This window comes from Cyanistes caeruleus, chromosome 6 (assembly GCF_971803275.1).
Source record: "Cyanistes caeruleus chromosome 6, bCyaCae1.hap1.1, whole genome shotgun sequence".
Classification (NCBI taxonomy): Eukaryota; Metazoa; Chordata; class Aves; order Passeriformes; family Paridae; genus Cyanistes; species Cyanistes caeruleus.
The window spans coordinates 58,077,392-58,290,436 of NC_141706.1; the positions used below are offsets into that span (position 1 = coordinate 58,077,392).

At 41.3% G+C, this 213,045-nt stretch overlaps 6 protein-coding genes, 4 long non-coding RNA genes and 1 other non-coding gene across 76 annotated transcripts; 5 read left to right on the top strand and 6 right to left on the bottom strand.

The window, feature by feature from the left end:
- The first annotated feature begins 7,117 nt into the window (after positions 1-7,117).
- WDR20 (WD repeat domain 20) lies at positions 7,118-52,772 on the top strand. Of its 12 annotated transcripts, none has more exons than XR_015287746.1 (6): positions 7,132-7,475; positions 35,417-35,599; positions 40,154-41,431; positions 43,163-43,229; positions 46,314-46,444; positions 50,663-50,827. XR_015287746.1 is itself a non-coding variant. In XM_086892180.1 (5 exons), the coding sequence occupies exons 1-4, from the start codon at positions 7,227-7,229 to the stop codon at positions 46,401-46,403; spliced, it is 1,800 nt and encodes a 599-aa protein (XP_086748306.1). In that variant the 5' UTR covers positions 7,118-7,226; the 3' UTR covers positions 46,404-46,444; positions 52,433-52,772. The 12 variants fall into 12 exon arrangements, 8 of the variants coding, with proteins under 8 accessions (XP_086748306.1, XP_086748305.1, XP_086748307.1 ...); XR_015287747.1 differs by lacking the exon at positions 50,663-50,827 and adding an exon at positions 48,555-49,354; XM_086892180.1 differs by lacking the exons at positions 43,163-43,229; positions 50,663-50,827 and adding an exon at positions 52,433-52,772 and having other exon boundaries at positions 7,118-7,475.
- LOC147652718 (uncharacterized) lies at positions 24,988-76,101 on the bottom strand. Of its 34 annotated transcripts, none has more exons than XR_015287754.1 (7): positions 75,623-76,101; positions 60,723-60,821; positions 56,162-56,530; positions 54,664-54,801; positions 50,643-52,734; positions 46,282-46,547; positions 27,706-28,609 (listed from the first exon to the last, which is right to left on the bottom strand). XR_015287754.1 is itself a non-coding variant. In XM_086892195.1 (4 exons), the coding sequence occupies exons 1-3, from the start codon at positions 76,010-76,012 to the stop codon at positions 60,761-60,763; spliced, it is 471 nt and encodes a 156-aa protein (XP_086748321.1). In that variant the 5' UTR covers positions 76,013-76,101; the 3' UTR covers positions 46,430-46,547; positions 60,723-60,760. The 34 variants fall into 34 exon arrangements, 8 of the variants coding, with proteins under 8 accessions (XP_086748319.1, XP_086748318.1, XP_086748321.1 ...); XR_015287767.1 differs by lacking the exons at positions 27,706-28,609; positions 50,643-52,734 and adding exons at positions 56,654-56,738; positions 67,610-67,637 and having other exon boundaries at positions 44,783-46,547; positions 75,631-76,101; XR_015287768.1 differs by lacking the exons at positions 27,706-28,609; positions 46,282-46,547 and adding exons at positions 56,654-56,738; positions 67,610-67,637 and having other exon boundaries at positions 49,321-52,734; positions 75,631-76,101.
- Positions 76,102-77,206: 1,105 nt separating this feature from the next.
- On the top strand, positions 77,207-77,280 carry TRNAI-AAU (transfer RNA isoleucine (anticodon AAU)). Its single transcript has one exon. It is a non-coding gene; the product is annotated as a tRNA-Ile (tRNA).
- A 1,063-nt stretch (positions 77,281-78,343) lies between these two features.
- Positions 78,344-89,234, top strand: ZNF839 (zinc finger protein 839). Of its 3 annotated transcripts, none has more exons than XM_023927534.2 (8): positions 78,344-78,951; positions 79,843-80,748; positions 82,499-82,750; positions 83,481-83,573; positions 83,922-84,074; positions 85,187-85,327; positions 85,972-86,110; positions 87,699-89,234. In XM_023927534.2, the coding sequence occupies exons 1-8, from the start codon at positions 78,409-78,411 to the stop codon at positions 88,688-88,690; spliced, it is 3,219 nt and encodes a 1,072-aa protein (XP_023783302.2). In that variant the 5' UTR covers positions 78,344-78,408; the 3' UTR covers positions 88,691-89,234. The 3 variants fall into 3 exon arrangements, with proteins under 3 accessions (XP_023783302.2, XP_023783300.2, XP_086748328.1); XM_023927532.2 differs by having other exon boundaries at positions 79,846-80,748; XM_086892202.1 differs by having other exon boundaries at positions 78,345-78,951; positions 85,972-86,077.
- Positions 79,016-98,013, bottom strand: CINP (cyclin dependent kinase 2 interacting protein). Of its 14 annotated transcripts, none has more exons than XM_086892211.1 (7): positions 97,931-98,013; positions 96,523-96,691; positions 95,215-95,341; positions 93,541-93,670; positions 91,808-92,085; positions 87,844-88,081; positions 79,016-80,241 (listed from the first exon to the last, which is right to left on the bottom strand). In XM_086892211.1, exons 1-5 carry the CDS (start codon positions 97,935-97,937, stop codon positions 91,883-91,885), a joined length of 636 nt encoding a protein of 211 aa, XP_086748337.1. In that variant the 5' UTR covers positions 97,938-98,013; the 3' UTR covers positions 79,016-80,241; positions 87,844-88,081; positions 91,808-91,882. The 14 variants fall into 14 exon arrangements, with proteins under 14 accessions (XP_086748337.1, XP_086748336.1, XP_086748342.1 ...); XM_086892207.1 differs by having other exon boundaries at positions 79,767-80,241; positions 97,693-97,937; XM_086892210.1 differs by lacking the exon at positions 87,844-88,081.
- Positions 97,920-140,106, top strand: TECPR2 (tectonin beta-propeller repeat containing 2). 6 transcript variants are annotated; one of them, XR_015287775.1, is made up of 21 exons: positions 97,920-98,097; positions 102,928-103,212; positions 103,326-103,454; positions 103,876-104,007; positions 104,934-105,091; positions 106,242-106,554; positions 107,333-107,465; positions 108,733-109,197; positions 109,805-110,805; positions 112,144-112,327; positions 114,078-114,251; positions 116,396-116,576; positions 117,942-118,083; positions 119,299-119,539; positions 120,281-120,370; positions 121,219-121,452; positions 125,053-125,201; positions 129,791-129,894; positions 136,349-136,490; positions 137,466-137,615; positions 137,874-140,106. XR_015287775.1 is itself a non-coding variant. In XM_086892199.1 (21 exons), the coding sequence occupies exons 3-21, from the start codon at positions 102,979-102,981 to the stop codon at positions 138,029-138,031; spliced, it is 4,377 nt and encodes a 1,458-aa protein (XP_086748325.1). In that variant the 5' UTR covers positions 97,971-98,097; positions 99,715-99,863; positions 102,928-102,978; the 3' UTR covers positions 138,032-140,106. The 6 variants fall into 6 exon arrangements, 4 of the variants coding, with proteins under 4 accessions (XP_086748322.1, XP_086748323.1, XP_086748325.1 ...); XR_015287776.1 differs by having other exon boundaries at positions 129,801-129,894; XM_086892199.1 differs by lacking the exon at positions 129,791-129,894 and adding an exon at positions 99,715-99,863 and having other exon boundaries at positions 97,971-98,097; positions 108,766-109,197.
- A 133-nt stretch (positions 140,107-140,239) lies between these two features.
- Positions 140,240-148,345, bottom strand: LOC147652719 (uncharacterized). Its single transcript, XR_015287779.1, has 2 exons — positions 146,850-148,345; positions 140,240-146,791 (listed from the first exon to the last, which is right to left on the bottom strand). It is a non-coding gene; the product is annotated as an uncharacterized LOC147652719 (long non-coding RNA).
- Positions 148,346-155,046: 6,701 nt separating this feature from the next.
- ANKRD9 (ankyrin repeat domain 9) lies at positions 155,047-157,168 on the bottom strand. The gene is made up of 2 exons (XM_086892203.1): positions 157,057-157,168; positions 155,047-156,594 (listed from the first exon to the last, which is right to left on the bottom strand). The coding sequence occupies exon 2, from the start codon at positions 156,542-156,544 to the stop codon at positions 155,669-155,671; it is 876 nt and encodes a 291-aa protein (XP_086748329.1). The 5' UTR covers positions 156,545-156,594; positions 157,057-157,168; the 3' UTR covers positions 155,047-155,668.
- A 1,837-nt stretch (positions 157,169-159,005) lies between these two features.
- LOC147652720 (uncharacterized) lies at positions 159,006-166,055 on the bottom strand. The gene is made up of 3 exons (XR_015287780.1): positions 165,781-166,055; positions 162,481-163,203; positions 159,006-162,343 (listed from the first exon to the last, which is right to left on the bottom strand). It is a non-coding gene; the product is annotated as an uncharacterized LOC147652720 (long non-coding RNA).
- Positions 166,056-168,419: 2,364 nt separating this feature from the next.
- Positions 168,420-173,121, bottom strand: LOC147652721 (uncharacterized). Its single transcript, XR_015287781.1, has 3 exons — positions 173,004-173,121; positions 169,011-169,133; positions 168,420-168,817 (listed from the first exon to the last, which is right to left on the bottom strand). It is a non-coding gene; the product is annotated as an uncharacterized LOC147652721 (long non-coding RNA).
- Positions 173,122-202,669: 29,548 nt separating this feature from the next.
- Positions 202,670-209,868, top strand: LOC147652722 (uncharacterized). 2 transcript variants are annotated; one of them, XR_015287778.1, is made up of 3 exons: positions 202,670-202,892; positions 203,949-206,140; positions 209,038-209,868. It is a non-coding gene; the product is annotated as an uncharacterized LOC147652722 (long non-coding RNA). The 2 variants fall into 2 exon arrangements; XR_015287777.1 differs by lacking the exon at positions 202,670-202,892 and having other exon boundaries at positions 203,493-206,140.
- The last annotated feature ends 3,177 nt before the right edge of the window (positions 209,869-213,045 follow it).

Below are 213,045 nucleotides of genomic sequence, written 5' to 3' on the forward strand. Positions count from 1 at the left end.
AGTCTTTAAAAACTCTAAACAACTATAAAACCATATATATAAAAATTGAAGGTTTGTGTAGAGATCAATTCCTCATTATTATGTTTTTATCTATGTTTAAATAAATGAAGTTTGTAAAAATCAGTTTTTTTATAAATATGCACAGCTTTCCCTTCTCCTTTGGTACACTGACACAGAGACTGATCCTGTCTCACAAATCCATCCCCCATATTTATTTTCCTGTAGAGATTCCACATATTTAGACATCACAGTGGAGTTTTAGTTAACTGAATTAAAAAAAAAAAAAGGAAATACCTGTATTCCAGTGCATCTATCAAACATCCCTGTCTGTGTCTAATCATTGAATCAGGAAGTTAGTATTTGAAAATTGAAAGTAATTGCCTGTGAAAGATGTCAGACTAGTGCTCTCTGTATTTTACTGTGCCTATGAGAAGCAATTCTTTCATTTTTACTATTGAAAACGAGGAAAATACATGAAGATTTAATATGCATCTACCCTATATTTGATTTTAGCTTGTTATACCTGCTCATGAAAAGAAAAAAATGTCCGTGAACAGACTTCAGGCAGGATTTATTTCAACCAACAGAGCAGCTATTGGAAAGTGACATAGATCTTGTTATACCTAGCACTCGGCCTTAGAAAGATGGAGGCTAAAGACAAGGAATGTCACAAGAATGTGCATACTTGATCACACAGATTACTGATAAGTGCTTGTTAAATGAGAACCATATTGTATGAGCTGCATAACGATGATAATTTCAGATAAACCAGAAAAGCAGGGACCCAAGAGCCTATTCTACACAGGTAATCTTCTAAATCCCACTTTTCTTTAGTAATACCATCCCTTGCTTTATGCATGCATCAAGAGAAAGTGAGGAGAGAGAAACTGAACAAGTCTCATTAGGCATGGAGAAAGTCAGACTTCCATCTAGACAGGCATTTAGGCTGCTGAAGGCCTGAGTGATGGTAATTTTTTACAATGAATTAAATTATGTGTGTGATGAAATTATAAGGTACATATGGTAATGATGTAAGAATACATATGTCATAATAATAAATACCCTTTCTCCTCAGCCAGCCTGTCTTGGTAGATGACAAAACCCCAATCATAAAAGAAACTATCGCACTTTTGATGGAAAAAACTCTACTGGTAAGTTTTATCTAAAAGGTTACACATAATCTTCCTATCTATGAATAACTTCTGGATACCAGATGGATGGCAAAGCCTTGTGAATTTAACTTATGCCCTTCTTGACTTGCAAATGAAAATCAGTGACCACATGACTATAATGAAGTCAGCACATAATGATGATCAGAATGGAGCCAGCACATAATTCAGGGAAATAAGCTCTTCTTTCTTTAAATGTGCAATGATTCTGGCTGAATGAACAGCCAGTGCTGTGCAGTATCCAGAGATCCCATGCTTCAGTGAGCTTATGGAAAAACTCATAAAAATTCCCATTAGATGATCATTTATCTAAAGCTTCAGTGCTTCATCTAAAACAATTTGGAGACAGTCATTCGAGCCATGGAAATTAAATTATGCTTGTGACACTGATGAAGAATCTCCTTCTCTGACTGGACAGAAAGCAGATAACCATGCTTTTTCTGAAGCTCTTTGCAACCTTTGAGATGTGAAAAAGGTGATAAAGGAATGAAGAATGTGCTAACAAGTTTTCAATTCCTCTTTGAGTAATATACCAAAGCAACAGAGAAAGATCTCACCATCAGCTAGGTAGATGACCTGGGGGAGACTGCAGAAACTGGCATAAACTTAAGATACACATGCACATACCTGTCTTAAGTGCAGAATGTTCAGAGGAATCTGGTAACCTTTAAAACTCAGTCACATTTTTTTATTTTTTTTATTTTTAATGCTGGTAATTCCTCCCTTTCCTTGACTGTTAAAGTCTGTTCTTTCCAAAGACACCTTTCTCAGCTTTCCTCATTTCATGTTCTGCTTAGGTGTTACTGCTGAAGATGAATAGATCATGCAGACACAGGTCGAGGTGTGGTGAAAGAAAGAGCAGAGTTTATTTTTCCTCCCAGGATTTATAGGCTTCTTACCACAGCCAGGGATTGGATGGTCAGGATAACACTTTCCCACCGCACTGGCCATGAGAGATGCCCATCACAAGACATGTAACAGAAAGAATGTACACATATCTATGTTTACAGTTACTGTCCTGGGAAAGTCCTTAGAAAACTATGTTAGCAAGCTCAGAAGCTGAGTTTTCAGGGCGACACTTAGGAACTCCTGAATCACACCCTGGCACCCACGTTTCTTGCATGGATGGCTGTTAACTCACTGTTGCTCACACCAAATGCTGGTTGCTTGGCAGACCTGCAAGACCCATCAATAACCAACACTGCATTATTGTAACTTGGTAACCATGAACTTCCCAATGAAAACCAGCTAAGTGAAATAGCCAGTTCTGATGAATGAGAAAATAATTTTGAAACACATATTCGCTGAATTTATTGTTTCTTGAATTACAAACATGCAAGGGTCAATTGCAGACCAAACTTAGGAGTGTTCTTGGCTTTCTCAATGGCACTGCATTCTCACACTGCAACACTCTCTCAAAATTCCAGTTTTGTGAGAAACTGAGTTGCTGCTTCTGGCCAACAATCAGACCTTATTTATCCCAGGTTGTCATTCCTCAGCTGATTACAGCAGTGCTGTCTGTATATATGGATAATGTCTTCCCTATTTAGGGAGTTTTGAGAAACGTATAATGCTGCAGAACATCTTAGAAACACAAGTTATTTGTTGGTATATCAAATAAATCTCTCCAGCTTTCCATAGAATTTAAATTAAATTCAATATCTCAGTTTTATCTTCAGAGAACATAATTTCCAGGACAACTATAGCCCTAAGATAATAATTGTTGTTGACAAGAACAGCACTCCTGGCTATGGAGGCAAGGTACTTTTTCAGGAGACAACTCACAGAGACCTGATTGCAAAGAGCAGAATGAAGTTTTCCAAAGACACAACACAGTTCACCCATCATCCTACTCCAACTACAAAGCAGACTCATTTTACCTTGCCTCCTTCTAGCCAAATGTCTAAGAATACCCATTTGTTTCTCAGTAATTAACCCCCCCACTAGGAAAACAAAATGTATCACATGCTCTTGCTCCCCTTGTGGAGGGACAAAAGTATAAACATGTAATGTGTTCTAGGAGAGCAGATCCTTCCTTGGTAACACCCTTTCACTTCCTAATACATAATGCATTACCTGACGTATTTAATGTTAAATGTATGCAGTGGTTAAGAAGACATTCCTAATGCAAATAAGGACCTGTGAAACTATGCCAAAAACAATAATTTCTCATGATGAAAGTAAGTTAAATGTACTTTAAAGACCATGTAAGTACTTGGAAACATATTTCCAACACTGCCATCCTTTTTCTTCTCCCCATATTAAATGGAACTTACATGCCATCCTCTCACCATCACCAATCTTTTGCCTAGCTCAGATATGTTCATTATGTGTCTGTACCTCTGTTAGCAACTCACACACATTCAAAAGTTGTTAAAATTTGACACATTCCAGAGCTTTTGACTGTCTTGACTCTTAAGCCAGTCACACTAAATGCCTAAATTGTTTTGGGCATCAGAAGTCCCAGAAAGACTTGACAGACCTGCTACAGTTGACAGACAGTACAGAGATGGTCTCGATTTCTGCAGGATAATCTGCAGGCAGTGCATGCTGGAATAGATAGGTTGCCTGATGGAGTATGGGTGTAATCATCTTCCTCTTTTTTTTTTTTTTTTTTTGTGTCAGAAAAGCTGGTAAAAGCTGATACCAGTTGCTGCACGTTTTGGGAAGTGACAGATGGCATTCAAATTCAAAAAGGAAAGTTTTGTTAATAACTGTACTTGTATTGTAGGTTCTTCATATCCAGTAAAAGCACTATTAATATTACATTCTGAAAAGTTGAAGGACCAATTTATGCCCTACATAAAGCAATCTCAAAGGACCACACTTTTATTACTGTTAGTGAATTTTGCTCATGTCTGTTTTCCAATTTGCAAAATGTAAAGGCACAGTATAGCAGTGATTGTGACTGACTTCAATTTATTGGTTGTGTGATGCATACAAAACAACTGATCTGGGGTGTCCTCATGGGATCATTTCAAAACTATCATCCTCACTTGGTTAGGTTGAAAGAGAAGAATTTTCAAGTGGTACAGGGAATTTTCTCATAGGACTTATCACTGTAATCTCTTTTTCTCCTAGTATTTGATGAGCATTGTTGATGGGGCTGTACAATAGTGTTCTTGTGACTTGCAGCTGTGTTTTTAAAATGAGTATTTGTCTTGGATTCTCCGTGGAATCTCTCAGTAGCTTTTATTGATGTTTCTTGTAAATGTTAAACACTACATCAATTCTTTGACTTTCTGCATCATCATGTACTGCTGATAACCAGGTACTTGTTAACTTTGTTTATTCTTTGGATCACACTCATTCCATCAGTGACAGATGGCCTGCTGTGGTTTCAGTATGATTTGCATTCCACACAGTCCCTCTATGAAAGTTGTCTGCTTTCTTCTTCAAAGTGATCTATCCAATGTTGTCAGTGGATAATGAACAAGACATACTGAGTATGCCTGCTTGGAGCAACAGTTTTGTTGTTGTTCTTGTTGTTGTTGTTGTTGTTGTTGTCGTCATTACATCCTTATCTGTTTTGAATATTACTATTTAGAGATCCTTGTTCCTGCTCTTCTTTGGTGACTGAAAATGTTCTCTCTCTCTGGAAGTCCATTAATGAAATTTCTTTATGAAACAATCACTCTTAAGATGATTTAAAAAAAAAAAAATCGTAGGGCTGCTTACCTACTTTATGTGCTTTTAGGTGGTCATCAATACCATCTGGCAGGACTGGCTGATAAGCTGATGAGATCTATTGGTCATTATTGATTGGCTTTATCTTAAGAATTTCAAGCAAGTCTTCAATACCTGGCCTTTTAGAAGTCTAATTATCTGTACTTGTTCAGATATTGACTCAGATACATACTCTGTTTTGGAGATCTTTGGCTGTTTCATGTCTCCTAGCTATCTTTTACTAATATTTTGATGGTCAAAATATTAGCAAAAAAATACAGTAATACAGTATTCAGCTACAAACAAAATCTCTTTGAATTAAATTGACTTGAAACAAAATCCTTTTAACCCCCTGTAGTCTAGAAGAGTTGACTTCTTCAGCTGAGCTGATCAAATGGAAAGAAGGAAGGTCCTGCTGTCCATTCCTTTAAGCAGTCAGTGTTTTTCATTTAACTATATTCATTTCACATTTGCAAGGAGTTTAATTGTCTATCCATTTACCTTTCAGAAATGGCTCCTCATGAGGTCAGGAGAGCACTGTGCCTGGTACAGGAAGGAGAAGCAGCAGATAGTCATAGTCCAGAAAGAAGAGAATAGGCCAATACCTTTGGGAGCAGTCGCATTAGAGCTGCACAGCTAAAGCAGGAAACTATACCTTGAAAGCGTGTTTTTTATAGTTAACATAGGATTATCTAATTCCGTGCTGTTTACCTTCCCCTAATTGCACATTCTCAACTTCTTCCTTATTTTGGCTCCAGCAGTTTTGTGGTTGAATCAGCCTGGTTGCTGATGAATTTTGCTTACCTGAGAACTCGTAATTTCTGTGTGTGTGTGTTAATTTTCAGGTGGATCTGACTCACCCTTTGGTTGCATGATTACTAGAACTGATGCAAGTCAGGTAATGGAACTACCCATAGAGGAGGGGCCAAAACCTTTTTTTTTTACAGCTGGAGATCAGTCTTGGATCAGTTTGAGTCAGTCATGAGGCTGTAATCAGACAAACTCTTAAAGCTGAAACTGCTGTCAGAAGGAACAGTGCTGCCTCCCTGCCCAGTGAATACAATCCTTCCCAACCCTGTGCCACCTCCATCTGATATCGATCTGGCTCACCATGCAACACAGCTGGCTGGATGGCTGCAGGATGATCAGAACAATGAGGTGAGTGAGCCGATAACCAGTTTTTCAGGTTCACACCTCAGGCCAACTCCCAGGCCTAGCTCTGCCTGCAGCAGGTTGGAGGCTGGTGCAGAGCTGGAGCGATGAAGGTACCATCTCCATCAGGGACAGTCTGAGCTCGGCATGAAGTGTCAAAGCACAGCTGCGCACCAGGATTAGCTGTCCCTAAACTGACAGACTCTCACAGCAGGAACCTCACCAGGCTTCCAGGCACTGGCAAATATCCTGTGGGCAAAGCTGGCCAGGGGCAAACGATCCAATGGAGATGGCCAGGGTTGTGGTGCCTCCCTGTGATATGAGTGGGGGCTCTCACCTGGGAGTCATTGCCCCAAAACCAGCGCTGCACATGGACACCTCCTGGCTCTGTTCTGGCACTTCCAGCAGCTGGGACCACCTCACCCCATGCTGTGCTGGCACAGATGCCCACATGCTCAGGTGGCAGGTCCCTATGGGCACACAAAGCCCCTGCTCCCTCCTCCTCCTCTCTCCCATTCTCCAGAGCAGCTTCCCCGTGGAGCCACCACGTTGGGTGACCCTGCTGATGCCACATGTGCAGTGCTGTGTCCAGCTCTGGGCTCTGCAGCACGAGAGACACGTGGAGTTCCCGGACTGGGTCCAGGGGAGAGCTACAAAAATGATTAAAGGACTGGAGCATCTCTCTTAGGAAGAAAGGCTGACGGAGCTGGGCCTGTCCCGCCTTGAGAAAAGCTGACTGCGAGGGGACCTCATCAATGTGTATAAATATCCAAAGGAGAAGTGGCAGAGGACAGAGCCAGGCTCCTCTCAGTGGTGCCACGGGCAGCAACGGATGCATAGGAAGTTCCACCAGAACATGAGGAACAACTTTACTATGCAGTGACCACACTCTGGAACACGTTGCCCAGAGAGGGTGTGGGATCCCGCTCACTGGAGACATCCCGGAGCACTCGGGGTGACCCCGCAGGCGCAGGCAGGCTGAGCACGGCGTCCCCTCCCTGCCCGACCCCTCGGCCGCTCCGTGACTCCCGCCCAGGCCCCGCCCCTTTCCACGCCCCGGCCCCGCCCCTTTCCACGCCCCGCAGCGCGGGCCCGGCGCGCGCGCAGTCGCGCGGTAAACAGGCCCCGCCGACCCCGCCCCCTCGTGTCGCCCCCGCGCGCAGGGGCCGCGCGCGCGCCGGCGGCTGCGCAGTGTCGGCACATCCGGGCACTGGGGCAGGATGAGCGCTCCTTTCCAAGATGGCGGCGGAGGGAGGTGGGAAGGAGATGAACGAGATTAAGACCCAGTTCACCACCCGGGAGGGGCTGTACAAGCTGCTGAGCCACTCGGAGTACAGCCGGCCTAACCGCGTGCCCTTCAACTCTCAGGGCTCCAACCCCGTCCGCGTCTCCTTCGTCAACGTCAACGACCAGAGCGGCAACGGGGACCGGCTCTGCTTCAATGTGGGCCGGGAGCTCTACTTCTACATCTACAAGGGGGTCCGCAAGGTACCGGGGCTCCCCCGCCGGGATGGGGCGGGGAGTGGCGGGGGCTCCGCGCCGCCCGCCCGCCAGGGTGCGGGAGCCCCAGGGCCGCGGGGCCGCGCCGGGGGCGGGGGACGGAGCCCGGGCCGCCCCTCCCTCGCTGTCCCCCCTCCCCGCGGCCGTGGGGCCGGCGGCTCCTCGGCTCCAGCCGATCTCCCGATTAACCAGGTAGCGGCTGGGGAGGGGGAGAGCAGGCCTGGGCCGAGGGCGGTGTGAGGGCATCGGCGCTGGGTCGGTGCTCGGGGCTGCTCTAGATACGGTGTCACCGACGGGAGCTGTGTGTGTGGGCCCTGTGCAGGGATGCGATCGCTTGGGCCCTCCTTGTCGTTCGGGAATCAGGGTTGGCTTTCCCTCCCTGAGCCTCCTTCACCTGCTGCTTCAGGTCAGAATTTGCTGGACACGCTAATGGCTGTTGTGATTACGGTGGTGTCAAATCCCTGCTTCCAGGATCTTCCTAGCTTTGGCTGAACGGCTAAAGCATTCAGTGCAGTTTTAGGCCTTTGTTATGACTTACAAGTGGGGGCTGATATCAGAATTGTTTTTAAATGGGAGTGGTGTAATGAGACGAGCCTTAAATGTCAGATAATTGACGGAGAGAAAGTTGCTTTTGCAGGAAGGAAAGACTGAGGTACTTGAGAGAAAAACTCCTTGCTTGTCGTTATTGGATGCAGGACAGTGCAGACATTTGATCTCTCAGGTCACCATATTTAAGAACAAACCCTTGATTTTGCGGGATTCAGAGAACAATTTGGAATTTGCTAGGTGAACGCATGTCACTACTAACAGATGTAAACACATGTATCGTGAATGTCAGCTTTCTGTTTTGTTTCAAATAGTGGGTGTTCATTATTTTACATGCTTGAGTCTCAGCTGCCATGATGTGAGTACCTTGAAATCTTCCAGCTCTTAGCCCACCATTCAAAATGGGATGAGAGCACAGAGAGCTAGAGACTCACACGAAGCTGTGCAGGAGGCTTATGGATGAGCGAGGAATAATACCTGAATCTGCTGTGTCCTAGGGTAGTGCCCCTAGCACTCCTACTTTATATGAAATGTCAGCAGCAGCAAAAGTTTAAAGTCTACATGGTTGTTGGTTCACTGTGACCTAACAGATCTGATATGTCTTGTATAATTATATAGAAAAGTGTGTCCGTGTGTATTTTACTTTCACCCTTTAATGAATTTTAATAATAGTATGTTTCAAATAATGCTTGGACAACGGGTTCATTAAGCATACAAGGAGTATTTAGTATCAAACAGTATTTGCTATTTACGAGCAGTTGCTATCTTTACAAGGTATCTGAGGAGCAGTATCTCTGAAAATTTATATCCTAAGTTGTTCCTGTGTTTATGTCCTGCTCTGTTTGTTTTTTGCATGTAAAACAGCTGTAGAGTTCTCTTACTTAGCTCACAGAGAAGGCCTTTATGTAGTTTAGTAATGATACATGTGATTCTTGCAGGTTCTCTTAGTCATCTCTTGCCACACTTCTGAAAAATAAAAATCTAAAGCCTGGAACCTCGTTGACAATAAGGAATGGAATAATTATACCAAATAACAAAAATCTTGGGCTGGGTGTTTGGATATCTTTTTAGATGCTAAAAGCTGCTGGTATGATATACAGTAACTGAGAAATTTGAGTTTGTGAACTCACAAGCTCTGAGGCATTTATACCTGTGACAGTGTGAAATACTTTTTTCTCTGAATAGAGTAAAACATAGGCATTGTTAGGACAGAATTCATCTCAGTGACCTTTTACAGTATTAGCTATCTAAAATAATGCTGTATATTCTATATGTATAATACTTTAGTAAAGCAAACCTAAAGAAAGAGCTGAAATAGATTGACTCACTCTAAGGAAAACTCTTTAAATGAGAATGGGAAGACGGTCTGGCTTAAATCTGAAATACTTGCTGCTTTGGAATTTATTTTGGAACTTCAGTTGGAATAACTGTTTTGTCTGTGTACAAAAGTGAAACAGGAACAGACTGACAGTCTGTCAACTGATCATGTGAACTTTTCAGAATCAAAAGTTCTATCTTGTGGCTATCATAAAGGGGAGAGACCTATTGTTACCTAAATGGACAGGATGTAATTCTGCCTTAAACTGGGCAGACTATCACATTCTGTGTTCCTTCCTGTTCCTGGGAGCAGGATGGGGAGAGGGATTTGATCTGTTTAAGATCAACCTATTTGTGCTCCTTGGTATAATACAGGTGCTGATAACTTCAGTTTTAGTTGTTAGTTCATAATTATTTAGGTATCCCTTAAAAAATTTCCATGATTACTTTAAGATTGTGATTTTCATTCTGGCCAAGTCATATTAGACTATTGAGTTGAATTTAATGAAGCTGTGTGAATGTATCAGCTGTGAATATATAAACTGTGATTTTGTCTTTTTAGTTTTTTTTTTTCTTCCCTTTTTTTTAAACTATCTTTTTAAAGACTTCTTTTCTTGATGGGAAAATGCTATATTTTCCCTAAAATGAGTGAAAAAAACACCAAGGCTGTATTTTAAGTGACTGTGTCTGTTAGATACTGAGATAATTCTTGCATCAGTAATCCATTAGAGATCCGCACACATTGAGGAAGAGTAACACTTAAGCCATGAATGATACTTAAGAATAAATAACGTAATATTGAGCCAAAGATACCACTTGGAAGGATATTTCTTGACATCAGTAATGCTAATCTTTCTTCTTTTAGTTACCCTTAAATCCTAAATGCTTTGTGTCTGCTATGTCTGGTTTGTAAGTCACCTTTTTAAGTGAACTGCTGATGTGTGTGTTGTCTTAGGAGATTTAATTTACATAAAGAAAAATGTTTCCAGGTAACCTTGATTGTTCTTCCAAGGCACTTGGTGGAGAAGTTAGATCTGGGATCCAGGGCAGTGGTGTGGAGATTGTCTATTTGTACACCAATCCTAATGGTTTGGTAGAGAGACAGGAGTTTGGGACAGCATTTCAAGCTATGTCTTGAGACTTTTCAAAGCAAAAAGGTATTTTCTCCCAGCTTTGTTCTTCACCTCTTTGAGAAGGAAGCTGAGTTTTTACTATTTTTTGTTTCCATGTTACTACTAAATTTTACTACTGTCATGAATCATTTTACTGTGTTTCATGATTTCTGCGTCATACAAAGCACATCAATTATGATCCAGTGCATTTTTTTATAATGAAACATTGCAGCTCTCTTAGTTTTATAAGCAATGCAGACCTCCAGAAAACTCCTGTTTTCTGATTTGGATCCACTGAAAAGAAAATGACATGGACCTGTAGTTTAGTAAGAAATTAAACTGATGGAATGAGATGTGGTTGCTTTACTTAGATAAGTATATAATTGTTCTTAAGAGCACTGAGTGTCAATGGACTTTCCCTTTCAGTCCCGCTTTACTTTGGCTTTAAGGTTAGAGGTGTGCAATGATCTCATATTAACCAGAAGGGGTAAATTTTCATGAACTCAGCTGATCTAGTGACAGCTGTAAATGATGGACTGGCAGTATAGGATCCTCTTGGCAGTGTACTCCTATCTCCTTGTCACTGACAGTGCTCAGCCTCTGGTTGAGCTAGTTCAGCTTGCTAAACCAGCAGTAAAAAGCACTTGCAGTTTTTCTGAGATTTCCTCTTGATTTGGAGAGTTGAACAGTGTCATCTTTGGGTCAATTAGTACACTGTACTTGGAGTGCAGTGACAGCGAGGAAAGGGTTGGAGGGGCACTACCCCCTTCAGTGGCCTGGACTGTCTGCTTGGATCCACTGCCTTAGGAGTTCTCTCCTAAATAAAGCCTCTGCTTCAGCCTTAAGTCAGTTTTGGAATTATCTGTTCCTGAGGGATTGTTGACTCGATTTTGATTAAGAGAATTATAGGTGTTAAATGAAGCTTTTCCTGTTATTTTAGGCATTTTCATTTTCATGGAGTGAGATTATAACTTAATAATTCAAAAATTGTTCAAATTTTGGTGCTCTGATGCTCTTGGTGGGTTGCTTTTTCTGGCAGCCCCTAATTGGGAGTGAGAGCTGTTACTTGATTTTTGTTTATGAAACAGTCTTGAAGGACTCAAATATGGTTTGTGGCTAGCTTTGCAGAATGATTTATTAATTGAATCATTAGGCTGGAAAAGGAGAGTGCTATATTATCTTCTTTGCCTTAGGAATGACTGACAGGGCAAGGCTTTCCAGATTTCTGCTGACATTAACTATCAAGTCCTTTTCCCTTTTTACTAGGAAGCTTGTGCATTTTTCTTACAGAAGTTGTATGTGTGATGATGTGTTATTCTCTGTATGTTGTAAAAGTTTCTAGGCAAATTAATCTGCAGCCATCACTGCAATACAAGTATGTATTAGCAATCGTGTTGCATGGTGCACAGTCCTGATTTTTATGTAATATATCGGCAAGTTGTGAAATTTGAGTGTATAGTTCAACTTATTATATGACGTAAAACCTTTCGCATTGTATAGTTGAGTTCTGGCTATCTACTCTTTGGTAATGTGTGGCAGGCTTTCTTAATATTGGTTGTTTCAAGTTTTGAAATCACCTTGTTGCAAGAAGAGGCTTTGCCTTTAGTTTGACTTTTTTCTTGCAGCTACCTAAAGCAGCAGTCTGCTAATAACTACGGAATATTGCAGGATGTTGCAGTAGTATTAGATTAGAAACATACATAAGTGATAAGCACAGGTTGATGGAGGCATGGAGGGCAGAATCTGTTGACTGTCTTTTTAAGCTTTCACTGAGCAAATGTCTTGGAAATGACATTTGTACTAGGATGAAAATAATCTCGTATCTCAACTTCTTTTATTGAGAGTTGGCATACTTGTAGTCCCTGCTTATCAGTAAAAAGACTGATGTATAGGATTCCTTCCTTTACAGTTCTCAGAATTACTTTTTGTAAGTCTAGCTTGATTTGTTGTGCAGTTGAGGAGTGTTATCCTTGGTAGTGACTTTCATTCTCTGGGCTGTTCACCTGGGAACTTGTTGCAATGACAGAATGATAATGGGTGACATTTGTCACTGTGCTTAATATACTGCTCTGAGAAGGGCAGGGTGAGGCAGTTCTAGGTTGGAAGCTGGGATGTGTGGAGAAAACCATGTTTTCTCAAGATGTGGTTGGAATGTGAGTTTATATTACTGTATGCTTAGAGAACACTGAGCCGTGCCAGGCCTCTGAAAATGATGTACATAGCATGTTTGAGCTATAAAAATGCTGATGTTTGTAAGGATCATGGAAGATACAGTAGGACTGAAGCAGAGGGAAATATACCTACCTTAGTGACCGGTTCTTACACTTGCAGTAACAAGACTTCCACAGTTTACTTCAGTAACATTTTCTGGTGTTCTTTCTTGTTCCTCCAATATCTGACTAAACTTTGCGTTCAGGGAAAAAAGAGAAAGCAAACCAGGCTGAATGCAGTTGTGTAGTGTGGACATAAAGGACAGTTGACTATTGCCTTTGACTTTTGCATATTTAAAAACTTGTTAATTTATTCACTCAGTTTTCCTAAGGAAAATAAATCCAGCTCTTTAAACCATTCTTCTCGGATCATGAGTTCAAATGTTTCATTGCTCTCCTCTGTTGGCTTCTGTTGTCTTGTATTAGTGGTACTTAAACTAGACCTAGACCCAGTGCTTGCACTGTGACTTCAGTACAGAGCAGGGGAGAATTGTTGCTTGCTTTGTCTGTCTTAATATTCTTGCTAACATATTGAAGTGTTGACATTTTTGAATCCTGCTTATAGTGATGACTCACTTGGATTGTTTCTTATCATATTGCTGCTTTTCTCCATTTTTATCCATGTCTTCATTTTTGTTGATGTTTATAAATGCCATGTAGCATTTTCATTGAATTTTGTTCTATTAAGATTATTATAGAGTGGTTTTATTTCCAGTTCTGTGCTGCATAATGCAAAAAATCCTTCCAGTCTTGATGTTAATCACAAATTTGATGCGTACCCTCATCTATTAATGAAAATCTCTCACAGAACTTAAAAATCTGATGGATTTGCTGCTGATGCTTCACATTTCTCAGGTGTTTTGGGTGTGACTCTATTCTGTCCCTCTTTAAAAGGGTGTTGTAGATTTATTTTTTTCAAGAAATTCCTTAATTTTTTGCTGAGTTTTTTTTTTTCTTTCTTCTCTTTGTATTGGATAATAGTTATATTGGGACTGGACTGGCCAGTCTCATGGAGGTATTGCAGTTAGATCAGTAATACTTTTACCTCTTGATCTGTGGTTGTGAAGGTATTTGAGAGCCTCTTGGAAATTTGTTTCAGGTGTTTAATGGATGGATATATTTGTCACTTTGAGTTCTGTGATGTAGATAGATACTATCTTTCCCAATTCTAGCTGGGCTGTACTAGGGACTGACAGACATGTTACAAAATGCTCCTGTATTCTTTCCTGAAGGGTAGAATTTTTAGTAATGCCTTTATTTTCAACAACGCTGCTGAGGGAAACAGTGAAGAGTTAATGTAGATTACAGATATGTAGGTAACTTTCAGTGTTTAGTTTTGTTTTGAGGCTTATGTAGAGCAACTAGGACTGGCTAGAGTAAGATAAAAACACTAAAAAGCTGCTTTAAAATGACAGTTACACTGTTAAATGTTTCTTGCTCTGGAGGAAGATGAAATATCTATGGTTGACAGAGCTTGCAAGATGATTTTTATGTAGGAAGTGATATTAGTCTGTAGTGCTTCTTCTTGTCCTAGTCTGTGCTTCAAGCCCATATCACAAGTGTTTGACTTCTGTGGGCTCTTGCACTGTGATGGCTGAAGGATTGCTCTCTGAGGTAACTTCATTTGTCTATGACTGCTTGTTTGGCTGGTGTGTTTGACAATGAATGCTGTGCTGTGCTGGCCAAACCCCCATATTGGGATGCAGTATTTTATAGGCAGTGAGTTTTTGTGTGTGTCTTTGGGTTTTTTTACCATGGCAGTTAAAATTTTGGAGGGTTTTGTATTGAAGTGCATTTGTGGTAATATTGCACTTATATGAATTCAGTTGGGGAAATTAAGTTAGTGTAAAGCCAATAATTGTGGCACTTACTCTTTGCAAATTGACAAAATTTTAGTCATAATGCTTCACAGATGCAAAGAGGGGTCATTTGTAACAAACACTTCTGTGCCTGTGGGAAGTTTTATGGGGCAGCTTTGTCAGAATATTTATAAGTGTTACGTGCTTCAATTACGAGGAGTTTGCATTATACATTCACATCTGGGAGTCTGCAAAACATTTAAATAGTTAACTGTTAATAGTTAAATGTACACTGAAGGTTCCTCAAACTCCAAATAAAGGCTGCCTAGACCCACCTCTGAGAGGATTGCCAGCAATAATTGTCTTGTTTGACATTCTAGAATCAAATTTAATGCCCTAGTTTGAAGTATTATTGTAGTTTTCTGGCTAAAGGGAACCATCAGAAGTATTTTCCTGTGAAGGACGTGTACCTAAAGGCCACCTCCTATCCAGTTGTCATGACTATGAGTTGACACACTTCAACAAATTATTATTTGAAAGTGGTGCCATTTAGTGCAAAATAGTGCCTAGTATTTCCATTATCTGTCCTCTTAGAAGGCTTAAGGAAAAGAAACAGTATCATTAAATGTGCTGTACTTTAAATAATAATATTTGGTTGTGTCCTTCTGGGAAACAGAGTATTTTCCCTTCCTTACCTCACTCCACTTTTAGGCCCCAGTAAATAGACAGCCCATTTTTTAGCATCTGCATCCCACCCATTTCTTGCTCCTTAAAACAAAGCAGCTGCTGTTGCCTGTTTGGCTCCTGTGGAGCAGCTGTTGGTGCAGTGGATGCTGCCCCCTGGTCTTTGTGGGCAGGACCACCAGCTGCTGCAATTGAAACCTTTCCAGTGGCAGTGTTGTAACTTCCTTTGGGATTTCTCATGCATTATTCAGTCCAGCTGTTCATAATGGAATGATAGATCTCTAATAGATACTTTCTGCAAATTGATTTCAGTTTTGGTTTACCAGCTATATTTGTTCTTTAATTTCATGAGTTAATCATGATGTTTACATGTGGCTGTAATAGTAAAAAAAATATTTATAATTTTTATTACTGCTTTTTAACTCTGTGTGGGATTGGAAGGTGACTGTATTAAGAAGTTGTTGGTTTTGGTTTAGCAGTATATAATTTTTGTACAACTAGAGACTGTGAAGTGCTATATCAGATGAAATACTAGTCTAAGCAAGAAATTTAGCTTAGGAGTACACTGGTGTAGGGAGAAAACATTGCATGTTATGAACAAACTTCATTATCCCCAGTTTCCTAGTAATTAAAAAAATACTATTTAGCAAGAGGTTTAGATACATTTTTTTCATGGAAGTGATATTATCTGGAAGTTGGAGAAGACTCAAGTTTATTGTTTTAATGTTCCCTTACAGCTAAAGAAAGGAGGAGCAATGACAACAGAAGAGAGAATGGATAGCAATATACATTGAACTGTGGGTTAAAAACCCACAAGTCTGGTGAAATAAAGTATTTAAACAATGCCTTAAGGACACTTTAGCCTGCCCAGGGCTGCAGTCACAGGGATAACTGTGAATCTGAGTAACATAAATGTCTTCTTTTCCTGACTTACAAATGTAACCATAACGAATACAGAATGCTAAAAGTTGTAGTCTCATCCTATTTTAGCTGTGACATTTTATTTCTAAGTATTTTTTGTATGGTTCTTCTAAGACTTTGAGAAAGTTTTTTTGCAGGTTTTCTTGATATTTGAGGTGGGTATTAGAGCATGACTGTGATGCATGTTTGAAGCTATCATTGAAAGGAAATTTTGGCACAAGTTTTAAAGGACTTCTTTTGTTGTCTTGATTTTTCTGGTTTTCTATTGGTAACTGTCACTACTATAGAAAAATAATTTTGCAATTATTTGGTTTTTAAGTCACATTACTAAGATTTAAATGATAGTCTAGATGTTTGGATTTGCATATTTTAATGATTTGAATGGAAAATACTGTATCGTAACATCAACTTACTACTGTATTGTGAAGCCATAGATGAAGGCTTAGTGTGCATTTTTCTTCAGATTTTTGCCTTTCCTACAGAATAGTGAATGAACAGTTGAATTTTGTTTTCAGACTTCATTTTTAAATGAAAGTATTTCTGGAGGTTGCTTTTCTTTAGCCTTTTTAATAAGACGGTGGGCCAGAGACCTTCAGTAGCTACCTGTTTGCACTTAAGGTGTCAAGAGGGTCTGTCTTTAAAAATAATTTATGAGGTCAGGAATAGTTGCATGATTAGGCAATAACATTTTTGAAATTTGATATGATATACTGCCAAAATGCAGTATTTCTCACCTGCTTTGCAGGCCATTTTGCATTGTCATTTTATGTCAGTTCAAATTATTAGTTTACTGTCCATAAATAACTAAACAGTCATTTTTTTAAAGTGTGCCTGTTCAGTGTGATATATTGATCCAGGAGGTTTTTTCCCCAAAGATGAATTTCAGAAATACAGGATGCAGGTTGCAAAAATGCGATGCTTGTATTGACTAGAGAATTATTGCTATTTAATAGCATGAGCTATATATCTCAACAGGTGACTTCAAGAAATGTCTGGCTGTTACTTCGGTATGAACTTAAGCTCCCTCCTCTCTAAAGGCAGCTGTCCAGTTACATTCACATCAGTTTAACAGATGGGATGGCCTCTCCTGCCTTCAGCAGTGGAACTGTGGTCCCTTGTACACAATAACTTCTGTCTGTGTGTCATGAACTATTTGCTAAACCTTCAGAGTTTTAAGATGGTGTTCCAGGTGATGTTTCTGACCTAACCACGTTGGCAGAATAGCTTCTGTGCCAATGAAGTGACTGTTCAAGTGTAGTTGTGTGTTTTAGCCAAAATGCTGCCTCTGTAAATTCCGTAGATGGATCTGGGATGGTTAAGTGTGGGCGCATGTTAGCACTCCTAAATCAGAAAGATGGGGCAAACAACTATTCTAAAGAACTCAAACAAATGCCCAGGTTAAGATGCCTTTAGTGATGCTTAAGGCAATCCATACTTCTCATTTTTAGAGTGACAAAGTTACTGGTTAATGAGCTACTGCAGCAGTCCAGTGGCAGATTGCTCAGCTGCTCCAAGTGCTTCACTCTGACATCTCTGTTCCCTGTGAACAACAGGTAACAACACCATGTACTGGCTTTCTGGGACCACTTTCTGGGGGCTTCTGTTGGAAGCTGCTGTGAGAAGTCCAGGATGGACTGTCACATATATGAGAAACAGCAAGAAGCACAACACAGCTCTCTTGTGAGTTGAACAAGAGAGCAAGGTTTATTACCTCAGATCTTTTATAAACCAATACACAAAAGTACAGAAAGGTAAAACTCTTATTGGTTAGTGAACTAACACATCACCATCATTGGTCAGTGGTGTACATCACCCCATGACCTTCTCTTGCAAGTAAACGAAAAACTGACAAACAACACCTGCAAGGCTGTCTTCTATCTCTGAGGATTGTTTTGATTCCTCCTTACGATTTCCCAGGCCACTTTCTCAGGCGAGTCTGAGAAAGTTATGTGGCTTGCTTTTCCACAGGCCCTGTGCTCCCTGCTTGCGTTTAGCAACCATAATGGACCTGCTGCTGGCCAGGGCTGAACCAATCAGGAGCGGTAGTAACACTTCTGTGGTAATATACTTAAGGAGAGAAAAGTTATTGCGTGGATGTATTTGCAGTCAGAGAAGAGCAGGGTGAGAACATGTGAGGGGAACAGCTCTGCAGACGCCAAGGTCAGTGCAGGAGGGACAGGAGGTGCTCCAGGTGTCAGCACTGAGATTCCCCTGTGGCTCGTGGTGAGAGCCATGGTGAGACAAGCTGTGCTTCTGCAGCCCATCGAGGGCCACAGGGATGCAGAGATCCACCTGTGAGCTGTGGAGCAGACCCACATCAGAGCAGGTGGATACCTGAGAGGAGGCTGTGAACCTGCGGGAGGCCCAGGCTGGAGCAGGTTCCTGGCAGGGACCTGTGGACTCATGGAGGGAGGTGCCCATGTAAGGCAGGTTCCTGGTAGGACTTGGGACTCATGCTGGTGTAGGCTGTGCCTGAAGGACTCGGATGGGAAAGGTTCATGGAGAACTCTGTCCTGTGGGAGGGATGCCACGCTGGAGCAGGGGAAGGACTCTTCTCTCTGGGCAGTGGCAGGAACAATATGTGATGAACTGACCGCAACCCTCGTTTCCTTTCTCTCCCTGTGCTGCTGAGGAGGAGGTAGAGCTAGGAGGAAGGGAGGATTGGGGAGAAGGTAGTTTTAAGGTTTGCTTTTACTTCTCATTGTCTCACTCTGAGTTTCTTAGTAATAAATTCAGTTAATTTCCCCAAGCTGAGCCTGTTTTGCCCATGACGGTAATAGGTGAGTGATCTCTTCCAATCCTTAGCTCACGAACCTTTCACTATATTGTTTTCTCCTCCGTCCTGTTGGGGAGGGGAGTGATAGGGCATCTTTGGGGGTGTTGGCATCCAGCCAGGGTTAACACACCGCACACCTTCTGCAAAAACATGTTAGACTGACATTGATCTGGTCGATCTGTGTATTGTGTTTTGGTAGTCATAAACTGATAGAGGCGTGTGTACATAAGAGAGGGACAAAGGGGAATGCTAGTAAGATCAGGGCCTGGAGAAGCCCAGTCTTAGGAGCCTAGAAACAGCTTTTGCTGTGCTTCACTGATCTGGGAACCTTTCTTCATATCTGTGTCCTCTGGTTAGTAGGTATCTTGCAGTTGTGGTACTTGCAGTGCCAGTTGATATAAAGGAGAGTTTAGATTTGGACAGTGTGTGACATCAGTTAAAGGTATGATTATTTTTGACAGCAGAGATCCCTAGTGTGCCTGGTATCAGTATGCCCATATCAGTGGGTAGGATGATTTAATAGCTGGGCTGTGTTGGAGGTCCTCACAGTCTCCTGGGAGGACCTTTAGCAAAATGCTGGACATGCAGGCACTGGCCCCTCAGTGGGCAGCACTGTGTCTGTGAGGTCTGTCGGTGACAATAGACAGTCTGATCACTTCCTCCTACGCTTGAGACAAAAATCAGCCTGAGGAAAGACACAATGCTGTGTGGCCATTTGGTATGTGGAATACTTTTAGCCCTTTGATGGTAATTTTTAAAGAAAATTATTAATAGCAGGCAAAAGGTTGTGGGTTTTTTCCACATAATATCTATGCCAGTGAAACTGCCAACACTTATTATTACTTTAAATATCTAAATACTTAGCTTACTTTAAAAGAAATATTTTTATTGAGAAAGCTAGTACCTGAATTTGAAACATACTGCCTTTTGTTCTAAAAATTCTGAGGTAGGATTCTGCTTTTCAGACGGTGATATCCTAGAACTTGTACGCATGGGATTGTGGGAGATCAGAGTTCACTATATTTGTTTTAGGGATTTGGTCCTTGATATTCGTTTGCTAGTATCTATGTTTGTTTTGCAACACTTTTCATCTTGTTGGGCTGGCTTGTAATGAAATGTCTTCAACCCCAGAAGGAAGATGCATTGCAAATTAACAACTGCAGGACAATAGTTAGAGCAAATATGTTATTTCATCTGTCTGTTACTGTATATTACCACAAAAAGCATAAACCAATGGGCCTCATCCTGGTTTTGGAGCACAGGTTATACATTTGTGCAGTATTTTATTTATGTAACTTCTGTGGGTCTGTTCTGGTGCTCTTAGGATAAGCGCCAGCTCCATCTTATTTTTAGTACTAAAGTAATTAGGGCTTTATTCTAGTAATATTTTCTTAACATGCTGAAACATGATGGAATTATGAGCTTGATAAAAACACTATCAGAAATGTCCCACATTCCTTCAGGGCTTGCAAAATCCAGCAGTAGCCAGAAAAGACATAATTTGGCCTTTCTGGACAGACATGACAGAGTTGCATTTGACTTCTATTGAGCTTTGTAGTGAAAAATTATAAATTGATTAGCAATTAATTGCTACAGTGAAGTAAGTTTCTATAGCAACAGAGCAATGCAGGGTACAATTATTCAGACTGCTTTCCTTAGCAGGTAATTTTTTTCTTCCAAGCACTGAGTTTACACTGTTGGACTAAAACATTGTTTTGTTATAGCAACGGATAATCCTCAGCTTTTGCTGCTCTCGCCTTTTATTTTTTTTTCTTCCTAAAGAAATAGCTTTTCTTCTTACGAGCTGAAAAGGGAATGGGAGAAACTTTCTGAGATAGATAGCGGTGTGGTAGACTTGTGGAAACTCAACCTGCAACTATTTGTCTGTGTGTTATTAGTATAATGAATGGAGTTATATTGAATATATTGTTATGCAGTATGAATTTCTGTTCCACTTCTGCCTGTTGACAAGTGTACATGGAACTGAACCTGGTCTAATTTAATAATAATCGTAAACATACAATAGCTTGCAAACTTCAAGTAAATCAATTTAGATAAGTTGTAATGCTGATTCCCTGAATCAGACAGATTTTTTTTTTCCCCTTTTCTTTTCATGTTTAAAGTCTTTTGGTTTTTTGTTTAAATACTTCTGAATACTTTCAAAGAGAGGAATATTCTACTTTAATCTTCACTCTTAAAATCAGAAAACATTAGGGTATTGACAAAGGACTGCTGGTGTTTGGGGTTTTTTTGCCATAGAACACAATCCAACTTTTAAGTGTTGCTATATTTTGATCTTTTTAAAGTTAAAGGAGATGAAATTTTAACAACTTAAGTGATGAAGCTACAAGAGTGTTTTTTAATAGGACACTTAATTTTGTGTTAAGTATTTTAAAGATACCTCAGATGTCTGATCACGTGAAAGAAAAAAAATCAGCTTTTGCTTTTGTCAGTCAGCCTCAATGTTTGCTGTTGATAGGTATTGCACAAGTGCATTTTTACAATATTCTAACAAAACCATACCAATGTTTTAGAAAAGAATAGGATTCAAAGGTAAAGTGAAAGTAATGGCTTTGAATGCGTGACTGACAAGAACATAGGTCCAACAGGTCAGGTAACTTTTGTGTGTGTGGATGGGGAGCAGGTGATCAGCTGAGAGATGACGCTACCATTAAATCATGCAATGTTTCCAGTTTGTTCCATGTTTTGGGTGCCATCTAAAAGCAGTCTGCCAGCTCTAATTTAAATAAGTGTTGCCTTTAACAGGTATGATTTTTTAACCAGTTTTGCTTGTAGAGCTGGGCCAATTTAAACAAATTCCCAGTGAAAGTAACTTAGTGTTTAATGAGTATTGCAACTGAGTGTGTGAACTGAATGAGAACAGCAGCTGAATTGTGCCAGAATGTGTGGTTTTACTTGGAATCCATTTGATATTTACATACATATTTTCCTTATTTTAATTTGTTTCTTACATCAAGTACATGCATTTTTAACTCTGGTAAGCTCATCTGAATTATGCCTCACTCAGCATTAAAAACAGGTGAGAAAGGACAGATTATGATTGTAGGCAACAGTGTGACTAGACTGTAGGAGTAGGAGGAAGTAAAGGGATCCACTGGAGAATAAGGAGCAAGAAGAAGATCAGAAAGGTAACTATTACTTTTTTTACTTAAGAGCTATGAATCTCTTATAAGGTACTAAATTGTAACTATTGAGAAATGAATTATAGTTAACAAAGCATAAATTTTAAGTGAGACTTGCAGAACTTAATTACGAAGTGTAGTTAAGGAAAGAGAGAATTGTTACAGTACACTTCATTTTCTCAGTTCCTCAAAAGTGAAGAGACTAAAATGTGTGCTTCAATGCCTTCCAGCTTTTACAGAAGGTGATGTGTTCTTTACACAGCTTGTGACAGTCCATAAGTAGTATTCCAGCATGAACTTTATTTAGTGTCTGTGAATATTTGGAATGCTCTGTGCTATTCTGAAATCGGCTGCTTTTTAATTCACTCTATTCCAAACAGTGAAAATTCCTGTTAAAAACCTTCTGGCTGCCTTTGGCTGAGTGACAAGCAGGTATTTTTGCAAGGCTTATCCTGGATTGTATTCTGATAAGAGAAGAACTTGCAGGAGTGCCTATTGAACACATACCCCACCACAACAACAACAACAAAAAATCCCTTTCAGTTTTAGCTTTTGAAATTCTTACATTGTAGATTTCTCTGTTAGGGATTCTCTATTATTTTGCTGAAAGTAAAATGTTGTCTCCCTGTGGTGGGAAAACATTAATGTATAACGTGTATATATAGACAGCTTTATTTTGAACTTCAGGTGCTCAGCCTTTGTAGTGTAACACTTTGGTAGTAAAGGAGAGTTGTAACTTATTAAGTTCATATTGAATGAAGTGGAAATTCACATCCATATATTAAATATTTAAAATGAGGGAATTTTAGAACTCGGAAATTCCGTTACAAAATGATCAGAGAATTACAAGCTTAGTTCTTTATATCTGAGACAGCCATTGGGAGGACACCTTCAAGCTAAGGTCTAGAACTGGTTTTGGAAATAATTTAATTGTTGAGATGCTGATACAGAGAAGCAAGAGCACATACATGGTGCTCATAATAACTTCAGGATGCATCACTGTTCATAATCAGAGTTACTTTATAAGGGGAAACAAGCTCATATCTCAACCAAAGATGAAGTGAAAATTCATTGAAAAAAATCCATAGGGAATTTTTGCTTCAGCAATAAAACTTTGAAAAGATGATAAACATAGTGTAGTGTTGATTACAAGCTGAGCCAGCTTTTGATACAGCTGTTGAAGGCTGGAGGACATAGATGCTATTCAAAGATGAACCAAATGAGGTTTACCAATAGAAATAAAGAATGTCTTTAGTGCCATTGTACTAGGCATTGAGAAGATGGCTTTAATATTGTATGAAATTCTGGTTGCTTGTGTTAGGTGATTTTTAACTCCTGCTACTAGAAGAGGATGGTGTCTGATGTAAAACTGGAGAAAGAAGTGTGGAATTTTAATTTTCTGAGCAAAGCAGTCACTAAATATCCTTTTTGTCCCACTAAAAGGAAGAAGAGAGGAAAGGAGAGAATATATAATATGAAACCTTCCCTGGATATATGAGACATTACCAGATCTCCCACAAATCCAAATCATTCAAAATTTACTATTAATTTAGAAGAATCCTGCTTTTTGACCAGCCCTGCTGCAAGCAATTACTAATAGTTGAACTGCAGAACAAAAATACTGTGGTGTGAAAGGCTGCAGTCCCTAAGGGAGGTACAGAATAGGTTTTAACAAGAGGCAGAATGTTTCTTCCAGAAGCTTCTTAGGTCTGAGCCAGATGAACAGAGTGAAGGCAATTTATTTTTAGTGATACAAATCCAACTCTCTGTGTGGCACCCAGTGAGGCCACCTTACTGGCTTTCAGATCAGGAGAGGAAAGGACTGTAAGAGACTGAGGAGCTGGAGGCAGTAATGTTCAGTGAAAAAGAGGATGTACAGCTCACTTGGCAGATAGCATGGAAAGAGCAGGAGATGTTTAATGGTAGCTAAATGGATGCTAGAGTATCTCAGTAGTTTTGTGGGGAAGGTTTAGGAGGGGATTTTGTATTTTGTGTATTCTTGGAGGTAGTTTTTTGTATTCCAAGTCTCCATTTATACAGCAGCCTTGAAGGTCAGAACTATTTCATCCTGTTGTAAACCACGAGCAGAGTAAAGGATGAGATTTTCTTAACTGGTGACCAGCCAGCCCTTATTTTTTTTTTTTTAATCATATGGTGTAGTGAGACTGAAAAATATGAGCAGTAAGCCTGGTTTTTTTTTCAGTTTTTGCTAATCTGTTTTGTACTTACTTTTATCTAAAATTTTACTATGCTGAGGTATTTGGTAGGTTTTGTAGGAATTGGAAGAGGTTCTGTGTGCATAAAACAGATGTTTTCTCATGATCCTGTGTTTGAGAGAAGTGTTTGAAGAAAGATCTTTCTTAAAAATGGAAACTAAAAGAAGCAAGCAACTGTGCTTTGGCTTTGCCCTGCTAGTGTTAATCCTTGAACTTCAAGTTAGCCAGTTACCTGGCCCCTCTTGCACTGGAACAGAACAGTTTTCCACCACGGGAACAAGCTTTAATGCAGGAAACAGTCTTTTCTCATTCAAATGCACTCCTGGAGCAAATTCTCCTTTCTGACATGAATGCAAACTCTTCTTTCACAGGGAGAAGATAATGTCAGATAGACTGCTGTTCTAATGTAGCTCCTTATAAATTGAATATATTCCTCTCATGTGAGTGTATTCTCTTTATTTGGTAGCTTTTTATGTACATCTTTGCCAAAGAAGTTTCCCTACTACCCTGCCATTTTAAACTACAACAAAAATCCTTTAAGGTTAGTTCTCTAGGTGGTTCTCCAGTATGAGAATGTCTGCTTTACTCTTTGGAGTACTTTAGGATATTAATGTATCAATATGCAATGCTAAACAGTTTCAAGTAGAATTTCAAGTAGAGGCTTGGGCTGCTTGGTTACCATGGCAAACACAGTAGGAAATTCATGCCAAAGTTTGGAAACTAAGACACACAAAAGAAAACTTGTAAACTGCAATAATCACTATAGAGAGCAAATATACTTGTTTATAATTTATTAGAGTCTGTTTCCCAAAGAATAGAATTTTAAAATCCTATTTTATTAAGCAAATCTTAATTGCCAGTCCAGAGTTTTGCACAAAAGAGGCGATATTCACAAGCAGGGAAGAGTGAGATTCTTTGTTGGCTTGCCCTCTCACTGTAAGGGCACTGAATGAATAGAGTAGCCTCTTGAAGACAGAGGAATTGAACTGCTTAAGTACTGTAATCAAGGTTGACATATTTTCAGTGTGCAGTGCTTTGTTTCACAGATGACTCAGTCTTATCTCTCTAAAATTTGACTGTGTTAATGATTATATGTATGTTAGATCACATATGTATGATGTGTGTGTATATATATATATATACATATATGATCTCTCTCTATTTAATGGTTTGTCTGTGTTCCCAATTGCATACATATCCTTTAATTACTTGTTTATATTAAATATCTTGCCATATTTAATTCACTTTCCCACAGTTGTTTGTCTTAAGGCTTGCTACCTGTAACCAAGATTTTTATGTGAGTATTTTAATGGAGTGATTTTCAGTTTGATAAGTTCCGTGTGTAATCAGCTTACTGTGAACACAGTATTTAGTATTGTAGTCCTGTCAGGATGTTGTGGCAAAATCTGATCCTTTTGCATGTGACTTGCTGTACAGTTTTCCATAGGTGTGGTCACATGCAAATCATGCAGATATTTTTCTCTTTCTGAATGTAAATTACTATGTATATTTCCACGTATCTTCTCCAAAGTCTCATTCCCCAAAGGGAAGCTGTTACACAGAAAGCCAATCTGTGGCTTGAGGGAGACACTACTTTTAAAGATTTCCTAAAGATCAAGGTTAGAGCTGGAGTTGGGCATTGTGATTGTGAGCACCTACCCTAACATGTGACTCTACCTCATCACTTTATGCATTGCATAACATGGATTGGAGATTATGGTAGGCAGTTGGAGGCTCAGGGAAAGCAGTTTAGGCTATTATTGAGAAATTATGATGAATTTTCCTGTGTCTTTATAATACATGGTCTCTTGGAAAGGGAGGCTTGCTGTGGTTATAACTGGGAAGTAGTGTTACTGGAACATGAAATATTGGAGGTGGTGGAACAAACCGTTTATGAAATGGTGTTCAGGAGTTCTTGTTGTGAACAGTAATGGTTATACTGAATTACATGTTGGTCTGCTTTTTCCTGACTTCTTTAAAAAGGACTTACAGAGCACTTTTTTAATTAAAACAAAAGTGGAACATGAAAACATCTGGAAGATTATACTAGGGCTTAACTCAAAGGAAAGTAAGAATTTAGAGGCCACAGGAAAAGATGTGCCACTGATTAGCCTCAGTAAATAAAATGTTTCATCCCATTAAATATAACATATGGTGATTTATAGTTATGTGGTATATCTGTAACTTCAGGAAAAAAAAGTAAAATGGGAAGAGCAGCAGAAGTTGAAGACAGACTGATTTAGCTGACTAGCTGGCAAGAGGCAACTGTAAGAAACTTGGGAGATGCAGTTAGGCTACTTGAATGAGCAGCAGTATGTGTTTCCACTAATCTCTTGGTGGTACAAGTGGAGGAGAAGGCGACTCAGTTTGGAGCCCCTACACAAAAAGACGGGATTGATATTGGAGATTGCTGTAATTGATTAGTACTTGAGTTCTTATAAATACTTCTTTCTTTAAGAAATGGAATGAGGAAGAATATTAGAAACAAGAATACAGGATTTTATAAATCAGGAGGTCCATCTCTTCTTACAGGTCTATAAAGATGTATTATTACAGAGATATTCAGAGAAGTGGTGGAAATTGTGACATCTGAAAACTTTTGTGTAAATACTGAGGACAGGACTGCTTACTCTAGTAATAAATATATGTGCTGTGTATATGAGGAATGTTAGACATCATTGTCTCTTCCTTGGGAACAAGACGGTGTTCAGTAAAATCAGAGGGGAACAAAATTCAGAACTGACATTTTTTTCCACATATTAACTCATCAGGTACCTTGCTTCTCTAATATAAGTGAATAAGGAATAGGAAGTGGGAGTTAAAATCTGGCAATTTTTTCAATTCCATACAGTAGTTAATGCAAAAAAATAAAATCCTGTAAGGGTTATTAAACTTCCACATTTGCAATTTAAATGGCTTCATGAAAGAAATCTAGGATGGAAAATAATCCATTAATGCAGCTGACTTCATAAGTTAACTTCGGGAACATGTATCTGTCCCCTTTTGAAGAAATGATACTGAAGTGAAAAGTCCTGCCAAAAAAGTCCAGTTTAGAGTCCATGATTATGAAGTATGTATTTGCTATGACTTGTTAAATCTGTGTCTTAATTGTTAAGCCAATGAGGGGGAGACCAGTGTAAAAATGTGACCTGTCACCCATGGTTTATAAATAGCCCCAAGAGATCATTATTTTGAACTTAAAACTTCACAGTGAGATCTCTTTCTTACATATGCTCTTAAAAAGAGCTGAGTAGGGGGAGAAGAGGAGGAAGGTGTTTGCATCACATGCACAACATACGTGATTCTGAATCAGGGTTCTGCTGGAGAGGTTTTTAGCCAGCAGGCTAAGTTAGAGTAGAGCCGAAGTTCTGCAGACCAGGCACTGGGAAGAGACAATAATGCTGATATCAGAGCTTCTTCTCCCTTCTTTCCATTAAAAAAAAAAGGCAAGTAATTGCTTAAACCAAAATAGAACATCTAATTCAGTTCATGTCTGTTGGGAATGTGTGATAGTGACTTTATTCAGAGCTGTTTAACCAACCTGTTTACAGATTTAGTGTGACCAAACACATAACACTGAATTCATAGTCTCAGTTTTTGAGTTGATCATGTCATTAACTGGCACCCATGATGAGGGGAACTTTGCAAAAGGAGCTGTGGAACACCTCTTTTGTTAACTCTTTGGTGTGGGTTTCTGAGGGGTAATTTAGAGGCTCAAGAGCAAGTAAAAGCTCACATATTCTTTTTGTCACATAGTAAATCGGTGTTGTAAGTGTGTAATTCAAGTGCTTTTAGTAAGCAGAGGGAGCAGGTTTTCTTCTGCAGATATAATAAAAAATTTGCTTTGTTAAACATGGAGAAACAAACACCTTTAGAAAAGTTACAGTGTCCTGTCACTTGCCTGAAGCTTTAATAGCTTGATTGTAGTGCAGCTGAAGATTACTGGAGTTGCTTGAAGTGCTTCTGGTCAACTTTGTGGAGTGGGAGAAAACCATTTGGTTTCTTTTGGAGATGCTAAGCTCTCAGACCTTGTCAGGACTGACCAGGATATGCTCTGCAGAGCTGTGTCATGGTCATTTCATTAGAGCAATTTGGGTCTGACCTGGCTCTTTGAACAGCACTGTCACAAGTTGTGTGATTTGGTCTTCCATTCTAAAGAAGCAATGTTAGCATGGGTGAAAATTTTACCAGGTAATAACACCTTGAATTGAAGATGCTTTAAGTTTCTAAAGGAACAGTTTCAGGGACTTCAGACCTCTCTTGGGTTGTGACAGGAGGAGGCAGCAGCAGCATTCTGTGCTCAGAAGACAGACAGATTTTTCTGTGGAGGGGTTCAAAACCTTGTTTCAACTTCCCTTAGCCTCCTTGGCCTGCAGCAGTTCAAATGTGTTAATATTCCTGTCAAAAGGAAAGCCAAATCAGCAGTCTGTTTATGCCCTTTGCTCAGTCTTATAAACAAAAAATGAGTTGATGCAGTATACACCTGTGAAGTGAGTGGGGACTTGCAAACAATTTTTTTATTTGAATCTGCTTTTCTGAGGTTTTGAACACTTCTTAAAAATAAAAGTATCTACCTTTTTCTAGGGTTATTGGTAGCCTGGTACTTTTACCTTAGACAACTTCCAAAATAATGTGCTGATCTATACTGTAGCCACAGAAATGTTTTGGTTTATGGCCTTACTATAATGGAATTAACATTGTTTTGATAAGCTCTAAATCACAGTCCTTTATGTGCCTTATTTTTTATATTTTATATTTTTATATTTATTTATTATATCCTTTATTTTGTGGTGTTCACATCTACTTTCTTGATCTTGCCAATTATATAACCATCAGTTCAGTTAATATGACATATATTTATTTCAAACCAGTGTGTGTGCTCTTTGCTGTATTTGAGTGCTTAGAGTAATTCTTCTGGAAACAGAATATGATTATTTTATTGAATCCTTCAGAAAACTGCACTGATCTCTGCCTAAACATGGATTTATTTCCAGTTATCTGGTCTAGAGCTTTTCTCTGAATGTAGGTGGTCATAGTTGTCTGCTGTATGAATAAATGATTAAATCTTACTAAATAATGTTTTTCTCCTTTCAAAAGTCATGTATGTCTTGTATGGCCCCAAGTGGGAATTAAATCTAGAAGGGAGAAGAATATCAAATAGCTTTGCAAATTTGCAAGCGGCTTTGTACAAAATTGATCTTTAAGACTTTGTTATGGATGAATTGTGTGGAACACTGAAAAAAATTAGGTTAAATAAAATTACTTGGTGTCCCTGTTTCACTAGCAGAGCTGTTCTTACAGAGTATCCTAGAAACTGTCACATGTCTTAAGTGTTCCTGTTCAGCATTTAATCAAGTGCTTTGTAACTTACAAAAAACCTTCTGCAAAGATACAGGAACCCATTTATGAGAAACAGTATTGTAAGTGGCAAGCTATTGATGCTTCAATTCATGGAGTTGAAAGTTCAGCTGAATTTTAAATGCAAAACTAAAAATAATATTTTTATTGAAGTTTAGAAATGTGACTTTAATATAAAGCAGGTACATTGAATGCAATATAAAGATCTAAAATTTCCTTAGCATTAATGGCTTTGCAAGGCTCAGGAGACATTTAAAACTACTCTGTGTACACACACAACACCTATTATGCAACCCTTGAAACGAAGCACATCACTCAGGTATGGAAAAAGCAGCTCTGATTTATTTAAGAAACTCTCCTTACCTTTAAGAAACCTATTGTGGCTATAAATAGGGAAGCTTTACAAGTGGTGATTGTCTACTGGCTTTTTTATTGAATCCTAATGAGTATTTTTACCTTTTTTTTTCTTCTTTCTTTTTGGTTTTTAAGTGAAAGCTGAGAAGCTTTTAAACTATTTTAAGTTTTTGAGGGAGCCTCTGAAGTGAACATGTGTTGACCTGTACACTACCTGAAAGGTTTGTGAATCTGAGGGGATGATGTGAGTTCTTGCCAGACTTTATACTTTCTACCAAGAAAGCCAAATCAGCAGTCTGTCTGCTTATGTGCAGTTATATTTGTAGCAGCCAGTTTGCTTCTGACAGGCTGTGGCACTGTCAGCTGCACTGAAGAGTGTTTTGTTAGGGCTTTGTACTTGCAGGAAGTGTTGCCTGGATTTTCTGTTGTGTATTTTATATAAACTAAGCAGAACTTTTGCCCTACATCAGTGGTCTTTAGAGGGAAAGACAACCAACTTATTCCTGGAGATTTCTTGCTTCCTGAAGTTCCTTTAGGATGCAAACCAGACCTGTTAAGTAAGCTGGGAGTGGCCCTGTTGCTGCTGCTTTGGTTGATCCTAAGCTTATGATTCCAGGGCTATTCAGGTTGGAAGGAGCCTCTGAGAGTCTCCAGTCTAACCTGCCCCAAGCAGGGTCAGCTGCGAGATCAGATCAGCTTGAAACAACAGTGATGTAACTACAAATTATTCTGTTGATGATGTTAAGTGACCTGTATTTGGGCTATAAGACAGAAAAACCCAGAAATTTACTCCTGTGGTAATAGAGAGATTTCCAGTGTGAAGTATTGACACTGGTATTTCTGTCAGAAATTTGTGTACATAAACAAGGAATGGAATTGGCCAGAAAATTCTACAAAAGTGCCTGGGATAACTCAGCTTTCCTATGTTTTTCAGTGTTCTCTCTCTTCAGCTAGCTCTGCAGGAAGGAGAAGGAGACCAGCACAGACAAGGAGGAAGAATAAACAAGTTTAGTTTTTCCTGTCCTTATTAATGCAGTGAGCAAGTCAGGGAGGGTTCTGTCCTATTCACAGGAGATGCTGTAAAGCAGAGGACTTCAGCAAGGTTGCCTTGCCTCTTTTTGCAGCTAAGTTTTAAAGAGCAGCTGTGAAGTTCAAAGAAACTCACTTAGTAATAATTCTAAGAGTTGATTTCTCCTGTTACTTGTACAGCACTGTGACAAGCACAGCTTTCTCAAATTGTTCTGTTTCTAGACCAGGGACTATTAAATCCCTGGACAGCAAGGTGTGGAAGAGATAGCAAGTTACAAGTAATCACTTAGGAATTCCAAGCTCCAGAAATACAGAGGAAATTGTTTTCAAAAGTACACTGTCTTGGTTCTGTGTGTCTTTTATTGTGCACTAGAGCTGCACTATATACCCAATCTGTGATCTGATGTTCAAAATCAATTAATTCTCTGGACAAGAGAGATTTCCTTAAGAGGATTTTTGGCAGCAAAATTTTTATTAAATACTTCACTATTTTGTCTCAATCTCACTAGCAGCTATGACCCATTGAAAGCCAGTCTCCTGGTAAATCTAATATTAAATACTGTTAAGTATCTAATGGAAACCTTTTGATGAATATAGTTGAAATTACCTGGAATAAATTAACAAAGCAATTAATTTAATATTGTGGCAATGTTTTCAGCTTGGAAAGAATTGTAACATGTATGACACATTTCATTCAAGTAAAATTTCAGAAAGCTGCAATTAGCTGTTAGTTAGGAAAAGAAAAGAAATAGCATCTGTCAAGGAGTGTGATTAAATGCTGACTTAAAATAATATGATTTACTGTTTAGGCAATCTTATTATGAAAGCTCTAAGTCTTGGATCAATAAAATAAATCTTGGATAGATATTAATCTTTGGGTTTGACCTTAGAATTACGTACAGCTACAGAACCAAGGTTATTGATGCTCATTCTAATCAGACATTTCAGACATCAGACTCTGAATACTTAAATATTTGCTTCAGACTAAGGCAAGTGTTTTTTGTTGGCTTTTTTCTGTCATTTTTTTCTTAATGTAGTTAAAGCTGTGATTAATATGTTCCATTTGACTGCCCTTCTACTGGAAGTCATGAATCCAGGGTGAATGGGCTACTGTTAGACTGTTACATTATTTTTTTTCCCTCCCCAGCAGAGTGGGAATAATTTTGCTTAAATAGTGTGCTTTGAGAGTTAACTAAATGAGAGTAGGAAGTCCCCCAAACAGTTATATGGTTCATGTTTTATTTCTAGAATATGAGTTCATCACACAAACCTAAATGTTCAATTTTTCTTCTGTGAGCAAGTGTGAGGTTCTGTTAAGGTAGAGTTTTAATAAGTTCAGGGGCAGGACTTGGAAGCTGCTGATGCTCAAGGTACAGCAATTTTGTTCAGCTGTGTTGCTGGCTTTATACAGGTGTGTGAGGTTTCTGTTGTTGTCTAAAAGCTGTTACTCCATGTCTCTTTGCCCAGGGTTACAGTACCTCTGTATATTGGAAGGAACAGACTTTTAGCACAGGTATCAGTTGGCCAAGGTGCCGGTCCCAGTCTTGATTAGCAAGGTGAAGGCTTGCACAGGTAAGGATGGTCTTGATATTCCTTGCCTTGCATCAGCTGCCCCTCTCTGCTTTCATTCGTCATTACTGAAAGTGTTGCTGTCATCATGAATCATCCACAATTGAGGAAGTTTCTCGGAGTGGACAGGCTGGAATAGTGCTGAGTGTTTTTCAGAAGAAAATTTTAAAGGCATTGGGACAGGAAGTGTGCAAATAGCTTGCTGCCAACTGCTGTGGTTGAGGGTGCTCCTGTGCTTTTAACCTCCATGTCTGGCCATACTTAATCCCAAGAGTTTTCTGGGTTTTTTCAAAGTACATCACCACTTCTAAGTGGGAGGCAGTTCATATCACCTTGTTCAGTAGCGTGTCAGATCCGAGGATTTGACAGTTTTTTATGGACACAGATCTCATGTAAAAGCTTTTCTCTGACAATCACATCTTTCACAAAATAGCAAATGGGTTTAGTGGTGAGCTAATGAAACACTGAGTCCCAGGCATGATTGAATTTTATGAGTAAGCACTTTCCTTGTTCTTAGCACAATCCAATAGTAATCTCCATGGAGAAATAAAGAAAATGTCTCCTAGTTCCTGTGCCCATTGATTCTACTCTCTTTCAGGTAAGAGAGATCTAGTCCGAAGCAGTACTTTAGTGCTTGTAAATTTGACTTACCTCCATGAGACAACTATGCTGTAACTGAAAGCAGTAGCTGCATGTAAATAAAAGGCGGGGCATTCCTGTCAGCAGAAGCCTGGTTAATTCTGGGTTGAATTAGTTTATTTATACTTCATTTAAGTTCAGACAGATTCTCAGTGCCATCTGGTTCCCAGAGAACAGCTAGAATAAGCACAGTGAAGTATGTGCTTAGATTTAATTTATCAGAATTCCATGTGTTGCTAGGTCTGTTACCACACAATTTCAAGAGATGGGGAACTTCAGTCACGCCAAAGTTGTTGGACAACAAAAACAAAAGCTAATGATGTAAAACCTCGCCCAGACAAAAGAGCAAGGTATAGTTTGAACATAGCCAGCTGTTGGTTCTTTGCTGCTTAAAAGGACAGTGAGGATTCAAAAGAAGGTGGTAATGCCTGTATCCTCTGCTGGCTGGGAGAGTCTGTGGTGCTCTGGTCATTCAGCATGATTCAGGCCAAGTTGTATTTACTTCAGAATGGATCTTTGTTCTTAAGCATTGAGTCCTCCTGCAACTTCTGTCCAGAGGAAAGAACTTCAAGTCTGATAGGCTTGCTTTAATTCTGCATTTATTTGAGGTATGGCTATGTGTTTGTGTAGCTTGCTCTTCCAGATAGAAATGCTACCCCAATTCTGGGAGTTCTCTCTTGTCATCACTTGTTTGTAGTGATACAGGATAAGGGAATGTTGCACAGTCTAAGACGTAACTTTAAGGCCTTTAGAATTTGATCTTTCAGATTCAGATCACAAATTTACAATCAGCCTGTGAATGTTCTGTGGCAGGCATGCACATTATCCTGCCATCTCCCAGTAGAGCTAGTATTCTATTTAATTTCTCCTTGAAGAGGCATTGGTAATATTCTCTTTTAGCTTATAATGGATCTCAGGACTCTGGGGAGTAACTTTTTTGTCTGCTGACTTTAGAAATTGTAATACATCATCTCATTTTGGAGTTTTTAACCAGGAGACTGTATACCTGATTAAACTGGTTTATAATATATGCTGCAAAACATAAGTGCAACTTTAATATTGTTGTGTATAAATGCTTGTCATGCATATCCTGTAGTTAAATTTGCCTTGGAAATGGCTCACCTGTGTAGCTGGTTAGAATTTTTCCCTACTGACAGGTCTACTTTCTCTTGGTGTAGCTCTATGAATACCAAAGATCTGCTGCTCTTCAGACCTCGTCCTCCAAGGTTTAATGCTCTGGAGCAATTCTATTTTATGTGAAGCTTGTTTATTTTAATTGCTGGCCTGATTTCCTCTGACTAAATATACTGAAAAAGTATATATCAAAATTAGAATCTGAGCCCCAAATCACAGCTACATCTGAGGCCTGTAATATTGTTGAGTATCTGCAGATTTCTAATTACAGACTCTGAACGTAGTAAATTGGGAGGTTAAAAAACAAGGTTGAACCTGATGTATGATCTTGCATATTAAATGTGTGGGGTTTAATCTCTGGATGATGAAAGCTTTAGTTGTCTGTTCAGAAATGATATGGGGATAAACACGGGTGACACAAGCGAGGGAGCCTTTAAAATTGCTTTTCTGTTCCTTTTGATTATTCTGACACTTAGTGCTATATCTTAATTTGTTTATATTGAAATTCCTCAGTTTTGTTAGCACATATTTTGTCTGAGCTATATTTGAATTTTGTTTTCAGAAGCAAATTACTTTGTAGCTCAGTGGTGTAAAATGTATTTTATAATCAAAGTATCAGTATCTTCAGTCATTGTTCCTAGAAAATGCTCTCTTTAGAGCTGGTTGATAATTTTTTGTGATTATGGAGAATAATATCATTTGTTTACCTGTTGTTAAAGGATAGACTTACAGTTCAAGAATTGTGTGATTATGGTATTTTTAATGCAAAATTGGTTGTACTGAGAAAGTGCTACTAGAAAATTAGAAGATACCTTGTCTCTGTGATGGCTCTTGTGACAGGAGAAGCCTTCTGGTATCTTGAGGACTCACAAGAGCCTTTGTGCTACTGAGTGGTTGTCATTGGTTTGTCATGTGCTGTAGGTGCAAGGGCAGGTGTAGTTTGTGTACTTGCGTAATAGAGAGAAAACTTTGATAAGATCTTGGGTGTCTCATAAATGCTTTTTAAAGTAGGGTTTTGTGACTGCATAAATTGTTGTGTGGTATAAACATTGCTTTCAAATAGATGTGGTTATGTGCACATATTGTGATAAATTGTCTGAATTCTGTTTGCTCTCTTTGCAGGCTGCGGACTTGAGTAAACCGATAGACAAAAGGATATACAAAGGAACACAGCCTACATGCCATGACTTCAATCACTTAACAGCCACAGCAGAAAGTGTGTCTCTTCTAGTGGGCTTCTCTGCAGGCCAGGTCCAACTTATAGACCCTATTAAAAAAGAAACTAGCAAATTATTTAATGAGGAAGTAAGTAGAAATCTTAATATTGTTGCATGCAATGTATCTGTGATACTGAAGTTCCTAGATTTTCAAAGTTCAGTAGATCTGGCCCTATTTGCCTGTGTAGCTTATTGTTCAGTCACTGCCTTTGTTTTTCAGCTGTTCTGTTGGCTTGGAGTACTTACATTAAAATGTTATTCATTGTGAAAAGATAAAGGCATCTTGTGGGGTTTAAGATTAAAAATTAGGATTTTCTAGTTTGGGTAAAACTGTAACTAGAGTTGAGAACAGTTTACCGATCGAAACAAGGTCTACAAATCTAAATGTTGCTGCATGTGCTCTGAATTCTGTTGTTTCTGGGGCTTCAGGTTGCCAATGAAGAAGAAAATGTTAAGCCACTATTCAACTCATAGTCTTTTTAATTTACGATAAGTTAAGAATACAAATTATTATGGCTGGGACATTACAGCAGAAACTGCCTATATCAAATATTCCTAAAGGCTTGCTTGGATACGAGCAGGATATAAAGCTGAGTGCACAGGAATGCTGAGGGTTTGTGAGGTCTTGGTTATGTGACGTTTGGAAGGAAACTCCATATTGCATAGTAGCAGAAAAAGCAGATGGAAAGATAGAAAGAATACTATGGGGAGCCCTAATGCCAAGTTACAGGATGACTGGCTCTGAGTACCTGGTAGCATTGACATTCTTAGAGGAGTGTGTCTGGATGCTAGTAAGGAAAGAAGTCCAGTAACTTGTGATAGCATTTTCTGCAGAAGATAAGCTATGGGAATTTGGCTGGTCTGGTGGAGGTGGTTTTTTTGGGGGGGGGGCAGGGGAGGGAAGGGAAGAATTATTATTTTGCTCCTTTTTTTTGTTTTAATCCAGCTCTGTAGAGAGGTTTGCAGGTCTCTTGTTTGTTGTTTGTTTTTCTTTTCTTTTTTGAGATTTCAAAACTGGATTAGAACTTTACAGATGAAGTTAAGCCTTGCTCAGCTTTCAAAGTATATCTTTCCCGCCTCAGAGAGATGTGTTGCCTTGCTCCTTTCTTGTGCAAAGAAGATTGAAGTATTGTTCTCACTGGGGATGTTTTATAATTAGATCTAATTCCTCCTCAGCTTTCTAAAAGTAGCTACATGTAGATCAGAAGAGGGGCGTTTTTCTTCCTACCTGGCCTTGTCCCAAATGCTCTGTCTCTGCTTGAGTGGGAAATAGTGCTGGAGAATCTTTTAATGAATCTTTTGTCTGTTAGAAACCTCTGTGTAAGTAGTTGAAATGTTAATTTTAGCATTGTCCTACCACCCCCATCCAGCTCCCCCAAAAAGTGTCTTATTTATTCTTGTATGATAATGTAGCTATTAAGAAGGGTAGCAGACATACTCTAAACAGCTGGTTTCATATCACAGAGTAGTTCCCACACCTGTATCTGAGCTATGGCTCCTTTAAAGAACCTTCTGGTGGGATACTTACATCAAAGCACAGTGCACGTTTCCAGGCCTTGATGGTGTTTACTGTCTGGTGACTACAGTGCAAAGCTGTGTTGCAGGCTGAATAGTTCCTGTGGTATTCCCCAAATGTTGGAAGCACTGAAATCACTTCCATCAGCCAGTATTGCTTTTTGTCTGTACTATAGGCAGATTACTTCAGTATGATGGAAATACGCCCTTTGACAGTTCAGTGGAAATTTGAATGAGGTGATTTTTCTTCTGCCAAGCTAATGTAAGGATTTGCTCAGTGCTACCAAAACTACACACACAGTAGGCTACAGTTAAATGACAAATTTGCTGACCTTATCTGCAGTTACAGCCAACTCTAAAACTTATATATATATTTTTATTCTGTCAATTACAGTATTGAAGTTTGCCCTAGATGTGTTTGTAAGTTCTGGCTTGTATTCAAAACCCCTTTCAGAGAAACATTAGTGAGCACTGATGTTTGAACCAGCTCATTTGCTTCAAGATGAAGGTGCCTTTTGGATTTTGAATATATTTTGAGTTTAGACAGTCGGAATAACTGTAGGTACAGGATGGTCTAAATGAGTGTTAACATTGTTCTACAGATCCAGCACTCATGCTAGAGGTAATAGAATTCACCACCTATCCTGTGAGCAATTTGGTGCTTCAGGTAGCCCAAAGTTCTGCTTTGACTAACAGCTGTGGTAAACAGAATAGCAATCAGAATATATATGATACATTAAATAAATCAACCTGTTATGATAGGTTATGTTGAACATAAAATGCAATAGCCCTAGCATAGTCTTAACTTGTTATTAATTTTTTAAAAAATTCTATTGATGTAGAAGATGATAGGGACTTGAAAGGCTGAGGTGAGTGATAGATCCTGTGCAGCTTGTGGTTGCCTACCTAAATCCATGTGTATCCACAGTGGTACTCCTTCCAGCTGTGTCAAAATTAAACCACTGATATATTTGACTGGTTTGGGGAGTAAGAAAATACCACACAGATTCAGTTGTTTCCAGGTTGTAGTTGGTTGCCTCAGGTTTTTCAGTCCTTTGTGGCCTGTGCCTGTAATTCTGTCCCTTCAAGTTCTTCAAAACCAAGATAATCTTGGCTCATGTTTCTGACTGCTGAGTGAAGCTTCTTCACTTACTATTTTTCTGTCAAACTGAACATAAGCTCTTTATCTCACATCCCTCACTGATTTGCTGACACTGCCATTCTTGTAATGCATCTGCTGCTCCTACTGACTGCAGGTCTGGGTTTGTTGTGCTGCAGAACTTTGTTAACCCAGTTGAAAGCCTCTAAAACTCCCAAAAATCATAACTTCAGAGTTTTTATCTTGAGAAGGGGAGGCATTGTAGTCACTTGTTCATGTCAGGTTAAAGTGTCTCTGCATCTTGTCTCCCATTAGCTGATCTGTTCTTGTTGCAAATCGTAATCTTCCATTTTTCACAGCCTCCTTGAAGTAAAGATCAGTTTTGCAGGGTTTCTCTGCAGTATTTAGGATCATGTAGCCCAACATGGTTATGGACATAAAGTGCCATTTCTGGTATAAAAGTTGAGCAGGTGCTCTTAAGTAGAGGCTGTATGTCAGATTGAGCTGCTTTGGTAGAGAGCAAGAAGTTCTGCTTTTGTTGCCACATTGGCAGTGAGAAGACTGGTGCCTATGGGCAACCATCTGTGCTGGCGTTCCCTGCCCATGTTCTCCTGGTGTGTGCCAGGTCATTTTCTTTTTGATGTTTCTGATACCATCATTATTGAGACATGTGTGACATATATTAGTGAATACATGACAAACTAGTTAAAATATCACTATAGAACCATAGACTGTATTATTTTAAAACTATTCAATTTGAAGGAACGTTGCCATATTTAGTTACATCTCTCAAATACACCATAGCTGTTTTAACCAATGAGAAATTGCAGGAGAGAGGCTTTCTGGTTTTACATCAAGGTTGAGAGTAGCAGAAGTGTAATCTAAAATAACCAGTTCCTGCTTTCCAGTGACAGTTCCACAACAGATAACAGTTAATGCATCAGCCATTAATTTGAGATTTTTGTGTGTAAGCAGCATAGCAAAGCTTTGGGTGAGTTCTTTTTTCTTCTTTGTTTTAGGGCATTTGTAACTTTTTCTGGTATTCCTTAGGCTCTTTATATTTGCACTCTTACCTTTTGTGTAGCTCAGCTCTTCTTTCTGCTTACAATCAATATGCCAAATACAAATCTTGAATGTGCTTGTAAAGAATTACTTGTCTGCAAATTGCAGTTGAGTGGTGCCATGGAGAACATGGTAAGTTGTGGAAGTCCACCATAACTACAGTATCCTAGAAGTCAAACTTTACCTCTCAGTTCTTAGATCATTGAAGACATTATGACCAGGAATGTTTAATGTGTGTGCATTCTTTTGCAGTGATGAATTATATTAACATGTTTTGTTTTAAAGGAAAGTGCTTAATCAAGTGGTAACAGAGTATTGACAGGTCCTTGGCTATTGAAAGAAAAATAATGGGAGGTTGGGGATTCCAAGGTGAAAAGTTTGTGGTGCCCTGTGAATTCACCCAGCCCCTTGCATTTACCTACTGACTTTCCAGCCACATGATTACAGGGTCGCTGTGTATGCAGCCTTTGCTCCCTACTAGTAAAAGCTAGTAGAATTTTTTCAGAGGTTGGATTTTATTTGTGATTTCAGATAAAATCAGAGTCCTAAATTTACTGTTGTTGATTTGTAACCTGTTTGCTGTATAATAAGATGAGTAACTGCCTTTTTTCCCTTTAGCTTATTCAAGGTTTTCTTGTTTCTGTCTCATGCTGTGCAACCTACACAGGGAAAAGTAAATCAAAGAGCGCTGTCTTTAGATTCGTAACAGATTGGCTCAACTGAAGGATGGTCTTTGTGGAATGTGACTGGACCATAATAATAACTTTTGAAAGCACTGTCCGAAAATAATTCCCTCTTTACTGCCTGATAAATATTTGCAAATACAGTAATGTAGTTCTTGTTTAGAAAGTTAAGTTTACTTTATTTAAGTATTGCTCGTAATCCCCAGAAAGCTCAGATTTACAGGTAATAATGAAAACTTTAATTTTCAGAGTTTCTGATGTGTATTTTCTTTGTTTTTCACAGAGACTAATAGACAAGTCCCGAGTAACCTGTGTAAAATGGGTACCAGGTTCGGAAAGCCTTTTCCTAGTAGCTCATTCCAGTGGCAATATGTACTTGTATAACGTGGAGCACACTTGTGGTACCACAGCCCCGCACTACCAGCTACTTAAACAAGGAGAGAGTTTTGCAGTGCATACTTGCAAGAGTAAATCCACAAGAAACCCTCTGCTTAAATGGACAGTAGGTGAGGGGGCCCTGAATGAATTTGCCTTTTCCCCTGATGGGAAGTTCTTGGCGTGTGTGAGCCAGGATGGTTTTCTTCGCGTGTTTAACTTTGATTCAGTGGAATTGCATGGTACAATGAAAAGCTACTTTGGAGGATTGCTATGTGTGTGTTGGAGCCCCGATGGGAAATACATAGTGACAGGCGGAGAGGATGACTTGGTGACAGTTTGGTCTTTCGTGGACTGTCGAGTTATAGCGAGAGGCCACGGACATAAATCGTGGGTCAGTGTTGTTGCGTTTGATCCATATACCACTAGTGTAGAAGAGAGTGATCCGATGGAATTTAGCGGAAGTGATGAGGATTTCCAAGACCTTCATTTTGGCAGAGATCGAGCAAATAGCACGCAATCTAGACTATCCAAAAGGAACTCTACAGACAGTCGTCCAGTAAGTGTTACATACAGATTTGGTTCAGTAGGCCAGGACACACAGCTCTGTTTGTGGGATCTTACAGAAGATATCCTCTTCCCCCACCAACCTCTCTCAAGAGCAAGGACACATACAAATGTCATGAATGCCACAAGTCCACCTGCAGGAAGTGGTGGAACTAACCCAGGAAGTAATGGAAACAGTATCACAACACCTGGAAACTCTGTACCCCCTCCTCTTCCACGGTCAAACAGCCTTCCACACTCTGCAGTCTCAAACGCTGGCAGTAAAAGCAGTGTCATGGATGGTGCCATTGCTTCTGGCGTTAGTAAATTTGCAACCTTATCGCTACACGATCGGAAGGAAAGACACCATGAAAAAGATCACAAGAGAAACCATAGCATGGGACATATATCTAGCAAGAGCAGTGACAAACTGAACCTAGTTACTAAAACCAAAACGGACCCAGCTAAAACTTTGGGAACACCTCTCTGTCCCCGAATGGAAGATGTTCCCTTGTTAGAGCCTCTTATCTGTAAAAAGATAGCACATGAAAGACTGACTGTGTTAATTTTTCTTGAAGACTGTATAGTCACTGCTTGTCAGGAGGGATTTATTTGCACATGGGCAAGGCCTGGTAAAGTGGTAAGTTTTAATCCTTAATGCTGCATCAAAGAACTAGAACTCTGAATAGATAGTTTTCTTGAAATATAATGAATGTTGAATATAAAATTTCTTTATGCTTAATGTAAAAAAAATATCCTCAGAGCCATACTTTTGGATACTGCATGCCATATTTCTGAATGATTTGAAGTGTCTTGGATACAATTATTAAATATAGTTGCCTTCCAGCAGAAGAAATAAATACTGTGCATCTAAACTATTGATCAGTGTTCTTATACTTAAGCATAACCACAATATGGTGAAAGCTATTTATGTAAAAATTGAAGTAAAACCTGTCAAACACTAAAATAATCATAATCCTTCTAATGCTTTCTACAAAATAAGCACTCCCAATGAGAGTAGCTTATGAAAAGCTGCTGCTTCTAAGTCTAATGAGAAACGTGAGCCTCTGAAAAAATGAAAACCAAAGTGTTTTATTCCTCCATACTTCTCGGTGGTGGCCTGCCATTAATGTGAAACCACTTCTTATTAAAAACATCAGCCATTTTATGCACAGATTTGTGAGCCCTGTACTGACTGTAGTTTATGCTCTTGAATTGTGAATCAGTATTATCAAGGAACTCTAATTTTAGCCAGGTTTTGATTTATGTATTTAAGTTAGGGATAATCCTGTAAGCTTTCTCTCAGTTGTTTTCAGTATTCTGTTCCTATCAGGTTTGTTAGGCAGTTAAACCACTACAAGCTCGTGTTTTTGATGGCACCTGTTCCATCGGCTGAACCTACATTAGTCTGTTACTAGTTTTCACTCTTGTTGTTGATGCACTTCAACACCTATATTTTATTTTTCTTCTGTCCAATGTATAGATAGCTAAATTTTGACTGAAGCTGAATGTGGTGATTCTTACATTAAAAAGTACTTTGTGCTACAATAGCTCTGCCAGCCAGTAACAGTTCAAAGGAACACAGCTATGAAAACATTTCCAGAGCTGATTTGAGAAAAAGAACCATTATTTTTGTGAAAATTTCTGAAGGGGGATGTAGATTATCACCTGAAGTAAAAGAAAGTATCTGGTAATACTCAAATAATGCCATGTTGAGCAGCTTAAATGAAAATCTGTTGTTTGTTAGATTTTAACCATTTGGTTCATAAATCTGACTTTTGAAGTAGAGGTACTGTATATATTTAGATACCACATCTTCATTACTATAAACTTGCAAGTAAAACTCAGTAATTTTTCTTAAAATTTTGTATAATGTAGGCTTTTTTGAGATCTTACCAAATTTGTCACAACATAGGTATGCATTAGAATCTGTGTCTGTTCTGCATCTTTATGCATATTTAAGGTTGAATCTAAAAACTTAAAATTGAAAGCTCCTTTATCAGAGAAGGGAGGAAGGTGTTACCTAAAAGTATTTTTTGCCTGAGAACTACAAATCCAGCATTAATTTTAAAAAAAAAAAGCACTCTCTTAAAACACTAAATTATTTAAAATGTTTGCTCAAAATGAAAGTATTAAAGCAATTATACTTTTGTGACTCAGTGCACTTCCCATCTTACTAATTACAGCAGTGCCTCAGATTGCTATTGTGAGCTACATTTTCTTTTTGTACTAAAACTCCTTTGCATACTATTAAACACTACTCTGTCACATTTATTTTCAGTGGCTGAGGTGGGTTTTGTTAGACTGAGTATAACGTAAATATTTTTGTGTATTGACTTTGATTTGGAATATGACATTTCAAATATTTCAGAGATAAAGTATGCAGTACCAAAAATCAGGATTTATGTATTGGCCAATATGGAAAACTTTAACTACAGGTAAGTAATTTTCATGCTGAAGTTATCACTTTCAAAATTAATATATTGCACACTGATGTAAATGCCATTTTCTTTAGGATGTATTTACTTAGAAATTTTCAAATTAATTTGTTTTTCTGATTTCACTTGCATTTCTAGTGAGCTCACTCTGCTGGTAAAAACTAAATTTTGGTGGCATGTTTACAGGGCTTTGTTAGGAAAATACTTGTGCCAGAAGGACATTATGGGCATCCTTTTTGTTTATAGGAAAGCACTTAATTTTATTTAATGAGAATTGTCAAAGTATAAAACACTCATGGTAATGTCTTTCTTACTGGGTTATATACCATCATTTCTGTTTCACCAACTGTTTTATCCTAGGATGTCCCATTGTTCTGGGGTTAAAAGTTGCTATTTCTAGTCTTCCTTTGACATATGGCTCCCCAAGTGATCTTAAAGCTCCGTCACTTTTTTGTCTGCCAACTCTATAGAGTGAAAGCTTCTGAATCTTGCTGCTGCTTCCATCATTGCCTCAAAAGGCCTTCATTAAATTGATGCCACTGCCAGCCTAAAGAAAGAATTGGATGGAAAAGCAAAGGAGGCTTGCAGTGTCTAATGTAATTTCCATTGAGCCAGTGCTACGTTTCCTTCTCATTTCCAACAGCCATCAAAACATGCGCTGGATAATTGGACAGTGTATGACAAGTTCTGTTTATTTTTCTGGTTGGGCTTGTGCTGCCCTGAGTGGAAAATAAATCCAGAAGTGTCTCTTCAGCCATGATCCCTTGATAGCTGATAGTCTGTACAGTGCTGACAGTGTCCTGACAGTTTGTTTATAAACTTTCCAAATTACTGTTTCAGTGTGTACAAAATCATACCTTGAGCTTCCTCACAGGATGTACCGTTCTTGCACTGCACTTCCAGAACTGCTCTGCCAACTCCCAGCCAGTGGAGCGAAGTGAATGGCAAAATTCAATTAGAAACAAGTTGGATGAGGCTCAGGGTTCATTAGTTTCAATTTTTTAATTTTTTTTTTTCTTTTTGTGAGCTTGGTTTCTGTGAGAGAAGGTTCAGGGCGATCAGAAAAATAGGTTGCCTTAACAAGAGTGTGAGCTTTTCTTCTCAACATGGTGACAGTTAGCTGTCATCTCTCACCCCTGTCTTTCCCAGGCCCTGATGGGAAATCTAAATGGCATTACAGAACTGTTGGATTAATCTGGAAATTTAGAAACAGAATTTGGAAGGAACAAAAGTAAACTTCATTTGCTATCTTTATAGCTATGTCAAACTGAATTACAAGATCTGCAGAAGCAATTAAAAAACCCCAACAAAACCCCAAAGTGGTACTTGGATATGCAAAGTAAGTTTTCTCTGAACTCGGTGGTCAGAGTTACTACTTTGGTGATTTCTGTGTTGGACTTCAGAACTGACCACTGTTTGTACAACGACTCCATTTTATGTGAATGAAAGTCGCTGGTGAGTTCCCTGTGTCAGAAAGCTCAAGGTAAGATTGGCCAGAAGTACCCCCAGGTGAAATGGCAGTGTATAACCTAGCAAGAGAAGCATCCTACCACTTTGTAAAACAAATGCACATGAAATTTATTTATTTGATTTATTGTACAGGAAAAGTTAGACTTAAATTATAACATCCTTGAATTTTCTAGTTAACTACAATTGTAGTACAGTATCATGTTTTAGTATGACTTCTGTTTTAGTGAAAGTACTTACACATTCATGTACTATATTTGAGTGAGACGAGCAGCTATACATACTAATTCTTCCTCAGTGGAAAGGAGCATTTCATCATTACAATTGAAGTTCAATTGCTGGTATTTAAGTACTATCAAATAGATTTCTTTCAACGTGATACGGTATCTGTATAAACTTCAGGGATGATTATAGTTAAACTGAAACACAGCTATATGACTTCAGGTTACCATGCTACAATTTGAAGCTTTCTGTAATGTGCACAGTAGCAAAGTTGCACATGGCATACCCGCATTATCAGGGTAAATTAAACCTAGAGTACACTGGTGTGATATTTATAGCAAGGTATGTGTGTGTGCGCGTGTGTGAGGAGGTGTGACAAGTGGCTCCAGTAAAGCCAGGAGAGATCATAACCCTGTAAAGGCTTTATGATGAGGATATGTCTGGATTAGGAAATAACATGACTTTTACTAAACACTTTCTAGAAAACCCATGTTCTGAATTATCACCTCTTAAAATTTGAGTATGTACTTGGAATGACTGTATTTGTCTGCCCCTTTAACAACATAAAACTACTAAATTAATATTTAAAATGCTGGCCTGCTTATGTTACAATAATAAAATTTGTGTCAGTTAATTTACTGTCAATTTACATGTAAAGATTAAACTATTTTTTCTGCATTTTATGATTCTGTATACTGGAGTTTGTTAAAGATTGACATGTTAGGTGATACTGTACAAAATTGTATTGACTACCTTTAGTGAAAATCAAAAGTAAAATTCATATGTATTTCCTTTTTACACTTCCATCTAATTTCTTGACAACTTGAATAAATTTCATAGAGCCTTTCTAACATGAACTATTGTTAATTTAACTGTTGCAATAATTAAGCTTTAAGAAGTATTGTTGGTATATTTATAATTTTAAGAAGATCATGTTTGTTTCATACTGCTTATTTTTAGCTGTTCTATTGTCACTGTTACAGCTGAAGAACTTTACTAAATACTTGACATTACAAAATAACTTGCTGGGGTTGTCCTCTGTATACTGATGTTAAATAAAAATGTGTGATTGAACTGTAAATGTAGATAACTTTCAATAGTCCTTTCCACATTTGAGTTTTAATTTATCTTGCAGTGCTTAGATGGTCTTATGCTCTCACACTGTGCTGAACAAATGGCCACAATGAAACTGTTAACTTGCCATGCTTTAAGAAGTTGATCACATCTGTAACCTGCTCTGAGAAAATGTTTCAATTCATCTCAAGACTGTGCAGATGTTTTGATGTTTAAATCTTGATGATAGGTCATGACTTATGGTAGCTATTTTTTTTAGAGCTAGAGTAACATTAAACAGAATACTTACCAAACCACTTTTCAAACCTTGTTTAAACTCAGATTCAGCAGAACACAGACATGGCTGTATCTAGATTCTCTCTGCACACCTGTCCGGTAGGAGCTGGGGCAGAGTGTCGTCATTCCTTCTAGGACTCTACAGGAGCTCTTTCCTCTGTGGACTCTGGTGCAGGGTATGTTCTTTATTCCAGCTTTAGATCTTGGTGTTTATCTAATGGTTGCTGAATTTACAGCCCTGAGGATATGGTGCATACAAATGATTCAAGCATTTTCTGTCTGGAAAAAAAAATAGTCTAGAATGAAACTCATCTGAACTAAAATAAACTAGTCTAAAACTTTGGCTGTAAAATTTCTGGGAGCAAATTTAGGTGAAGATTTCAGATGTTGCCCTTCCATTTGAGGGGTTAGGGATTGTCTCACCTTTGCAGCAGTGATTCTTTGTTAACAAAGAAAGAGCCAAACAAATGCTATTTACTAAAGTGTTTCAGAGGCATTTTTGTGGAATTTCAGTGTAAAAGTGAGTTACTTTGGGTCCAGTCTGACAGGGAGGACTCTTGTTTGTGTCTTATGCAAAAATACTCTGTAGACTGAAGCTGAAGCAATCATCTTACGTAAACTTGAGAACTTTGTGGTACTTCAAAGGTATTGATTAACCATTGTGATGATCTATACATAGAATATAGATGCATATTTAAGAACAGAGGCTAGTGAAGGAACAAAAATGTAATCTGCTTGAACACTTCTGGAATATCCAGTTATATCAAATGATGCAAGAACTGGTTGTTGACTTTCAATAGTCAGTGTGAGCCTGAAACTTCCACCGGTTTTGTGGTCAGAGAAGGTATTTGGCAAAATTTGTCTTGAAACGTGAAGGTGTCATTTTACTTGCCTTTAATAATGTTGCATAAACTTGTCAAGGAAATAACTTGTAAGATCATATTATTTTCTGGGTTTTTAAGCTGGATTTTAGGTAGGTGCTGCTCAATCTTAACAAATTCATTTAGCTCCTTTCTTCTGTTAAGACCACAGTCACTTTACAGCTAATTCACATGGGGTTGCCTTAAGTCATATGCTTTTCCCTGAGGTTTTCCCTGGTTTATCTCAATTTCATTATTTTCTAAACTGAAAATTTTACATCTTACTAAATTTTGTAGTTTGAGGAAAGTAGAAAAACAACAGTTTTAAAGCATGTAAGCCCTTACTACTTGATTGAAGCTTAAGGTCCTATTTTTCAAGCCAGGTCAGGTTTCTGCTGGCAAAAGCGTTTTGTGCATTTTCAATCTCCCAGGTAGTTGCATCTTAATTTTTTTTTTCCCCTCTTGGACCTGCATATCTTCCATTCACCTGGTGCCACTGGACAGATTTTTAGCTACTGATGGTTTTCTGCCAGCCTTGAATTTGGTTGACAGTGACCTCTGTTAAGAGAAAACTTCTTTATATACGCAGAGGAGAAGTTGCAAGTGAAACCCTAAAGGTGCTACAGTCTTGGTGCTACAGATCTGGTGTCAAATGGTTTATGTATTTATACTTTCGTGTAATGTTATCGGAACAGAGAAGAAAAAAAAAAGGCAAATGGAAGACAAATTTAAAAGACCATTTAGTGAACACACAAACTGTGTAAAGACAGGTATCAGCTTTGCTGTATCCCCCTAAATCACATATAAAATATTTCTGTAGCATGTTATATGAATGTACAGCATGTGCTTTCTTTAGCAGTTTCAGTTAATTAATTTTATTACTCCATGAGAGATTAATATCTAATTTATTGAGCATATGCAGTTCAAAAATCTTTGCTGTTAAACACTCATTTGGATGAGAAACTTGAAGATTTTGTTCATCCAAATCTTAAAACCAATTCAGCTGATTTAACTACAGAATTTTAAACAAATGTGAGAAATCTCACTTTGGTTTTGGCATATTATTGCTCAAACACCATAATGGACCATGGGCTCTTTTCTCAAGCAAAGCTGTCAGCCCAGATTACTTTGTAACCCCAGTTGCCTAGTAACCCTAATTACTCCAGGAATATCACAGTTCTGGTCAAGAATAAACTGTCCTGGAATATTTTTCAAATAATAATTTCCCATTATTGTATATACTGGCAATAGTACAAATGGTTTAACAAACCAGTACCATTCTTGTATGGGCATTTGTTAATTCAGACATACATTAATTAGTTTAATTGTATTAGTGAAGTGTACTATGAGACTTCTTTTTTACATTTAATTGCTTGTTACATTGGACCCTTTCCTTTATTTTTTCTACCTTTCAATTTCAAACCAGAAAGTAGGAAGATGAGCAGAGTTTGACATGCAGTGTGTTCTGAGTGCCAGTGGAACTGTTTCCCTGAAGGAGACATGCACTTTCTGTATCCTGCTTGCGTGTCCAAACTTGCCATTTATTATCCAGATTAGTGAAATTATGTATGATTGTACTTTCGGCTCCAATTAAATCTCTTCTAATTTAAATTAAGAAAATACTAACTCAGTGTCTACTGTTGACTTTTTGCTTACTTAGTATTGCAGTATCTTCCTGATTTTTTTTTTTTTTTTTGCCTGGATTATATGTGGAATTCTTAAAAATATATCCCTCTCCTCACAATCCCTTAAATGGGGAGGAGTGTTTGTGTTCATGCTGCTGCAGCAAACAGATCCCAGCAATGAGTGCCGTGAACTTTGGGTGCAAATGGCCTTCCTGGTTGTATTTGTCATGGCTTTTCATTCCTACCCAAACCAGCATATTTTTACCAGATATGCAAAGTCCTTTGTGTTTCAGGAAGTCAGAGAAAGCACGGATAAACAGGATAGCCCTAGCAGCTAGTGCTGAAGCAGCCTGTGTTCAATACGCACAGCACTAATTGACTTAAGAAAAATGACCCCATCCTCTGAAAGCTGCATGGCTCAGCTCTGGAATGTCCCATTAAGATGGCAGATGGGACAGCAGCTCCCTCTCTGAGGTTGGGACGAATATTGCTTTACTAAATTCTTGTCTTGGTTTGCATAACTCTTCCATTTCCCACACCTGCTAGACTCATATGCTGACAAAATACTACTGCTAATAAAACACTACATTTATTTACAAAACTTTGAGCAATGTCTTAATTTGTTCCTGCTGCTTGCTCAGTGGGATTTATTTGTCCTTAAGCCTGAAGCTGCTACACCATGCGGCAGAGCTGCAGCTGTTGTGGCTCTGCTCTTCCATGTTTCCTGTCACAGCTGTTAAATGGGCTGACTTGGCTGTTGCTCTAATAATTTGCTGCAGCTTTTGTTCCATCTTTTCCCACCTGATTGGGAACCACTGGGTGGTTCTGTCACAGAAAGCACTATACTCTAATGGCTTTCTTCTTTATTTACAGGCAGGAGCTTTTAATATTTTTTCATTGCCTTACCCATCATATTCTTGCAGAGGATGTAACTATGATGTTCCAATCTCACACCCTTTGTATCACAGATGAGACTTAGTGTGAGTTTGTGTATCAAAACAGTAACTTTATTTGAGCCCTCACTTGATTTTCTTAGGTTGTTTTCCCATGTCTCCTGTGTTACACCAAACACAACCTTCTGAATAGCCTTGCTTGGAACACTCTGATACAATGGCAAAATTCTGTAGAATTTTTGTTTTAATCAGGACCCACTGAGAACTCTCCACTTAGGTGAAACTTGCGTGCCTAAAAAACAAATTCATACTCTTGCTTTTATTGTATGAACATCTAAGATATCTTCTGAAATAAAGTACTTGGAAGAACTCACAAACCTTATGATCTCTCCCCTGGGAGTGAATTTCTGAACGGCATCATAGCCTAGTCTGAGTTTTAAGGTAGTACTTGCATTCATTTGTTCCATCTGCATGAGGAAAGGATATTGGTCTTGAGGTTATTTCCACTTTGGTGTTCCTCTGGCTTGCCTGCTCAAAGTTGCGGAATTAATTAAGAGCAAGGACTGAAATACAAGGAATTCCTAGTACTCACTGAAAGCCATCTGCACTGAGCTGCTGGTCTTCAAAGCAGGGAGCATTCACTGCCTCTGAAATGTAACCAGGACTGACTCCTTGTTCCTAGTCTTGGAACTTGCATTCTAGAGTGGCTGGTAATTCACAGGGAGTAAGGCTCTGCACTGAATTTCCAGTATGTGCTGCCAGTTTCTAGAGGAATCCTAGGAAAGTAACTCTTTGTTTTGTTTCCCAGCAATTGGTTGTGTTACAGTGTAAATCCAATGCTAGAATAAGGCTAATTTCTCCTGTATAGGGTGGTTATGAGCCTGTTGAAAAAGACTTGACATTATACCATCCCTAGAGTTTCCTGTGTGCTTATAAAGCACATATTTGCATATGAACAGTTTGGACTGCTGATTAAATTAAGACTGAAAATAATACCTTTGGATGTCTTTTTCCAGGGTACTTCAAAGTTGCTTAGTGGATGTAATCTTCTGACAAGAAAGACCTTCCAGTTGCTGCTGGATTTAATAGACTTGTGAAGAATTCTTCAGTAATGAACTAGTGAATTCTGATTCAACCTTATCACTTTCCAACAAAACTTCCCTGGTAAAAATTTCAGAAGTGCTTCAGTGTCTTGTTTGCTCTAAAGTTCTGCCTTCTTTCACCATTTAGTCCTTAAGTAGTAACTAGGAAACTTCTTGTTCTCATGAAATATGCAGGATCCTTGCACATCCTGATTGTCAAGTGTAAAGAACAACCCACTTCAGTCTACCTCATCAGTGTTTGAATCAGATATTCCCTGCCTAAACAAATAAAGGTGTTCAGGTTCTTTCAGGTGAGGTCTGTGGAAGGCACCAAGAAAAGTGCCACGTGCTTTGTTATATCTAAATGTCATATGGACCATATGCAAATACACAGTCTGCCATAAATCCTCCAAACTATCCAGGTTCATGATGTGTCTGAAATGATGATTTTTTTAAAAAGAAGGGCTTTGGTTTTAACAGAAGTTTGATTACTTTAATCCAGTCAGTCTGGCCCTCTTTCCCATCTTTCCACCTCTTCTGAGGTCAGGGTTTACTTCCGTCATCATGACCTCTCAGTTCTTGGATCCAAATGTGAAAGAGCTCCTGTAGATTCTGAAGAAGTGACATAATTCTGTCTTCTGTCTGTATGCCAATTGCTGCCTGATCTTGTCTAGTTTGATGGATCTGAGTCCCATGATCTTAATTTTGAGGTAAGACCATAAGCTGGGAGCTGCTTAGAGGACTTGCTGAAAGTGCATTTATCATACCTACGAGGTGAGGAGTTGCATGGGGATACTTGCTGGTGTGCTTCCAGCTGCCAGTGTGCTTCCAGCTGCCAGCATGCTCCTTGGCATGCTGGCACTCGGTAGAACTAATGACCTTGTAAGAAGGCTAAATTGTATTTTGACAATAAGCTTTTCCTAAATAAGCATGATGAAGTTACTTTGATGTGAATGATTAAAAAGGGGCTACTGTGCATAAATCTGAAATGAAGTCTGCCCACTGATATGCATAGGTTTAATCCATAAGGTGTGGTTGCCTTAATCCAGAGAAGCAGCCTCTGTGTAGTGAGGGGCACTGCACAGTCATGGGGCTGTGTGTGAAATAAGTCTTTTGATTTGAATGGCAGGGTAGTTAGAAGAGCTGGTACCAAGTTTTCCCAAGTGTGAACTTAAATTGTAATAGGAAATCTTTACTGAACTCTCGTCAGCGTTTCATTCTGTTTTAAAATTACCAAAACAAATATTTAGTTAGATGATCTATTTTTCTATTCAAAGCCTGTAATACTCAATCACATAGAAGAGATGGAGCGTTTCCCTGTATCAGGTCTGGTGTCAAACATATTGATACTGGAATAGGTTTGTTTGACACCACTCCAGTAAATGCTGATCACTTTTTTGGTGTATGATTTTTAAAGTTTCACAGTTCACTATGACTCCAAGTGCAAGGTAGATTAAACCAAATGCTGGGATCAGATCCATTCTGTGTCATAAACGCACACGTTTCTTCCCGTCTGAGAGCTCTGTGTGCTGCTTGACTGAGACCGTGGTGACTTAGAGCCTTTGTAGGCGAGAAGGTGCTGATGTCTGAAGTAAGCAGGTGTTGGTAAAAATCAACTGTACTCATTGTAGGTTCAGTTTAAGAACTTTATAAAATTCATGTCAGGTTCTCTTGCTGGATTAATGTAAACTGCTTTGTTTGCAGGGTTTATTGTCATCCCAAAACCAGGCCAATTCTCCAAGTGGAACTGTAGTATAGCCATCACACTACTGCTAGCAAATCTCTGAACGCAGGACAAGAAGTAATGACAGTGGAACCAGGAGCTGTTCTTCAGGCAAAGAGCATCACAAATTATAATGTGGCAGAGTGTAAAGATGGAATTATGTGAATCACATAGTGACTTGGAAAGGACAAATGTAAGGAGTTCTCACTACAGCTGATCCTGCTAGGCTGCTCACCCAAGGAAGAGTTTGCATTGGAGAAAAAGCAAAAAGCTTCCTTTAGTGCTGCAGGAAAAAGTAGTAACATTTTTGTTTTCTTTATACTTTTCAAGTCCAGTGTAATTTAATCTCTCTATAAATATATAAGATATATATATATATATAGTGTAAAATAAGATATGTTTCTTAAATTCAAGTAAGTTCAATGGTTAAACTAGTACTTCACCATTGTTTATTTTGCACTGATTTTTTTAACCAGAGATGGCTAGAAGACAGCCTGGAATGCACTCATGGAAAATGAAAGTCATTACTTTCTGGCTTCAAAATGTTTTTCAGGAAGATGGATGCTGCAATCATAGATTTTTTTAAAACAAAATTGTTTTGCACTTAAATAGTTTAATGCTTATAGAGAATTACTTTAAAATTGGTGTCCAGACACCAGAAAAACTATGTTGTGGAAAAAAGATCCTTTGTATCTATTAAACATTTATTTTAATATTGTTGTTTCCAACTGCAATCGGCTCTGTATTATATGTATAAATAATGTAATTCAGTGATGGGAGAGGGGAGTAATGGATCATTACACTAGAAATTCTCATTCATTTAAGAAAGTGATATTTCTAATTCAGAAAATACATATTAAACTATCTTGAATATGCATTTTTGTTTACTTTCTGTTCAAATCCAATCACTTTTGATGTAACCAATTCTTTGTTCAATTAAATGTTTGGTACAGAAATACTATCTATACTTTGTAGAACAAATTCCTTTCAAAAATATCTCACCTAGAACATTGCTTCATATTTAATAGAATTTAATTTCAATTAGGAAAGTGAAAGAAAATTGTTCTGTTCTTGTTCTTAATTGCTTATCTCCGAACACATCCTGCAATTTAAATATGGCAGCAATCTCACAGACAGGCAACTTCACGGGGTAAGGATTTTATCGTGTAGTCCCCTGCATTTGGAGCTGGGAAGTGGAAGATCCCAAAGCATCAGCTGTACACACTTTCTGACTTGTCAATCAGAAACTGGGTTAACATATTGGAGTAGCATTTCTTAGACTCATTTGTCTTACATCAGGCATCTCATTTATAATTCAGTGGTCTTAAACTGGTAAATGTGATTGGGATAGACACATCCATGGATTTGTGGAGGTTAATGCTGCTTGTCTAAACACTTGTCATTTTTAATCAGTCAACACACCACTGAACTTGTTTTCAGTAGTTCTTGCAAAGATTAACCCTCTATGTCCAGCCCTGGAATGAGGGAAAAGAGAAGCATCCATCATATGCTTCCCTTTATCTTATGTAGCAGTGTTCACAATTGGGATTTGCAGAATCCTGCAGGCAGAGTAGAACAGAGGCTGCTTGCCCAGGACCATGAACTTGCCTGAGGGTGCACATACTGTATCTGGGCACATGATAATGTCCTTCCTGCTCTCCAGCAATAAAGCTGGGTAGAATTTTTTTAATTACAAGTAAACTTAAGACATATGCTGGCATGAGCAGTGATTTGTTTTCAGGAAATTAATGAACATTTGGGCAGAAGCAACTGCAGTAGCTTGTAACTAAGTCTTATCCTTGCAATGCAGACAGCATATAGAGAACTGCCAGATCCATTTATAAGCCGGGAATTAGTTCCCTACTTTATTCAAGATGGAGCTGTGCTTTTTAATTCTTATCTGTCTTCTTCTAAAATACGAGGTATAGGGAAAATACTGAAACTGAGCAGGATTATTTTTCAGAAGTTGTTTTATTAACATAGTGGGTTTAACTGTTAAAATACAGATAAACCTCATCACTGAAAACTAGTGTAGTTATCTCCCCGTAGACTTCTTCTATGTAAGTGCTTCATATGGTATCAGTCAAAATGAAACAGTTGAGAAAATATGCAATAACTTTAAAACAATTTTTTCCTTTAGCCATAAAAATACAAAACCAGTGGGGAAAGAAATGCAATATCCAACATCAGGGGAACAACAGCAGCTACTCACATCCGTGTTGGCAGAGTATGTCCCTGCCACAAATCATAGTCCAGCAGCACACAAGGAATACGTGTGGGTTTTCTTTTTTCAGCTTCTTCTTTACTCTTAGGGCAGTCATCTAGAAGCTTGAACTGCCCACACCACACTCTATTCCATATGGAAAAAAAATTCTTTTAGTAAGAAACAGTATACTAATAACTTACCTGGAAGGAACTTAAGACCTCTACTGCAGATACAGCTTTTAAAAATATTTTTTCTACTACATTAAAAAATAATTAAAAGTGAGCAGAACACAGATCATCTCAGTATCGAACTTTAGGAACTATATTTGCCAGTTCATAGTTTAAATTTGGTATATTTTAACTATAAAGCACGTGGAAAAACTCAAGTTTGCCTATTCATCCAACAGCCAGAGAAGTGTAAGTTGTCTACAGAGGTCTAACAGCAAAGAACTTGTTAGGAAATAAATATTCTTGAGGTACTGTATGTGCCAAACTGAGTAAGATCCACCTAAAAGCGTAAAAAAAATGGAAGAAAAATCCAATGTGGTTCTTCACTTTGAATTTGCAATTTTACAACAAAAATGATCTCTTGAACATGAAATTGCCATTCTCATTATAACAGTCTGACAGCCCCAGATACAGAGAATGTGATAATACACAGAATGTTATTCTGGCAGCCTTTTCTCTCCTGGTTAAAACTTACAAAAATTCTGACTTCATATTTTTCCTGGTATATGAATAATCACCTACCTGATATATTACTTAGGGAAGCAAACAGTGGCAGTAACACTTCTGAAATCAGAGAGTTACCTTGTGAGAACATAGTTTAATGGAATTTTATATTTTTTAGTCAAAATACTTAAACTTCAGCATCTGTGGTTTGAGGCTTCCAGAAACAGATTACAGGAAGCAACCAACACAATTAATGTATCTCCATCAGAAATATAGCTTTGATAATCTGAGCTTTGACCTCCTGTATAGTGCTAGGTAAGAGATCTGAGTCAGAACAATCCATCAAATGTGGGTAGTAGGATTTGTCTTTTTTGGTAAGAAATAAACAGTGGAGAGTAAGCTCCCATGGATCCAGATAGTTACCTATTTTTAGACCATCAATTTTAATGCTACTCATTATGCTCAACTCCAAATATATCAGCACTAAGCAACTCACCATCTTCCTCTCTGGAAAAAGCACTGGATAAGCAGATGGGACCTTTTGCTTAGTGTTCCAAAAGGTAAGAACTTGGAGGTTACGGTTGCATGGCGTTGCCTGCCTATACACCTGCAGTCCTTAATTTCATTTTCTAAGTGTAGCATCACACCTTTCACATATCTATGTCTGTCTGTCTATAAAAAACCCCTATGTTATGTATTCAAATACTGTATTGCCTTGTTGAAGTTCTGAGTTCTATCAGTAAGAGCTGCTAACATGAAAGCATACAGACATGGGGAGATGATTAACTGAAACAGAACAGGAAAACTCAGCCAGTCACTATGGTTTTGCATACCTTCACTGCAATTTGAGATAGTATGTTCAGAGCACTCTTTGCTTGGAACTGGAGGAAAGCAGCATCCATGCAGCAGGAGGTTCAATAAAATGACAAGGAGCAGTTAGCTGTACCAATGTGTTCTGCTGTTTCCCTTTGTTACAGTGTTCTCACTCTACTGGTATAAAGCACTTCCTCCACTAAAACTTGGGTCATGTATTTGTTCAGTCCTACTAAGAGAAATCTCTTCCTTTGGCACACCTAGTGCAAGTAACAGCAGTAGAGGTTTCCCTGCAGAGCCTTGTTTAAGTGCTTTAGTCTTACTCTATAAAAATTCTTGCCAGGGCTGAGATGTTTTTCCATTCTTGCTGCTGAGATTCTGAAAGTTTGCTAGGAAGAAATGACATAAATTGAGCATATAAATAGTGCACTGTACATGATGCAGTTGCATGATACCTGGATAGTCAAATTCAAATCAGTATCAAATACTCCCACAATCTGCACCACAATTACCTTGTGAATATTTTCACATTTTCAAGAATCTTCTTACAAATGTCACGTTGATCCTCAATACAGTATGTGATAATAATACCATCTTCTAAACATGAAGACAAACATAAGTTAGACAAGTGTTTTTTAAGCAGTAGATGTCAAAGGATTCATAAAGAATTTGAGTCTTGTAAGTTTCTCTGCATGGAAAAGCTACAGTGTGGAATTTGGGCATGCTCAAAGTTGTCCAAAATGTCCAAAGTTGACCTGAATAAGGATTAGGAACTATTCCAATCACAACAGAACCCTACAAGTGCTGAGATGCCTCTTACAAAAACAATCTGCCAATCAACAAACCGCAGCAAAGCATCCACTTAATGGAAGACCTCAAAGTGAGTGAGAAAAATAATTTTCACAAATGCACATTCTGTGGAATCTCAGAAGGAGAGACGAGAACATAACAGGTATAATTTTTACTCTTACAAGATCTTTATGTTAACATGTATTTTATTGCATTGTGCATCTTAATTGGTTAGAATAAATAGTCTGGATCTAGAGCACAGATCTCAAATTGATGCCTAAGGGTTGGCTAAGTGACTTGGATGTGATGTGCCTCTCTCCAGTGCCCGATTTTCCATGGTGCCTCCCTACAGCAGTACCTCTCACACAAAATGCCCTTTCCCTCCTGCTGATGGCTGGGTTTTCCAACAGCAGCACCAGAGCCCAGTGCTTGGTTATGGAAAAAAATTTATGATCACTTCCCAAGTATAAGCAGAGTAACTTTTACAACTATTAAAACCTCCAAAAAAGTTATTTGCCAAACCTGTCCTGCCTGCACACTTGGTAGGCAGAAGATTTTTAACCCCCTGCCAAGTATGACTTGCACAGACTTTTGTTTACTAAATAACAAAACTGTTCTATAGCACATCACCAAATTTAAGTATTGCAAATTAATTAATGCACATTTTTCAATTGCAGGAATTTTAAAATCAATAGTACCGATTTGGAATAAAGACTCTTTCCTAGTAAGATAAAGATGTTCCTATTTAGCAATAGGAAATATTCTGTTAAAATTTCACTGATGATCTGCTTGCCAGATTTCTGAAGCATGATGAACTATGTGCTTTTACTGCTCTTTTAAGCAACTGGCTGTAATATCAGTCCCTGTTAAGACTTTCAGTTAATGTTAAGATCTTATTTAATGTTAATCCTTGAAGCAAACTATTTTTTAGTTGCGAACTAAGTTTTACTTGCTTTTGAATAAGCTAAAAAGTTGGTTTAGCTTTGAGTTAGATTATAGTTACATAAAAATGCTCAGCAGTCACAGAAACTGCATCAGAATCAAGTATCTCATATGATTGCACAATTTGCACAATCTCAGTAAAACCTAAGGTGGAAATTACTGAATACAGGAGGGGAATAATTTCCAAAGCTAACTGAAAAAAACCCCAAAAAAACCAAACCCTTAAGTCTAAAAAATAATACAGCAGTTAGCTGTCATTTGTAATACAATTTGAAAACTTAAATTCTGTAGATAACATTCCATTCCTAATACTTGAGCTCAAAAGAATCCTTTCATGTTATTTTTAACCAACCTCCTCCTCCACCAGATTCTAAAGAACAAGTACTTAGGAAGTTCAATGCAGAACACTCTCTGTGCTCTGCCAGAACAATGCTTTAATTAAATATGGACCCCCTTCAGGAACAGAATATCAAAATGGTAGGAAAGCAGCCCTCAAACCTTGTGGGGTTTTCCTACAAATTGTCAGAGCAAGGTAAAATCAGGCACTGCTGTTCTTGTTAGATCTCTTAACAGAAGCATGACTGGGTCTCTCTAACTGCATAGCCAGCCTTCTCCTCACTTCTATTCCTTCTGTAGCAGGCAAATGGAAATGTTTCAGGGAAGACTCAAGTGCCTTCTGTTTCTCAGACTGTTGAAGAAACAACAGAAGTTTCAAATGTGCTTTAGTGGGAAAGTGAGAGTCTACACCTCAATATTTGATCCAATAAATCTGACAGACTGGAACACAGGGGTTCCACCATCTTCCTTAGGTCCCCAGAAAATGGAATGCAATGTAGGAGTAGGACAGGAAATCAATTTGGCTGCTGGAAAAATTTAATTTTGGTAATTCTCCCAGTGGAGGCCCATGTTGTTGATTTGGTTTTTCTCCTGGACTTTCCTAAGAGAATGTTTTTAAAATACATCAACAAGATTCAATTTCTTTCTGAGAACATCTCAAGGAATACAATTAGAAGAGAAAACCCAAATAATCAGAAATTAAAAAACCCTCAGCCAATTACAACTTCACCTCATTACTTTTTAAAAATTACTTGCCTTACTTGATATTTCTTGAAATCTTGCCTAAAGGAACTTCTTAGAAAACCTAGACTGATGAACCCCAGAACTAAATTTGTGGGAAAAGTGGCTTCTCCTGTAGAAAGAGAGTTAATGCTTTCAAAGCTGAATGCACAGCAGAAAATAATTTATAATTGTTATTTGCTAGTTTGTGGAGGTTTTTGAGGGTTTTTTTTGAGAAAAACCTGTATTTGAAAGTTTTCTATGTGGTACTAACTTCCACCTCACTTTGCTGATACAGCAAGTGAATACATAAGTGTATTTTTCACATGGCTGATACGTAAACTGAGTTTTACCTTGCCAGAATTTTTAATCAGATATTATTTTTTATTTCATGTCAAATACACATTTAGAATTTTCCCTGATATCATCTATATACAGGATAATTAAGTTTTTAAAAACTATATATATTTTTATTTGCTCAAATTGTAGACTGAAGCCTTGAAAAGACAAAAGCTCTGTCTCTGCTACACTTCATCTGGAAAACTTTTTAACTCAAGGCAGACATCAAAAACAGGATGATGATATTTAAAAACAAAGGTGGAGCTGACCCTTTAAGTAACAGCAACTCTAACAAGAGTCTACCAAGGGGATTATGATGTATCAGAGCTTCTAATTCTAACTCATGTATGTCAGGGATTTGGGAGGAGGGGGAACTGCATCAGACCAAATAAAGATCTGTGTTTAGGCAGACAGAATAAACCCAAGTAATCAGCTTAAGTTAAAACATTTGTTTCTAGCTAACAAGCTTAGTGCTACAAATTACTTTCTCTAAATAGGCTGACAATTCTTCCACTTAAATACTACCAGTCTTGGACTTGCCTTTGAAATTTACCACAAATACTGAGGTATTTGCCCTGACGTATTTTCTACTAGTCTTAATTTTTTGTACATGGTTAAAGCTCATGTATTGGCTGTCTTAAAAAGGTTGGGGCAAAAAGAATAATAGAGACAAGCATCAGTAGTGTTTTAGGTAAGGTTTGGACTCAATGCAAAGAACTGTGTTGGCTGAATTATGTTCACGGTTGACAAGACAAGGACTAGCACTGGAAACAAATTCAATTTCACGCCACTTGAAACATAGACACAATATTCCCCTCACCTTTTGACTTTAGTCTTCAAAATGGAAGTGATCTGAAGTCACTTGCCAGAATTCTTGAAAATAAGGGTGCTATAAGGTTTGATGGGGAGCAGTTCTCTCACAGGGGTCATATTTTATCATTGTATACAGGAAACAGAAACCTTTGAGAGGCAATTTGTGCACAAGAGAAGACTTTCCTTTTTCTTTTCCTTTCTTTAAAGGGAGGATTCAAAACTCAAAATTCTTTGACCTTCTTAAGCAAGCTGAGAAAAACATTTAGTCATGTATATTCAGAGAGGATTTCAGTTTACTAAAAAGAAAGCATTCACTTGATATAGGTAATCATTCATTAGGGAAAAGTAAGCAGTACTTGAAAAAACACCCATTAGTTTCCTAAAAATTTATGTCCCTGGCCTTAAAGATACTATGGAATTAAAAGGCCAAATAAGATCAAGATAAGCTCAGATATCCTTTGCTCTGCCTGTAAGGCTCATGAATGGGTGAATGTCTCTGGGTAGGGATAGAAGACACCATCTTGAGTCAGCACAGATTTAGATTTTTGTGGTGGTTCCCTGAGCAGAAATTACAAATAGCTGTACAGCTCTATTGTGGATATTGAAACAGTGAGATTAGTAAATATGGGAGTGCATACTTACTGATTGGACTTTTGGAGTTTTGTTACCAGAAGTGCCTATCACTTCATGGATTTTTGAAATGTGGTCCAGCTCATTAGATCGAAGAAGAGAGGCTGGAAACTGCAATGTAAGAAATGTTATTAGTAATAGAGAAGGCACAGTTTAACTGTCACTTTTGATTAAAAAAACCCTTTTATGAGGAAGAGAACATGTTAGAATTATTCATTTGTGCACAAATGAATAATACCTTTCAACAACTGGAGGATAATGTGAGCAGCAGAGCAACACAGCTGCTGGTTTGAATTGAAGGAGTAGCTTGGGTTATTAAAGAGAAATCTGTAGCTGCCCTCCTCTGCTAGTTTGGGTCAAAATACATAAAGAGATCATCCCTTGTGGTGAAGGGCAATGGACCTGGGATTGTGTTTGCTTCTAGTAAAGTGGAACATCTTAGAAGACCATGTGTTCTTCTCATTTTAAGACAAGAATCAAGCAGTCCCTCTTGCTGTGCACACACACATAGAAATATATTTATAACACTCCATTCCTAACAAACAGGTTCTTTAAAAGCAGCAACACTGGAAAGATGATAATTTGAACTGCATTCCTGAGCTTGATCCTCACTTACAGAGTCCTTGAAAACACTGTTATCATATTAAATCAATCTGACTTTAGTCAGGTCCACTAACATTTATTTTCTTCACTTGTTGCTTTTTTCCTTGGGCTTATAATTTAAGAAACACTTCAGTAGCACATGACTGTTGAAAGCAAAACACTCATCCCCTTTGTAGATGTGAGAAACTTCTTTTTAACTGTTTGCAAATTCAGTGAAACAGCTGGCTGCACACTGCTCTGAGTGTCTTCAGAAAGCTTAGAGTGGAGGAAGGAGAGAAAAGATCTGATTCACATTGTGCAGCTGCATCAATTCATGCAGCTGGGACTAGATTCTGTGTGAACTGAAAAACGTGCTGTCGTCAAATGTAAAACTGTAAGTCGAAAGCAACTGCAATCCCCTGAAAAGTGCAATCCAGGAATCAGGATTTATAGGGAACAGAAAGGGAAATAAGATTTGAAAGGTCAGCATGGCCGAGTAAAAGACTAGAAGTTCTTATACAAAGGGCTGTAAAGCATAAAGGCTTATGCAACCATTCAACAGCAACAACTGTAGGAGGCACTGAAAAAGAAACAAACCTGTCCATAATTGCCTTTAGTTTGGCAAGGCTGTATCTCTTTAAATTCACTATATTCCAATAAACGTCCCTCCTTTCTCTGAACACACCTATAAAGTCTCTGAAAATGTTCAGTGGTTGCAGAGTGAAGTTTTTTACATTAAGCTGAAACTACAAGGAAATATCTTCAAGGTTTGGGTGTTTTCCCTAAGAAAACTTAAGTTTGCAGTATGTAATTTTCTTACAAAGCTACAAAGCCCAGCTGATTCAAGCTGAAATTAAAAAACTAAGCATTCTTAAAGCTTTTGGTCCCAATTTACTTTGCAAGAGTACTGCCACACTTGGGATTTTTCTTTTAACATTTTCTGGCTAGAGAAGTAGAAATGTTTCTACAAGTTAGCAGGCAAAGCATAATGGTTGTCATTTAATGTGATGGTGATGGCAGCAGCTGCACTTGCCATGTGGAGGAGGAAAAAAAGCAAAGCAAATGTTATCAGTCCTGGTTGCATATCAGAGACAGCAGTGTGGGAGGAGAATAACGAACTGCTGCTGTTGCTAGGGCACAAAGATATTGGAGAAATACTCATGGTGGCTATTTTTCCTTTTTTCTTGAAGACCAGTGACAAATTTTTTGAGTTATAGTTTCATCATCACCAAAAATGTTAATTTGTGTTTTCCTGAAATCTTCCTTCATCAGAACCTGATTTCAAAATATAACAGCACACAAGATCTTAAGGGCACAGGGGTCTTGGACACCCTGTACTATAAATCAAAGTTGTAAGTCAGAGGGAGTGTATTCTCTAATCTCCTCTGTTTTTGCAGAATGTATTAGTAAGTCCAAAAAAACTGAGAAATATTTTACCATTAAGTGCATTAACAAGACTAAGGATAGTTTGTGATGCTCATGAGAGGAAATGAGCCATACTCTACACAGAGATAAAGCAGACAAAATAGATTTTTACTAAATACGAAGCCATTGGGGCAAAAATGTTCAAAAATGTTTCTTTGTAAATCACTTTTATTTGTACTGTGTTCTCTTGAACTGCTTTACTACTAACCTGCCACAGGGTGAAGAGAGTGCTGGACCAGACAGACTTACTGCCTCATGAACCCTGCAGAGTAAGCACAGAAGCTTCTTCTACAAATCTTTGGAAATGAAGATCATATTACCCAAATCACATGCTCCTAATTTGAGTTATTTACCTTTGATTATCTTGATTAATGATAAGCAAAACCCTCCACTGAACACAGTACCCTGTGATTTCATAGAAAACACAGCCAGGACTCCACATGCCAATTTCATAACTCTAGAGCCCATTTGTAAACAAACATTCAGGTGCTCAGTACCAGCGTGGGGAAGTACTGTGTGCCTGCTGAGAACAGATACTCCTACAAGATCCAAAATCTCTTAATTTCAGGGTGTTCTGCTGCAAAAATAAATAAAGTGTTTCCACAAATTACAAGCAGTAAAATATTCAAGCAATGACTGTAAAATAGTCGTTGTAAAAGAAATCAGATTACTTTAAGAAGAAACTTTCCAAAATCAAGGGTAGAAATATCACAGCAGTAAAGGTGCATTAAAATAGTAAGTAGTTCCAGGCATGAAGATACCTGTGTCCATAGTATGTAATGCAAATACTGTTCTGTACATCATGAAAAGAAAGGTCTAAGAGCATAGGGACTATCACAGGAGAAAAGGCTGATAAATAGGACATCTAGATTAAGTTATTAGAGTTCTTCTGTTCAGCAGTGATATAATAGGTGTATTTGGCTTCTCCTGTACACTTCTATGACTCAAAAGAAAAGTTTATCTTCAGAAAATAAAATTTCATAAACTGAATTTAAAAATCCTTGCTTTTCAAACATTAGCAAAATAACTTCCCAGAACTGTCAGGAGAGATGGTTACAATTAAATCTTCTGAAGCCACTTTCTTCTGCTCTCTTTTGTATGTGTAACTTCCACTAAATGTATGAATTGAATGTAGAAAGAAAGAGCTGCAAAACTGAACCCTATTTCCTGTATCTAGATTAACACAGAAAGGAAAATATATATTAAAAGAGGCTAAAGAGCAGGTTTTTAGGTTGGGGGAACACATGCAGGGTGTAAGGTATCTCAGTCATTTCAGGTTTTAGCAAGTAGAAAGATTGTTCATTTCCTTAGATCAGGAATACAATAACTGTCTATGTATTTCTTAAGAAAATGTACTTTTATTCATGAAGAAATATTCATTACCTTCTCAGTGTAAAGAGAAAATTACTTCTATACTTCACTTCTAGTTAAATATCCTCACACAGAATTAATTTCCTTTATTATTATGTTTTCTTGTTGTTCATCTCTCTGAAATATCACATTTCTGTACTAATACAAACACAGCAAAAAGATAAACATTACCAGTGCTTCCAGTTATTTGTAAAAAAAATAATTAAAGAAATCAGCACTTCTTTCAAACTTACCAACAGAATAGTAAAAAATTAAATTTTGCCATCATGGTGAGACAACAGCTACAGATATGGGAATGGGGAATGGGCAAGTCCAGAAAGGAGAAGCCAAGCTTTCTGCTTCTGCTCTCACCAGGGCTACCAGAGGGTTGCAAGGGTCATCCCCTTGCAGGAGGGCTTCCTGCAGCAGGTACTAGAGCTCCTTTGGGGTGCTGGCAGCAGCTCTGCCTCTGCTCTCCCAGGGCTCTGCTGCAGGCAAAGATCTATCTGGGCCATGGCCTTTTCTCTCCCTGCAGCAGTCAGCTGCTGCCCCAGACAATTCTGTTTCTGCCTAGAAAAGACCCTGAAATAAATGTATGCTACATTTGCTGTAAAGCTGTTGCTGAACCAGGTCTTTTACCTATGTACGCAATCTAGAGACTTCCGTATCTGGTACATGTTGTTCCTGATTTTTTTTTTTTTTTCAGGCAATTACTTTCTCCTTCCTAGAATAAAATTTCAAGTTGTGTGAGTCCTTTTTAATAAAGAACAAATAAAATACAAATACCATAGTCTTCAGCTTCCAGAGGTGCATTGATATCACCTTTTTCAATTATACTACTTCTGTCATTTATAGCTAGCTTTGTAATTCACTTTCCACTCAAATTCTGACATAATTTATATTTCAACCAGAACAGTTCAGCTAACAATTGTCAACTCAATACTCTGTAAGTGCCTTAGTTTTTACTGCATGTATTACTTGCAGTATCTATTTCCCCAAGTTCTAGCAGCACTGCAGTATTTAATTTCTAAGTATCTCGTTTCCTCTCTACTCAAGGTAATTGTCCTTCAGGTTGAAGATTTGTATCAATCACCTCAAGTTACCGCAATGGATAAAGGACTGTGATTCACATCTGAATTGCAAATTAAAGGCTAACCTATGTAGTTTAGCTTGCTGTTGCTGTTAGGCAATAATTACAGTTATAAAATTTATCTGTTTTTCAGAGCCATTCAGTAACTGCTCAGCTTTTTTCTTTTATAGGCTCCAAAGGTCTTTTAATCTTGCTGTAATGCCTTTATGTAACACTGCAATGCCATCAACGGAGGCAGAAATGATCACATTTTTGAAAAACAAAGCAGGTACTGATCTGCGTGATGACAGTAGTATGAGTAATTGGCTGGGGAGGAGGAGGGAGATTATCAGGACAGTAACTCATTGAGGCCAGAGCCCCAGCAGCCAGCAGGACTTGTGTTCCCAGCTGATTACAGTGCTCCTCCAGGCAGCCACATAATCCACTGAGCAGGATTAGATCACAAAGCACTTGGAACAGAGTACCATTTACATCAGGAACTGTAGTAGTAGTGCCTCCATAGAGATAAATGGTGCTTTCAACATCAGGACTTCTGTCATTTATAGCGAAAAAGATTATAAAATGCAGCTATTCAAATCAATTTAGATTATTATTTGTATTTAAGGAATCGGGCCTTCATAAAAAGAAGTCATGCTCAACTGCTTTTCATTACATGTCACTAGAAAAATCTGGAGCAGATGCTCTTCTGCTTCCAGGTTTATCATTGGAAAGATCTTATTTGGCAGTAATGGTGCAGTGAATCCTAAGGCAGTGGCACTTGACTTGGCACTTCTATCATTTCTCTTGAGAGATCCTCCACACCTCTCTCTCAGTCACTTTTTTCATTGCTTTAAATGACCAAACTGCTGTTGATTAAACAAAGGGCAAGACTATTTTTCAGTTATTAAAATGCTTCCACTATAAATTAACAGCTAGACAATTATGACTTTTTGGAAAGACAAATAGGCCTGATTGAAGTGACATGGATGTCTTGTTTTTTTTTTTAAAAAAACCCAGAGTATCAGCTTTCCACATTAGTAGCATCACAGTGAACTGTCCTCCTAATTACAGAAGTGTCTCCATACTCCTTGTCAAATTAAAAATTCATTTTCAGTCCACTTCAGTTCACTTTCCTATTATTTCCTATTATATTTTCCTATTAAGATTTCACAAGCTCGACCCCATGTTCCACCACCTTATACAACATTAAAAATAAGGCACTGTATCATAGTAGACACAGTCCAGACTCAAAATTCAGACCATAAAGAAGAATCAGCAATTTACAGAAGTTCATGTAAACCCAGATTAATGTTCAGATAAATCCCTAACTGCATTTCAGATTACTCTTGAACACAGATTTCATTTTGAACTGATTCACCGTGCCATAGAAAAAGAGGTTACTACAACTAAGTGGTGAAAAAAAAAATCTTCTGGAAAACTTTGAAAGAACTTGCATTCTTAAATAATAATAAAAAAAAATCAGAACATACTGAAATGATGGTTCTCATTTCCATCTGAATACCATGCTAAATATAGCAAACCCAAAATGTCTTATTAAAACTAGTACACATTAATGTCTACTTCAGCAATCAGCAAATAACTCAATTTTAATCTCACATTCTTATCTAGGTCAGAAACAGAGTTACTCCTTTTGTTAGAGATCTGAGTAGTCAGTGTCACCAATGTCATGTTCAGGAGCAAGTCTTTATTGTATTACACTGAATGACAGTTGCATGTTCAGTTATTTAAATTAAACTCACAACTGTGAAGACATTACAAATTCTTAATTATTCATTTTTAAAAAATCCTCTTTTACTTATGAATTGTAAGCCCCTTCATTTGCTGTATCCAGTCCCTTTACTGTTTATGTAAGATCTGGTTTTAAATCAGCTTTTGTTCTCAACTGGCTTTGGTAGGAACTCTTCCTTGACCTTTATGGTCTCTGACCTGCTTCAACAAACAGCTCCAGAATTTTTAAATATAGGAGGGATGAGAGAACAATGTTATTTTATAAAGAAACTTAGTGAAAGTCTTTTTTACTAGGTATAAAAACTGAAAATCCTTATTCATTGATTCAATAGTTTTGAAACAAATGGGAATAATTTTCTTATTACCTCACTGTAGCCCTGACCCAACAAAGAATATGTTTATTTTTTGTTACATAAAGCAATTATTTCGTGTTTTGCAGTCAAGGTTTTTTGACTGTAGAATAGATGGCTATGGACTTGACTCACGGGAAACCTGCATGCACCTATGTCTTAAACAATTGGGTATATTCCACTGGCAAGAACTAAACGGTAAAGCAGTACAGCACCAAATTCCCTATGAGTTTTATAATCTGTAACAGTGAACAAATAAGTGAAAAGTTATTAATTCCATTTTGTGATCTACACAAGGAGAGTTTGTGTTTTTTAAGTAGATGCTACATACCTTTTATCAGCTCATAAATATTCATGACCATAAATTCACATACCAGTGAAAGGGAGCCAGGATTTTCATCACTGCAGAAACAAATAAGGAGACTTTAAACTAGAAATAAAACTTACATATTGATTTGTACACGGCATAGGAAAACAGTACTTAGTTTAACCAGTATTAAAATGGACATGTTCATTTTTAATTGATACTGTCTCATGGAAGTTTTTAAACATCTGAGGTATCATAGTTTTAGTTTATGCTATCCAAAGTGCCCACTACATAAGTTAACTGATTTATTCCATGAAGCTTTTTGAAGGCATAATTCTGGGCATATCACATTGTTCAGAATCAAGAAATTTCCAGTAAATTAACTGATACAAGCTTACAATAAAAGAGAGGGAAGCCATTACACAGTATGTGAAAATACTTTTTATTTAAGTCTCCAGTACTCTTCTATTGCATGGAAATGAGTACCTGGCTGGACTCACTGTTTTGCTGACAACAACAATTTAAAGTATAATCATGATGTAATACATCTGACACTTCAGTTTCCATTTCACTGCCCTGCAGAGGCAGACATCTTTAGGTCTTTGATTTTTCTTGTAAGATAATTGCATTACAGTCCATCTTCCCTGTTGTGTTAACCCAGCCAGTAAAAGCTTGAGGGTACAATCTGCAGTTCAGTTTGCAGACAGACTGCAGGAGCTCGGCAAGCTGGATGGCCAGCTGGATTACACTGAGTTAACACCACAGCAGCTGAGGTTGAGAATTCCAGAAAGCCAAGCTGCTGACACGATTAGTGGCTTCCCATATATTTGTAGAAAACAGGCTTGGCAGTAGCAGTGTAGTACCCAAGCCTTGTACAGAGAAATAAGACAGCCTGAAGGGCAAGCAAAAATATTTCAGAGCAGTCAACAAGTTTTTTGTCAAGTATTTGAATAATGAAGGATATGTCTGCTGTTGCACAGTGATGAAATGTACCATGCAGTAATGGAGTAAATGCTGTCATAGAACGTGATCACTCTGAGACAGAACATGTTCCCAGAAGACGCTGAAGTGCTTAATGAGGCAAGGAACCCAACTTTATCACTGACACCTCTTTCCAAAAGCATAGCTCAGCTACTGCCTAATTCTGAGATCTAAACTTCAACTACTTGCACAGGGGTGTCTGTACAGTTGCCTATGAAATGATACCGCCAAATAGTTTCCCTTGATCCCTAGTTCAAACTAAGTCAAGCCAAGATCCTTAAGTACCAGAGGCTATTTCAGCAGATAAGCACTGAGTGTGCCTAACCAGAGAACTGAGCTGTGGTGTACAGTTAAAGCCAGTTAACTGGATATGAGATACAGGTTGAAGTCACCAGCAAATCTTACATATTATGAGATGAAATTGAACTATGTTTACCATATATTTAGTTTTTAATTTTAATACAAATGTTGAAGTATTTTTGGTCTGTTGGAAAAGAACCAAAGAATGCAAGAGCTGTATCAGCCTTTCTTAAGAAAGGCAGATGTAGACTTCAGATTTTGAGAAACCTGTTGTTTTTTTCTTTCTGTTGAAATAAAAAGCTGATTAAGAATCTACAAGATGTCTCTAGACTCAAAAGTTACTGGATATTGTTCAAATACTGGAATAAAGAAAGAAATCAATGCCCCAAAAAGAAAAAACAACTTCATGTAAACATAAAGATAGTAGGATGTAGACTCAGCTGCCTTAGTGCTTGTATTTATCTCAGATTATTCACTTGTTCTGCACTAAAGCTCATTTAAACAGAAAAGAGGAAGACTGACTTGAAGCCAGGGACTGTATTATTGTTGACTTTTTCCCCTGCCATGAGGCCGTCAGAACTTTAGTCTGTCACTGAACTTTCAAATGCAGGGCCTGATAAATTGTTTGCTTGCTGTTTCTTTATGGAGAAAAACAGTAATTAATAAATAGCTTTACTCCTTCTTGCAGCTTGGAGTAGCTGGGCTTACCCTAAGAAGAAAAGTAGTAATGTGTTGTGCTTCAGATGCCAGATACCATGCCAAGGAGCTACCCAGCAGGAATTTAGTGATGCATAAGAGTATGGATGATACTGTTTACTCTGTGCTGCTGTAGCATACATTCCAAACATTGCTCAGTGGGATGCATTGCCAAATTTAACATTTAAAATTAAGTTTTGATGGAAACATCTTACATGAAAAATAGACACTATTAAATTATTGTGTATATTATTTCATTGGCCTCCTAGGCTTTAATAAACAAAAAACCCATGCTACAGAAACTCTGCAAAGGAAACAGGAAACAAAGAGCTTTGCACGCTATTGAATGGATCAGAGCAGGACATACGTCTTTTCCCAGTCAGACTTACAGCTAAACACCAAAACAATATTCTCCACTTTGAAATGAGGAGAAATACCTTATATGGCAAGGTTCTGTTTAAAATAACGTTATAATTTGTTGTTAAAAGAGTTCACGTCATCAAAAGAATTTGTCAGTCAATTTATCAAAGGGTTAAAGGCTTAAAAGATGTTTTAGATGAAAAGATGAAAGAGAGTCTGCTTGTTGAGCCTTACCACTGAGTTGTATACATCTGCTCTTGACACAGTTAAGCAGATAGTTTAAATACTGTTTTGATCATAAATTGGAAAATTCTGTCAGTTGTAGGTAATGTATTAATGGACCAACAGATCTCTAACTATATAACACAGAGTCAGAAGCCACATTACTTGAAGATACTTCTCTTTTTTTAACTGATATTCTTTGAAGCTCTGAGTTACATTTTGAAATCTTGCCTAAAAGCAAAATGCCCCATTTCACTTTGTATGTACAAATGAGTCATTCCCAGTGATTTCATTAGGAACTTGATATATTTAACTGAGAATACAAAATCAGTAACCCAAGAGGCACTGGTTGGCACTTATATACTTGGAGGACAATGTCAAAGCTATGTCTATTTAGACACAGTTGTCTCCTCTATTTTCCTAACTGATAAAAAGCACCTATTTTGTGACCATATAAACATCTGGATGATGAATGTAAATATAAAGGCAAATATACAAGAGAACTAATGCTATACATTGACTAAGGACAAATGCACTGGTTTTAATTTTCATTAAAACAGTACTTAAATAGGCTGAAAAAGTATTACCTAGGGAGAGGACTGACAGATTTCCTCCAATTATTATTTACAGCTAAAAGAAAAACAGCAGAAGTATATTCAGTGCATTTGGTGAGGCAGAAATCAACTGTTTAGTCCTCATTCATCTTGTTTCACCCTCGACCCAGTGGCCAGGCACCATTTAATACAGTGGGTGACATCAATTAGAGTACTCAAGGAAATAACCCCCAGTGCCAAACAGGAAGGCAGTTCCCCTTTCTGTACCACATGCAAACCTTTTTAATTCATGTGTACTTAAAAAGCTTCACTTAGTCTTAATTTTGTGTTCTCTCACTGAATTTAAACATGATTTTCTGTAGAATTCCATGATTAATTATGCATACCTTTCAAAACATTGCTTCATGTGCTTACTTGCATAGTACTTTCCTTCCCTAAGACTCAGTTTCTCCAGAACATCAGAAAATGTTCCCTCTCCTTACCTTAGCAACTGGTATTTTAAAAACAAAAATATACTGTTTCAGTACATTTGAAATTGTTATGAAGACTGTTTATCAATCCTTACTTGACTTGTTAAATGCTGACTAATGGAAAACTTTCAAATAAAAGAGGCATTTTGTTAATATGTAAGTTGAGAGAAAATAAAATTTTAAACACCAAATGAAGTTTTGCTGCCCAGATTACAGAAATATATATTCTAGAAAGCAGAATACAGTAATTAGACAATAAACTACCACCTCCTTGCGCAGAGACAGGATGCCTCTTCACACAACCCTTCCTACCTTTTTTTATGCTGCAGAAAATGAGTAACTCATATATGAATTTATTCTTTGCTTCTTTCACAAAAAAAACCCACAACAAAACAAACAAAAAACTCCCTTTATTTACAATGTACTGAAAACAAAATTACATTGGGAAGAAAGTGTATCGTGGAATCATTGTTCCAACATGGGAGTTATTTGTTGGGTTTGTTTGTGGAGGTATTGCTTGTTTCTTTTTTTAAATTTTATTTTAAGCAAAGCAGTTTTTGATTTTAAAGGTTTATTCCCATACTAAATTCAGATATGAGATTTGCATTGGGCCAAAAGTAATGTTTGGCTTTGCTAATGAAGTGCATCAAATACAAGGATGTGAAAAATCAGTCAATTCTAATTCTGCAGAACTTTAAGGGATGAAGCAGATAAGGGTTATCAAACAAAGTTTTATTTATATTAATTTTCAGGTCTTCTAATTTCCATCAGAATTGACTTTTTTCTTTCCTCTTTTATTCTCCTTCAGCTTTGTGATTAACTGTTCCTTACCAATCCCAGTGCCTAGTTCCCTTCACCCACCTCATCCTCCTATTTCCTTTTATTTTTAGCACCTACAGATTCTATCCTTGATAATTTTTTCAGTAATTTCACCTGAGCAAAATCCAGTTCTGGTTAGCTTTATGCTGCTGTAGCTTTTGACATGGTCTTATTATTCAAGAAAGACGCAAACCCAGTCATTTTGAGGGAGGCAGGGCAGAAAACCTCTTTTATCATATTCAGCCCTTTATGGGTGTCAGAGTAACTGGGAGTCTCAAACTATGTGATAGCAGTAAATTCAGTGTAGCTGCCTGTTATTAGTCAGTGACAAAAGTCCCTAAGGCAGGGACTTGGCCTGTGACAATCAGCACTTTGCGAGGCACCTTCCCTGCCTGGTGTGAGGACTCCTTCTAAGGTCAGTTCTCAAGCAGTTTCTTTGCTACTGCCTTGTTTTGGAAGATAAGAGAATTTACTAGCAGACATGGGGACTATTTCATGCCAGTTGCTCTTTGTGCCCAAGAAGATTTCCAGATATGTTTAATTTACAAGTATAAACACAGCCTTACAGTGGAGAAAGCCTCCCAAGAAATTTGGCAGAAGAAATTTGCTACTTAGGCAGGGACATTCTAATGCTATCTTCCAACTGACAATCAATGTGTGTTGTCTTATTCTCTTTTCATCTCCCCAGCTTTCATACTTGTTTCTGTTTAAAAAAATCCCAAACAACAAAAAAGTGCTTTCTTTCCTTGTGAGACAGATGCTTGTATTTTAATTTGTAGAAACCTTCCTCTTGCAACCTGTCTTTCTTTAATACAGTATCAGCACTTACATGAGAATTGGCAGGTGATCTTCTCATTTTTATCATCTGCTGCTTCTGTTTTCTGATCATTATTGATCATGCTGCATCATAAACTAACTAATTAGGCCATCTAATTTTGAAACATTGGAAATAGCACAGTAATTTAAAATAAATCACACCTATCTAATACACTCAATATAGACAACTTATATAGAGCTATTTTAAAAGTAGAAACTGAGTTTGAAAATCATTGTAGGTAAAGTTGGCAATCTCTAACAAAGACTCCAGAATGGGGAGGAGACCACAGGACTGTTTAATTGCTTTGCCTGTTATTTGATAACTGGGCAGTTAGTGCTTCAAGCAAGCTGCTCCTCAGCCTTCGCTAGTTGAGACTGAGGAAATAATGTCTTGTCAGGAAAAATCACCATATTCTCTATCCCCACCTTAGGTTTTCATTTCCTGTCTAAATTGCTAAATATAAGATGGAGACTGTAAATTCAGACTACTTAAATACTACTCTCACAGAATTCAGTGTAAATGGAGTTTTTTGGTAGCAACTGATACCCTCCAACCAGTCAGAAACACACTGGCTGTGTTATATGTTCTTATAATGTCATAGCCAGCCTTGGGGGCAAAATATACCCAAGACAGACACAAAAAAAGTTGGCTATTTGCTGATTTACTCTTTTATTCTAGTAAATTGCCAACCTGTCTTTTTTCCTTTTTCTTAAATACAAGTAATTGATTCTCTAGCATTAAAAAAAAAAATTCAAAATCATATGATCTGAAAATAAGATCTTAATATCTATGGCATACCAGCCATAGTGTTAATGAACCAAAGTACTCAGGCAGAGAAATGCAGGGAATGCATTACTGTACAAATTTATTGAAAGTATCTTCAGGTATTTAAAGAGGTGAGATAGTATATGTTTATACTATTTGGTTATGTTTTTATATTTTCTTCTATAAATGTATTTTATACATACAAGAGAAGCACAGATGACAGTGGAGAGCTCAAAACAACTTGAGTTAAATTTTAAATTACAGAATTCTAATACTGTACAAACACTTAATCCTTTACACATTTTAAAACATTCTTACAGCACTGAAGATCTATTCCATATAAGCCTGTAAAGTTTGTTATTGTAATTCTTCTACAACAGAGTGCTCTGTAGAGAAAATAAATACCCCACACATAACCAACAACTGAAGCTTTAACCTGACACTTATGAGATCCATCCAGTGAAAAGAATGAAGCAAAGGCCTGAATAATTTCAACTGACTGAATAAAAGCAAGAATCAGGAATTAAAATTGCATTATTTGAAATGTCTCATTGATGAATAAAGTCAATATGTAAACTCTGAACAAAATAAGCCACTAAAATAAGAGGGATTTTCTCCTAGGGATGAAGTTATAACGATCACATGACAAGTTTGATTTATTGTTTAATCAGCAGCTGAAAGAAAATCAGGCATTGCAAGAATAACAGCATAGAAGTTTTCATAGAATAAGAAGATATAAAATTTAGATTTCAGGTGTATGAACAAATTTTAATTTTGCATTCACAAGCCAAGATTTCTGGAGATTCTTAAAAATCCACTTCAGCACCATCCTAATCATGTGATCACATCATGAGAGTGACCAGGCAACAAAAAGAACCCACCAAAACAAAAGACTTCAAACACACGCTGAACAGAAAACAGGTTAGAGCCTCGCAACTTTAAGCTATGAAAATTTGTGTAGTTACAAAAAAAACTTACTACCAGTTAGATTATCTGAATTTGTTGTAGTCAAAAATGAAGACTGAAAGAAAGGTTAAAATTTTTATGAGCATTTTAAGACTGAGAACTTTGAGGATAAATTAAAGGAAGTGCTATAATTACACTTGTATAGAACATTGAAGAATAAAAGAGACTTGATCACTGGATAGAGTTCTTTCGTGCATCTGTAACAATAGATGTTATCTAACCTCTCCCCTCCCTCCCCTCCGCTTCAGCACACACAGACGTTCAAGCTTAGAATGGTTAGTGAAAATGGAAATAAAGGCTGGGAAGAAAAAGTTGTAGCAATATGAACTCATCCAATACCCCAAAAAAGTGGCCATGAATCATTCAAAAGAGTAAGATTTAATGTGCAAGAGGCTAAAGAAGCCAGGAAATAAGGAATAATCTAAATATAAATTATAAGCAAGTGATGGAACTCACAGACAACACCCAATCATTGTAAATAGAGAGTGTGGAAATTTAATAATAATTTAGAATAAAGAATCCAATACAAAATCACACAAAAGACAGCACTACAGTAGTTAAAAGAGGGTATTATAAAAATCTGAAGCAGACACTTTGTTACAAAGATGCCAAGATACTGAGGAAGAAAAAGCTATGGTGTTTAAGTATGACATTAATACACGTGGGAAGAGAGAAATAACCAAAGAAATTAAGGAAGAAGCAAGAAGTTGAGTTTCAAGGCCACGGTACGTAATTATTGCACTCAGCCAGATGTGCAGGGTATGACACGGGATGATGTGAAGGATGATACGCAATGGAAGGCAAGGCGTGCCGAACCAGGAAAATTTAGCAATTCCTGAGGAAGCACTTGGAGACACCAGCAGCCAGGGTGATGCCCCGCGGGAGCCGAGAGAAAGACCTATTCGCCCCCTTTTGCAGAGGACTGAGACGCAGAGACCAGCACTGGCATGCGAGACCCAGGAGCTGCCCACGGGCTGCAGGGACGGCGTTTAGAGGGGCTACAGAAGCACCTACGGCGCCCTCAGCGCGGCTGCTCCCTAAAACCACAGCCCCTTCGGTGACCGTCAGCCTCACTGGAGGCTCCGGGCCCGCACCACCCCTCAGAAAGGGCCCGAAGCCTTCCCCCGTACCCCCTTACTGTGCCTCCCGCGCCGTCTCGCAGGTGCCGAGGTTGGCTGATGAGCGGCCGGGCCCGACCCGGCCCCGCTCCCGGCGCTCCCCTCAGGCCGCCATGTTGTGTTCCAGTCGCCCCGGCAACCGCGCAAGCGCCGGCCCCGCTCCGCGGCCCATTGCGCACGGCACGGCCGGGGGGCGCATGCGCAGTGTGCAAGGGGTGCGAGCGAGCCTAGGTGCGCGCCCAGGTGCGGGAGAATTGTATCGGATAATCTTTTTTTAAGGAAAAGGAAAGACAATCCCAAAGTGAACGGGCAGTCTGGACGAGATGCATCAAGACTGAAGTCAGGAGAATGGAGCAGTAGCTGGGCAAAACGTAATTTCGGCAGTGCGAGATCGCAACCCATTGGCCACCTGCCCAAAACGGACCCCAGACTCAACTGGAAAAAAGAACTGCGCCTGCGGACTAATTAGCATGAGCAGCGAGATGCTGCTAGCAAATAGTGGTTTGAATACTAATTAATAGAAAAGTTACGTAGTTGGTAACCAAGGAATGCTGATGCCTCTGTTTGTTAAAAGTTATAGCAAGTGTAAAGTTTTGATGATCGCTGAGCTAGACTTTTGTGGGTTACCATCCAGCTCCTTGCGTTGCGCAGACTAGAATAAAGCCCAGAAATACCTCACCTCGAGGTGTCAATTGGCGCTGCGCACCCGGTAGCGAGCCCACGTTCGGGAAAACATCACGGTCCCGACTCCCCGGAGATGACGGGGCTGAGCCGCCCGTGGGTGAGGGGCTAAGGAGGGGATCCCTCGGGACAAGAGACGTGCTCCATAAATCCAGCAGCGGGCCCTGTCTGCTGCCAAGTCTCCCGTGGCCGCAGCAGCGCCCCGGCGGGCTCAGATTCATCGCCGGTGATGGCCTGATCCCTGGCGGATCCTGCGCGACACTGCGGGACGGGAGGAGCAGCCGAACCGCCAGCCCCGTAGAGAGAAGAGCGCGGAAAGAGACCAAGGGGGGGTTCTCCTCACCGAGCTGTCTCCAAAATCCTGCATTTTGGAGAGCTGTGTCATCCCCGCCCTATCCCCGCTCCCCGGTGTTCGCCTCCTGGTGAACGGACATCCTGTGCTTTAACGTAGCAGAAAAATTGTCTTTTCTATGCAGCGTAGGTAGTGAAAATCAAAATACTGGGAAAAGTTGACTTGTTTGTCCGTGCAAACCAAGATCCTAGTAGCGCGTTAAACAGAATAATAGATGCTTTTAAAGAATGTTCAAATATTTTAATTAAAAGAAACCGGAATCATATCCTAGTAAACTTCAAGAAGTATTACTCTATTGACTTAGAGGCGAAGTTGTTCCCCGTCCCGCTTTATGGTTCCCTACCAAGTACTGCATCTCTCTATAGGCAGGGAACAGTTTTTCGATTTGCTTTTTGGTATTGCTGAGTTTAGCGTGTGTTTCCATATGCACGGGCCCATCTCCGGCGCTCCCGAGGACAAGAAGGTTCCTCGCCCAGTCTGTCGCCCTCGCTCCTCTGGTGAAAGGGTGGAACATTTACACAGGTCTGTCCTTATTTATCCCAGATGCACGCAAACAACCAGGTGGCCGGTTAGCTCAGTTGGTTAGAGCGTGGTGCTAATAACGCCAAGGTCGCGGGTTCGATCCCCGTACGGGCCACGAAAATTCGTCTTTTCTTCTCTCTCTTTCCCTCTTTTTTACGGTTCTCAATTTTGTCCCAGCGATTCCCACCCACCTCACGCGGTTCTGCTGAGACGCGGCGTGGCCTCTGCACAAGGGCACGGCCGCAGGGCGGGGTGTGTGTTTGTCTGTCTGTCTGTGCGGAGCTCGAGCACCCAGGGCGGCTGCAGCCCGGACCGAGCTTCATTGCGCTCCTGCGACTCATGAAGCCCGGCCGGCCAAGTCAGAGCGCCGACTTCTGCTTCTGCCCGGGCGGCTGCAACGTGCTCGGGTGACCCCTTCGGGCTCTTTCCTGCCGTGTGGGTTTGCCCTTCCCGCGCTCCCCCGCCCGAAACCCCGCCGCTTGAGAGCGAGTGGCGGAGCACACACATGAATGGGTCACGTTGGAGGAGAGCAGCCCGTCCGACGTCCCTGCTAAAGCAGACTTGTCCTACAGCACACGGCACAGGATTGCGTCCACACCTTTCTGAGATATCTCCAGCTGAGGGAGACTCCACAATCTCTCCGAGCAACCTGTTCTAGTGCTTGGTAACCTGCACAGTTAAGTTCCTCCTCCGCATATTCAAGTGGAACTTTCTGTTCATCACTTTCTGCCACTTGTCTCATATCCTAGAGGTTTGCATCTCCGAGAAGAGCATGAATCCATTCTCTTGGCAGAAGCCCCTTTGTTTATACACAGACATGAGTTGTCTCTTCTGAAGGCTGGAAAGGCGCGACTGCTCATCCTTTCCTCGTAAGACAGACGCTCTAGTCCCGCAACCATCCCCCATTGCCCTCCACTGTCCCCACTCTAGGAGCTCCTCGTCCCTCCTGTGCTGAGACTCGGTACAGACTCAGTCTGAACAGCGGGGAAACCCAACTCACGGTAACTCCGCCCGCGGGTCCCACCTCCAGCCCCACCCGGGGCCAGGAGCTCCGGGCGCACCTCCGCCGGTTTTTGCCCGCGCGAGCCGCCGTCGGCGCCGGGCGGCCCCGCCCCGGGGGGGCGCGGCGGGCGCTGCCGGGGGCGCCATTGGCCCCGCCGCCGGTGCCCCGCGCATCGCCCGCGCCGCCGACATCGCCGGGGGCAGCCGCCGATGCGGCGCCCGCCCGCCCGCGCCTGCCAAGATGGCGGCTCCCGGGGCGGGGGGTGCCGGGGCGCTGCCGCCCCCTCCGCCCGCTGAGGACGAGCCCCCCGGCACCCGCGGGACTCCTCCGGGAGCGACGGCAGCGGGGCGAGAGGAGGGCGGCGGCAGCGGCGCGGAGCTGCTGGCGGTGACGGAGGAGCTGGTGCAGAGCTTGGCCACCCTGGAAGCCGGCGCGGGGGCGGCGAGCGGCACCGTGCTGTACCTGCAGGCGGACGGGAGCGCGGCGGAGGGCGCGGGGCTGAGCGCCGGCGAGCAGCGGCGGCTACTGGAGAGCCTGGGGCCGCCCTCGCCGCCCCGTCCCGCCGCCGCGCCGCTGGCCCCCGCGGAGCTCCGGCGGGTCATCGAGCAAGTGAGCAAGGCCCAGGAACAGCTGAAGCCGGCGGCGACCGCCGCGCCCCCGCCGCAGCCCTGCCCCGCGGGCGGCATCATGCAGAACGCCGCCCGGCAGCTGCAGAGCGTGGCCCAGCAGGTCGCCCTACAGCAGGGCAGGGCCGCGGCGGCCGCCCGCCTCCTCCCGCAGAAGGTAACCCCGGGGGCTGGCGGGGAGGGAGGTTGCGGCGCTCCGTTGGTGATGAAAGACATGGCTCTGGCGAGTCTAATCCTTTTTAATTGGGTTTTGTTTTTTTTTCTTTTTTTTTTTTTCGTTCTCCTCAGTCACACCTGTCCTTTGGTATAGACTCCAGTCCCATAGCTCAAAGGCACAGCTTTCAGTGTGGTTTAGGAAAATCCGTGGTTGGATGTAGCTAATAGCTGCTGTGGTCAGTGTTTCAGTGTGACAACACGTGCAGCCAAGAACAGTTTAGAAGAGCTGTTTCATACTGGTTAAGTAGTGAGTGATGCACAGGAAGTTAGTACATGTCTCTTGCAGGTCATAGTACCTGGGTTTTCAACCACGTTTGGGGTGCAGGTTGTGAAGTGATTCATTTGAACTGAGACAGAAATTTGGATGAGGCAGAGAAACTGTGAGGGAGATGAACAGTAATATCTGATTCTGTGAATCATCACCACAAAGTTTTTGTGAACTGAACACATATTATAGTATGTCCTGGACTGGGTATTTGACTAGTTTTTCCATGTGTGGGGTTTGCTGAAGGTTATCAATGTGCTTTGGTGATGGCATTGACCCTGCTATTCCAGACAGGCCTGCTAGCAGGAAACAAAACTGTGACATGGCCTCAGAGCAAACTTAACATGCTTTAGTTGAAGAGCAGTCATACCAGAAAATGCGCAGGAAAGCCCGTACCTTGAAGGAAGGGAACCTGTGCTTTGATGCATTAAAATGGAAAGCTAATGATATGCGGCTGTTTTGTCAAGCTTTGCTTTAAGGGCATGAGTGTATTATCTTGATAAGTATTGTATTTATTTATTAATACTGTATTTGTGTAACTGCAACTCTTCCTTTTTTCCACAAAAGCAGCTGGAAGCCATTTGTGTCCAAGTTCAGCCAGGACAGATGAAGGAAACTGAAGGGCCAGTGACATCATTGGCACCAATCCAGTCCAAAACTATAACACTGAGTCAGCCAGTTGGTAGGAACTCTAGCATACCAGGACTTGGCATTATTAATCCCCAGATAATTAGGATACAGCCTGTTTCAGGAACTGAGCAGCAGCAGCTATTCCTGCATAGTTCTTCTGAGTCTCTGGTCCAGTTGCTTATGCAGAGGCCTTTGCCATCTCATGGATCAGTGTCTGTGGACAAGATTTCCCCATCTAAGATGGTGAATGGGCAGAGGGCTGCTTGTGCCACAGCATCAGCTTCAAGGTCTTCAAATCCTACTGTGGCTGCAGCCAGTTCAGCAAGTACACCATGCCTTGAAAAAAAGCAAAAAGATGACAAGTTAAAGAAATCCTTGAAGGTGAAAACTCGTTCTGGACGGATTTCACGCCCCCCCAAATACAAAGCTAAAGATTATAAATTCATTAAAATGGAGGATTTGGCTGATGGTCATCAGTCTGATTCTGATGACTACTCTGAGCTGAGTATAGAAGATGATGAAGAAGGAAAAGTGAAGGGAAAGGATGCATTATTTAGTTCTTCAAATTATAATCTGAAACCCAAAACATTTAAATGTCAGACTTGTGAAAAATCTTACATAGGAAAAGGAGGATTAGCAAGACATTATAAACTTAACCCAGACCATGGACAGCTGGAGACTTCACCTCAGAAAATACCTCTAAATAAGCCTAATGGAAGTATGTTTGTGGAAGAGGAAATGATGAGTCCAGCACATTTGGATTCAATTGCTGTCACTTTAAATCATGAAAAAGCACTGGCTACCAGTCTGGAAGAAACTGTTGATTCAAAGGCTGGAGAACAGGTAAAGTGTTACTCAGAAAAACTGTCAGTTCTGTGGGAAGTAGAATGGCACTTCTGTGGCTGCACAGTCTTGTACTGCTCAGAAATATCCACTGACAGACTACATTAGGCAAATTTTCCATTGAAGTCCTTTAAAAATCAAATTGTCTTTTGCAGTGCTGCAGCAATAGTACTCTTGCATAGACACATACAGCTAAGTCTTTACTGAATGTTCATTTCTTACTGGGTTTCTGACATACAGTTTTTACCTTGTCTGCATAAATTACATTCTTCTCTGCATTTGTTCAGTTACAGCCTTTAGCATGACAGCAACACATCATCTGCTCTCTCATTTTCTGTTGCTGAAATAATGTCATCACAGAAAAATCTCTTATTTGGAACCCAACAGTGAACTGCAGCTATTCCTAGAGCAGGTTTTCAAAGTGAGGCTTTGAAACCCTGCACACCAAACACGTGAAATTGGAGTCTCTGGGGTAGAAGCTGCCTCAGCTGAAATTTTTTCCCTGTGATGTTCTAAGCTGGTCACTTCAAAGAAAAGTTTCTCTTTTAATATTGAAATGACTCTTAACATTTTGTAGCAAGAGTTGATGCAGCTGCTGGCTAGGAAAAAGTACTTGTTTAGGTGCAGGGGTGTCACATTTATTACTTGACTTTGTAATTGTTCTCAGGAAAGTAAAAATTTAGAGCTTAAGGTGTCAGTACAGCAAACAAACTTTCCCTCATCCTCTACACTCAGTTATCTCTGGAAAAAGAATTGCAGCATACTGAAGTCTGCTCTCTGAATTATTTGAGTTGTTTGATACAGATAGGAAGCCAATCAAGATCCCCATGCTCAACCCCTAGTCCTATATCAAATTTAGAACTAATTTAGTAATTTAATCCCTGGATAGAGCTGACATAAATTTGCCATTTATAGAGCTTTCCTAATCAGTAGCATAGTAGGGAGTTACTGAATGTTGGGATGCAAATGTACAGATTATTCAAAGAAGCCTGATATACTTCAGCACCTCATTTCTTAAAAGATGCTGGAACATTCTTAGAAATTCTCTCTTGGAAGGGGAGATGTTTATGTAAGAAATCACTGCTTTGAACAGTTGAAAAGTTTTACACTGAAATTATCATGATAAATTAAACATATAAAAGATACTTTGACTTTCTGTGTGATCTTGTAACAGGAGCTGCTTCCTAGCTGTCTTCCTAGGGAAGACAGGATTTTGAAATGTGGTAACTGGGCAGTACATTTTAATATCTAATTACTGGGCTTGTCACACTGTTCATGGTGTCAGAGTTTTTGTCTTTGTAAGAAAGTCTTCATGCTTTGACATGGTTTCAATGAAACCCAAATTATTTTTTGAATATGTTTTACTTAAGTAAAATATGAATATGTTTTAATTAAGTTTTATTTCTACAACCACTTTATTTAAAGAGGATATTTTTTACTTCGAAAATATTAAATATATTTAACCCACTTAAAACACCTCTTTCATTGTTTATTTAATCTTTTTATTTTGTATGACATCTTGGGGTTCAAAAATACTAACTTTGCAAATAATGGCATATATGTGTTGCAGAAGTAGCAGTCTTACTAATGTAAGTTATTCCACAACTTTCTTTGCAAGTTATGATTGTATCCAGCTTTGCATTTTTTTAATATGCTATTTATTGTTTGTGTAGATGGCAAACTTAATTTTAAAATTGTCTTCCTCAAAACTGTTTAAACTGTTGAATGAATACTCTTCCTTTTAATTAAGGCTTCAGAGTCTGAGGAAAGCAGACACTTGCTGGCAGAACAACCAGATGAAACCAGTTCAGGACACCGGGGACCTGTAAGACCAAAAGGACCTGGAAGACCCAGACGACCAAAGAGACGTGGTCGACCCAGGATGGGTGGAAGATCCAGGTGTTCTGGAAGGCTTAGCAGACCTGGTCAGTCCCCTTCAAAGTCACTTAGTAGTGTGTCAGCAGAACACAATGTATTCAGAAGAAAAGCTAGGTTAAAAGAGGTATGGTTCTCTTCTGCAATTACTTCACAAGTATTTTTCCCCTGCCCTATTTTTCCCCCCTCCTTTTTTTAAAATCACATATTTTCAATTAATCATTTTCAAAAAAGATTTTTTTTTTCATCCTCGTGTATGGATAAGATGAAAGCCTTAGATGGCTTCTAAGAAGAAAACATTGTCTTTCAAGAAAAAAATACTTCCAACAGAACACTGGAAAAAGGGAAAATGGGAACTCAGTTTGGAAAGGGACTTTTGACATGTAGTTATATTATTGCTATCCTTTTTCTGGAGAAGGAGGGTTACTAGCTATTACTACATATCTCCTCCAATACAGCAAAATAAATAATAATTAAAAAAAAACCCAAAAAACAAAAAATGCCCACAAATAAGGTCTTGGGGGAGGATAGAATGTGGATTAAAATCCAAGTAACACAATTTGTTCTTTGTTTTCTGTGTGTTGTAGATCCTTTATGGCTAGTAGAGCTACTGAGGTTGCTGTTCTTTCTATGAATTGGCAACATTTGTGGGACTGAGTTTTGTCTGTACATGAATAGTAACTATTCTCAGGTTTTGTAACTTATCCCATTTTGGAGTTAGTTTGCATCTATTCTTAAAGCTGCCTAAACATACAGCATATCTTTCAAAAAAATGTAGTGAGATTTTATGTTCTGAAAATGGGGTACAGAATGTGTGGGCTGCTTTTTCCTAATAATCTCATTCTGGCTTTTGACAGCTAATACAACAATGTGATAATGAAGACTTAATGGAGCTGGCTCTCCCACGTCTTGCAAAGCTTGTTACAGTGTATGAATTTCTGTTGATGAAGGTGAGCTTTTACTTAAAAATATTAAATTATTTGAGGGATACGTCCATTAGTATGCACAAAAAGATTCCTTTAGAGACATAATTGAACTTTCCAAGTTAGCATAGTGCATTGTGTAGATGTTTCACACATCACTTCAGTCTTACACAGGCAAAACTCTGGTAGGTCTCAACTCAAAGCCTTTTTTTGCTGCCTGATCAGTGGCATTTTCAATATTCCCTAGTCTTTTGACTTGAATGTTTCTATCCTAAAATGTTGAACAGAACAAAATTGACAGATCTTAATTTCATCTTTTTTTAAAGTATAGGGAGGGAGAAACAAGCCCTTTTTTTATTCCCCTCTTATTCCTAGGTGGAAAAAGGATATCCAGCCAAAGCTTACTTTCCAGATGTGTATAGGGAATTTGAAGATTTGCACAACATGGTAAAGAAAATGGCTTATGATCACCTCAGTAATTCTGATTCTGTGCATTGCCAACAGCCTGTTGAAATAAAAGATGCTAAGGTAATAAAGCACTCTGTTTGGAACTATGATTGGTTTGTTCGTTTGCTTGATTTATTTTAGATGCTTTGCATTTTTAATTTTCTCTCATAAGCTTTCTCGTGCAGGTAAATTTATTTGAAAACAACACAATTTTTAATTAGCAAAAATAGGCATTATTGTGAAAGATCCAACAACTTACCAAGAAGAAAAAGAAATACATAAGAGAAGTACAATTCTAATTTGTCAGTGGATACAACTAGAAATATAAAAAACAATTCTAGCAGTGCTGGTACCTGCCTTTCATATCTAGAGTAGTATGAAGCTGCATGTTACTGCAAGGTTTATTTAGCATTAACCACTAATAAAAGTACATCCTGATGTTTGATCAAGGGGGTGTGTGTGTCTATATTTAAAATGAGTGACCTTGATTTAAAGAGATAAGTAATTTCACTGCAAAATGAGGGCAAAATGAATGCATCCATGCAGTTCACAGTCACAATAACAAATGTGAAAGGTAGTGACTACATTAATAAAATTGCAAACTATTATTTCAGAGACTCCAGATTCATTGTTTATGGACTTGTATTTGGAAAGACAGATGGAACCTCTTTCTTGCTTCTCTTCTATGTTCACGTGCATTCCTTAATATAGAATGATGCTCTTTAAAAAATAAAAACAAGACCAAACCAAACCCCAAAACAACCTAGCCTTGAGAAGCTGGATAGTAGCACACCCATGTAAGGATGAAGCACAGGAATGGAATTTGAGGAAGGGGGAAAATCCTTAACTATGCAGAGATACTCTAAACAGGAAGACTTAAATGTTTTTTATATGATGGAGAACCTCAATAATCTTTATTAAACACTGCTCTAACTGTCCCTGGATTCTATATATAAGCACAATTTTTTCAAGATTGCCTCTTTACAGTCACCTTCACATGAAGGTCGTGTGTCAGTGTGAAGGCTAGTAGAAAACATATGGGTATAAATACTTGCATTGAGCTGAGGTGATTGTCAGGCTAGACAGGATATAGTTCTAGTTCAGTTTTAAGAAAACTAATTTATATTTCAGCATTTACGTATTCAGATCTGAGAGGCTAACTTTTACTTTTTTCCTTATATCTGTTTTTGAAGGTTGCTGAATCTCTAGGAATCACAGAAATACTCAGTGGAGAACAGAAGATGCAAGCTGCAGGCTCTCATTCACAATGTGTAATTAAAATGGTTAGTGAGCAAGTGCCTGTGGATGTACTGGGACAAAAACGGTTAGCGGAGGTATGGAACACCTTTGTGAAAATTAACAATGAAACTAAGACAAATTAAAACTTTCAAAAGTACATAATTATTCCTTATAATATCATGCTGGTATTATCTGAGTCATGTTAAAGTAAGGCTTTTGTGGAGTTCAGAAATACTGAAAGTACTCTCTGCTGTGGTATTATAGCAGGGCATATGAACTAGCACACTAAGTATGTGCTTTGGGATGACACTTGGTAGCATTTAGGACAGGGTATCAAAGACTTACAGGTCTTTGATACAGGGACAAAAGAACTTCCTTGAGGTGCTGATAACTGGGGGCTCCACAGATTCAAACCTGTGTTAGAGGAAATGGCCTAACCTACAGCAGGTTCACACACTGGAGAAGTGCTAATTGGTGTTGGATAGAGGGGCATGAAAATGGTTTTCTTTCTGACAAGTCAGTCGATGAGCTTCTATTTAGAGCTGTAGCAGACAGCTGTGTTTCATCTCCCAAGAGTTTTGGTGAAATGTGAGGGCTGTGTTTAAAATCTTTACCTCTTAGGAAGACCTTTAGTGCAAATCCTGTTTTCAAGGATCATCAGTTCACTGTCATGATGTTTCAACAGTTATCTTTTCCAACTGTTACATGGGCAGCAGTTAATCATCTTTTGTATTGACAGAGCTCAGGGGAAGAACTGTTGCCACCAGCCAAAAGGAGCAAGTTAGAAGATGTAACAGAGAATGTGAACAATGCTTATGCCAGTCAAGATGAAGTGAAAGAAAAGAGTGAGAATTTGTGTACACTGTTTGAAAAAGATGGTAACCTCTTCAGATTTCCCAGTTCTGTTCTGTTCATGGAGGAGCTGAACATATCTTTGTTCTTCAAGCTACTATGTTTTTTTTTTCTTACAGTTTAATTTCTTAACTTGCTTCCCAGGTCCTTCAAAAGCAGCTGTTTAACTGGAAAGGCCTCATGAGGAGGGAGAAGTTACAGATGATGCAGACAGCAGTAGCTCAATCCTGGATGCATGATAATCAGTTATTGATACTACTTATGAGCATAGTACTGTCCTCTGCTGGGTGCTTCCTGTCTGTCCTCTCCCTCATAACCATTGTGTCAGTTGGGGGAGAGCAGAGGAAGAGGAAGCAGAGTGCACATCCTTCCTCTTGGCCCCAGCCAGCTACAATAGCAGAATTACCAGAACTTTGTGGAACTTGGGGGAAAGGGGGAGCTGGTGTAGGCTGTCCAGTATCCATCATTGCCATACATCTTGTATTGGAATTGAGGCACCATTGTGCACCACAGTCTTAAGGTGGTTGCCTTTCTTTTTATTCCTTCTTCATGTTTCATCCTGCTGCCCTTCACATTAGCATGGTAACATTATCTAGTAAGTTAATGTCTATCAGTACCGTCCACTTTATAAATACATTATTTTGGTATTGCTGTAAGTGGCCTTTGCATGTCTTTCAGTCAATTGTTTTTTCCCTCCCTTTGATTTTCTTTCTCTTAAAGGCTCTCTGCATGACCATGCTTACTTCTTTCTGCACTGATTTTTTTCTGGGCTATGAATTTTTAAAATTGTTTTGCTTGTGCCTGCTAGTAGGGTGTTTGCTAGTCTACATTGCAAAATGTTAAAAATAGTTCTCTCTGCAGTGTTAGGTCTCCTTTTTTTGTGCAGTGGTATCTTTCATAACAAAAAAAAAAAAATCCAAAACCAAACCAACTTACTTGTTCCTTCTGACCTTTATTATTAAAGGCTGACTTCTCATAATGCTGCAGCTTAGTAATTATTGTTCACCTAATTTCAGGGTTTGGGACCCTGGTCAGGTCCAGGTCAAGTAACTGGTAGAACACTGCATTTCTTGTCGTTTTTATTTTTCTGGCACAGGACAAAAGTGCTGCTGGGGCTCTTAGCACAGTTAATTAGTATGTAGTAACCTGATTCTATGTCTGAATCCAGCATGAGCTTGACTAGGAATAGAAATTTAAACAAAAATTTAAATGCTTTAATCAGCTTACTAAGTAAGTGATGAGGATGAGCAGCTGACAAGTTTCTGGTAAAGTCTTTATCTTTTAATGTTACTGGCTGCATGACAGATGGAAGAGAACTGAGTTTGCCTTTCAGCCCAGGTTGTTTTCAGGATGAACAGAAAAATGCTGCCTCTTAATGTAAGGTTTCTTAATATAGAAATACTTGATAAAATAGCACTATTAAAAAATTCCTTAAATATTTTTATAGTAACTTTCTCTATGAAATTCCTGTAAGGTGCTTCAGGTTGGCTAATTTGAGGGAAGCAAAGCAATGAAGTAGTCTAGCTTTTCCTCCAAAATTATTGCTGAAAAATAATTTTTTTGGCATATAATATTAGATCACCCAACAAAATAATACTTCTCTCCCCTTTTCAGGTTTTAATCCATTAAATGGAGAAATCCTGCTTTCAGAAGATAGGCGTATCACTTGCTATACAACTGGAAGTACATTACAGGCAACAGAGGAACATAATTCACTTTCTGATTCAGGAGTTAGAACTGATGGTGAAAATTCAGGTACCTTCTCCCAAACTGTGGAAATGAGGATAGAGTATCCCCAGCCTGTGAGCATACCAGGACCAGATGTGGCAGGTGAAGCTTCTCTGCTGCAGACTGAAGTCGTGCTGCCTGTCGGAGCAGGCGGCTCGGCTGGGCTGGTTCAGGCGCGCTTTGTGAGCGGGAGTGCGGCGGGGGCACCGGCAGCTCCTGAACTCCGCAGCTCCACGTCAGAGCCAGCAGTGGCCAGGCACAGCACTGGCCTACCAACGAGTGAAGAAAAGGGTCACAGTCAAAAATATCATGAACTGCAGGAAGAAAACCCTAATTTTACAATTACAGAACATTCTGGGCAACTCCATAATGCTGACATGACTGATGAGATGCAGGAACTTGAAAAAGTTTTTTCAACAAACGTTGTGCCAATAAACTACCCCCACTGTGCTCAAGCTGAGTCGCACCAGAACGCTGTCCAGGGAGCCTCCCTGCCCACTCATGGGAACCAGGAAAATACTTTCAAAAACCAGAGTGAATATTCTTGTGTGACAGAGGAAGCACACAAGCTGGCAAATACAGTTACTGTAGATGAAACTGTAGCTTTTGAGATTTCTGATGAGAGCCATGATTTTTTGTCTCAGGGACAGGAACAGATTTTTATTCAGACTTCAGATGGGCTTATCTTGTCTCATCCAGACACTGCTGTTTTGTCTCAGGCGGAAGGCATTGTTATTGTGACTGATTCCAATGGTACTACAATGCACATTCGTACACCTGAAGGGATACCTCTGGAAACAGTGGAAGCACTACTGGCAATGGAAGCAGGTGGCCAAAGTGAAAATATTTTACTCTCGCAAAGTGAATTTGAGCCATAAAATAGAAAACCCTATAAGCTTTCTTCTGGAAAAGACTGAGTATAAAATGTATATTTTTCTAATGTGAATACTGAGATAATGGAAATTTAACTTATTTGTAAACTGTTTCTATGCCCTGTACTTTTTATAACTTATGTTTATATAAATCTAGCAGCATTGCAACCAAAAATTCTAGAATTAACATTGTTCTATTTGCTTTGTATGTTGGGGATGGGTGGAAAGTGGAAATTTTGTCAACCCTAAAACTTGCACTGTTCCCTTTTGTTACGTAATTCCTTTTCTCTATAGCCATCTAAAAATGCAGTTGTACTGCTGTTCAGCAGTGATGTGCTGTGTACTGGCAAGCTGTATATGGGTAAAATAAAAGCTGTATTAAAAATGTGCATTTTCTGTGCTGCTGAGATTACAAAACACTGTTATTGCACTTTTAAAAAGCTATCTTGAATATTCATTAGCATCTAGACTTGATGCACATAAATCTGCCTGGAATAATGGGCAGGTTTAAGTATAATCCATAATAAACTTGTGCATTCTGGGAACAATGTGACAGCCTAGCTGATCCTTACTGAAATAAGCATTCACTGAGTTAAGAGACAGAAATAGTTTCAAAGAAGATCTGGTTTGTACTGAACAATTGGAAGTACAATTGAAAGTATTTAAGTTGCTTGTCTAATGTTCAGCCACACCTTTAAAAATTGCTGTTGCGTAGACATAAAAGGGAAGATGCATAAGTAGTGATCTAATTTTCCCTAATGTGGTACCAAATTCTTTTTTCGCTTTAGTCTATCATGGCCTATTTTTGTTAGACTAGTATTACACTTTTCAGATGATGCATCCTTTATCAGTTCTACACTTCAACCTTCCCAGTAAATCCACACTGCCTTGTACTGTTTAATCATAATGCAAAGGGACTGTTGCTCTAGGCAGGGAGAAAGCTTGGCAAATTACTTGAATTCTTGTCATACTTAAAGGTGATCCTTGGATCAAGTTATATTTTTGTGGAGACATACTACCAGCATCTTATCCAAGGCACTGTCTTTTCTTTCAAGAAGTTTAGCAGGTGAAAAAGAACAGCATTAAATGAGCAGACATTACTGAAAAGTGGTAACAGATCTTTAAAATGTGTGTCACCTCGTTACTGAAGAAATGCAACTACTGGGACATTGGACAAATCTGTCACAGGAGGCAAAATCAACAAATTAAATCTTAAATCAAGTATCAACACAGATTTTTTTTTCATAGTATTGTTACTGAAGAAAAATAATAAAATTTAATCTAAACAGAATACAATTAACAGATTAAAAACTGCTCTATGTCCCTTTAAGCATAATTGGGTAAGGCTTTTCTGTTTGGTGGGGTTTTTCTTGGTTGCCTAAGTAGAAGCTGAATTCAGTTACCCAGAATGTTGCCCTTTATGAGTAGTTACAGTGAAAGATACTGTCCATTAATGAGTTATTAATGAGCTACTTGTTCTGGGTTTTTGTCCCTCTTTCTTTAGGAGGTGGTAACTGCCAGAGGATACAGACCTACTTTGTAAGTGAAGGCAGCATTCAAGCAAAGTTCTGTTGGTCTTTCAAAGTCTTTGCAGTGAGCATTTCTTTATAATACTCTTTGTACTGACTATCTAATAATTATACTTGAGGCTACAAATACAACAATCAACTGCTTAGAGGTAGAATCAGAAAATATCTCTACAATGATTTTGCAGTAATCTTCCAGTGCCCAACAACAATCAATAAGCAAGAGGGTCTGTGAATATGAAGACCCCTTCCTGAAGAGCTTTTTTCCTCTTAAGGAATGAGAGCAAACCACAATTTCCACCTGTGCAGAAAATGAAAACTTGCTTCAATTTTGCCTTCCCTATCAATTTGCACATGCTGGGAAATAGAACACACCTACTCTCATCTTAAAAGAACAATTCTATATGTGAACTGATCTCTTCTCCTTGAAAAATATTTTTGAAGTACTGAGATGTTTCCATAGTGACACAGGTCTGGCCCAACTCAGGTGAATTAAGGTGTCTGTTAAACTAAGTGAAACACTTCCACTGAAAAAAAATAACCCAACAAAGCTGTTCCTAACTTTATTCTCCTTGAGTTACAGCAGAATTTCTTTTTAGATGCTGGAATCGTGGGCCAAGGATAGACTCTTATTAGCTACTAGAAACAACCTCATTGTTCAACAGAGCAACATCTCAAGAAAACTTGCCAATTCATGTCTGTCTGTCCTGCTACTGCAGGAAACAGATGTATTTCCCCTACTAAGCTTATGATTTTTCAGCTTGGGACTAATTAGGTAAGTGACCCTGCTTTTCCTATCAGTACAGAGGGAAGGGCACACCTTCAAACCAAAACCATTTGACATCAGTAACAGTAACCCAAAGAAAAACGCACTGAGCCCTATGACAGGGAGCAAACAAGATGGGATACAGCCTCAACTAAAGCAGGTTTTGTTTTATTCAACAGATGCTTTCATGAAACATCTCTTGAAAAAGAAAAAAAAAATCAATTCAAGGGGACAAGATCTTATTATATAATTTCTGTATAATGCTGACTTGTTCTAAACCTTCCCCAGTTGCTGGCTCAGGCTTGGATCACTCTTTTGAGTGTTTTGATGTACCCAACAACACCAGAATCAAAACCAAGCCAGAATTTGCACTATTGTGTGCAACAACAGCATTTCAAAATCACATACCATGTGATACTATGTGGATCCTTTTGGATTCTTCTTTTTGTGCTTTCCTTTCCTCCACATACAAAGCCAACTACAAAAACATTTTCCCTGTTAATTCATGCAAAAAATACCCCATGAAAGATCAAGAAGTGCTGAATTTCTATTGTAAAAGGGACCATACAGGTATTTTAGGCTGTTCAGATTTGGGAGGAAATTACATTTTTTGCTGTAGCTTCTATATGCATTGAATCCCCCAGGCTTACCTCTTTCTGAATATAGAGGACTTAGCCTCTTACCTGTAGCCTCTGTGTTGCCCTTAAAACAGATAAAAACAACCTGAACTAGATTTCCCCAAGCAGAAAAAGGAGTATCAGCTGAGACAAAGTAAGGAATATGAATAGAGAAAAATATTTTTAATAAGTTTTACAAAAAAAATCAACTTACTTGGTAAGCCTTGCAATATGCCAATTCAGTTTCATGTAAGCACCACTAGAAGCCAGCCATGTAACCTTTGGAATTCTAGCACTGCCTGTGTCCTGTTTCCAGCAGCATGGCTTCAAGCAGCAGCATGCTGCTGTTCTCAATGTAAGGCTGGTACAACCACGAGGATAAATACACCATCATCAGATCCTGGTCAGCAGAATGAGCTATGTCTTGTACAATTGTTTGCTTGAGTTGTAGCTCCTTCTTGTACATTTCAGACAGCTTCAGAGAAACCTCATCTGAAATGGATTTAAAAACCAAACACATTGACCAAAACATTTCAGCAATTCTGTAAAAGCTAAATTATACTTGTGATATATGGATCATAAACACCCCCTACCTTACATAAGCTATTCCCCAAATTTAGCTTTTTTTTACAGCATTAATGATGTTTTTACATTAGAATATAAAAAGCTAAACAATTTCCACAGCTTTGGGATGTATTTTACACACTGCTGATTATGAGTCCGCATTTAATAATAGAATAAGCAGTGGTATTGGTTCTCAGGACCCACTGTAAAATTATCAGTTACAGCTATTCCTCGAGTAACTGAAATTTGATTTCAAAATTTGGTAATGCAATACAAGCTTCACATTTTAGAGTCACTCTTGATTTTAGCTGATCTTAAGGATGCCCTCACATGCTGTGATGCACTTCAGCAATGCATGATCACCAATGAGTAATAACAATAGTGAAAAGCAACAGTAAAAAAAACCGCAACAGACCAAAACCAAAGCATTTATTGCAAAAACTGTTACTAGTTATGTTGGTACAACTGGTAGGGGGGTTAAAATGCATCTGTAATCTTTCACTGTTTGAATCCCTAAAAAATAACCACACAAAGTATTTTTAAAGAGAGACTGATCTTGTGCTTCCAACTTAGCCTGAACTATCATTGCCTTCAGAAGGATTTAGTCTGCCATGGAGTAGACAGCATCACTAAATGATTCAGTCACAATGGGTGTTTTGACAGCAGTTGTCTTTGTCATTCTTACTCTTTTAAGCTGGCAGAAACTAATACATAAGATTCCTGCTAAACTGTGGTAGTGAAGTAAGAAGCCGAGCTTCACAGAAGGATGTTTTTCACTTCACAAAGAAGGCAGTTGGTTTGCATGCAATCAGGCTTCCCTTGAATTCAGACAGTTTTAAAACTGGAGAAATACCAGTTGGGAGGCAGTACCTTTTGCCATCAAGTGAACGCTAAAAGAATTAATATTAACAGTAGAGTGTAACATTTCTTTACTTGTCTTGATTGTCACTGAGATCAGAGGTATTTTTCTTTGGCTGCTTGAGAATTAACTGAGGTATAGCTTTCTCTTTGCATTCAAGGATTTAATTTCAGTGTCAAGTAACAAGTCAAGTAGTTAAGCCTGCAGCTTAACACCAGCAAGTTGCAAATACGTCTCTGCCTGCAGAGGATGTGGCTGTTGCAGCTTGGACACTGTACGATGCTGACAAATTTAGTTCTATGCTGTAATTGTTGCATGTCAGACAATGCTTGGCAGTCATCAGCAGTAACCCTTTATAACCAAGTAGTGCTTTTGTGTGTTTATTGATTAGTCACTTGTAGAAGAGACAGCACTCTCTCCCTCTCAGGCAAGACATCCAGATAAGAGGGCTTATTTTTCCGTCATAAATTAGATGACACTGATGACACAATGTAATTAGCTAAGACAATCAATATTTTACTTACAGAAGTGCGGTGTGGGCCATGTATGAAAGAAGGGTGCCATGCAATTCCCAGCTCCGTGGTGGAATGTTTCCAAGTCACAGATTGCTTTAGTAGTTGAAGTAAGCTTTTCCATTTTCAGTTGTATTTTTGTCTGAAAATGATGAACATGGAACATTAATGAATATCTCAGGAACATTAGGCTACTATAATCTTAAGCATTTTTTAAAACACACTATATATGAAGGCTATTTAGTATTAACATTTCTAACTTACATTTTTTAACTCCAGACAGGAATCAAAACTGGAATCTATATAAAAACTTAATATGAGATACCCTGAAATTTTGAACACTGTTATGTATGACTCTGTTTTGGACATTCTTTTGTTTCCCCACATGTAGAAATACACTAAAGCCCTCTCATTTTTTCACCTCCCTAATTTTTCCTATAGCAATTTAGCACTGGGGAAAAACATCACACTGGTATAGCACAAGCCCTACCAAGATATTTTCTTACATTACTATATTGAGATGACTTTAATTTCCAAAGATCAGCAGCAGGTGAGAAAAGCAGCTCAAGCTACTTCAGCTGATCTAACAGCTTGTCTAATGTTCAAAAAATAGGTCATTCCATCCATTTCCCTCATGTTCATCTGAGTTCATGCATTCAGGTATGAATATTTACACCAAAATGAAGCTTGCAGGCAGTATCTTTACATCAAGCAGCTAAACCACAGATACACAGATATATCTATGAGCCTGTAAGCTCATGTATAAACTCCTAAGGAATGAAAAATAAATTAGGTCATATTAGTTATGTTTAGTATCCAATCTAACACTGGCTGCTTAGACTCCTGTTACTCAGGAAGAGTAAAAACTTTCATCAATGCACTTGTAGTGTGAACACAAAAGTACATCAAGGGAAAAAAAACAAAAAAGAAAATCCCCATATGTTTTCCCCACAGAACAAAATCTGAGGGAAATCTAGCCAGTTTCCTGCTTTTTCTAAATACTGGAAGACTGTACCCTGTCTATATAAAAAAAGAGATCTCCCATCCTTTTAATGGGCCTCCACTTTGGCGAAAGGCTATAGAAGTTATTTTTAGTAAGAATTTCAAATTACAGTATCTGGCAGAAAAAAAATTGTTTGCTTCCTGTCATGCTGACAGGTGACATTAATTTCTAGCAAGGTATCCAGAAAAAAAGGTGGGTTACATAATAATTATCTTACTCCGCTCTCCAGAGAAAGAGATCTGCACAGCAAATACAGGTAGGCAGGCTAAAAATATGACTGCATTACGTCTTATCAAGACAGCTGCAAGGATATGATGGCAGGTAAAGCACTGCTTTATGCTTTGCTGTTTCTTTTGTTTTAAACAGAGGGAATATCCAGGATGAGAAACAGAAAACAGGTGCAGTTTTGGAATGCATTCTTTGTATGATTTGTTTTCAGATCACTTTATAAAAGGGGGAGTAGAACTATAAGCCAAAAGAAGATGCAAAATCAGCTTTTAAATTTACCAATCAATCAAATAAATGGTGCACTCTGGATTTATAGTCATTTAGGTTTGAAACCAAAGAACTATTAATGAAAGCCCCAATTTTCTGTCTACAATAAATACTTCAGGACATTTCCTTGTTACCAGAGCACACTTGGAATTGATTCATATTGACTAAGTCTGAAAAAGGCATATTACCATATGCTTTAAAGTCTCAAGTAATTCTGCACAGCACTTGTCCAGCTCTTCATTGTATTTTGGGGTTGGCTTTTCAGGTTCTGTGGCATTGTTATCACATGTTATCTCCAGTTTGCTGTCTTGAAACCTAAAATAGAAACATAAGGCAGCATATAAAACTACATATAGGTTTAGTTGAGCAGTGCAGATTTAACATCCTTGTGGTCTGATCCTACAAAATCTCTCATTCACAGGCTGTTCATGAGAATTCGTACATAAAAATAGCACAAAGCATAGCTGGCCATGTGAGCAAATGGGGCTAGTACCATAATAATCAGAGAAAAACAGAACTACTCTACCTTAGAACATGTGCTTAAAAAAACATTTGCATGTGTTAAGATAACTCTTTTTTCCTCTTTACCTTGCCCTGTGCTGGAGGTTATTCTCTCGTGACCAAAAAGGTTAAGCCCAGGCTCCAGCTGCTCCACAGGACAATCTGGTTTCCCACCACAAACTCAATATTGGCAAATTTAAGCCAAGATATTTATCTGTGACCCCAGAGCAGCCAATATACAGTTACCTGCCCTATCTGGCAGACCTTCCCACACCAGCTGTAAACTCAGAGAGAGAGCTGCTAAAGAGCAAAAGCAACATCTGGCACCATTACAGCAAAATATTCCTCAGCCTGTACCTGTCAGAACCCTGTCAGAAAAACCCTCTTCAGCTGTCAGGGCTCTGGAGAAGCTACTCAAAGTCCTGTTAGTGAAGGTTTTTCGTTACAGCACAAAAATAAAAGCTCTACCAAAGTGGGTTTTTTTTCAGTTTTTCTCTGTTTTTATTTTTTTATGGTGGTTGTGGTGCATTATTTTTGTTGACTCTTTGTTGGTTTTGTTTTAAATCATCACCATTGAAACTTTTGTCTGTCCAAATCACTGATTCTTTCTTTAAACCTTCTGAACTTTGGACTTGAGTTTTTTATGCCTCAATGTAAAATATGCAAGAGAATAAGGGAACTCACATGGGCTGAGATTTATGGAATTAGGTTTTAATTTGGTACATTATGTAAGTATTTAAAATATGTTATGTTTGATTATGTAAAATAAACATTTCCCATTTCTTGCAAATATCATTATTACAAGAGTCATTATTTGAATTTAAATGGTTTATGTAACCAAAAAATGCAACTGCTGAGTTTGATCTGAGAGCTAGCTTATCCACTGTGACATGTTCTTTCCCCATCTCCCAAAAGAACTTTCCAGTGAAGAAAGCAGATTAATCTCTCAATAAAAGAAATCTTTATGCTATCTTTATTAGTATTAGCATACTTACTGCTCACTGATCCTCATGTTGACTATTTTGTTTGCTGTAGTAAATCCATTATCATTTAGTCTTTCCCATTTCATCATTAAATTATGCCAGTCTGCTGCATTATCTTTAATTTTTCTTGCACTGACAGATAAAACAGGCCTTCTTGGAGTACTATCAGGGGGACTTTTTGCTGTATGAGAAAATAAAGATATTGAAGCCATTTAAAGCATACAGAAACAAATCAGTGCCCGGCAGCTATTTGTGTGAAGGATTTCCTTGATTTACTGGAAAATATTGATTAATGTAAAATGGAATTTACATTAACTGTCTTTGGTCACAAAATCTAATTCCTCTTCTATTTCTATTTGCAAGAAAACCAGGTTATTAAACAAATGCAAGCACATTCTGAGATGTGAAGCTGAAGCATGGACAGCAGTTGCTTTGTAGTGCTGGCAGACCTAGTAGTCTTCTGACATCAAAGGCCAGCCAGATGCTGATGCAATGTATGAGAGAGAAATCATGGCAGCAATTACTGTGCATGCATGCAGTGCTCATGCCATGAACATCAGAATTAATTCACAGCAACACATAAGCTGCAAGAGCTTGGGGAAAGGTTGGCTCCTGGTGAAGGTGGTGGGTGCTTTACTGCTGAGCACAAAGCCCTCGTTTCATGGTGTCTCCCTGGAAGGCAGACAGCTGTAAGAACCCGCTGCATGTCCTCTGATCACGCAAAACAGCCCCACCTTTTCACCGAAGGCCCTGCCCTGGCAGCCAAAGCAGGGCTCAAATCCAAGCCAAATACCCTGCCTGAATGTTTGCTGCTTCAGCTTTTATCCACATAGATGCCTGAAAAGAGTTCATCAAATCAAAGACGTTAAGTCCACACAAAATCATAGACTGGGTCAGGTTGGGAGGGGCCACAGTAGGTCAGCCGGCCCAACCTTCCTGCAAGCAGGCCCATGCCAGAGCACAAGGCACAGGATTGCGTCCGGACGGGTCCCGGCTATCTCCAGTGAAGAAGACTCCACAACCTCTCTGGCTCGTCTGTTTCAGGGCTCGGTCACTGCATAGTAACGAAGTTCTTCCACATGTTCGGGTGGAACTCCCTGTGCATCAGTTTCTGCCCATTGCCTCTGGTCCGGTTGGTTGGCACCACCGAGAAGAGCCTGGATCAATTCTCTTGACACCCACCCTTCAGATATTTATACAGAGATGTGGTAAAACACATGGGAGTCCCCGCTCCACCCGGGGCATCAGCGAGGTGCTGCACACGGTGCATATCGGCCTGTGGCAGTAGCTACCCGGCGGGCTCGCAGAGCACCACGGGCACGTTAAACCCCCTTAATTCGCTGAAAGAACGCCGGGACCCCACCGGTGGCTGCTCCCTGCTACTCTCCCATTCGTCTCCTCCGGCTCCCCCCTCACTCACCCGCCATGGCGACCCCGCCGCCCCGCGGAAGTTCGCTCACGTCCGGCCCCGCCCAGCCCGGCCCCCGAGCGGCGCAGGCACCGGGGCAGCCGCCGCTCCGCCGCCTCGGGGCTCGGCGACGTCGCTCCCCGCCGCCCTCCCTGAGCCGCCGCCCGCGCCCCGGAGCGGTGAGTGCAGCCGCGGCCCCGCGGAGCCGGGGGAGACCCCTCAGGGCCGGCCCAGTCCCGCTCCCCTCCCCGGGCGCCGCCAGCGGGGCCTGCCGCGGGCGGCGCTCCCGGCCGGCTCCCGGGGCGCGGGTGCTCTCGCTGAGGGGGCTCGGGGCGGGCTCCGTCGGGGGTCGGCGGCTGTCACCGCCCGCGGAGTGGCTGGAGGGGCTGCGTCGCCCTCCCCTTGCCGGGGCTCTGCGTCTGGGCGGTAAATCCGGCATAAGCCGAGGTAAAGCCGGCGGGAAGGCGAGGCAGCCCCGTGGGTGTCCTGCCGGGAGCCACTGGCTCTGTCCTTCTCTGGCAGGGGCTGCAGCCACACGGGTGTGTAGAAGGCACCTGTTGGGAAGGAGTTTTGAAACACCTGAGTATGTTTCAATAAAATACGCTTAAGAAATACGTATGAGGGAGGGAGGTGAAGGCAAGGGGGAATGGCGTCAAAGTGAAAAGTCAGGTTTATGTTAGATATTAAGAATAAATTCTTTGCTGTGATAGTAGCGAGATGCTGAAACAGGTTGCCCAGAGAAGCTGTGAATTCTCCATCCTTGGAAGTGTTTATGGTGAGCTTGGATGGGGCTCAAAGCAATCTGGTCAAATGGAAGGTATCTCTGTCCATGGCAAGAGTGTTGGAACTGGATGATCTTTAGGGTCCCGTCCAACCCAAACCATTCTAGAATTCCATGAAGATTTCATAGGGTGTCACAAGACCATCAGGATGAATACAGCTGAGCTTTCCCATCCCTTTAAGGATGTGCAGTGACTGTAGCTTCCCCTTTTCTACCCTTTCCGCCTCTTTCATCTAGATTTTTTGTTTTGTTTTGTTATTTTTTTTTATGTCACAGAGAAACAAAACAAACATCATTTGAACCAAAAGTGTAACATTTAATGAATTGTGTAAAGCCAAGTGTTAATCAGGTCACCATGACGTGCGTGCCAGCTGGTCATTTGCCTGTGTGCAGAACACGTGAAAGCAGAGCTCCTTTGGCGGGGTGTGTGTTTGTGTTCTCTGCTCTGCTTGGCAGTATTCTGCTGTGAAAAGCTCTGGAGATATGACAGTGGGGCAGCCTGCTCTAGGGCTGAATGTATGAGAAGTATTAGAAAAGAAAACCGCTTTCCTTTTTAGTTGGCAGGATCTAGCTGAGAACAGAGACTGTTGTGTTTAGCTGTGGTCGTATGGGAGTTTGTGCTCTGAAAAACTTAAATGCAAGTTTTAATGTCAAAGATTAAAAAAAAACAAACCTGGAGCTGTTGTCCCTCTAGTACAAACAGGACCCTGGGGCTCACAGAAATGCAGTGGCAGCTTTGGTTTCCTGCAGTCTATCTGTGGCATATCCTGGCACTGAACCTTTAGCCACTGCCTGTCTGCTGAACCACAGGATTATCTTTCACTGAAGTTGCCTCTGTTACACAGCATTGAGCCTTATTTCTGTTCCTAACACCAGAAAAAAAAATTAAAACTGTTTTTCAAAGCATGGCCTTGAATGCGGTATTTAAGAACTTGTGAAGTCTAAGAGCTGAGTAGGAAGGACTCTGGTGATTGTTTTTGATGTGGTGTTCTTCTCCACTTTATCTCTACTGCAGGACAGCTGCTTAGCACAGGCTAATTTTCCCTATACGACTGTTACGTACTTCAGAATAACTGTGGCTGATACAGACTGAGCACATGCATCCAGTTCCAAAATCTGCATGAGAAAATAGATTATATCCACTGTTTGCCTTAGATTAATGAGGTAGGAAAAACAGATAACAATTAATCCTAAAGCTGTTACAGACTACATGTGATACATAACTATCATTAGAGGGATATTAAAGACTTCAGGCTCAGAAACAGAGAATAGTGGCATTTGTGCAGATGTTTTGACTGTACAGGCCATATGGGAGATTTTCTAGTCCCTTATACATTTGGTTAGTGTAGATAAAATTACTTAATTAGTAGTATTTTTAATAAAAATATGGTTTTGAGTTTTCACTTTTATGTTTCTTACACAAGCAATAGAAATATTTTGTTACTCTATAAACCACTCAAGATGAAACTAATTTGTGTACAGTGTCAAGAAATTAGTGTTCATTGATAAATTTTTCCCTTTTTTGATTGTACGGGGTGAATGGGTTATAGAGAACAAAATCTTAATTTGTTTTTTTGACTACTTTGCCATCAGAGATTGTATATAAATTTTACAAAGATTGAGAACCCTTACCTTTTAAATTTACCTTGTATGTGACAAGAAATAATTCCTCGCATTTGTTTGTTTTTGTTTTTTTGTGGGTGGGAAGAAAAAAACCCTATTAAACTTTCCTTTTTACTCCTTTTTAAAATTAAATGTAAACTTCCAAAATATACATCAGGTAGCAGGTAGGGTTATTGTAGAGGAAAGATGAAAAGTCCTGTTTTTGCATAATATAAGTCTGCATATTTCCATAGCTGGTTATCAGTTACTCTGTTTTTAATGGTTTAGTTGAGCTGGAGAATAAGTCGTGGAAACTAAGAAAGGATGAATTCCGAGGGTTTGGAAGGTTCTCTAGTAACTGTGAGGAGTGTGAGGTGGTTCCAGCTACAAGAGAAGTTTTGGATGGTGACAGGTATAAATTGCAAGAATCACAAAGGGGACTTAAAAACCAAAATATGTGAAATTCATGAGGCAGTAGCTGGCTAGTGGTAGAAGCTGAGGTTAGACAGAGGTAGATTAGTAAATGTGAGACTCAGGACAAAGACTGGATTTTGTTTTATTAGAGAAAAGAAAGACCCTTGACTAGTAAAATTACTAAAATGGCAAAACAGCGCATTTAGAACAGCGGATGAGACTTCAGCAATAGATTCTTTTTATATTCAGTTGACTGTAGACAGAAGGTAGTAAATGCTGAAGGAAGGGGTCAGAGACCTAAAATATACAATAGGAAATAGGTGATTTGTGAAAATACTGTGAAAGTGTCATGATTCACTAAGGTTATCTGTTAACTTAGTGAACATCTCTGAAAGGAACTCTTCATTCAGAAATAGTTTGGACGCATATCAGCTGGTCTTTATGATATTTCATTAAATACAATGACAGGTTGTAAACATAGGAGAAGAGTGGAATTAATTTCTAAACTCTATCAAGCGGTAAAATTTACCTCAATTAGAAACATCTAACAACTGGTGCTAGTGTAGTTATTGGCAATTTTTGTAGCAGACAAAATATAAGCCTAGTAACCAGTCTTTATTCTTGTGGGCTTGTCTATGACATGCATGGGCAATGTCATGCAAACAGTCCCTTTGGACTTAGTGGAATTTTATATTGACAGCAAGTGTTGCAGGGCCCAAAGTGTGTGTGCTGAATACTCTTGCAAAGTAACTGAAATAGCTGGAAAACTGAGGTGCCAGAGCTTTTCACAGTAATGGAGGTATTAAGCTAGAGCAGCTTTTTTTTTTTTTTTTTTAATTTAGTTGATACATACTGCGAGCAGTGTATGAAGCTGCCAAACAAAACACATTTCTATCCTTAGAGAATGAAAAACTAGATGCAATAGGACATATCACAAATTGCAGTAGTACTCCACAGAATAATTGTGAGTATTTAGAAGCATTTCTGAATTTAATTGGCAGATTTCTGGTTGTTATTTCTCTAAGGAAGTTCTAACTCTGCTGACTCTCAAGAAAATCTTGAATGTTAAGATCTTAAACAACCATAAAAAACTTTCCTGTCTACAGATATCCAAAATTCTTGTCTTGGAAAAGTGCAAGACTCTATACCATTCTGTTAATCAGACATGCTCATGGCAAAATAAAATTCGAGAAGTGAAAGCTTCTTTTCTCTTCCATGTTTCAAAGTCACCCATGAGGAGAAGCAGCAGTTACTGCTGCAAAATGTTCTTGTCAAGGGTGTAGTGATGAGAAAAATTACTGGGTTTAATTAAATTTTTTGAATAGTTTTACATTCCTCATGATCAGCTTTTTCTGAAGGTGCCAGTATGTTTTTACTGTGATGATCTCTGACTATGTTGTAGAAGGCAAACAGACTCTTTGTTTCTGTTATTCTTAGGTATTGTCCTCTAAGTATATTTACAGTATTGCTCACAAGCATGAAATTATTTTCTTATCCATTAAAGGAAACCTGGACATATGGTACTTTTTTCCTGTTTGCTGCTTATCTTTCTAAATTCAGTTGCTACATGGATATTTTCCTGTGTCTATCAAAATAGGAGTTCTTTAGTTTTTACTCTCCCCCTTCTTCCCACATTATTCTAATTTTTTTGGTTGTTATTTGAATGTATAGCAGATGTAGCTCCAACTGAACAATTTCTCAACTGTGTTTTTTCTTGGGCTATGGGGCATTAAGGAGTGGAGCACAAATGCCAGTCTGTTGCTTTGATCTTGCAGCACTGTCTGACTCAGTGAATATCCCATGCTCTTGGGCACTGGTTGGATTGAGGGTGGAGGCTGCAGAAAGATGAAGAAATACATCACATGGTTTGTTCCGTGTCAGAGTCCTTATGGTTTATTCACTAGGCAGATGTAAAGAATCACTGCATTTCAACTCTACTTTGACAAGTTTACAGATGCAAGAAAAAGTGATTATCCCATATTTAGTGGTTACCTTACATCCTTATATGTTAGTTGAATTTAAGGAATACACTTTTTGGTAGGAAAAAGTTTCTTCTAAGAATAGGTTACATTCATTACAAGAGTTTAATTTGCTCTTTCTTTATGCAGAGCAAAATCTGAGAATTTTTTCTTCTCTTTTGCTTAATTGTGGCTGTTAACCTTTTACTCTTTCCACACAAATTAATGACACGTCTTTTGCTTTTGTCTTTCAGATTTCCTTACGTGGTCATGTAGATGTGTTTATTTCAGCCTTAAAATTGCTGATGCAAATCCTTGCTATGGCATCTGTGGCTTCACCAGTTATATTTAAGGAATTTTGTCCCTTGTATTATCTCCTCAATGCTATTCCTACAAAGATCCAGAAAGGCTTTCGCTCTATTGTGGTTTACCTCACAGCACTTGATACCAATGGAGACTACATTGCTGTGGGGAGCAGCATTGGAATGCTTTATCTCTACTGCAGACATTTAAACCAGATGAAAAAATATAATTTTGAGGTAAATACTAACTTTTGCTGTTGCCTCTTCCAATGAAGCTGTGTTGCTCAGAATTGAGCTCTCTGTTGGTGTCTCATTAACCTGTAAGTTCTTTGTATGGTTTGTTTCAACAGGGGAGGTGTGAATCTATAACTTTTGTAAAACTATTGAGTTGTTTTGATGATCTGGTTGCGGTTGGTACAGCCTCAGGTCGGGTTGCAGTTTTCCAGCTTGTGTCTTCATTACCTGGAAGGAACAAACAGGTAAATATTTTCATTTGCCTAAATTTCTGTGAGGTCTAGTATGGCCAGCTCTAGTAGAGTGTTACCATGATTCTTTATAAGAGTGAAACCCAGCCAGTCTTGCCTGATGAAATACCTGTGAATATGTTTAGGGCTTCGTATGTTAAGCTGATAAAACAATAATATTAAAGCATGCTTTGCATTACAAAAGATGTCTTTAATCAAATATGTTTCTGAGAGATTTCTCATGAGTAATAATTGGCTAGTCTCTTTGGTGGAGTGGGGTGTGGATTGTTACGTGTTTTTGTGTGAAATAAACTTTAGAAGGACCTGCAGTTTGGTACTTCATCTCCAGTTAAACCAGTTAGGAGTCATTGAATAGGCTTTATGTGTCCATTTTCTCTTCAGCTCATTCTTCTATTGCTTTGTTATTGTTTCACAGCTTCGCAGATTTGATGTTGCTGGCATCCACAAAAGTAGCATTACAGCTTTAGCTTGGAGTCCCAACGGAATGAAATTATTCTCTGGAGATGACAAAGGAAAAATTGTCTACTCTGCACTAGACCTAGACCAGGTGAGCATTTGTTATGGGGACCTTAATTCATATTTGCGCTTTCTGAAAGGATGCTTGTGTGTTTAAATATTTAGCAGTTACTTAATTGCTCAGTGTTATGTGTTTAGTTGGATGGCTTTATTGGTATGTGTACACTTGGCCCAGTGTGTGCACACCCTGCAAGGTAACCATTGGATATCCTTCACAACTGCCTTATCTTTTTTAAAAAGTAATGCATTTTAAAAGAAGTAGTGATCTTTCTCATTTTTCATGAAATAACTATCAAATCTTTCTTCAGCATTCAGCCAGTACCTTCTCTTTTGTTTGGAAGGGGTATTTTTGACTGATGTGGCTTTATTGGGGAAGTACTTCTTCCAGAATTGTTCAGCATCTCAATCTAGAGTGAAGAATGAAAGTAACATTCGGGTGCTGCTGGCTGACTAGCATGTAACCAGTAAATGGAATTTTTCTCACATCTTGTCAGTTAATACAAACCTCGGATGTCAATAAAATTAATGCTAACTTGAATTTCCAAATGGGAGAGAAGTTTAAATCACATCTGTCCTGATTTATCTGTGACTGTCCCTCAATTTGGTTTGACAGAAATCACCAAAAGTAATGATTGTCTCATCAATGTATGAGATGGCAGTAGGGAAGAAGGAAGAAAATGTATCCTAAAGTTCCTAAAGTTTCTTGTAGAACTTGTTTCTTGTAAAGTTTTTTGTAGAGAAACTACATTTCATAGTGTGTCACACACAATCTAACTCCTCTCTTACCTATGTAAATTAAGTCCATATTCATTAAGTGAATTTCATGCAACAGGAGTTCAAAAGCTTTTTGTTTGCATTGTTTTTTCTCTTGGGCTTATAAATTCCTTTAAAGTGTTAGTTACTACCTTGTATTTTTAGGAGGGTTTGACTCTTGTGAATTGTGTATGTCTTTGAAAGGGTATTTGCAACTCCAGCCTTGTATTGGAAGAGCCATCTTCGATTGTCCAGTTGGATTACAACCAGAAGGTGCTGCTTGTCTCTACTTTACAGCGGACTCTGCTTTTTTACACAGAAGAGAAATCCGTCAACCAAGTTGGAACACAGCCCAGAAAAAAGTAACCCTCATAAAATCCTGATGCAGGCTCATCTATTAATTCTTGTGTTTCAAAGTGAATTACAGACAGAGTGATCTAGGCAGTAAAAATTAATACAACACAGCAGTCTGCTCATAAAAAGCTAATTGCAATAGCTCTATGTGATCGAACATGAAATAACAATTATACCTATTTAGAAAGTATGTGGTTGCAAGTATGTCACAATCATATTTTCAAGACACTATTAGGCAAAAATATTTAAGGTGTTTTCTCATTGTTTAAACTGAAAACACTGTCAAACTTCTTCTGCAGTCCCTCTTTGTTTACTGTGACTTGGAGTGAGCAAGCATCGTAATCAAGTCTGGGTGATGGGTGATGCAGTATTTGATATTTGAAAAAGTTTTTGATATTGAAAATTATTTGATACTGAAAAAGCAAGTCATTACCTCTGTTTTTCTTATACACTGAAGTGAGTTAATTGGGAGAATGTAAACACTTTAATTTGTGTTGAAGACTAGGAACCTCCTGTGTGGCTTTGGCATCTTCTCTTATGTAACCCCTCTTGGGTGAGGAAGAGAGAACCTGGTCATAGAACAGCATGACTGACTCTATCTCTAAGGAGAGGAAATTCACCCTTGAAAGAGGGTTTATGATGTATCTTCCAGGGATATGAATAGTAAGAGGAATAGCAAGAGGAATAGTCTTATATGTGAAGGATTTTCTTGGATGATAGTAATGGTGTTCTGTGTATGAGAAATGAAGGGTTTAACAGCTGAGGTCTGTTCCATGCTTGTTGCAAGTAAAGGATTTCAGTTTCTTAGCATTAGTTTGTAGTGTTTTGCGTGTTTTTTATTAATTCTGGAAGAAGGAAGAGTGCATAGTAGGATCTTTTTGAGATGGACAGAATGGCATTAAGGCTATGTAGCTTATTAGGGGGAGTCATTTAACTTGTTTAATTTATGTAGTGTCTGACATTGAAAGCTGCGGGGAAACTTGTTATTTGGAATTACTGCTCTTGTATTACTATAACTAAATTTGTACTTCAGACATTTGACTGAATATTTTAATCAAAGACTTTTGATAATTTGTGGCTGTAAATTTGGGCCATTTGTTTTTAAATTGTTTCTAAGTTGAGTATATAGCTTTTAAAAGAAATTCTTTTGCATTTTAGCACTGGCAAATTTGGAGCATGTTTTATACCTGGCCTGTGTAAACAGAGTGACTTGACACTATTTGCTGCCAGACCTGGGCTTCGTCTGTGGAAGTCTGATGTTCATGGGACTGTTCAGGCTACATTCATATTAAAAGATGTATTTGCTGGAGGAATAAAAACTTTTGAACTGTATCCTCGTTTGGAACCACCTGACAGAGGAAGTTACAGCTCTCCAGAGAAACACCTTGGGCTTGTCTCATGTTTTTTCCAAGAAGGATGGGTGCTGACCTGGAACGAATACAGCATCTATTTGCTAGACACTGTGAACCAGGTAGATAAATCTTCTGGCTGCATATTTTGTTTCTTCCATGTTGTTGTTCATGCTATGCCATGAGACTGTTTTGGTTATGCATTTTATGGCTGTGATTTAAATCCCTATTTAAAATGAAAAAATGAATATTTATTTTGTCCCTTCTCAAGCTGTCATTGCAATGATATACTCACCAACTAGCTCAGTATGTTGTCTATGAAAATTACATATATTTAAAGCTTTCAGTTGAGGTGTTAACATCATAACTAATTCTGATGCTTAGTGAAACATGCAGAAACTACAGTCTAGGAATTAATGCAAAAAGATATTTTAGGCCTATAAAATGTGCCTGAAACTATTTATTCTTCTACTACTCTTGGTGTCTGAAAAAGAGATGTATTATCTTTTATTTGGTATACAGTGAAGTGTTAGCTATTTTGTTGTCTTAAAAATGCATATGAACATGGATGCAAGCTAGTATATTTTTGTCTAAATGGTATTATATGGCACTCTTCTGCCACCAAATTATATATTGCCTAAGGTGTTATATTTAGTTGCCTTTAGTTGAACAAAGAATAGATCTGTTGAATTTAAATTAGTATAAAAATGGAGCTGCATCATTGTTAAAAGGTTCCTTCCTGTTTCTTTTTTCTCTTTTTTTTTATGAAATAAAAATCTTTTACCTGTAACTGTTTATGTTGATTAAAATCCAGCAAATGCTTTTGTTAAGAGTACCATGGTATGCAAACACTGTGTTAATCTAATGCTAATTATTTCTTTCTCTCTTGACTCTTTACAGGCTTTGATTGGTGGCTTGGAGGGATACGGTGATATTGTGTCTGTGTCCTGTACCAACAATGAGATTTTTCTCTTAAAGGGAGATAGAGACATAATAAGAATTTCAAATAGACCTGAAGGACTGTCATCAATAGGTTTGTATAGATTAGTAAGCTTAGTATGTAGAAATTAGTTAATTTAGTATGTATAAAGTAGTGTGTACCTCATGGAACATGGTGCTTATTGTACTTTTTTAATTTAAAAAACCCAACAAAACTGAAACAAACCAAACCTCAGACAAAATCCTTCAGATTATTGCAAAAACTTGCCAGGTTTTGTAGAATTACTCACCTGTTCTGATAGGTTCTATTTAGAGATCTGGTTTATCTGCTTATCTGAGCTTCTCTTTTGGCTGCGGTGAGAATCGGGGCATTAAGAAATTAAATATGCTTGCCTTTTTTGAGAGTGGATCAGCATTAACCTTAGGAGGCATCTCTAATCTGTGCATTTGAGAGCTCATTCTGAACCATGATGCTGAAAGCAGTCTGGATTCCTGATCATGGTTATCCCTTTAGGATCAGTCAATAGCTGAATACGTTGATTCTGTGCCACCTGTCACCAGCCACATTCCAGGGGAAATCTCAGCCTTCCTAGAAAATAAATTGGCAAATAAATCCAAAGAATGCTCACTAAAATTCCAAAAATAATTTAACTGTTTCATACTTGTTGTCATCTGAGTTAAACATTTATGTTACTACAACTCTTTAAAATGGACTACTAATGCATTTAAATACTTCATCTTAGCTTTGTATTAGCGAAATGCTAATAAATATGCTATGAAGTCTCATTGAATGCTGAAGAACTTAACTTTCTTGTTATTGCATATTGGCAATAGCTTCAGTCATTTAGGCAGTTCTTTACTCACAAACTTTTTGAGACTGTTTATTATTTTAATCTCAACTTTCAAGTACAGTTTGAAAGGAGCCTTTAGAATAAGTATATTTTCTTCTAATCACTACAGTGATTTATCTAGTATTTTTCCTTGATTTTTTTTTTCAAGTTACTGAGTATTTGAATGAAGACATTAAAGGTACAGGATGGCACTTCAGTGTGTGATACAATTGTATCTTCTAAGCTGTAGACCTGTGCTGTTCTTTTTACATACATATAAATTCAGAATTTTGCTAATAGAAGCTTGATACAGGGTTTGGGGGAAGTGCTTTCATGTAGATTAATTTGCAGGAAGTTTATAGTGTGTATGTGTGAGCACGCAAGTATTTATTTTTAAATTTGTTAGCTTAGAATTTATTTTTTTATAAATTTTCTTTCAATACTCTCTAAAATTATGCCCCTGCTCACTTGATGCTAGTATTTATACTTGAGCTAGTATTTATATTTTATTTTTCTTTTGGACAATTTCAGATGCGAATTCAAAATTGTCAAATCCTTTAACAGATACAAGTCCTAAATTGCTGACCCCATCATCAGTAGTTTCATCTGTATCATCCAGCCCTTCAGTGGAAACAGAAAAAAAAATGGTTACTTCCCCTTCAGTTACTGGTGATAAAAATGGCACTACTTCTTCAGTGAAAGATGATCTGGAAACTCCAACACTATCAGAGAAAAGTTTTGATAGAGTGGGAGACTTGAGCAATGAAACAAGGAAAAGGGGCTGCTCTGTAGTAAGTGAATCTCGAAGCAGGAGCAGCTCTGTGAACTCTGTGGACAGCGGCTCGAGCTTTATGATGTGTACAGACCAACTTCCAGAAGCTCAGAGAGAAGGTCAACTTTCTTCACAACGGTTCAGCACCATCAGCTCTGAAGATTTTGATCAAGAACTTATTGTAAAGCCAATCAAGGTGAAAAAGAAAAAAAAGAAGAAACAGGGTAGGTTAAGCAGAGCTTTACCTAACACTGCTCATTTGTTAGAGCATGTTTCATGAAAGAGTCTGTGTTCATCAGGCTTCATGTATACTGTGCTGTTGTGCTTCTGAAATGGTTGAGAGGTTGCGGTGGGCCATTTCTGTTTAAGATGAAAATCTCTTTTAAAGTGATAAATTGATGAAGTCATTTTAGATCTGTTTGGAGTTTATTTCTTTTATTTTGCTTTATGTAAACATTTGAGTAAAGCTTTATGTAAAGCTTTGAGTTCTAATGGGAGCATACAGTGGACTCTGTCCAGTTTTATGTTGGAATTGTGTAATACCTGTTGATCCTATTCAGAATATTTGGCAGTGCCTTTCTTAGCCATCCTCTTCAGTTTGATGAAGTAGTGTGAGTACTCGACAATTTTAATTGTTTACTGTATTAAGACTTTTTGGGGCTTTATATGTATCATTTATTATAAAAGTTTTTAAAAATTCAGTATGTTTAAAATATAGATTTAACTTTGTTCTTCCAACAGTTCTAAAAATATTTATTTGGTACTGGGATTGAACAGATTTTATTAAGATTACTTTTCTCCTTTTTTTTCCATGTTTGTGTGTGATAACAGAAAGTGGGACGAGGAGAAACCACAGCTCTCTGGAAGGCACACCAATTTATGAGCGTCAGCTTTCTGGTGACAGTCCACATTCCTTGAATGCAGACTCCTTTTCCATGACTTCCAGCATAATGAGTGGCAGCATTGATCATTTGAGTACTGGATCTCCAGATCAGGAAAGTATGTTCAGTATGGAGTCCCATACAATCCTGGCAGAAGATAACGGTTCAGAAACTTTCAGTGTCCTACAGTCTCCTGAGTCAGCAAATGTATTAATTAATGAAGAAAATGGAGATTTGGTTGATTTACAGAAACTTCCAAACAGTGACAGTGGCATGGGTACTTCAGCTATTATAGATACTTTGACGTCTGCATCTCCTCTGATGCTCGCAGAAGACTTGACAAGCAGTGTTGGTGGTGAATGTAATGGTGGTGTGGTTTCTGCAAGCAGTGAATGCTGTCCTGGAAAGCTGAGCCAGGAGGAGGAGGAGGAGCAGGATTTTCCTACATTGTGTGAAATAGATGAAGACTTGGATAAAATGAAGATGCAGGATACTGAAAAATCTTCTGAAGATCCAGACCTTACAGACCAGATGTTTTTGGAATGTGATAGTATACTTGGTGTCCAGACATCCCTGACACCAAAGGAAAGTGATGAAGCTGGTGAGGAAGACAAACAGAAGCTCTCCCTAATCCACAGTGCTCTTTCAGACCCTTCTGCGCTCCAGTGCGACGTCTCTGACAGTGTTCATTCAGATAACTGTTCCATTTCTGGGTGGAATTTTGAAAGTGCAATCAAAGCTAAATGTAGTACTAGCACTGCTGAAAGGGTTGCAGACACTCATGAAAGTAAGACTGAAAAATCTGCCTCAAGTGATGAAGAGGATATTTATGGACATGGATTACCATATTCATCCTCGGAGACCAGCATGCCTGAAGTTGGTGCTGTGCCTGGTGCACAGGATGTAGCCAAGATGAGCCTAGATGAAATGGTGCTGTTAAAATCTGACCAGGTATTTCTTTTCTGTTTAATTAAAGTACCTTTAACCTTAAAAAGAAACAGCTTTTCAAAAGAAACATTCCTGCAATTACTGTCCTTTACATCTTTAGGAGAGCAAATTTTTTTCACTTGATTCAATACACAAGTATAAAGCCAAACAACAGTATGTGTTGTAACTCTTAAAAAATGTAATGTATCTGACTTCAGAATGGGTGATATGTGCTTGCAATGCAAAGAAGCTGTTCTGGCTGTATTATTCCCAGCTCAACAAAAATGCTGTTAGAAACCCATCCATTAAAGAGTGAACAGTAAAACCCAGTCACGCTCAAATGCTGCTGCTAGTTTGGATCTCCAGTAGTCCAAATTCTATGTGATGCTGTTCCCAAATTCAGCCGACTTCATGGAGAATTAATGCTAATTATCTCACATGGCTGGCTTCTGCTTAAGAATTGTTTTAGGATAGTAAATACTCAGAATAAGGATTAGTCTTTGCCCCCTAGCCAGCAGTAAGTACTGTTTAGAATGTTGACAGTTTCTTTTTTCTTTCCTTCATCATTATTTTGTGGGTAATCCTCATACACACTATAAAAAAGAAGTGCTATAGTTAATTGTAAAATGTGCAAACTTTCCAGAATTTCTGGGACTTTTAGCAGAAGTCTTAAGAAGGAAATGCAGTTCTTGTAGGGTGGGAATTTTGTTTCTTTTAGATCTGTAACAGCCTTGTATTGAGATCAACCAAATATTCATTCATAAAGGTTGAGTTAAAAGTTGATGGTGTCCCAGCTGCAGCCCAAGGTGCAGAAGGTTTTAGTTTCAGGTTATAATATTCTTATACTCTGTCATGTTCAGAAAAGCCCCCTGGTAATGTATGCAGTGCTTGAGTTCACCTCATGCAAGCAATCAAAATTTAAGAAGGCAGGCTGTAAACCAAATTTCTGCAAGATGTGGCTCCTGTACCATTCAGGGAGTATTTGAGTTGGATATTCAGCTGTCTCTGCCCTTCAGCTGTCTTGTTCCCTTGGCTCATTACTTCCTAGACAGTGAATAATTTCCTGGACTACCAGCAGACTGTACATTTCTTTGTATTCCTTCTTTGGACATGGATGGCAGGGTGGAGGAGTTTATTTTTTTGCTAAATCTGTTGTTCTAGCAGTCTCATTGTGCACATACTCCCTTAGAGAAAGAACAGTGACAGATGTAGTTTTATTTTACATGAGGCAAATTTATTCATTGTTTAAAGTACCTAAGTTTAGCTTTTTTTTTAAATCAAACTGTGGGAGCTGATCTTATATACCCATTTTCTTATGCAGTTTGAAGACACCTGACACTGTTCTGACTCTACAGTTTTTAGTTTGCAGAGAGCTGGATGGGATACTCTGGTCCTGGTTATGGCATCCTGAGCCTGGTTGTCTCAGAAAAATATATTTGGTGCTTGGACTACCGAGGCAGCCTGTACTGCAGTGCCCTTCCTGCAGCTGGGCTGCGCTGGCAGAAGTTTGAGGATGGAGTCCAGCAAGTGGCAGTTTCCCCCTCAGGTGGGTTGGCTTCTGCTTCACTGTTGCCTTGTAAATAGAAAACTTGGATAAACTTGGGCATTTTTCCTTGTTTTTGTTACTTGGTTGTTTATTTTTTGTGGTTTTTGCTTTCTTTTAATATCAGTTATTATTTAATTAGGTGAAACTTGTCATTTTTATGGGATTACAGGTACAGTTGAGTGCATATGTAATTTCCACGTGGGCAGTTTATTGTTTGTTTGGTTTTTTTTCAAATCAATTTCTTCAAGAAACTTGGCTATTTAGGGCTTGTTTCACATAAAAGTAGTGTGTTGGTTTGGATTTCTTTTTGTTTGCTTTTTTTAAGTGATCGCAGTTATATGACTGCCTCTTCACTACCTCTGCACCCCATGTTCTAGTTTAAGTGACTGTCTTTTTGACAGGTTCACATTGCATTTTGGGAGGTTTTCAATATGCATTTGCCTGGTTAAAGTGAACTTCAGAAGCAGCAGTTGAGTGGTAGGCAGAGAAGGGCTCCTTGTCTATACAAAACCTTGATTTTTGTTACAGAGCTATACAAGTTCTTGGCTGTGAGGGTGGTGAGGCACAGGAAGAAGTTGCCCAGAGAAACTGTGGATTCCCCATCCATGGATGTGTTCAAGGCCAGGCTGGATGAGCCTTCAGTAATCTGGTCCAGTGAGAGGTGTCCCTGCCCTGGGAGTGGAGTTGGAACTAGATGATCTTTAAGATCCCGTCCCACCCAAACCATTCTGTGATTCACAGTTTTGAAGTTCCTTTTCTTGTAAATGTAGAATCGGCTTTGTGTATGCGTGGGTTGGTTGATTTGATTTCTTCTTAAATACTGAAGAAAAAAACTTTGAAGTTTTAGTACATTTGCATATGCATTTGTTCTGGATGATTGTGAATGAGGATTATGTTGGATTAAAAATAAGCAGGTTTTGGTTATAAACTTGCGTCACTTTTGGCCTTACAGATTGTTCCAGGACTGGAGTGAAAACACAAAGTTTCTCAACCATTTTAATTTCTTTGTCTCCTGCCTTGCCACTACTTTTCTTCCCTGTGATCTCTAAAAGCACATGTCAATCTCTCTGTAGGGGAAGACTTTCTGTTATTTTAAGAAGAAAGAAATTTTATTTGATCTGTAGCTGAGTTTTGCTATAGCCAAAACAATTTGAGAGTACTTGTAGTAGGTGAGAGTATGGGTTCATCCAGCTCAGTATCTTACCCTTAAGAGTGGTCCAACAGCAGGTCCCTGCAGAAGAGTGAAAGGCATGAACATGTGCCATATTTGCCCGTGGTAGTTTCAGCCTGCAGCGGTTGGTGGCTCAGATTACCTGAGCAAAAGGTTGTTTCTCTGCATTTCTTATCCTTCAGTTCCAGGAATTCATCCAGTTTTTCACTGAATCTGTGGAAGTTTCTTTCATACACAGTTTGCCATGGGTGTATTAATGCGGAAGCATGTCGGAATTGAATTGAATGCAACTTTGTGGAATCATTCAAAGGAAATTAATATGACAATGTACAGTTCTGGTAGAAGCCAGCAGTTAAGTTTGGGGTTCCATTTGGTTTTCTTTTTTAAGATATTATTATATATTAGAAGTCAGTTACTGTTCTGGTCTTGCTTTTTTTAAAAAAAATTGTAAGAGCTTTTTAAACTTGCATTTTTGTTTAATGCTACTGGTTTCTATTAATTTGGGTGTAGCTAGGACATGTCACCTGTGACTGTTGCAGTAAGTGCTGAGTGCTATTATGTTCTTTCTTTCTCATACAGGAGCACTTCTCTGGAAGATTGAACAGAAGACTAACAAAGCTTTTGCTTGTGGAAAAGTAACTATAAAAGGAAAACGGCACTGGTATGAGGCTTTACCCCAGGCTGTATTTGTAGCTCTAAGTGATGACACCGCCTGGATTATCAGAACAAATGGAGATCTGTATCTGCAAACAGGTACCTGAATTAACTGCAGGCTCTTCGAATTTTTGTGGGCTGAGATTATTAGATTTCATGTCTATGGAATGATGGCAATTTTCTATAAACTTTTATCCACAGCCAGGGCACAAGGAAACCTTTTTATCTTGAGAAACACTTGGAAACAGTTGTGAGATTTTGTGTGATTAAGGGAATGGAAAAGTCCGTTCACGGCCACTTGTTTTGTGTATGCCAAGTGGAGTACATACAGTACAGAGAATACATGGCATGGGGAAAATGAGATGGATGGAGATAAATGGAAAGGGATTGTGGAAAATAACAGAATAATATCCTTGCTTTGAAAGTGGTATGGTGCACTGAAATAATTCAGCCTTAAGTGGGCCAGAATAGGGAAAAGTAGAAGCTTTGTGTTTGGAAAAGCACAGATCTCTAGAAGGTAAGAGTTACCACTTGATTAGGACAGGAAGGTATTCTGAGACAGAAGATTGTGAAGTGCTTTGGAAGTATAGACAAGTGGTATGTGTTTTATGTGACAGAGAAAGCAAAGCCATGGGAGAATGGAATGGGCTGTGGAGCAGGAATCTGGAGCTGCCTTCCTACTGGATATGAATGAGGCACAAACTGGAAAAAGGGGCAGTAGTGGCCAAAGTAGTGGCAACTTTGAAGTCATGGCCTTAGTTTTAAGTTCTTCAGTGAGTAGAAGAGGATGTATTTGGAAGGTGTTATGCAAACAATGTTCAGGCTAAATGCAAGGAGCTAGGATGAAGGATGTCAGTACTAGTTTTAGAGTTAAGGGAGAAAAATATCAAGGACTCTCAGGTGTGTGGGGCTTGCACATAGAGTTGAATTACTAAGGAAAAATTACCAATGACTTGATGAAGGAATTACTGGTGAATGAAGAGGAGGACTGGGTTAAAGGGAAACTATAAGGTGTACAGAAACAGGACAGCATGTCTGAGTGGCTGTCAAAATTCTCATTTACCATTCATTTAATTTTGGCAGTCTTGTATTTTCTCTTTTAGGTTTAGTTACTATAGCACCAGGCAAAAATTCTTTGTGATTAAGAAAACCGTTTTAAGTACACATCACTGTTTCAAAGCTGTGCTACTAAAATTATTTTTTTTAGTTATGTGTAGTAGTCCCAAAGTGATCAAGTGGCCTGCCCATGGTCACATGCATACTGCCAACAGGCATGGATAGTGGTAATGGAGAGTAAATTTTGGATGCTAATCATACAGAGCTCTGTGGAGGTTTGAATCAATGGTCTTCCCTTTGAGAGATTGTTTTGATTACATCAGCATACATTCTGCTGTTCTTAGGCTTCCAAATTTGTCTTTTGATGCAAAAAATAAATTCTCAGTATATCGATCTTTCTAATGAGAGGCAGCCAGTGAAAATTGTTTCTCCAGGATCTTTTCATTCCCTTCACTGTCTAGTGTAACATTTATAACAAAAGTGTGTGCTCAGAGGTTTAGAAATGGCTGTTCTTGTTAGTCTAGAATGTATCATGCACATGAGTCTGTACATACTGGCTTTGGCAGCATGAGGAGGTGAACCAAAAGCTGTATCTCCTGAGATGTTTCACGTTTCATACATGTAAATCAAGCTTCAGTGTAATTGTAAAGAAGACATGTTCCTGTAGATTAGATGTAGAAATGTGTGCAAACTGCCTGTAGATCTACCAGAACCTCTCTGCTTCTTTCAGTACTACACACTGTGGCATGCTCTTTTGTAGATGCTCTGCTGTCGCAATTCAGATCAGGTTGCTTCTCTCCCTGGCATGTTTTGGGCAAAAGTTCTTCCATTACTGGCTTTTTCTTTGATGCTCTGTCAGCTCTAGTAGAGGTTTTATAAATGGAGATTCCTGGTGCTGACACTAGAGGGAGAAAAGGAACAGAAATGACAGGACCGGACATGCACTGTGGAGGATGTTGAAGGATGTAGTGTCTTATTTTTTTAAAATGTAAGGTCAGCAATCTTAGAGGAAATTATTAATGGTTTATAGAAAGAAAAGTCACTCAAGGAAACTGTGATCAAATGATAAATGCTAGCATGTCAAGGAGATTCCCTTCTGCATTTTCCTTTATTAAGTTGCTTTATCTCTTTCCTTTTGTTGCAAAAAGCCAAAATTTGTAAAGCAATCCTCATTTTCTGATTTCTAGGCCTGAGTGTGGATCGTCCTTGTGCCCGAGCAGTAAAGGTTGACTGCCCTTATCCACTGTCACAGGTCACATCCAGAAACAATGTGGTGTGGGCTCTGAGCGAGCAGCGGGCCCTGCTGTACCGGGAGGGAGTGCGCAGCTTTTGTCCTGAAGGAGAGCAGTGGAAGAGTGATATTGTCAGGTAATAACTCCCATGGGACATGCTGGGTATAACCACAATGACACAAATAATTGTGCTGGAACTCCTCAATGCTTGAAAAAGTATTACCTGAACTCGTGTGTCTATATGCCGCTGTGTGCGTGTACATGTATCTGTTTTAGCTGTCCTTCCTCCTGAGTGAGAAAAAATTTTAAAACATCTTTATAATGTCTGTCAGCGTGACTTTTTTATTAAATATTGCTTCTTTAATCTGTGCCATGTTGGTTTTAAGGAGCTCTCCAGTTTTTTTGAGAGTTTTTTTTGTTTGTTTTTTCTTTTCCCTGAGTTTAAATGTATGCATTTTCTTGGTCATCCGCACAGCTGGACAACACTTCTGCACTTCCAGCCACAGATTTTTATAAGTATTTTGTGTAGTTGGTATTTAGCTTTGTAGTTGATCCTATGCTCACGGTAGTTCCTTTGTGATAAAGTTAAAAGTGCTGAGTCTCTACTGCTGGCTTTGAGAATGTAGAGTTTAGTGTCTGTTGTGACATCAGCCTGGTGCAAGTTTAGGAAGAAATTCAAGTTTGTGTGGTCAGGTGATTTTATCTACTGAATATCCTATTGTGAAACCTCAACTTGTGCTACCTCTCAGCCTGGTATTTGGCTCTTGAACAGTCTGAGAAACTACTGTGTCTTTGTTCAAATGTGAAATTTTCTTGTACGTTAATGAGTTTGTTTAATGAAAATACCTGCTTGACCTACACCTTAGGTACATTTCATGTTCTTGAGCTTTGTGTTAAAATTGCAGAAAGCAGTCACTATTTGTTCTTAAATTATCAAGAAAGGTTATCTGAAAGAACTAGCATTGTTTGCTACCTTTTCAGTGTCTGATATGATCACCTGACCCTGTTGACTTTCTGAGCTTGAAAATTGTTTACTTATGCAGGAAACTTACAGTCCTAAATTCAGCATTTATCTTTGTCATATAGTTGAGTTTTCTGTTTGTGGTCCCTGAACTGCAGGTATTGTTCTCAGAATGGGTCTGAAGTTGAAGAGATACATTTATGAAGCTTTTTTATCAAAAGCTTAAAGAACACAGCTCTTGATTGGTTATTTACTGAACAAAATGGGGCTTGTTTAGTTTTATTGTTATGTATCCAAGTTTCAAATCTTGAGTGATCTTTGAAGGACTCATGTTTTTTGTTGTAGTTGTTGAATGTTTTTTACTTAAACAAAATATAAGGTACTGAATAACTGAAAATTTAATGTCAAATGTGTTTTTTAGCTTGGCCCTACTGAGTTTCAACCGTGTTAAGCTATCAGTGTTGTAATACCTTCCTTAAAATACCATTAACATAAATTTGAATTCAGGTTTTTAACATTTTCACTTGTTTGCATTTCCAGTGAAATGCAAGCTTTGGAACCAGTGTGCATAACCCTTGGCGATCAGCAGACATTATGGGCTTTGGATATCCATGGCAATCTCTGGTTCAGGACTGGTATAGTTTCAAAGAAACCACAAGGAGATGATAACCATTGGTGGCAAGTAGGCATTTTTTTATTTTGCTTTCAGTTTAGTCTTTTGCCTTGGGTTGATTATTTTTGTTGTTTTCCCACAAGATTCTAAAAAAAAAATAAAATCCGTTAATTGCTTGATATTTTATAGGACACTTAATTCAGTATATTAAAACTTCTGTGTGGCTATGGCTGAAATCTTCTTTTTGTGTCTGCTATAAAGAGGGGATGAAAACCATCCCATGGTCATCCAGATCAGCATTGCAGAAGCTTTCAAGAACACAAGAAATGCTCTGCCAGGTCATAGGACATGCTGTTGAGTCAGAGCATCAAGTCTGGCTGCTGAATGCAACCTTTTCCAGTGCCCATCTTTATACTTAGCTAGAGAAAATAAATAATAAGTCACCATAAAAAATAATTGTGTTTCACATTTTTCCATTCAGTTGAGGTTTCTTTGAACCATGGGGAGCTGCTTGCTTCAGCCACAGTTCATGTGGGTGAAGCCAACTCGGTTACTTCAAGTACTGTCTAGTATTGATTGGGAATTCCTTACTCTTGTTTCTCCAGCTTTTCTTGTTTTCTCCAGAGACAGAAGTGGGGAAGAAGAGAGTACAAAAACAGTCTTACAGAAAATTTTTCTACCTTCGTTATCTTAGAATTTTGGTCCATGTGCATGTATAATCCCTTTTTGCATGTGGGCATCATGAGTAGCTTGGCTTTGAGGTTATTGGCAAACTGCTGCTCTTTTTGTATCTTAGGCATTTCATCACATTCTAGGTGTTGCCAATCTAGATGGAAATTGCTTATTTAGATGCAATTGCTTATTTAGACCTCCTTCTGCACTGTAAATTAAAATGTCCATGAGGTAGTTGCAAATGAGTATTGCATTCAAGTTTTTTGTCATGTGGTTTGAATTGCTGCACTGTGCAAGTTTCTCTCTTCCTTAGGGAAATTGAAAATTCACCTCCTCGATTGTAGAGCATGGCATGTTTTTAGAGGGAGACATCCTAAAATAAAGGGCTGTCTTGAAATGCAGATTTCTAAATGGATTGTTGTATAGAAGGGAGTTGGTAAGGTGGCATTTAATACTGATTGTAGCTTATTAGCAAGACAATTACTCTAAATGTACTATTTTTATTTTTCCCTTCCTACACTTTGAATATTTCTAAAAAAGCTTCTGGAGAAAGATTGTGCAGTTCACAGCTTAACTAATTATCAAGAGCACTTTTTTTCTTTTTTTCCCCAGGTAAGCATCACTGATTATGTAGTGTTTGACCAGTGCAGCCTGTTCCAGACCATAATCCAGGCAACTCACACTGTGGCAACAGCAGCTCAGGCACCTGTGGAGAAGGTGGCTGACAAGCTTCGAATGGCATTTTGGTCACAGCAGCTTCAGTGTCAGCCCAGCCTCCTCGGAGTTAATGGTAGTGGAGTCTGGATCTCTTCAGGCAAAAACGAATTCCATGTAGCAAAGGGAAACTTAATAGGTTAGTGTGCTTTTGCATCTTAATTTTTTAAAGTTAAGAATAGTAAACAGAAGGAAGTAACTAACTTCAGCTCTATCACCATAGAAATTACCCATGTCAAGTCAGGGCAGCTTTAACTTTTTTAAAAATGAAATTAAATGATTCATTAGCATTTGGTCTTAAATACTTTCTCATTTAAAGGGAAATATTTTTCATGGAAAAGTCATTGTCAGCCAGTGAACTGTGCAGAAGTTACTGCTTTTAACACCTACATGTGTCTCTTCTCTGGGATATGAAGACAATCTTAGGATGCTGAACCTATTTATCTTGCACAGTGGAGTCTGGCTCATGATCAGTGTGACAGTCTATGTTATGGTTTTACAGTGCTAATAGAGGCATTGCTTTATTTTGCTTGCTAGAGTTCTCAAAATAGAATTCTGATTTTCTGATTTCTTATAAACACTAACAATACATCTAGGGTATTGTTTAACCTCATCACCAAATTGGTCCTCTGTTGAAGACCATTAATATTCTTCTTTACCCTCTTCTGCATTCCCAGTTTTCTCTCTGTGTGTTTACAAAGATGTCAGGAGGAGGCTTCCCTCTCCCCACAACAGTTTATTGCAAGATTTTCATAGAAAATATTATCTAAAATATATTTAATAATTAATTGATGGCAATACAATATCTTTTAAATTTTAAATAAAAAAAATTAACAGAAAACTAAGTTTCTTATTAATACCACTCGTTCTTTCTTTGAAGGCACATACTGGAATAATATTGTGCCTCGTGGTACTGCTTCTGCCACAAAATGGATTTTTGTGTTGGCTTCCCCAGCTTCATCTAAAGAAGGTTGGTAAATCAACAGTGCAGGCATATAATATCTCATTTTAAAACAGAACAGAATTGATGGTGTAAGTAATTAAATAGGCTGTATTACTTCAGATTTTGGTTGTCTTTTCTGTTTGCAGGGATGTAATGTAGTTGAAGTAGGATGGAAATACGTCTGTAAAACTACTGGAGATTAAAATAATGTATTATTCATTCTCAACTTTGGTGGGGAGTGGCATCTGACAGAGAAATGGGTGGTCCTCAGGAGCAGCAACTTCCTAAACTGCCAGAATATGAATTGCCAGAATTTGTAATTGAAAATTTCAGAGCATGCTTTGCTGAAATGCCTGTACTAACCAAGTGCTTCTCCTGTCAGTGCAGTTACTGCAGCAAAATTGCCCATTATTGGTGAAAGTGAGACCCTGTTAGGGAATTGAACTGCTGGTTACAATAGCTAACAATTGCATTTTCCAAGTACACTGGCATTAGTAGCAAAAATGTGTTTTAGAGCTGAAAAAGAATGCTGCTTTTCAAAGGCTATTATCACGGATAAAAAAGAGCAGAATAATAAAGAGAGGTGATAGTGCACTATTGCATGTGTCTTCTCTCTATTAGTTCCTTCAAATGAAACATTTCTTCAAATGAGATCACTTACTACTTCCTTTATTTGAGAAATGGAGTATTTCAGTGCCTAAATAAGGGCTTAGGATGTGTATTTGTACTTCAAAGCCTTATCCTATGAACATAGCCAAGAAGCTTTAGTTTTGCCTTCAAATGTAGTGATCATTTTTTTTCAGAAAAAGTAGATGTGTAAGCTTTCTCAGAGTGGATTAGGAATTATTTTAATAACAGAAGTGTCCTTTCCATAGGAAGCTTTTTGTGGCTGTGCCAAAGCAACAAGGATCTGTTTTGTGTCAGTGATCAGAATCCTCATTTTCGTCCTTCTACGGTGCAGCTGCCACCAGAGGCTGAAATGGTGCACTACTCTGCCTGCCAGGATGCCATTTGGGGCTTGGATAGTCTCGGGCAGATATTTATCAGAACACTTTCCTCCAGCTGCCCAACAGGGATGCATTGGACCAAACTGGATCTCTCCCAGCTAGGTATGACATTTTTATTGAGTAGACAGTCTCTTAGCACACCATGTTTTCCAGAAATATCTTCCGTTTACTGATGCAGAATATAACACTTACTGGATTAAATAGTTCCTATTGGCAGGTGATTGTAAAACATCAGGAACAGATGTGGCTTTCAAAGAGTGTTCTGTTTAGCCTTTTCCTGGAGACAACAAGTTTCCTGTTTGCAAGATACTTTGTGTGTGTTCAGTGCATCTTGCAGTTGGTCAGTCTGAGGTGGTTCAGCCTGTGGTGAGGTGAGGTGGTGCTGTGCAGGAGCTCCAGCAACTTTAACTGGTCTGGCTTTTGTACCTCAGTGCAGCCATAATCACCTGGTCTAGGGCACAAAGGTCTGAATTCTATGGTTAAACTCATTTTAGAGCAGAGTCATCAAAGCATCCTGCCAAGGAATAATTATGCTCCAAGAGTTGTGTCATTCATGAGTGATGCAGCTGATAACACTCATGTTCATATTGATTGTGATGTAATAATTAAGTGTAATGCTTAGAATGTGATGCTGGTTAGCTGCTCTTTTCATTTGCTTAGATGGTTGACCATGATTTGATCATTGAAATTAGTCACAGTTTGGAGTTTGGCTCTGGGGTATTTATAAATCAGGTTATTTGCCAACTTCATGAGTAATATTCTAATCAAATTTATTTTTTAATAGTCTGACAGTTAGAACAATCTTACCTCTGTGCTAATCTGCATTCCTGTTTCAGGTGAAGATAAAAGAAATTGAGATTATGCACTATTTTAAAAATAATTTGACTGGTTTGTAGTTTTCCCGTTTTTTTATGGCAATGTTCATAAGTGGTCTGAGAACAGACAAGCAATTTTAACTTAAGGTTTAAGGAAAGGCAAACACAGAGTTTAAGCCTCATGTACAATTTTATTGTATAGTTTATAATACTTGATAGAAAAATTCTAAAATGTGTCTTTTAAAATTAACCTGTTTGTCAGTTGTATGCCAGTTATTTTTCAGACCTGATGAATTGGTTCCAAATCACTCATCATACTATTATTTAAACACTGATTGATGCCTTTTACTTTTACTGACCTCCAGGATAGATTTGGCTACTTTGTCCTTCTCATGTTCCTTAGTGTCATTTGAAACTCTTCTCATGAACCACTGCTTTCCAGCAGTTTAGACAGTAACTGTTTAACTGAAAATATAAGTAACTTCTGGCCATTGTCTGAAAATCTGAAAAGAATTCATACAGGAAATCAGTGTAATTGGTGTTAGCTGACTGTAATACCTGGCCTGTGAACTTCAGCAGTTCAGAAATTCAGCCTTTACATTCAGCTATTCCTGTCAGCTCTGTGGCCCATGGTGGCATAGAAGAGATTTAGGGTCAGGAAATACTCAAACACTCCACTGTACCTGTCACTGTGGATTAACACTGAAATGTGAAAATGTTGTAGACATTTTCCCTCCATTTAATTGCATGTGGTACATTACTGCTTAACAAGTGCATATCCATGGCTATAATAGAAAAGCCTTTATTTGTTCTAATGGGAGTGAAGAATTTGGAGAGCTATTCTTACTGTTCAAGTATATGTTTAAGTTTACTCCAGAAACATTAGGACTGTAAGTGCAGAGAGCAGGAAGGGTGAGAGCAACTTTGTGTAAAATGCAGTTCAGAATTCTGTATGGAAGTGGTGGGGTTTACGAGCATCAAGGTTGAAATATTATATAGATCTTGCCTTTTACATTATGTACTGGGAATAGCGCCCAGTAGATTATTTTGATTAGCATTCCTGTATTACTATCAAGGTTTCTAAACACAGTAGAATGACCTTTAGGTTTTAACAATAAACAATGCTGCTGGTTCATGCTACTTGCTCTAAAACAGTTGGTGAATGTGGTTAACATGACCTTCTCCTAAGATACAAACAGTAAGTGGGAGGAGGGATAAACCCCTAAACATTTACTCAAGGGCTGTGTTTTTGAATATCAAATTGTACTGTAGACGTAAATAATACCAGCTATGCCGAGTAGGTGATATCTGATTCCATGTTTGAGTGCCTGATGCTTGTCTGGATCAGAACACTTCAACAGCTGAGGTATCATGTGACAAAGGCATTGCTTCGAGTCATACTTCATTAGAAGGAATAATGAGGTTTTAAGTAAGATTTTGACTTTTCAGCTCAAAGTCAAGCCTCTGTCTACAAAAGAAAGTTACTATTGATGTTCTCATCCCAAGGAGTAGAAGTTTTTGTCATTTTGGTTTTTATAGGAAGCTGTCTGGTTAAAGGAAATTTTGGGATGAAATAGGATGATTTCTGTTCCTGTGATTCAGAAGGCTAAATAATTTTGGTTAATGAGATCTGTTTACCACTACAGATGATTAAAAGATAAAGCTATGTTGTCCTGTTGTTTCCTGTTCTTTTCCCCAGCAAGCCCTAACAATTGGGAATGTTGCATTCTGCAGAAATAAATACTTTGTATTTGCACTCTGTGGGATAAAATTCCATGCCTCTCTTTAAGGAATGCTGTGTCTGATGCACTTTACAAAGATTAGTTGCCAAATTTCACATCCCTGGAAACAGAACTGTTACCAAGAATGGGATATCCCAAGCAGCACTGGCATGTTCAGTTAACCAGCAAGGCCTATTTTTAGTCTTTATTTTGGAGTCTGACCAAAGTAGTCCTTCTGTAGTGGATCTGTACAGCTTGAGTCCTGCTTTCTTTGGAACTTGTTTTCCATTACATAGCTTTGTTTTGTGCAACATGAGGTGAAAAAAGGAAATCAAATGTTAGATATATTACATCACATGGCTATTTTAAAATGAATGTGAAAGAGTAAGAGTTTCAGTAGACAGTTAACTAGCAGTTCTTTTTAGTCTAAAATACCAGGTGTGCATCTCTACTGTCTTTGCAGGAATCTAGACTAAACTCAAACAAAAACCACACTAAAATTCAAACACACACTTATTTAGCAGCTTTGTTTTTATGGTGCTGACAGGGTTAAAATACTGCTGCCACATTTGAGACTGGTGTAATAAATATGTACAGTGGTGAATATAAATCCATTTGAAAATCAGTTCCTTTATTTACAGATGTGACACTGGTATGTTAACACTGAAATGCATAACCCATATGCTCCTGTATTTTTGAAATGCTGGTGGCGTTAGGAATGTTCTTTGCTGACTGTATTAGCAGATCAACACCTTTATAAGTCTCCAGGCATGGCCAGCTACAGAGAAGAGTTCATGTTAGGTCATGTGAAAGTTTGTCTAGGCGCTGATAACATTCGTCATGGAATGGTTCCCTGCTTGAATTTAATTATTGTAATAGCGTATTTATAACACGCTGTAGAAATTGCACTCTCCTATGAATCCTATGACTAAAACATTTATTTTTAGGTTTGGAAGAGAAATTTCTCACATGTGCACTACCTGTTAGTTTTGTTCATTGTATCCAGCAATTTTTTTTATTCTCTCACAAGTTGTATTAACTTCTAATCATTTCTATGTGACTGTGTTTAAAGCTTGTTTAATACAATGAAGTCTAAATACAAGTTCTGATTATTAGCTGAATTTGAAAGGAATATGCCAGGTTGCTAATAATCTCTTTGTTATTAGGTGGTGTAAAGCTGATCAGTTTGACCTGTGGAAACCAGCATGTTTGGGCCTGTGACACCAATGGTGGCATTTATTTCCGTGTAGGAACTCAACCTCTTAACCCAAGTTTGATGCTTCCCGCATGGATAATGATCGAGCCACCTATACAGGTAAAATGTTGATTACAATTCTTTGTAACCCCGTGGTTTAGCTCTATGCTAAACAATAAAACAGTAATTTTAGAATTCATGGAAAACAGTAGAGCCAGGTTTTATAGTAGAGTGTAGCACTGAGCTGTGCCCTGAGTACCTTCTGTGTGCTGAGCAAGAGGCTGGATGGGCAAACAGCACAGAGCAGAGGGTGTGGGAAGGCTCTGCTTAAGTGGCATGGTGCTGAAGTGCTTGCTTCCCTCTATCCTCATCTTTCTGAGTCTGGGATGCTTGCTAGGGTGCTCTGCCTGAATTCAGGGACTTTGCTTGTCATGCAATGCTTTGTAACCATGCAGTAGAAATGCAGCTCTTCTCCCTTGTTACCAGAATGGGCAAACTTTATATCCTTTCTCTGTGCGAGCTGGGAGGATTAGAGTTGAAAGAAGCCATCTAAAGTAACCTGGAAGCATATTTGGAAAATACAGAAAACTGTCAAAATCTGTTCCTCTAGGGTCTGTTTTTTGTTTGGTTTTTGGTTGTTTTCTTTTTTAATCTCTCCTCAAACCACAGTGTTTGCTTTCATTGCTGCTCTAATACTTTTCAAGTTAATCTATGAAATGGGAGTAATTTCTGTTGTGGGTTGGGACTGCTCTAATGGAGCTGACCTCTGACTACTGATTTCATTCTTCACTCCTTGGCATGAAATCACTTGAACTGAACTGTCTGCGGGTCTAGTACAATAGCACTGGATATGCTTGCATACTTGATTGACATTTTATGATGTCACATCATTTCTCATAAAGATTTTGAAATGCATGGTACTTTCAAAAGTATACATTAAGAAATAGAAGTAAATCTGTTTACTTCTTTATTTGGTTTTTACATAATTTGCTTTTAGTTCTGCTTATCTCTCATCAGTCAGTTGTTGGCTCATGTGTATCTCTGGGTGTAACAGCAAAGAAGGGCAGGGAAACAGAGAAATGAAAACTGCAGATATGCAGCCCATCAATTAGCACAACACTGGTTGAATGACTAATTCTTAACTGGGAAAGTGGTTTTGGAGACATGGTACCTTGTTTTGCAGAAATAGGTGCCAATACCACTTGCAAAAAGGACTTGATTATAGTCCTTGTTCTAGATGTGCTGCAGGTGGGTCTTTGTGATGTAATCTCTAATATGTTATTGCTGCGAACAAAGGGGGCAGGGCAACCTGGAAGAGGAGACTGAAGGTGTCAGTAAAGGCAGTATTCTTAAAAAAAAGAGGAAGAAACATTCTATTTAAACTGAGTTTACCAAGAGACAGAGAATTGAACTTGTGTAGTATCTTCTTACCAAAGGTTTATCCAGGATAATAGCCCAAAAAGCTGTTTCTCTATGCTATTTTCTCCATACTAAGTGATTCTCTACTCCTCCACTGAAGTTGATTAAACTACTCAATACAGAGCTGTTTACAGGAGTTGGGATTTGCTGTGGCTCAGGATTTGGCAGTGACTTCGTTATGTAGGAAGTGAACAAGGTTGAAAATCAAATTATTTCCCATTATCTTATCAACAAACCTGGGTGATGTTGCCTTCCAAAAATTATAACCTGATACCCAGAGCAGTGTCATTCCCTTTCCTGTTATCTTGCCAACTCCTGACATGGCAAATTTAATGAGTCAATATGAAAGGGCAAGAATTCAGACGCTGCTTACAGAGAGGATGAAAATATATGCATTACATGCTTGTTTTGAGACAATTCCAGCATGTTGAAACAAGTCATTAAAGGAACAACCTTTCATGCTTTTGCAGAGGCTTAATGCAAAATAAGAAAACATGTGAATTTTAAAAGTATTTCCAAATGCTAATTTAGTGTTTGGAAAACAAACATAAGATGATGTCTGAAGAGTGAACTGTTAAGTGAATAATATTTGCTTATTAGGAACACCTTACTGTTATCTGTCCCTTAATTTACTTTGACACAGTTCGTGCTGCTTTGCTCTTATGTTCAGAACAACAGAAATATTGTAAGAAGTATTTGCGAATGATTCAGCCATTTTCTGTTTGAAGAAGGAAATCAAAATTGCTTTTCACTTGTTTCCAGTACAGGAGCACTCTCAAATAATGTAATTTAAAACCAGCTATGGATATTTCATTCCCTAGTAAATGTCAGAGCCAATATGACTTGCCTATCCCAGATCTCATGACTCAGGAGCAGCTTGTGAGCAGCTGTGGACTCTGCTTGTATGGTGTCACTTCTCCTTAAAGGAGTGCTGCAGTTGCACAGCATTCATCTTTGCATAACTTCACAAAGGTATTCAGAGACTGCAGTTTTGATGAGATTTTGCTCATGCTAAAATGAGTGAATATAATTTGAGTTCAGTCTCTGGCTCTGTGATGCTGTATTTTTTCTTAAATCAAGACTAAACCCATTCTCGTTTGTTAATTTTCCCTCTGTACCTTCCTAATGAAGCATCTCTTGAAATGAAGAATAATATTTAATGTTCTCTGCCCTCTTTTTTTTTTATTTTATCCAGTACTTCAGAAGTGGTTGATAACATCATAAGAGTATCTTGAGCAGTAGTAGTTTATATATAGCTGTTTTCTGTGATTCATCAGTTTGGTTCTGCAGTCTTAGAAGTAAAATAATTATGTAGTCAAGCAGCTTTTTGGAAGCTGCTTCAAGAACATTGGCAAAACTGAACAAAATGCTTTGATGAAATTATTGTATACCAGGAAATACAAAATGTTTTTCCATTGTATTGTTAACATGAAGGATAAAACTATCATCTGTTGTAACATATCTCAAAATACATATATGTTTTTACATATATAAAAAATTGTATTTAAATTTGACAGGAAATACAAATATTAATTATATAGATAATATAGAATATCTTTTTATATGTGTGTATCTTTATTATGATTTAATGCTTTTCCAATTTCAGGCCTAAAGGAACAATAACTAAAAATAAAATAGAAAATTAATATAGATTATAATACTAATTTTGATTATTAAAGAGTAGCGCTTGATCAAAAGGTAAAAGTCTTCAAATTGCTTTCAAAGGTCCCCCCAAGTTGAACTGTTTGAAAATTGTTTTTTTGAACATTTTAATTTTGATTTCTGGTACCTTCTGAAAAAGATGCTGAGACAAAATGCGATCTTGAGAAATTTTTATTTCCCACAGTTTAAAAACTGGCCTTAAAAGCCACCTTCTCACATTTACATTAAGGCATCTATCAGATAAACAACTTTATCTGACGAAATTAAAGGAAACAGAGCAAATATTTGTAATGAGTGACTAATCATCTACTCATTGTAAACAGCCTTACTCTAAAAATAGATTGAGACATTTTATTGTCACTTTAATTGCTGCTCTTTGTTCATTTGTAACCAAATTTCATAGAGAGTAGAATTGAAAAAGTGATGTTATTAAATCCAGAGGTCTGTTTAAATATCCACTAGCTTATCTTATATCTTGTACTTATGAAGTACAAGGGGTTTGTTTAAGGAAACGTTTGGCTACTGCATAATGCTTCAGTTGATCATTTGTAGTTCCCAGGGTCTCAGCAGATGGGCACTGGTTGACTTAGTTTGCCGTAAAATTGTCATGTGCATTTTGCGTGTTTCAAGTTAGAAAAACTTTTTATTTACTGTTCTTCCCATAAACAGCCTGGTAATTGTGTCTCTGTAAGCTTGATATCATAGGTGAGAGAAATTCTTATAGGTACTAGAAATTCTTACTGATGTAGGAGGAGCTATTTTTTTCTTGTACACAGACTTCCAAAAAACTAAATTAAGGCTGTATATATGCTTTCACAGTCATTCAAAAATTATTAAAACTATGAAGCAAATGGTAGCCTAAAAATACCATTCAAAATTTAGTCAAATTATCTGTAATTATGAAAAATCAATACAGGATACATTTTACTTCTTTTCAATACCTTACATTGAACATATGTCAAGAAAAGGTAGGGAGTTGGTTGTACCTTACAGATGAGTGTTGACTTGGTAAAAATGGTTGTTATCATGTTCATTTTGTTGCCTTCCTTTATTTAGACAATATTGTGCTTATATTACAGAACAGTTAATGTGGATCTGGGGACTTTGTTCTTCCTCATCTGCCTTGCTTTTGCATTTCTCAGTGAGATTTCTGTTGTTGTTAAGGCCAGTTCTGCATTAAGTGGTACTTAGAGGAGGAAGTGGTGAGCAGTCCTCAAGATAAGATTTTGCCATTAAGCTGAAATGTTATTCAAGAATTGAATATTTAGAGGGGAAGAAAGCTTTTCTGTTGAAAATGCTTTGTAACTTTTACTTTAGAATCACCTATGAATCACTTCTGAGCATCCTAGTCATGGAAGTCTCTGTTTTTTCCAATGCAATATCCACATGCCTGTTCTTTCCAGGTCCAGTGGTTTTCACTAGCACAGACCAGCTTGCATTACTCAGCCATTGCACAGACATCTTCTGAGTTACCATGAGTTCTGCTTTGGGGTGCTAAGATGAGATTCAGAGCTAGTATCTTTAATTATCCTAAGTCTGCTAAGGTTGGAAAAGTAATACACTCATTAGGCCTAGTCTCTAGACCAGACTAACTAGTCTGTTGTTCTGTATATCTTCACTCATGTGAGGCCTCTGAAGACATTAATAGGGAGAAGATTTTCCTGGAGGACTGCACTTTACAAGATGATGTAGAGAAAAGCTGTTTGCCAGTAATAAGAGCAGCTGTCTCAAGGTGGGTTGCAAATATGTATAGGAGATCAAAGCTTCTGCAGCTGTGTCTTTTGTTTAGCTGATATAGAATGCCATAATGTTTAAGTTCAAGTCTGCGCTATTCTTCACAGGCATGCCTATCTTAAGTAATTGTAAGTTACATAAAAGGTGCTTTTAGAGGCTGAAAAAATGTAATTTCAGCATTTGTTCTGAAGTTGCCTCATGCTGATTCCATTGCTGAGCGTAGTGCTTATTATCTTCCTCCTTGTTGCTTTTTAAGAAAACTGCTGTCACTATATTTCACTGTATTTTGCTGCTTTGGAGTTTTAGTCTTCTGATACTTGTTTTAAGGCACTGCTATCACCATGTTCAGAAAAGCGTGCGTGTGGCCTGTCATGGGAGATAGCAATTGTTATCAGCACCAGAAGCTCCAGATCACAGAAAGTGCTCAAAGTGGAGTACACACAGAAAATTCAATGGGCAATCCTCCCATGTCTTTCCAAAATTTGATCTCAGGGTGGTGTATTTGCTTTTTCATGAGACTGGCTTACATTTGAAACAACAATTGTAGGAAAGAGAACCATCAGTTTTCGTAGTACAGTTTGGTCGTTAGTTGGAACTTCCTCATACCTGCAACTCTTCCAATATTCCTATATTTTGGTTAGTTAACACAGAGTTAGATATTTAATTATTCTTCAGAGAGATGAAGAAGTATATTTAACATTCAGTTAGGCAAATAAAGTAACCACAACTGTCATTCAGTTTTGAGAGTTTTTCAGAGTTATTATATTAAAAAATAAAAGTGCCATGGTATGAAAATTCATGGGTAGAGAATGATCATCATGATTTAGCAAGTATGAGCTATGGTTGCACAGAATAAGGAGACACCCCATCTGCTGGACACATCAGATCCTTTGAGCTTGAATTAGGAGCTTGAAGGCTCCTCCCTATAACCCCGCAAAAATGCTGTCTCTCCTTGGTAAGATATTTAAGTTTTAAAACTAAAGAGGGGCATTTTAGAGGCATAGACTACATGAGAGGTTGTTTCGCTGATGCTCATTAAAGGTGTGTTTATGAAAAAAATAAAAGCCTTGGTTACTCAGTGCTTTGCTTATACAAGGTTTTTATTACGTAGTGTTAAATTATGTTGTGTTTCCTGGAAATTTGCACTTAGTGTTTATTTAAAACACATTTCTGTAAATAATTAATTCTTATTCTCCTAACAGTTTGGTTCTTCAGTACGTTATTAAACATATCTGTAGTGGTAATTACAGAGGGCTTATCTCCTACATTACAGTTTGTAATCTTAGTTATAAAACAATGTGACCAGAAAACAGTTGGCAAAACCTGAGTAGGCCTGAAGTTTGTACAGTCTCTAAAGTGGCTACATGAAATTTAAATTATTTATTTTTTTAAATTGCTTCTAGGGAAAGTTGTAGTAAGTATTTTTGAAGTATTTTATGGTTCTGTTAAGAACATGTTGAGATGTTGCACGGGTTTGATCTTTTCTGTGATTTGATACCGTATGTTGTTGTCTTTCCCATGTTTCTGCAAAAAAACCAACTCTGGAATAAAAAATTAGAGCTAACAGAAGGGAGAGGTCAAAGATTTTCTCCTTGGCTTTGCTTTGTCTTCCAGATTGTGCTAGTCATAGACAGCACAGTAGATATCTGCTTGGTTGGAAATACCCAACTAAGGCCTTTGTCCCTTTTATTCACTAAAGGCAGAAAGTGGGGCAAAGGGTCCTGTTGTCGTTCTAAGGCTTCTGAGGAAAAGAATGCTCCAGTTTCAGACAATAAATAATAATTTTATTTTTTTTTTACACTTTAATGTCAGCTTTACTGAAGAACACATGGCATCAAGGAAGACCAAACATAGATTCATCTTTCCTGCTCCTGTATATTGTCTTGAACTTCTCTGCAGAGAAAACAGCACTTAATTTAGCTGGCTAATGCTGAAAGGGATTTATAACCTTCATTTAAATGGAACTCAGAAAATAATATGTAAATAGGCCTATGTGATAATACGTAAATATGTATTGGGGGAGAGTCTCTCGGAGTTACATTCTTTCTTTGTTATCCTCATTAGGAGCGTCTGGATGCTGTTAGTCATGAAAACAGTCAGATTAGTCTGATACACTCATAATGCTCAAGGGTGTGAGAAGTAATGCCTGATGTGACCTTCTTATAGCCTGGCCTGGACCAGGTGAAGGTGTTTCTGATTTGCCTTTTGAAGGCAAGGAGAACATTTGTGCTGAATGTAGCCACCAACCTGTTACAAAAAGGATTCGGCTGGGACAGATTGATAATGTTATGTTTAGTCTTCCTTATCCTGGATATTTGCAGCAGAACAGAGATAATGGAGGTTTGCTGGTACATGGACTCTGTGCTCCTGAAAAGTGACGTGGAAAATGTTCTCGTGCCTTTTTTGTGTGTGCGTGTGTTTGCCCTTTCTTCCTTGACAAGGAACTTTAACCATTTGGGTTCAGCTGTGACCAGTAAGACAAAACTTGAGTAGTGTGTAGGGAAGAGTGGGTGGAGGAATATGTTAGTTTTTACTTCGGATTTTGTTTGATACTATTGTTTAAGTTAAATTCTTACACTGAAATGTCTCCGTGGCTTGCAGAAAAAAAGGAAGTAACTCACACAGAATTATAAAGCTAATGGACAACTTGATAACTTTAGTATGTTTAGCATAGACATTGTTTCTTGATATCATTTACAATTTGCCTATTATGTGATTCCTTCAAGTTTATTTCATTTTATCAACACCGTTTTCACAACAAACATATGGCAAGTTGGTTTTCATTGTTTTTGTTTGTAGTGGACAACAAATATATCCACAATTCTTAGCATATTCCTTTAATGTTGAAAAGGGCATAGTTGATAGTGCTGCAGTCCATGGTCCTGGAGGGAAATTCATCATATCAAAAGACAGGGATTGACTGGGGTGTTTGTAGCCAAGGCACAAGACCGGAGGATGGGGCATCTGCATTCAGATCTGACTGGCTAAAACAGTCAGACTTCTGACATTTTTAGTTTAGAAATGTTTTCCACCCCAACTAAAAGAAAAACGATGTTCTGCAATTTTTTATCAAATCGCACTGGATGCATGAGTGATCCATAATAGGTTGATCTCTCAAGTGGTGACTATATTGTAGATAATTGTATAAATGGAGTTTGGTGGCTCAGAGCAGGAAGGCTGAGAGACTGCTGCAAGGTTCTTTAAAATTCCAGATTCTCTGATAAATTACAAATAGAACATGTTTCACAGTCAAGGTATATAAATCTCATGAATGCTGTTGGAAGTTAAATCAGCTGAGTAAAGGCTGCGCTAAAATAATTTATCAATTTTCATAGTTATCAGTCTCTGAAATGTTATCAGCAGATTTATGAATTTGCAGAGATATGTTTCTTTAGTGCTGTGAGAGAACTCTATTTAACCTTTAACTACAGCTGTAGAGATTTTCGTGTTACATAACTTGCAAAAATACTTAAAGCATGCTTATGGTAATTAAAACTTAGTGAAAATGGGAGATATCTGAGATAATATCAGCATGATTGTTCTAAGAAAATAGTCAAGAAAATTTAAGATTAATTTTATCCACTTTGCTCTGGTAGCCATAAGAGTACCTTCTTATTGTAGATGGCTGCTTTCTGGGTAAAAAATAATCCAGAATTCAAACCTTTGCAACAAGCTCTAAGAATTGCCTGTATTTGTTTCCAGTGGCTTGTCCCTATTTTGTGCCAAAAGCTGCTGTATATCGTGATGTCACTATGTGTCCTGTTGTTTGGATTCTTTACTGGCTGTTCCATAGCAGAAAGCTGGGGGGTAGAGGAATTGCCTGGACCCTTTGCAGCAGGAGCAAGAGAATTGTTTTATTGACGTGAGATTATCAGAAAGAGCTGAGTAGCCTGAAGAAGGAAGAGAAGCTGGAAGTGAAATACCCAGGGAGGTAGGGAAACTTAAGTACAAAATGAACTCACTTAGAAAAGCAAAGAATGAGAAGACTATTTAGCTAAGCTTTTAAACATGTTATTTTGAATTTGATGATTGCCAATTGTTTCTTAGATGTGTTGGTGGTGCAGAATAGAGTAGAAGTAATTGCTTTGGTTACACTTCAGCCTGCAGTGGTATCAGGAGCAGTTTAGCTGAGATTCATGCAGCTCCTTTTGTGGCTTTTCTTTCGGGTGTTTCCTCTGCTTTTCTTAGTTTTACTACCTGTAAATATGTAATAATGCACGGGCTTAGGTAGTAGGTTTCAGCACTCAGTAAGTCTTCTTGGATGAAAATACTCTTCCAGCTCTTTCTCAGAGAATTCACTTCTAGACAAATGACAGTAGAAGAGAGGCATGGCATCCTGACATATGAGAGTGGGGAGCAAGGTGCACAAATCCCAACAGTTCAGCAACAATGTCCCACCAAGGTGTCAGACACAGTTTGGGATGGACCCTGGTTGGAACATGAAGTGTATTGCAGAGCATAGATAGACTCCCTGTCAGTTTGTGGTGTGAAGGACATGGGGGGAAGGTGACAGAAAGTCACCTTTCAAATCTGGGAAAGGGGTGGCTATTTAGAAGAACATGGTAAGAAGGAGATAAGTGGATTGTAAAAAATAAAATATAAATAAAAGATGAAAGGCAAAAGTCTCCTGTTCATGCAGTACTTCAGCCTGCACAAGCTAATAACTGCTCAGCTCCCTTGTATGAAAACATGGCACTGCAAGAGCAGAAGTGTGGTGAGGGATGTGACAGAGCAGGAAGCTGCACAGGAGTGAGGCACTGCCCCATGGCAGCAGTGTGGGGAGGTGAGCAGGGACAAGTGGGGAATGAGAGCCGAGGTGGCTGTAGAAAGAAGCAAATAAAAAATGGAGGGTAGAAATGTAAACTGGGCCAGGAGTAAGGATCACTTCCAGCAAAGGGGCAGAAAGTCCAAATGGGAAAATGGTGTGGGGTTTTGGGGTGTTTTGGTTTTAGTGTGGTTTGGGTGTTTGATGGGTTGCTCGATTGGTTTTGGATGTATTTGGAGGTTTTTTGGTGTGGATTGTTGTTTGGGGATTGGGTTGGATTTTTTTGGTTGGTTGAGGTTTTTGTTCAGTAGTTTAATACCAGTCTGAAAGTAGCTAAGCAGCTATGTATTCTATGTAGTCAGTGCTTTTCAAGACAATTAGTGGCTTTACTTTTAAGTATCCAAACTGCAGCCACTTGTAAATTTACTGTGACCACAGGTAAATACTTGATTAATACCAGCCTCAAGCTTCCAACAGAGGACAAACAGCTAATGAGAGGAAAAACATGAAAAGACAGCCTGTCAAGGGTCTTGAAACCTGAATAGACAGGATTGATTTGGTGGTGCAAGTCAGACTTGGTTGTAGCTTGATCAGACCCAAGTCAGCACGAGCATTTTAAAAGCAAAACCAAAGCAGGTAACTGTTATGTACACAGAAGGCTCATCTGGGACTGGGTTGTGTAGTGCACATCATGCTTCTGTATACCTTGGTTTATACATACAGAGAGTATTTGCTCTTCTGTTTAGCAGCCTGGAATTTCAGCTTATGCCATGAGGCAGAAGCAGGGAATGCAGCGCTGCTTTGTGAGGAGATGATATATTTCAGGCATCATACTGTCTTCTGCCTTTACTAGGCTGGTGTGGAGAAGAAGTTTTTTATTTATAATCCATGTTTTATTGACAGTACATGTTTTGCAGGATACTTGCAATCATCCAACCTGACTGGATGACATATTTTGCTACAAAATCGTGATGTTATGTTAGTACCACTGATTTTGAGCAGTAGTTAAAGCAAATCTCTGTAGAAGCAGGTGGAGTAAGGACATGCCTGGGAGTAGAATGGGAAGTGTATTTCACTTGTGTTTGCCAGTGGGTAGTGTTGTGGATCCTCTCCTGCAGGTATGGCTGCTGTAGTACTGCTCTGCTCTGAGCTCCATGGCTGTATTCCTGTAGAGTGGACTACAGGCAAGAAGGCAGATCATCATTTCATTGCAAAGAGGAGACATGCAGACTGTAGAAACGTACTGCTTTAGAATATACTTAGAAATAAAGTGCAGATTTAATAGTATTAGGAAAACTTTCTGTCAGGCAAAGAGGAAAATACTGCATTTTATGCATTTCATTGAAAGAGTTCCCTCTTCCAACTTGCAGTTGAAACTCTGATTGGAATAGCAGTGGTTAAGCAAATAAGCAAACATTATTAGACCTGAATACTGAACATTAAATATGAATATCATTATCAGTAATGATACATTCATTCATGTTCCTTTTGTATTTACAAAGACCTTAAGTTCTTGGAAAATGGATAATTTTGTACAATAGCATGTAAAATATCAGTTACATTTCTCCCTGTCTTTAGTATCTGGTAAATATTTTACTTCTCTTGTGTACTTCTGTGAAAAACAAATGCTACAATAGTACAAAGATACAGTAGTACAAAGTTTAAATACTGTGCTTAATTTTTATAGCCAGTAGGAATCAACTTGGTCAGCATTCATTCAAGTCCAAACGATCAGATGTTGTGGGCAATTGATAGCAAATGGAATGTCCACGTACGAGTTGGAATTACAGATGAAATGCCTGTAGGCACTGACTGGGAACATGTACCAGGTAAAAATTAATGCATCAGTTCCTTCTTGTTTCTGCCATTTTCTCAGTGTTTTTGTTTTGTTTATTTTTTTTTCTTGTTGCTTTTTAAATTGGAGAGTAATGTTTAAATTTTATTTTATTTTTTGCAACCAAGTGTTTGATTAGGGTTATATTTTAAAGAGGACCTTGTTTTTACTTAAAAACACTGAGTAGCTGGCTAGGAGAAATACGATTTTTTTAAAACGAATTTCTGTTGTGTTATTTCAGGCTGCTGCCACTCCGTAAGTGGTAGAGTTCCCTTTCAGTTAAAACTAAAGCAGAATTCTGAAGCAGTAGGGAGACTCTTGTGCTGTGGGGTTTTGTATTTAATTGTGATATCACATGAGGTTTAAACCTAGATGTGGGTAACAAAAACCTTACACTATTTTGCATATCTTTCTACTAATCCTGTGTGCTGGATATGCTGTGGATTAGCTAATTACACTTTTTCCTTGCCTTTAAATAAAACTAAATTTTATTTGTTTCCTCCTAAATAACTGTGCATTGATGCTTTCTGCTTTTTAAATAATTTGTCACTGCATTAACTCATGGCACTTGGTTGCAGAGTACTCTTGTGAAGAGGGGGCAAGAGTCCACAATGTCTGTAATATTTACCATTTTTAGACAAATTAAGATTGTAATTTTTATCTTATTTCCCATGTGCTAGTCACATACAGTGGGGGCTCCAAAAGCATGTTATGAAGGTCCTCAGATTGGATGTTGCTTGTGGTTGTGGCCACATAACAAATTCTATCCATGTTGGGATAAGCCTTATGGTCAATAGATGCAGGGAGTATCAAATCTGCAGTTCAGAAGCTTTTTTGTTCACCAGTGCTTCATGTAAGAATATATAAAAACTATTATAGTCTTGATGTCTGCTCTGAAAGTACTTTCTGCAAGTGTATTTAGTGTCTAGGAAAGCCTGATTATTCCCTCCTCATGTCCAATTCCCTGTAGGTTTGCAGGCCTGCCAGCTGGCTCTAAGTACCAGGACTGTGTGGGCACGCTGCCCCAATGGAGATGTTGCTCGCCGATACGGCGTCACTGACAAGAATCCTGCAGGAGACTACTGGAAGAAGATTCCTGGGAATGTCTCACGTTTAACAGGCAAGTTGGTTCTGCATCAGTCTGTCCAAAACATTGTGATGTCTGCTTTGAGTTCCACCTGATGGTGCTCAAGCTGACCATACAGAGTCATAGCAGGGAGAGCGGCACACACTGTGTTTCACCAAGGGTGTTTTTGTCACATTAGTAAAAACCTTCTTTGAGTATAATTGGAAAAAACAGATCCAAATATTGTTTATTCAATGTTTAGAATTTGAACCTGCTACTATAATTAAAAGATGGATAATTTGTGCTTTGCAGTGACCCCTCTAGATGAATTGTGGGCGATCAGTACTTCAGGATCTTTGCTCCAGCGCCTCACTAAGACCTTTAGCCATTCCCATAGTTTGCAGAAAAATAATGACACCTCTGTTCTGCTTCACCCTGATGATTTGGAAGATGAATGGGAAGTGATATGAAGTCTGTCAAGCTTATGAAGCAGTGAAAAAACCAGGAGGACAGAATTTCTGTAATGTATGTACAGAATATTGGATCTAAAAGCCACTCATATTGGACCTGTGATATTAGCACTTTTGTATTGGAAAACTGACCTGTTAAATAGCCCCAAGCTGTGAGTTCTGATGTTTGTTACATAATCTTTTGGGAGACTCTTTAGGTGTGGCATACTGCAATTGTTATACCATACTACTGTAGAAGCTCCTTTGGAAATATAACTCTTAAGTTAATCTTACTAGCAATGAAAGTGAGTACTTCACAACAGCATGCAACTAATGTACTGATTTTGAGAAGGAATTCTGTTGCATTAAATATTTCTCTACAATGGAAACATTAAGCATTTCTCAATTTCTTCTTGTATTTGGAACTCCGTACCATACTGGTAGGATCACTCTGACTCTTGTACATATATTTAGAATTATTTTTCCTTGCAGCATGGAAGAAAATATGGTGAAGTATTTCTTAGTGAGATCTGAGATCATTATGATGACGCAGTATTGTTAGAATGAACTTAGTTTGATCCATTTCCATATAAATAATTGCAAGGCTATACTAACCTTCCATTCCCAGAAATTTTGTTCATAATTCGGCTTCATTCACAAGGTAGAGTTTTAGATTACACCTAATATCAGGGGGACTTTTTCCCATTTCCATAGCTATCAGAAAGCTGACAGAGTTTTGGGGGTGGGTCCCAGTTTGGAATAAGAAGAGGTCGTTTGTTGGGTTTGTAGTACAAAGCAGCAGGAATGTACAAGGCAGCTTTCTTAATTCCTGTTGTGCTGTATTTGTGCCTCCAGCCAGTGCTTTAACATTTGGACTCATATTGTTTTGAGTACCAAACTTAGATGTATTAAGAATAAAATGGTAATTTATAGAATTACCTATATATCCCATTAAAAATTGTGATATTGTGAGAAAATACTTAACAATATTCTGATTTTTAGCTATGTTAGCTAAATTTTGAAGTGTCTTATACTTAACAGATGTTGCGACAGGAGTATGTGATGAACTGGGAAGTAACCTAAGTTAATCATTGCAGTTTATTTTTCTTTACACTAAATCTTCTTTGAAAGATACCTCATCTTTTTTAAGCAATAGAACTATAGATGAGAGAACCTGAGTTCAGTATGTAGGCGGAGGAGTTATTTTGTGTTTGTTCTAAGCTGATAAATCATCAGAATGTTTTAAGCAGCTGCTAACCAATACTGTAAAAGAGCCAGCTTCAGAAAACGCCAAGAGTTGAAAAGTGGGGATGTTTCTGTTTTCAGAACTTAACACAAATGGAAAAGGATGTGTTTTCTTTTTAACCTCTGTTCTCTTTCAGAACAGCTCATGCACATACTGCACTAAACTTGGAACAAACATGGTGCAAGGTGAGAATGTGAATTGTTGGAGAGAGAACCAAGTTACGTAACTTTTTTTTAGAAGCACTTGTGGTATTGGCTGTCAGTTCTCATTCGAATCTCAGTCCTACAGGAAGGACAGATTTATTTCCCTTTTACAGATTATATGTGTGCTTCTCTGCTGTGTCATCTCTAAACAAAGATTACCCCAGATGCTGGTAGTGGATGGTAATGGAATCAGCTTGTGAAGTAACCCAGTCTGTTTTATGCAAGCATAGCTTGGTGTCTTGAGGACCCCAAAGGAGCTGAAATTCAGCTTAAAAGTATCTTAAGGCAACTCCCGAGTCAATCACTTTGGAGAAAGGACATGAGAAAGAGCAACTTCTCTGTGCCCTCCAAGCACCAGATGTTCAAATACGATATTATTGTTTATTTAATAGTGACACTTTTGTATTACATTTTTCAAAGTCATCTTAGTAATGGTTTGAGCTTGCTAGTTGTTTATTTACTGTATAATACTGTTCCTTGCTATGGTCGTTAATATTCAATTGGTGTCAAGAGCTCTTACAGACTACTTTTTAGGGTAGTTTCAACAAAATTAGGATGGGTTTTTTTACTTTTATTTCTGTATTTGGGTTTTTGGTTTTGTTTGTGCTTTAAGACAAGTGCAATAAATTAGATTTTTAAGAAATAAATTGCTATGGCAAGACTGATCTTTTGTGTGATTTACAAGAGAATTCTTTGTGTCTGTCAATTGTCTTGTTGTTAAAGACTGTGCTTATGAAATCCTTCTCTAATGTTGCCCCAGACAACATGGTAATGACAGTGTAAGGACCTGGATAGTGAAGTTTATTTTTATATATTTTTTAAATTGTGACAGGTGTGTCAAGCTGACAAAATGTTCATCATTCAGGCAAAGACAATGAAACACATCTCATATTTGAATATTAAGCTTGTTGCTGCCATATTAAGATAGTCTTGCTCTAATAGAAGTAAACAAATTTCTTTCCTTACATGCTGAACAAAAATTTCATGTTGAATATTTTAGCTCTCAGTGAAAAATATGCATTTGTGGTTCCAGTTAGAAAGTGGTCCAGCAGAAAATGGTGATTGTACCACGTGTGCTTTAACTGCACCCTTCCTTGAATTATTCATTATCTGAGGGCTTCCTGTGTTTTTGGCATTTTACTGGAACTGCAGCTGGGGCTTAAAAGAGAGTACCTTGGCTTTGCTTCCCAAAGGAGAGAGTGGTTTCCTGACTGAGTCAGGACCTGGGTAACTTCACACAAGGGAAGTAACAGTGATTAATGAGGCTTCTGACTCTTAAACACACTTCCAGCCCCAGGAATCCTGCTCAGATTCAGATGGCAGTGTCCTTGCTAATTATCATAGCTTTTATCTTGACAAACTGGTTCAGCTGCTTCTCTGACTCTTGCATGGAAATAGCAGCCTCCTTACAGCACTGGCTCCTTGCTATTATGCAGGAGTAATCCTGATGTCACAGCTTAAGGAAGATGAGTATGATGAGATGTTGTGAAACCAGCCAGATGATAGATAGATAGATAGATAGATAGATAGATAGATAGATAGATAGATAGATAGATAGATAGATAGATAGATGAGAAACTCCTGGTTTTCTTTGTCTTGCTGCAATAAAAATAAAATAGGATCATGTTAAATGGTACAGAGAAAATATTTCACTAACAAGTGTCAAAGAAAATATACTAATTCCTTAGGTAAGATAGCAGAACTGTTTATATGAACAGTGCTACTACTATAGAAAGATTACAGTGAGAAACAATTATGGACTTAGGTGATTGTCTAAACAGCTCTATTTGTGCAGATACAAAGTTTCACGTTTCTTCAGCCTCCATTACCTGTTCAAAGAGTGTCTGATGGAATAGACCAGGATCCCCCCTTCTTCCCACACACTTGTGAACATCAGAACTCCATAACTCCCCTATATAACTTTCCAATAGATGAATTCTGCCAAGCATTTCAAAGTCACCTGTGGGCTATTTCAGACTTATGTGACATTCTGGTTTATATTTTTGTTCTTGAAATTCCCTTTAATCAGTGAGCTTTTGCTTGTTTCAGCCAGTTCTGGGTAGATTTCAAGGAACAACCTTGATACACCTTTTCAATAAATGCTGTTCTGACTATAAAGGCTTGAAATTCAAGCGCTTGTATGTCAATGGCTTTGCCTGGTTAATTAGCAATTACTGAAGCCTAAATTGTTTATGAAGGTACGGAGTTCTCCTTATTACTTTGGTGTAAATTCTCAGGTCTCCAGATTTTACACTAACTGGCCCTGTCTACATCCCATCCCTACTGTCAGGAGTAGAGAGACTGGATTGAGGATTTCCAGCTGTAAAATGTGAGATGCAAGCTTTATTCCTCTTGCAGCTTTCCTGAAAGCCAAAGTTACATGTTGAAAACAGTATTATGGTGGCAAGTAGACAGCACAGAAAGCTGATGGATCCTGTGCCAAACAAAGTAGATCACCCTGATTTTTTGATACTGAGTTACTGTAGTTAACCACTCTCACATCAGCAGGACAGAAGAGAACTTGTAATATATAGGACTAGATTTTAATTACTGGAAAGTGAAAGTTGGGTTGCAGTCATTACCTTTTGTGAATTGCTACAACCAGAGCTCTACCAATAAAAATTAAAATGTCTGGATGAATGAAATTATCTCCCCAGTCTGCTGACTAGCAATATCTAGGTTTATTAGTTATGGATTTCTCACTGCTTGAAATTGAGATGGGAAGTGAGGTTCAAGTTCATTGCAGGAAGTATTTTCGAATGTTCTCTGGCTGGTATCACACTAGAAGCTGGGTGAAATGACTATGATGATTCCTTTGGACTTTGAGTCTACCTGACTTGAAATCTATTTAAGTATATTTATCAAATTATTATATTAGCCATAAGGTTAAAATCCTGCTTGATACTAGTGGTATAAAAAAAGCATAGAAAAATATCTGTTTGAGGATCTTTGTGTTCTTATGGATGGTGGACTTTTCGTATATGTTCATGTACATATATAAAAGCTTTGATTTCTGTTCTGTAAAAACTAATAACAATGATAATAAACCACCAAAAAGTACTAAGTCTTCCAAACTGAAAAATGCCCTTTCCATTTTGGCCCTCAGAAACTGCTTCTAAATACAATGATTTTTATAGCCTATGATTCTGATAGAGGAATTGAATAGTACACAGCTGAATATCACTGAGTGGAGCTGCAGTTACAAATTAATCTTTCAAACATTATTCACTATTTCTGATACTGAAGAAACCAGTGACTTGTTTTTCCATTTTAATATACTTTGCTTATAACCTCAGCTGAGATACACTTAGAGCAGATAAAGGAAGGAGACTTCCATTTACAACACATGTGCTTTGAATCTCATATCCAGAGAAAATGTACCTAAAGATGTGTACAGAATTTTATTAACATACTGTACTTACCATCTTGGGTTTGCACAAGTGACTGCTTTATTTGTATTCAGTGGGCCTGCTGTCTAGTCAGTGTGGGGAGCCTTTGCTGAGAGCTCTCTGCTGTTAAGGGTGTGCAGAGGTATCTTGTGTGTGGAATGGAGAAGTGACACAGCTGTTAACATCTCTTAAAGCATGAAATGAGACTACTCAACAGATGACTCCTTGCTGAGGCTGTCATGCTGCTGTATTTTTCCCTAAATGTGGGCTGGATGAATTTAGCTAAGCTCTGTTGGGCCAGGTGAAAGATCAAACTAACTAGATCTCTCCCAGAAAAAAAATATAAGGCTGGGAGGAAAGTTCCAGGGAAGCCCCCAGCAGAATTCCTGGCACGTGTGCCTGGCAACAGAGCAGGGGGATGTACCATAGAGAATGAATTTGCTTGAGCTGCAGGGGAAAAACTGCAACTGCCAGCAAGAAACCCCACAATCCCTGGTTGTTCTAGGGAACAGACCAGCCAGCTGATCATGGGAAGTGCAAAGTAAGTAGGGTAATTGCTAGAATGACTGAGATTTTACTTGCTCAGCTCCCACGCTTGTCTTGCTAAATCCGTTCTGTGCCTCAACAGATGGTCTAAGGTCTGTTCCCTCTGTGAGCCGCACCCAGCACTCCAAATTGGGGATAAGAACATGTGAAGCAACGGACCTGCACTTTGTTCCATGGTGCTGTGGTGAAAGTCAGACCTTTTAAGTTAAGGAGAACATGGTAAACAATCAGGGTAACACTTGGAAATAACATGTTTAGCACTGTTGGTTCTCTTTGTAATTGCTGTAATAATAATGCTGACCTTGTTAAATATTCATATTGATGCCATAGGTACTTGTGTAGGAGATCTGTTTGGCTTCAGGTCTCATTAGCTGGTTACTTAAAATACTGCCAACATGAGGCCTGTTTAAAACAACAGCAAAAATATCTGAAACGTGTGTTTGCCTCTACTCAGAATGGATACATTGGGAAGCTGAATCTCCTTGCTTTTAAGGCCTGCTGATGGCTTTTCATACTGTTCTTTGCTTAGTGGGGGGATCTTTCCCCTGTCCTTTTGTGCATTTACATGATTCACATATAGAGCAAATCCTTTGAGGGAAACACAAGCAATTGAGAGTTTTGTATGGCACTTTCTTTCCTTCCTCCCCATCTTGCCATTTCTAATTGCTGTAAGAGGGGAGTTGAGGTCCAGGGATGTAGTGAAGCAGCTCCTTCCACTTTAACTTCAGTTTTAATAACAAAACACAGCTTAAACCAGCAGGGTTTTGTGTCAACTGTAACCTTGTTCTTAGTTCTTTGCAGCATTTTTTTCACCATTGCTGGCTGTTTGCAATATAGGGACTTCTTAAACCTGATTTTAATAGAAGACTTTCAAGATGAAAGGTAACAGTAGTTTGGGTTTTTGTTTTTTTTTAATTGGTGAGAGATGCCATATTTTTCCAGCTGAGTTTTCAAAGCATGCCAAGCAAGGTGAGCTTGGCTTTCACTTAAAAGGCCATGCTTCATTCAATCCCTGAGTGTTGCAATCATACAGCCAGTGATATTTCAGAGCCACTTTTAGAAGCATCTATCTTGCTGTCAACTTCAGGGACCTTAAGAATAACATTGTCTCTGCAGAACTGTACTGCCAAGAGCCCAGACTTCAGTGTCTCTCTCAGCACATCTGTTCTGGGCAGCATGGCAGGCTCATCACCTACATAGGATTCCCTGCCTGGTGAGTTTTGCCAGCCTCAGTGGGGGATAAGAATTTTTTGCAGATCTGGACAAATGGGTGGTTTCTTAGGTCTGTCTCTAAGGACTTTTGCTTTAAATCTAGGGTTCCCTGCTAGAGTTCCCAAAGTCAGCCAGGGTGGAACACATCAGCACAAGAGACACAAATTGCATCCTTGATCAGTTGTTATTACAAATATGACTTTCTTCATGCTCTTCAGGGTGAATTTCACCAAATTTCATGTAGTTTTTAATCTTAAAAGTTCAATGTTATGGGGAGCAGCACAGCCCATATTGTATCTACCATCTGCAATTATTTTAGGATATTGAGTGACAGTGATTTTCCGAAAGTACCCACCTCTGACCTTGAAATGGGTACGTTTAAAATCTAGTGTCTAACAGACCAAACAATTAGGCCTCTCACCCAGATGATTTGCATATTATTACCCTGTTTGCATTTTACATTCAGGATTCACACTTTTTGTTACTCTTAGTTTTGCAAGTACAGCTTGTTCAGAGTGAGTAGATTTAAAATAGCTATTCCTAAATTCTTGAGTGGGTTGACCTGGGTCACCACTATAACTTCCTTGTAGATTTTCCTGCACTTTTTCCATCTAGTTTTTAATAAAAAGCACCATAGAAGCTGTATGCTTCTGTAAACAAATGTGGTTCCACTTGGCAGTGCCTGATGAAGCATCTTGGAGAATCACTGCTCCAGAAACACTGCTGCAGTGGGAATATGAACATTGCTTTCGCCCCAGAAAACAAAAGAAAATCCCAGTTTATTAGCACTGCTGTTGTTGATCTCTTGACTTTTATTTAGCTGTTTTCCCAATAGCAGATGAAGAGTATCTGAATTCAGTTGTCATGTAAAGCTCAGAAAATACTGGCCACAGTTATAACCCTGCTGACTAGGGGAAAAACAAAAACATTTTTTTTATATTTTGAAAAAAAATATTTTGTGAAAACACACCAGACAAGTGGGGAAATACTGGAATGCTAGTCTTTCATATTTAGTCCTATTCATGGCAAAGCTTTCACTACAATGGACCCTATACAGGCATCAGGAATATTATTAGTAGGCTTTGCCTATAAGGCTTTCCCATATAACATCTCTGGAGGCAACTCTGCTTACTTTCAGCCAAATAAGATGTTTTTGGAAGCTATCCCAAGCAAGTGATTTTGCAAAATAAATGGAACTTCCTTCTATAATGTGATAGTCTTCTTTGGCAGTGGCTCATGAAATTTTAACATGGATGACACTTGGGGATGGAACCATCTTTTATTTTTCCCTCTCTTTATCCCAATATCTCTGATGAAGTCCACATAAGTAAGGAGTATCTTTGGAAGCCATTTTATGCCACTGGTTGGGAAATAGGAGCATATCTTTTCAAAAGATAGTCAAGTCACAAGAGGCCTGTGGTAGTGGTTTTGTGTAATATTTGCAGTTTTGTTCCTGGTTTGGGGTGAAGTCTTTTGCATTGCATTGCACAGTGCTAATGTATCTTTGTTTCCTCCTGATACTGATGTGTTCACATCAAGGTTACTGCAAACAGCTGGAAGCACATGAATTTCAGAAAAGACATTCTGAGAAAACCAGTATGAGCGGAGATAATGCTCCCCCTTGGGAAGCAGGGCAGTGGTGGGAGTGAAAGGGCCGTGAAAGAATACCTCCCTTAATCCATGGTTGCCTGGGTGAGTAGAAGTAAAATGATGGTTTCAGGGAATGCAGAAGAGAGTAATTCTGACCTGTGGAGGATGAATGAGGAAAGAAGAAACAGGCTTAATGGCAGGAAGCATTTCCTTATCAAAAGACCTATTAGGTTGTGCTGTTGTCAGGAAATGGTGACAGTTTCATTCCATGAAGCATTAACATTGGACAAAACGGAACAAACCCTGTAATTATATAAAGGAATAAGAACATCTATCTGTCAGAGCCATTTAATGTTCTGTGGCTTTGCTTGGTTCTTTTATGTAGGTGGTATCACCTTGTTTTCACTTCTTAAAGTACTCTTATGTCCTTTTGTGTTCTGCTTGGTAGACCTGAATGACATTAGCAGAAAGCTAGGAATTTTGAAGGTGAAGAACAAGTGCATCTTCCTTTTACATAATTTTTACAAAATCACAGAATATTATGAGTTGGAAGGGACCTACAAGGATCATCAAGTCCAATTCATGAATGAATGTCCTGTACAGTCATTTGGTGAGCACATCAGTCCTCCAGCACTTCTCTTATCTATGAGAACACAAAAAAGTGCTTTTTATTGTAGAAGAGGCAAGAAAGCAATGCCACTAGCAGACTTGTAACACGTGACATCACCTGTAATAGCTGTAACATACCTGAGGGTTGGTTTTCTTGTTTTAAGAATCAGTATCTCATGAGCATAAATTGACCTTTGACCACTGATGATTTGTCATTACAACAATATGGGAGACTTGTAGAAGGCAAATGGTTATATTTATGTAGAAAATCTATTTATATTAAGCTCTAGGTGCTGGTTCAAACAGTCTTTCTTCACAGAGGTGATCCCTCCACATATGTGCACATATGCTCATGTATAGTATCAGTCTTTGACTTCAACAGGCCTGAGCTGTCCCTTTTATTTATTACCTGACCACTTTCCCCAAACCCAGCCATCTCATGTATTTATTGTGGTAAATCGGTAGTAAAATTATCTTTACCTAAAGGCAATTTGAGAAGAAGAGCAGGCAAACAGGAAAAGAGGAACTGAAGGTTTGCTGCTGACAGACTGACTGGTCAGGCAGTTCCCAAAGGCTGCTCAGAAAGGAACAAACCAGAGTGGTCAGCAGGGTGAGGTGACCCTCACTGCCCAGTTCAGCAGGATGTCAAGCATTGAGCTTACACTGAGGTGTGGGCTTGAGAGTAGCATGATGGGCAGGTATATCCTACAGCAATAGGAAAATGACCCACAAACCAGTAGAGTTATGTTTTCCCATTAACCCATAAAGAACTATGTCTATCCCAAGCAGAGGCTTGAGAACTAGGAAGGCAGGTAGAAATCCCAGGAGCACTGTGTTAGTTTCATGTTTTGACACCGCAAACAACATGGGTTTTCTGTAGGGTCAGAGCTCAGGACTTGCTGGCACAGGGGGTGCAGGCCTTCTGCCAGCTGAGCTGAAATTCATCAGCTTGGATAGCCAAACTTGCTTTTTCCTTCACAGTCACTAGCTAACAGAGTGGTAGGACAGGTCTTTCTGCCACGCTGTATTTAATGTCAAGGTCACCTGTGGTCAATGTAGGATTAAAACAGCATGTTTGGTATGTGTTCCATTAGCAAGGGTGTCTCCTTCAGAGTGGGACACTGCATCAGTGTCAGGTTTGGATCTGAGTAAAGCTTCAGTGTCACCTAATTAATGAATAGGGCCTGGTAAGGTCACAGTCCAAGGCAGGGATTTGGTTATATAAAGTTCTATGCTTTTGTTTTAATAGGGAGTCTACACAAGATTTGTTTGGTATCTGAGCAACCAGTTTCTAAAGCATCAAATCCCAAGTAGGAGGCAGGAAAGGCTTCTTTTGATTCTGGAACAAAAGGCTTCCGAATACCCTCGCAGCTCTGTGTCCTTGGTTTGGTACAGTACGGTGCCACTTCCCATGCATGAAGTGCAAAAGCTGAAAAGGTGAATAGATGCAGATCCAGACTACCAGCTGGGACTTACTACCTCCCAGAGTGAGTACTCAGTGCTGCTTAGCACCCTCTGAAAGGCACAGCATTTGCTCAGCAGAGCTTTTCTTTCTGAGTTGGAGGTGGGCAGAGCCAAGCTCTGTGTCACTGCTTCCTTCTTCTGCTTGGCTCTAGCTAGGAAAATTACTCCCTCACTGTCAGGGCTAGCAAAGTAACTTACTCCCCCCTTTTCCTCCCCCATCATTCAGCTAAAGTGGAAAGAGGATGGGAACACATGAGAGTCCTGCTGTTTGAGCAGAGCATTGTGGTTCTGTCTTTAGCCCCATGGGGCTCAGCTGTGTAGAAACACCTGTGTGACAACCCCCAGGCTGGTACCAGCAAAAATGCTGTTTGCAGGTGCAGCATGGACTACTGCAGGACAAGGTCTGCTGCTATCTGGCTTGTGTTGTGGGTGCCTGTGAGACCTGAGGAGTTAAAGGCTGCTGTGGTGGCCACTGCAGGACAATACTGAGCCAGAGACTTCTGGTGATAAGAATGTTCGCTGATGTTACTCAGGAAAAGCTTGACCTCAGAAGCTGGGATTAAACTGCTCTGTGTCTAAACTGGCAAAGGAGATGTGCTGTGAGTTGGCTGTTCATCGTGTGGGCAGTGGCTCAGTACCACAGGCATATCCTTGCCAGTCATGTCTAAGCCTGTGTGTAAGCACAGCTGATACCATGTGGTACCAAAGGAACTCAGGTTCTCACTGCATTCAAGATACAAGTGTTGTGGTGCTTGGCCCCAGTGTCTGCCTGGCCATGTTGTCTTCCCAAAGCCCCAGGTGCCTCCTACTCCATGTTTCCACAGGGGCCTGCTGTCACTGAGGAGCTGGGGCTTACCCAGTCTCTTGAACAGTGAAGGACAGCCTGAATGCTCTTTGCCCTTCACCGTACTGGTAGTATGCTTCCCATGCATCCTGAGAGCAGGGGTGTAAGTGCTGGAAGGGATCAGTGGCAGACCAGTCTTGGGACATGCTGTGCTGGAGAGAGGACTTAATTGCTGACAGAAAGAACAGAGGGTGGAGTGCCTCTGCACACCGAGTCTGGGGTGGTGACTCGCGGAAAGAATTACGGTCTCAGAGAGACCAGACTGACTGGAGCAAAGGATTATGAGGAAATACACCTTGGATCTTTCACCTAGAGCTTGATACTACAGCCCTGGCTGATGGGATGGTAGCTTGCTGACCTGTCATGAAGGTTGGGAGGATGATGCTGGATGTTATTTGCTTGTCACTGGCCAGGATGTTGTACAGAGCTCCAACGCCTCAGCTGATGTTCTCCATAGTGAAGGCAGCCTGGGTGATGTGTAGCTGGCATTTCACTTTGAAGGAAATGACCTGGTTTTATCCTTCAATATATTCTACCTGCTGAGTGATTCAGTGAGTGACTCACCTGCTCTGCCCTCCCAGCAGCTCTTACCTCAGGGCTGTCTCAGAAGGTGTTTTTCTGCCAGGGCATTCATGGTCTATCCACAGCCCTGATGCTGCTGCTGACAGGGAAAATGAGGCAGCAGCAAAGCTGAGTCAAACCTTGGGCATCTGAAGGAGGAGACAAACCCAAGGAAGTGCCACATTCTTCCCACTGGCATGTGAGTGTTTTTCCAAGAGCACTGAGAGCTCTGCAGTGGTTCTCTGGCCCTATGGTGCTTTCAGCAGTTTTTCTAAGCTCTGGGGCCCTTAAGGTCCCAGCCCCACTCCTGCTGGGAGAGCCTGCAGATGTATTATCACAAGTGACATGCCTCTCTCCTCACAGAAAAAGCGGACAAACCGTTGTTCAGATCAACTCCTTTGCCAGCTGGGGAATTTCATACAGCCTGCCTTTGGCCACAGCCCTGACTGGACATGGCATTAACAAGGGACTGAAATCAGTGTGAGAGCCTGCATCCCTCTGTCCTGTCTTTGAGTCACTAACCATCAATAGCTTTCCCTATTGCAGGAGTGGGAGAGGAGAGCACTAGCAGATGGTTTTAGAGGAAAGCATGTACAGAAACTCAGCTCCTCAAGGGATTTCATTCTCTCTCTTACTGTGAGTTAGAAATCAGTTATTCTTTTGGGCTTTGCTCTAAAATGCTCCTCAAACATTGTCAGGAAAATGACATCACATTAAAAATACGAGTGTGACGTAGTACGTGTTTACTGCAATTTACTTTCACTATTGAAAAGAAAAACTCCTAATGATTATAAAATAAAGCCTGAATATTAAGAGCATGATGACAAAAAACACCCCTTTCATCAAAACAGTAATTACCACTGGGACTGGAACAAAGGAGCAGAGGGACAAATTTGGGCAAAGTTGCTTTGCTGGCTGAGAGGGAAGATGGGGCTGCCCAGTCTTCCAAACAGAGTCAAGGTCTGTTTACACTGTCTGGTCACTGCTGGGAGGACAGACAATTTGCCCTCAGAGCCATGAGACTGTGGGAGAGGAAGTGTGGCACTCACAGCAAACCGTGCAAGAGTCAGGGGACCAAGAGGCACAGAGGGTGCTGCCCTCCCTGGAGCTGGAAGCTGCTCCCTGTCCTGGCTGAGCCAAGTCCTTCCTGCCTGAATTCTCTCTCCCCTCCCCTGGCCTCCTTCCACTGCTTGTCTCACATTAATTGTTCATCTCCCTGTTGAGGTCTGTGGAACGTATTGCCCTTGTGTTTGCCTTAGCTGGGGAGCACAGGGAAGGGGAGGCTGGTCCATGGCCACCCCTCATATCCCAGGCATGCAGGTGTCTTGCCATGGCTCCTGAACTGGGGAATTAAGGTTTTCAGGCCTTATTTGCTTTCCTGAAGGAGAAGTGTTGATTTGTTCTGCTTCCCGTTAGATTTGCAGTACAGAGAACATAACATTACAATTGCTGGAGGGTCTGGAGCTCACACAGGATCCTGAGTTACTGGCTGAGACTTGCTAAAACTTTACTCAGAAAGCTGAAGTATGGGACAGATCAAAGTCCCTCTCTGCTTTCCTTGCTTCTCTGAATTGTCTCTGCCTCTCTCCCTGCTGATTTAGATCCATTTTGGATCAACTCTCACGTTTCAGGAAAAGAATAATTTTTCCTCGAGAAAAAGGAGGCAAGGTTGATGGTAGGGGATGTTTTGAGGTTTAGGGATAGAGAGATTAAGGTTAGTTGGATGGGACCTTTGTTTGGCTCAGCTACAGGTTCCTCATAGAGCCTTGGATGTGCCACAGTTTAAAAATCAATAAAGAAAGGTTGGATTTAAAGCAGATGATGTAAATCAATCAGATGTAATAAGCTCAACATGAGAACTGCTGGCATGGGTCATACACAATTTAGACTTAGATGGCCTGACTTTAGCAGTAATTCCTAAACATGATGAACTTCTCTTTGTTTGAGGTTTCTGAAATTTGCTTTGTTGATTTATGTGGGTTTTTTTTTCATTTATCAACTAAATCACTGGGCAAACAGATACTGGTCATTTCAGAGGTCATCAGGGCAAGTGGGGGCAATCTTTGTACCCCAGCTGAACTTGGTTCCATTTCTTGTAGCAGCAGAGAGTAATCTCTGATGTTTTTGCAAACTGTATTTGTGTTTTCTACTGAGTTACATTTTGTGGGGGAGCTCAGCTCCTTCCACTCTTGTGCTACACATGCACCTGTACCTGCATGGTGGGAAGAGCAGGAGTCAATCACTGCAAGCAGCAGCCTTGCAGCACCATAGATGAGATTCTTGGTAATAGAGGACAGTTTGATATGGTCTGAGCAAGTCATAAGCAGAACTTCCTTTTCACTTCTTACAGGTGGAGGAAGAGAGACCACTGAAGCCAGCCTGGGAATTAATGGTTATGTAGCCTCAGACATGTGCTGACACCAAGCAGGGATGGAAGTACTGTTATTAACTTAGATCTTATGAAACTGGGTTTGCAAGGATTTACAGTGCTTTTTAAATATTAAGCACATGGCATGAGTGCCTTGTTTGCCTGGATGGGATGATGCAATGCACAAGGATCTGCTGATGTCAGTAAATTTCCTATACTCCAAATCAAAAACCCATATGGCTTGAACACCAGCCATAGGACAAATAGGAAATTAGGAAACAAACCTGGCACCCTGGCCCCTTTCTAGTCTGTCTTTCCTTGGCTCTGTGCCAGGGTAAAAGAAGACTGTCAAAGAGCACAAACCCATCTTTTAAACAAGTTACTCATAATTACAATACACTTTATCTCCTTCAGCAGACTCTAGGCAGGCTAAACTTTGGGAGCTGCAGAGAGGAGTCAGTTGCAGAGTCAAAACTAACTCAGTATTTCCTCCTCTTGCTTTCTGAATGAGAATGTTTCAGGCCTTTTTTACCTGTCACAGTAAATAAAACTGCTTTGTACTACAAGGTAGTATATGAATATTTTGGTTTGAAAGTTCTTGAGCAACCCATATTTATTAGATTTCATCACTGTTTTCTGAGAGAAAGTAGTTTTTTAGGGGACTGACTGTATTTTAAAGCTTTTAATGAATGCTGTTCTATCTACCGTCTTGCACGCTTTTGGAAAGCATTTCCTATGGATGAGTGATTTGCCATGTGTGACAACATTAACCTGTGCAGGTAAGACAGAAGCTTTTATCTCCTTACCCCTGTGCTCCCATGGTGTTAGGACTTGGTGAATCTTCTTTTCCACACCTTTGTGGCCAGCTTCCTGGCTCTAGCACCACAGTTCTCTTCTGCAGTGACATAATCACTGTCCATGTTTGCTTTATTAAGCTTGTCAGTGGTGATGCACCTGGCAGTCCTTGGTACTTTTGTTGGTAGCCTTCTCCAAGAGATGGAAAACAGAATGGGCTGTGGAGCCTGCACTCCACTGTGCCCTAAAGGTGGCAGAAGACAGAGATGTGCTGGCGGGTCAGTCTGAGGAAAGATGATGCTGCTATTGCTCGGTCTATAAACAAAAGACTTCTGTTTCCAATGCCAAGAATGCCCCAGCCTTTTTGCAAACTGTGACTCTGTCTGAAAAACAAGCCTGGACCCAGCTGGGGGAGTGATCCCCAGTGTATTTTGCCCATGGTTCCTCGCCAGGTGAAGCATGGCAGACATCAATGAGCCACACACAGCGAGGGCTCTTGGTGACCTTTGGCAGAGCCATCCCAGCGTGGGCTCGGCCCCATGTCTGATTCCTGCCCCAGAATAACAGGAAGGGCACAGCAGTCAGCTGGCTTTGCACCCATCACATGTTGAGGGGATCCATTCTGTTTGTTGAAATGAATTACCCCAGAGCTGGTGGGAGGGCTCCAGGGCAGCCTTTGCATTCGTGTTTTGTTAAAGGGCTCATCTGAAGGTGTAGGATATCCTGCCCAGCCTGTTGTGCTGTTCCAGTGTGTAATTACTCTCACAGCTTGGGAGCAGGAGCCTCTTCCAGCACTCAGTTCAACCAACAGACCAACTCCCTCCTGCTGCTGAATCTCGTTATGTCTTTGTCAGCAAGGCTGATAAACATTCTGTCCCGCTCCCTGCTCTGTCTCTTCCCTCACCCCACACTTCGCCACCTACATGTTAGACCTGAGCGCTTTACTACTTGTCTGGATGTTTCCACACCATTTCTACAGAAGCAATGGGGAACAGTTAGTCTAATAAAGAATGTAGCAACATAGATAATTTTTTTTAAATGGCTAGATTTAGAAGATTAGGATTAGTTCTCTGGATTTCTGTATTTTTATAATCAACAAGGTAGCTGAAGAGAATAGTTAAAATTTTTCCATGTTTTCCAGCAAGGGATTTGAATTTCTCATGGTAATGGGTTTGAGCATGTATCAGCTTGGTTTCTTAGGAAAAAGGAACATTTTCTCTTCTAGGAAACATTTTCAGTGCTATCAGGCTAAGAATAGCAATCTTCTTTCTGTTTCTTCTCAAATTTCAGAAGCATGGTTTATCTTTTATTGTGCATGCAGTACGGAGATTATTTTAGATGAAGCACCACTCTGTTCTGCTGAAACATGAACAGCTTATAGTGCCTAATTCTGTGGGGTTTTTTGTTCCTTAACCAAAATTAATTAATGAATAAAGAAATGTGTGCCTTGAACATAGCTCTTCTCTCCTAAGCACATCAATTCCTTGATGGCCCTAGAGTGAACAGCAATCCTGAAATAGTTCAAGTGGCAAACAACTCCCTGGCTATGAATTTAAGCTCTGAAACAAAACCCTACAGTTTCAATGACAACTTCCAAGAACAGAGCCAAGGCTTCAGTGCTGTGTCCTAGGAGATCACTATCATTGCAGGGCTAGTGCAGCCAGCACAGCTCCCTGCAGAGCACACAGGGACTGCCCAGAATGCTGAAGAGTAAAGGCTGCAGAGCAAGGAACTGAAGCTGTACCCTTTGCTCAGTCAAAACAGAAGTGTTGGAAGCAGGACCTTACCCCAAAGGTAAGGTCCTTTTGGTCTGGAGCAGCTGTGAGGATGTTTGTACCTTGGAGCAGAGTTGGGGAAAGGCTGGATATCCAAGCTACTCCTCTGGCACCCAGCATGGACACCAAGACTGTCATGGTGCTCTCAGCTGAACCTGAGCCATCACACACTGATGGGGAGTGGCCAGAATCCACTGAAAAAAGCCAGTATCTAGGATCCTGGGCCATTGCCATACCCCCTTACATCCCTCTGGGAACAGCAGGCTGGTCTTCCTGCTCTGTGCTACCCTCCTCACCCTGCAGCAGTCACACAGAGGGGCTGCAGGGTCCAGCCCAGCCAGGGCAGGTACATTTTTGGCCACAGCAACACGTGTGCTTCATCTCTCTCTGCCAGACAACAAACACCTTGGCCCTCAAAGGGGAACAGAGACAACTTTACAAGAAAGCCAACTGTTATTTATGCGTATTTTAAAATACATTTTGTTCAGATGCACATCCTTGCCAGCCTTGTTTAGGGAAGTTGTAACAGTATCTGGCTTCTCTTTGGTCTTGTGTACAAGATGAGGAAGTTTTCATCTGTGCCTTTAAAAAAACCCCGTATCTCTGCCAAGATGTATTAGGAGAGCTGTAAAAAAGGAGTCATCCTGTTCCAGGACGGCGAGGCTTATGTAACAGGGAAATCCTAACAAAAAGATACTCCCCCACCCTGCACATGCTTTTCCAAGGCACATGCCACTCCAGGGTTTTCAGTTGCTTGATTTGTATTTTGATCACATCTGCCACTGGTTTATTTGGATGTATTTACAAATATGTTCTTCCCCATACCCTCATTTGTACATGCTATGGAACATCTTTATAAAATGCAGCACGGCCCTCACCTCACCACAAGGATCTTTAAATAAAATATATTGTAAAGTGCTGGATACAATTCTTTTACAAAATACTGTTCTCAATAAAACAGATACTTGGCCACTGCATTAGCAGCTTTGTATATTGATACATTTTTAGCACAAGTCTATTTCTGTCAGGTGAGCGGAAGGCTCTCATACGATCTCTCTAGCTCTCCAGTTTCAAGTCCAAAGGCTTTAGAAAATGAGGCAGAGGCAGATTATCCAGAGCCTCCGGGAAGTGCTCAGGTGAAATGGTCCTGATCAAGACACGCATGGCTCTGACAAACAGCGATGGGGGAGCTAAGCCCACCAGGCACTGGAACCTGTTATCCCCCAGGAGATCCTGCCACTGCTGCCTGTTGTCCAACAGCTGCTGTTTCATTGCAAACTTGAGGTCCTGAGGCACGAAGAAGAAGAGGCAGTCGAGGCAGAGCAGCTTGGCACGCATGTTAGCTGCCGGCATGTGGGAGATCTGCTGCAGCAGGGTGTCGAGAGGGGTGTTCCCAGCACTGTCCTGCAGGCAGGGCGATGCGCCGTGTCCCAGCAGCAGGAGCAGGCACTCGGGCCGCACCAGTTCGCAGGCCGTGTGCAAGGCTGTCTTGCCGCCCTCCACGCGGCTGCAGCCCTGCCGGTCCAGGTGAGCGGCTCTGTCACTCGGGGGCAAGGCTTGGATGGCCTTGAGGATTCGGAAGAGCACCCGGACGCGGTTGTAGCGGACGGCCATGGCCAGGTGCGGGGCTGACTGGCAGCAGCTGAAGCTTTGGCTGGGCACAGCCAGGGCGCTCTGGGGGAACTTAGTGAGCAGGTGCCGGGCGTAGGGCTGGTGGTCGTGCACCAGCGCGTAGAGCAGCGCCTCCGAGGGCGAGTACACGCTCACCTTGCCCCCGTCCTCCCAGTGGAAGACCTCCATGGTCCGCATGTCCTCCAGGAACCAGACGGGCAGCAGGTCCCTCACCGCCTGGTAGAAGGCGAAGGAGGATTTCTTGCACTGCTTCTGGGACTGGGCGCCGCAGCCGCCGACCCAGCGGACGCTCCAGGGCATGGCGTGCGGCCGGGCTCCGCCGGGGGCTGCCTCCCACCATCGGCCCGGACCTGCGGGAGCGGACGGGCCGTCAGTGCCGGGCGGCCGGGGCTCCGCCGGCTGCTTCCGGGGCTCCCCGGGTTGGCCCGCCCGCCTCCCCGCCGGCACGGGTGACAGCGAGCCGGCGCGACATCCCGGTGCAGGAGACAGCCGTACCCCGGAGCACAGGATAGCCCTCCCTCCGTCCCTGCTCCCGCTGCACGGGACACCCGTGTTCCCGCTACAAGGAAACGGCCTCTCCTCAGCGCACAGGACGCCCATGTCCCCGGCACACGGTACGAGGAAACGGCCTCCCCGTGGTGCACTGGACACCCTTATTCCCTCCCGTGCACCGAGACCCGTACAGGGGAACGGCCTCCCGGCAGTACACAGGACGCCCATTTCCCTGGTGCACGGGGACCCGGTACACAGGAACAGCCAGCCAGCCAGCCGGCCGGCCTGCCTCTCTCCCTCCCCCAGCTCCCAGCGCTCACCTCCCCGCTGGTGCCGCCCGTGCCGTGTCCGCCGCAGTGGAGGGCCCGGAGGCGGGAGCGCCGCGCGCCGCCGCGGGGCCCTTTTATGGCCCCCCCGCCCGGGCGGTGAAGGTCGGTCAGGACCGGGGAACTGTCCGGCCAACGCCGATTGGCCGCCGCCCCGGCGCCCCGGCCGCCCATTGGCTGCGCCGGGAGGACGGGGCCCGGCGCCGGCGCGTGCGTCACGGGAGGCAAAGTTCCAAGAAACTTGGCTGAGGGCTCGGAGTCCCGCGGGGGCGGGGCGGGAATGCCGCGGGGCGGGGGCCGGGGCACGGGGGTCCCGGGGCACGGGGGTCCCGGGGGTCCCGGGGGTCCCGGGGGCGTAAGGATCGGGGCTTCCGGGAGCAGGAGGTCCCAAGGATATGGGGTCCCAGCAGTGCGGAGGTCTGGGATCCCAAAGGTTACGTGTCCAGGTACATGGTGTCCCGGGGGTATGGGGCCCTGCGGCTAAGGGATGCAGAGAGCAGAGGCCGCAGAGGCCGGGGGCATGGGATCCTGAGTCTGGGGGATCCAGGGCACACCAGAGCCTGGGCACACGGGTCTAGGGCACACGGCGTCTGGGCCACAGCGGGCCTGTGCCCAGGGGCTGTGGGACACCCGGCCTCCTGGGTGTGGGAGGCTGCAGACGTGCAGCGCCCGGGTACACGGGTGCCGAGGCTGGCGGTGTCACACCCCCGTGCCCGCCCTGGCAGGGCCCGGCCTGGCCTATGCCAGTTCTTGGCTTGCCCCTTGCCCGCCCCGTGGGTGGCTCGGGCTGGGGCTTGGCACTGCCCTTCGGCCAGCGCACGTGTGTGCACACGTGCTTGTTGCTAAACTTGTGGCTCTCGGATGTCTCCACAGAGTGGCATTTGCGTGCAGCCGTTCCCTCTAACAGGCACCTGTCAGATTTGGGCTAAAGAAGAGCGAGGAGATGGCCATGGCCTGGGGTGAGCCCAGCACTGCCCATAGCCCTGCAGCCGGGGCTCCCCTTGGGCACCTGGAGTCTGTTGGCCCTAAAATGCATGTGTACATGTAAGAGTCACACACTGTGAAAGCAAGTGCTGGTGTTACTGGGATCTGCTTTCTCGCAAGGCCTCCTTACTGATGACAAATACTCTGATCTGCTCCATCCTTGACCCCCTGAGACCATTTCCCTATTCCTCTGTGTGTTTGGCCCCCTCTTGCAGCCATTGTACTCTTTATTAGGAAGATCAGGCTCTCTGGCATCTGCAAGTGGGCAATACCAGTTGCTGAAGGGTTCACAGGCCATAGCTCTGATTTCTCTGTCCCTGGAGTTGTCTCACTGCTGCTGTTTGCTGCTGGAACGGGAGACATTTGTGCACACTGAGGGGGATCACCAGACAGGGGCTGAAATGCTCTGCTTCCCTGCAGCCCCCTCTGTGAAGCTGCTCGGAGAGGCAGGAAGGGAGACCACATCACGCTACCAACTGTCCTGATGACTCCGATGAGTATGAAGCTGGCAAGGAACAGCCATCCCCTTTGTTGTGCTTCTTCTGAACCACCATTCAGCCAGGGAAACAATGCCTAAACTGTGCTTGGTTTGCTTTGTAGCTTCTTCCTTGCCACGTGATGCTCATAGCAAACCCTGGGGATCCGTGTGAGGGAGTGCAGGCAGGTGGGGGAGCCGGGCAGGATACTGTGCTCCACTGTCACACTTAAAAACTCTTGCTGACCGCATCTGAGGGAAAAGAATAAAAGAAGGATAACATCCACTGATCTGCTTTGCTGGAGAGAATTACGTGCAGTGTTTGTCAGCACAATTCGTCATCCGAGGATCCCCGCAGATCCACCACAGCTCTTGGCGTCTTGGATGTCAGCCATGGCACAGAAAATCCTCTTTCACTGCTTGTTTCCGAGCCCAGGTGAAAACCCATTAAAGGCAGCCGCTTCACCACTCCCTGCTCCCACCAAGGCCCTCACTGACCTGTCAGTTGTGTCCTCTCACTGCAGCCATGGGATAATTTGTACCAAAGTGCAGGACTGAAAGAAGTGGTTTAAAAATAGCTGCTTCTCCAGCCCTTTCTTTGTGTCTGCCCATGCCTTGCTGCCCATTGCTGATGGCAGTGGTACCCACCACATCTCTGTGTGCCACCTGCTCTGGGGGATGCCCTGATGACAATCCCAAATCCTTCTCTAGCTGTTGCTAGGACATTGCCTTTGATTTGGATGTCCAGTGTGGTGATATCAGGTTTCCCAGCACTTTCTACTCATTCTCCACATATGCCTGAGCAAGCCAAGTGGTGTCAGAGCCCAAAGGCAAGGCATTAGCACAGTTGCAAAGCTAAACTGGCTTTTTTTTAGGAAATAAATGTCTTTGGTATAGAAGTGGGACTGTTCTTCACAGGCCAAGTTCTCCTATGGAGGTGATAGGAATGGTTACAACCATAGTGTGCTTTGGGCCAAAGCACTGGCATAAAAATAGGCCAGGGCGTGCCAAGTCCTTTTGGCCTCACAGCTGGTGGGTAACCCTTTGCAAATTGTATTTGTCACATACATTTGAAGTGGGAGCCTGCCTGTAGGAAAGGCAGCCCGTCTGTGGGCTGCACTGAATTCCATTTGGACCTAAAATTATTTATTGGGTGCAGTGCTCAGCACTAGTGATATAACAGGACAGTCCAGAAAAGTTTTACTTTTCTGATATGTATATTTTTTTGCACAGACCCACGAACATGGTTTATTTGCAGTCCAGCCTGGTTTTAATCACTTTGAATTAAGTAACTGATCTTATTACCAATCCGACTATGAGAGGGCTTATCACAGGTTCCTTGGCACATGACAGAGATTACTCTGTCGGTACAGCCACATCCAAGTAACGTGACGTATCCTCTCAGAGCTATTTTCATCTTCACCCTCCTCTGGGACCTTGATCCTTTGGTTTCTCCAGCCAGTGACCAACTAAAACCTTCTTAATACTACGGAAACCCCAACTACGTAATCAGACAAAGGGAAAAGCTCTGCTATTTCTTGTGGCAGACGTCATTTGCTTCCTAAGGCTTTCATTAAATTGAGGACAGGATAATTTTGGCTTAATGGACATGACTGTGTGTGTAATTAAAAGGAAAATAAAAATAGACACTGTCAGGGAGTACACTGAACATGGTCTACTGCTGGGTTTGAGCATGAGATTGAAGATGGGCAAAGAGTACATCCCTCATTCTTGAACGGAGCTGAAGGATGCAGGGTTTGCTTCAGTCCTTGCAAATAATTTGTGCATGGGTTTGACTTGAGTCAGGCTCAGGACCAAAGGTCAGCAGAGTTTGGACAACAGCTCCAGATCCCTGGTGGGCTGGAGCAGCAGAGCTGCCACTTCACTTTTAGCGTCGTTGACAAGTCAGAGAGAAATGCCTAACGATCTGTTTAGCTAAAACTGCACATCTTCAGAGTGAAGTAAGGAATGAGGAGAGTTAGGGGTTTTACGGGAGGGGTGCTGGGCTGGAATATATACACTGCATGTCCCTCTCTCACCACAGGTACATCACTAATCTTCAGTTTAATCTCTCTGTGCCACCAGCATCCCACCTGCACACGGGATGCAGTAATGCTGCTTCGGCCATCCTGTTTCAGCTGATGAGTTCTTTAGGTCAGGGATCATATGCAAGTATATTGTTCTGATCCTTGGGGTCTGGGCTCTGCGTTGGGAGCCCTATGCTCTGCTGTGTTATACAGGGGACAGAGACTGACCCTCCTGCACAGAGACACAGCAGCAGAGTTGCTGGCAGTCACTAGACAGGATTTGTTCTCCTTTGGTGAGGACATGCCATGTGAGGAGGTGGATGGCAGCCCCAGGCACTCTGTTCAGCTCTGATGAATAATAGCTGTTGCTGACACCTCGTGGAAGCCTCACACAAACATTTCCTCAGAAATCTTTCGGTTTCATTTCTTTTGCTGCTTGTTCCCCTGATAAGCTTGTCCTTTGTTTCTGTCGTTGCAGGGCCCTTGGCTGCCTGCAGCACCAGGGATGGGAAGGCAGCAAGGGAAGCTGCCTAGGGCTACCTGATTAGAAGGAGTGCACATCTTATTCCTGTGTGGTGGTGAGTGAGGGCTGTTCACCATAGATGGCTGTTGCACATCAGATGCAGAGATGAGAGCATTTCCCTGCTCTGTTACAGACCTATCTGGGTCTGTAACACCTGCATCATGTACATGCCTTTTGTGTGTCCCTTTGCCCACCTCAATTTCTCAGGGGAGCATTTTGGCAAGTGGCTGTCCTTCCATTTCAGAATATCAAATTAGTTTGGAAAAGATAGAGAAGTTTTCCTGGGAAGTGCAAGAATATTTTCATTTGAGAAACAAGACAGCCGATTAGAGAGTCAGCAGTGATCTGGGTTGGGGCAATGCTCCTGGCTCCCTTGCTGGAATCATCAGACATCATCATCCTGTCCAGGGGAGAAGTTGTGGCCTTGAACCTCACCCTGTTCTCATGATTCACCATTGCACTGTCTTCCTCAGTATCCACCTCTTCTTCCTCTTCAGTCTTCATTTGCATTACAGTCAGTGTCTGCTTTCTTGACTTTGTGTGAATCACCATTTCACACTGAGCCGGGGCTACCCATAACCTTGGCTGCTTTGCTTTTTTCTCTGCTGCATTATAGGATCAGCTCCATCCTGATCCCTGACATGAAATGAGCAAATCTCCTCTTGTGGTTCTTGCTTCCTGGCTGTTGTGAGCAAATTCCAAAAATCTGCATATGGTATGGGTCTTGGTGGAGTAGGTTGCCCAGAGACCTTTAGGAGTCTCCTTCCCTGAATATATTAAAAAGCTGCCTGAACACAATGCGGAGTAATGTGTTCCTGTGGACTCTGCTTGAGCAGGGGGTGTGGACTAGATGACCTCCAGTGGTCCCTTCCAACCTTACCTGGTTTTGATTCTTGAGAGCCCAGGTAAAGCTGATACATTTTGTTTTGGAAAGGAAATCTCTCCAGTGTAGGAAGTCTGTAATTGTAAGGGTTGACTGCTGTCAGACATCAGTCCCAGCTGATGAGAGGATGAATAAATGGCTCAGCTGGTGTCACAGATTTGTTGATGTTGCCCACCGGAGGGATTACCCAATTTTTAAAGCTTTGAGACTTATTTTTTATTCTGGTTCCTTGATAAAGTGGTCTGACAGAGTGAGGTGGGCAGCAAGGTGATGAGCTCCAGCTCCAGCTGCTTTGCAAACCCTGAGGGATGCTCACAGGCTGTCATCAGTGTCCTCTTCATCTTGGCTGAGTTCACAGCCCACCTCTCATTAAGCCTTGGCTTCGGCACCTATTATAAAAGAGCCACGTTCAGCCTTTTGGAAACTTAGGGAAATTCCCAGAGCTGCAGCAGAGATTAAATTTCATCCAGCATATTACAGAGGGAAGCTGGAAAGCATGCTTGGCCCTTAAAAGTCTACAGATTACCTTTTGGGGAGCCTTTCTGTTTCATAAGCAAGCGGTCAAGAGGGGTCAGGGAGCTCCTGGTGCCTGTGGATGATTTTGGCCTTCAGCTTGATGTTGGTTGTTAAAAATATTTTCCCAGATGTATTAATACGACCAGACTGGATTGCATCTGAGCTGAACATTGTGAGCCTCAGGCAGGACATAAATATAGAAGCAAAACAGGCTGACATAAGAGTCATCTGTCCTCTTCTACACAAGAAGTGAAGGGGAAAGAGAGGGAACTTATTCTGTTGCAATTTTTAGACACTTCCAGGAATTAGCCTGAGCCTCAGAGAGTGCCTGTATGGTGTCCTGAGGCACAGAAACCCCACGTATCCCTCTCTCAGGCCCTGTGCTGAGTGTGCTGTGCCAGAGGACTGCACACTCAGCACATTTTTAACCCAGGCTTAGATCTGCCTAGACAAGGTCTGCAATCAGGAGTGACTATTTGTTTGATGTGTTTGCCTAACAGGATTACCCTTATCATAATGATATAGCAACCTGGCCTTGGCAGAGCAATCCCCAAGGGCACAAGGGGTCAAACCCTTGCCTCCATTGCCCCAAATATGCACAGCATAGCTCGTCTCTTATTGTGCAATATCCAGCCATGCTTCAGTTGGCATTCAGTGCTCTACTTTGGGAAAGAGCAACTGTGCCAGGTACTGCTGCCTGCTGACATCACACTTGGCATTTCTCTCTGCCCACCTAAAAAAAAAAAAAAAAAAAATCAATAATACTCAAAAGTTAGAAAAATTATGCAGTGTTTTATAATTAGAGAACAGGATGGCTTCCCCAGTGGGAATTGCTCTGAGCAGGTGCCTGATTGAATTCAATGTGAATTTGTTGCCCTGGCTCCCTAAGAACCAATGAAATGCCTGCCTTTTGTATTATGTATCATGAACATGTCTTAAAATCATTACAAAATCATCCGTTTGTCTATAAAAATATATCTGTGATTATTAAATTTTTCTACTTAAAACATTCAAGGAAAGTTCAGGATGAAAGCTCGGTTTTCCTGTAGGTAAGTAGGATAAAGGTTTTGCTAAAGCACAGCCTGGCCCCATAGGGGATCAGTACTCAGACTTATTCACTTCAGTCTCTGGCAGGCTGGGGACATCTCTTTGTTCCCTGTTGGTGTCATTTTAACCCCAGCACTTTTCAGGCTGGTGGATGCGAGCCTGTCCTCACCAGCTCCTGGGCTATTTGTGGAAGCAGAACCTGCCACTCGCTACGTGCCGGCTCCAAAACAAGCAGGATCCTCTGTTTATAATGTGCTATAATTGGCCTGAATGAAACCTGTGGTTCAGGCTGTAGGGCCCAGGACTGCTGATGCATCAGCACCCTAATTCCAAGCAGTGCTGCTGGGAATGCCAAAATGGCATTGCATAAAGCTGAGGGATGTGTAGGTACATAGTGTTAGCAGTATGTTCACAAGCTCCTGGTTTCTGGAGCAGGCTGTACTTGTCAGGTCTGTGTAGATCCCCTTCTCTAGATGAGGTTTGGGGGGATGGAGCCTCCTCGGAGCAAAGCAGAGATATCCTCTTTCTGCAGCAGCTTCACTGTGTAGATGCTTGGGTTGCCATGGGGAGCATTACCCTAACCATCCTTTTTTCTTTTCCCCAAGGTATTTGTAGCTGGCATGTGAATAGGGCTCTGTGACTCAGAAATTACCTATCCAACCATTGGGCCTAAATGGTTTGAGTTCACCTGTGATTAGTGTATATTTAATTTTGGTGGCATGTGCGACTGTTCAGATCCTGCTGTTCAGCATGGAACTGTTCTGACCTTGTAGCTCATTGCAGGACAAACTCCTGTCTACACTAAAGCAAAGCAACCCCCTCACTTTTGTTTAGAGGCTGGTACATACCGTATAACACTCACCCAGAAGTTGTATTTGATCTGGCTTTGCTGTAAGAAACCCCTCTGCTATTTCAGCTCTAAAACACAATAGATATATGACCAAGCAGAAAGATTAAAAAAAGAACTGGCTAATGCTTTGCGTGTCTTAGAGGACTTATTTTTATTCCCATTTGTTCATTCTCTCTGCTCTTGGCTGCTGCTGGGTCTGTTGAAATAACAAACAGGAATGAAGAAAGAGGGCAGCTCTGTCATGAGCTTCCTTCGGTGGGAAGCGGCTGCGGTGCAGCAGTTAACTCCAACAGTGACTGCAGCCTCCGCAGCTCTGCCGCCAACAACCCAACAGGAAACCTGTCCTGTTTTTCTGAAAAAAGATTGGATTATCAGTCAAAAGCCTTTTTGCTGCAGAGTGGTGTTTAGAAAGAGTCTGTCTTTTGCTTTGTAAGAAAATGGTCAGAAATCTAGTGCTGCGTGCAGCTGCTCTGCTGCCAAGAAAACCCCCCGGGCCGGGTGGTGAAGCCTCTGTGATATTTCCGGCTTCTCTTTAATTACTTTCTAATTAAATTTTCAAATCCAAGTACAATCAGGAGGTTAAACCATAGCAAGTTCATAGCAGGGTCTTTCCATTTGCTTTTTCTAAGTCAATAGCTATCCCCTATGTAGAGGTGATAGATAATTTTGTGTTTATATAAAGGTACTTAAAATCAGTGTAGCAATGCCTTTTACCTGATGGATTCAGCACTAGCATAATTTTATGCACTCTCCATTTGGAAGCACTGCTTTTGCATAAAAATTGTTGTAACTGCCTGAACAGATATGTCCATTAGTATGTCTGCTCATGGCTTATTCAATGGCTGAGGCATTAGGGTCCAAGCTTCCCTTGCCACGATTTTCCTCTACTATTCCACATGCAATTTAGGGAAATAGGAGGACTGATGTTTCCAAAGTGTTGCAAGAGTTTTGTGATGCCTCCACACCAGAAAACTGAAATAAAAAAGGTCTCAAAAGATAATGTAAATAACTAGGAAATGAGATAAATGACAAAAACTAGCCACATGTAAATAGTGAAGCTAAGAAACAACTGAACTCAGCTGCTAAGCAGTGCACAAAGGTCAGTTTTCTCCCTGCCACCACCTGAGCCATGCAGGGGCCCCAGTGGTCTCCTCCCCTTTGGCTCTGCTCTCTGGACCTCTCTTATAGCCCTGCCTGGATACCAGGACCAGGACAGACTAACTGGGCTCACCATTGCCTTCCATCTCCAGAGCAGGGCTGCCCACAGTGGAGCAGCCACCATTGAGACGAACAGTGTCTGGAGCACAAGCAGAAAGGTGTGAAGCACGCTTGGACAAAGGTCTTGGGCTCCCTCAGACCTTTTTGCAGCACTGTGGGCAGAGCCCATCCTGGCCACCCATCCCATATGTGTACCCCACACTTGCCAGCACGGTCTGTCACCAATGGGGCTGTTCTATGGCTCTTGGGAGTGCTGCTGTTTGGCAGCTCACTCAGAGCTGGGTACAGCAGTACCTGCTGAAGCCCCCAGCAGTCCAAGTGGGAATTTCAGCCACGCTGAGAAACTTTGTAGGAGACAGACAAAATTACTCAGGCTCACTCTTCACATCTCTGCTTTGTTGCTCTCAACCTCTAGCCCTGCTCTCCTACCCCCAAAGTGGGGATGGCAGAATAAGAAGTGCCTGTGTCCTGGTTTGCAGCCAGGTGTTTCAGCTTAAACTACTGAAGAAAGTGGGTCTGGGATAATATATCAGTGTGATAAACAGAGGTAAGCCTTGGAGTAAGGTTTGTGCTTGGGAGAGGTAATACTGTGGTGTTGTGTTTTTAAAATGATGTCAGCATTTGAGATCCTTTAGACTTGTGTTTTGGTTGAGGCCCCCAAGAGATGTAAGAGTTCATTTGAGTTTACCCTGGAAACCTGGCTGCTGTCTCTGAGGCACAAATGCTCCTGGAGACAGCCTGCTCTTGTAATTCATGTATTCCATGAAGCAGAAAGAAAAACATATTGGCTAGGGTTCAAGCACTTTTCTTGGTTGTCTTGGTGATAAGTGCCTGATAAAAGTTCAAGGTCTTTGCTTGCTTGTATAGAAAAAAGCAGCTTTGCTTAAGTTACTGCTGGCATCCATGGTCTTCCAGAGATCTGTTGTTCTCAGTGCCTGGGCTGTTCTTGGTGAGTGAGACAAGGTTGTGAATTGTAGTTTGTCCTGTGTCAGAGGTGACCTTTCATTCTATGCCATGCAACAGTGGCTGTGTCATGGCAAACATTTGCAGTAAGCTGGATGCTCCCTCTGAGGGGCTGGGGCTTTGTGGAAAGAGTTTGGGATGGTGGCACAAGCCCACTGCAGTTGGCAGCCTGCTGCAGTAGACTCTGGAAGCAAGCCAAAAATAGCTGCTGTGTTAGCACAATCATTAGGTTTCAGAATTGACAGCATGTGGAGATGTAAAGACAAGGGGAGCCTCCTTGGTGCTGCCACTTCCAGCATTTTGTTGTCTGGGGAAGAAGGGACAGGCTCTGTGATGCTTGGTTTGTGCTCTGAGAGACTTAGGTGTGTTTGAGGGCAGGATTTTTTTAGCAGAAGTGTGAGTGATGGTGGTGAGGGGAGAGGTGAGGCGAGGTCAGAGCAGTGGGATGTGACATTCAGGTTTCCTCCCAGGGCTCCACGGGGCTGAAGCAGGTGTCAGCTGAACTCCTTGAGTCACCTGCAGAGGTGAGGATGGAGCTGCATTCCTTCTGCTGCCTTCAGCCCCTGCTCTCATGGGGCTTCCCTAGCCCTGTCTGCCCAACACCATGAGCAACTTCCCAAAGCTGGAACCTCAACTGCCTTCATTTCTGCACAGGCCAGTTAGTCATTTCCCACTTATAAACAAACATTTTGGAGACACCAGAGAAACTGAGCCACCAAGAGGACAAAGTTCTGCTTTTAAAGTAGCTCATTCACCAGTGAGTTTTACTGTACAGCAGCTCAGCCACTGCTGAACTGAAACCACCCTCTGCTTCTCATACAGGGAACAGGAAAATGTGCTTCTGGAGCAGGCCAGTCTTTCAATCATCAGCTGGACTTCCATTTAAAGTGTTGCAGTTAGGTGGCTTTGTTCTGAGGTTCTTTTAATCTGCCTTGAGAATCTCCTTCTTCCTTTTATGCACAGGTGTTCCTGGGTTCCTCTGGGGATGCTTGCATTGGCAGTGCAATGGAGATCTGAAGCATGGTTGTTGCTGCAAACTAAAGTCAAATTATTTCCCTCAGTCCTTGAAAAATGAGGAATCTGCTCATTCATGTTTAACTGCTGCCTGGCTTCTGCACTTTTCTAACCTTTATTTCTACTTGTGACCTGCCCATAGGTGTGTGCCCACTTTCCTCCTGCTGCCCCAGGCAGGCCATTGTGCACCTGGTGTGTGGTTCTTGAAAACCCAGAGTGACTGAGGGCATGCACAGCTTGGGGGTGAATTATTGCCAGGTCTCCTGGAGCATTACCCAGCAGCGCTGGAAACGTCCCCAGGGATCAACACTTGCAAATGATCAGCCAGCCCCTGACGTTCCTCACAGACGTCCTTATAAGAAAATGTTTGCAGGGTCTAAAGTGGAAAATTGTTTATTAAAAAAAATCTCAGAGGAATAAATAATCAAAAAGCAGTGGGAAGTGTTTAAATCAAATTTTAAACAGCACAGTAGTCATTTTAGCTGAGAGACTTATTCTTGTTTCATTAAAAAAAAAAAATAAATCCAAACTTAATTATTTTCCTAAAAGCTGTATCACGAGGGGCAGATGCTGCCAGCATGTGGGGCTGAGCCAGAGCTGCAGGTCCCACTGCTCCTGCTCTGTCCACGGGCTTTGGGCTGGCACAGGCACAGTGCCCCGTCCTGCCTGCCACCAGCCTGGTAAACACGGCTGGCTTGTGCTCAAGCTTAGCACAAGCTCGGTCAGGCACCTGATAAATCCAAGCCAAAACCGGAGCGCGTTTGGCTGCTGAGGATGGAGTTGCTGTCAATTTGTTTTTCTCGGCTCAGCAGCTTCCCCCGAGATCTCCGTCAACAAATCGATGTTCGGTGTCGCACTGTCCTGCCTGAGCTCCTCCTGCCGGGAGCTGTGTGTGTCCTCGGGCTGGCCCGAGGGACGTGTGGCACCCTCGGCGGCTCAGAGCAGGTGCCAGGGGCAGCCTCAGCGCTGAGCCCAACTCCCCTCGCGGCTGCTGGGATTCATTTCAGAGCTCAGCGAGTGCCAAGTGCTCCCTGCACTGGGACACACACCTGGCTGCCGTCACAGGGGTGTGCCACTGTTACATAAGCCTTTTGGGTTGCCTCTGGTTTGCTGCACTTCATTAGGAGCCAGAATTTTACGTTTTCTGCTGGACTTCCCCCTCTGCAGTGGCAGCCTGACTCTGTGTCTGAGGCGGATTCAGGTTTTCCGTTTGGGTATTTCCAGTGGCATTGGTCAGGCACAAAAATCATGTGATCTGAAAGAACAATTTTGGCTATCTTACTCCAAATGCCAGATTCTTTCTTTTTAAAAATTATTTTAATTTTTAGGACTCTTTTTCCTAAATTCTTTAAAGCTAGGAAAAAACCCCAGAAGCTGTAATAAAATTGGGAACACGATACAAATCACCAGGGCTCTTCCGACGGGCATTTCGGCCAAAGTTGACTCACGGTGCTGTTCCAACTTGCAGCAGCCGCGAGTGCATCAGCAGCCAAAGGTTCCCCCCTGCAGCACAGTGACAGCTACTGCAGGTGCCCCGTCGGCTGGAGCTCATTTGTCCATGACGATTTTTCCTGTTTAAAAAAAAAAAAAAATGGAAAAAAAACCCCAAACCCTACTAAAATCCGGAAAAAATTCTACTGGCTTTAGCAAAAGCAGATGGGATTGTTAATATCATGATGGAACTGGCAGTTATTGGCACTACTTTTCCTTTGTGAGACCCGATCTGGGGAGTTTCCCAGGGAGATATGTTGGGTCACGGGTTATCATATAACGGCTACATCCACGGGTCATAATTTTGCTCCTCACCCATGATGAGGCATGAAGAAAAAATGGGCTGAAACTTTATGTGGTTCAAGGGACAAGTGAAAAAATTCATAGTGAAACATACTGAGGCAACACCACAACCCAAGGACAGGGCAAAGAATCAAACTGCTGGAGGTGGTGGGGTTTTGTGGGGGAGAATTTTGGTTGATTCTCTGTTCTGGTAATACCCCCCTCTCCGGGTGCATCAGGGACTGATGGACCTTCACATGATCCAGCCCCACCACTCTTGTTATCTCATGGCCATCTCTGCCAGTGCTTTCCAAAGCATTTGGGCTTGCTGTTGCTTCAGGCTCTAGCCAAATTTAGGCAAATGTAACTAAAACTACACACTAACCTCTGCACTACGCAGAAGTCACAAATGAAATGCACTTTCCAAATTGACCTTTTTCTAAAGGAAAACTGAACTCCTGAAAAACGTGCTGGCCTTGTGCACCTTGTGACCTACACCAAGAGCATCTACATGAGTATATATCAACCTGCCCCATTTTAGGGATGCAGTGGGGCTTGGCCAGCAGTTGGCAGAGGCTCATAAAGCAGTTGGGGTGCTTTGTTCCCCTCTTACATGCACATACAGACCCCCTGGGCTCTTAGCTGGCTGCTAGCACAGCCCTCAGTGTAGCACAGACTGTGTTTTCTCATGTGAAATTCAATAAATTCAGCATTTTCAGGACCTCGGCATAATCAGGGTTTTCAATCTTCTCCTTCATTGCTTTCTAATATACCCTCCTAACAATTAACTGTGTGTTGGGAGAACGCCAAATGCAGGGTAAAAGACTTCGTTTTTCTTTCCCATAATTAAATGTCGTGTTTGCTGCTGTCTTTCCCACTCGATTAAGTGTCCATGTATGGTCTAAAATGCTCTTTGGTGAATTAGCATAAAGTCTGTCAGGATTTCAACCAACATTCTCCCTCCCGCTGCATCTGTGCAGCTCACAAAGGGCAGCATTGGCTGGCGGCAGGGGCCTGGAGATATGCTTACTGCAACCCTGAAAAAAGCACTTGCAAACCTCTCCCTGGTCTCCCTCTGTGCTGCAGGGCAACTGGGGCAGCTAGCTGATGAGAGTCTTTTTTTTTTTAATTACATCTAAACACATATTGGAGAAATATTCCCAAAGCTGAACTCTGGCAACATCTACAGCACTGCATGTATATAATGTATAAGATTATATATTATATATATATATATATAAAAAAATAAAATATATAGTATATATTATATAATATATATTATATTTCTATTATATAGAAATATAATATACAAAATATATAATCGGTTGTCAGTGACCAATAGATGTGTGAGTTATGGGCTGGGAGGTGAAAGATCAACTTTCTACCAGTTCAGGATGAGCTGGAAGTGAGATGATGACTGGGGATCTAAGCACAAGATGAGCAGTGTGGTTATCCTGGTTGGCAGCCCTGTCCTGGGGAATGGCCATTTTCCCCAAAAAAGCATTCCCTGGAGCCAGTGCACTTTTTGCCACATCCCCCAGGGCTGCTCTGTGCCACCCAGTTCCAGAGCCTGTCAACCCAGCACTAATCCATGTCCCAGGTGCCACATCTGCACATCTTTTAAATACCTCCAGGAACAGTGACTCCACCACTTCCCTGGGCAGCCTGTTCTGTGCATCACCTTCCCTGGGCAGCTTGACAACCAGTCAAGAAATTTTTCTTCATATCCAATCTAAACCTCCTGGCACAACTTGCAGCTGTTTTCTCTTGTCCTGTTGCTTGTTTCTTTAATTTTCATAATTCTTCAATCTTCACAACTTCAGGTTTGCTACCAAGTCCAGAAGCAGTCTCTGATATGGGAGGATGGGTCATTATAAGCTGGGAGAAGACTTAGTGGTGAGGTGAACAGAGCTGGCAGATAAACCTGGAATGTGACTGAGTCCCAAGCCCTCCTTGTCCAGAGATACCTCTGCTCCCTGAGAAGGGATTACACTGGGTGGGATCTCATACTCCTGCTGTTTCCCCAACTCCTCCTGCAGCTCTGTCCGTGTCTTTTGGATAAACAGCTGCAGAAAGGAGCCTTTGTTTCCAGAAGCGTTGGGGGAATGGCTCGTGGTGGTACAGATAACCCTGCCTGTTGAGGAGAGGCTGCAATACAACTGGGAGGGTACACAATGTATTATTCACCAGCTGTTTCCTCTCCTTTCAAGACATTTTCTGTAAAAACAGGGGCTGGAAGTGGTGTATGTGAGATGTGCAATCAACAACACAGAAGGAGCTTGAGCTTTTGCCTTGCTGGGTACTCAGACCATCAGTCACGAGGAACTGGTTTGTGCAAATCTGTGTCTGGACCTCCATGGTGTTTAACTGCAGGTGGCTCATAAATGTGTTTTCTTTTTCTCTGAATGCCTGCTGAAGACCTGAAAATCTGATTTACAGAAGTGCCAGGTGCCCACAGCTTTGACAGATGTTGGTAGGAGCGATGCTTAAATGTACAGAGAGAGGCACAGTGCCATGCATGTCCATGACTGAGCTCTTGGGGCTTTCTGCTTGGGCCTCTGGCTGTTTGCAGCCTCTCCTTTGCCTGGCCCAGTCCCTAAGGAGGGGACAGTGACAGCCCCTCCCTCCTCAGGCTGCAGATAGCGATGTTCTCACCTTGGTGAGTACTGAGCTGCAGTGGTGAGGTGCAGTGGAAAAAAGCCCATGAGAAAAAAATACAGCACCCCATGTCTGAGTCCAGCACTGGGAGAAAGCAATTGCCTAAGATGTGAATAAAAGGCACTGCTGTTTTTTTTTTTTTTCCCTTCAACCTGGCTATTCAAACTGCCATGAAAAATATGTCCATTCTTTTCTTTTATAACCTCTTACAAGCTTTCAATTTTAGCCTCCACTCCCCAGAGCTCATAAAATAAATGGGTAGAAACACTATAAAAATGAACAAAATCCCAAACCATAGCTACTTCATATTCTGAGTGTCTCATTAAATGCATATTAAGGAAAATCCCTCATCTTACAAAAATATGTAATTGTTTATAAATCTGTAACTAATTTGAAGCTATTTGAAACAGCCTTATAATAGAATGACCTTCTAGAAATTGAAGGGGGTGCCAGCTGACTGCACTAAAAGACAAGAACAGATTAGAAGTTAAATACCTGTATTTTAATATATCTGAAAAATCTTCCCAGAAGAATTACAGGTTAAAAAAAAAGGTAAAAATGCTCATTTATATAATTTTTTTGCTTTAAATAATAAGAATATCTGTCCCCTAGGAGCTCAGCACCCTGGCACATCCAGCAACAGAGGACTTAACCAGGAATCAGCTGGTCAGGCCACCTAGCTCTCCTGCTGTCACTTTTTAGCAGTGGCTACTCAGCCTGCTTTCTGCCATCACCTCAACCTCTACAGGGCAACAGCACAGATGTGAGAGAGGTTATTGGGAAAGGACACTATCTCCTTGTACTGCATTGCCCATTTACATAAGAGCTATCTCAGAGCTGGAAAACAGTCTAATGTGCCTGCAAGCACATTACTACTCCTCTGTTCCTCATGGCAAGAGGAACAGAGGAGTAGACACAAAACAATGGACACACGCATTACATTTTTGTTCCTCATGCTGAATATTGATGCACAGTGTGTTGAACACCTGGCCTGTGCAGCCAAATCCTACCTGATCCCCTGGGCCTGGATGCAGGGGATGAGAATTGCTTCCCAGTCTGCCATGTCACATGCTGACAAGGTCTAGACATCAAGTTGAGACTTTTCCAACCATTTCCCTACCCTAGCCAGATCCTATTCCAAGAAAATAACTGCAAGGTTAATGCATCCTCCTTCAGCATTGCCCCCAGCTGAGGAGCATCCTTCACAGGTGCCCAAAGTTTACCTTTGTCGTGAAAACAGAGGATGGCCCCAGGCTTTCCTCAATCTGCCTGGGGAGAGAAGAAATGGGATACTGTCTCCTAAGGGAAGGTGGAAACAGCTGAGTTGGTAAGAAGAAAATACATCCCTGTCCTAGCTGTGCTTGGGCTCCAGCACCGACTCCCTCTCTAAGTGCTTTGAGGGGAGTTCAAATGCTGCTGTCCCTTTGGTGGAGACTGAGCTGGCCCCAGAGCGGGGCTGAGCCTGTGCTGCTGCTGCGGGTGGCTGCACGATGACAACCCACATGATTCCGTTCCCAGCAGCGGGTACAGTGAAGTGCTGCCAGATGATGACACCTCACACAGTCCCAGGGATGCTTTTACATTCATCTATTAATAGCTCCCTGTGTTTTCATTTCTGGAAACATAAATATGTATCCCCAAATGCTCCTGATTGTCACATGCCTGGAAGTTGGTAAACTGGTGACTGATACCAGATCTGTCCAACGTAAGGCTCTGTGATTGATCAGTGTGTCCGAAACTGTCCTGGCCTCACTCCTACGCCAAAATCCTGGGAGCGTGTGCTTATCACAGTGGCAGGCTGGGAACAATCTGAGGAGGAAAGCTGCAGGAGCTGGGTCAGTCCTGGGGAAGGCTAGCATAACTTCAGCTGATTTGAATGTGAATTACACACAGTTAGGCCAGGCCTGGAATTTGCCCCTGGCATGGGCTGGCTCTCTGCAGCTTCATTAAACCAGCTGTTTTTTACCCAAAATACTGTCTGTGGGAAAAGAGCTGAGCAAAAGCAAATCGTGGTGCCAGCCCCAGCTGTGACTTTGCCTATGAAAAATGCAACTAATACAAGCAATCCTTACTTCTTGTGATCTTAGATTTTAACTTTTTTTAGAAATTGCAGTAGTTAATGAGTGCATACAAATGTGTGTGCATGGGATACAAACACATAAACTCCCACCCATGAACACACACTCTAAATACTGGCTGATTCAAGTAGAAGTGTTTTGTTTCTGGATTTAAACTTCCTCCAGATTCAGTAATTTTGGAGTGGAGATTTTGTCACACTGTACTGCTGAGATGCTCAGTGCAAATGCTGGGTTTGATCTGGCTGCTGATAGTTTCTTGGGTGATTTGCATTCTGGGCTTTGTCACGGTTCTCTCTCTGAACCAGAAAGTCACTCTGGGCTCTGGACTAGCTGAGCTACTGGTTTTGGGATAAAAGGGTATGTTGGCAGGGCTCCTTTTGGATCAGAGATCAGCATTTCCACCTTCCCAAAAGGTCACTTTGTAGCATCTTTTAGCTGTTGAGTGAGTAAATTAAAGTGTTCAACCTAGTGGCAGCAGAGGAGGGACATCAGTGACCCCACTGATGGGAACATGTGCACATGTGTATTTAAGACCAAGTACGGTGAAATGTCTATCAGAAAGATGTTCCAGGTGATGACAAATTCAATCTGCTGAGACAAGAGCCACCCTGAACCATCCACAGCTGGTGGGACTACGCCCCTGTGCCCAGCACTGCCTCTCCATCCTCTGGCAACATGAAAATCACCCAGGGCGAGCTGCTGCCTCCAGCCAGATCAGCATAGACCTGCCAGCTTCAAATATCACCCTGTGCCATTATCTGATACAAATGCAAATCTTCCTGGGATCAAAGAAAACCATCTGCATTGAAAAAGACACATCAGAACTTTAACTTTGTACCGCTTGCTCCAGGCAGGACAGCCACCCTCAGGAGTGACAGAGGACACAGCCATGCCCTGCAGAGGTCATGCTTCACTCCAGGTGGAAATAGCCTTTCTGAGCACCCTCTGTGGCCTCTTTTAAAAGTCCTAATAATTTTAAGTCACACATTTGGATAAGGTAAAACAATTTGCAATTCTAGTCACTCACATGAGAATTATTTTAGGATAAAGAGCAGAGGCATTTGCAGTCTGGTGAGACACTCCTCACAAGTATTAATTTGGTCTTGTTGCTGGGGGGACTTTCTGGAGAAAGGAATGGCAAGAAGAAAAATAAAAGAAAAAAATAAAAAGCAGAGTAGGAAACTGGAAAGTGAAGGTCACGTCTTCCCTGTCTGAAGATGGTCTTTACCAATGGTGGTGAACTGTCCACATCTCTGTGCCTGGGCACAGAAAGGGAGAGAACACCAGATATAGCCCTCAAAAGGCAGAAATAGGAGGGATATTTTGCCTTCTTGCTGCTCACAAGGAGTCACTCAAAAACCTACTGCAGTGCAGAGCAAAATGCGACCATAGTGATCCAACTGCTTATTGAGCTGGGGAAGGCCTGAAGTCAACTAATTTGGTAGCAGCCTGCTTGTGTAGTGTAATCCCATGCTAGCCTTGAAAATGCTAAATCAGGAGTGAAATCAAGATTTTTCTCACCACTGGATTTAGTTTAGCCTTTCCAAATGGGATAACGCAGCAGAATGCTGCCTTTATTGAAGCTGTTATATTTCATCCCATTTTATTTCCTTGTTTGTTTTGAGTAGCCGAGGACTTTCAATAGAATATCTTTGTGCTCTGCAGGCTGCTCAGAGCAGGTCATATTAACGAGCTGTGGATAATGTTTCAGAGAGCATCTCAGAAACCAGAAGCTGTGCCTCAAACCCAGGCTGCAAGCCCCAGGGCTATCCAACATCAGGCTTCCCGTTCCAGCACTGGCTTTCCCCAGCATGACCAAGGCTGTGTGAAACAAGCTATCAGTGAGATTACTGCATGGCTGGGCTGTGCTTCTAAAGGACAGGAACCTCCATTAAAGAATCAGTGCAAATTGCAGGGCACAATGTGCACTGTGGTGAACTGAGTGGCACTGGTTTGGAGGCTACTGGTACACAGAAACAGTGGGAGATGGTGTATCCTAGTGTTTAGTCCCTGTGTGCAAAGGCTGTCACAGGATGCATGACTCATTCTTCATGGCCTTAAACTGCTTTTGTTAATGTTGCTGGCCCAGATGGCCTGGGAAAGGCTGGCCAGGAGAGGTCCCATGGCAGGCAGTCCATTCACAGCCTCCTGTGCTGCCGCAGTGGGGTTGGAGGCAGCTCCTGGGGGAGGGCAGCAGGCTCAGGGCCACAGCCTGCCTTGCCTGCCTCAGTCGAGAAGCACCTTCTTCCCGTGGTGGGAGAAAAGCATGTGAGCACTGGGAGGACTTTTTTGGGAATCCTTTGCCATAGGGTTTGCCATTCCTTACCCCCGGTTTCCACCAGCAGGGTGTGGGATAGGCTTGGTAACAAACGAGGACTTCCCAGCCGTGTTCCTTAGGACTGGTCTGACAGGCATCCTGTGGGCAGTGTTGTGAAATCCAATCTGGTTTTTTTAACCTGTGACACAGGTCTCACTTTACCTGCTCTTGTCCTGCCTACCAGCAGCTCAAGACAGCTGTGTCTTACACTGAACCCTTGCTTGAAGTCTTTGAATTTTCCACAACCCTCAGTCACAGATCTGAGCATGCTGATAACTGATTACAGCTTCCAAGGACTCTTCCATGCAGTCTTCTCTCCATTGTGAAACAAAGAGGTATGACAGAGAAGGAAATCAAGGAAGTGATGACAGAGTTGGTCACAAATGAATCAATCAGCAAACACCCAGTTTTCAGTTACTTACTTTCAATAGACCAAATCTTTAGGGCTGAATTTTTCTCTTTCAGTTCCTCTTGGGTGCTTAAGTCATATGCAATACTTTGCAAATATAGATTTCTACCTCATGTGTAAAAACAATGAGATGAATAATTTTAGCACAGATGGCTCTTGTAATACTGTTTTGGTTCCAAATATTCAAGGATCCTTTTAGAGCCCTGGGTCCTCATTCCTGGTATTTGAAAGCTAACATTTGACTCTTTTTATCTTAAATTCTGTTCCATCTCTCAACTTCAAGGTTATAATTTTGCCCTAGAAAGGCTGAGGAAGATGAAGAAATTAAAAGGCACTCTCAAAGACATAGTTTTTGAGATCATTGGTGATTTTTACATTAGAGAATTTGAGCCTCTCTAAGTTGAATAATCACAGCTGATAATGTCAAAAAAGGGTATTTCAGATAAGGCCCCTTTTAAACAAATAGTATCTAAGGAGCTGACTATTATTAAAACCTCTTGGAAAAAAACCCTGTGACACAAAGAAAAGTAGATGGTGTGAATGCAACCCAGCATGGTTTCTGCCTGGTTCCACATGATGCTGGGTGGAGAGACCCAGCCCCAGTGGCTCACTTGCCTCTGACCCCTTGTTCACCATGGCTACCCAAATACTCACAAAACCCCCCTTGGCTGATAAACTCCTCACCAGGTGGGTGGTTAAAGCTTTCATTTGGACATCAAAAAACCCCAACAGCTCCTAAGGATTTGCCTTCAGCTGGTTACTGTTAGCTACTCACGCTGGATATAGAGGGCACTTAGAAGCTGGAAGGTTTGGATTGGGAATCTCAAAGAGGAGGTGCTGGTTTTGGGTATTGATCTTTGCTGGTATGTTCAGTAACAGTCCTGGGATTTGGGCTGGAGGGAAGCTTGTTTTGTTAAGCTTTATGCTGGGGGCTGAGTGGTGCCTGCAGGGAACCTTTCTCTTCCTTGGAAGATGAAGGTGGGCTCTGGCTTCCCTAGAGGATGTAAGAGCTGGGCTGGAGGCCAGTGAGGCTTGTGTGTGTTTTAGAGGATGGAGAATCACAGAGCCTGTGCAATGCATAGGGGTTGGAAAGCTCTGTGAACCTGAGCAAGTTCAGTGTGGGCTGCTCTCGATGTGGAGAACAGACCTGTCCACGTTATTCAGGGCTGGGGCTTAAGGAGCAGCAGAGGCCAGGGCAGGCAGTTTGCAGATGAGGCTGGAGGAAGGCACGGCTGCAGAGATGCCCTTGGGGAACACATCCTAGAGGTCTCTCACAATCGCTAGTCAGTGCTTTTAGGAGTTGTTGCTGTGCTGATTCAGAGACTCCCTGGACAAAGTAATTATTAGTCTCAGAAGTATCATCTTGCTGCTTCAGATGTGTCGCTTTTAGGCTGATTCGTGGATGGGTCTTACCCTTCCAACAGCAACTGAGCACTACAGCTGAAGGCTTAACAGTAATATGCTTAGTGTAATAAGATCAATTATATTAAATGCCCAATTAAGAGCCGCAGGGAGTGGAATCCTTCCTCTGCAGAGGCGCCAGTGAGTGCCCTGGCACCACTGGGTGAAGCTTCCCCTCCTCTAGAAGCTGTGTGTTCTGCACTTCACTCTCATATCCAGTCTGCTTTTAGGTGTAAATAGACATTTTTTCCTCTTCCTACCACTCTTCACTCCTGGTGCAGGTTGCATCAGGGACTCCTGTGATGTGGGTTTCTGCCCTCTGAGCTGGATGGCCATCACTGAGTTGCTTGATCCTGGCTAGGAAACAGGATGTATGTGAGGGCGCTTCTAAAGTGGGACTTGGGGGCACAGACCTTGGCACCTGCACAGCTGTGTTCACATGGGGAGCAGTGCTGCAGAACACCTGGCATGGCAAAATTAGCTTTACATGTAATGGTGCTGTGTGCAAAGTTCTTCAGAAAGGGGGAACTGGCTCAGAGCAAGTTGGGGATGAATATGCTTCTACTTCTATGAGATCAGCCTTCACATGCCCAGACAAAACATGAATTTCAAATTGATGATATAGTCTACTAAATGTCTTCAACTCTCTACTCAATATACTAGAGACACACACCAGAAATTTAGAAGAGAATTGAATCTGAATATTAAACCAGTGATTCCCCAGAGGGAAATTTTCTCAACTTGTCTAATTCTCCAAGGAGATGGTATTCCCAAAGAATTAATTTTGTAACTTACAATAAGATGAAATAAAGCTCTGTCAGAGGTTTAGAAGACCTAAATTGGCACCAGTTGAACACATATGGAATTTGTCATCAGTAATAATGAAAAAAATTGTTTGAAACTTTTTCATCAAATGTGCATTTTTTCACTGAAAGTGCACTTAGACCTAAAACCTAAAAACCTTTTCTCAATCTGTGAGGTGAGTAAATGATTATGTCCTCTGAAACCCATATTAAAGCGGATTCTGTACTTTTCTGTAGTGTTTTCCTTTTATTTCAAGTCCTTTTACAGAAACCAATGGAAGTTGTCATGACGTGAGAGGCAGAAAAGTTGCCAAATGTCTTGGAAACACAGGCAGCTACTTCTGGGAAAGCGGATAGCTAAGGGCTAACAGGAAGGCAACTGCCTGATTCCAAATTTAGATTCAATGTCCCAAAAAACATAAATCTGCTGAATTCCATCTCTGTCTATTCAGGCCTCTTAAAAATCTTGTGCTTGGGATGCTGTGTCTCAGGACTTTTGAAGGTAAACTCTGTCCCCATTCGGCTCTAGCAGAAAGACTGAGCAGATCATTATTCTTTATTATTTGCATATGTTGTAAAATGTAGTAGTTTTTCAATGTGTTTGGCCCTGGGCAATGGAGGAACATGCAGGGCATGGCAGCTTTGACCCGAGTTAAGTGAAGGAGTTGGAAAGAAAGGACTGGGGGAGGAAGGATGCAACTGGGGAGAGGTTGGTGCTGTTCTTCCCATGGATGGACTTGCCTGAGTGGGGGAGAAGGTTCTTTGCTTTCCCCCTCACTCAGCAAGAGCAGTGCTGGCCCAGCAGTGGGGACCATGTGTGACTGAAACAAGCCATTGCTAGGTGGGTGTTTGTTGGGTGATGGGAGGATCTGGGTGGATGTGCGAGTAAAGGATAGGAATAAAACTGAAGAGTGGGGAAGAGAAAGCTCTGACTAATGGGTCTGTGTGTGAGAGGCATGTGAAATGCCCTGTAGAATCCAACAGTATATCCTCACCAAAGGTGAGTGATCAGCTGCATCTCACTGCCCAGCTAAAGGGCATTGTGCACTTCAATCCAGTGTCTTGCACAGCATCTGCTCCCAGTTTTCAGGGGAAACCTCAGTGCTGTTTGCCTCCATGATTCTTCTCTCAGCAGGGACTGACTTACCCACTGAGCCAGGCTTGGGGGAAAAGCACCTCTTGTGCACCGACCTCCTCTTCCTTTTCTTTCTTGCCCAGTCTTGAATAGATAATGTACCAAGACCTCACCTGCATGGCTTTTATACCTGAACCACAGATGCAGGGAATACAGACGGAGAAATCAAACCCAAAAAACAGCTACGTGCCTGACCCTTGTTGACTGTCGGTGAAACTCCTTCATGGCGGGCTGTCAGCTAATGGGAGGGTATGACCCTTCCAGGTTGAGGTGGATCAAGAGAAGGAGAAGACTTTTGCTCTGTATATAGGTCCCTGCCTTCATGCCCTATTGTGGTGCAGCAATCTGATCTGTATCCTGACCAGGTGACACTCCCAGGAGACATGAGGATCCATGTGCTCCCACCCACAAACCTTTCCTTGCCCAGTGGCTGGTGGTGTCCAGAATCACCTCAGGAAGAGTGTGGAGGATGCCTTTATTGGGAGTGGGATTGTGAGTGTCCAAGAATGACACAGTCCTGGGAGGCTCCCTACAACATCCGAGCCCGGACGAGCTTCCCCACAGCAAATGCTCCAGCTGGATGACTCGATGGTGCAGTCATGCAGTGGCAGCTGTCCAACCCTGCAAACCACAGAGCAACAGAAACCTTAGACAGAAGTTCTGAATAGCACTTGAGGAGGGGCTACAAGAGGCCTAAAGTACTCTGGTTGGGCCACCTTTCCAAGAATAACTGGGACAATACCCTGACCCAGTGTGGCCTCAAGCTCTTGGTGTGACTGTTGGCATCCTGGGGTGGGTGAATCCTTCTGTGGAGCAGAGGCACAGGATTGTCTGTGCTGACCTGTAAAGCAAAAATAGCCATGTTTCTTTTACCTCTAAGTATTTTTAAGTGAAGGAGTGGCTTGAAAGTTCAATTCACCTCTCATTTGTGTTGGTTTTCCATCAAGCCCTGTGAAGAACCTGGCTTGTTAATGCAATGAGCAGGCCAGGTCTTGCGCTGATCCTCCCATCCTGGATTTGGAGTCAGGTTGCCAAGGAAAATCAACCCCTTGGGAAGTTGGGTAGCTTTCATAACAGTTAGCGATGCCTCTTGGCTTTTTGTGTCTTCTCGGGAAGCTTCTCTTGTGGCTCTGTCCTGTGGGAGCTGGTAAGGATTCGCGCTGAAACAGCTGCTGGGAGGAAGGGCTGCTCCAGCCTCCCCCAAGCTTTGCGGGTGCCTGTGTCTCAGGGCTGAGGCAGGACCACCACCTCCCAGCTGTGCTACCCCTCCTTTGGAAGGGATGAGCTGCTGTCTTGATAGTTCACAAGTCCTGCAAGATGCTTTGAAATCTAAGGGCGATAATTGATCCCTCTCTCCTCAGCGGATGTGGGTGTGGGAGCGATGCAGCGAGCCGGCTGGGAGGCTGGAGCAGCCTGGAGCCATCGCTTTGTTCCCACCGTTTGAACCCACCACCCCGACTAAACAGCTGGAATGCTTCCCTCTCACAGAGCACCTGCATTTTAGAGTTCGGGAACTGCCAATTTAAAATCCTCCCTCTCTCCCGGTAGGAGGGATATCTCCTGTGGCTTTTTCATCCGAAGCGCAGAAGCCTTTGATAAGCCAGGCTCCAGCCCTGAGTGTGGAGGGGAACCAAACGCTGTGTGGCATGTCCTGGCCTTGTCCTGTGGGACGGCTGGGAGCTGCACCACGGCTCCGCTGCTTTTCCCGGGAGTGATCACTTGGCTCTGGTGTTTCTCGCTGCACGGCCGGGTGTTTGATCCCCCCGCGCTGCGGCCGCTCTTGGCTCCGGCTGCTTTCGGGGAGCGGCTCCGCATGCGAGGGAGGAGCCTGGTTGGGAGCTATCTGCTGGATTGGGAGTTGCTATTTTTTTTCTCCCCCCCTTAATTTCCCCAGTCATTGTGGCGGCTGCTGAAGGCTTTTTGTGACTCCGGCTCCACTAGAGGGCAATGTGATCTGGCGTGGGGACGGGAGCGAGCCGGCCGGGGAATGGGCTGGTGGCGGGCGCTGGCCCGGCCTGGGCTGAGCCGAGGGCTCGGCTCAGCCCTGAACGAGACCCCAGGGCTGGGGCGAGAGCATCTCCTGTTCGCTGCCCACACAGGGCACAGGCGGGACTGTCAGTGAATGTCATCGGAAAGGGGGGTAAAGCCCCGGGGACTCCCGAGCATTGCTGAGATGGCAAAGCAAAGGCGTGGGTGGGGGATGGATGACACGTACAAGCACGTTCCTACAGGGAGCAGAGCAGCCTGCCCTGGACACATCTCCTTCCAGGAGATACCAAGGATGATTGCTCTGTGATTTGGGCACAGTCCACTGTGGTGGGAGGTGAGGCTGTCTGTCTCAAATTGTTCTTTTGTCCTTCCCTGGGGTGGGGGAAGGTGGGTGCAGGGAGCCCTTTGTTTTCATAGGGTCTGGGAATTGCATTTTACTCAATACATTGAAGATCATAGGGGATCAGTTTCCTTTTCTGGTCTGGAAAAAGTTTGTGACAACATCACATCACTCTGTTTTGAGATGGTGTATGATGCAGTGTGGCTTCTCCTGGGAGTCCCGAGTTTCTTTTTTTTTGTTGTTGTTTTTTGACTCTGGCAGCTATCTGATTATCTGTGCTTCCTTGCATATGATCAGGCACAACAGAACAAGCAGGAGTGGACCCAGTCTGAAATGGAGGCAGGGAAAGCTGCAGACCGGTGACCAGACTAAGTGTGGGGTAGAGGGCTGGGTGGGGAGGGGTGGGTGACTGGGTTCCTTCACTGAAGAAAAGCTCCAGGCTTTGCCAATAGTGAGGCCAGTGTTGGCAAGCAGCTGTGGCATCTGGCCAGCAGCTATGAAGTGCCCACACCTTTGGATATGGATTGTTGGCTGCAAGCTGATTGATCCCATGGCCCTGCCTCTGCAGAGGGTCATCCTCTTCCAGGCCAAATGCTGTCCCAGCTGTTACAGTGGCTGAACAACACATTCCTTGTCTTTAGGGAAGAAGAGAGGAAGATGACCTGAGGGAGTCTAGACCTAATCTAAATGCAGATTTGGGGTTTAAGGCCAAGTCTCCTTAGAATGTCCAGGGGCATGTGCTTTGGCAGCAGACTAATGCTCTAACAGTGACTCTTGGCATTCTTGCTGCTCTGTCCACCCTGCTCTAGGCTCCCCATGCTGGGCTGGTTGTTGTCCCCAGGAAAGGCTGTGGAGCAGCATGAACTGTGCTGGAGGGGCTGTGGGACCCTACCGTGGCTCTTGGTGGCCAAAAAGCTCTTGAGTCTAGGGTGGCCCTGGCTCTGCCCTAAGCTGCTTTCTGGAGCAGACACAGCCAGAAATAAGGGCTCCCTGTGGGGGAGGCAACACCACAGCAGCCACCTGCCCTGCTGGAAATTGCACCCATTAAATTTAACATGGAACTTGCTGCGAGGTGGCATATCAATAAAAACTGTGAATTGCTGACTTTGACACTCCCTCGCATGAAAACTGACCTTGGGAGACAATAAAATGCAGCTGTACTGAGGAGTGACCTAATGAAATTTGACTTTAGTTATTCTAAAGGCTTTCTTTTAATTTTTGGTAGGTGTTTTCACTGCATTAACACTGTTGTGGCTCTCCTCTCCTCTTGCCCAACACCTTGGGCCACGGGCATGTGCGACTTGGTGACCCTTTCCAGAAGGCTGTCAAGAAAGCAAAATTAATTCCAGCTCAGTACATTATGCCATTTTGTTTTTCTTCTGTGGTTTATTTTTCTTTAATTTCATCTGCTTCAAATTTGGTTACGCAGAAATTTCCACTTCAACCCAATCTGTGAGCTTTTGACAGACAGGCTTATTTAAGACCTACAGCTGGAAGAAGTAATTAAGGTTCCACTGAAAATGCAACTTCTTGACCTAAGGCAAAAGTACTAAATTTCAACTTAATTTTGCTTTATAATCTCAGGTTCAGCTTCATAGCTGTGCAACATTTTACTGCTGATGGTGGAAAACAGGGCTCTTGTATCCCCCTTTTTTTTTTGTAGTGGAAGCTCACAAAGGTATAAAGAGCCCCTGAAAACCCATTTTCCTCCCTTCACAAACCAAAGCCTATGATGGGGGCACATATTTTTTTTCTGTTTAGGGTGCTGCAAATAAGCACTTTTAAATGTTCACTTCCATTGTAGGACTGGTGGTGTGGTGGCCAGGGTTCATCCTTGTTTCACCAGGACTGGGATTAGTTATTTCATGATGCCTGGACCTGGTGTTGCTGAGCTGAACTTTGGAGCTTCCAGCCTTTAAGCCCTTCTGGGTGATGCCTGCCTCAGGTCAGCTCTGGCCCTTGGAGTTCTAAAAGTGCTACAAGCCCCTCACCCAAGACTGGGAGTTGGAATGGGAAGGGAAACTGTGCCTTGCCTTCATCTCCCCGAGAAAAATTTCCATGCCAGAGGTGGGGGGAAGTTTAGGCCTGGCTCAGGGAAAGGATGTGTAAAACTCACACTACAGATGCCTGGAAATATGGCCAAATGGGAATATACCCAAACCTCTTAAAAAATCAATAAAGCAAGAATGTAGTGTGGAATCTTTAGAAAATCAGATGCTCACATTTTGTCACAGAAGAGCTTTCCACACTGTATTTTTATTAACTTGCAGGCATTCTTGAACAGCCTTCTCTTGTCTTCCCTCCTTCCTCCCCCTCAACCTTTCTAAAGGTTTTCCTGGAAAGAGTGAACAAGGAAATGGCTGAGCCTCAATGGAAAACTAAAAGCCAACTGTTTTAGAATGAATTACAGGAACAAATCTTGTTCTGTTTTTCTGGGAAAACTTTACTTAGTTAACTGTCTTGGATGAATCACTGCTGTTAGCAGGAAAGCACTGCTGGTCTCATCTCTACTGCATTCTCTTGCACCTGTACCTCATTTCCAGAATATGTGCTGTTAATCTGGAGCCTGTCTGGAGCCTGTTGCTGCCCTAGAATTCTCCCCTTTTGGCTGGACAGGGTTACTGCTACTGTTTATTAACAAGCAGAGTTAAAATGTGCCGCTGCTTTTTGCTTCATGCCATGATGCAGCTTTGTCTGACCCCAGCATCAGGAGCTGGATGAGAGGAGAGTCACAAGCTTGGTTTGCCAGTGCAGTGAATAGCCGCTTCTGGAGCCAGGATCATTGCTGTCACAACCCCCTTGCTACAGAGCAGTGGTACAGCAGGAGCTCCTGCTGCACATCCACATGGGCTTAAAACATTCTGACAAGTTAACTGTATGGGCTGGCTTGATGCACAATCAGATAGAGTTTGTCAGGGCTGCTCCAGCCTCGTGGGTCATTGGAGATTACCCAGCTTCCCACAGCTGGCACGGCCCTGGCACGTAGCTCCCACCCAGCTGCAGCCCGCAGGGTAATCCAGGCCCCCTGTGCTGGTACCTGACCAGGACCAGTTTTGGATTGTGGGGGACCTGCTGGTGTTCACACCTGGTGAGGGTGATGCCATGGCTGGAGTGAGCAAGGCCTGTTCCACCCTGAAGCTGGCAAATAAATACTGCAAAGGAGCAATATTTTAGGTGGGCAGGGATGCAGATCCCAGGGGACTGCTGATGTTGCTGGGCTAACCCAGCCCAGGCAAAGCTTTGCTGAGGCATGGTTCACTGACCCTGACCTGGGGAGGAGCTGGTGTGGTCCTCAGCCTTCACAGACCCAGAGGCAGCTGAAGGGGTACAGCCCAAGCCTGGAGGATCTATCCCTGTAAGAGTCAGAAGTTCAGTATTTGTGAAGAGATGGATTATGTTTGCTCAGTGGTCCCAGGGGAAGCTGTGTCCTGGTGAGTAGAGAGTGGGAGGCAAAGGGAAAAACAGAGAGCAGTTTAAAGGAGTCCTTCATTCATTGCCTGTGCTGTGAGGTCAGCAAGGGGGCTGTTTGGGAACTTGTGGCACTGCTGCTGCATTGTGGCATTTGCTAACACAGCTACTAAATCCAAGGTGAGGGGAGAGAGAAAGAAAATTCAAAATAAACCGAAAATTTTCGTTTAATATAAAATAAAATCTGTTAGATAGAAAAAATGGGAATAACTTTATCCCTATCAAAATACTTTTTGATACAGTTTTGTGTGCAGACTGCCTCATTTTCATTCGTTTTGCAATAAAAAGCACCCGACTTCTCACCGGGGCTGGCTCTGGCAATATCCCTCAGTGACGCATTTGCAGTTGGCAGGGGAAGGAGGGAGAAGGTTCATATGGGGTCAAACACATCCCAAACGGGTGTTCCTCCAAGCGGGAAGAGCTGCAGTGCAGAGATGCAGCTGCGGTGGCTCGTTGTCCTTGGAAAGGCCCTGCAGGGCTGGGGAGGGACAGTAGTGTTCCTGTGCCAGCTCTCATGTGTGCTCAGCAGAGCTCTCCTCTGGATTTTGGTCCCACTGGCTCCCTGTGGGCTCCTTGTGGTTTGAGGAGGGGCTGTGATGAGGTGGGGCAAATCTTTCTGCCAGGGCTCTTCTCTGTGGGCTTTGGTCGTGCGTTACGTCCCAACACCCAGTTCCTCAGTTACCTCCTGTAAGAGTGATCCCTGCTCTTCCCTATAGCCTTTAGAGCTGCCTGGAAAGAGGCAAAATCTGGGTGTCATAAGCAGTGCTGGCCAAAACCCAGTGTTTGTGTTCCCTTCTTGTGTCCTCAGGTGGATTATGTACATGGGCCACACTGCTACTGCCAGGTAAGTGATGGCTCAATGTTTTCAACATTTAAAAAAAAAATCTACTTTTATTGTTCTAAATGATTTCCAAACAGGAGCTAGTTGTCTAGATGATTCCCCTTGTACTAGAGAGTTTATCTTCCCATATTCAGCACAAGGTCTAGTCCAGTAGTAGGGCTTTGGTTGCTCTGGCAAGCAGTGATGATCAGGAGGAAGAATGACAGTGATGTTGAAACAAAATACACTGAGCTGGACTGGTTTTCTTGCAGGCATTTTGTTTTCTGACAGCTGCAGAAATCTTTGCCTGAGGATCCTGTGCTGAGAAAAATACCCCTGGGAAAAGCAGTTCAAAGGCATTTTTGGGAGAGGAAACTTTGTTCCACTCCAGCTTTGACAAAAACACACACATAGACCAAAACCCCTGTGACCTCTCCCAGCAATGGGCTGGACTCCTCAGGAGCCACAAGCCCTCCTTTCTCCATTTCTTAACAAGAGCCATCCCAGATACCAAGGGTTTGGCATCTGAATCATACAATTTGTCGGTGACCTATGCTATTTGGAGACTTGGGAATGTGCCACCAGGATGCAGAGCAAGGCTCTGTTTATAAGTCACGCTGCTGCTGTAACATATGTCCTTGAGGGCAAGTCTCATGAGCATCAGCTCTGAGAAGAAATGCTCCTATGTGGCTCTGTTCCCCCTGACAGGGAGAGATGCACAGCCCTTCCTGGCAGCTGGTGTTGGTTGTGGTTTGGGACTGCTCTGGAGGAGTTTTCATGCAGAGCCAGGGGGAGGAAGGCACCCAGCCTGGCTGTGCTCGCAGAGCTGGCGTTGGCCTGACCTGCTGGTAATGATCTGACCTCCCTCTCTTAATTAAGAGAGTGAGCCCTGTTTGGGGTGATCATCATGGCAGTGACTCCTCGCTGGTGCTGAGCTGCACAGGGCAGCAGCGTGGGGATGCAGACTGGGCAGCTTTTTGAGCAAGAATGTTTTAATAGGAGTTGTCAGAGCCCACACAGACCTCTGGATGCACTGAGTGGCCTTTTTATCCCAGGAAGGCATTAAAGGCAGCCCTAAAAGGGAAAATGCCAGGACAGGGGGGCTAGGAAGTCATAAAAAGGGAGGGAGGAGGAAGGGAGGCAGAGAAGATGTTTACCGAGGGCCTAATTAGCACAAGTGAAAAAATGATAATATGGTGAAGAGAGATTGGGAAGAAAGGGGAGAGCTGTGTGTATGTAGAGACCAGCTGGTGGAAAGAAACCAGATGAAAGGGAAGGAACCAAAAACAGGAGAGGAGCAGGGATGGGGAAACAGGAGGTGGGAGGCAGAGAAAGAAGGCAGGAGGATTAGTTATTTTGAGGGACTATTTCAGCAGAAGAAATTTAAGGTTAGGGGAAATAGCATCTGTGGAAAATGGAGAGGTGAGTTGAACTGAGAGAGGAAAACCTGTGCTTTAATATTTCTCTTCTCCAGGAAGAGGAAAAAATGGTTTCAGGATAGCAGTGTGCTTGGTTACACTGAGAGGAAAACCTGGATAGAGCAAGAAAAAGACCAAGGTCCATAATGAACAGCAAAAGAACAAAGGAACAGAAGGAAGCTGTCAAGTAGTTGGGTGCAGAGAGAATGCAATTGGATTTTCTTTTCTCCACTAAGCAGGGTAAAAGTGGGCTCAGCTCTCCTTCTCTCTCTGAGTAACCTTGAGGTGGCTGTTTTGCTGTTTTTCTGTTGATTATGCTGTTGTTGGTTTGCATCCATGCTGTGTACATGTGAGCAGAGCTTGTCTGCGGAGCTGTTTCCCAATTTCAGGCCTCTCCTGGGGGATTTTCCTGCAGGGCTGGCTATGGGCACTGGCTGTGCCTGGGTCTGCAGCCCCAGCACAGGGCTCAGAAAGTCCTGTAGTGATAGGGTGCTCTCCCTTGACAGCTGTACCCCAAGGAAGCTAAACCTCAGCTGCAGCCTCTCTTGCTCCATCTCCAGCGTGTGCCAGGTGAGAACTCACTTGTCATTACTGAACAATAATCTTTTTCACTCTCCCTTTGGAGCCACTGCTGTTGAACTATGCTGGTGTGCAGTGCTCAGGATGCTGAGCTCCTGTGTGCATCTGCCATGCCCAGACCACACAGCCAGGAAAGAAACACACACGAGGGAAAAGCCCAAACCATGGAGACATGGCTGTCATGGGACCATCTCTGCTGTTGGGCAGAGCTAAGACCAGGGTGCAGGCAGGTTTCTCTTGTTTGTTTCTTTCTTTCTGCGATATCAACCCTCTATAATTCCAGTAACATGAGTGTAATCATGTCTAGAGGTCTCAGTTGCTCTTTTTCCCCAGTTTGTACAACAGTACTATAAGCAGAAGAACTTGGGTTTTATTCAAGAAACTGCCTGGGCAGTACAGGCTCTGCTCATACCTGATGGCTGGGCACATGTGAAACAGCACTTGTTGGCCTGGAAACTCAGTTGTAGGAATTCTTTGGTGTGTGTGGGTTTTTTGCAACTTCATGTTCTTGATGTTAATTTTTGACAGACCTGGTGAAAACGTTTAACAGCTTCCACATCACTTAAAACATCCCCCTGCCTCTCTTCCCCTTACTATAATGTTTTTTTTTAGGAAAATAGAATGATAACTACCCTTGTGGTCTATCAGAGGTGCTCATGGAAAGGGTCCTTCTGTGAAGCAGAAATAGTTTTGCATTTTAATTCACTTCTGGGCAGATTTTGGTTATGTGTGAGGTTTGCACCCAGCAGAGAAGAGAAAATGTCTGTTAAACAGGAATCATTATCAAAATAATGACACCATAATGCAGACCCAAATCCTGTTCCTTGTCATCACCCAAGTAATCATGTGGAACCAAATCCAAGTGCCACTCCTGTAGGAATCTCTATTCAGCTGTGGTGTGTGGTGTAAGTCAGGAGTGACTCCAAAAAGTCAAAGCATCACCTTTCTGTGTGTGTCCTGCATGGGGCAGGCCCAGTATGTGCTGTGAGGTCAGGGATGTGAGCATGGTGTGGTCCCACAGATATCAGCTCTCTGAGCAGTACTCCACAGCCAAGGGGGAATCTCTCCTGGGTGGTGTCATGTTCCCCCCAGTTTGGGGGGATCCCCCACCTTCGCAGCTCTCCTACAGCACAGGGGGGCTGGTTTGCTGCCCATGCTGCTTGCCCTTGCAAAAATGAACCACTGTGCAAGCATAGCTTTGCCTTTGATGGGGCAAGGGAAAATCCAGGACTGGGCAAAACTGAAAGCAAAGTAATCCCAGGTGAGTGGAGTGAATCCTGTCTGAGGACATAAGGAATGGCAGTGGCTGTGGGAGTTAGGAGAAAACCCTCCTTCAATGGGCATCTCTGCAGTAATGTAACTGCACTTCAGACAAGAAGTATGTCTGATTTGGCAAAAGATAAAGGCTAAGTGAAACTCTTCTTGTTTATTTTTCTTAGCTTTACAGCTCATAACTGGAGTGGCTGGGTTTCCTCCACAAAAAAATGCAAAAATTTAATGACATTGAAACAATTGAAAGGTAAAGCAAAGTCAAGCTGAACAGTTCCCTGTTTTTCTAAAAATTTCAGACTTCAAACTTTTCTTCTGTTTTTACTCAATTTTTATTAATTAAAAAACTGAAAACCATAGTTCAGTACAATTCCAAACCAAGCATTTCATTTCACATCAAACTGAAGTGCCAGTAGCAATAATAATCATATAAACAGCCATTTTACCCATTTTCATAATACAAAGAAATGGACTTGCTGAGGCTGGAGATCTTGTTTGGAATGGGAGACTGAGTGGGTGCTCTGGCGACAGCAGCAAGAACACAAGTGCAGGCAGTGGTCTGTCCTTTTCATTGACAGAGTAAAATCATGCAGTCAAATCATAGTCACAAGCTGTACAGACAGAGAGGCCCTTCTGGGTTGCAATAAGGAAACTACAGTCCCTCCTTTTCAGCCTTTAACAGCAGTTCAAGGCCCTGGATCACACTTCTCTCCTTCCAGTTATAGAAGGCCAAAGTGGTTTTGCTTGGTGAAAAAAAAAGCAAACCCAAAACCTCAGAAGAAAATATAGAACTCCCTCCCCCCGCTGAATTAGGTATTTTTTATAGGATGACCTTCTGAGGGTAGCAAACATCATGAGAGCCAGTGAGCACTGAGAGATCTGTATGTGATATGTGATGAACTGAAACCATAGCAGGTTGGTTTGGGTGGTTTAACTGTTTCAGCAGGCAGATGCTGGGGGGTGGGAGGATGTGGGGATGTACTTACAGTCCTGCCGCCCTTATGGACTGAGCTGTGAGCAGAGTGAGGAGCAGGTGGGGCCCTGACCTCTGCTCCCCACGGGAATGAGCAGGGAGCAGGAGCAGTGCTTGCCTTACCCTGGGTTCTGCCCATTGGCTTCACCCTTGATGGTTTTGTTTCCTGTGCTGTGGTGAACAGGTTCACAGGCAGCAATTCCTGTCAGGCATCAGTTGTGGACCACAATGTGAGTCAGATCAATAGTCTCACTGCTGTGACGTCCTTTTGGTTAGCAGGATGTCATATCAGCAGCCCTTGGCTGGAGACTGAGCCAGGCTCAGCCCCTCTTTGTAGTGAAAAGGTGTTTTACAGCATCCCGTTACTGGTGACTTCTCCTTTGCATCAGACACAGACAACAGACTTGTTGGTTTTCCTCTGCTAGAGGAGAAGCAGCTAGAGATATCTCCCCTATGCAAATATGCACAGCCAAGTGAAGAGCACAGCTACCCATGGATGTCAGGGCCCCTCACAGGTCTCCAAAGATCTCTTGAGCATTCTGGTCATGGATCCTTGTAATAAAACCACACTTGCTTCACTCTTTCCCTCCATCTTTAGAATGAAAAGAATTTGTGAAGGTAAAACCACATTACTTCCAAGTCACCTTCTTGGTCCCATTTTGGTGCTGGAAGAGTGCTTCCCCATCTGTTTTATAACTAAAGGTTTAGGGACTATGTTCAGCCCTTGACTATCCAGTTCCCTTTCTCCACTCCTTGAGACAGCGTCACTCCATGTGAAACTTGCAGGAGGTGACTTGGGCCAGCTCTGTGCTGCAGATCTTAGAGATGGTGTCTGGCAGCCTGCCTGCATGATGGTCAGGCAGGAACTTTCTCAAGCCCTATATCAAGAAAAATGGATATATAGACTGTTCCTGGCCTTATAAGGGGAAAAAAAAATATTTTCACTGTACTGCTTATTTTTATTGTTACCTTTGCAAGCACATGTGGCAGTATGACAGGACAGAGGCTGTGCCAGGAGGTGCAGATGTTACACTGCTCAACACAGTGAATCTTTCACCATTTTGGTCAAAAGTATTCTTAAAAGTGAGGAAAACCTTAGCATTGGCTTGAAGCACAGAGCATTTACATTGCACTTTGCCCCTGAGGCCAACTTACATACCAGCTGCCCCCGCAGCAGAAATGTGCTTGGGCTGCCCATTTTTGGCACAGCTGAGACCCTTGGCAGGGCAGGTGTCAGAGACCACCAGCTCCGCCCTTGCACTGCCCCCTTCTGCTACCAGAAGGTGCTGGCATGTCCTGATAATCCATTATTGTTTGATGCAATTGAGGAAAAATGCTGTATCTGTATCTGTGAGCTCATATAAACTCACTTTGAAGAAAAGTCTCTGCTCTCAAAGCTTGAGGAGGACCAGTCCAGAGAGGCTGATGGCAGAAGATGTTTATACAGGAATGGAGCTTCCCAAGGATGGAGCTGGGTGGAGGAGAGGTCTCCTCTAGCTGTCACTTTACTTTCCTGTTTTTAAATGATTGTTCTCCGCCTTTTAAGAAGGCTGTGTGTTGGGTGGGAGCTTTGCCATTTGTGGTGGTGTGAAGTGAACAAACTGATGCCTCCAGCCCCACTCATGGAAGTCAGAAGCCCAATGTCTACCATGGTTGGGTGGTCCTGTCTTTGTAAAACAGCCTCTAGCTGGAGGCCCCTTTAGTTTAACAATGGGAGGGGTGTACTAGCGATGAGGGAGACTTGTCCTGCCTTCTGTGCTGCCCAGTGTGATAAGCACCCCACCAAAAGCTGTAGGACGGGTGGTGAGGTTACCCCACAGGCTCCTGAACCTTCTTCCCCACTCACAGCCACACAGAGGTTGCACCCAGCCCTGTAGCAGCCTCCAAACCTCTTATGGGTCTCCAGTAGTGTCATGTCAACCTTCTAGCCAGGAACTTGGATGGAAAAAGATGTGCTGGCCATCTTCTGGAGATATGGGCTGGAATGATGTTTTGTCTCCAGATGCCCAGCATGATTTATGCATCAGCACACCTTCTTTCCCCATCCTGACAGCCGAGAGAAATTGTTCCACTGCTATTCTGTAGAAGTCACCTTGTAGGAGCGGGGACCTAAGCAGTTTTGGGGCACAATTACCTGTGTAAAGACACCAGCAATAGCTTGGAAGATAGATGCGAGCCAGTAGACTTGAGAGGTCATTCCTGCTGCCCATGGAAGTATTGAGGGACCAGGGTTATTTGTACCAGTGAAGATTGCATTATAAAGGCAGTAGCAGATGGATCCTTAGCATAAAGGGTTACCCAGTGCTGCTGACCTGCACCACAGGCAGGCTTTCAGAGGGCTGGCATGGGGTGCCAGGCAGCTCCCAAATTACCTCAAGTGAAGCCATTATTCTAGATGGACTCTATTGTAAGATGTGGGGTTTGCTGTATTAGTGGGAATACAATCAGAAATGCCTATATAGGAGACACAGCACACTAACAAAAGTAATTTTTCAGTTTTTCACGATTTGACTAATATTTCTGGGAAGATAAAAGGGTTCCTGATGGTGATGCTTATTTAAAATTTCTTCTAGGTAGCTGCATTCTGCCGTGTCCTGCCCTGACCCTCCATCGGTTTCAGCTGTCACCAGCTGTCCCTTGCCCTGCCTTGTGAGCTGTGTGAAACCAAACAAGAGTAAATACAGCATGAAAGTGTGAATGGCCTGTGCTGCAGACCACCCTCAGGCTCCCTCCAAGAGCAGAAGCCTGGAGTCAGCAGCTCTGGAGACCTGTGCCAGCTCCAGGAGGGACGACCTGCTCCACACACCTGCAAAATCCTTGCAGGATCTCTAAAGCAGCCAGTGTGGAGTGGGGCAGAGAAAGGCCAGCCCTCCGAGGTCTCTGTAGTTTTCAAATGGATAGACTTGGACTTCAAGGCAAGCAGTGCTCACTGAGCACCCTGCCTTCCTCTTCCCAGGGGAGCATTGGAATGGGGATGATCTTCCTCAGCTTTCTCTTGTGATGCCTCAGAAGGTCTGTTGATGCTGCTCCAAGTCTGGGTCTGGCTGACTGCAAAAAGTTCTTGTTCCCTTGGCTTTGTTTCCTCTTTGGTTTCCCTTCTTATTTCTTTTTCATCCTGGGTAAAGTAAGCATTTGATTCTCCAGCAAATATAGACTTTAGGCAATTTAACATAACCATGGCTCTCCTGCAGTTGGAAGAGGCCAGTAGAAGGACCATGATGAACTGCAGTGACTTGGAGGGCCTTTATTATCTGTGTTCACCAACACTGGACCTGGCAGCTTGCAGGCATATCCTCCTGCCTACTGCCACCAACTCTCACTCCCTGTGCTCATGCTGCGTCCTGCTCTGCAGAGACACAGTCTCTGTGTATGAATGTGTGTGTATGTGTATATATATATATATATATATATATACACACATATATCATAATGTGTGGCAGAAGTAAGATTAGGTTTTTCTCTGGGTATCCATGGTTTTTCTGGCACTGTGATCATTTGACCTCTCCCAGCTCTTCAAGGAGAGGAAGCTGACTGAACATTTATTACATTTCCAGATTACATATGCCCATCTACAGCATATGTTTACAAGGAATTTATAGACGCCTATAAAGGGGCTAACAGGCATTATATTTAATTAATGTGGCAGAAATTATATCATTGTAATAACTGCCTGGCCTTTAGAGGTAAAACTTAGTGCCAGGGATTCCCAGATGAATCATCTCTGATAAGAACCAGAAATGACATAGGCCATATATTGTATGGTGAATTTGTTTGGATTGGTACCTTTAGGGTATTCAGCCTTGCCAAGTCTCTGCGGTGCTGACACAGTTTATTACACATTTTCATTTATTAAGAGATTATTTGACTGCAGTTTGTTGTTTTATTGTACAGCAGGTGATAATTTTACACTAAATTAACTGTAACATCTCTGTTAGGAACAGGCCGAAGAGGCTTCTTGCTATGATGCTAAATACTAAGTAATGGCTTTTATTCATCAAGGGAGTAATTTACTGCCATATGCAGGGCTTGAATAAGCCTTGCCACTAACCTGTTATTAGTCTGTGCATGTTCAGGTTAGGGTTAATGGTCTTGTGCCAACACAGGCTCCCTCCTACAAACAGGTATCTGTGTTCAAATCTCACAGCTCGCCACTTTCAGAGTGGACTAAAAAATGGTTTGAGGCTACTAAATCTACACACAGGCAGAGAGATGGCCACTGAGGTCTGGAGATGGGTGATGCTTGTTGTGTCAGTCCATGACTTGGATTTTAGCATCAGAAAAGGTTACAGATGGGCAGGCAAAGAAGTGAAAGCTCCTTGCACAGTTTGACTCTTCAGTAAAATAAAAAGATGTAGTTTCCACCCCTGGCTTAAATATTTGTTATTTCAACCAAAGAAATAATTCAACCAGGAAATTATTTTCAAACCCTTTATGAAAACAAAGGAAAAAATAAGCAACAATAACCATGCCTCTTTCTCACAGAAATTATTAACTTTTGAAGGAAAAATATTTATTCAAAAGCCTTTTTTTCCATTTAAAATAGATTACAGATGAAAATAATTTGCCTATCCCTTAATGAAGTCCATTATACCAGACTAGTTTCATAGTCTGTCTCACACAGATACCATTGAGTTAAGCTTTGTGTTGGGAGATGGGAATTCCACACCAAATTGAATTGGAGACTGAAGCAGGAACAATTATGGCTGCAAATTATTAAAGCTTTGCTATATTGGAAATTCACAGCATGCTTATAGCGGTAACTTACTATTAAGAAGAACCATACTACAAAGCTGAAAAATAGAGGAAAAAATCAGAACCATATTGCTTTGATCACAAGTCCATATTTAAAGAAACCAATCATTGGCAAAATAATCCCCTTCCCAACTGCGCCGTGGATTAGCTTTGGTTAATGCTAACATTGCCTTTATATGGAGCACATCAAGGGAAAAATTATCAAATAAAATCTAGGGCTGCCTAAGTAATTCACGGTAAATAATGTGTTGGAGGGAAGCCCCTGACACAAACACACATACAGACACACACACACACAGACACACTCACACTCATTCTCACTTATGACTTTTCTGTGAGCCAGTTCTGCCTTTGAGTGCAGGGTGAGCAACAACTTCCCGAGCGGGCGGCTCTGAGTCACACACATCTGTTCTGACTGGACAAGCACATCAAGTGTTATATTTCCAGCTACTGAAAGGATGATCAGAGCTCCTAAATTAGCTGTCCAGTGTGAAGTTTTTTATGATTAGTTATTCCAAGTTGTCTTCTGGGGAATATTTTCTGGGCTTTCTTTTAAAATCTGCTGCTCAAAGATTGCTCTGCAGCAAGCTTGTTAGTTGGTGTGCTCATGGAAAGCTGCTCCCAGAGCAATGCACATCCATATGCTGACGATGTGAAATAATATCCCTAACTATTTTTTTGCTGTATTCCCCAGATCTACTGAATGGGTATGCCTCTTTTATTTATTTGGGAATGTTATTGATTTTAGATGAGGGAATGTGAGAGTATATAAATGGATGTTGTCTTGTTGCCTTTTGGGAATGACATTTGATTTCCACCCCCTTCCCCAATTTTTTTGGAGTTTCTGTTTTCTGCAAAGAGAATGTACAGAAAATTTCAGGCTCATCCTTAATGTGGAATTTGTTTGTTTTTATTTAAGAGCAGGAGCAATACCAGCCTATGAAACAAAACTCTCCCAGGCATGGGAATTAAGTGTTAGTGAGTGGGAGGCTCTGCCCATGCATCCCAGCTTAGGTGGGAACATTCGAGGAAAAAACCTGCACACCTGGGAGTGGAGGAGGTGCGTGGCACTCTGCGGGCACCACAGGCACAGCTGCATACAGGGGACACTTGAGAATGAATCCTTTGCTGGACAGCTGCAAAAGCTGCTGCTCCTAAAGCTACCAATGCAAAAAAATGAGCAAATCTGGGAATTAACTCAGATTCAAACAGATCTTTTGTGTATATTCAACATATTTTTTTGGGCGTAGGTGAGATTTTAAATGTTTAATCCTTCAGAGGGAGTTCAGTCACTGCATTTTTAGAGGGACATGGTCTTGTGCTTCCCCTGCCTCAGCACTAGCCCAGCGAGGTCCATCCCTGTGGATTTTAGCCAGCATACAAAGCACAATGTGAGCTTGTAAAGCCCTGAGAGATGCCTGAGTGAAGGCTGTTCTGCAAGGACCCATGGAGATTACAAATCCTGTTGTGTTCAGGCAGAATTGCAAACACTGAGGTGAGCTGGCATGATTGACATGAACATCAACTAGATCACGTTTATTTTTAACATCCAGCAAAATTATTAGAACCGGTACTGTTATCATCTGTAGGGCTAAACCCCACCTAAAAGAAGAAGGTATTGTGGGATACCCTATACAAAATGATGCTTGGAGGTTCCACCCCAGTATATGCTATTATATTACATTTCTACCCATCTACCATCTCTGTAGTCTGTTCAAAGAACTGTAAGTAAAGGCTGAGCTGCTGATAACCACTTTACAAATGAAAACCTTGATTTTATTTGATGGTGTAAGACTTGTGAAGGAAATGTGGGGAAGAACATAGAACAGAATAAATTTTATTAGTTGAGTATATGTGGCAGAATAATTACAGTTTCTGGGAGAGTGTGGGGAACAGCATAAGAAGGCTGGAAAAGAAATAGCAGCTTAAAATGTGATTGTCTGTTTGGGGTGATAGTAAAGTCAAAAGTGCCATTTCCAGTCTAAAATCCCTGTATCCAATACTAAAGAGCATTAGAGCCTAAATAAGGATTTGAATACAAATGTCTTCAACTCCGGCTCACCACAAAATTAAAGGATCTGTTCCAGGAAATGCAGTGTCTGCATGAAGAGACCCCCCTAGATTTGTGCCTTTGAAGCTTAAGTTTTAATTTGGGATTAAAAAAATAAAAAAGTTGCACAGGGCCCTGCAGGGGTCTGACACAGAATCCTAGAAGAGATCCTGTGCTGCTGACAGCTGGAGCAGAGCAGGATTGGGGATCTTGACACTTGCCTGCCCATGGTGATGCTGCTGATGCAAGAGTGATTCAGCGGTGAACATGGAAAGAAATGCTGAATATGAGAGAGAAGCAGGGAATCCAGGGCAGGCAGGATGGCACACAGGCTGGCTGAGTCCTGCTGATGCTGGTTTTAAAGCCAAACACACATGGTTTGAGTTAAGGCTGGCCTCCCTCTGTCCAAATGCATTGCAGATTATGGATGATGTGGGCTTTGCATGGGTAATTTTTTCTTTTTCATCTCAGTATAAGGCAGCCCAGGAAACACCATCATGTATGATGTGGGCATTTTTCTTGTGCTCTGTGTTTGATTTAATCAAAAGAGCTTTCTTAGCAGCCTGGATACACTGGGTGATCACTTCTACTATTCTCAGCATTTTGCAACATGATTATTTTGCCAGTCCTCTTTTATGTGCAGGCTTGAGTGCACTCAGAAGCATCGGGCACAGCTCATTGATTTAGGGTCATCTGGTGTAGGATAAAATAAGACAGTGAGTAGCTTTTACCATTGTGTCTCCACCTCCTGGTGTAGACAGGGCTGGCAGTAGGGTCACCTTCAGCAGGTGCCCATGGGTGGCCCTGTCAAAGAAGACACCTCAGTGCTGCAGTGCTGTGTCCCAGCAGCAGTGGGGGCAGAGTTCTGGGATGCAGGACATGCTGTTAGTTGGACTGCTGGGAGCTGGGGCTGGCCCATGGCTCCTGTGCCTCAGTGGCCATTTACTGCCCTGCCTCACTGATGCTCTGCCAGCTGCCCACTTGCTCTGCAAGCAATCCTGAGACTGGGGTTTGTTTTTATTTATTCCATTACATAAAATATTCAAATTTGCAAAAAAAACCAAACCAACCCACACCAACATCAGGAAAACCCTCGATACCCAAAGGTATTTCCAGAGAAGGATATTTCCCACTTGCTCCTGCTGGGCAGGGTTGCTGTCCCTTTGTCCTGTGGTGCAGGGCTTTCCCTTTTGAGGTCTGGTGTTCTTGGGTCAGACTTGGATGGAGGAGCCTGTCCAAATTAGGGGCCTCCTAATCCTGGTTCATGGACCACTTGCAAGCCCCCTCTAAAGTGAGTGTATGCCAATTCACTGGTTGTATTCCTCGTCTTTCTGGAGCTTGTTGTACAACTAAAGATTGGTTTCTGATTCGTCCCACTGTGAATCCCAAGTCCTGCAGGGAGATGTGCTGGTATGAGCCATACTAGTAAAAGATCTAGTAAAGGGGCTGGTGACTTTATTTTAGCCACTGGGAGAATTTGTGCTCTGCAGCTCAGCTTGGGCTTTGAGGGCAAGGAAACCTTTGGTGAGGGACAGCTGAGAGCAGAGGAAGGTTAATTTTTTCACCTGGAAAAACTGTATTTTCCTGAAGAGGGAAGAGCTTCTAAGTCTCTCCTGTGAGCTCTGGAAAACATTTTGAATTTTTTTTCCTTCTTCAAATAAAGGATTCATTAAGTTTTCTGTTCCTCTTAGTCCCCATGCTTCCCATTCCCAGAGGCATAATATTGAGCCTAATCACCAACTAGAACAACTGAGGCCTTTATTTTGGTGTAAAGCTGCATGAAAAAAGAAAGTCCCCTGTGTATGCAGCTGTAATACTTGCATAATTTTAAGGAATATGGAGAAACTCACAACTGATTTCCAAATCTGCGTCTTCCTTTTTCCTATAATGAGTGTGATGCATAATTTACACAGGCAAGAAAATGTAGGAAGCTGATTATTTTTTCCTTTGTGTTTGTTTTCATTCAGTTAGAGAAGGGCTGGAAGTGCAGAAAGCTGAGATAAGAGCCCTACCCCTTCCTTGGTGCGGTGAGCACGGTACGGAGGATGAAGAGGAACTCAAGGTACAACCACGAGGACTTAGCTGGGTCTTTCCAGCAGTTATCAAAAACAAATATGTCTCGTCTGTTTCCTGTCTTGAAAAGGAGGAGCATGAGAGCCATGGAGTGAAATGCTCAGTGATGTTGGGGGCAGTCACAGCCTCAGCCACTGAGATACCTGCCCACACCCACAGCTCTGGCAATAAACTGCTGACTACAACGAATATTATAAAAATTCCTCCCTGGATGCCATAGGCACGTTGATGGTTTTGCATATGTTGAAAACTCCCTGGCTAATGACATATTTCCTCTTCAGGCTGACTCATGAGCTGCTTCTCCTTGTTGCTATGAAAGTTGGAAGCACTTCAATGCTGCGTGCTGCAAGTACATTTCGTGAAAAGAGAGGAAAATCTCAGTATTATTTCTGGATTCACAGATTTGACCCTTTCACTTTTGCAGTAAGTGAGCTATGCCACTTTGACATTTATTAAATAGTATGTTAGTGGCAGAAGGAATGACAATAAAATTTGTGTGTATAATTTAAAGCAAACAATCTCCACTCTTAATCCGGCCTTCAAGGCCTGAAGTAAACAACTGCATTTCAAGGGAAAGCTACTGAGAAAAGGAAAGGTCTGTTGGGTGCTACTTGCTTTTAAGCATTGAGACAGAGTGTTTAACAGACTAAAAGCTCTAAGCCCCACTTGTTATGGGGAGATAACAGCTCTATTAATTAGATGATCAAGTATTACTTTATTGGTAAATTCTTGCATTGGCCTGGAATGGCTTGTGCTTGCTTGTGAGACATGTAATTTGATTCTTTTGAGCATTTATAATATTCCAGTAGATTATTTAATGTAAATGCCTCAATTGTTTAATTTAAGTAATATTTGCATCAATGTTGTGTGATTATGACCTGGTTTGGGATATTTATCTGTGCTGATTTTCAGCAGCTCTCAGCAAAAGATAAAAGGTCTTTTCATGATGTACAAGTTTGACACAATGTCAAACCTTGTTTTCTGTCCCTCACCAGAAGAGGTGAGACTCGTGGGTCTGTGTACTTGAGCTCATTTTGAGTTAGCACTGTGCCAGCATATGAGCAGAGGGAAATGAGAGAAAAGAGGCTGGATAAAGCCCTAAGGATTGCTGACACAGACCAGGAGCCGACCTGGCTCCACTGCCGCTGACTCCTGAGCAGGGGCGGTTTATGTGGAGATGGACAACACCTTCCTCTGTGTCTGTTTGCCCTGGTGCACTGGTGGTTAAACCACCTCTAAGCTGCTGATGGCCAGAGGTTACAGCCTCGGGGCTTAAGGGAAACTGAAATCACTGCTAATTCACCTTGAAAAGTGGGCTGTAGGCAGAGTGCCCAGGGGTGCAACAAGAGCCAGAGTGGGGAGCTGGGGGCACACACAGTGGCAGAGTTCTGCCAGCAGAAGTCACTCGGCCCTTGAGCCAGTGCCAGGTTGTCTTGCAGGGATGTGGGCTGCACAGACTGGAATTGCTGGTGGATTTAAATCAGTCCTAGCATTTCACAACCTCTCCCCGCAGCTCCCTATGCAGGGCCCCTATACATTTGTATACCATACAGCTCCTTCACAGCCTGCAGTACTTTTAACACATAGTATACATGTTTGTCTCAAAGCAGGATAGACACCAATTAACACTGCTCATTAATGAGGGCACAATCAACTTGCATAACCTTGAACCACTGAAAGCGCACAGTGATGTATGAATGAGAGGTTAACTGCAGATGACAGCTCATTTCTTTTTGCTCTTCTGCCCAGAACATCCTGCCAATACACACATTATAAATAACATGTTCTCGTGATGGTAATGGGGGGGCATTTCAGAAGCAAGCATTGCTTATTTTTTTCAGGAGTGATTACATGACATTAGGGGGTTCAGCTTTAATACCATCTGTTACCTTGGCTGCTGGGATCAGCTGTTTCCGCTGCAGGATCTCCGCTGCTGGTACCCTTGACCACAACCCAGTTCTGTGTTCTGAATTAGAAAGTTGAATGTGAAGCAAATTAACATAAAAACCTAGAGAAAAGGGCAAGTTGCATTTTTGATGTGCCTGAGACACCGGTGCCCATGTGACTCACAGTTCACGACTCGCAGAGCGGTGTCATTCGTAATTTGTGTAAGCGTTCACTTGCTCACCCACACACACCCGTGTTATATCCTGCTTTTCCATGCAAAGCACTCAGCCAGCCATACAGCCCGGTTAGCAACACGCTAGCTCTGCTCTCACACAGACTATGCCACATCAGTGCTCCTTCTGTGGGGAATATATTTACTTGCTGTAAGGAGCCATCTAGTGAGGGTTTACTGCACATAAAATTAAAGTAACTGTTTCTTTACTGCTTGCCGGCAATACCGAAAGAAAACGTGCCAGTTTTTTCTCCTCATGTTCTCCTTGCCACGCTTAGGGTGCAGCAAAAGCAAACGTGTTGAGCAGGTGAGGCTGTGCAGGACGGAATGCTCATTGCCCGGCCGTCCCTGCGGGAAGGACAGGAGCACATGTGCTCACCCTGGCTCAGCTCTGCTCCCAGCACAGTCCCGAAGGACCTGCCCTGTGCGCTGGCAGGAGCGAGAGCCAAGTGTGTGGGTGCAGGGCAGGCAGAAAGGAAAGGCCATAAACTCGGTCCTGCTCTGGTGTGCGGGCTCTGCAGGCACAGCCAGGCGGGGAAAGTGCCCTTCGTCAGGCAGGCGGCGATGGCAGAGCTGGGAGCTTAATTTAATTGGCAGAAGGCTGAGCCAGAGCCTCCGTCAGCTCACAGATAAAAGAGAGCAGCGTTTGAATGGTGGGCACTTCTTGCGAGTTTGCTTTTCAGGTTTGTTTTGTTCTTTGAAGAACGAAGAGTTCGTGCAGATGGAAATGCGAGAGTGGAGCTGAGAGTGTCTGTGCACTGCAGAAATCTGAAGTTACTGCTCCTGGAGCATCAAAAGCACGGCTACAATGCAAATTCATGTGGTTAGGAACTGTACAGTCTGCAAAGGGACCAAGCACGCCAAGTTAAGTATTGAGCCCTCACTCACTCAGCAGCTTTGCCACAGGTTAGAAGTAAGATTTTTTTATGTTGTGCTCTAAAATTTTCCCCGGTGAGCGCAGCTGGGTGCAGGGACAGGGTGGAGGGGCAGCATCGCCTGTTTCAGGTGTGCTCCAGACTAAAAGCGAGCAGGCAGTGGGGTCTCCATCAGGGCGTGCCTGGATGCTCCACAGCAGGATGTGCTGGAGGCTCCATCGCGACATTCACTGAGGGGCTCCTCTGCTCCCTGCCAGCCTCCTGGGGGGGAGTTTGAAGCGAGCAGCTGCCCAGCACTTTGAGCAGCCTTATGCTGTGCTGGCACTGGAGTAATCCTCCCCATCTCCTGCCTGCCTGTTTGCAGTGCTGGCTCTTAGTAGGCAGCTTTTCTGCTCCTCGAGAGCTCAGCTCTCTGCTCTCCCACGTCGTCCTCAGCTCAATTCCCTTAGGCACAACTGGCCAGCCCTCAATGGGAGAGCTCCAGCACCGTGGCACACTGGAGGAAAGAGGCGCTGAGACATTTGACACTGTGATACACAATGAACAGGACAGTCATTTTTCATAGCTACGATGCATATCAGGATAGGGAAAGTAATCCAACTTTTATAAACAAGCCCATATTCTACAAAACCCAGACACTCTGTCATGCACAAGAAAATGCCCTGAATTATGAATGTCTGCCATTTCACAATAACTATTCCTTGCTTTTAATTTTTTTCCTTGAAAAATGCAATCAGTTAATTTTTAAAGTTTTTTTATTTTTATTTTATTTTAGAGTGAGAAAACGCCCATTTTTAGTTGGTGGAAATTATTTGGCTACATCAATGATTAATAGGTTTAATGTAATAGCTGCAATGGAAATTTAGAAAGCAAACAAGCCAAACAGAGCTGAATGGACTTGTTATAATGATTTCATTAGGGATTTTTAAAAGTTTGCTTTATACTTGCAGTTTGTTGTCAGAAAGAATTGGCTGAATTCAGTCAAAATGGTTTGTTCTTTGTCTGTCCGTGGTCACCATAGCTACCATTTCAATCTGTTAACATATGTGGTATTATTTTGTTCCTTTCTCTTAAACTCTGTCCACAGATGCTGTCAAGATTTCCCTTTGTACATATCTGATCTGTTCATGCCAGGTTTGGCTCCGTGCCTTTCCAGGGGAGAGCCTCTATGATCAGGACAAGGTGGTTCAGCACTCGGTGCAGCAAGAGAGGCAGGATTAGAAGCTGGGGTGGGGATGGCTCCTACTCCACTAAGGCATGGGATCTGCGAGAAATACAGGGAAGATGTTGGGAAGGCATTGTCAGAGGTGTACCTTTTTTCTGGAGAGGTGGGTATTCCCTGGATGTGCTGTGGCAGCTCCTTGGCTGCCATAAATCAGTATAAATGCATTCATTTTAGTGGAGGTGTTGTGTCTGCTGGTAGTCAGGTCCTGTGATGTTGCTCATTTGGGTAAGGAGCCAAGAGATGAAGGGAGGCACAGCTACAACATTTTAAATAAATAAGTAATAAGACTGTACAGGCTCTGTTCTTTTGCTTTTTCCAGTCTTAGAAAAGGTTCAGGTTGGCACTGAGGATGGAGGTGTATCCGCTCTGTGCTATGGAGGGGATTGGAATATTTAGTGGAGATCAGATTATCCACATTTCGCATTTTAATTGGCATTGAGTGAGGAAAAAAAATCAGTTTTTTCTATTGCTGAATGTGAAGGTGATTGAGATGGCTTCATTTTCTTTCCAGCTGTGAAGCAGGCAGGTAAATATATTGATGTATGTATGCAGTACAGTTTATAGTGAAGCTGTAAGAGAAATCAGATAGTCTGGAAAATGCACAATTTCCTTTCAACAAAGCACTCACAATAGAGAGTAAAGTTAAGGTGAGTTCATATATTTATATTTTTAAGAGCAAAAAAGCATTTGTTTAAAGCTCTGTGGCTCTGATTTTCCAGAGCCACTGAGCACCCTGCTCTCTGGTTTCTTTTAACTGCTGCTGTAGGTTTTCAGCATTTCTGGCAGCCAGGCCCCCTTTACTAAAGCCTGCAGAGACGAGCTGGAGAAAGTGTGAGAAACATTATTGTAATGAGGGGCTAATTCTGCCTCTCCTTCCTGCCTCTCAGTGCAGATGAAAGAGTGCCTGCAAGTCGTGTTATGTGCACGGGAAAAGGGAATTCTGATTACTGTCTCTGGCTCCCCAGGGGCAGGGATGCTCTCTTAGCACAACTCACAGTAAGTCACATCTGCATTTCCAGTATAAGGCCCATTTTTAAGGACTCCTAGTTTAGCTATAAAAATTCACTTAGCATGCATGAATAGAAACCAAATTGACAAGATAGACCATAACTGCTCTGAAAGGGCCATTAGTTCCTGTCATACAAAAAATCCACATTTTTAAAAAGCAAGTATTATTCACATTTGCACAACAGGCTGTAACCATTCCTTCTAAGTCATTATAGACTGTATGGAAATAATAATTTTCAAAATCACTATTGATACCACAGGCACAGAAACAGCAGGAGATAGATGCCTTTGCTTGATATTAATCCAGAGCCTTCCAGTGCCACCAAGCGGGTTGGGATCAGTTTAAACCTCTGATTTACACCAATGTAACTAAGAAGAGGAAGACCACAGAATAAAAATTTGGTCTGATATCTGAGTTTTGTGCAAGGTTTCTGGTGTCATCAGGGGAATCCCAGAGGGGCAGTGGCTGTAAGAGGTACCAATGAAAGACCATTCATCTCCTGTGCTCAGTACTGCTGGGCAGGGGAAATGAATCTGTATTTTGTGTGTTCCATGTCTAATAAGGGCAAAGCTTGGGGCAGATAGGAATGTAGCTTTTTTTTTTTTTTAACTGTGATTTTAAGAGGTACTAGGTCATGGCTTTTTAGAAAATGGTTTCTTTTGGTTCATGATTAGTGCCTCACTTGACATCAAATACAGGTTTCATTAATTTTTTTAATTTCTTTTTGGGGTTTACATGTGTCACAGATTTTCTTCAGACAAATACCAGTAATGAACTAATGCGTATTTCTCTCTCCTCCCTCTGAGATCACTAGCATTTGAGATTTCCAGAATATATTTGGGGTGAATGAAGAGAAAGTGTACAAATCAAAAGCTGGCACTAGAGTCCTGTTGAGCTGTGCTGCCTTAGGGGTGTGTTCACAGAAGCTGGGCCTGAGCCTTCCACTGGTTTTACAACAAAGGGAATTTCCAGAATCTCAGCAGAGCAATCCCCACATACATCAGAAGGATGTGAATGAGATGATTTTCTTCACACTCACATGCAGGTATGGACATACAAACCTGTATATTTTTACTCTATTACAACAGTTTGCTCGGATCTATGACTATGAGTTTTGAAGGGAGTTTCAGATTAATTCTAATTGTTCTCTTTCCCGTGGGAATGCCAGTGCTCCAAGGCCCTGTAGGATAGCCCTGGGTGCATTTCCCTAAGATCCCCTATGTCTTGGGAAAAGACTGGGCTGAGTAGTGGAGTGAAGGGGGCTGTGTTGGCAGAAAGTCAATGCGGGGATTTTTTGGTACAATTTCAGGAGCAAGCAGCTGCCTCTCAGCTGGACTTTTCTTCCCCATTGCTGGGATTACCAGGATAGCAGCAAGACAGCGAGACACACGGAGGACTCCCAGGGAGGCAAGAGACCACCTGGCTGAGGGACTTTGCTGTGGTCAGAGCCCTGGGCACCAGCACGTCTCCATGGCAGGGTGCAGGGAGGGGCTGCCTGATGTTTTGCAAAGGTGGGACACCTCTCTCTGGGCAGTGTTTTCTCCTCCCACCGTGGACTGCAGTGACATGGGCCACGGGAAAGCTGCCACTTTTATGGAGGGGCTGGCACAGAGGAGTTTTCCTGCTGGGTCTGGGCGATGTTTCTTATAGTTAGTTACCCTTGACGTAGCAGCGTCCTTCAAAGGTAATGCCACAGTACTGCATGAGCTCCTGGGGAGAACTTCTTCCCTCACTCAATTAAAAAAAAAAAAAAAAAAAAAAAAAAAAAAAAAAAAAAGTTTGATTTTAACACTGAAATGCAAGAGATTGTATTCCTTGCAAAGCTCTCACAACAGATATCTACTGTTAAACCTCAATCCTTGTCCCACTAGGTCTTGTAACGAAGAGCTCTCCGAAGGGATTGTGTGCATTTCTTGTTCAAAATCTCCTGTGTGAAGAATTATGTTATTTGACTCCCTAAAAATGATGGGAGCTGTCCCCTGCAATTCTATCTCCCTTCACAGACTAGCACTGCTCATTGGCTGCCCCAGAGACAAGTGAAATGGAAGTTAATATAAAGAGAGTGGTATATTCCCAGGTTAAGTGCTGTGTTAACTGCAATCATCCCTATGATTAAGTGGCTCCCTAAAAGTAAATATTTTTTCCCCATATGTTTTTTTAAGGAGTGATGAATCTCTTCACACAGTGTGTTTCTCATCAGATATGAAGATTAACTTAAACACAGAACTGAGTGAAGCAAACCCATCAGCTATCTGAGGTTTTCTACTCTGGTTTTGCTGCATGCCTCTTCCTCATCCTCAGGGAGGGCAAGGTGCCTGTCCCACCTCATTCAAGGTTTGCTTTTTGGGAGAAGGCACCAGCTATGGAGGGGTTAATACAACCAGAGCCTGTCTCACCTCCTCTCACTGCTGTCATTTCCCATATTCTCCTCCAGAGCTCTTCTCCAGGGCAGATCAGAGGTGCAGGACAGGGCACAGAGAGGGGCTGCCCGCTCTGGCTGCTGCCTGCCAAGGGTGCCCAGCCCTGGAGCACTGCTGGCAGGGCAGGGGGGAGCTGAGGAGGAACGGGGCTCCTCAACAGCCTCAGGTTTAATTCGCTGAGAGGAGCTCCCAGCAGGAAAGGGAGGAAGTGGAGTCCTGTGAGGGCAACATAGGGTAGTGGGGAAAGCTGTATGCCCCCACCAGAAAGGAGCCAAAACTCTGCAAAGGGGGTGGTCACAGTAGCATGTACAGATGAGTGACTCCTGTTCCCACCAGCTTCACAAACTATGAAATATCTCCTAGCACAAATGCTGAAACAAACCTACTGCGGGCTGCGTCCGTGCTTTGCTGGGGACAGACAGGGCGTTCTCTGCAACTCTGCCCACGAGGTTGTCGTGTGCTCTCGTCCCACTGCTCTCCCTGGCATTGCCAGCCTCTGCCTGTGCAGCATTTCAGTCTCATCCTCTTCTTCCTCCCACGGCCATCTCTCAGTGCCACCCCTCTGGGTCAGCCTGGAGCCCTGCTCCAGGCCAGGACAGTGTTTCCTCGGCTCCCCTGGTCCTGCCATGCTCAGCCTGCAGCTGCCAGCAGCCCTTCTCCTGCCTCCCACTGCTGATCCAGCCCAGCTCTGCACCCTCTCACTCCCACCACAGTCCCCTGCCTCGATTTTTTCCGCTGGCCTCCCACTGACTACAGGATATGAGCCATTCTCTCCAGTGGGAAATAAAAGTTTGGATTTTGGATTCCTTCTCTAAAAGCAACTTTTAGGTTGAAAGGCTCCAAGGACAAATTTCCAAAGGCCCGCAAGAGATATAGGGACAGATTTTAAAAGTCTTTTAGTCACATTAAGATGAAATTAGATTCCCCTTGGGTTTTTTTTTCAGCTAAAGGAGGTGCTTTCGAAATTTGCACGCCACTCCTGTTTATGTCTTTTAGGCATGTAAATGCTTCCTGAGATTTAGGGGTTGAACACCTCAAGTCCTCTTGAAACCTAAGAAAATCTGGCATCATCTCATGTGCATTCCTTCAAAATTCCAGACAAAATTGTTATCCAACTTGGAGCATGAAGTCCTAAAGTAAGAGATAATAAACCCGATTTCCTCACTGCATTTGCAGGCAGCTTAGCACCAGGGGAAAAAAAACAACCCATAGTGTTGACTGTATAAACATCTTGTTCAAGGGGTAACATTTTCCTGATTAATAGCCTTTCAGTATTAAAAACAATCAGTCTAGAGCGTGATTAATTGTCCTTTTACTACTGGTAACCAGCTGTATGTATATACATACATACATACATACATACATATGTACTTGTGTAAACACACAGGCACATTCTCACTGGGGTAAGCAATTTTAGTGCGTCTGTTTTCAAGGGAAATACATTATGAAGGAGGTGAGAGAGCTGCTTTCTAAAACTCCAGCTAATGGGAAGGGTTTTAACTCTTGTAACCCTTTGTTGCAGGAACTAGCAGCCCTGAGGATGCACAATAAGCATTGCTGTCCTGAGAAAAGGCTTGAAACACTTACCTGGGCAGGAAGGAGGCCAAGAAAGAAGCAGAAGACACTCTTCATCCAGGGAATAAATCTGTTCAGTTGTTGGGCACCCTGAATGCATTTCTATTTCATCTGTATTTTACTTGTGGGACTGACAGGGTTAATGGCAATAAGAAAAGTTTTCACTTAAAAATTGGCAAGGAGAGGTGGTTTTCTTTTAACAAAGAGAAACAAATTTCAAGAAATTTTTTAAAATGACAGTCCTGGCTGGTCCAACCTGTTAGGCCACAGTATACGCACAACAGTGACACAGTCTTCATAAGGAAGAGACTTTATTTTCCACTCTTTTTGCTCTAATATCTAAACAGGTGAGCAGGTTAACCACTACATTACAGGATTGTCCAGAAGCTGCAGCCAAGCTCGGGTGCTAGGAAAATACCCTCTCTGCTTTACATAACTCAGACTGCTGCAGATCATACATGAAATTCCTCTTGAAGAGCCTGAGCAGGACATACAGGTGTGTGCAGTCGCGTGGGACCGTGGCCTAACGTGTCTAAATGAAGTTTTCATCCAGGTAAACAAGACCCTGTACCTACCAGAGGCTCTCTTAGTGCTCAGAGGGTTTCCTCCCCATCTGTCCCACTTTGCAGAAGTTGAAATAATGAAGTGTTAACATGGGTTTTCTCCAGATTAAGGGCTGTGAGCCAGAGGAGTAGAATTTGTTGCTCTTTTGGCATAAGTTAGAAGCTGCATAACGTGTATTCACTGTTGCTGCTAAAAAATAAAACACAATTCTGTATTTTGTGTACAGTGCCTGAGTACACACTCGCCTACACTCTGCAAAGAGTTTTCTTTATGGCCAGAAAAGAATTTTTCAAAGTTTCCGTCAAGAACAACACCAAAATCTGTTGTGTTGTTTTGGGACACTCCCAAAAATTCAGGCTTTTATGCTTAAGCATAAAGAAGCCCAACACCACTGTTCAGAAAGGAAAAACAAACAGGAAGAATTTTGTGAATGGTTAGAAACAAAAGGCTCCATCAGCATCAGAAATGTTATATTCAGGACTCATGAATTTCTGCAGAAAGGCTGGAAAATGAAGAGCAGCCTTGCTGTGGATGAAGAGGGTGTTGTTGGCCTGGGACAACAGCTGTGACAGGTGCAAACGGGCTGTGACGGTGACAGCGCTGAGACTTCCTGCTCTGGGGACACGCACACACATGCACAGCGCAACACACGCAGCCCTCGGCAGCCAAGGGAGAAGGCACAGACCCACTGCTGTCCCCGGGACCCTGCTTATGGTCTGCTGGGGTCAAGGAGCAGCCTGGTGAGCGGGCAGCCGACCTGGGACATGGCTCAGGCAGGGGTGGCATCCCTCACGACACTGCCCAGGAGTGGGGACACAGGGAATGTGCTGCTGTCCCACTCACTGTGCCAGGATGGAGCTGCCCCACTCACTGTGCCAGGATGGAGCTGCTCAGCCCACTGTGCCAGGATGGAGCTGCTCAGCCCACTGTGCCAGGATGGAGCTGGCCCAGCTCACCGTGCCAGGATGGAGCTGCCCCACTCCCTGTGCCAGGATGGAGCTGCCCCACTCACTGTGCCAGGATGGAGCTGCCCCACTCCCTGTGCCAGGATGGAGCTGCCCCACTCCCTGTGCCAGGATGGAGCTGCCCCACTCACTGTGCCAGGATGGAGCTGCCCCACTCACTGTGCCAGGATGGAGCTGGCCCAGCTCACTGTGCCAGGATGGAGCTGCCCCACTCACTGTGCCAGGATGGAGCTGCTCCACTCACTGTGCCAGGATGGAGCTGCCCCACTCACTGTGCCAGGATGGAGCTGCTCAGCCCACCGTGCCAGGATGGAGCTGCTCCACTCACTGTGCCAGGATGGAGCTGCCCCACTCACTGTGCCAGGATGGAGCTGCCCCACTCACTGTGCCAGGATGGAGCTGGCCCACTCACTGTGCCAGGATGGAGCTGGCCCACTCACTATGCCAGGATGGAGCTGCTCAGCCCACTGTGCCAGGATGGAGCTGCTCAGCCCACTGTGCCAGGATGGAGCTGCCCCACTCACTGTGCCAGGATGGAGCTGGCCCAGCTCACTGTGCCAGGATGGAGCTGGCCCAGCTCACTGTGCCAGGATGGAGCTGCTCAGCCCACTGTGGCAGGGTGGAGCTGCTCCACTCACTGTGCCAGGATGGAGCTGCTCCACTCACTGTGCCAGGATGGAGCTGCCCCACTCACTGTGCCAGGATGGAGCTGCCCCACTCACTGTGCCAGGATGGAGCTGCTCAGCCCACCGTGCCAGGATGGAGCTGCTCCACTCACTGTGCCAGGATGGAGCTGGCCCACTCACTGTGCCAGGATGGAGCTGCCCCAGCTCACTGTGCCAGGATGGAGCTGCTCTCAGCCCTGTCCGGGACGGGCTGTGGGGCAGCGCTTCGGGACAGGCGCACTGTGGGGAAGTGCCGGCAGCAAATGTTGTTTCAACAGTTCAAACGAGGGAAATTGTGTAATAAATAATTTAGATGATTGACTTAAGATTTTAATCCTGGGGCCTAAGTGGGTAATGGCCATGAAGACAGGAGGAGGGAGGGAGGAAGAGGAAGTGAAGGAAGACCAAAATTAGGCCCAGATTTGCAAAACTGTGCACATGTGTGTGTCTCAGTATAAGCTGTACACGTTTCCAAATGTCATCTGTGGTCTCAGGTTCAAGTTCAAGTTCGGGTATGGTTCAGCCTAGGTCTTGGGGGAGTTTTTTTAAAAATTATTTATATATATATATATATATTTTCTTCTTTCTTTAGTACTGGGACCTTCAAAGCTCATTTTAAAATGATCAGGTGTTCCCTTCCTGCCCTTGCATTTCAGGAGTAGAAATCCTCAAATATAGAGGAGAAGGATAATGAACACTCAGCCATGTTTGCATTCCTGTCTATCATGAAAATGTATTCTCTGCTACAGAACTAATACACTTTGCAATGGGAAATATTTGTGGCTGTCAGTGCTGGCGTTTAAGAGCATCACTAATTACTCCCCTAATTTAGAACTGATATTTTCAAAGAATGTGGGATCAAGAGCCACCATCATAAATTTTAGTTTTGTGAGCTAGAAAAAGTTATTTTTATATATGTACTTTTATATATGTACTTATTTTAATTTTTTAAGTGAAAATAAGCCTATTTTTTCAGTGGTAAATAACTGGGGTGAGTAAATACTCACAGGTACATGCATGTGTAAACAAAGGAAACTGCATATCAGTATGTACACACCACACACATACCAAGTGAAGATGGGAAAGGAGATATTGTAAAGACCACAGTATGCTGAAACAAACTACCACACACCTCAACAGGCTATTTCTTTTCTTAATTTTAATGGAGAAAAACAGTACGTGAATATTAAGGACCCTTTCCAAACTACTCCCTGGAAGTGAAATAATTTTGATAATCTTAGGCACAACACGGAGAAGGAAGGATAAGGCCAGGGGCTGGAGGCGATGGCTCCCCCGCGGCAGCTCTTTCCCCCTCCCCCTGTGCAAATTCTCTTGGATTAAAATGGCAGAGAGAGGCGGGGAGTGGCTGGGGACAGTTTGGCTGATACGAGATAACCGCTGCTGGTCAAATGGCACTTTTAATTGCTCGGGCCAATAAAAAAAAAAAAAACTTGCTACATAAGTTAATTTGAATGAAAATAGCAGACACACCCGACAAGCTGCTTTCCATGACCGTGCATTGTGCTGCCTCAGCCTGATGTACAGTTCGAGTCGCAAGTAACAGCGTGCGGTCTGGGTATACTTTGGTTGCCCATTTGAGCTACGGCGGGGCTGGACGCCCCGTTTTTTCCCCCCAGCAGTTCTCCCCGACGCCGTGCGGGTTTTCCCGACAGGAACCTCGTGTGCCGAGAGAAGGGAACGCGGTGCCACTGCCGCTTTTGTTCCCCGCCTCGCCCCGCGGCCGGGTCACGCCGGGGAAGG

Coding starts and splice junctions, on each gene's coding strand:
- CINP (XM_086892206.1), bottom strand. CDS start 97,780: ATGCACCGTGTGCAGCACCTCGCTGATGCCCCGGGTGGAGCGGGGACT. Junction 95,342..96,522: donor AACATGAGGATCAGTGAGCA/GTAAGTATGCTA, acceptor TTTCTATTTTAG/GTTTCAAGACAGCAAACTGG. Junction 92,086..93,540: donor ATGGCCCACACCGCACTTCT/GTAAGTAAAATA, acceptor AATCCATTTCAG/ATGAGGTTTCTCTGAAGCTG.
- ZNF839 (XM_023927534.2), top strand. CDS start 78,409: ATGGCGGCTCCCGGGGCGGGGGGTGCCGGGGCGCTGCCGCCCCCTCCG. Junction 83,574..83,921: donor ATGAATTTCTGTTGATGAAG/GTGAGCTTTTAC, acceptor TCTTATTCCTAG/GTGGAAAAAGGATATCCAGC. Junction 86,111..87,698: donor TACACTGTTTGAAAAAGATG/GTAACCTCTTCA, acceptor TCCCCTTTTCAG/GTTTTAATCCATTAAATGGA.
- LOC147652718 (XM_086892188.1), bottom strand. CDS start 76,012: ATGGGTTGCGATCTCGCACTGCCGAAATTACGTTTTGCCCAGCTACTG. Junction 60,822..75,622: donor GCGGGAGGCACAGTAAGGGG/GTACGGGGGAAG, acceptor CTTACATTGCAG/TTTCCAGCCTCTCTTCTTCG. Junction 58,561..60,722: donor AAACTCCAAAAGTCCAATCA/GTAAGTATGCAC, acceptor TTTCTTCAACAG/TCTGAGAAACAGAAGGCACT.
- TECPR2 (XM_086892196.1), top strand. CDS start 97,936: ATGGCGACCCCGCCGCCCCGCGGAAGTTCGCTCACGTCCGGCCCCGCC. Junction 112,328..114,077: donor AGTGGCAGTTTCCCCCTCAG/GTGGGTTGGCTT, acceptor TTTCTCATACAG/GAGCACTTCTCTGGAAGATT. Junction 120,371..121,218: donor CCCAGCTTCATCTAAAGAAG/GTTGGTAAATCA, acceptor TCCTTTCCATAG/GAAGCTTTTTGTGGCTGTGC.
- WDR20 (XM_086892180.1), top strand. CDS start 7,227: ATGGCGGCGGAGGGAGGTGGGAAGGAGATGAACGAGATTAAGACCCAG. Junction 7,476..35,416: donor TCTACAAGGGGGTCCGCAAG/GTACCGGGGCTC, acceptor CTCTCTTTGCAG/GCTGCGGACTTGAGTAAACC. Junction 35,600..40,153: donor GCAAATTATTTAATGAGGAA/GTAAGTAGAAAT, acceptor TGTTTTTCACAG/AGACTAATAGACAAGTCCCG.
- ANKRD9 (XM_086892203.1), bottom strand. CDS start 156,544: ATGCCCTGGAGCGTCCGCTGGGTCGGCGGCTGCGGCGCCCAGTCCCAG.